Source organism: Taudactylus pleione, unplaced genomic scaffold (genome assembly GCF_031769625.1).
Source record: "Taudactylus pleione unplaced genomic scaffold, aTauple2 ptg000080l, whole genome shotgun sequence".
Classification (NCBI taxonomy): domain Eukaryota; kingdom Metazoa; phylum Chordata; class Amphibia; order Anura; family Myobatrachidae; genus Taudactylus; species Taudactylus pleione.
In genome coordinates, this window is record NW_028284482.1 from 2,029,898 (window position 1) to 2,318,255 (window position 288,358).

Sequence of the window (288,358 nt, forward strand, 5' to 3'; positions counted from 1 at the left end):
TCCTCAGTATAGAGGAAGAGGAGGTGTCTTTGGCATCTAAGGAGCCAATCTCTAGGCATCAGGCAGTGATTAAGGATTGTTTCCCTCAGGCTGGGCAGCTGTCGAATCTCATGTCTGCAGCATGGGATACTCTTAGTAAGCATTTTCATGCCACAAGGAATATAACCTCTTGGTACCCATTTGCACCAGGAGTGTGTAATAAATGGGAAGTTCCCCCATTGATAGATGCTCATGTGACAAGATTAATCAGGACCACTATGTTACCCATTCCTGCAGTGTAGAGGAATCGTTTCTATATTTTATATATTTATACCATGGGTGCCAATCATTGAAGATGAGACTCCAATAATATTATTTCTTTACTATATTTATAAAGATATTATTAATATAGATAAAGTTTAATTAACATACGTTATATATATATTTGCAAATACATGCATGCGTATGAATTAATGATATTATGATTCCAGTGAGTTCAGACGTGAAGTTCAAGCTCTGATTTCTGATATTTATTTACAGGCAATTCAAATTATACAGAATGAGATATACACAGTAGTGACATATATACTAGTATATTTATGCTTCCTAAGACATAAAACTTAATAAACAATTAACAAACTTAGACAATTAATAACAACATAGATTATATACTTGCAAGTATTGTTAGTTACCGTACTTCCTCCTGCACAAACTTTATGTTCTTCTGGACTCTGTGTTACATTGTGCTGACCTCTCTCCTCCTTCAACGTCTCTCTCCCTGTTCTCTCCTCCAACTAACTAAACTGTACTTCCAGTGCTGTCTTTTATCCCAAAATCTGTCAATACAATTGTGCCATGTCCCATTCTGTCCAATGTGGCAGATAATTACGGGTTTCCCTAAAACCAGGTTCTGAAGTGTTGAAAAAAGTGTCAGCTGGCTTTTACCCCTCAGGTGGGCAGTAGGGAAGGTATTTTGGGATCATAAAATTTGGTATTTGTTTATTTATCAAACGATTTACCTTTGATTATTTGATGTGCAAACAGATCTATATTGCCTAAGGTGCTAGCATCAATAGATGTAACCTCTCGATGGTATAGTAGATAAATGGCCCCTGGCATGGACATAGATGAGCTGGTTTATAGTTACCCAAGGAATGCTAAATTTTGATTCTGATCTTTATTATAAGTATAGCCTACACACCTGTGCATACCAGTGTCTGTTGGTCTAAACAGTAAAAACCTGTTTCTTACACAATTAATAAACCTTACAATAAAAGCATATATCTAAATACCTGTTACTAAACATTTAACTTATACAGTATATTCAAATTCAAACCTATTTAATCTATTTCTCACTTTAAAATATATATACTATTCACTATGGTGTAAACCACATTCAATAATTAATAGTATTTTAATTCAGGCAATATCTCTAGTCCTCATATTATTTTAATCCTAATGTTCAAGTATATTTTATTTTACTTGTATAATTAATTTCCTACATCACATAAGGTAACATGCAGCATCCTCTTTAAAAGAGGTTACAGATAGAAAACTTGATAATCACTTGAAATCAATGTTTTAACTATCTGGAGCTATTACCAGGCCACCTACGACTGTAGCTTGGGTGGCCAAGGCTATGGAGGATTAGCCGAAACCTCTGGAGGATACTATAGTTGATCCAACCAGGGAGCAGCAGTCCCTTCTCGGACAGATGCGGGAAGCAGCTATGTATATGGGGGAAGCGGGAATTGACACAGGCATCCTGGCTTCTAGGGTCTCGGCTAACTCGATTGCAGCCTGAAGAACCCTTTGGCTAAAAACCTGGAAGGTGGACGCAGGGTTTAAGAAGGCTTTGGAATCTTTGCCTTTTGCAGGGAAGTTACTGTTTGGACCAGGGTTGGATGACATAATGACTTCTTTGGCAACACTGAAGTCTGCTGAATTGCCATCTATGTCTACTTCTAGGAAGCAGTCGTCATCTTGGTCCTTTCGTCCACAGGGTAGGACAAAGAAACAGTCCTTGGCCAGAAAGAGTCAGTCCCACAGGAAACCACAGCCCCAAAAATCTTGGTCAACTAAACACCCGGCTTCCAAGCCAGATGGTAAGCCTCCTGTTTAATGGGGCAGGTCTCCCCTGGAGGATGTCAGGGTTAGAGGCTGACTTTTACAGTTCTCCCATGCCTGGCAGCAAACAACTACAGATACCTGGGTGTGAGAGCTGGTCTCTCAGGGTTATGCCATCACATTCCTTAGGCATCCCCCTCAGAGGTTTGTTGCTACAAACCTTCCTACAGACCCGGTCAGAGCTTCGGCCTACCAGGAGTCTATTGAGGGCAGAAGTCATAGTCCCCGTTCCTGTGATGCAACAGGGAAGGGGTATTATTCAAATTTATTTTTTATACAAAAACCCAGTGGGATGGTCAGTATCATCAGATACAGCATCAAATAATTTGCATCTCACCAGAGGTTCGGCTCTCCCTTGCTTGGTGGCTGGAGATTACTCATTTAGACAAGAGTCGTCATTATGGATCTTGGAATGGGTACTCCTCACCACAGAGGCAAGTCTTGGAGGATGGGGAGCAGTGACAGGTCATCACACCTTTCAAGGAAGGTGGACAGACAAGGAAAGTCACCTACCAATAAATATATTGGAGCTTCGAACAGTGTACAAAGCACTCAATCTGGCGCAGGACCTTCTTCAGGGAAGGCCTGACCAGGTTCAGTCCGACAATGTGACAGCAGTGGCCTATATAAATCATCAAGGATGCACACAAAGTCCGGCAGCCTTGAGGGAAGTGGCAAAGATTCTGCTGTGGGCAGAGGGCCATCTTCCAGCAATCTCAGCAATATTCATCCCAGGTGTTCTCAACTGGGAGGCGGACTTCCTAAGTTGCCATGACATACAGGCCGATGAATGGGCTCTTCATCCGGAAGTGTTTCAACTCCTGGTGGACAGGTGGGGATTACCGGACGTAGATCTCATGGCATCACGTCACAACCACAAGGTCCCCAGGTACAAGTTCAGAACAAGGAACCCCTCAGCTGCCTTTATGGACACTCTGGCGGTGAGATGGAACTTCAGGTTGGCATACCTGTTTCCTCCAATCTCCCTCCTCTCAAGAGTCGTCAGAAAGTTCAAGCAGGAGGGAGGCAGGATGGTACTAATAGCCCCTTCCTGGCCCAGGAGGTATTGGTTCTCCGATCTGACACATCTATCTGTAGACAGTCCACTTCCACTGCCTCTAAAACAAGATTTGCTAATGCAGGGTACATGTCTTTACCAGGATTTACCTCGGCTGGCATTGACGGCATGACTCTTGAGTCGTCCATCTTAAAGGCCAGGAGTTTTTCTGCTTCTGTGATTCAGACAATGCTGAGAGCAAGGAAGCCTGCTTCTGCTCCCATCTATCACATAATTTGATATTCATTATTTCTTTGGTGTTCCCACAGAAAATATGACCCTAAAGTTTTCAAGTTATTGAGAATACAAGGTTTTCTTCAGGCCGGATTAGACTTAGGTCTTCTCCTGGCTACCTTGAGAGTCAGAGTTTCAGCTTTGACAGTTTGATTTCAACACAAGATTGCTCCTCTGTCAGATGTTAGAACATTCTTACAGGGGGTTTTGCAGCTGCACCTCCATTTCTCCCACCAGTGGCACTGTGGGATTTGTCTTTGAATCTTAGGGCACTGCAGTTGCATCCTTTTGAACCCTTGGATAAGGTGAACTTGAGATGGCTGACTGCGAAGATACTTTTTCTTCTCACCATCTCTTGACTTGGCAGCATTGTCGTTCTCCATATTTGATCTTTCATCCAAATAGAGCAGTCCTCAATACCAAGGCGGGCTACCTCCCAAAGGTTGTTTCCCGTTTCCATATAAATGAGGAAGTTGTAATCCCGGTCTTCAAGTCTTCAGACTTGTCTACAGGTGAAGCTTCCTTGAATGTGGTTCGTGCACTTTGTATATACGTAGATTGGACCAGTTCCATCAGGAAATCAGAATCTGTGTTATATGGATTTCACAAACGAGGTTGGCCAGCAAACAAAGAAATGTTAGCTCGCTGGCTTTGTGTGACTATTTCTCACGTCTATACACAGGCTGGTCTCCCTGTTCCTAACAAGGTGACAGCACATTCCACTCGGTCTGTTGGACCATCGTGGGCTGAACAGCTTTGCAAGGCAGTCACTTGGTCTTCCGTTCAAATTCTGTGCTTTTGATACTTTTGCCTCCCAGGATGCATCCTTTGGGCAGCGGATTCTCCTCTCTGTGCAGGAGTGTCCCCATCCTTAAGGGAACTGCTTTAGGACATCCCCAATCTGTGGACCCTATTGGAATCGAAGAAGAAATACAGAATTATGGTATAACATACCTTGGATAATTCCTTTTCTTCGAGGTCCATAGGGTTCACAGGGCACCCACCCAGATGCATCTGGCCTCAGTTGGGATCTGTTCTTGTCATGACTCTAGGAAATTTGGCCTCCTGAGATGAATCAGACTCTGCGGGCTGAGACCGTGGTAGCAAGAACTGAGGAAGTTTTAGATAGCTTTTCCTCATAGGAGAATTAAGACTTGAGTCTTAGTAACTTTTGAAAGAACACAAGGTTTTATTGAACAAACTGCGGAGAATTGGGAATGACGGGTACAATCAGAACAAAAGCCAAGAACGATAGGAACATGAACCTGTGACAAGAATGCAGAAACGTAGTAGGAGTGGGACGACTGGTATTAGTGCATGAACTCCACAAGCAGGACACTAGTCAAATGATGCTGAATTATCCTCATTAGATGGAAGCAGGAATCTTGAGTTTGAGTCACCGGGGTTCACCCAGTAAGATGAGATGGGAATCCTGGGTCAAAGGTGTAGAGGTATATCCAGCTAGACTGTGACATCATAGGCTTGCGATGAATGTGAGTCTTGTGTACACAATGTTGAGTCGAACTCCAGATATAGTGCACTGAGATGTGTCATGGTGATAAGGACAAAGTACAAAGATGTGCATCACTGGTTGCTGCGGGTTTTATATCCAAAGTGGCGTCTTTAGGTGCAGCAGGCTTTGTATCCAAAATGGCGTCTTACAACACAGAGCAGGACACGAGGGTAACAGGAAGTCTAAGATCAAATGATATCAGGAGCCAAATACTAGGACTTGAGAAGACATTGTACAGGCACTGAATGATCATCCAGGAAGTGTTTTTATATGCAGTGCCTGTTGTTGATTGGTGATTGAGTCCCAGCTGACTTAAGAACCAGGAAACACAGGTAGACTCTGGCTACAACAAGATGGCCGCGCCAAAGGAACTGGAGACTCTGTAGGCAATTTTGGAGGAAGACATCATACAGCTCTAGGGACGCTAGTCAGTGTGGAGGAGAAGGCCCGCGACCTGCTGCTGGAGTGCTGTCGCAAAGAAGAATGGCGGCTGACTAGACCCATGAACCGGAGACCGCAGGTAAGTAACGCTGCAGGCTGGGATCTGCGTTGGGGCCTGGTAACGGAGTTCCTGACAATTTTTCAGCCTTTTTTTCACAGATTCCCTCTTCATTTGTTGAGTGTTTCTTGTGCAATTTTTCTTCCTTCTCCTCTCCGGCTCTTGCCTTTAGGCTTGGTTACAAACTGAATGCCTGTGGCTGGGGGCCTGGTATATAGGGGTGAGGACCAGTGCATGCTGGGAGCTCCTAAGCTTTACTGTTTGGTGCATTGGATATGATCCAACCACATACCCCAAGGTAGATCCTGTGGACCCTATGGACCTCGAAGAAAAATAATTATCCAAGGTATGATACCATAATTCTGTATTTTGCTGAATGACGGTCCCCCCACTGGCCTGGACTAGCTTCACTATATCTGTATTGACTTTCTTCCCAATTGTCTTGATACATAATGTGAGCTTGGCTCCACCATCTTTTTATCCCTTCTAATCTTCACAAACTGAGCAGCTCCAGAGGTTTTAGCTTACACATGTAATAGCATTGTAGGTATGACACAACCATGTCTGGAGCCTAACCTGTTATCCTTTCCACATGAAGCATACTGTAGCTCTCCTTGCTTGGGCCCACAACCTGCCCGTGCTACCAATCCAGGGGACCGACCTTAAATGGCCTGTTGGCAGGGCATTCTGCCATGCAATAGAAAAAAGAATGGCCCATGTACTGTGCTAGCTTGAATGCCTCACTGCGAATTAATCACCAGCAGCTCTGGCTACCATGTATATGACATATGATTTGTAACAGTTTGATCTCAACCCCTGTAGCCTATTTATCACCGCCATCTAGCTCCCCTCTCTTACAGCTGATGCACCTATCGTGAAAGAATGGTCCATAATCTACTTGCGTTCCAGCCAAAACCATGGACTTCCCTTCATTTATGAGAAAGTTAATGCCCCTTTCTGGTCAAACTCCTGCAAAACCCTTGAATTCTACACCTAGGCAGCCAATCAGATCTGGATACACACAGACACGGAGGTGAGCGCTCATACATTTCTCTTTTTCACCTTCTCCCTTTAACTCTGCTCTGAAACCTGTCTCTCCAGCTGCCTCAGTGAAAAAACTGTCATGCATGGTTTATTAGTGGCGCGTTCAGCCATATTTTCGCCCATCAAAATATAAACAAATCTTTACTGTGCTAGGCACTGTAGGTGGATTGGGATTTATGAATCTATATCAGGTTTGCTGTCTGTTAATAAACAGGAGGCATATATTGAAGATAAAAACATATATTTAATACATACAAATGGATCCACATACAAACATCAAAAATTGCAATCATGTGCACATAAATATAAATCAGACATGTAAAACTACAGAGATCAAATGACTCTCTTGTTACAATGTATGAGGGTATAGCTTGATACCATAACAATGAGGCTCCACAGCACAACGTTCTCATTGCTGCCAATAATTTTGCAACAGTGTAACTTTAAAGTAACAATTAGTTTCCAATGAAAACGGCTGAATTTCGTTAATTAATAAATATTCACTACTGGCGTCCCAGTGTGATATACAGTCACGCTGGATATAGAAGGTGGAAAAGGGGAAAGAAATGATAATACCTCGACCCCTGGAAGGCTGTATCCAAATCAATACCGTCCTTAGTGTGGCTTGTCCGCTTGCTGTAGAGCTACGGCTAGATGAAGTCAGCTGCCGTGCAGTGGGATAGCGGAGCTGCTCACAGAGCGGTGGTTGTATTAGCGGCTGGCGGTGTACTCCAAAAGTGCAGTGGAGGGACAGCACTAACCACGGAGCAGTGGCTGTGAACCAGCTGGCGGTGGACTCCGGGGATTCAGCGGAAGACCAGAGCAGCCTGTGAACTACTGTGGTTATTGTGTAAGACCTAAGTTAGGGGGGCCCTTAAAAATGTTGCTATGGGGCCCAAAAAGTTCTAGTTACGCCCCTGGCTGTGGAGCCTCATTGTTATGGTATCAAGCTATACCCTCATACATTGTAACAAGAGAGTCATTTGATCTCTGTAGTTTTACATGTCTGATTTATATTTATGTGCACATGATTGCAATTTTTGATGTTTGTATGTGGATCCATTTGTATGTATTAAATATCTGTTTTTATCTTCAATATATGCCTCCTGTTTATTAACAGACAGCAAACCTGATATAGGGCCTGATTCAGAGCCGTTCGCTATTTGCGGTCGTTCGTTCAAAAACAAGGGGTGGCTATTCAAATGATCCGTTCGCAAATTGCAGTCTGTTCACACCTCTAAGTCTGAACGAGCGAGCAAAACATACGCTCGTTTATTTGTTAAAAACGCCCCCTGGCCGCTCGCACCATACGTCATGTCCACTATTTATTAGATTAATCGAGTACATCGACCAGCGTATGAACTGCTCGCTATTCTTGTGGTTGGTTTTTGCTACCACAATCTTGCGAGCAGTTCTGGCTATAAAATAACCCAGTGACGTGGTCAATGACGCTGCTGTATTAATTATGCACACCCATAAAACGCCCGTTTTGACCTTTAAGCACGCCTGCGTTCGGATCTCCACTCCCCATTTTCAAGCACCTTCCCCTGTTATCACCCACATACGCCTCATTCTGTCACTCAAAATAGCAAGCATTCGCTATATTGCGAGCACATGAATTTCGGCCGCACTGACTGGTTCGCGCATGCGTATAACGATCCGTACGCATGCGCAGATGTGCGAACATCGCTCGGAACGAGCGTACTGCCGCTAGCGAGTGGCTCTGAATGAGGGCCATAGATTCATAAATCCCAATCCACCTACAGTGCCTAGTGCAGTAAAGATTTGTTTATATTTTGTTTTTGCTGTGGAGATTTGTGTCTCTGGGTTTTTGACCAAACCCCTATTACTTGCAGCAGGCACGTATTATACTACCTTTTTTTTATATTGAGCGCCGGGATATTTGCAATTGTGATTGCAAATAGTTTTTTCCATATTTTCGCCCATCATTGACATGGTGTAAGGAGCTTGTCTACACCCACAAAACCCTTTCTCGACTCTCACCTACCCAAATAAAGCAATGCTTACTTTTTCCACCTGCATTATGACTGGACCTTGTAACCTGGCTTTACCGATCTACAATATATATGTGTAGGGGTAGGGTAATATGGGAAAAGGGTAGCAGCACAAGAGACTACAAATGAACTAAAAAAAAAGGAAATCAATAAGAACCCCAACAAAATCTGAAAGCATCAAATAGCTGGTAGGGCAAACAGTTGAAAACATTGTGTAACACGGGGTTTAGAAATGAGGACTCCAGACAGGCAGGTACTTGGTAAAGCAGTATCTTTTAATGGAAGCAGACACTGCACCTTAGTATACGTGAGCATAGGCCTGTACACACACAGGCACATAATAGAATATAAGCAAATAAACATAAAAGTAAATGTCCCAGCACTCCTTTTGCTAATGTTGGTGGACTTTCCAGGTCCTGGCACCCTAATGCTAACCACTACCCCATGCCTATCGCCTGGCCAGTTTGTCCAGCATCAGGAGCAAGGAGCATTAGGTGTGTGAGAGTTTTAAACCTTTCCTGTGCTCCAGTGATTATTACAGCTGGGTCTGTGGAAATGTGAAAATCTGTAATTCCTCGCCTCCACTGCTAATGCAGAACGCACAGGTTTTACTCCAGACCAGAATATGGCAATTCAGGTGAGAGACAACCCCTCACGCCACAATTGAATAAAAATAAATAAATATAAATGCAAAAAATCAATAATTGTGCATAATGGGTGTCCATAAAGCAGGGCCGCAAAAAGGTGCGCCGGGTGCGCCACTCCACCCGCTATCAGTGTCCTCCAGCCCAGCGCCGCATGGAGGCTCCAAGCCGGACACCCGCTGAAATTTTATTACCAGTGGGTGCCCAGCTCCTTTCCTGGTAGCTAGAGGCTGGAGTTCTCTCCTGAACTCCAGTTTCTGGCTCTCCCCACGGGTACTATGTGAGAGACATCATGATGTCTCTCCCATACATCATCAGACATCATGATCTCTCTCCCATAGTTCCGAGGAGCAGCCCGGCGGACCGGATGCCGGCGGACGTCGGAGCAGGGTTTAAGGTAAGTAATGTTTTTTTTCTGTAAGCGGCACTACAGGGGCATAACCATATTGGCACTACTGCAGGGGCATTACAATATGGGCACTACTACAAGGGCATTACAATATGGGCACTACTACAGGGGCATTACTTTATGGGCACTACTACAGGGGCATTACTATGGGGACATTACTATATGGGCACTATTACAGGGGCATTACTATATGGGGCATTACTATGTGGACATTACTATATGGGCACTACTACAGGGGCATTAGCATATGGGCACTACTACAGGGGTATTATTTTATGGACACTACTACAGGGCATTACTATGGGGGCATTACCTTAAGGGCACTACTACAGGGGTATTACTATGCTGGCATTACTATATGGGCACTATTACAGGGGCATTACCTCAGGGGGCACTGCTGAAGGGGGCATTACTATAGGGGCACTGCTGGAGGAGGCATTACTATGGGGGAATTACCAGGGGGTGCCAAATTGCTGTCTTGCCCCCGGTGACAAAAATCCTAGTTTCAGCCCTGCATAAAGTTAAATCCAAACAGGCTGCATAAATAAGTCCCTACCGGACCTGATAGCCAAGCTGTTGTGCTGACAATCAATATAGTATATGATGAATGTAAACAATATATATACACATTAATATAATTATCTGATAAATATATACAGTCAGGTGCATAAATATTGGGACATTGACAGAATTTTCATATTTTGGCCTCTATTCACCACCACAATGGCTTTGAAATTAAACAAACAAGATGTGCTTTAACTGCAGACTTTCAGATTTAATTTGAGGGTAATTACATCCAAATCAGTTGAATGGTGTAGGAATTACAACGGTTTCTATATGTGCCTCCCACTTTTTTAGTATATAGAAGCGGCAGCTGATGAAAGGATAGTGGGGGAGATGAAACATAGATACCTGTCAGCACAATGGGGTAGTCCTGACTAGATCGGAGGTCCGTGGTGCGGGTAGTCTCAGTTCGCACAGAGACTCCTGTGGAGATGTGGCCGAATGCGGGTTCTGCCCTGGGGCTTTTTCAAGGAGGCTGATGTGTTAGTCTGCGAGCCGGAAGTATTCCTCTAAATTCTGAGGATCAGCATGTATGACTCAGCACTGCATATTCCACCCTAAGGCTCTTATACACTGGTCAATAACCACCATCTCTACAATCTGAAGGGCAGTGTGGTCTTCTGGCTGGAGCCAACTTCACCCCTGTCTGGCGAGTTCTGCCACCGGATTCCGATTTGGGACCCCTGGTAATAGGGCCCATTTCTGGAAGCATTGCACTGTTCCAGAAGGAGTGAGACCTGACCGGGCCAGAATGGCACTTTTAACTAAGTCATATTTCTCTGCATCAACAGAGGATAGATCAGAATATGCTTTCTGAGCCTCACCTATCAGCCCAAGTATCCACTGGCCATTTTAAGCACTGTACCACCCTTTCAAATATTAATAAATATGCCTCTGGTCTCATCAGAGGTAGACATTTTCTTTAGATGCCCAGCCCAGTGCAAAAAACTTCCTCTATTGTTACTTCTGGAGGTCTATGCAGGAACGTTATTTGTTTTTTAAATAAGAAGCCAGTTTACACCAATAAATATATATTTAGCAATGCACAGTCAACTAAGTTCAGCACAGCAGTGGCAAAACACTGATTTTTTTTAGCAATGCAGGGGTTAAACAGAACACAGGAGAATTTTTTTTTTCCCTTTTCAGTACTGCAGTGCTTAATTAAACCTCAGTATGTGAGCTTTGCTCTGTTTGGTCATCAGGTGAACTTGATTACACAACATGCAAAGTCTAGCTTGTGATTAATATAACTATGGCTATTTAGGTCCGCCATTCATTACTCACATATACCGGTATGTTTTACCTTCAAATCCTTTGCCATGCTGGAGGCATCTGGCGCTTGCGCTGTGACACAGCAGTGCAGGTTCCTGTACAGGCCACCATATGTACAGTAAAATGGGTACTTGAAATAAGGTCTCGTAGGCAGATTCCTGATGATTATGCAGTGTCTTTTTACTGGCAGCAGACACTGAAGAACAGCATATTCAGGCTTAGGCCTGGAAACACAGCACACACAGAAAATAAGTAATTGAACATAAAAGGTCCCAGCACTTCTCATGCTTACAATTGGCCATGTTCTCCTGGTATAGCCCTTAGTCTCTGGCACTACAGTCACTTGGACCTACTCGCTGGCCGCTATTCAGCATCAGTGCATGGAAGACTAGGTGAATGAGAGTTTTAAACTCTTCCTCTGCTGCTGATCTCCTGCTGGCTCTGGGCGACCTGGAAAACCCAGAATTCCATATTTTTACTGCAGTGCAGCCCAGAGAACCCGGAGTTTCAAGCTTCTACTGTAGCTGCAGAATGTGCCGGTCTTGTATTCCTCTCCCTTGGAGGGAGCTGATCCCACCAGAATCTGAGCAATTCAGGTGAGAGACCACCCCTCTCCCCCACTGAAAACAAAAAAGCAACTATACCTCTCCCCATTACATAAGTATTCCATCCCCCACCCCCTCAAATATAATTTATACATTTCATATCTCCAATGACACCTGTCTGGAAAGATCTGTCTGGTCCCTGCGGAACTCTAGGGACAAGAAGAGATAAAACAGACAGAATGGACTTGAGGGGGCAGAGACTCGGGTGAGGGAGTGGGGTCTTGGGCATGGACAGGAGGAGGTGGATTAAAATAGCCAGATAGGGCAGGAGAGGGGACGGGCCTCCTGGTGAGGGGGCGGAATAGGAACAAGTTTAGAATAGCCAGAGAGGGGGGAAGGATCTTGCCCGGGACACTGGAGAGAGTGGATTCAGTAGTGACAGACAGAAGATAGCAGTGGTGGAGACTCAGGGGTGTATCAAGCAGGGAGGGACCGACACAGACTCGTATTAGACAAGAAACAGGTAGTGTACTATACCAGTGCACCCTGCACAGCCACTGCTGCGGAGCGGACTCAGAAACATTGCTCAGTGTGCAGCTACAAGCTGCATGGATGTGACAGACAGCCTGGTAACAGGCAGAGAATGCTGCCCAGCTGCTCTGATGATTCTATTGTCAGAGGGACTGCAGAGCACTTTCTGCCTGTCACCCGGCCATCAGTCCTGCATGTGCAGTGACACCGGCCCTCACTGAAGGAAAAGTGTACCGGCCCGGGGGGCATATGGCGCCTGCCCCTGAATATATGGAATACATACATGAGACCAGTAGTCTGGATGCCAGCGGTCAAAAGACAGACAGCGGCACCTCAATGCACAGAATCCCGACAGGGGCTCTGTAAGTATACTAAACCTCTCCCCTTCACCCCCTAACCCTCCCTTCCTGCATCCTAACCCTCCCCCTACAGCCTAGCCCTATCCCCATTAGTGCCTAAACCTAACCCGCCCCCCTTAGTGCCAAAACCTAACTCTCCCCCCTTAGTGCCTAACCCCCTCCCAGTGGTGTCTAAACCTAACCCCCCCTGTCGGCAGCCTAACCCTCGCCCCCACCGCAGCCTGACCTTAGCCTCCCGGGTGGTGCCTAAATTTAACACTCCCCCCCTGTGGTGTAAACCTAACCCACCCCACTATACTTACGTTCGGATGCCGGTATTCTGCCCATGAGTCGGGATTCTGTCACCGGCATCCCAAACGCTAGCATCTTAACTACATCCCCAATATACCTATGCACACAGCAATGGAATCACTGATCTGTATTATATACTGTATATTGTATAACTTGTATACCTCATACACTGTAATATACATATACTGAACTCACTTACCAATATAACTACTGATCTGTAAAAATTCTATACATTATAGAATCATCACCAGCGCTAGTTCAGCCTCTGACCCAGTACACTTCTCCCAGCACAGCACCCATCACCCAGTATCACCCAGGATCATAGCAGCAGCCAGCAACACCCATCACTCCTCACCCATAGCAATCCTCATCCACAGAGATGTAACCAGTGGCAAATTTTACCTAGGGGCTGCGGGGCTGCAGCCTCCCAGTAAAATTAGCCACTTCAGTGAGCCAGTGCAGTCCGTGAGTTCATGCAGACTCACGGACTCCCGAAAGAACTGGACAGGGGTGGATCCCTTTTAGCAACCCCGGACTCCTTTCCATAGCGAAGAAACACCTGAAGATGGTGAATGCTCTTGCAGCCAAGCTCCAAAAATAAAATATTTTTGGAGCTTGATGAATTTCTGTCTCCATACTAGTTTATGGGGACAGCGGGCCACATCGGAAGTGAAAGGAAAGCAGTAGATCTGTGATATCTCCTGCATTACCTTTTTGATGAATGGACCGGACACCTAATTTCTACAAAAACAGGAGAAAATTTTAATTTTCACCTGCTTTTGTAGAAATTAAGTGATAATGAATAGACCCCCTAAAGAAAACAGCTATAAAAGAAATCAAATTATGGTGGTACATGATGAGCCTTGAACAATATCTTAAAAACAAGAGAGTCTCTAGAGGTTTATCATTAAAAAAAAAAATTATTTGGGGCAGGATGCATAAAGCATCGCATTTTGTATACGATGCATCCCACCAGTTATTGCATGCATAGTGGCGTTAATAACGCCGGTATAATAATTTATAATATATTATGATATATTATATTCACTTATTATTATGCACATTTATTTATCTTTTTATTCCCTTATTTATCCACAAATAAATTTATTTTTCTGTTAGTTTAATTTTATTCTCGTATTAAGATCATCTAATAATTTTTATTTATCATGTATATAATTTTAAGACTGATTGCAGCAAAGTATAAATAAATTATAGAACAATAATGATCCTTTATGGCATTAATCCTCAATGAAAAGTTATCTGGAGTACACCCAATATATTTTAACTTGGAGGGTTAGTTTACTCAGAGAATTTGATATAGCTACCTTATTTGCATATAGACTCAAAACAGTCTCTGTGAGTAATCCTTTCTACCATGCCTTAACCAATGATAAGACTGACAGGCTAAGCGGATTGGCCTCAAGCCCTGTCAATCATGTATGAAGCTTTTGATTGGACGATAACTTGAATATAGGATCAAGCAACCCGGTGGACGGGTTGCTCCTATGATTAAGCGAGACAAGCGAAATGCGCATCAGGAGACACGCGGTACACGCAGACTAGCGTGTACAATGTGTTTTTAATATGTTAAACCACCATTATTATACAGTATACATGACAAATGTGATGTGTGTCTGTTAGACACTTGGGCAGTGCTAACGGGCGTATGTGACCTGTATAGCTGCTGTATAAAATGAGCTATATTGTATCACTCTACTCGTATACCATAGAGCTATGAGATGCATAAGGTTTGAATCCCGGACAGTGCTTTAACTTAGTATGAAGGCAACTTTTATTACTGAATTACCTCACTGAATGTTATGTAAGACGATGTATTTATAAGCAAAAATAGAAATTTTGTAACAGCTAAGCTGTGGTACATGTCCATTGACCGATGTGCAACATTGTATCAGTTTACTTGTATGCCATAGAGCAATGAGATGCACAGTGTGAAATTTTCACTGTTAAACTATCTCACTGAATGTTATGTGAGATGATACATTTACAAGCATCGATGTGATAAGAAGCAGAAATTTTGTAACAGCTATGCTATGACATATGTCCGTTGACTGATCAGGGGTATCCTCACTACTGCATTTGACTAAGGGGGGATCCTAATTATTTATTGTGTGAACGGAACACACTAGTGACATCTATTCCTAGAACAAAGAACAATGAGGTGTATTGTGACTAGACAAATGACATAGGGCCTGATTCAGACCCACTCGCGAGCGGCTGTCCGCTCGCAAGTGGGTCGATGTTCTGCACTGAGCATGCGCACAACGGAGGGAGCTCCATCGTGCGCATGCGCCAGACGCGACGAGCGAAGGAAAGTCCTTCGCTCGTTGTGTCTGATCAAAGGGGGCGTGCTGTCGATGTTGATTGATAGCACGCCCCCTTTGGTGGGCGTGCCGGGGGCGTGCCTCCCTGACGGGGGCGTTCCCACGGGAACGCCTCCCGTCAGAAGCCGGCCCACTGACATCACTAGTGATGTCAGTGGGAGTGATTTTGGCTCTGATAGAGCCAAAATCACTCCGGGGCTTGCAGTTGAAAACCTCAACCGCAGGCTCCGGCTCGCAGTTTCGATGGTCGCGATGGTCACGACCATCGCGGCCATCAAACTGCACGCTCGTATAGGCTGTGGGTGGTGACCCACAGCTATACGAGCGTCCAGGAGGACGCTCCATTTATGGAGGGCGGCCCTCATTCAGAGCGTGCGCTCTGCTCAGAGCGTACGGCTCTGAATGGGGGCCATAGATCTATATACATCCTGAGGGATAGCAGTCCCGGCGTATGAACGAGATTTCTCTTTATGGAATGTCAAGAGACTGCGGCATGGCTTTGGAACACTAGGATATATGGGATCTGTTGTGATTCCTAATAAATCACTGATAGCGAATGTGGAAGGATTTAATAAACTGGTGATATAATACAATCTTATTTGATATATTCATATATGAGTGATGCGCTAATAGGAGTTGGCTGCTGAGATATGTCTACCAACAATGTAATTTACATACACCTCTTAATAATTTGATATCAATGTGGGATTTGTTCTAAGCTTCTAGGAGGTGTCATATGATAAATATAGAGGAGTCTTATTAATTTGTCTTTTAACGGCAGCAGTTCCTTGAATATGAATTAATAGATACATACCTATGTTCATCACACCATATTCGTGGTTGTGATAGCTTTTACAGTTTATTTCACATTTTCATTAGTAGCAGAGAGGATCATATATATAGACCTTTGATAGATTATAGTTAGCAATGAATCACGGAGCTATATAGTATGATGCACTAATAGCCATCAGGTCTAAAGACATCCAAGTCACACTCTATTAATTGTTAATATAAAATATTGTGTGGTGGTACAATAATTTTATTATTTTTTATAGATATTTCGCTGACCTTATCTTAAAAGGATTTATTAAAAGTTATATTTTAATGTGGATTTATAGTGATGTCACTACTAATATAATTATACTAATAAAAACAATTAACAATAATTATAAATTATAATTGTCTTTGAGTGCCCCGACACAGAAATCATTTTTTATTTTCTTTTGATATGTCTACTTATATTCCAGGGTGCACCTCCCCAACCCAAGATAAATATTTTTGGGAATTATAATTTAAGGGGACAGAACATTTTACTACTATTTTGGTCTGTGCGGAACCCCCCCCCCCTTATCTTTGATTCGCCTACCTGCATCACTGTGTCTTCTCTTGCTTCATCGCCTTATTCTCCTCCGAAAGGACCCCAATAATTAACATTCTAACTCGCCTTGGACGCCGAAGCAATTCATCATTGCTCCGGCGCACAGACAGCTCATTGCAAAATCGTCTGTCTCTGAAGCGGCTTCACTGCTCTTTCAGAGCAGTGACACTAGTGTGTATGTGTGACCACAGGTCACACATGCGCACAAGAGCCCCAACATTCTGCGGAAAGAGCCGGACAGGGAAGAAGGGATCCGAAAGGATCTCTCTTCAAAAACCCGGGACTCCTTCTCATAGGGAAGGAGCAGGTTGCGAGCCTGGAGTGGGAGCACTTGTCATCTGAAAATGGCCAATGTTCCCGCACTCAAGCTCTGAAAATATTGTATTTCCAGAACATGATGAATTCTGGCCCCATACTAGTAGATGGGGACAGCGGGCCATTCTGCGAGAGGAAGGTAAGTATCACAGATATCTCCTGCATTACCTTCTTGATGAATGGCCCAATAACTTAATTTTTGAAAATAAAAATATATATAATGATGAGTGAAGGGAAGTAGAGACAGGGAAATGGGAATGGGGAAAAAGGGGGATTAGATGGCTACAGGTCAATGTTCAGGGGTGTTATGGTTGTGTTCTCATCATCTCTCAAAGAGTGCCTGACTCCCCCTATCTGTGCCCGGGTTGCGTGGAACATACAGCAATACATCACTGCTACACAATCTCACCCCAAAAGTAAGAACCTACCTGTTCATATCCAGCAATATTAAGAGCATTGTGGCTCTTTATTTGAACAAATTACATATTTAATTTATCTTTGACTTACACCTCTTTTCTACCAAAAACTCAGCTCCAAACCTGGGACACTGTGCATGAACTAAACACCGGTCAGAGACGGATTTTTCCCCTTTCACACCAGTGGCTGTTCACATCAGACAGGGTTTTCCAGTGCTACAATAGATGCTTGGAGATTGTCATCTCCAAGCGCTACTGAAGCAAGCCAATCCACTTGTTTCAGGCAGGACTCGGGTTATTGTGACCTAGGTCACACCGTCCACACCACACTGTTACTCAGGTCCTTCTTGGGTTCAACCCTGGTAGCTACCTGTCAGGAACCAGGCTGTCAGATCACAGAAGAGAGTCCGCACAGTTGCACTCCGGCTGACCAAGCCCTGGCTTACTGCTCTGCGTGTCTGCCTTCCCCGCAGTTGTAAGTGACATCCATTGCATGGAGCTTTCTAGCACTGGTGGGAAGGTTATCACTCAGCCCCATTGTTACCCGTGGGCCACGCTCTATTCACCTGATGTTGTCTGCATGACATGACGCTGCTCCACTGTGTCCACATGGGCTTCTCCAGACCATGGGCGCAGCTATCTTGGCTTGGTCACCTGATTCTGCATTGGCCAATCCTGCTCTGCTCTAGGGTCAGCTGTGAGTACTTGTCCAACCAGCAGCAGACACTTGGTATATAGGGCCTGATTCAGAGCCGGACGCTCTGAACGAGCGCCCGCTCTGAATCAGGGCGTGTTTTTTTTTTTTTGCAAGGCGGCCTCTTGGACGCTCGCATAGCTGTGGGTTACCACCCACAGCTTATGCGAGCGTCCATGATGATGGTCGCGATGGTCAAGACCATTGCGACCATCGGGCTTGCGACGAGACCCTTGCGGTAGGGTCTCCTTGCCGCAAGCCCTGGAGTGATTTTGGCTCTATCAGAGCCAAAATCACTTCCACTGACATCACTAGTGATGTCAGTGGGGCCGGACCCAGACGGTAGGCATTCCCATGGGAACGCCTCCGTCTGGGCAGCCACGCCCCTGGCATGCCCACCAAAGGGGGTGTGCTGTCAATCACCATCGACAGCACGCCCCCTTTGGTACGAGACCCATAACGACGGCTACCCTGTCGTTATTCGGGTCTCGCGCATGCGCACGATGGAGGCGCCTCCGTCGTGCGCATGCGCATTTGGAAAACATTGACCCGCTTGCGAGCGCTCAGCGCTTGCGAGCGGGTCTGAATGTGACCCAGAAACCCTTACTGGACTCTCAGTCAGTGTCTGTACAACCTCTCCTATAGTTCCGTTTTTGGCTCCTGTTGGATCTACGTTTGTTCCTGACCTGGAGAACTGTTGCTATCATGTTACACTGAGCTTGGCTCAGTACTCTCAAGCAAGCTCCTAAGCCATTGTTTACTGAGTACAGCTCAGCACTCTATTCTAGAACTTTTGTAACTTTTTCACCGAGTCCTACTCAGTAGTTTGTTCTAAGTATTCTGACTATCAGTGCCACGGCTCAACCCTGTGTATTAGCGTGAAGTCTTCAGTCATTACCAAGCCTTTCCTCTTCCTTCCGGATACAGTTCTTAGTTTTGCTTACGCTCCTCTGTATGAGGTTCAGACTTTCTATTACTAAAAATCTTCTATCAACTTGTGATCAAATAAAGTTCTGTGCTTTACTATAATCATCGTGTTCCTAGTCCCTGCTTCACTACAGTCTGCCTTTGTCTACTTACCCTGTGTTTCAATTACCTAAGCCTGGTGCCACCCTATGAGGAAGACATATCTTAGACCTCAAAGATTCAAGGGTGAAACACAGCACCGGACTAAATAGTAACAATGTATCAAAACCAACTTGCTTATATATATCACTGAGATAGTCCAAGTATATACATTATTTGGCGGTGCTCCCAAGGAAAATTTAAGTAAATATACACAGCTATACGGGTTTAGCAAAACTGCTAAAGAGAAATTCCTATTTTGGGGCACTCGTTGTTTAAAGTATTACTGGATGTTGAGTTGTAAAAATAATATATATTAAAATGTAACCTTTATTGATTCAGTTTAAAAAATAGGGGTTTACATATCTAGACTCAGATTATAAAGATGACGAGTCTACCCCAAAACAAAAATACATTATAATCTCAAGTGGTGTAATGGCGAATATTATACTCTTAAATGAATACACAGTTGCATCTGACCACCCAGGAGCATTAAAAATAAAATGGTATGGGGAAAATACCGTATTTTAAACATCAATACTCCTCCATATGTCAATTAGTACTCTGTTAGAAACACGGACAATCACAATGATGATAACAAATTGTACAGCAATCCGGATGTTCTTTATAAGTACATGCTGTGGCAGTATCACCAGAGATGGCGCTGGTGAGCAGCAGATTCTGTGTGGGGCAGGAGAGATCCGCCCACACAGAGAAGAAATGGATTCTGGGAAGAGGTGTAAGGGCTGCCCAGTGAACTCAGGCCAGGGAGGACTGAGGCAGACCATCCAGACAGAGGTCCTGATTCAGAGCCGGACGCTATTTGCGGACGGTCGTTCCAAAAAAGGGGCTGGCTATTTAAATTGTGCGCTCGCTCATTGCGGTTTGTTGACGCCTCTATGTCTGAGCGAGCAAACTAAAAATGCGCTCGCTATTTTGTAAAGACGCCCCTTTGCCATTCGCATCACACGTCATCTCCGGTATTCATTTGATTAATCGGGTACATCGAAAGGCATCTGAACTGCTCGCAGTGCTTGTGGTAGGTTTTTCTGACCGCTATCACTGCGAGCAGTTCAGGCTAAAAGACAACCAAGTGACGTGGTCGATGACACTCCCTTACTAATTATGCACTCCCATTAAACGCCCTTTTTACCGTTAGGCACGCCTGCGTTCGGATCTCCACTCCCCCGTTTTCAAGCACCTTCCACTGTTACCACCCACAAACAGTACATTCTGTCAATCAAATTAGCAGCCCCTCGCTGTTTTGCGAGCGCTCGATATCCAACCGCAATGACTGGTTTGCGCATGCGCATTAAGACCCATACACATGCGCAGTTGTGCGAACATCACTCATAGCGAACGAGCGGCCGCTTACGAGTGGCTCTGAATCAGGCCCAGAGTTCACTGTGCTAGTAAGCCAGTATGGCCAGGAGGCCTGAGCCTAGACCTGGGAGATACAGGGAAGACTATCCAACTCTGGGACTGAGCTATGGTACCTGCAAGGAAGCAGGCCAGACTGTGGGAGGCGGCAGCCGACAAGCTAGGAAGCTATAAAAGGCCAGGAGGCCAGTGTCCAGTCCTGCATGTGGCAGGAAGGACCACCAATCTCAGAGACTGTGAGAGACTTTCATGCAGAGTAGCTGCTTCTGTAGAGAGGGTTCAAGAAGTGAGCTAGTGCCCTAAGAAAGGGCTAGGCATTTATTATTTTCTGTTTGTTTCCTGATTATGCTGGAAGTAAAGCACCACGTTAATTTGTATTACTGGAATGCCATGTGTTGAGTCTGATTCTGCACCTAATCACTGCACCACTGACACTAGCCTACCAAGCTAATTACCCCAAGTATCACAATACATAGGTATTCCAAAAAAATCATAACATAGAGAAGCATACATCTGCGTTAATACTGCAATCTTATGATACTTAACCCATATATCATGTTTAATAATATCCAGAGGTGCAACTATTGTGCTACACTATGGATTAGGCACTGAAAATTCTCAGAGACATTGGGCCTTAATCAAACCCAGTCGCAAGCGCTGAGCGCTCACAACCGGGTTGATGTTTGCCCACTGGGCATGCGCACATCGGACCTGGCTCCAACGTGTGCATGTGTGAGACCCGGCTAGCGACGGGCGCTCCGTCGCTATGGGTCTCGCACCAAAGGGGGCGAGCTGTCGATGGTGATTGACAGCTCGCCCCATTTGGGAGGCAGGCATGGGGGGTGGCCGGCCAAGCGGAGGCGTTCCCGATGGAACGCTTGTAGTTTGGGGGCGGCCCCACTGACATCAACAATGATGTCAGTGGGGAGCTTCCTGCTCGATCAGAGCAGGAAGCTCCCTGGGGCTTGCGCTTGCCGAGACCCAACCTTAGGGTCTCGTCGCAAGCCCCGATGGTCGCGATGGTCTTGACCATCGCGACCATCACCCTGGTCGGTCGCTAAGCTGTGGGTGGTAACCCACAGCTTAGCTAGCGACCAGGAGGCCGCACTAAAAAAAAGAAGCGGCCACCCTCATTCAGAGATAGCGATCGCTTCTTGCGACCGCCTCTGAATGAGAGCCATTGTCTGTTCACATAATATCTACAGTATTAATTGTAATCAAGCTGAAATATATTTGACACCTTTATAAAATGCTACTGAAAAAACACACAGTTTATACTATGTTGCAAATTATGAGTGATGAAATCAATCACAAAATCGGACTACTATAACAGATACTTGCCACCCAGGAGACCTCCAAACTGTCTCTACACACAAAAGGTATCTTCTGTCACAACCAGGTTTTCGCGGCGTGGTGGATTGCGGTCCTTACCGGTGAAGGCGCTGTGGCGCAGTCCTTCTGTCGGGGGGAGCTGGCGTGTGGAGACTGGCATTGGCTGTAAGCAGAGGTCTGCCAGGATTGGCCCATCCTGGCAAGGGTAAGTCTAGTGGTGTCTTTGCGTCACAGGTGTCTGGATGCCACCATGTTGTCTCTGGCCATGTGACATAGCAGGCCAATCGTCTGTAGGTCACCTGCTCTCTCTGGCCTATCATGTTCCGCCACTGGGTACTTAAGGGTGTTTGGAGTTCCAGTGCAGTCCAATGTGTTCACAGCATAGCTGTGGGAGAGAGTTCTCTGTGCTCCTGAACCCTAGACTTGTGCTCCGGTGCTTGCCCTAGCTCCTTGTCGGCCTCTGGCTCCCGGCATAGCCTGCACCACTCTGCCTTGCCTTGCTCTCCGCTGGAGATCAGCCCTGCACCTTCCACCAGACCCACTCCTGCATGAACCTGCCTCCTCAGTTAACCCATTCCTGCACAGCCATCATCACAGCATTTCCGGATTTCTCTTTCAGCCATCGTCACAGCATTTCCGGATTTCCCTATCAGCCACTATTCAGCAAACCAGAATATCCACTTCACTCTCACAGTCTATCTGGATTAATCTCTGTCACTGATCTGGTCCTTCATTTACTCCCATTCACTACAGTTCCCTTCAGCCACATATATCAGTTTGTTTATTACTGGACTTTAGTTTATCATATTGTTCATGTCTACGAACATTCACATTAAACATCGAAACCTTTCAGTTTAAACCTGTTCCAGTGTCAGCTCCTGTTTCCACCCCGGGTCCACAACAAACACAGGGCCTGATTCAGACCCGCTCGCTAGCACTTGAGCACTCGCAAGCGGGCCGATGGTGGGCTCTGCGCAGCGGCCGCATTGCACGTGCGCAAGCCCCGGAGCGAGAGAGAAATTCGCTCGCTCTGTGGCTTACTACAAAAGGGGTGGCTGTCAATGTTGATCAACAGCTCGCCCCGTTTTGTAAGCGTGGCGGGGGGTGGCTTCACAAACGGAGGCGTTCCCAGTGGTAGAGCTTCCGGCTCTATTAGAGCCGGAAGCTCTCTGGGGCTTGCGGCCATGAGACCCTACCACAAGGGTCTCATCGCAAGCCCCGATGGTCGCGATGGTCTTGACCATCGTGACCATCATCCTAGCCGCTTGCAATTGCTGTGGTCACCCACAGCTATGCGAGTGGCCAGGAGGCCGCACAAAAAAAAAAGAAAAAAAACAAGCCCTGATTCAGAGCGAGCGCTCTTTCAGAGCGTCTGTCTCTGAACCAGGCCCACGGTCCCTAACATCTTCCTTCTGTGCGAGTGACACTCCCGCGGTGAATTTGGTCTCTGCAATGCTGTCGATAACAGAGACCATCTAACACCTGGCACGGGACCTCTAACTTAACTTTTTTTTCCATCAGCACTGTCGGAGTCCCTCTCTCATCCGGTGTCCTCTCTAGGAAGACACCTGACAGCAGAGGGGACGGAGACATCTTAGTGCCATACTTCTATCCATTTCAGATGAATGTAATACCTACAGATGCAATATTTTAATTATTGTTCTTTTTCTATGTACTTAACCTAGAAAATGCTGTTACAGTGTTTCTTCCTATAAAACCAAACCCCTGATGTCTACATGCTGCTTTAGCCCGGCCTGCTGCTGGGGTTAGGGATGGCCATCGACATCGATGATTCATAATCATGGATGAGTTATGGCTGATGTCAAATGTTTTTCCCATCGATGGGGAGAACTAGATGGTCTCCCTCCATCGATGGAAGAACATTACCGATTTTTTATGTTTCAAGGTGCCGGGACACGGAGCATAGTTCTGCCCCCCAACACCCACAAAGCCACTCCCCCATTTCTGATTGGCCCAGATGCCAGTCAGTCATGGAACAGGGATGACCATCGGTTGGTGAAGCAATCAATGGTCTTCCATTGCATAGTTGATTACATCGATGGCCACTTTCTATTTTGCCGTCGATGGTAACCATACTGATGGCCATCCCTAGCTGGGGTCAGATGAGCATGTGCTGAGCTCCACCAATCAGGCCTCAGCATAAGCTTGTCTGACCAGAGAGTCTCACAGCAGGAAGGCAGGACTGGAGCTGCTGCTGCTCTGTATTCACACTTCCACATCACCTGGCAGGCTGGACACAAACCCGGCAGGCTGTTAGCTATTTGACAGCTGCTTCCTCTAGCAACTTCTGCACCCGGAGCTCGCTCTCTGGAGGAACTGCCCTCCGTACGCCCCTGGCACTAACCTCCCACATTCTATGACTCTCACCTTCAGGCCATCGATGATGCTCCTGACGGCGAACCTGGAACACAGGTCGGATGAGGACAGTAAAGGCTGGGAGTCCCGCTCACAGGCTCTACAAGAAAAACACGCGCTGAGTCGGGATGACCTCCACAGGCATCAGTGGATGGTCATCACTGGCACTTTAGGCCTCAGACTCGTTACACCTACGTGCCAAGCACAAGGGTGCAACCTGAATTAAAACACCAGAAAGGGAAGGGGGAAGGGATGACACATGACATAAACTGCACACAAGACACGGATTATGCTTACTGAAGCTACTTTTATCCCCTTAGTGGATGAGTGATCCTGATTTCAGCACCTGCGAATGAACACAACAACAACAGTCCAACCCCATGGCTGTGATATCCTGACCTCTTTTCCCCTAGCGTGTGCCACCCACAGCAACCTAACTACCCATTCACACCTGGGACCCTAACTCTAGCTGACCCGGTGAACAACAATGAACACAGTCTAAGTGTGGTGCACTCCATTATCCTGCTATACTTAGATACTCCAACAATACATATCCCCGAAAATGCAGCAGTTGCAGACAACAGAAAATACAATTACAGAACCCAATACAAGACAGGTACCTTACCACAGCCTACCAGACTGCAGGAGATTCTGCACCTTTGCCAACAGCCTACCTTTCATGGGGACCTGGCTGCGGGAAATGCAGCAGTCTAGCTCAGCCTACCTTTCAGGGGGGCCTGACTGCCTGACCAAGTTTCAAACAATGCCTTTAGGGCCTTTTGCCCTCAGTAACATGGCCTAATGCCGCCTGAACAATATCTGCCCTCAGCTGCCTAGCACCAACTTTACCAATGGCCATGGCCTAGCACTGACTTTACCAATGCCCATGGCCTAGCACCGACTTTACCAATGCCCACGGTCTAGCACCAACTTTACCAATGCCCACGGCCTAGCACCGAGTTTACAATGCCCACGGCCTAGCGCCAACTTTACTAATGCACATGGCCTAGTGCCAATTTTACAATGCCCACACCCTTTTACAATGCCCATGACCTAGCGCCGACTTTACAATGCCTCCAGCAAGCGCTGACTTTACAATGCCCCCAGCATAGCACCGACTCTACAATGGCCCCGATGGTCTAGGGAGTTATACCAGTCCTGGGATCTTTGGATGAGCCAAGCATGGCTCAGCCACAGCCACCCTGTGGTCTTAACCGGAGGTGGAACACCTTTCACAACCTCTGAGCTTCCTGAGGCCTTCACCTGGGCAACAGTGGCGGGCTCTTTTGCATGGTCCACTGCTGTCCCAGGGCTTCTAATGTCTTTACCGACCCCACTTCGGGTGGGTGTCGCCCTGTTTTTCTTCACCCTGTGGGCAGTGGCCTATTCAAGATCTTTTGTAATGGCCGCCACCATCCGGGACTTCCGACGTTTTTTCTTTGTTCTTCTTGCATCAGGAGCTCTTCACTGCTCCTTCCCGGCTGACGGACTGAATTCCGCCCCCTCACACCGGCTAATACAAGCCAGCACCAGGGAGTGAGGCAATGCCGCGGGGAGCCCTGATTGGCTCACTGCAGCCATCCCTTGCTGTCTGCTGCTCTGCGACCCATGATTGGCTCGCAGTCGGTGCCAAGTTTAAACTGCCGTGTGCTGATTTGGCAGGGTCTGAAACCTTGCAGATTAGAACCCGCCGCCAACATGCATGTGGGGTAGTGGCAGAAGTCAACGGCTACCTCTACACCCATTGGCGACTTCAGACACCGTGGTGGCAGGAACCCGGCCCACTGGTGCCGTCGGAACCCTGCCACATCAGTGAACTGGGCCAGGATCCCTCTGGATCCCGTCCCACCATGATGCCTTGGGCTCCCTCCGAACCCAGGCACCCCCATCCCCCAGGGGTGGAAGGTGAGGGTGCTCAGTAGCAAGACCAGTGACTGCACTAGTACACTGGCCCTCGCTACAACGGCATTAACAGCATTGGTGATGCCCTCCCACATCTCCTTCTTCCTATCTATGGAAGTACGGTGTGCCCAGTCTCCTAAAAGGCAATGGAAAACTGGCACCATAATGTGTACTAATGCACTATTTTCCTCATAAGTAAAACACACATTAAAACCAGTGCGAGCCTTCTAAGGCATAGGGCAAGTAGCCTCTTCCTCCTCCTACTCTGAAATCACCTCACCCTCCTGCACCTTACTACCTCCCTCATCCTCCTCACTCACTACCTCAACCACAAATACCTCCTTCTTCTCCTTCCATTCTCCTCTGGTGTCCTAGTGTCCTGGCTGACATGCTGTAAGCAACAAACTGCACTCTGTTTCTCCCACAAGCTGTTGTCACTAAAACGCTTCACTACCTTTTAAAGACAAAATGGTGGCTCAGGGGTTCATATAGGGTGGGTGAGGTATTAGTCATGGGACATTTGGATGCCAATGGGTGAGGTTTTCTGAAACTCTTCAAGTCGCATTTTAAAACCCGCATTCTGGTTGGTCATTACCTCGCATGCTTCCTGGTCTGAATTCTCGCAAGAACTCACACGCGGCTTTTGATTTTAACCAGAAACGTGCGCCCAATTACATTTGCGAGTTGTGGCCCCATCTTGCACCTTCTAAATGGATTTTTACAAAAAAACTCGCACTCCATTACATGCTGCCCTTTGTGTCCAACTTTATAGATCCAAATACTTGAATAAGTTTGAGGAAAGATAAGCACCCTGTTTAGTGATGGAATATTGCTAGTTCGCTAGGGGTTAAGGGAAAAAGGAGGCGTAACCAGGATTGTATCCATCAAAATAATAGCTTATGGCAGTAATAAGGGGCAGGGCCCCTACCATTCTTATAAATAGTCTGGAAGAGGAGCCATCTTCCTATTTTCCAGTTTTGGAACCCCACCCACCCACCCGACTAAGCTGTTTTGTATGCAATTCTTGTTTATTTTTGTTGGACTGTGCAGTTTTCATGTTTTCCTTCCAACAGGTAGAGGTGCAGGGGTAGAGGTTGGTCATTCTCCTTAGGGGGGGACCTGGCCTTTATCTTAAGGAAGGGTCAATGCCTTAGGACAGTTTGCACTGGGCAGGGATCCGCCTCTTCTTATTTAGTCATATATATTTGTTGAGCTGTGGCCTCGGAGCACTGCTTGCTTACTGCCACCATATTTCTAACTACAGTTTGATCAATAAATTTAATCCGTGTCCTCTTTTAATTCCACATACATGTCTGAGTGGTTATTTCTAGTTATTAGTTAAGCTAGTTGATTAGCATAATGTAAGATTCAAACAAAGGGTGACTTAGTGACATATGAAACACCTGTACCTGGACCTGCAATGTTGATACTTATGCTGATCAAGCAATTGTTTGCCCTTGTGCACATGTAGCAATTGTTTTGCGACTACACTCATACAGTGGATTCAATAAGTGACAGGTAGTCAGCGTTTGGGGGAGGTAATGGGTGGTGGCTAGGTAAACGCAGGCAAGTCTAACTGTTTAAACCAGGGGTTGCCAATAGGCGGCCCTCCGGCTGTTGTTTAACTACAAATCCCAGCATGCCTTGCAACAGTTTTCACATGGTCAAATAACAAAACTTTGGCAGGGCATGCTGGGATGTGTAGTTCTACAACAGCTTGGGGGCTGCTTATTGCCCACCTCTAGTTCAAACACTGTTTCAGGGGCATTAGCTATTGCGATCTCCTTTGCAGCATGTAAGCTCTCTGCGTATCAGGAGAAACGGTGTGTTTGAGACATATTTTTGCTATTTCGAACCGTGCGAAATTCCAGATGCAATCACATTAGTACATCTTTACATCAGGCCCTCTGTTAATAGCTTGGTTGTATTGGACTCTAGAGCTACTACTAAGAAATCTAATTCAGATGTTAGATTCTGTAGCATTGCCTATGTGATGTGACTTTCTCATCATTGACTTGAATTCTGCAGATGTTAGCTGCATCCATCTCTGAATCAGGCCCAGTGTACACCTCAAATTTATCCTCCTCATGAGACCTCTGTCTTCATATACTGTCTGCAGGGCTATCCACATGTCATATGCTGACACTTTCCCTAGAATTATGAAGCAAATGTGTTGCCCCACATGGGTTCCATAGGCTTATCTACTTCATCTGAGTTAGGAATGTCACCATGTTTAGTTGTAGTCTTTCACAGCTTCTCATGCATCAGCTGCATCTCCATAGCAAACTTCCATGTGGCATAATTCTCTGAGCTTCTTATTTTCATGAAGTTCATGCTGGCTGCTGCTGCACAGTGCAAGCTGTATGCTGATCCAAATGCAGAACTCACAGTATACTGCACATGCAGGATACTGTGCTGCCTGGGCCCATTACCTGCTGATATGTCCTGTTGTAGTAGAACAATAGGCATCAGAGGAATTGTAAAGTGGAGTTTAGGCCAGACAATTTATCATTAACCCGGCTTGCAGGTTTATTTATACAACAGTGGTAACAGAAATAATACTGGTTAGCGATAGCACAGAATAATATAGAGTAAGCAGACTGAGTAACTGGAGACAGCATTAGTAGTAGTGGTATATGCGATAAGGTACTCACACTCTAGAGAAAAATGTGCTGCGCATCCATGTAGTACATCACACACTACCAAGATGGTGCAGGGGCATGGGGTTGTGTTTGTGGCTGCACATGCACAGTTGAGATCATAAGATGCTAACGAGTGAATTGCAGAGTGGGGTGAGCTGTCATAATTCTGCTGTGAGAGACAAGAAACTGGTCAAAGCGTTATTGCTGAAGTGGTGAGGTGACCGCTGCAGAAGCACTAGCTGAGACTGAGAACCCGAGACAGTGTGTCAGTACTGGGATCCGTAGTTGAGATACATAGAGGCTGTGAGTGAGTAAAAGAGCTGTAAAAGGGAGATATATCTACTGTTTGAGATCTACTGAGAACTGTTAAAGAGCTATTGTGAAATTGTATGAGACATATTGAAAATTATCAACAAATACTAAGAATTGCTAAGAGATACTGATATCTGCTATATTTCATGTATTCCTGAGGGCCTGATTCAGTGATGGACGGAATTGCAGAGTCACACAACGAGCGGCTATGCAATTCCATCTACTGCAAATGCAGCAGATGTCTGAAGGAAACAGACACCTCATGCTGCATCTGCAATCCCAGCGCTGCGACTGAGGTCACAACCTGGGATCACCATCGCAACCATCGGGACTGATTGTTGCGATGGTTGCTCCTTTTGCCAGGCTGCGGTAGCTGAAACTTGCCACAGCCTGGTCAGGCCCTGGCAGCTGCGAGGCCAGGAAATCCACCTGCATAGATTTTAGCCTCATGCCTCCCAAAAAATAGGGCAACACGCCCCCGTTTCTGGTAATGGTGGCCAGCCACACCCCCACTCCACCCCCCACATGCCGCAGCATGTCAATCATGCTGTGACTTGAGGGGGTATGCGAGCAAGCTTGCAGGACCTGTTCTGCAGATGCGCAGAATGGGTCCTGCATATGCAAAGACCCTAAACCATTGAAGATGTACACTAGCTATTGGGTTAGCGTGCATCTCTGAATCTGGCCCTGAGGTTCAGTAAACAGCGTGATATTCATCTTGTTTAAGCTACAGTACTAGAGAAACATTGCTTTAGTTGTCAGTGTAAAAGCAGCAGTCATTTTGTGTGAATACTGAATTGAGTTAAAGAGCATTTTGGAACAGAGGGTCTGATTCACTATGGATCGCTATTCTGCTTACACACATGCAACACAGTTGCTAATATCAGCGGTGATATGTAAATGTTTGCATTCGCATTGCGATCGCAGCCTGAAATAAGGACACTCACTTCCCCTTACTCACATCCATATACTTACCCAATATAGAAAAACAAACTGTAACATAGAGTAACATCAGACCCATACGCACAGTTAATGAAGCCCAGACCTTACTCAGGACTTTCTTCCTTCTGCGCCTGCTGTGAGACCTCAGGAGGTGTCTGGTATCACAATGGATAATTTATGCACGTCCATGCAATGGTGTTGAAATGCACTGGCACGCCTGTATTCGGCCAACCATCCCCGTCACCACCCACAAATGGCACTTCATGTCAATCACTCTGTCATGGGTCTGCGTATCCTCTGCGATCGCAATCCTGATCACAGTGTCTGGCATGCGCATTGCGAATTAATCGACCAATTGCGTGTGTATAAGCAACTGCGTTCCTTGCTGAATCAGGCCCTGAGTTATTGCTACTGCGCAGTGCTGAAGACAATTGGGATATATTGCAAGTGGAACTGTGTTTTTTGTAACTTGTCATTGGAAAACCAAAGCTATTGCTTTTTGAAATTAAGAACTGCATTAGATTATAAGATTATTGCTATTACCAGTTGTGGATTACAAATACATTGTCCAGAACTTTGGGCCTGATTCAGGTTAACTGCACGCAAGCAGCTTTGCAATCCCATCCTTGCAATCATGGTAATGCAGCAGGAGGCATCACGCCTCCTGCATGCATTACTCATCCAAGCTGCGTTGTACAACGCAGCATCAGATAACCTGAAGAACATCTGCCAGTTAAGTGACCCATGAGGTTACGCAAGCCGGCTGGGGCAGATGAGAGAAAGAAGCTAGGAAATCTCCATCAGATGATTGAGATCCTGGCCTCTTCCCTCCACCCCAACGGCAGGAACGCGGCTCCGTTTCGGGCTCCTGTCACTGAGGAGAAGTAGGCACTTTGGTGTCACCCCTATGCGGGTGACTCCCGGGTGCGGCTCACGCCCCCCTTATGACGCCACTTTCTTTGTGCTGCAGTCTCCTGGGACTGATAATCCAGCATACAACTAGCAGAAAGCTTTCCAATGGGAATTCACTGCCAGTGCACATACTGGGAGACTGGGGGCTTACTAGGGGTGGTGGTGGTATATACCGGGGGGAGCTGCAGCCATGCAACCACTAGGTAAAATCCGCTATTGATTACCAGTGATCTTCTGTTGTTGACTGCTGAGCAAGGAGTGCAATACCAGTATTACTTTACCACGAAGTAAGAAGATATGGATGAGGGTAAAGCTGGTTGCCCCAAGTATACTAAATCCCAGAACACACAATATAGAGTGTACATGCTATGAAATCTTCTGAACGACGGCACAATATATTGTGTCAGGGGATTGCATCCAATTAATAATTTCCTCTGTATACCCTATGCAATTATTATGTATATCAATGGCAAACAGAGGAAAGGTTGGTCCAATATATTGTGTGGTCATGCCATTGTGCATACACACACTAGGGGGTATATTTACTAAAGTGAGCCTTTTTATAAGTGGAGCTGTTGTCCATAGCAACCAATCAGATTCTAGCTATCATCTTCTAGAAAGTGCTAGTTAATTGTTAAGTAGAATCTGGTTGCTATGGGCAACATCTCCATTTCTAAAGACTCTCACTTTAGTAAATATACCCCTAGATGATGTGCACCACATTGTTCATTGCATTGTCCCATCTGATGGGCAGCACAGCAGATGGTATAATGCGATGAATGATGGCCAGGAATGACTGATTGGGCATACACTCTATTCAATGTGTACAATATACAGTACAATATACAGTACAATATACTATTGCATCTTATAGTGTGTACCCAGATTAAGAATAAATAACAGAGGGAGGGGAGAAAAGGGCAATGTGCAGGAAACTACAATTTAATTTTCCATTATTTGTACATTCCTTGCAGGCAGTAAAAGGTTATAATTCGCAGTACGCGTGCGCAAGCCAGTCTTTGCGATCAGATTTTGGTTGCTTGTAAGCCACTCGTAAGTCATTGTACACGTCACCTGCATGTATTTCAGCCCGCACTGATCGCAGTGTTTGCGGCGGGGAAAGGCAACCTCAAGGGCTGCAAGCAGCTCCGATGGCTCTCAATGTTACTGATTAATCAAACAAATCCAGGAGATGACGTGTGTTGCGAGGGGAAAGGTGCCGTCTTTATACACTAGCGAGCGTTCAGTGCCGTAGCTCGCTAAGACATAGAGGGCGTCCTTACGCCACGCAGCGCGATTGAGGAATTTCAATATCCAGCCCCTTTTCAACAGCGAGCACCGCATCTTGCGAGGTCTGAATGTACTGTAAGTTACTTGTTTATTGACCACTTATTAGTTCTATGTACTATGTAAGGCGCTGCGGAACACTTGTGGCGCCATATAAATAAAGGATAATAATGAGCTCCTCTGTTTCATAACATTATTTTTGTTATCATTTGTTGTTGATATTTTCCAATAAAATTCCATATATGATGTGTCCAAAACATATTGTGATACAATATATAATTCTAATAGTTGCTGACAAACTGACATTCAGAACCTGTTATTAGCCAAGCTGAGAATCTTTATCTCCTCCCATGAATGGTCACAGGAAGAGAAGCAGAAAAGCTGCTATCAGCACCTCCCATTGAGTGAATATACAAGCAGGAAAAGGGACAGAGGAGTGAGAAAGGTTTCAAGCTAGGAAAGGCCAGAAGAGAATAAGGGTGCAGTGAAGTGTGTGTGAATTTGTGAGGCACCTACCGATATATTACAAACAAATATCATATTTACTATCACAGGAGTCATCTAAATTTCCCACAGTCACTAGAGATATAATAAATACAAATACTAAACAATAGAGCAATGTTTGGTATGATAAGGAATTCACTTTTTGGAAGCGTGGAAGTCAATAATGGGACATTGCTACAGAAACAAGAGAAGGTAAGCCATTGCATACAGCTTATATTTTATCTACATTCTATACATTTTACTGACAATAACACTAGTAACTGACATCAAGGGGCCTATTTATCAAGCGTTTTTCATACAATTTTGTAGAAACTGCAGTTTCTGCATAATTTTATGAACTGTTGCTAAGTACTAATAGCCTATTGCAGGAGATTTCACAGAAATTTTCTGCAGAAGGCTAATTAGTACTGCAGAACGCAGTCCCTGTTATTATCAATGGGGACTACGATCCGACCCTTATGTACCAAACTACGAAAAGCAAAGCTTTACAAAGATTTTACAAAGATCCCCATTAGTTTATAACATGTTCAGATGGTGTAAATGACTTTAAGCCTATGGAGGCTTTACTCGCAGGAGAGAGATCTTCTGATACCCCCTCCTGTAGCCCCGGGCCTGAAGACTGACACTGTGCGCAAGCGCAGTGTCAGATTACCCCAGAGGAGTCTTTCGCAAATGTGCCAGGAAAGTCACTTACAGGGACAGTGGTTATTGCTACTGCTGTTCCTGCGGGTTCAGTTTAGTACATAGCTGTGATATTTTCTTCCAAAATGTAAATATCCGGAGCAATACAGATTGTTAATAACCATGGCAGTGCCGCAATTATTAATACATAGGACCCTAAGATGTATAAAAAAATAAGACAAAAGCAATAGCGGGCTCCTGGAATATTAAATAAGGAATCTAATGCTCCTTGATATCTAGGGGACGATTTATCAAAGGGAGAAGTTCCTTAAACCCTGGAAAAATGGCTTTTTATTTTCTAGGATTTAGGGATTTTCACTAGTGTTCATTGGGCCTGATTCACTACCGATGGCAACTGTGATTACGCAAGCAATCGGCCGATTGTTGCGTTCTGCGCATGCGTATGCATCGCAGTGCATGAACCAGCCACTGCAATCGGGACTGCAAACGAAGTGACTACACAGACCCATCGCAGAGTGATTGACAGAAAGTACCATTTGTGGGAGGTGGTGGGGGTGGTCGGCGAAACGCCGTTGCAGGGGCGTGCATAAATTATTCACTGCGATGCCATAGGCAGCTTGTGTACTCACTGCGAGGAAGTTAACAATTTCTAAATAAGGTCAGAGCTTGTGCGTGCGGCTGCGATGGTACCGATGGTTTCACAGTCTTGCTACATATTATGGATGTGTGTAAGGTAAAGTGGACGTCCTTATGTAGTGCAGCAACGGCATAGCGATCGCAGTGGATTAGCATACTATCACAGTGAGACTGCGTACATAATCGCTATTGCAATCGCAGTTGCGATCCATAATGAATCAAGCCCTTTGTTACCTGTTATGGCCGTTGCCAGGTTTTGGACTTTGCAGGGGCTCTCCTGCAATATTTACAGCAAATTTTATCAAAAACAGCTGTCCTCTAATACTATTTCCATCTCAGGAAGTCAATAGCAGGATGTGATGCAGGAAATTTTTTTTATTTATTTAAAGCATTTTCTTCTTATTTCTATTTTTAAACCTATTTTTTTTTTTTGCTGCTTTTTTAAATGTTTGCATACTTTGCACTGGAATGCTGGGACCAAGCGTCCAGTGCAGTCACATGTGTGACCCAGGTCATGTGGATGGAGAAGGACGCCTACTGGCTGATGAAAGTGAGTCTATATTTCTATTGATGCTATATGTGGCAATAGAAAACCTCTTTTATTGCTGCTTTTTGACAGGTAGAGCTCCTAATCTAATCTCCCTGATGGCTAGAAAAGGTGGGTTACATTTTCCGAACTGTTAGTAACTTCACAGATGGTTACCACACTAGTGTTGTATTCTGTTTGGTTCTCCTGTTACGCTCTAAAGAAAATCTTATATTGAGAATATGCTCTGAATCCATTGTTGTGCATATATATCCGTTTTTATGTTTGGCTCTTTTACTACTCAGCACTAGCAGGTCAACCCTAAGGCAGTCATATATGCTGGCTGACGGGATATAGATAGTATGCCGGCAGACGGGATGCCGGCTATTGGAATTCCAGCGTCGGAAGCCCAACCTGGGACTAAAAATAGGCGTCAAAATTCTGACGCCAGTCTAAATCCCAACGCCGGAATCTCGACAGCCACCATCACGATCAAAGGTACATCGGAGCTTCTTAGGAGATTAGGGCTAGACACCACTGGGGGTGGGTTAGGCACTAAGGGGGGACGGTTAGGTTTGGGCACCAAGGGGGAGGGCTAAATTTAGGCACTAACGGGGAGGGTTAGGGTGCAAGAAGGGAGGGTTAGGGGCAGTGGCGTATCTATAATGGGTGCAGTGTGTGCGGGGCACATGGGCCCCAGGGTCCAGGGGGGCCCCGCACCGCACACACTGCACCCATATTTTTTTAAAACTTACCTGTCTGAGGTCCCGCGTCGGGTGTCACTGCTGCTCATAACACCGGAAGAATGGTCGCCGTGGCCATTTTCCGGTGTTTTGCGCATAAGACTCCGGGCACTAGATTGTGCCCGGAGTCTACTGCGCATGCACAGAATGCCGGAAAATGGCCGCCATGGCCATTTTTTCTGCGTCAAGCGCAGTAGACTCCAGGCACACTCTAGTGCCCAGAGTCTACTAATGCTCTGGTGGCTGGCCAGCCGCGTCAGTCGGCTGCCAGCCACCAGGGAGAGAGGAGGGGGCCCCGCACGAGGAGGGCACACGGGCCCCCTCCTCTCTTAAAACGCCCCTGGTTAGGGGTTAGGTATCCTGTCAGGATAATGAGCATTGGGATGCCGCTGTCTTCATTTTGACAGCAGGCATTACAACTGCCGGTATTTCATACTCAACCCCTGGCTGAAGGTACCCTGTACCTCTATGGTTCAGGAGACCAAGTAAGTTTTATGTGTTCAACAATTACTTTATTACACACACACAAGATAAAGAAATGCCAGGGTGTTCAATGCACAAAGAGCCTATGGAATAAAAAATAAATGGCATAGATTTACCTTCGACTGATATCTTGGCTAAATTAAAAAGAGGTAATTCTAGGGGTAATATCGGCTTTTGGTACACCATGTGTCTTGAGGCCTGCCCTCCAGTTAAGTCTAAGTCTCAAGAGCAATGGGAGTCTGATCTTCAGGAGGCCTATACTCCCAAGCAGTGGGAATCTATTTTCACTACTGCCCACAAATTGTCCAAATGTTATAATCATTTAGAATTACAGTATAAAATTCTCCATAGGCTATATTTCACTCCAGCCAAATTACACGTAATATGGCCAACGCAATCAAAATACTGTTGGAGATGTAATATGAGTGTTGGAGACATATTTCATATTTTTTGGAGCTGCTCTCATATCCAGGCTTTCTGGAAAGATTTATTTGATTTGATTTCCAAGGTATTGAAAGCTAATATCCAGTCATCCCCCTCTTTGGCGTTACTTCACGTTTATCCTGTAGATATGCCCAAAACTGACTGTTATGTAGTGGGTCATGTTCTTTTGGCAGCCAAGACAGTAATAGCACAATTATGGAAATCATCTACTCTTCCTTCTATTCACAAAATTATGCATAAGGTACAATTCGCATTTTTGATGGAAACTGTAGATGTTGTATACTCCACATCTGCTGTTTCGCCTTTGAGGTTATGGTTTAAATGGCAGGAATTTGTAACTGTTGGTGGGGGTGCAGACCTTCTGCTTGGAGATATACCTTCTGTATGAAAATAATTTGGGCATTGGTCTTTACTGGGATCTAGGCATTCTGAATATGATACAATTTATATGTACTGTATAATTTTATCTTTTTTTGTGTACTGTGGTACCTTCTCCCTTTTTATTTTTCATTTTTGTTTTTGTTTTTTTTAATTTTCTCCCCTGATTTTATTGTATTCTCATGTTACTTATTTTATGTCATTTATATGCAACTATTATAATTGTAAGTAATGTGTCTTTACTTTATTTTCTTCTGTTGTATTTGTGTTTTTCTTGTTGAAAAATTAATAAAAATTATTGAAAAAAAATAAATAAAAAATAAATAAATGGCATTTATGTTTTATAGATATTAATTGTAAAGAAACCTTGTTCCATTTAATTTTCACTCCAGCCAGTGATTTTTATGTCTTTTGCTCAGTCTATGAGCACTGTAAGGGTAAGAGCAGGATTCTGATAGAGATGATTCCAAAATTACCTTACCATGAAATATAGGGGCTAAGTAATAATAATAATAATTTTATTTATATAGCGCTTTTCTCCTAAAGGACTCAAAGTGCTTTACATTTACAGTATAAAATATAAAACAAGCTTTTACAAGGGACATTAGTGAAATGCTTGGGTGAATAGGTGAGTCTTGAGTCTATTTTTGAAGGATTCTAGAGTGGAGGCCTCTCGAACTGTGTGGGGAAGTGAGTTCCATAAGGTTGGAGCCACAAAACTGAAAGCTCGACCCCCAGACGAATTCCGTGAGATTCTAGGTACTGTTAATAGTCCTTCGTCATCGGATCGCAGTAATCGAGTGGGACAGTAGGGAATCAGAAGCTGCTTCAGGTACCCTGGGTCATGGTCATGAAGGGCTTTGTAAATTATTAATCCAATCTTGAAAGCAATTCGCCATCTGACAGGCAGCCAGTGAAGGGAGTAGAGAATGGGTGTAATGTGCCTGGAACGGGGCTGGTTGGTTAATAGCCTGGCAGCTGCATTTTGTACCATCTGCAAGCGGTGTAATTCTTTTGCTGGGAGACCGAGGTAGAGGGCGTTGCAGTAGTCTAGGCGTGATGATATAAATGCATGTATGACTTTAGGCAGATCTTCTGAGGGAATTAAGTGCTTGATTCTGGCTATGTTCCTCAGATGAAAGAATGAGGATTTGATTGTGGCTGATACCTGATGTTTAAGTAGCACACAAAGTGGCTGTAGTTATGGGCAGCTGCGGAAGCCTGTTATTCTACTTTATGTTATTACAAGTATCCGTTGAAGTAATGCTGTGGATCGTGTGTGTGCAAATGGAAACCAGTGTCGCTCATTAATTTTATACTGGCTGCCGCAACTGTCATCTTTACTATCTACACTTACACCAGCCCCATGCTAGGTAAATGGCATCCCTTGTCCAACTCCAAATTACATGGAGCTTTTGATTCATGCTCACGACACTCCCACAAATCAGGCTGCTTCTACACAACTGACCATTTCTCGCCCCAAAATGCCCTATTTCACAAAAAGACAGATCCAGACAAGTTGTGTCCAACTCAGAATAGGACAGACATACGCGAAAATGTGAAAAGTGGCCTCTGCGCTGTATAGAAAAACATGACAGGTCAGTGCAGCTGTAATTCTGCATGGGGGACCGATGTTAATCGATGTTACTGATGTGTAACCAGGACTGCGAGGTATTACGGATGTGAGAAAGTGGTAGTGGCCGTCTCTATGCTGGCTGCGCGGTTACAAACAGCATATTCTCGCAGCAGAACTGCATGCACGAGACTGCATGCAATAGTGATAATTGCTAAATCAGGCTCAAAGATCTGTACGACTAAAAAACAGCCCCATAAGTTACAAATTTCACAAACTTAATTTATTCACAACCAGCGATTCGGGACATATTTGTTGGTCACTATCAGGGGCGTATCTATAATGGGTGCAGGGTGTGCGGGGAACACTGGCCCCTGGGTCCAGGGGGACCTGCACCGCACACCCTGCACCCATCATATTAGTTACCTCTCTGAAGTCCCAGGTTGGTGCGGGCGTGCAGCGCTGTAAAACGACTGGAAAATGGCTGTGGCGGCCATTTTCCCGTCGTATGCACAGTACAGGGAAAATGGCCACTGCAGCCATTTTCCCGGTGACCTGTGCATACACTATAGCCTCTGGGCACACTCTAGTGCCCAGAGTCTATAACTCCGTCTCTCTCATGTAAAAACAAGACAAGTCCATCAGTGCTGTGTCTGTGATGCTGCCGGGAGCCGGCCAGGGAGGGTCCAGAGTGGCCCAGTCCGGGGCAATGTTTGCTGCTGTCTGGGGGCCCCTGGTTGACCGGCCGTACGTAATACGGAACTGCTTCTTGGAATAACACAATAATACTGAAATTAAGTTATGCGCCTGGAGAGAATTAACTGTATGTTCTTGCTGGCTAAGTCATCTACATGAATAATAAACATAGTGTAACTGATGTAGAACTAAGTTAAATATAGCAGAAGAACAGTTCAAGTGTAAAAAAATCCTTTATTGAGAGTCACAATGCTCTAAGGATTATCCTATTTTGTAAACAAATAAAAAGTGGTGTGAAGGAAAAAAAAGGAAAGAAAATTTTGTTCTGGCCAGTTGTTGACAAAGAGGGGGGTAATGGTAATGTTGCAGAGTCACAGGCAGGGGTTAAAGTGGGGGTGCCACAGTCCTTTGGGGTTATTGAGAGTTCCTGGGAGGTTCAAGTTCCTCCTGACGAGACAGTCCATCCGCATTGCTGTGGGCCTTGCCTTGATTGTGAATAATTTGAAAGTCATAAATCTGTGCAAGGCTTCACCATCACAGTCTGTATTTTTCCCCCGTGGTGTGTTGTAGCCACTTTAAAGGATTGTGATCAGTCACCACAGTGAAGTGTCGGCCATACAAACAGGGCTGGAGCTTCTTCACAGCCCTAACAATGTCCAGACACTCCTTCTCAATTGTGGCATACCCCACCTCCCACTGTAGCAGTTTCTTGCTCAAATAGGCCACAGGGTGCTCCTGCCCATTTGGCCCCTCCTAGCTTAGCACTGCTCCGAGTCAGTACTGTGACGCATCAGTCTGTACAACAAAGTTTTTACTGTAGTCCGGCACCATCAGTACTGGAGCTTGTACCAGAGCCGTTTTCAATGTCTGGAATGCCAACTCACAAGCAGGTGTCCAGTCAACTACCTTGGGGAGTTTCTTCTTAGTCAAATCTACCAGGAGTTTGGCCACAGAACTGAAGTCAGGGACAAAGCGTCTGTAGTACCCTGCGATTCCTAAGAAGGCCAGGACCTGTCTCTGGGCTGTGGGCCGGGGCCAGTCTCTGTTCGCCTCTACCTTTGCTGGTTCAGGCTTCACCTTACCTCCCCCCACACATTGCCCCAGGACTGTACCTCTGACATCCCCATTTGGCACTTGTCTGCCCTGATGGTCAGACCTGCCCACTGAATCCTCTCTAACACTAGCCCCACATGTCTCAGGTGATCTTCCCAAGTTCTGCTGAAGATGGCGATGTCATCCAAGTAGACCTGAGCAAAATTTCAGTCTTACTCCTTCAGCATGTCATCGACAACGCTATGCAAGGTGGCTGGCACATTTTTAATCAAAATGGCATTGTCTTGAACTCGAACAAGCCAAATGAGGTGATGAAGGCAGTTCGCTTTTGAGCCTCGGGGGTCATTGGTATCTGCCAATACCCCTTGCTCAAATCAAAAGTCGAGATGTACTTTGCCCCTACCAACTTGTCTAACAATGCATCAATGCGGTGTTATATCCTGATTAAACCTTTGCACAATCCTGCCTATAAACCTCTAGACAATCCTGCTTATAAACCTCTAGACAATCCTGCTTATAAACCTCTAAAACATAAATAGCGCTATGACCAGTCGCACACCCCAATAAATGCTCTCAGACTTTGGCACTTGTGGTCCAAAGCACAAAAGTTATTATTCAAGAAAAGTACAGATAGTTACACGCTGTGATCTAATATAATAAGCGCAAATAAATCATACAGTCACAAGGTACAGTCGATACATACGCAAGCGCTCTGGAACCAGATCCCGGCATCAAGATGAAATCTCCGTCAACAGCAAAGCAGGAAGACTAAGCTTCCAGTTTCAGAGCGACTACATATATACCCTTACCATGATAAGCAATACAATAAAACACGTTGGCATGTTCCCATTGGTTCTTCTTCTTGCTTCATCTGTTACGGTACAATTCATAGGTCAGTGTAAAGATCACAATCCAGCCTCTATGAGCCCATTGTGTCCACTTTTCCTGCTGCATAGTAATCTAATCTGGTTACATTACAAAATACATTTTAATGCCTAACTCAAATATAGTTCATAATTCGCAGACACATGTTACGATATTCCCGCCGATGGAACCGGAGATCTGCAAAGACACAGTAGTTTAGAACGGTACCAAACATGGTCCACTTATCATGTGCTAAAACATAGTTATCATAAAACATACATTTCCCAGCATTGCAAATAAGAGTAAAATCTTGGTAAATAACCTTTATTAATGCGGAACATTTTTTTATGTAATTGTGTAATATGTGAGCATTAGGAATATGAGGAAAGGACGCTAGTTAGCGCTGTGCAGGTATGCGTTCGTGTGTATGAAATAGCAACTGTGTATATATATATATATATATATATATTTACTGTATATACTCTATGAATTTCTTGTTTTTGACATTATTTGTCTGGATTTACAAAAATGACAGGCAATGGGGTTTACACAGATGATCAAACGATGCCTAATGAAATCACAAAGGCAAGGCTAATTTGTTTAAGCCTCAGACATAAATACAATGGTTTATTTAGCTTAAACCACATCAGATACTAACGGCCTACAATGGCTATCGATAGCTTAAATGCCTAACAATGGTTTCCTAATTCACTCTGTCTGAGTATATCAATGTCTGTATTGTGGTTCAATTTTCATAGGCATACTGTTCTGTGTGCAGAGAAAATGCTCACTGTATCTTTGTTTATTCTTTAATCAATTGTCACAGACAAATCCACAAAACCCGTCTTGTCAACCCTGAATGTTTAATGTAAGGATTTCATTTTAGTTATAGCTAAAATTGCGTTTTGTGACTAGTTGTAAAATGGCGTCTAGTTTGCCATTCGCTAGATGGCGTCGCGCAGATTCTGATTGTAAACAGATTCTGTCTTAGCCAATTATCCAGCTTCAACAGTGGGGCAAGGGATAGGCATCAGATTTGGTTACCTCATTCAACTGTCGGTAATCTACACAAAACCACGACGGTCCTTCTTGGGAACCAATACAACAGAGGTGGCCCAGGGACTGTTGGAGCGCGTAATTACGCCTAGCGCTAACATCTCCTGCACCTCACTGTAGATACTCACCTGCGCCTCTGGTGAGACCCGTTACATGGGTTGCTGAATTGGCCTATGCTCACCAGTGTCTACGTGGTGTGCACGCAAGGAAGTCAGGCCGGGCTTCCTACTGAACTGGGCCTCAAAGGACCGTAGCACTGACTCAAGCTGCTCCCTTTTGAGGATACAAAGTTCCTCACTCCAGCTTACTTCCTCTACACCACCCTCACCGCTGGCATCCGCGAGGAGGTCAGGAATCGGATAATTTCCTGGTTCCTCCATCGGTAAGCAGCACACATCTGCTACCGACTCCACGTGCTCGAGGTATGCCTTCAACATATTTACATGGTAGGTACGCTGCCTCCTACCATCGCTGTCAAATGACACCACATAGGTGATGTCATTTGGTGTTTTGAGACCATGTACGGTCTTGCCCAGGCAGCCTGGAGCTTGTTTTGGTGTGTGGGCACCAAAACCAGCACCTTCTGCCCTACTTCAAAAACCCGGACCTGCGTGTCCTGGTCATACCAAGTTTTCTGCTTGGTCTGAGCTTTAGCAAGATTAGCTCGCGCTAGCCCCATAATGTTCTCTAACCGATCTCTGAGCTTCAACACATATTCCACCACGGATGCATCCTGGTGAATCGGCTCTCCTTCCCAAGACTCATGGAACAGGTTGAAGGGTCCACGGACTCTGCGGCCATATAGTAACTCAAAGGGAAACTGGTGGATTCCTGTGGCACCTCCCGATACGCAAACAGAAGGTGCGGCAGCTATCGCTCCAATCTCCCCCCTCCGAAGTCACAAATGCCCGTAGCATCTGCTTCAGAGTGCCATTTAATCTCTCGCAGAGTCCAATTCGTCTGGGGGTAATAGGGGATAGTATGGAGTTGCCTCACTCCGCACTTTGCCCAGAGACACTGGACCAGTTGACTTATGAACTGTGTCCCTTGATCGGTTTGGATCTCACTGGGGAACACTACTCTGCTAAATACGCATAGCAGCGCATCCACTACATTTTCCGCAGTAATGGCAGACAGAGCTACTGCCTCTGGATACCGGGTGGCATAATCCACAATGGTGAGGATGTATCTCTTCCCCGATCTACTGGGCACAGGTAGCGGAACAATTGTGTCCACAGCCACTCATTGGAAAGGTTCCCCGACTATTGGCAAAGACCTAAGAGGAGCCCGAGCACTGGGGCATCCAAGCCGCTGGCACACGTCACAGGACTTACAGTAGACCAGGATGTCATCCGACATTCCAGGCCAGAAAAAGTTCTGTGTTAGGCGCTTCAGTATTCGGTACCTCTCCTGGTGTCCAGCCAAAGGGATTTTGTGCACCACGGACATCAGTTGTGCTCGAAAGCTCCTGGGAATCACCAGTTGAACTTGCTTCCTGACTGGCCTATCCCCTTCTACCTTACGTACCCTGTACAGTAACCCTTTCCACCAGGTCACACTCCCCGCCTCCATTCCCATAAGGCTACTGCCAGCTTGGCACCTCAAGCCTTCTAGGGATGGATCGGAGAGCTGAGCCTCCCTAAACTCCTGCCTGTGGTCCTACTTGGGACACTCTGCAGGGGGGTCTAGGTTGGGATTACTAGGGTCAGTCTGATTGGGGTCAGTCAAAGGGAGGTCGTTGTGGTCACTCATACTCACCGCCAGAGTTGGCAAACCACTTGGGACAGGAGCATCACTGGGCACCCCCAAAGGATCCAATGGACCGGAACCAACATCCTCTGCGTTGCTAGGGATGTGGGCATGCCAGAGGCAAAAGGCATGCTGGGCAGATGTGAAGATCTAGCAGCTGTGTACTTTTCCTCTGGGCTGGTCGATGCTGTAGTTGGCAGTTATCTAGCAGCTGTGGACTTTTCCTCTGGGCTGGGCTGTGCTGGGATCAATGAGGACAGTAGTTGGGCTGCTTAACTCCGGGTGATGGCGTTAGTGAAGGCAGTAACGATTCCACCACCAAGATCATTCCCCAGGACTACATATGTTGGAAGGCCATCCATGATGGCAATATCTCTCAACTCTTGGCCAGCTCCCCAGTCCAGGTAGACTCTTGCCATAGGTACCTCTTGCTCCAGTCCATCTGCCATGGTCACCTTGGCAGTTCGATCCTGCAGGACTGCAGCAGGGTCAATAAGGTGGAGGCTCACCACTGTGATTGAGGCCACCAAGTCTCTCAGGCCTTCCCCCTTGCAGGGCCCCCACTTGGACTGGCTGCAGGTGCCACCACATATTTGGTGGTGGCCTCTTGGCCATGCAGGTGACTTGCTCCACAGAGTCTTCCTGCTGCGCACCACACTCACTCGTTCATCCTCAGATGGCCGATTTTCTCACAACCATAACACCTCTTGTCCAGTCGGGGCCCCAGTGGTCTCTGATGATTTGCAGGGACAGGACTGGGAGCTTGCTGGCCAAGAGCAACTGGGTTGGAGGATGCCCGCTTTGGGAAGGGGGGGGGCGATGAGCAGAAGAGGGGTGTTCCCCTGGTTGTACAGTCCATTTGGGTTGGCTGCTGATCGGGCGCTTCTGCCCTTGTGGCCAAATTGCCACATATTTGTCCATTAGCTGGTCTGCCATCTTCAAGCTGGGTGGCTCCCGGTCTAGCACCCACTCCTTCACCTCTGTGGTGCACCTGTGGTAGAACTGCTCCTGCACAGCAGATCAATCACTGTATCCAAGGTAGTGGCACCAGATCCCTTCAGCCACTTCACCACGTACTGCCTCAGCTGGGTGATGAACTGCTCATGGGTGCTGTTGGGGGTTCTTGGGCAAGTCCTGGAACTTTTTCCTGTAGGTCTCCGGAGTGATAAAGAATCGCTGTAGGAGGGCCCTTACGACTTCGTCATAGTCACCGCAGTCCTCGGTGGCCACTACTCTATAGGCCTCCAGGACCTCTCCATGCAGGGTGGGCATTAGGTGCCTGACCCACTCCTGTTTGTGTAAATCATGGAGTTTGCAAGTCCTTTCGAACACTTGTAAATGTCCATCAATATCCCCATCACTGTCTGCAAACTGTGTACGTCCCGATCTGAGTACTGCAGTCTGCAACGGTTCTCTAGGTACCACGGCCGGTGGTGCCCGCTCGCCATGCCACATCTGAATGACAAGCATGTGTTCCTGCTCCATTGCCCTTTCTCCCAATTCCGCCAGCCGATCCGCTAGGGTATCCATTTTGCCCCCCCCCCGGGATGGTGGGATTCCTGCCATGCTGGGGAATGCTAAGAAATGTCACTGCAAGGAGGCGGGGCTTGGAGTTCTCACCCAGTCCTGACGGTTGTCCACTGTTGGGTCATCCTCATAGGTGCTGCCATCTACAGTGTCTCCCATCACCATCTGGTTCGACTGAGCGCCTCCTTCATGTCGCTTATGGTTGCGTTGTAAAGGAGTGGAATGCCCTTTTCTTGGCACACCATTTCAAGATCATTTTTGGACGTTCACGGCGTCATTTTCCCAGCAATTTCCACACTGCGCATGCGCAAAATGCCAGAAAAATGCCCTGGTGGCCATTGTCTGGCATTTTGTGCAGGGCTGAAACATCTGACGCGGGACCTCGGAGAGTACGTATTAGATAATATGGGTGCAGGTTGTGTGGTGACGGCCCATGTGCACCACACAACCTGCACCTATTATAGATAGGCCCCTGGTGTGACTCAGTACCGCTGAGCGTCTGTGACTGGATGGCCTCTTGCCGACTCCCGATCACAGATTGGGGTTCGATCCCCACTGGAACTTGGGTTATCAGGGATTCCCGCTTACCATCACTGACTCCACCCACTACGCCTTGGTGTAATGATGCTGCCACTCCTGTCGGCGTTTGGAACCGCTTACTGCTGCGTATGCGACGACTAGCTGTGGCCACCATTTTACCAGGCACAAAACCTTCTTTTATGCCACTCCAATACACATTACCACAGGGGGTAAGTCCGCCGTGGGTTCCTCTTAGCCAATCATGCTATCTCGGAATGGAATGGCCGGCGGTTCGATTCCCGTCAGTGGCAGCCCGACATAAGCAGAGTTCGCAGCAGCGGAAGCCCGACAGCGCTGGAAATCCCGATCGTGGCTAGGTGAATATCTACTAACCTAACCAAACCCCCCTAACCCTACCCCTCCTTAGGGGTGCCTAACCCTAACTTCCCCCCCAAGTGCCTAACCCTAATCCCCCCTCTAAGTGCCTAACCACCCCCTTCCTCGCTGCCTAAACCCAAGTCCCCTGGGGGGGTGCCTAACTTTAAGTCCCCCCCGGGGTTGCCTAACCCTAACCCTTCCTCCCCCTAGCCTAACCCTAACCCTCCCGGGGGGGTGCCTAACCCTAAGTCCCCCCCGGGAGCCCTAAACCTAACCCCCCCCCCCCCCCGTGGCTGTCCGCTCGCGGCGCTCGGCATCACTACGATCGTGATGCCGGGCGCCGGTCTCCCGGCGTCGGGGAAATGCGGGCGTCTACATCTAGACGCCCGGCATTTCACCCTTGCCGGGATATGACAGTCAGGAAGCCGGCTGCCGGTTTTTAGGCAGTCGGCTTCCCGATTGCATACCACCAAAGAACAGTTGGCTTTCCTAAAACACACAAACTTAGCATAGACTGTATCTCAAATGGTAAGTATAACACTTTACAGGAACTGATAAATTGCATTCATTCTTTCAAATACGAGGAACAATGCATAAATCCAGTTTGGCTTTCCCTGTCTGTAACGCCTCCCTTTCTTAGGAAGCTCGATCCAATTGCTTCTTACACACAAATAAATTGTCTTTCCCAAACGTGCTTAGTATTGTAGCCAGAGACACACCGAAGCCTCTGCATTGCATTTCAATGAAAGTGCTGTAACCGAAGGGTTTGGCCATATGACACTATTCACACCTTCACACAGCAACCTTCCATCCAGGTCTTTCTATTTATCAGACCTCCTGCTAGGAAATGACAATTAGCATCTACTTTCCTGCAGTCACAGAGGCTGGTCATGTCATATACAAAAAGTGCATTTAAAACCCATATTAAATACAAATAGATATTCAAACCTGTTTCCCCAATTCCAAATCTGTGCACAGCACTTTAAATGATAAAATTAAATATCACCCATAAATCTACAGTACATGGCGTCCTGCGCCTACATTGTCCCTTTAAAGCTGGTGCCGTGCAATGAGGGTTAACCCCTTCAGAATAGGAAGCAGCTTCTGCTGATTAAAATGAAATGCGGCCTATATTCTATGTGCGGGTGCATCTGTATGCAAAATGCTATGTTACAATGTCATATCCACTGACACTGTAACGTAGCATTTTGCATGCAGATTCACCTGCAGTCGCACAGAGTATAGGCATGCAGGGGCGGATTGGGCCACCGGGACAGCGGGAAGGTTCCCGCTGGGCCGGTCCCTTCATCCCCCCTGCAGGGCCAATTCTCATTACCTTCCGGGCCGGCTCACACACTGTCACTGCCTGCTGGTCTGAGCTCGCGGCCGTGCTTCCGGAATTTGCGTTCAAGTCTAGAGCGCAAACCGGAAGCTGCACCCTTCCTGCCCGCCTCTCAGGAGTCAGACCATTGGCCGGCTAGCGCAGCGGCTCCCCTGCACCTGCGGCGGCATTAGCAGAAGCGCCTGGAGCCGGGTGACTGAAAGTCAGAGAGAGAGAGATGAGGTGGCAGCCACAGTGCAGCATCGCAACCATAAACGGTACTGTGCCCTCATTCACTGAGCATCACTCTGTCTCCATGCTGGGGTCTATTGTCAGGGAGAATGTATGTGTATATATATATATATATATATATATATTGTGTGTGTGTATATATATATATATATATATATATATATATAGTGTATGTATGTATAGATAGATATATATTTATATATATATAGTGTGTGTATGTATAGATATATATATTTATATATATATAGTGTGTGTATGTATAGATATATATATATTGTGTGTACATGTGTGTATATATATATAGTGTGTATATATATATATACATATATATATATGTACAATGTGTGTGTGTATCTATATATATATATATATATATATATATATATTTTTTTTTTTTGTTTTATACTATATATATATATATATAGTTTATATATATCTATATATATATATATATATATATTGTTTATACTGTATATATATGTGTATATATATATATATATATATATATATATATATATATATATATAGTAAAGGTATGCATGCAGCCCGGCACTGTCCAGTGTAATACAATGGGGGAGATGTATGAAGCCCAGAAGCGTTATCAGTGCACGTTATGTGCGCTGATACCGCTTCTCCCCGATGTATGATCGGGGGTCTGGGCGGTAAATGACAGGGGCGCTATGCTGTCTCTAGCGGGTAGCGCCAGACGTGGGAGTTAACGCTCCCCCTCTCCGGCCGATGAGATGTTTATACATCTCATCGGTAGTGCTTCCTGGTTCGCCTCGGTAAAGAGACGAAGCGGGAAGCGTTATAGCGGCACGTTAAGTGCCGCTATAATACATCTACCCCAATGTATCTTACTCGGTGACGGTTAAATTCACCCAATATGCATTCCATAAAGAGAGGCAGCACTCAGGTAATATTCCCCAAAACGTTGGAATGACTTAAAGAACAGTTTTTTCTTCATTGAAAATCTCCTGAGTGCCACATCTCTTTATGGACTGTATGTATTGTACTATACTGTATGTGTGTGTGTGTGTGTGTGTGTATATATATATATATCCCTTTCTGTTAAAAAAGATGAGAAAAAAATCGCATCCTAGTGCAATACCATCAATAATTATTGATCCCGTCATCAGAAATGTCACCCAAACACAAGAGGTGTACCTCTTCTGGTGGTATAATTTAACCACTAATTCAACCACTTTAGGCGAAATTCTGTCTCTAGCACTTTTCCATTCACAAATGACAGCCGGAGATGTTTTTACGGGGTTATTTCATCAAATTTCCCGCAGGATACAGGAAAAAATAGAGAGAACATATACCATAGCGTAATAAAGTCAAAACAACATTTATTTCAAACTAAACAAGTAAATGCTTGTACCATATATAAAAACAAATAGAGCTTATCTGTAGGAGAACTTGACCAAGTTCTCTATAGTCCCAGTATCAGAGGGATTACGGCATTAACCTCAACGCGTTTCGTCTTTCTGCAATATGCTGGACTTCTTCAGGAGGATATTGCATAGTATGGGTGTGTTATAGTATTGACACAGACGTGTTGCTGAAAGTGGTTGAGTATAGAGATGCTGACTTGCTCACACTGGAGGTCATACTCAGATTAGATGATCTGCACCTAGAGTAGGGCTGGTGAACGTTTCAATGGTGCGATTGATGGTAGCGTCTAAAGATGCACAAAGCATGATTGCAGTGTCTTTAGACACTGACAATGGGAGTCTCAGTCGTTGCACATTCGGATGCACGGCTTTACACCAGGAAAGGGCATTGTAGTAGTAGTATTAGCATAAAGTCCCTCACACAACTGCAGGGAAGGCCGTGACTGCCTCAGACTCAGAATCAGGCTCTATGAGGATCAATCCTGCCCCCTTAACAAACCACACCCCCTCAAAAGACCCCGCCTCCATTTGGGCTGCTTCCAGATATTTCCTGGGCTGGTTTTCCATCCCAATCCGCCCCTGAAGGCATGCCACATATCATGCATCGCTGTGCAAATAAGACACATTTGAAGGGAATAAGTTACGCAAAAGATGCTCGGCACTACCGAGTCACACAGTCCTCACGTGTTCTGTGTAATGCGACTTGTAGTGCACGGAGGATAGATGTATGTGGACACATCGGTATTTACAAAAGGGAGGAAAGCTTTTTTTGTGGCAAAACTGTGTGTCTTTGCCAGAGACAGGACTTATCCCTGTTTTACAAGGCCCCCGGTCAAAGATTGGCCCATTAGTGACAATTTTCACCTAGAACGTACAGTAAGTAAAGAGGAAAACACATGTGAGGAAGGACCTTCAAATTCATTTAATGTAGCCTAATTGTAAATCCCCCTTAATCGGGGTGGTGGAATCACATTGACACACATGCAACCAATTTGATAGTACCTATGCTTTGATAGTCTGTTTCACAGGTTCTCAAACTCGGTCCCCAGGACCCCAAACAGTGCATATTTTTGCAGGTCTCATCACATAATTACTAGTGAAATAATTAGCTGCACCTGTGCATCTTTAAAAATGTGTCAGCAAGTAATGAATACACCTGTGCACCTGCTGGGTGACCTGGAAAACATGACATGTGTGGGGTCCTGAGGACCGAGATTGAGAACTACTGGTCTATTTTAATAAACTTATTTCTAATAAGCATTACAGAGTAATAAAATATGTGTAATTTAGGCCAATTTAAAACAAAAATATCTGAGTTCACAGTCAGTTATTTCATTTGGGACATTAGTCTAAAACAATTTCTGCAGTGAATGTTGTCATAGATAAAATGTATATGACAGTGATTCCCAACCTCGGTCCTCAAGGCACACTAACAGTCCTGGTTTTAGTGATATCCATGCTTAAGCACAGATGGTTAAATCAAAATAACTAAGGTACTAATTAAGTCACCTGTGCTCAACTATGGCTATACTTGAAACCTGGACCGTTAGTGTGCCTTGAGGACCATGGATGGGAGTCCCTGGTATATGAAGTATTTGTCTGGTAGGGGACTAGTTACATTTCACTATCCTAAGGTAAAAAACATTTGAAATATTTAATATATACATAAATAGGGTAGTTGCCGACAATCCAGACGGAGGCAGCCAGGTCACCACAGCCCGGGAAGGGGGTGCGTGTTTTGCCGGGACTGCACAATTGCATCATTGCGGCCCTCCCGGGTCACGATGACACAATCCATCGCATTTGCTTCATCAGATCCCCCTCTCACCTGTATTCTAATAATGGGCAGCTTTGAGTGGACAACGGTGGGAGTGACAACTGGCCAGGAGACTTGCCCACTCTTTCCGAAAATCGGGTGGCGCTCCCAGTAGAAGGCAAGTATGCCCTTAAGTCATGGTTGCCGACTTTCTGGCTGCCCCTTCCAGGAGAGAGCAGCCAGATCGGCAGGGCAGGGTGGGATGTGGCCCGCACAAGGGGCATGGCCGGACAGATGACGGCCATTTGTGGGTGCGGCCGGGGGGGCGTCATTTTGGCCTCGCCCCATGTGTGTTATTTGTTCCTATTAGTTTAATATCGGACACAGGGAAACATTGGAATCCCTTGATTTGATGTCTTCCTAGTTTTGCACCATCTCTGGTGCATGTAAACCTTTCCTGCCAAGGAAATAAGAATCTACTGCTTCATCACTGGTCAAGTTGATCTTATTTGAGCTGTGAATGGTTCTCCTATCAGGCCTCTCAGCACTGACACCATGCCCCAGAGAAAGTATGTGAGCAAACTTACTTCTGAGATAAGATAAGCAAACAGAATGTTAATTTAGCAATTTCAATTCATGTACAAAAACATTTTGGTATATGGGCCCTAATTCATAAATTTTTAACCCTTTTTGTTGAACACATATAATTTTTGCACTAAGTCTACAAACCAAATTGTTTACTATACAATATTACAGACAAAACTGCAATAAGCAATTGTTTTTAGAAATGTAGACAATGTAAATGACAGCCAGATATTTATAAGGTGGCTAAAAAATGTATATTTTATAACTGCATTGTAGGAGGCGTGGCCGGACAGATGACGGCCATTTGTGGGTGCGGCGGGGCAATGCGATCGCGTCATTTTTGCCTCGCCCCATGTGTGCTATTTGTTCCTATTAGTTTAATATCGGACACAGGGAAACATTGGCATACCTTGATGTGATGTCTTCCTAGTTTTGCACCATCTCTGGTGACTGGTGCATGTAAACCTTTCCTGCCAAGGAAATAAGATTCTACTGCTTCATAACTTGTTAAGTTGATCTTATTTGAGCTGCGAATGGTTCTCCTATCAGGCCTCTCAGCACTGACACCATGCCCCAGAGAAAGTATGTGAGCAAACTGACTTCTGAGATAAGATAAGCAAACAGAATGTTAATTTAGCAATTTCAGTTCATGTACAAAAACATTTTGGTATATGGTCCCTAATTGATACATTTTTAACCCTTTCTGTTGAACACAATTTTTGCATTAAGTCTACAAACCAAATTGTTTACTATACAATATTATAGACAACACTGCAATAAGCAATTGTTTTTGTAGACAATGTAAATGACAGCCAGATATTTATAAGGTGGCTAAAAAAATGTATATTTTGTAACTGCATTGTAGGATAGTCATCTGTGATCAATATTCTAACATTGTTTAGATTTTTAAAATATCCTTTATTTGAGCTACAGTACCTTATCTATTCCATTACAAGGGCTGTCAAGAGCTCTGATGGGCCTGTGTACTGATGAGGGCGTGGCCAAACACAGGGATGCATCACCACGCCCCCTCTGGTAAGGGAATGTAGTCAGGAAGCCAACGGTCTAAATGCCGACCTCCGGCTTCCCGACTGTCAAATCCCGGCAAGGTACTAATGACAGGTGTCGAAAACTCGACGTGCTAAGCACACTGCCACTGGCAATGCTGGCATAACATAACAGCGCGGCCACAATGGCACATAAGGTAGTGAGGAGACTGCTACAGCAGCAGTCTCTGCTTATTAGCTGCCTGACGTTCGCTACTAGACCAGTCAGTGAAAGTGGGCAGGGCAGTCAGTACGGTCACTGACTCGGGCCCCTCCAACCAGCCTGGGTAAGTAGTACCCGACCCCATCTCTCAGTGCCCCTGTCCATTACATATCAATTTGTGAATGATGAGATAATTTAAACCACACCCATTGATCATAAATTAGGAACTTCAATTTATTTAAGTAAACAAAGTAGCAAAGACAGGGCAATGGCACTGAATCTTTTACAGACGATTGTTGAGCACGAAAAGTAGATTCATGTTATTTTGACCATTTATATTTTTTGTGCATGAATTACAAACTAGACACACAAACTATGTATTGTGCAGGTGAATGTTAAGTAATAGGAGTACATGGATATTTTACCTTTTTATCCCCCAAAATTTATTATGAATTATTATTATGAATTATTAATGTTTTTATTTTTTTTATGACTTGGATAGTGAGTGGTTTAAATGTCTGTGGTAACTCATATGTGCATGATGAAATAAGGAGAACAGAATGATTGAATGATAATAGTGGGCCTGATTCAGCTTAGGATGGATTTGCAAAGCTGCAAGCAAGCACCTTTGCAGTTATAGTCAGGGCAGTTGAGAGCCTGGCCGTGCCCGGGTAATGGAGGGGGCGTGACCTAATCATGGCCACGCCCCCTTGAAAAAAAATCAAGACTTTATCAGCGCGCGTAGCGGGGCTGCGCGCCAGGGAGGGTGGCGCTGTAAGCCCCCCAGCCCGGGTGCTAAGCAGGAGGGGGTGCGATCAACGGGTGCAGCTCCCGCCCCCCAGAAAGGCAGGCAAGCCTCCCACGTGCCGCCGATCCCCCATCTCCGCCCCGCCAGTACCTGTTAAACCCCAGCAGCGGCGGGGCCGCTGACGCGTTTCGTGTCATTTCTTCACAATGCCTGTTTTTTTGCCATTGTGTAGCAGAGGCGGGGCCAAATTGTCGCAATCGTGTGGCCCCGCCCCCTGTCACACCCGCAAACTGTCTTCAGCCCGCACGGCCACACCGCCTTTTGCCGGCCACGCCCCCTGTTCTGCCGATCTGGCTGCTCTCTCCGGGAAGGAGCAGCCATATAGTCGGCAAGTATGCCCCACAGCCATAGGAGACTGCTCCGGCTGCTGCAGCAACCGCGAACAGTCTCACACAGCAGCCCAGCACAAGCTGTGTGCTGAGCTGCTGTGAGGGAGGGGAGGGGGGGTGCGACGCCGGACCCGGGCACCCGCCGGGCCCCTCTAGCAAGCCCGGGCCTGGGTAAACTGTACCCACTCTTCCCCCCCTCTCGACGCCCATGGTTATAGTAATGCAGCAGGAAGCATTACGCCTCCTGCATGCATTTCTTAACCGAGCTGCGTTGTTCAAATCAGCAATGGATCATTTGCGAGAACATCGGCTGACTAAATGACCCATGGGGTCGGTCAAGCTGGCCGTCACAGATGAGAGAAAGAGGCTAAAAAATCTCCATCAGCCGACGGAGATCCTGGACTCTTCTCTCCCCCTCAGCAGTGGCGACACACCTGTTTCGGAAAAAGGAGGCCATCGCCGCCCCCTCCTCAGCCACAAATGGCAGCAGACTGTCAGTTATTGACAGTCAGCGTGCAAACACCAGGACCAGTACTGCACATGCGTAGTACAGGTCACGTGCCTGCGCAGATTCCCAACCACCGGGAATCTGCTAGTGCACTGCTGAATCAGGCCCAGAGTGCGTTATACCTCACATGTGGGCGAGCTGGCTAGTGTAGCATCATGTGGCATAGTTTATTTTTAGAGGTGTTTCTTTAAGTGTGTGCTGGTTTTGATGGTGTTTGTCATTGGCTATTTTTGTGGCAGGAAAAACGTCAGGTCGCACATTTGTGGCAGGAAAAACTCTGGGTGCACATTTTATATAAGTTGTTAAATTATGCGATGTGTCGGTGCGCTCACATTTGTTGACTGGTTAGTTGGCTGGTGCACCCTGATGGGGGCAGCAGCATCATCACCCTACATGTTGTTAGGGCTGGCTGTCTTCTTTGCCACCATACTTTACTCTAATGCTTTAAATAGATTTGAATATTCTAGTATATTTTCAGTAAATAGCTGACAAATTTTAGTCTGTCATATCCCTGTCTCTGTGTCTTTATTTCTTATTAATGGGTATCGCAATGTTATTTAAATGATTTAAACACAAGACACCCCTCATGAAAAATGTCATCAGCCACAATTGGGGTTAGGGGCGGCTCCGAGAGACTTGCCCATTCTTCTGGGTGGCTAGGAGAGTAGGCATGTATGGTGTAACCTTCATTACACACTTGACCAGCACACTGCATAAACAATGCATAAACTAGGGGTGAGCGGGTTCGGATTTCTGAAATCCGAACCCCCCCGAGCCCCCCCGATCTGAGTCCGATCCGAATCAGGCTCGACTTTTCCCGCCTGACTCGGATCTGAAATCGAGGCAAAACGTCATCATCCCGCCTTCCGAGTCTCGCGGGTTTTGGATCCTATATAAGGTACCCACGTCGGCGCCATTTTCTCACTTGGCTGTGGACAGTGAAGAGGGAGGGTGGGAGTTAGGGCTGTGTAGTGTAGTGTAGTGCTGCTGTTGTCCACTACTTCAAAGTCCATAGGGGCTGGCTGTGTTGTGCTGCTGTTGTTAATAGGGGCTGTGTCCACTACTTCAAAGTCCATAGGGGCTGGCTGGACTGTGTTGTGCAGTCAGTTCTCCATAGGGGCTGTGTCCACTCCAAAGTCCTGTGCAGTGTCCCAGTCCTAAAGAGGTGCTGTAGTGTTGTCCAGGGGGTGCTCTGTCCATCAGGGGTGCTCCCCCCAAGTGCTAAAAAAATAATATATTTTCTGTGTTTGTGAATTGTGTGCGCAGTAGCCGCACGTGCATCAACAAAGTAGTGCCAAGCGTGCGCCTGTGTCATAAGTAAAGGGCCGGCTGGCTTGACCGTTAAAGGGTGCTGTAACCCCCGAAAGTACACTCCAGTCCAAACCAAAAAAAAATTATTTTCTGTGTTTGTGAATTGTGTGCGCAGTAGCCGCACGTGCATCAACAAAGTAGTGCCAAGCGTGCGCCTGTGTCATAAGTAAAGGGCCGGCTGGCTTGACCGTTAAGGGTGCTGTAACCCCCGAAAGTACACTCCAGTCCAAACCAAAAAAAAAATTATTTTCTGTGTTTGTGAATTGTGTGCGCAGTAGCCGCACGTGCATCAACAAAGTAGTGCCAAGCGTGCGCCTGTGTCATAAGTAAAGGGCCGGCTGGCTTGACCGTTAAGGGTGCTGTAACCCCCGAAAGTACACTCCAGTCCAAACCAAAAAAAAAATTATTTTCTGTGTTTGTGAATTGTGTGCGCAGTAGCCGCACGTGCATCAACAAAGTAGTGCCAAGCGTGCGCCTGTGTCATAAGTAAAGGGCCGGCTGGCTTGACCATTAAGGGTGCTGTAACCCCCGAAAGTACACTCCAGTCCAAACAAAAAAAAAAATTATTTTCTGTGTTTGTGAATTGTGTGCGCAGTAGCCGCACGTGCATCAACAAAGTAGTGCCAAGCGTGCGCCTGTGTCATAAGTAAAGGGCCGGCTGGCTTGACCGTTAAAGGGTGCTGTAACCCCCAAAGTACACTCCAGTCCAAACCAAAAAAAAAATTATTTTCTGTGTTTGTGAATTGTGTGCGCAGTAGCCGCATGTGCATCAACAAAGTAGTGCCAAGCGTGCGCCTGTGTCATAAGTAAAGGGCCAGCTGGCTTGACCGTTAAAGGGTGCTGTAACCCCCAAAGTACACTCCAGTCCAAACCAAAAAAAAATTTATTTTCTGTGTTTGTGAATTGTGTGCGCAGTAGCCGCACGTGCATCAACAAAGTAGTGCCAAGCGTGCGCCTGTGTCATAAGTAAAGGGCCGGCTGGCTTGACCGTTAAAGGGTGCTGTAACCCCCAAAGTACACTCCAGTCCAAACCGAAAAAAAATTATTTTCTGTGTTTGTGAATTGTGTGCGCAGTAGCCGCACGTGCATCAACAAAGTAGCGCCAAGTGTGCGCCTGTGTCATAAGTAAAGGGCCGGCTGGCTTGACCGTTAAAGGGTGCTGTAACCCCCGAAAGTACACTCCAGTCCAAACCAAAAAAAAAATTATTTTCTGTGTTTGTGAATTGTGTGCGCAGTAGCCGCACGTGCATCAACAAAGTAGTGCCAAGCGTGCGCCTGTGTCATAAGTAAAGGGCCGGCTGGCTTGACCGTTAAAGGGTTCTGTAACCCCCAAAGTACACTCCAAACCAAAAAAATATATATTTTCTGTGTTTGTGACTTGTGTGCACTGTGGCTGCACGTGCATCAACAAAGGAGCAGCGCCAAGCGTGCGCCTGTGTCCCATAAGTAAAGAGCCGGCTGGCTCATTTCTTAAAGGGTGGTGTAACCCACAAAGTGCACTACTCTCCAGCAAAAATAAAAAAATATTTTCTGTGTTTGTGTGCGCTTTAGCCGCACGTATATATATCAATATAACATAAATGGAGGACCAAACTTTCTCTGATAAAAATAAAATAGGGAAAGATCAAGAACCACTTCCTACTAGTGCTGTTGCTGCTGCTGGGAGTTGTTCATCATCCCAGAGAGGAAGTAGGAACATCACTACTTTTACTAAACAATTGACCCTCCAACAGTCCCTAGCGATGAGGATGAAGTACGACAGCAGTCATCCTGAAGCAAAACGTATAACTGAGGCCTTGACTGCTATGTTGGTGTTAGACGTGCGTCCGGTATCCGACATTAGTGCAGTGGGATTTAGACAATTGATGGAGGTAGTGTGTCCTCGGTTCCAAATCCCGTCTAGATTCCACCTGCATCCTCAAAGCAGCAGCGACAAGCGTGCGTCTGTCTGTTAAAGGGTGGTGACACCCTCAAAGTGTGCTCCACAAACAATTAAAATATTGTTCTTTTTTTTTCTGTCTTTGTGAAATGTGTGGGCTGTAGCCGCACCTGCATCCTTAAAGCAGCAGCGACAAGCGTGCGTCTGTCTGTTAAAGGGTGGTGACACCCTCAAAGTGTGCTACACAAACTATAAAAATATTCTTCTTTTTTTTTCGGTCTTTGTGAAATGTGTGGGCTGTAGCCGCACCTGCATCCTTAAAGCAGCAGCGACAAGCGTGCGTCTGTCTGTTAAAGGGTGGTGTAACTCTCAAAGTGCTCCAAAAAATAAAAAACTATTTTTTTAATGTGTTTGTGACTTGTGTGCGATGTAGCCACACTTGCATCCTCAAAGCAGCAGCGACAAGCGTTCGTCTGTCTGTTAAAGGGTGGTGACACCCTCAAAGTGTGCTCCACAAACAATAAAAATATTCTTCTTCTTTTTTCTGTCTTTGTGAATTGTGTGGGCTGTAGCCGCACCTGCATCCTTAAAGCAGCAGCGACAAGCGTGCGTCTGTCTGTTAAAGGGTGGTGTAACTCACGAAGTGCTCCAAAAAATAAAAAACTATTTTTTTAATGTGTTTGTGACTTGTGTGCGATGTAGCCGCACTTGCATCCTCAAAGCAGCAGCGACAAGCGTGCGTCTGTCTGTTAAAGGGTGGTGACACCCTCAAAGTGTGCTACACAAACAATAAAAATATTCTTCTTTTTTCTGTCTTTGTGAATTGTGTGGGCTGTAGCCGCACCTGCATCCTTAAAGCAGCAGCGACAAGCGTGCGTCTGTCTGTTAAAGGGTGGTGACACCCTCAAAGTGTGCTACACAAACAATTAAAATATTGTTCTTTTTTCTGTCTTTGTGAATTGTGTGGGCTGTAGCCGCACCTGCATCCTTAAAGCAGCTGCGACAAGCGTGCGTCTGTCTGTTAAAGGGTGGTGACACCCTCAAAGTGTGCTACACAAACAATTAAAATATTGTTCTTTTTTTTTCGGTCTTTGTGAAATGTGTGGGCTGTAGCCGCACCTGCATCCTTAAAGCAGCAGCGACAAGCGTGCGTCTGTCTGTTAAAGGGTGGTGACACCCTCAAAGTGTGCTACACAAAGAATAAAAATATTCTTCTTCTTTTTTCTGTCTTTGTGAATTGTGTGGGCTGTAGCCGCACTTGCATCCTCAAAGCAGCAGCGACAAGCGTGCGTCTGTCTGTTAGAGGGTGGTGTAACCCTCAAAGTGTGCTCCACAAACAATAAAAATATTCTTTTTTTTTTTCTGTCTTTGTGAATTGTGTGGGCTGTAGCCGCACTTGAATCCTCAAAGCAGCAGCGACAAGCGTGAGTCTGTCTGTTAAAGGATTACATCGGTGACAGCATCCAAGTAGGCATGTCAGACAGTCCGTACCTGTACTGGCAGGAAAAAGAAGCAATTTGGAGGTCCCTGTACAAACTGGCTCTATTTTACCTGAGTTGCCCCCCCTCCAGTGTGTACTCCGAAAGAGTGTTTAGTGCAGCCGGGAACCTTGTTAGCGAAAGGCGTAGGAGGTTGCTTCCACAAAATGTGGAGAAGATGATGTTCATAAAATGAATGATCAACTCTTCCAGGGAGACCAGCCTCCAGAACGTACAGAGGGACCTGTGGTTCCAGCAGGGACGAATTAATACTCTGTGAGGATGAGGATGTACATAACACTGAAGAGGGTGAGGAATCTGTGGATGAGGAGGATGAGGACGACTTCTTGCCTCCATAGAGCCAGTTTGTGCAGGGACAGATTAATTGCCAGCTTGTTTTGTGGGGGCCCAAACGAACCAATCATTTCAGCCACAGTTGTGTGGCAGACCCTGGCGCTGAAATGATTGGTTTGTTAAAGTGTGCATGTCCTGTTTATACAACATAAGGGTGGGTGGGAGGGCCCAAGGACAATTCCATCTTGCACCTCTTTTTTTTCTTTGCATTATGTACAGTTTGGGGCCTAGTTTTTCAAACTGCCATCCTGTCTGCCACTGCAGTTTCACGCCTAGATGGGTCACGTGTTTGTGCCGCCCACTCGTGTCGCTTAGCATAGTCATCCAGCTACCTCGGTGCAACCTTTTGGACATAAAAACACTATTGTGAGGTGTGAGGTATTCAGAATAGACTGGAAATGAGTGGAAATTAAGGTTATTGAGGTTAATAATAGCATAGGAGCAGAAAAACCTACAAATTCTGTGATTTTAGCTGTTTTTATGCTTTTTTTCAAAAAAATACAGATCCAAAACACAAAACCCAGAACCCAAAACACGGAAGGGTGGTTTTGGCAAAACCAATCCAGATCCAAAACACGAAGAAAGATCCAGATCCAAAACCAAAACACAAAACACGAAAAGTGGCCGGTGCACACCCCTAGCATAAACCAGAGGTTCCCAAACTTTTTAAAATCACAGCGCCCTAGAGTATCAGTATTGTTTTCACAGCACCCCTAAGCCAAACGTTTGTTATTGAGAAATTTAGAAAAAATGTAGTAAAGTGAAGAAAATTGTGCTTACCTGTCATCCTTAGGCTCAGTTATATGGTGGTCAGGTTTGAGCTTCTGTTATATGTTATATATGTCCACATATTTACATTACATTGACCATAAATAATTTGGTTTGGTGCTGGACCACCAACCTGAGGCACCCCTGCAAATGTCCCGAGGCACCCCAGGGTGCCACGGCACACAGTTTGGGAACCACTGGCAGGGCTGCCATCAAAAATTATGGGGCCCGGGACTACCAAAATAGGCAGGCCCCCCCCCCCCTCCCCACAACCCCGGACACTTAACTACGTTACCACACTCTTCTTCTTATTATTACGTTCTAGCTGCTCCCCAGTCCTCACATGCTGCAGATCTTGAGGAGAGGCAGTGGCTGGCAGGAGAGATAGGTGACTGGTAGATATAGTGTGAGATGGAGAAGTAGTGGGTGACAGGAGAGGGTGACGAGAAGAGGCAGTGGGTGATGGGGAGAGGCAGTTGGTGATGCCAGGGAGAAAATGAGAGAGAGAGGCAGTGGGTGACAAGGTGACAGGGAAAGGACAAGGTGACCAGGGACAAGGTGACAGGGAAAGGCCGTGGGTGACGCCAGGGATAGTTTCAGGTAGAGGTAGTGGGTGATGCCGGGGATAGAGTGACAGGCAGTGGATGACAGGGAGAGGCAATGGGTGACGCCAGGTAGAGGGAGAAAAGGAAAGGCAGTGGGTGATGCCAGGTAAAGGGTGAAAGGCAGTGGGTGACAGGTAGTGAATAATGGGGAGAGGCAGTCGGTGATATATAGGGGGGCACTGGGCTGGATGGAAAGAGGGCAGTGAGATGGTGGTGGGAGGGGGGAACACTAGGCTGGAGAAGGGGTACACTGGGCTGAATGATGGCGGGACACTGTGACTAGACTGGCTGGGGTTCTTGCTGTGGGGCAGTTAGATGGAGGCAGTGGGCTGGTTGCGAAGGGAAGGGGGCAGACACTGGGTTGGAGTGAGTCAGTGAGATGGTGGGGGACACTGTGCTGAATGGGGGTGCATTGGACAGGATGAGAAGGAGGATCACTGTGACTGGACTGTTTGCATAGTACTTGCACCAAATAGAATTGCACATGGTACATGTGCTGGGGTTTTGGAATTGCAGAGAGAACAGAGCAATGATCTGCAACACAAAACATATCATCTGTAGAACTGCTTTTCCACATCTTTTGTTTTGCAGCTCATTGGACTCTCTCTCTGCAATTCCAAAATCCTGGGACATGTACTATGTGCAATTGTAATATATTTGGCACGGTCACAGCATGTGTATATGAAATAAAAAATACACCTGACCTTACCTGTATGGTGGTTTCTCTGTGATGGGGAACCCCTGAAGAAATTGATCCTCCCTGGGCAGACTGTGTCTTCAGTCGGTATTCACTATTCATGTAGGAAATCCCATTGTCCGGAAAATGCCTGTTTGTGTAGGAATATAACTAATGTCATTATCATACAACAAAAGTTCAACCAGACTCTCCACTTGTGTCCCCTCCGGCCTCCTGCCCCTGTGTCACTCCAGCCTCCTGCTCCATGTCCCATCTATCCCCTTGTCTTTCCAGCTACATACCCAATGTCATCTCCAGCCTCCTGCTCCCTGTGTCACCTCCAGATCCCTGCAACATTCCAGCTTCCTGTCCCATCTCCCCTCCAAATCCCTGCGCCATTCCAGCTTTCTGCCCACTTTCCTGCCTGTTTTTCAAGCCACCTGCCCCCTTGTCTTTCCAGCCTGCCGCCCTCTTGTCTTTCCAGCCTTATGCCCCCTTTCCACCCCATTGTCTTTCCAGCCTTCTGCCCCCTTTCTAACCCCGTTTTTCCAGCCTTCTGCCCCCTTTCCACCCATTTTTCCAGCCTTCTGCCCCCTTTCTACCCCTTTGTCTTTCCAGCCTTCTGCCCCATTTCCAGCCTTTTGCCCCCTTTCCAGCCTTCTGCCCCCTTTCCACCCCCGTTTTTCCAGCCTTCTGCCCCCTTTCCAACCCCGTTTTTCCAGCCTTCTACCCCCTTTCCACCCCCTTGTCATTCAAGCCACCTGCCCCCTTTCCGCCCCTTGTCTTCCCAGCCTATGTCCCCCTTTATTACCTTTTGCATGATCCTATGTTAGCTGGTCTCAGTCCCAAGCAGCCGGCGGCTCCTCTCTGACATCACGAGGTCAGCGTCACGCTCCCAGCAGTCCTTCAGGTAGGAGGAACTGTGTCACAGCAGGAACTGCCGCTGCGCTGCCGAGCAAGACCATATAACTCGCCTGCTTCAGCGGCAGTTCCTGCTGTGACACAGTTAACAATAGTGATGGATGTCTGGTGTGGGAGGGCTGGCAGCGGTCCTAGGAGCGCGCGGGCAGGGCCCCCAAAGTGTCCGGCTGCTGCCATGGCTTAGCAGCAGGCGGGCCCCCAGAGTATCTGGTCGCGTCTGTAAGGGGTGGAGCAGAAGGACTTTCCTGAACTTGGGCTGCAGCGGACGGGTGGGCCCCCCGAGTGTCCGGGCCCGGGACTCAAGTCCCGGCAGTCCCCCCCTGATGGAGGCCCTGACCACTGGCATAAACAATAGTATTTGGTGGTTATTGTTTCTATTGGACAGAGAGACATTTTATGTTTGTTGCCCTGGCACATGTGTTTGTAGTATGTTGTTGCTAACTAAAATTAACATGCAATATGTTGCTTGGTTTTGATATGCTATATGGTTACATTGGTATGCAGATGGGATGCCGACGGACTAAGTGCCGACTGTCAGCATCCCGACGGTCTAATCCCGTCAAAGGTCTAATTACAGGCATCGAAATCCCGATGCCTGCCATTTTCCCTATGCCGGGAGCCCGATACCTGGCTTCCCGATTGAAGGAAAGCCGGGTGCAGACAGCCGGCGCGGGGGGGGGGGGGTTAGGTTAGGGGAAGGGGGGGTTAAGGTTAGGCACCCATGGGGCGAGGTTAGGGTTAGGCACCCCCCCGGGAGACTCTGGGCAGCAGGGAAGGGGGGGGGTTAGGTTTAGGCACTTAGAGAGGGGTTAAGGTTAGGCACTTGGGGGGGAGGTTAGGGTTAGGCACCCCTAAGGATGGTTAGGGTTAGGGGGGGAGGTTAGGTTAGCGGTACTTACCTTTTAGAGCAGTTGGGATTTTCATCCCTGCCGGGCTTCATGCGGCCGGCGGTAAATCATACTGATTCCGGTTACACTATATAGTACTTTTGATATTTCTTTATACTCTTTGCTAATTGATATCTATATGCTATTTATGATCTGTCCTTGATATGGATAGCCATCATTTAGAACAGATACAGCTGTATAGCAATAGTATAACTCAGGGTTGCCAACATTCTTTCTGCCCCTTCCGGGAGAGAGCAGCCAGATCGGGCTGATAAAGGGGTCGTGACCAGACAGTTTTGTGGGCAGAGCGGGGGGGGCATGGCTAAGTTTGCGCCGTTTTGGCCCCCGCCCCTGCTACACAATGCTGAGATTACTGGCATTGTGAAGCAGGGGGCTGGACCGAAATGACGCTGCGGGGGTTTCTCTCATAACCGCTGGGTGGGGGGGGCGGCTTTCCTGGGGGGGGGGGAGAGGCACCTGATTTTTGGGAGGCTCCTGGCCGAATCAGTAGGGTAGGCAATGGTATAACTGTCTTTTGGAGCCATCAAATTTGTCATTATGGGGCAAGTTTAAAATATCTTTTGGAGGCATTCATCATGCCTCACTGACAAAGGTAGCACTTCCGAAAAGTTGCTCTTTTTGCGGAGTCAACTTTTTGGAACTGATATTTTTCCCCCTACAGCTAACGTATATGTAAGGATTGCCCCCCCCCCCTCTCTATTACCCTGCTGTCTTTCACACTCCTCTCCCGTGTGGCATTCAGTGTCCATTACGGAAAAGTGATACTTTTCCCCCTATTCAGAGGGATCTGAATAGATCCCTCTGCTGCACAAGCTGGGGACTGTGGAAATTATTGGAGGAGAAATGTAACCAGGAGATATCTGTGATAACCTTCATTTAACCTTAATAGGGAAACATTTTAATTTTCAACCACTTTTGTAGAAATTAAGGGATAATGTATAGATCCCCAATACAGCGAAATGCCGGTTCCACACTCAGAGTGGAAATGGATATCCAGACATGAATGTAAATACAAACTAACAAAAGATATGATCTTGCACCAATAGATATGTAAATGTATATTTTTCCAGAGAAATTATATCTTATTTATTATCTAAAACCCATTAAACTTCATCTATATTATTGTAGTAATTTAATATGTGTGAAGGTGCTACCTTAACATCCTATAATTATTACAGATTATTTAAAGAACAAAAGAAAAGGTAGAATTTTGTCAGTGCACTGATGGAGTTTGAATATCACAATATCCAAATATTTATTTGAATTCGTATTAAAACATAGCTTTTATTTAACACTTCTTAAAATAATAATAGCTAATTATACTTCGCCTTGTATTTTGGACTTAGCTATTATTATTTTAAGAAGTGTTAAATAAAAGCTATGTTTTAATACGAATTCAAATAAATATTTGGATATTGTGATATTCAGACCCTATCAGTGCACTGGCAAAATCCTATCTTTTCTTTTGTTCTTTAAATAATCTATGAATGTAAATACATACAAATAAATAATTAAAAGAGATTCAAATATTTAAAAAATACTAATTTATTTAAATACTATGAAAAAAAGATTGTTTTCAATTAAGATTTTTTTCCATTAATTCTCTTCTGTTATCAGCATCCTAAGATGTTATAGCAGGGGTGGCCGAAACGTCGATCACGATCCGGGTGCAGCCAGCAGCAGCCAATAAGAGTGTGGCAGATTCTTATTGGCTGTTGCACACAGGCCCGGCGCAATACGGTTAGCCGGGCTGGAGAGGTGCCTCTGCTGCCTACTCCATTTGCCGGGCACCCGCTGAGATTTTGTTACCAGCGTGAGCACGGAAGCTCCTTCCCTGCAGTAGCTGTCGGAGGCTAACTCATGAGCTCAGCCTTCCAGCTTCCCCAGTGGGCACTATGGGAGAGACATCATCTTGTGCCGAGCGGGAGGAGCAGTAGGACGGCAGCAGGTGCAGGAGCAGGGATTGAGGTAAGTATAATGGCGTTTGTTGTTGTGTGTCTTTTATGTGTAAGGTGCACTACTGGGGGCACAGTATAAGGGGCACTGTATAAGGGGCACTGCATAAGTGGCACTACTGGGGGCACTGTATAAGAGGCACTACTGGGGGCACTGTAAAATGGGCATACCACTGGGGGCACTGTATCTGGGCACTACTGGGGGCACTGTATAAGGGGCACTACTGGGGGCACTGCATAAGGGGCTCTACTGGGGGCACTGCATAAGGGGCACTACTGGGGGCACTGCATAAGGGGCACTACTGGGGCACTGTATAAGGGGCACTACTGGGACACTGCATAAGGGGTACTACTACAGTGGGCACTGCATAAGGGGCACCAGGGCCGCCGACAGCCGTGCCGAGCCCAGGTGACAGGGGGTGACAGGGGGTGTGGGCCATGCCCCCTTAGAAAAAAAATCATTTTTGCAGCGCCGTGAAGTGGTGCTGGGCAGGGTGCACAGCCAATGGGGGGGCATAATCAGCATGATCACTCCCCCCATAGGCATAGGAGACTGCTCCGGCTGCTGCTTTAGCAGCCGTGAGCAGTCTCCCACTGCAGCCCAGCACACTGCAGCGTGGGCTGCTGTGACCTAAGAGGGAGGGGGAGCGGTGCCGGACCCAGGCCCCCACCGAGCCCCTCCAGCAAGCCCGGGCCCGGGTAATTAGTACCCCTCTCCCCCCTCTCGGCACTCCTGAGGGGCACTACTACAGTGGGCACTGCATAAGGGGCACTACAACTGGGGTCATTGCATAAGGGGCACTACAACTGGGGTCATTGCATAAGGGGCACTACAACTGGGGTCATTGCATAAGGGGCATTACAACAGTGGACATTGCATAAGGGGCATTACAACAGTGGACATTGCATTAAGGGGCATTGTGTATGAGGCCACTACTGTTTGTTATCTCTTGCCACAAGGTCACATCCCCTTTTTTCAGGCATGGTAGATCACAAAAGGTTTTTAGCTTTAAAAGTAGATCACAGAGTCCAAAAGTCTGGCCACCCCTGTGTTACAGCATTACTATAATAATAGTACTAATGAATATCGCCACCAGCGGGGATTGTCTGGATGTGAAGACTTTTTTTTTATGCACTTTAATGCAGACCGACTTTTCAGGCTCTGATGGTTAATTAGGTTACTTTATTGAGTCTCATGGATTAATGAGTAAAAGGACTTAACACATCATAATTAATGTCTTACTGTAGTTCAGAACAAGTTCATCAGGCAATTGCAGGCTAAAAGAAAACAAAGACACTGGCAGAGATGCTGGTAATCTGACAGTTTGTGTAAAAGCAAAATCAGTCTATCTCCAATCTTTATTTATTATTTATTAACAGTTTCTAGCGTACACACTAGACGATATGCTCCCTGAGCGATATTGTCTAGTATGTCCCCGGCAGGGTGTGCTCAATGTCGTTCATGACATTGAGCACACCCGCTGAACGATATCATTAATGATATCGTTCAGCGCCGGGCTCTCTCCCCCATTCCCCAACATGCAGCAACCTGATATTATTGTCAGGTTGGCCTGCATGTTTACCCGATGAACGATAATGACAAACAACCCGCGGGAACGAGCATCGTCGTTATCGTTCATCATTTTGGTGTTAAAAATGGACGATAAAGTGGACAACTGCACGATAACGATATTGTTATCGTTCAGTCGTCCACCTTAATCGCCCAGTGTGTACGCACAGCGCAGCATATTCCGTTGCGCTTTACAATTGTAAACATTAATAGAACAAAACTGGGTGGTAATAGACAGATACATAGGTAGGAAGGCCCTACTCGCAACCTTACAATCTATAGGGAATGATCTCTACAGTAACATTTCTATATTTATTACAAACATTATTAACATTTATTTATATAGTGCCTGCATTTTCCAATGAACTTTATTGTATTCTACAATATAGCATAAAATTATGTAGAAACTGTAATTTCAGCAAAATTGTATGAATTGTACTAATAGCCTAATGCAGGATACTTCACAGAAATCTGCTGCAGAAAGCTAATTAGTTCTGCAGATAGCAGTTCCCATTATTATCAATAGGGACTACAATCTGACCCCTATGTAACAAACACTGGAAAAAAGCTTTATGGAGTTTGGTCCCATTGGATTATGGCATCTTCAGATTGTGTAAACTGCTTCAAGCCTGTAGGAGACAATCTCACAGGAGAAAGGACAGGGCGTGGGGTGTATGTATGGGGTGTGGTTATATCTATGTACATATATATATATATATAAGTGTGGGGTGTATATATGGTGTGGAATGTACAGTATATATAGGGTGTGGGATGTATATATAAAGTTGTGCTAACACAACCCGGCACAAACTCACACTGAGTAACGTACACTGGGATTCATATCATATAGCCACAGGAATAATCACACGTAGATTGGTGGTAACATCAAGAATCGCACAAACATGCTGGACTGGACTGCTAATAACGCAAATTAACAAGGACCTTTTGCCATCACGACCATGTGTTCCAGAGACTCATTTTGGCCCTCTAAGGTCGACTTCTCTCTCATAATCACCCCTTGAAGATACGCATGGATTGGCCTTAGAGAGACCCCTTGTATCCCGAGGAGTAGTCATAAACTAAAGAAGTTCTGTCTTCTGTCTGTGCACATAAAGTAGAAGTCCTATAAACTCTATTACCAATGTTATTTTGTTCCCACTCTCCCTGATCCATCTTTCCTACTTCCTCCAATTTATGAGGGTGCTCCAGTGGCCAGTGAGGCACTCTACTGCGCATTCAGAGGCCTTGCCCTAAAATCCAAGCCTACTAGGAGAGCAATCATGACTTGAAAAGAGCCGTAACCACAACCCAGGTCCCTTCTATATTCCTTGCATATCTTATACACTACCAAATATCATATTGCCGCAGACTGGAAAAAAACAGAACCCCCTCTATCTCTGAACTCATCAGTGTACCAGATAGAGTACATTACTGCAACCTTGTCTGACACCTTTGATCACTTTAGTAAAGTTTGGAGTCCATGGACTATGCACTGTGAGGCAGAATTTCCATTGTATGTTGTCTAATTCTATACAAAAAATATCCCTTCACCTTGATATAGGTACAGCCCCGCAACTCACTTTATTAGGCACATATTTACCATCTTATCTCTATGCCTCCAGCTTTAGTACTCTTATAGTCTCTAAATGAACAAATTGATGCTCAGTTTGTTGTTTGTTCCCATTTTACTTATGTTTTCAATTCTTACTGAACATTTAGGGGCCTATTCATGATGTTAATTATCGGGGTCCGAATGGAACCCGATAATTAACATTCTAATTTGCCGCTCCGGCGCGGTGGCAGCTGATGTGAAATCAGCTGCCTCCGCGAGCGGCTTCACTGCTCCTTTTCGGAGCAGTGGATCTTTTCAGCGGTGGACAGCAGTGCGCATGTGCGACCTACAGGTCAAGCATGCGCACAAGAGGCCCCGACGTCCGGCAGAAGGAGCCGGACAGGGGCGGACGGATCCGAAAGGATCCCTTCTCGCAACCCGGACCTACTTCCCATAGGGAAGAGAGGGTTGCGAACCCCAAGCGGGGATATTCGCCATCTGAAGATGGCGAATGCCCCCACAGTCAAGCTCCGAAAATATAATATTTTCGGAGCTTGATGAATTCCATTGATGAATGGGCCATTCCGCAAACAGAAGGTAAGTAGGAAATATCTGTGATATCTCCTGCTTCACCTTCTTAATGAATGGCCCGAATACTTAATTGTCACAATTGCAGGTGAAAATGTGCTTTTTCACCTGCTTTTGTGACAATTAAGTGATGATGAATAGGCCCCAGAATGTTTTCTGTTCTGTTTCTCTGTCGGTTTTCCCCATGTGCAGTGCACCTACCATCCCCCTCCCGCACATCTTTCTGCCTGTGACACTATCGTTCCAACAATATTATTGGGAGGATTGCAGCAAAGAGAGCAAGCTTCTGGGACAGTGGCAGACTATTTGCTATCACCTGCGACGCCTGCAGATTAATTAGTGGGGAACTGCTGTGCAGCATACAATGTGGTCTGTTATGGGACCCCAGGGCATGTAGTTAGTACAGACACGGTATGGAATACAGACGGACGGGCAGACACGCCACATGCAGGATATAGAACACAGACAGGAGACGCGGACCAGAAGGTCAAATTCCCCAGCTGTTGCTTCCCACGGGGGGAAGGGACAGAAGGGGTTGGCTGGCAACTTCAGGCTGGGAGGCAAACAAAAGCAAACGTGTGTATGTGTGTGTGTGTATATAGACCTGAGTGCCGCTTCAGTGATTTGCATATTTTAAATTTTTCCCGCTGTGGAATAGAAAAGGGCACCGGGCAAAGCAACTCTACTATAACCGTGAGTGCAAACACCATCCATGTTCGCTCTCTCTCTCTCTCTCTCTCTCTCTCTCTCTCTCTCTCTCTCTCTCTCTCTCTTTCTCTCTCTATATATATATATAAATATAAAATGTGGAACGAGTGTCCCACTGGAACCTTATGACGGGGCCATAACTAGGGTGGTGCGGCATGTGCCACCGCACAGAGCGCAAGGCAGGGGCGGGCGCTGGCTTAACAGAGCAGCTCCATCCTTACTGAGACCTGGATTCCCCCCTCTGTCCTTCATTCTCCTCCTCCCTGTCTCCGCCCTCTCCCGAGTCCTGTTCGGGCCTCTCACAGGAGGCGATGTGTCATGACTGAAGCAGTCCCTGCACAGTCAGCAGCCTGCCTGCCACTCCTGTAAGACTACAGATACAGCGCACCGCGCAGACCCTTCTCTTATGGCTGTGTAGCCTGGCAGAAAATGATCTACACAGGAGCAAGCAGTAGACATGAGACTTGCTGGGGACTGGAATCAGCCCCAGCCATGGCTAGCTACTGCACCAATTTGCTGCTGAGACCCCGCCCCCTCCCCTGACCTATTCTATTCTGGCTGCTCTCCTGCAGCAGTCAGTGTGTGAGGAGAGCACAGCATCCAGTGCAGGCAGAAATAAGTTCCTGGGGTGTGGGGGCTGTGTAAGCGGGGTAATACTAATAATACAGGGGGGGGGGCTGTAATAGTGTGTGTGTGTAGGCAGGGCTGTCTCTTCCATATATATAAAACTGCGTGGATCGGCACTCGCATATACAATGGTCATCAACTCCGGTGCCCTCCGCATAAATCCATACAGCAGAAACAGCAAACAAACGGCGGCACTCGGAGACTTTCATGAAAAAAAAGGTGTATTAAATATCCATAACAGGCACCAACGTTTCGGGACCACTGCGTCCCTTTGTCAAGGCAATCAATCTAACATACATATTATACCAACCTTATAAACCAAGAGGAAATCCGCCCCACACGGGACACACCCAGAGCCCGGGAACCCAAGCGCCACCACCGGACACCGCGTGTGATGTCAGGGCGCCGTCTGTGTGCCGTTGCCCCAGCAACGCAAACTCAAGACGGAAGCCCTGAAGACCAGAAAGTGATAGAAACGAGAATGGTGTGCTATCGCACCCTAGTGGTAAAACAGAAAAGCGCTGCCACATAGCTTGAAACATATGATAAGTAATAGAGCATAAAGCAATTACAGTTCTGAATAATTGAAAACCTATCCCAGTTACGTCCTTGATGGAACAACGAGCCAGAAGATAACAATGGGGCACATATAAAAATTTTTACATATCATCAAACAACTAATGAATAAATACATGAAAAAAATACATGAAACAAAGGATATCGTTGATAAAAATTAGCCATAGTAAAAGAAAAGAAAAATGAAATGTGCTAGTGTGTTCAAGCTCCATGTATGTGCAAAGTGTAAACTCATGTAAAATGTGAAAACTGCTGATGTGAAGAAAAAGTGTATGCGGAAGGAAGTATTAAAGTGTAATGTGAGTGTACGTGATGATGGGTCAAAAAAGGAGACCGGTGTGCTATATGTGAAAAACAATAAATCAAAAACAAAGTGAATGCAAAACAACAATGACACGATGTGTAATATGTAGTGTATGTGAAGCTGTTAAAGAAATGAAAAGAAAGAAAAAAGAATATAATCAAAATCTATAAATGGATCAATATAAGTCACAATACTGTTCACTATTATGTATGTGTATACTCTAAGCTGAGTTGACAAACATGTCGTATATGATATAAATGAAATGCAAATGAATCACTAAAAAAGTTAAAATGTGAAAAAGGAGGAAAAAGAGGAAAAAAGAGGAAAAAAAGAGAGGAAGAAACCAGGGAGAGAATATTTTCTATATCTCCTGGTGAACGAATCCTTAATTAAAAACACTCCATTGTATCTTCCCGTTGAGACCTTTAGGGTTAATGGTATCAAGATAAAAAATCCAACGTGCTTCAATCTGTAGCAATCTTCCAGCACGATTGCCTCCTCTGATGTTGAGGGGTACGTGGTCGATCAGTTGAAACTTAAGATCTCTGATGTTGCGTTTTCTCTCGGCGAAATGCCTCGCCACCGGTTGTTCCGAAGGTTTGCCTAATAATGCAGCTTTGATAGCCGATCTGTGGAGGGCCATTCTATCTCTTGCTGTCCGGATGGACTTCCCCACATAAGCCAGGCCACATGGGCACATAAGTAAATAAACTATGTGGGACGTAGTACACATTAACACATGTTTAATGCTGTAGGTCTTGTCGCAATGTGGATGTTTAAAAGTTTGACCCACAGACATGTTTTTACAGGTGGTGCAACCCAGGCACTTGTAACAGCCTGGGGCCCTGCTCAAAAAGTTGTCGGATCTAGATAAGGTCATCGTTTTCTCAAAACCCGTAATATCTGAACGCACTACAAAGTCCTTGATATTTTTACCTCTAGTATAGCAAATGAGGGGGCGTTTGGACTTAAAACATGAGAGACCTGTATCCATGGCGATGATGGGCCAGAGAGCCCGAATGGCCCTAGGTACGACCGGGCTTGTGGTGCTAAATTCATTCACAAATGGAATTGTCTTTTTGTTGTCCTTCAACCGGGTCTCAAGAAGAACATCTCTAGGGATCTTCAAAACCTCACTTTTATGTTTGGCCAACATCCGGGGATTGTATCCCCTTTCTCGAAATTTGCTGACAACTTTGTTCAAGGCTGCTTCTAAGTCACGTTGGTCACTTGTTATTCTGGCAGCTCTTATCATCTGGGACCTAGGCAGGCCTTTCTTCAAAGCTAACGGATGATGGCTATTTGCCCTTAATAGCATATTTTTGTCCGTGGGCTTAGTGTAAACGCTAGTAGACAGATGATTGTTGTTTAGAGAAACCAGGACGTCCAAATAATTAATGGAACTGGTGTTGGCTTGAAACGTAACTTTGATAGTGGAATCCCTCGCATTGATGTAATTCACCAGCAATTGTAAACTATCCATGTCACCTATCCATAAAATGAACAGGTCATCAATATATCTTGAAAATGAATAGATACAGTTAGCCACCTCACAATTGGAAAAAAACATGTTCCTCTCCTCCTTAAACATAAATACATTGGCAAATGAAGGTGAAACGTTACTGCCCATTGCGCATCCGCTTGTTTGGCGGTAAAACCTGCCATTAAATAGAAAAAAGTTTCTTGTCAGGGTCAACTCAAGTAATTTGAGGAAAAAATTCAGATCTAATGAATTGAAATTCTCAGTGACTAGGAACTCCCTCATGGCTGATAGGCCCTGTTCATGTGGAATGCTGGTGTACAGACTACAAATGTCCATGGTACACAAAATGGTACCATCGGGGACTGGACCAATTGCATTAATCTTGAGAAGAAAATCAGTGGTGTCTTTGATGTATCCTCTCTGTTTACATATAAGTGGTTGTAGCATGTTATCCAGAAACATCGAGATGGGTTGAAATATCGAGTTTCTGGCTGATACAATCGGCCTGCCGGGAGGCTTAAAAATATTTTTGTGAATTTTCGGTACCGTGAAGAGTATTGGAGCCACTGGAAATTCTTCTTTAAGGGCTCACAATGTTTTCTTGGAAATTATGTTGTTTTCTACTGCTTCATCCAATATGGAATCAACCTCCATTTTGTAATGTTCTGTGGGGTCCGCAGATAAAGGTTCATATGTGGCCGTATCCGCTAACTGACTGTATATCTCATCTCTATAATCAGAAAAATTTAATATCATCACTCCGCCCCCCTTATCGGCAGGGTGGATGATGATATCTTTGTAGGTGCCCAATTTTTTGAGGGCTGTCCATTCTTCCTTGGATAGATTGTGATTCCTTTTGGAAGTTGCTGATGAGTATTTGGAGATGGATTGGTCAAGAAGTCTGGTGAACGATTTTATCGATGAATTCGTCGATTGTGGATCCAAGTTTGAAGTATGGCCCTCATTCAGAGCCACTCGCTAGCGGCAGTACGCTCGTTCCGAGCGATGTTCGCACATCTGCGCATGCGTACGGATCGTTATACGCATGCGCGAACCAGTCAGTGCGGCCGAAATTCATGTGCTCGCAATATAGCGAATGCCTGCTATTTTGAGTGACAGAATGAGGCGTATGTCATTTCTATTTAATGGCAGGTTTTACCGCCAAACAAGCGGATGCGCAATGGGCAGTAACGTTTCACCTTCATTTGCCAATGTATTTATGTTTAAGGAGGAGAGGAACATGTTTTTTTCCAATTGTGAGGTGGCTAACTGTATCTATTCATTTTCAAGATATATTGACGACCTGTTCATTTTATGGATAGGTGACATGGATAGTTTACAATCGCTGGTGAATTACATCAATGCGAGGGATTCCACTATTGTTGGTTTCGTAATCCTCCTCTACGACTCTTCTTTTGTTGTTTTTGAACTTAACTAGTTCCCTTCGATAGTTTTCACATTGATGTTGTCATTTATTAAGCCACTCCCCATTACGTTCCACTTGTAAGGATGAGTTATGATCTGACTCCAAGGCACTGATTTTGTCTCTGACAATTTTGAGCACCCGTCCAGCTTCTTCGATAACCAACATTATTAAGTCCATGCTGCACTTATTTAAAATCCCCACCCATTTTTTACAAAATTCTGGGTTACTCCTTCCGTTGGTGGGTACGTTGCGTATCCTGAACCCCCCTGGGGATAAACTTGTCTCTGTAATAATCTGACAAAGATATGCCGTGTAGCAGGTAATCCGTTTCCCGGCGTTTGAGTTTCAACAATAGATGATAAATATCTTCCATTTCGTTGCTTTTATCTTGAGGTGTCAGTTTTTCTTTAAACAGGACCCTTTCAGCATCTTCTTCATTAAAGCTGTAGAAATCACCTTTCAGGGCTTGTGCATTACTGAAATCTGGTACTTTTTCCCCAATCAGTCTGGCAGGACTCTGGTCCATATCTGAAAGTTCAATCACAGCTCTATGCAGGTGTGGCAACGTGTGTGTGAACACTGCACCGTGTGTTGTGAATCACCTTGACACAACAAACAAGATGTTTGTAGAAGGATGAGTAACAGATAATCTCAAATGGTTAAATGCGGCTGCGGTGCCTTATCCCATGTGAGTAAGCCTGAATGTGTGTAAACAGGCACTCCTTGGTATAGAAAACTGCGTGGATCGGCACTCGCATATACAATGGTCAAAATGGAGGTTGATTCCATATTGGATGAAGCAGTAGAAAACAACATAATTTCCAAGAAAACATTGTGAGCCCTTAAAGAAGAATTTCCAGTGGCTCCAATACTCTTCACGGTACCGAAAATTCACAAAAATATTTTTAAGCCTCCCGGCAGGCCGATTGTATCAGCCAGAAACTCGATATTTCAACCCATCTCGATGTTTCTGGATAACATGCTACAACCACTTATATGTAAACAGAGAGGATACATCAAAGACACCACTGATTTTCTTCTCAAGATTAATGCAATTGGTCCAGTCCCCGATGGTACCATTTTGTGTACCATGGACATTTGTAGTCTGTACACCAGCATTCCACATGAACAGGGCCTATCAGCCATGAGGGAGTTCCTAGTCACTGAGAATTTCAATTCATTAGATCTGAATTTTTTCCTCAAATTACTTGAGTTGACCCTGACAAGAAACTTTTTTCTATTTAATGGCAGGTTTTACCGCCAAACAAGCGGATGCGCAATGGGCAGTAACGTTTCACCTTCATTTGCCAATGTATTTATGTTTAAGGAGGAGAGGAACATGTTTTTTTCCAATTGTGAGGTGGCTAACTGTATCTATTCATTTTCAAGATATATTGACGACCTGTTCATTTTATGGATAGGTGACATGGATAGTTTACAATCGCTGGTGAATTACATCAATGCGAGGGATTCCACTATCAAAGTTACGTTTCAAGCCAACACCAGTTCCATTAATTATTTGGACGTCCTGGTTTCTCTAAACAACAATCATCTGTCTACTAGCGTTTACACTAAGCCCACGGACAAAAATATGCTATTAAGGGCAAATAGCTATCATCCGTTAGCTTTGAAGAAAGGCCTGCCTAGGTCCCAGATGATAAGAGCTGCCAGAATAACAAGTGACCGACGTGACTTAGAAGCAGCCTTGAACAAAGTTGTCAGCAAATTTCGAGAAAGGGGATACAATCCCCGGATGTTGGCCAAACATAAAAGTGAGGTTTTGAAAATCCCTAGAGATGTTCTTCTTGAGACCCGGTTGAAGGACAACAAAAAGACAATTCCATTTGTGAATGAATTTAGCACCACAAGCCCGGTCGTACCTAGGGCCATTCGGGCTCTCTGGCCCATCATCGCCACGGATACAGGTCTCTCATGTTTTAAGTCCAAACGCCCCCTCATTTGCTATACTAGAGGTAAAAATATCAAGGACTTTGTAGTGCATTCAGATATTACGGGTTTTGAGAAAACGATGACCTTATCTAGATCCGACAACTTTTTGAGCAGGGCCCCAGGCTTTTACAAGTGCCTGGGTTGCACCAACTGTAAAAACATGTCTGTGGGTCAAACTTTTAAACATCCACATTGCAACAAGACCTACAGCATTAAACATGTGTTAACGTGTACTACGTCCCACATAGTTTATTTACTTATGTGCCCATGTGGTCTGGCTTATGTGGGGAAGTCCATCCGGACAGCAAGAGATAGAATGGCCTTCCACAGATCGGCTATCAAAGCTGCATTATTAGGCAAACCTTCGGAACAACCGGTGGCGAGGCATTTCGCCGAGAGAAAACACAACATCAGAGATCTTAAGTTTCAACTGATCGACCACGTACCCCTCAACATCAGAGGAGGCAATCGTGCTGGAAGATTGCTACAGATTGAAGCACGTTGGATTTTTTATCTTGATACCATTAACCCTAAAGGTCTCAACGAGAAGATACAATGGAGTGTTTTTAATTAAGGATTCGTTCACCAGGAGATATAGAAAATATTCTCTCCCTGGTTTCTTCCTCTCTTTTTTTCCTCTTTTTTCCTCTTTTTCCTCCTTTTTCACATTTTAACTTTTTTAGTGATTCATTTACATTTCATTTATATCATATACGACATGTTTGTCAACTCAGCTTAGAGTATACACATACATGATAGTGAACAGTATTGTGACTTATATTGATCCATTTATAGATTTTGATTATATTCTTTTTTCTTTCTTTTCATTTCTTTAACAGCTTCACATACACTACATATTACACATCGTGTCATTGTTGTTTTGCATTCACTTTGTTTTTGATTTATTGTTTTTCACATATAGCACACCGGTCTCCTTTTTTGACCCATCATCACGTACACTCACATTACACTTTAATACTTCCTTCCGCATACACTTTTTCTTCACATCAGCAGTTTTCACATTTTACATGAGTTTACACTTTGCACATACATGGAGCTTGAACACACTAGCACATTTCATTTTTCTTTTCTTTTACTATGGCTAATTTTTATCAACGATATTCTTTGTTTCATGTATTTTTTTCATGTATTTATTCATTAGTTGTTTGATGATATGTAAAAATTTTTATATGTGCCCCATTGTTATCTTCTGGCTCGTTGTTCCATCAAGGACGTAACTGGGATAGGTTTTCAATTATTCAGAACTGTAATTGCTTTATGCTCTATTACTTATCATATGTTTCAAGCTATGTGGCAGCGCTTTTCTGTTTTACCACTAGGGTGCGATAGCACACCATTCTCGTTTCTATCACTTTCTGGTCTTCAGGGCTTCCGTCTTGAGTTTGCGTTGCTGGGGCAACGGCACACAGACGGCGCCCTGACGTCACACGCGGTGTCCGGTGGTGGCGCTTGGGTTCCCGGGCTCTGGGTGTGTCCCGTGTGGGGCGGATTTCCTCTTGGTTTATAAGGTTGGTATAATATGTATGTTAGATTGATTGCCTTGACAAAGGGACGCAGTGGTCCCGAAACGTTGGTGCCTGTTATGGATATTTAATACACCTTTTTTTTTCATGAAAGTCTCTGAGTGCCGCCGTTTGTTTGCTGTTTCTGCAATATATATATATATATATATATATATATATATATATATATATATATATATATATATACACATAATATGAGACATTTCATCACATCACATCCCACTCAGGCAGCATCACCTAAAATACTATGACAACTTGTGCAGTGGAATGTTATATGTATGTATATATTCTGAACATTAACCTTAGTATAATGTATCTGGGGATGGCCTAATAGCCGCAGCATCATCAATATTCCAGGACACTGTTATTCTAGAATGTTTAGAATAACAGCTATGGAATACATGAGGTCATGTGTTTAGAATAATTTTGTATATTTGTAATATTTTTATATATCTACAATTTTTATAGGATTTAAAATCTTGCCTGTCTTTGGGTACATACTGCGGTTGATTACCGCAGTATGTACCTAGAATATCGCAAAGGACAGCTCTCCCAATAAGAGTTGTCCTTTGCGATGGCTCTGGAGAGAGTGAAGTCTGGGTTAACATCCAGAAGTCCCTCTGGCATCCTTCTGGTGATGGGAGGGAACCAATTGGGTCCCTATCAGGAGAGGCATCCCGAAAAAAAAGGATATGCATCTATTGGGTAACGCCTCCTCAAGATAGCGTTACCTATCGTGGGTATGTAGTAAAACCCCCGAAAACTGCATTTTTGGGGGGTTTATGCATTTTCCCCTTTAGTACATCCCGCGATAGTCACTTGTCCACTTGTGTTACAAAGGGTCAGCTCATGGCGTGGAGCGGGGTAATAACCCTGGAACAGAGTGTGCGGACCAGGTGGAATGCAAGCGGATGGTTTCCCTGGTTACTGCCTTGGTTTTACCGGAAGTCCGCACAATGGAGGTTCTCCAAGAAGCAGGATACCGAAGCAATGGCGTGCTTTCTGCAGGTTTGTTACATATGTGGGTGAGTGTTAATGTTATTTTGTTTATGTCGCTTGTACGGCCCTGATGACGGAGAAACGTGGATATTCTGTAATACAATATATGTTTGCATACAACATGGCTCCTAGTGTCGTATTGTTAATCGGGCACAGGAACAAATTGTGACTTTGAGCATGTGTGGCAGCAGTTTTGTGAAATAAATATATATATATATATATATATATATATATTACTCCCCGATTTTCACGTTTCTAGGTCCAGGGTTTGGGCTGGGTGTTGATGAGTCAGTCAGTCGGGGCATTTGATATATTTACCATATATCACAGGATCTCAAACTCAGTCCTCAGGACCCCAAACAGTGTATGTTTTCCAGGTCTCCTCTCAGAAACACAAGTGAAATAATTAGCTCCACATGGATCTTTTAGAATGTTTTAGTGAGTAATGAATACATCTGTGCACCAGCTGGGTGACCTGGAAAACGTGACCTGTGTGGAGACCTGAGGACCTAGTTTGAGAACCACTGCCATATATCATATAGGCCCGTATTCAATTAGGGAGCGAAAAGTCCAGCATCTGAGCTTTTCTGGGGGTAAAGTTTTGGGCGCGTGCCCACTTTATCCCCATATTCAATTTGGAGCTGGCGAAAACAGGAGCCTGCGGAAAAGTATCGGAAAAAATAGGGGAATTTTCGGAAATTCATCCAGGGACCTCCCTAATGATGTCCAGACATGGGGGATCACTATGGGTACCCCCGTTTAGCCCTGCAGAATGTGTTCTGCATTTTTAAATAGCAGCGGCAGGTGTTTTTTTCCCGACATTAAAGAAGTGATGCAGAAGAGCACTTAGGTTTTTTTTTTCGTTTTAAAAAGAGGTTCCATCAAATTTCGGGTACATGAAAATAGGTACTAGCATATATTTAAGTCGCTAAACTTTTTTTTTTTAAATTCTGCAAAAATGCACCTGCCGCTAATAGCCTATTACAGAAAACACCTGCCGCATACTTGCAGAACACTCCTGAACCTATTGCACTATTTTTAAACACTGTTCCCCATTTTTTTTTTACCCCAAAATTAAAATATTTTTTTTGGGGTGTCCCTATTTTATTTCTAAACTTTTTTTGACACATTTTGTTTTTAGGGGCTATTCCCAGGGGTGCAGGCTATTTTTTTAAGCCTGCACCCCTAAACCCCAATTCTGCACTTTTTTTCGCCATGTAAAACATGGTGAAAAGTTATCCCCGTTTTTTTTCAAAGACTTTTCGAACCTGCGAAAAGTCTTTGAAATTGAATCCGGGGATAATTGAAATAGGCGAAAATGACGTCATCAGCGATAAATTATTGCCCAGATCGACTTTTCACAGCCTAATTGAATACCCCCCCCATAGTATGCTGCAGCATGTTTGGTGTGATGGTCACCATAAAGTCACGCCAGCTGCTAACCACTAACATAAAATATTTCCTATTTTTTTTCTTTTTTGGTAATTGCTATTTTTTATTGCACCTCTCAACATTTTTATTGGTGTGATCAGCAGATAGAAGGGGAGTTACATTATGTAAATATTCATGGTCCTTTTGTAGTTATATAGCACATACCAGTACGGCAAAGTAGTATACAGCATTGTGATGTTCAGTGACGTGCGGTGAGGTCAATGGCTGAGGCACTGATTGATTAACACCCCCCATCCCCCTTTTTACAAAAAAAAACCCAAAACAGCGTAGGGTTAACAGTAACCGGCATCAGGCTAAACCAGCCAGGGAGATAATGCCATAGCAGGGGGTACACTCAGTGTGGGGTCGGTATTGCCCGCTACTGCCACTCTCACCGCACCAATTCCCACTACCGTCGTCGCCGCAGCTAATGCTCATCCGCTCCTGTGCCTGCCCTGCAGCCACTCTCCCACAGAGTATCAGTACAGCACTGACAGTGACAGCCAGATACAGTCACTGTCAGTGCTGGATCTGATGGTGCCCAGTGCCCAATCACATCTGCTTCAGTGACAGGGGCATGCTTTGATGTGGGCTGAAAGCAGGTCCCTGTCACTGAGGCATATCTAGATGTGCCGCTTTCTACTGCTATTTTTCAACGGGCTTTTACTGCCCCCCATTTCCTATATTTTACAATACACAACGGGAGTCACCATTCTCAATGCCTCCCAAACTCCGTCTGTCCTAAATGATTATAATAATATAAAGCAGATACTTATGATACAGAATATGTGTCATAAGTATCTTCTTTGTTTTTGTTTTAATCATTAATGACGGGAGGCTCTGCCTTCTCTGACTGCATGTCCCTGGAGATGTTTTTTGTCTGCGTTGCATCGCGCGTACATCCTGATGGTGTTCATACAGAGTCCCGGTACTTATTCAGATGAACACATGAAGAAGTGAATTATAAATGTGTTGGGCATTCCTGGGTAGTTACAGATGATTGGCTAATCAGACGCAGATGTAATGTAGTATAGGTGTGTTATAGGAGTGTGGCGGGTGTGTCACTGCAAGTGGTTGCATACAGAGATGTGGAATCGCTCACAATGGAGGCCATTCTCAGATGGATGATCTGCACCTAGGATAGGACTGGTGCAACTTTCACTGATACATCCTACATGGAGAAACTCATAAATATACCATATAGTTCAGGAAAACAAACATTGGCAGTTTCAGTTTTGAAAAAAACTATTGCTTCTGGGAAGTATCCCACCCCCCTCAACAGTCCCTGCCCCCTAAACAGACTCCTCCTCTGCAACAGACTCCACCTCTGCAACAGTCCCCACCCCCATTAGGGCTGCTTCCAGAAATTTCCCGGGCTGGTTTTCCATCCCAATCCGTCCCTGGCGCACACTACATTAGTGGTTGAATGTCCGGCGGCAGTGCGTAACACAAAATGAGGAAGCGGTGTGACCACTCTCCTCCACTCATGTCTCCTCCCCTCTGTTGTTGCTGGGGCCTGACATCACACTCTAGTGACTGGCCCCAGTGTAAAATCAGTGTTCCACTGACTGTCTGCAGCCAGGCATTTTGCACCCTGCTGCGTCTGCAGGAGAAGTTCCGTTCAGCATCCTCTGCAGCAAATCTAGGTGAAAGGTAAGAGAGTCAGTCAGAGTGTCTCTCTCTCTCTCTCTCCCCCCCCCATATATACCCGGCAGAGGATTGTTTATAGATAGGGGCCCCACTGCATTGCTTTGCCCAGGGGCCTGCACTGCTGTTAAGACAGCCCTGTGTGTAGGGGGTGTATACTAATGTGACCTGGGTTGGGAGTTGTAGTAATGTGTGGGTGTATACTTATATTACCAGGGGGGTGAGAGATGGGTTGGGGATTTAGTAATGTATGGGGGATGTCTTCTTGTATACTAATAACTCCTGGGGTTTTGGGGGGGGGGTTTGCAGTAATGTGTGTGTGTGTGTGTGTGTAGGAGGATGGGGGTGTACACTAATATTTTTCTAGGGGGTGTTGTGGGTTGGGTATGTAGTAATGAATGGGGGGTGGTCTTGTATACTAATAACACCTGGAGTTTGGGGGGTGTGTGTGCAGTAATGTTCGTGTGTAGGGGAAATATGTAGTAATGTATGGGGGGGTTGTGTACTACCCATGGTAGGAATCGGTATGATTTAACGCCGGCCGCATGGGGTGAAGATCCCGAGCGTAAAAAGGTAAGTATTAACTAACCCTATTCTACCCCCTAACCCTCCCTTAGGGGTGCCTAACCCTAACCCCCCCCAAGTGCCTAACCCTAACCCCCCTCTAAGTGCCTAATCCTCCCTTCCCCGCAGCCTAGCCCTAAGTCTCCCGGGGGGGGGTGCCTAACCGCCTATCCCTAACCACCCTCTTCCCCTAGCCTAACCCTCCCGGGGGGGAGGGAGGGGCGGGGGGTGCCTATCCCAAGTCCCCCAGGGAGCTCCTAACCTAATCCTCCCACCCCCACGGCAGTCGGCGCCTGGCTTACCATCGATCTAATGACAGGCGTCGGGATTTCGACGCCTGTCATTAGTACTTTGCCAGGATTAGACAGTCGGGAAGCTGGCGGTCGGGATTTCGCCTGTCGTTTTCTCGACTGCTTACCCACATGATATGATGTGTTTTTTGATTTTTTTCAGTGTGCTCTGTTTTTCACTGTATATTTAGATATACAGTATGTGTACTGGGGGCCATCTCCTGCATAGTATGATTTCTGCTAAACTGATTATTGATGTTGTGCACCTAGTTGTAAGTTTTCCTATATGTACATTTGTCTTATGGCTGTGTATAGATGTCCTTCAGTATTTGTGACGTGGAGTGAGGACGGAAGTGCAGTTCCATGCCCATAAAGGCCACGCTTCGGGCTGTTTTATATTTCCCGTCTATGTCCACGTGGATATTATATTATTGGTGTCATGGCAGCATATGCGTCATTTTGTGACATCATTGTTAGGCACAGCTGATGCTTAATATGTTTGTTTGCAATTCTAATTGAAATACTGATCTTTTTTGTGTTTCTCAGTGCATTGTGTAAAATATTAGGTAAATTTAGTTAGGTGTAAGTCTTTAAAAAAAAGAATAGGTCCATCAAATTCAAGTTTAACCTGTGGCAATTGATCATTTACCTAATGGGTTGAAAATAGTAATTTCATCTCCCCAAAAATGACAATCATATAAACAATAGTCCTGATGAGTGGTCCCAAATAGGGTAGGGTTTACATAAAGGATAGTGGGAGTGCCATGCCCTGTTAATGGCCCTATTTAAAAAATTGTGTGTGGGGGGGGGGGGGGGGGGGACGCCAATGCTCTTTCTGGCACAGGGCACCAAAATGTCTAGTTACAGCTCTGCCTTATGGAACCTTACCTGCTCTGCCGTCCATGGTACCCCTCTGTGCCAACCCTTCCCCGCAGGAGTCAGCGCCGTTCCTCAGCTTGCCCAGCGCCATATCTTCTCTTGCTCCTTTATGTGCTGGCTCGACTCCACCGGCTACTTGATTCTCGAAGGACTTAACTGAAACTGCACCAACTGCAAGGGGATGGTATTAGCACTATTGCATATGCATATGTACTGTATATATATATATATATATATATATTTATTGCTATAGAGTATGTGTGTGTGTGTATATATATATATATATATATATATACATATGTACGTACCGGCGGCACTCAAAGCAGTTAAATAACCACTCAGACAGCAGATATATGAATCAACGTTTCGATGTTACACCATCATCATCAGGATATCAAAAAGACATAAAACAGTGCACTTACTTATACCCCCACCAGCTAACACGTCTGGAAGCAGCTTCCGGGTCCGTCCCGGTGGCGCCCACAGATGACGTCACCAACGCGACCCGTTACCATAGCTTCTAAGCAATAAACAAACACATACATATATTCATGGTTATGGACAAGGAGGCTAATACATGGTTACTGGTATCATAATAACGATATACCGATCTCATCAAAGATGCAAAAAACTTTACACCATACTTGAAAACAATGTTAGCTAAACATAGTACATTGAATATCGTAATAATCGTAACCCGATGTCAGCATTAAACCCGGAGCATGCATATTGGATGAATTTCTTATAGTCCTGGTTAAAAATAACATATTCCAAAGACAAACATTTATAACAGACAAAGACACAAGTACTGTAAAAGCCAATCGAAAAATAGTATCAATTAACATCACCTATGAAGAGTCCACTGCAGAATAGTAAAAGGTCAACTCTGTAGCCAATCGGAATCTAAATCTAAACATGCCAAGCACAAAATTGCTAATAAGCATAAACAGCAAGGCATTGAAAACATATGTCAAAACTAGTTATAAAGCAAATGACCATATCTGTTATTGATAGACAGAATCTTAACGCTAATATGGTAATCCATAGCGTCTCACAGAAAACAATGTAAGCCCAGGTTGTCATTTAGCCCCTTAGGAGATAAAGTACTAAGTCTAAAAATCCACTGTGATTCACACTGCAACAGCCTCTTAGAACGATCTCCCCCACGAGTAAGAGGTGGGATGTGATCGATTAAAATATAACGCAATGCTGAAATATTGTGCCCAGCCTGTAAGAAGTGCCTAGCAACCGGTTGGTCGCTAGCGCCCGTACTAATGGCCGCTCGGATGGCTGACCTGTGCAATGCCATACGCTCACGTAGGGTTCTGTCAGTTTTGCCGACATACCCTAGCCCACAAGGGCAGGTAATAAGGTAGATAACATATTTGGTCGTACAACCCAATCTGTATCTAATGCTATACCGTTTGCCACTATGTGGATTGACAAACGAATCCCCAGTTGTCAAATATCTACAAGTTAGGCAATTAAGACACTTAAAGCATCCATTTTTTAACCTCATGAAATTACGTTCATCGTTTTACTTTCTGTCTGGGCCGCTGCCAACATCGCTTTTAACCACCCAATCATGGATATTCTTGCCACGTGTGTAGCAGGACATAATCATAGTATCAATAAGATTAAGGTCAGAATCATTCTGTACTATAGGCCAAAGCTGTTTTGACAGTCTGCTAATAATAGGGCTGAAAATATTGTAATGGTTGACCCAAGGCATATGTTTATTATGATTAGAGGTCATTTTAGGACACAATAACTGTTCGCGTGGAATACTCATGGCTTTGTCTTGGCCACCAACAGGGAATCCTTATGGTAACCACGAGACAGAAACCTGCTAACCATTTCATCCATTCTATTACTCGCTGTTTCAATGTCATTACAAATGCGTTTGGCTCTCACAAATTGTGAATAGGGCAGGCCATATTTTAAAGGTTTAGGGTGGAAACTATCGGCATGAAGCAAGGAATTTCGGTCAGTAGGTTTACTGTATAGAGATGTACCAACAATACCATCATGGTGATGCACCTCCACATCCACATCTGACTCTGACCTTTCACAGGACGCCGTCACTACCAGTGATTCTGATACTGGCCCCCGTGTACCAAACACTTCTGCTCATCTCCCTTTAGGGGTACGTACCTGCAGGCAGCCACGAGATCCCGTCGACGCTTTACACGCCGTGGAAGACAATGGTCGAGGAAGGAGACATCCAGGGAGACCCCCTCTTCTGAAGAAGCGGTAATATTCAACTTATCCAGCCATCCTTTGACTGACATAGAAACTCAGGTACTGTCAAGGGGCTTATCTTTTGTGCCGACGGTCAAATTTGACTATTTTTCTTGGGAAGTGGAGAAATATAAATTATCCCGCAAACTGTGGCTACATGAGAAATACAGTGGCTCTAGAAAACAAACCATCGATGTGGAACCATCTGATATTCCTATGTCAGTGAAAAAATTATCCAAGAGATCCACTTATGATCCCCTTTCTAATAATCCATCGATAAAAACCTTCATCAATATGATCGATAAAGAGGTTAACAAGGCCCTGTCCTCTTCTAAAGCTCGGATCCACCATAATCTAAGCACCAATGAATTTAGAGCTTTGAAAGCACTATCGAATTATGATGACATTGTTATACGACCTGCCGACAAAGGCGGGTCGATAGTGGTACAGGACGTTGCTATGTATCATGCTGAAATTGTGAGACAACTCAGTGACTCTAATGTATATTTGCCACTAGATTCCGATCCAACTGTACGATTTAGGGGTGAATTGTTATTGTGTCTGCAACATGCTGTTGATAGTGGGATTATTTCTCAGGAACTCTGTGATTCTCTTGTGCCTAAATATCCTATCATTCCGATTATGTATACATTACCCAAGGTACATAAAAGCCTTGACAATCCCCCCGGACGGCCGATTATTTCGGCACGGGGGTCATTGTTTCAATGTGTCTCTGTATACTTGGATACCTTGTTACAACCCTGTGTAACTGGACATCCAGACATCCTGATGGACACCACCTCCTTTTTGAACAAGCTTTTAGCCATTGGGGATATTCCATCTAACAGCCTATTATGTAGTATAGACATTTCCAACCTCTATACGATCATACCTAACGAATCTGGCATTGAGGCAGTACGTAAGCTAATTGAGGGTAAACCCTTATATAGTGGTCCTGATATTGAATTGGTAGTCCAACTTTTGAATATGATTCTTACATGCAACTACTTGCGGGCAAACTGTATTTGCAACGCATTGGATGTGCGATGGGGTTGAATGTGGCCCCATCGTACGCCAATGCATATATGTTTATGGAAGAATGCAACATCTTCTTTTCCTTACCTTTTATTTCGGAGCGTATACACCTATATACTCGATATATAGATGACATATTCATAATTTGGATGGGTACTCGCAATGAATTTATTGAGTTCATAGAGGGACACAATAATGGTGAGAGTCCTATTAAATTTACTTATAATATTCAAGCAGAACGTGTCACTTTTTTGGATGTGGAGGTGCATCACCATGATGGTATTGTTGGTACATCTCTATACAGTAAACCTACTGACCGAAATTCCTTGCTTCATGCCGATAGTTTCCACCCTAAACCTTTAAAATATGGCCTGCCCTATTCACAATTTGTGAGAGCCAAACGCATTTGTAATGACATTGAAACAGCGAGTAATAGAATGGATGAAATGGTTAGCAGGTTTCTGTCTCGTGGTTACCATAAGGATTCCCTGTTGGTGGCCAAGGACAAAGCCATGAGTATTCCACGCGAACAGTTATTGTGTCCTAAAATGACCTCTAATCATAATAAACATATGCCTTGGGTCAACCATTACAATATTTTCAGCCCTATTATTAGCAGACTGTCAAAACAGCTTTGGCCTATAGTACAGAATGATTCTGACCTTAATCTTATTGATACTATGATTATGTCCTGCTACACACGTGGCAAGAATATCCATGATTGGGTGGTTAAAAGCGATGTTGGCAGCGGCCCAGACAGAAAGTAAAACGATGAACGTAATTTCATGAGGTTAAAAAATGGATGCTTTAAGTGTCTTAATTGCCTAACTTGTAGATATTTGACAACTGGGGATTCGTTTGTCAATCCACATAGTGGCAAACGGTATAGCATTAGATACAGATTGGGTTGTATGACCAAATATGTTATCTACCTTATTACCTGCCCTTGTGGGCTAGGGTATGTCGGCAAAACTGACAGAACCCTACGTGAGCGTATGGCATTGCACAGGTCAGCCATCCGAGCGGCCATTAGTACGGGCGCTAGCGACCAACCGGTTGCTAGGCACTTCTTACAGGCTGGGCACAATATTTCAGCATTGCGTTATATTTTAATCGATCACATCCCACCTCTTACTCGTGGGGGAGATCGTTCTAAGAGGCTGTTGCAGTGTGAATCACAGTGGATTTTTAGACTTGGTACTTTATCTCCTAAGGGGCTAAATGACAACCTGGGCTTACATTGTTTTCTGTGAGACGCTATGGATTACCATATTAGCGTTAAGATTCTGTCTATCAATAACAGATATGGTCATTTGCTTTATAACTAGTTTTGACATATGTTTTCAATGCCTTGCTGTTTATGCTTATTAGCAATTTTGTGCTTGGCATGTTTAGATTTAGATTCCGATTGGCTACAGAGTTGACCTTTTACTATTCTGCAGTGGACTCTTCATAGGTGATGTTAATTGATACTATTTTTCGATTGGCTTTTACAGTACTTGTGTCTTTGTCTGTTATAAATGTTTGTCTTTGGAATATGTTATTTTTAACCAGGACTATAAGAAATTCATCCAATATGCATGCTCCGGGTTTAATGCTGACATCGGGTTACGAATATTACGATATTCAATGTACTATGTTTAGCTAACATTGTTTTCAAGTATGGTGTAAAGTTTTTTGCATCTTTGATGAGATCGGTATATCGTTATTATGATACCAGTAACCATGTATTAGCCTCCTTGTCCATAACCATGAATATATGTATGTGTTTGTTTATTGCTTAGAAGCTATGGTAACGGGTCGCGTTGGTGACGTCATCTGTGGGCGCCACCGGGACGGACCCGGAAGCTGCTTCCAGGCGTGTTAGCTGGTGGGGGTATAAGTAAGTGCACTGTTTTATGTCTTTTTGATATCCTGATGACGATGGTGTAACATCGAAACGTTGATTCATATATCTGCTGTCTGAGTGGTTATTTATCTGCATTGAGTGCCGCCGGTACGTACATATATTGGAGCCCCCGCAGCGGAGCTTCTCCGGAGGGCACCTGCCGTTTTTTTACTACATGTGAGTGCCACCCACAATGGCGTATATATATATATATATATATATATATATATATATAGCAAATTTGTACATAAAGGTGCTGCACAATTAAAAGTTTAACACAGGGATATGAGTCAGTGTTTCAGAGTATCTTTACTTCGCACTGTCATCAGGAATGATAAACAGACATGCCAATGTTATTATTTTTGTATAACCTTTCTCAGTGTGTTAAGTGGTGATCACATGTGATTGTATTGACGCAGAGGCATGACTGGCCTTGATGACGTCATTGGTTCGCGCCCCCGGCCAGGAGTGCAGTGCCGCGTTTGGATGCCGGAAATCACTGGGTAAAGTGTATATTAGAATTGTACTGTAAGTGTGTTATGTTTACTATTTCTGATTTAAGTGCGAAACAAATATGCACTGAAACGTTGACTAATATCCCTGTGTTGGACTTTTACTTATGCCGTGAGTGCTGCACCTTTGTGTACAATTGAGATGCATTACTTGTGAAGGCACCGGGCGGCTGCCGAAAAGAGTACTGCGAGTGCTTGACCATTCTTATGTTGTATGTGTGTGTGTATATATATGTGTATGTATTAGGGGTGTGCACCAGCCACTTTTCGTGTTTTGGTTTTGGATCTGGATCTTTCTTCGTGTTTTGGATCTGGATTGGTTTTGCCAAAACCACCCTTCCGTGTTTTGGGTTCTGGGTTTTGTGTTTTGGATCTGTATTTTTTAAAAAAAAAAGCATAAAAACAGCTAAAATCACAGAATTTGTGGGTTTTTCTGCTCCTATGCTATTATTAACCTCAATAACCTTAATTTCCACTCATTTCCAGTCTATTCTGAACACCTCTCACCTCACAATAGTGTTTTTATGTCCAAAAGGTTGCACCGAGGTAGCTGGATGACTATGCTAAGCGATACGAGTGGGCGGCACAAACACGTGGCCCATCTAGGAGTGGCACTGCAGTGGCAGACAGGATGGCAGTTTGAAAAACTAGGCCCCAAACTGTACATAATGCAAATGCAAAGAAAAAAAATAGATGTAAGATGGAATTGTCCTTGGGCCCTCCCACCCACCCTTATTTTGTATAAACAGGACATGCACACTTTAACAAACCAATCATTTTAGCGCCAGGGTCTGCCACACGACTGTGGCTGAAATGATTGGTTCGTTTGGGCCCCCACAAAACAAGCTGGCAATTAATCTGTCCCTGCACAAACTGGCTCTACGGAGGCAAGATGTCGTCCTCATCCTCCTCATCCACCGATTCCTCACCCTCTTTAGTGTTGTGTACATCCTCATCCTCACAGAGTATTAACTCGTCCCCGCTGGAATCCACCACCACAGGTCTCTCTGTACGTTCTGGAGGCTGGTCTCCCTGGAAGAGTTGATAATTCATTTTTATGAACGTCATCTTCTCCACATTTTGTGGAAGCAACCTCCTACGCCTTTCGCTGACAAGGTTCCCGGCTGCACTAAACACTCTTTCGGAGTACACACTGGAGGGGGGGCAACTCAGGTAAAATAGAGCCAGTTTGTACAGGGGCCTCCAAATTGCTTCTTTTTCCTGCCAGTACAGGTACGGACTGTCTGACATGCCTACTTGGATGCTGTCACCGATGTAATCCTCCACCATTCTGTCAATGGTGACAGTATCATATGCAGTGACAGTAGACATGTCAGAAATTGTTGCCAGGTCCTTCAGTCCGGACCAGATGTCCAAACTTGGTCCTGCCTGCCCTGCATCACCGCCAGCGGGTTGCTTAGGATACCTAAGTTTTTTCCTGGCAGCCCCAGTTGCGGGAGAAAATGAAGAAGGAGCTGTTGACGTGTCACGTTCCCCTTCAGCTGACAATGTTTTCACCAGCAGGTCTTTGCACCTCTGCAGGCTTGTGTCAGCCGGAAAGAGAGACACCACATAGGCTTTAAACCTAGGATCGAGCACGGTGGCCAAAATGTAGTGGTCTGATTTCAACAGATTGACCACCCTGGAATCCTGGCAAAGCGAATGAAGGGCTTCATCCACAAGTCCCACATGCCGAGCGGAATCGCTCCGTCTTAGTTCCTCCTTCACTTTCTCCAGCTGCTTCTGCAAAAGCCTGATGAGGGGAATGACCTGACTCAAGCTGGCAGTGTCTGAACTGACTTCACGTGTGGCAAGTTCGAAGGGCTGGAGAACCTTGCACAACACGGAAATCATTCTCCACTGCGCTTGAGTCAGGTGCATACCCCCTCCTTTGCCTATGTCATAGGTGGATGTATAGGCTTGAATGGCCTTTTGCTGCTCCTCCATCCTCTGAAGCATATAGAGGGTTGAGTTCCACCGCGTCACAACCTCTTGCTTCAGGTGATGGCGGGGCAGGTTCAAGAGTGTTTGCTGGCGCTCCAGTCTTCGGCACGCAGTCGCTGAATGGTGAAAGTGGCCAGAAATTTTTTCGGGCCCCCCAAAGCATCTCCTGCACGCCCCTGTCGCTTTTCAGAAAATTCTGCACCACCAAGTTTATTGTGTGAGCAAAACATGGGACGTGCTGGAATTTGCCCAGATGTAATGCCCGCACAATATTGGTGGCGTTGTCAGATATCACAAATCCCCAGGAGAGTCTAAGTGGGGTAAGCCACTGGGCGATTATTTCCCTCAGTTTCTCTAAGAGGTTGTCGGCGGTGTGCCTCTTACTGAAACCGGTGATACACAGCGTAGCCTGCCTTGGAATGAGCTGGCGTTTCTGAGATGCTGCTACTGGTGACGCTGCTGCTGTTGCTGCGTAAGGTGATACATCTACCCAGTGGGCTGTCACAGTCATATAGTCCTTAGTCTGCCCTGTTCCACTTGTCCACATGTCCGTGGTTAAGTGGACATTGGGTACAACGGCATTTTTCAGGACACTGAGGACACTTTTTCTGACGTTTCTGTACAGTCTCGGTATCGCCTGCCTAGTGAAGTGGAATCTAGACAGGATTTGGAACCGGGGACACACTACCTCCATCAATTGTCTAAATCCCACTGCACTAATGGCGGATACCGGACGCACGTCTAACACCAACATAGCAGTCAAGGCCTCAGTTATATGTTTTGCTTCAGGATGACTGCTGTCGTACTTCATCCTCCTCGCTAAGGACTGTTGGAGGGTCAATTGTTTAGTAAAAGTAGTGGTGTTCCTACTTCCTCTCTGGGATGATGAACAACTCCCAGCAGCAGCAACAGCGGCAGCAGGAGGCGTAGCAATGCAGGATCCTCCGGAGGAATCCCTGATAGGAGAGTCAGTCATGCCAGTGACATGGCCTGCAGGACTACTTCCGATCCTGACTAAGGAGGAAATTGACGAGGAAGGAGTTGATGGTGTGGTTTGCAGGCGCTTGGATACAACAGGACAACGGGATTTAGGTGTCCCTGGACTGCTTACGGTCTTAGCCAAAGTTTCTGAACTTGACAGTAACTTTTTATGAATGCGCTGCAGGTGCCGTATAAGGGAGGATGTTCCTAGGTGGTTAATGTCCCTACCCCTACTTATTTCACCTTTACATATGATGGTACATATGGCAAGACAGTTGTTGTCCGGATTTGGATAGAAATATTGCCAGACCAAAGAGGTGGAATGTTTGGTCTTCTGCCCAGGCATGACCGTGATGGTCTTTTTCATCCCACGGACAACAACTGTCTCCCTCGGAGCCTGATTTAAACAAACCACATCACCATCAGAATCCTCCTCGCCAACTTCCTCCTCAGCGCCAGCTACACCAGTATCCTCATCCTGTTGTACTTCAACAGTGACATCTTCAATTTGCATATCAGCAAGTGGACTGTGGGTGCTCCTTTCAGCACTTGCAGGGGGCGTGCAAATGGTGGAAAGAGCCACCTCTTCCCGTCCAGTGCTGGGAAGGTCAGGCATCGCAGCCACCACCACACTTGGACTCTCCTTGGGGATTTGTGATATCTTCTTAGAACGCACAGTTCTTCGCTGTGCTTTTGCCAGCTTAACTCGTTTGATTTTTTTAGCGGGAGGAGGGCTTCCATCGTCATGTGAAGCTGAACCACTAGTCATGAACATAGGGAAAGACCTTAGCCATTCCTTGCCACTCCATGTCGTAAATGGCATATTGGCAAGTTTCCGTTTCTCTTCAGATGATTTAAATGTATTTTTCAAGGTCATTTTCCTGAACTTTGTCATTTGGGATTGTATGTGCCCTCTACTATGACATTGGGCATCGGCCTTGGCAGACGACGTTGATGGCATGTTATCGTCTATGTCATGACGAGTGGCAGCAGCTTCAGCACTAGGAGGAAGTGGATCTTGATCTTTCCCTATTTTATTTTTATCGGAGAAAGTTTGGTCCTCCATTTATGTAATATTGATATATAAGTGCGGCTAAGGCGCACACAAACACAGAAAATAATTTTTTATTTTTGTTGGAGACTAGTGCACTTTGTGGGTTACACCACATGTTAAGAAATGAGCCAGCCGGCCCTTTACTTATGGGACACAGGCGCACGCTTGGCGCTGCTCCTTTGTTGATGCACGTGCAGCCACAGTGCACACAATTCACAAACACAGAAATTTTTATTTTTGTTTTGTTTGGAGTGCCCTTTGGGGGTTACAGCACCCTTTAGCGGTCAATCCAGCCGGCCCTTTATTTATGGGACACAGGCGCACGTTTGGCACTACTTTGTTGATACACGTGCGGCTACTGCGCACACAATTCACAAACACAAAAAAATATATTTTTTTATTTTGTTTGGAGTGCCCTTTGGGGGTTACAGCACCCTTTAACGGACAAGCCAGCTGGCCTTTTACTTATGGGACACAGGTGCACGCTTGGTGCTGCTCCTTTGTTGATGCACGTGCAGCCACAGTGCACACAATTCACAAACACAGAAAAAATATATATTTTTTTGCACTTGGGGGGAGCACCCCTGATGGACAGAGCACCCCCTGGACAACACTACAGCACCCCTTAAGGACTGGGACACTGCACAGGACTTTGGAGTGGACACAGCCCGTATGGACAACTGACTGCACAACACAGTCCAGCCAGCCCCTATGGACTTTGAAGTAGTGGACACAGCCCCTATGGACAACAGCAGCACAGCACAGTGCAGCACAGCACAACACTACACTGCACTACACTACACTACACTACTCAGCCCAGCCAGCCCTAACTCCCACCCTCCCTCTTCACTGTCCACAGCCGAGTGAGAAAATGGCGCCGACGCGGGTACCTTATATAGGATCCAAAACCCGCTAGACCCGGAAGGCGGGATGATGACGTTTTGCCTCGATTTCAGATCCGAGTCAGGCGGGAAAAGTCGAGCCTGACTCGGATCGGCCTCGGATCGGGGGGGCTCGGGGGGGTTCGGATTTCAGAAATCCGAACCCGCTCACCCCTAGTATGTATGTATGCATATGTGTATATATATATATGTGTGTATATATATATATATATATATATATATTTTGTAATAACCAGGGGTGCACTCACCAGTCTTCATATAATATTAATTTATTGCATTACATCAAATGAACAATAATCACAGTCCCCACATCAACGCTTCGGTCTTGTATGGGGACTTTTGTGTTGACCAGGACCGAAAAGTCAATGTGGAGGCTGTGATTATTGTTCATGTAATAATTGAATAACAATAACAATAATTGAATATTATATGAAGACTGGTGAGTACACCCCTGGTAATTACCGTTTTGCATTTTTGGATTTATTTTGTCCTCTATGGGTAGCGACCCCAGCACTATTAATGTTATAACACGAGTGTGGACTCTTCTGAATATATATATATATATATATATATATATATATATATATATATATATAAAACAGAACTGGATCAGAGCGCCTAAAAGTGCCTCAGAATATAAAAATATATACAAAGTGCAAGAAGAAGTCCACTAAGAGATGAAATGATTTTATAGCACTTTATTGTGACTACTCTTATGTTCTTATCCATGCTTCTATTATTTTATTTCTGATTTTGTTATATGTTATGGGTTTTCTGATTTTATTTATTTAAGCAATGTGGTCACAGGCCACTTGCACCCCAGTCCTGGAAAAGGCGAGTGCAGGTCTGCACCCCAAATCTAGGAGTGGTGAGTGCAGTGGATTTCTGACTTTGTTTATGCGGTTAATTTTTATTAACCTTTTGTGATCATAGCTTTCTCATGCACCCCATGTGCAAACTCGTTTATATTAACCTGTGTCAGCTGTCTTTTTGGTAGTGTGATAGAAGCTATGTCAGGTGACTGCCTTACCTTTAAAAGCCATTAGCTGGCAGGTGAGCTTTAAACCAGGTAACATTTTTTCAGTCTAAACTATGTGATAGCAGCTAACAGGTTTCCATGAGTGTGACGGATAGTGTAGGACCTGCAGAAAGTGGGGTCCCGTGATGTGGGCTGCGGGCTTAAATGCATTGATCAATCCATGAACTAAATCCCCATTATTTATTTATTTATTTATTTATACATCATTGTGAGTGTTTAAACATGGTGAGTGCTGGGTTTTCTGATTTTATTTATATATATATATATATATATATATATATATATAAAACAGAACTGGATCAGAGCGCCTAAAAGTGCCTCAGAATATAAAAATATATACAAAGTGCAAGAAGAAGTCCACTAAGTGACGAAATGATTTTATAGCACTTTATTGTGACTACTCTTATGTTCTTATCCATGCTTTTATTATTTTATTGTCTGATTTTGTTATATGTTTTATAAGTGTCTGCACCCTACCTCAATGTATTACTAATAAATTGTACTATTTTATATGTTTGCGTATCCACTTGCATTACCCAGTTCTTTTTAAATAGGTCACCTGGCACATAAAAAAAAAAATATATATATATATATTTTTTTATTACATATATATATATATATATATATATATATATCTGGCACATATCTATGTGTATTTCAACTAGCACTTGCACTTTGTATATATTTTGTATATATTTTTATATTCTGAGGCACTTTTAGGCGCTCTGATCCAGTTCTGTTTTTTATATACTTTTTAGGGGCTTACCACCCTGTAGTTTTTATAGGATTGAGCTGACACCCCATATTATTTCAGGGAGTGCCCGTTTTGTGTTTTGAACCTGTATGCCAAACAGTTACACATATTTGGGGTACCCACCTCTTGTGTTATTGGTGCCCTCTGGGAAATTATTTATTAATTTAAAAGTTTCCATAGTAAACCACAATCACTGGCGCTTGAAGAATTCACCAGTTACATATATATATATATATTATATATATATATATATATATGAAGAAAAAGGGGTACAGTGTATATATAATATATATATAAATAAAAGAAAGTAGATCTATGGCGCTGCTCTTCAGATTAGTTCAGTCTTAATGGTGGTTGGTACTGGTAAGAAAACCTTTATCTTCTTTTAATGGTTACTCCCACTATGCTCCTTTTATAGATATAAATCAGGTGGCCACTTTAATCCTTGAAAATACCGACTGGTAAATCGGGTAATCTAGGAAGAAAAAGGGTGACAAGGACAAGCGCCTGATAGTGTAGTAGTTAGTGTTAACTTAAATTAGATACAAAAAATTTCACATGCGCGTACCATGAATATGCTTGTATATTAAGCATATAAGGAACCAATCCTCAGATCACATATGACCGGTTTCCACAGCAGTCTTAACCTTCAGCCAGATTTCACCCAGGAAATAGCTGACCAGATAGCTACTACCTTTTTGGAGCAGAAAAATTTTCTTCCGCAGTGTTGTATGTTTTATAAGTATATGGTTTTTAATATACACAAATATACATGTCACACACAAAAGCAAACATAAGAATGTAGCTTATCTTATAGGTCACAGTGGTCAGTTCCAGTAGTAGTACCTCAAGGTACAGCTAATAAAAGTCAATATAAGTCCCTTTAGGGTAGGTCTGGATGGTTTGTAGAGTTGGTGTAGCTTAACCAACACGTTTCGCCTTTAACAAGGCTTCCTCAGGGGTCTTACTTGATAAATTTACAGGGGGCTTTTTATACCTGTATGTCTTCCAAGATTTGGCCGTTTTTGGCACCAAAAATGGCAAAACAATGTCACTTCCGGTGCGCGCGCACCTGGAACTGGAAGTGTGCGCCTGCTCAGGTGTCCCCCTCCAAAAAAAAAAAAATTGTACTCACAACCTTTCCCGGAAGTGTACATCACTTCTGGTTCGTAGCTGCTGCCGGAGGTGATCAAGACAACTCCAAATAAGGGATCCCCTACACTAGCATAGGACTGCCTGCTAGTCCACGTGTAATCGACTCCATTCTCTTGGAGTCCTCATAGTTGCTCCAGACGCCATTTTGTTGGAGCTCAACCTCCTATATAAACAATTAATAAGAGGATTCTTTTTGTATTGATTGCACTTGCCCGAGTACAGTACTTTCAGGAGTCTAGAGGACCCAACACAACGCCAAATCTTTCAGACTAGGATAAAAAAAGGGAGGGGGAAGGGGACTACAGTACAAATCAATAATAAAACCATTAATGTTAAAAATTCACATAAAACTATATAAAAATACATTAAAATGTTATTAAAATATATATATCAAAAATTATCCAGATTTCAACCAAGATTTCAGAACCTTTAGAGATTGTTTTTCTTCATTGGTAAGATTTGATTTAGTGCATTCCATAGTTACTTCATCCAGAAGATCTTTTTTTAGTAGGTCTTAGAATATGTTGATATGATGTCCTTTGGATTCTAACGGATAGAACTTTGAAGGGAGTTTTAAGTTTGACTTAGAGGAGTTGAAATTGGTTAAGACAGCTGTTTCTTTCCTTGCAAAATGTCTTTTGAGTGTAAGTCTCCTGATAAATTTGTTAAGGTCTATGAACTTCTGGAATTTGTTTGGTTTTTGTGTTGGGGCAAATGTAAGGCCCCTGCTTAACAATGAAATTTCAGCTGAAGTTAGTACATGTGTAGAGAGATTAAATATACCTTTGTTTGTCGGATCTACTTCTAACGGAGGTATCTTTTTTTGTTGGGGTTCCTTTCATCCACCTCCTCTTTTCCCCCTCCTCCAGAGAATCTTCTTTTTAGAGGGGAAGCTTGTTTTATATTCTCTTTCACCAATGTCCTCCGGTTCGTTACCAATTGTGAGCGAACCGGAGTAGGGGATAAAAAAATTATCTGTAGTATCTTCTATATCCACCCTGTCAAGGGTTGTGAAATGGTTCCGTGTACTTACGGGGTCTCTTGTTACTGGTTGTGGGAATCTATAGTTGTTACTAGACTTGGGACCTTTGACAGTCCAAGCAGGTGGTATCGTTGAATGATACTGTGAAATATGTTCTTATTTCTGGTGCTGAAATCTGGACCAGTTCTTTGTCTGGTTATTCTCATTGTCATACATGTCCCTGTTAAATTTCTTCTTTTTGTTCTTAATCACCTCTTCCTCTATCCTTTCCTTCCTTCCTTCTGTTCAGAACCTCCTCGTTTACCATATTTCACGGTATCGTTCAACGAAACCACCTGCTTGGACTGTCAAAGGTCCCAAGTCTAGTAACAACTATAGATTCCCGCAAACAGTAACAAGAGACCCCGTAAGTACATGGAACCATTTCACAACCCTTGACAGGGAGGATATAAAAGATACTACAGATTTTTTACCCCCTACTTCGGTTCGCTCACAATTGGTAACGAACCGGAGGAAATTGGTAAAAGAGAATACAAAACAAGCTTCCCCTATAAAAAGAAGATTCTCCAGAGGAGAGGAAAAGAGGAGGTGAACAAAAGGAACCCCAACAAAAAAAGATACCTTTGTTAGAAGTAGATCCGACAAAGAAAGGTATATTTAATCTCTCTACACATGTACTAACTTCAGCTAAAATGTCATTGTTAAGCAGGGGCCTTACATTTGCCCCAACACAAAAACCAAACAAATTCCAGATGTTCATAGACCTTAACAAATTTATCAGAAGACTTACACTCAAAAGACATTTTGCAAGGAAAGCAACAGCTGTCTTAACCAATTTCAACTCCTCTAAGTCAAACTTAAAACTCCCTTCAAAGTTCTATCCGTTAGAATCCAAAGGACATCATATCAACATATTCTATGACCTAGTAAAAAAAGATCTTCTGGCTGAAATAACTACGGAATGCAGTAAATCAAATTTTACCAATGAAGAAAAACATTCTCTAAAGGTTCTGAAAAGTAATGAGGATCTGATATTGAAATCAGCGGACAAGGGAGGAGGCCTGGTCATCCAAAATCGGGAGGATTATGAGAAAGAAGCAAAGAGACTCTTGGATGATGTTAAGTCTTATAAACCACAGCCGAAAGATCCCACAAATGAATATTTGATTGAATTATGAAGAATTTTAGTGTCCAGTCTACATAACAACATTCTAACGAAAAATGAGTACCAATACCTCCCACTATAGCAATCTTCTACCGTCAGCCCAAGATTCACAAAAGTATGGACTGCCCTGCAGGCAGACCAATCATAGCAGGCATTGAATCATTAACAGCCCATCTATCTGAGTATGTGGACGTCTTCCAGAATCCCCACTTGAAAAATTTTACCTCATATTTGAAAGACACGACTAGTGTGTTATAACACATGGAAAATGTCAAATGGAAGACCGAATATAAATTGGCTACTATAGACGTACAGTCACTCTATACATCTACAGTACATGAGAAAGGCATTGAAGCATGCAAGAAAACCTTAGAAAATGATTCTACGCTAAATGATTCCCACAAAGATTTTATCTGTATTTTAATACGTTTTATCTTAACTCACAATTATTTAAAATTTTTAGATCAGTTTTACTTACAAATTTGCGGGACTGATATGGGCACAGTTTTCGCACTGAGTTATGCGAATATTCTAATGGGCCAGTGGGAAGAGGAACATGTGTATAACTACAATCCGTATTCTAAGAAGATAAAATTCTATAAAAGATACATTGATGACATTATTATAGTGTGGGATGGTGAAGAAAGTGATTTTGAGCAATTTATTAATCATATACATGAAAATGATTTTAATCTCAAGTTCACCTTTACTATTAACAGTAACCATGTAGAATTCTTGGATCTAGTACTCTCCAGTGAAGGTGAGAGGTAATTACGAAGAATTATATTAAAATGGTAGATACAAATAGCTACCTTCACTTTAAAAGTGGACATGCTAGACGGTGGAAAGAAAATATACCGTACTCCCAATTTTATCGGATTAAGAGAAACTGTTCTAAAGAAACAAATTATCAAGAACAAGTACAAGTGTATACAGATCGCTTTAGAGAGAGGGGATAACCTGAAAATATCTTACAACAAGCCCTGTTAAAAAGTGAATGGAAAAATAGACAGGAGCTATTAGCTTCGAGTATTGAAATCCCAAAGAAGGAAGATTTGATTCCTTTTATTACTCAATATAATAATGAGGTGAAGATTAGAAAAAACATCACAAAGCATTGGAGTATTTTAAAGATGGACCCAGTTTTGGGAGAGATCTTGCCGGATAGACCTGCAGTGGTGTTTAGAAAAGCAAAGAATTTGAAGGAAATCCTGGCTCCTAGCTGATTGAAACACAGAAACGAACCGAAACAAATCATGCCTAAATGTGTTGGCTCCTACAAATGTGGACACTGTAATGTGTGCAAGTATGTGAATCCTGTTAGAAGAACTTTCACCAATTCTGATCAGACTAAGGAATATAAATTGAAAGAATTCACCAATTGTTTGACTACCTCTGTGATATATATGATTGAATGCGGATGTAAACGAAAATACATTTGGAAAACTAAGAGACTTCTTAAGCTAAGGACCCAAGAACATCTGCGTAATATCAGGAATAAAGTTGAAAGCCACCCGCTCTCTAGACACTTTTCAGAGATACATAACTCATCTGTAGACAGTTTCTCATTTAAAGCGATAGAACATGTAACCTTGGGCCCAAGAGGAGGTGATTTAATGAAATTATTGGCACAGAGAGAGATGTTTTGGATTCATGAACTCGATACACTGGTACCACATGGTTATAACGAGGTATATGAAATAGCCCTGTTACTTTAATGACTCCATAAAATAAGATAACTCATTAATTTTTAATGTAGTTATAAATTCATGTATTTTACTATGTATCCCTGAATTATGTACAAGTAAGATTGTTACTGGTGTTGTACATTTATATGTTGGTTGAAATCTGGATCATTTTTGATATATATATTTTAATAACATTTTAATGTATTTTTATACAGTTTTTTATGTGAATTTTTAACATTAATGGTTTTATTATTGATTTGTACTGTAGTCCCCCTTCTCCCTCCCTTTTTTATCCTAGTCTGAAAGATTTGGTGTTGTGTTGGCTCCCCTAGACTCCTGACAGTACTGTACTCGGGCAAGTGCAATCAATACAAAAAGAATCCTCTTATTAATTGTTTATATAGGAGGTTGAGCTCCAACAAAATGGCGTCTGGAGCTACTATAAGGACTCCAAGAGAATGGAGTTCATTACACGTGGACTAGCAGGCAGTCCTATGCTAGTGTAGGGGATCCCTTATTTGGAGTTGTCTTGATCACCTCCGGCAGCAGCCTTGAACCGGAAGTGATGTACACTTCCTGGAAAGGTTGTGGATACAATTTTTTTTTTTGGAGGGGGACACCTGAGCGGGCGCACACTTCCGGTTCCGGGTGCCCGCGCATCGGAAGTGAAGTTTTTTGCCATTTTTGGTGCCAAAAACGGCCAAATCTTGGAGGACAAACAGGTATAAAAAGTCCCCTGTAAATTTATCAAGTAAGACCCCTGAGGAAGCCTTGTTAAAGGCGAAACATGTTGGTTAAGCTACACCAATTCTACAAATCATCCAGACCTACCCTAAAGGGACTTATATGGACTTTTATTAGATGTACCTGGGAGGTACTACTACTGGAACTGACCACTGCGACCTATAAGATAAGCTACATTCTTATGTTTGTTTTTGTGTGTGACATGTATATTTGTGTATTTTAAAAACCATATACTTCTAAAACATACCACACTATGGAAGCAAATTTTTCTCTGCTCCATAAAGGTTGTAGCTATCTGGTCAGCTATTCCCTAGGTGAAATCTGGCTGAAGGTTAAGACTGCTGTGGAAACCGGTCATATGTGATCTGAGGATTGGTTCCTTATATGCTTAATATACAAGCATATTCATGGTACGCGCATATGAATATATTTGTATCTAATTTAAGTTAACACTAACTACTACACTATCAGGCGCTTGTCCTTGTCCCCCTTTGTCTTCCTAGATTACCCGATTTACCAGTCGGTATTTTCAAGGATTAAAGCGGCCACCTGATTTATATCTATAAAAGGAGCATAGTGGGAGTAACCATTAAAAGAAGATAAAGATTTTCTTACCAGTACCAACCACCATTAAGACTGAACTAATCTGAGGAGCAGCGCCATAGATCTACTTTCTTATAAATATATATATACATACACTGTATATACTGCAGATTCCCAGCACTTCCTCATATACAAAGTATGATTATTGCGTTGGTGCCCTCCATGGGGTAAATTCCCAAAATAAGACCAAGGAGAGATTACAGCACTCAGCGTCTTATAAACAAAATCATCACATTTTATTCTGACATTTCGGGCCCATGCCCGTTATCAAGGATGTACATACTGAAAATTTTACGTTTATATGCATCTCAAACACCCCATCAATAATTGGTAAACACTACTCACCTGAGTAGCGCCGCCGTCCCGTCCGTCATTGCTCCTTCACGCACACCCATGTCCATGGTGTCGCACTCCCAACGATGTCATCTGCAGAGCCACCCATGGTCAGCAGGCTCACACGTCCCCAAATGTTGAAAATCTCCTATAAAAACATACAGAGCATTTGAGAAAACATGGACTGTTCATCATCCTTACATAATAAGAGCAGATAGTTATCAATAGATACATACCTTTTAGCTTTGAGTCACTATGGCGAAAGAGAATACACTGGTAAAAATATTGTTCCAGTTGTTGAAATAATAGATGACAATTTGATCTGAGAAGTTTTGGAGTAGATTGAAGTATGGTCCCAGTTGTTGGAGTAATGTAGATATTAAAGATGTAGATTTTCACTATGACCCGGCACTTTACAAATTGTAATTCAGAGAAACCACTGACGTTTGTACAAGTGGTAGAAAAATTCCCAATCCTTGGTTCTTCACCTCTGGCTTACTTGCAGGCCCAACACTATGTAGCCAATCTTTCTAGCAAACTTTCATCGGATGATTATAGTAACTGACTCGATGATTTGTTACTGGGAGAAAATCATCACTTTAAGGCAATTTCAATGCATTACTCATTTTTACACACTCCTATACAATATGAGACACAGAAAACTAGTCTGGCACAATGGAGGAAATATTTTCAAAGTACAAAAAAATTGTTGCGAACATTTGAATTGTCTGTCAAACTGGTACCTGCAACATCATATACAGAGTTGTTCCTGAATATAATATACAGGATATATTTATCCCACCATCGCAGACATGTTATGGCGTTGTTAGAGGACTCCCCGTGCCTTAGATGTGGCGCACACTGGGCTGAATTAATGCATTGCCTATGGGGATGCCCAATAGTAAGTAGAGATGAGCGGGTCCCATTCCCTGAGAACCGGACCTGCCCGAACTTTGGGGATCTGGGGCGATCCGAGGCGCCCCTCAGATCTCTCCTCCTGCCCTGGATCCCTAATCGAGGCAAAACCTCGCAATCCTCTGTCGGATCTCGAGGTTTTGCCTTGAGTGGCCATTTTTAAATATCCCTTTGCCTTCAATGGGCAAAGCGCTGATTGGCTGACAGAGCCATCTGTCATGGCTCTCAGCCAATCAGTGTTAAACCCATTGAATGCAGGGAAAAAAGAACAAAAAGATGGAGCTGGTTCCCTTTGCCGACACACCCATGGCCGCCCCCCCCGCTGCCGACACCTGCTGCCAGCACACCCTGCTGCAGACTCTCCAGCTGTCGGCACCCCCACTGCTGACACCGCCGGCAGCCCCGCTGCTGACACCACTGGCTCCCCCATGCTGCCAACACCACCGGCACCCTGCATTGAGAACACCCCTGCACTACAGACACAGTCAGCAAACCTGCACTGAGGACACCGCTGGCACCCCCACTCTGCCAACACCGCTGTTACCCTGCACTGAGGACACTGTCTGCACCCACACTTCCATTCCATGTACTGAGGACACCATCAACAACCCCCTGCACTGCCAACACAGCCAGCAAACCTGCACTAAAGACACCGCTGGCACCCCCACACTGCCGACACCGCCGGTACGCTTCACTGAGGACACTGCCAGCACCGCAGCACTGCCATTCCATGAACTGAGGATACAGTCAGCAACATTTGCACTGCCAACAGAGCCAGTAAACCTGCACTGAAGACACCGCTGGCACCCCCGCTCTGCTGACACCGCCGGTACCCTGCACTGAGGTCACTGCCAGAACCGCAGCACTGCCATTCTATGTACTGAGGACACAGTCAGCAACCCCCGCACTGCCGACACAGCCAGCAACCTGCACTGAAGACACCGCTGGCACCCCCGCTCTGCTGACACCGCCGGTACCGTGCACTGAGGTCACTGCTAGCACCGCAGCACTGCCATCCCATGTACTGAGGACACAGTCAGCAACCACGCTCTGCCGACACTGCTGTCACAGTAAGTGTACTATTTTTGTATCCAACCCACACTGTATAACACACTGTATCCGTGTTGGAAATTGGAAGCCGAACTGCCACATGTTAGTGCTGCCCACTGTGTCGCTTAGCTTAGTCAGCCAGCTAGCTGGATGCAACCATTTGGTCTTAACTAGATGAAAAAAATAATATTGTGAGGTGGTCAAAATTGATTGGAAATGACTGGAAATAAATCTTATTGAGGTTAATAATACTGTAGGAACAAAAACAGGCCCATTTTATGTGATTTTAGCTGTGTTTATGATTTTTTAAGAAAAAATCCAGATCCAAAACCAAAACCTAAAAACAAAACACAGAGGTGAGGTTTTGTCAAAACCAATCCAGATCCCAAACCATGGGAGATACATATCCAAAATCAAACACGAGGGTCGGCGCACATCTCAGATAATAAGGAGATTTTGGATACTGATAGGGAACTATGGGCCTGATTCAGACCCGGTCGCAGGCGCTGAGCACTCGCAACCGGGTTGATGGTGGCCCAGAGCGCATGCGCACGATGGAGCCAGCTCCATCGTGTGCATGCGCGAGACCCGGATAGCAACGGGCAATCCATCGCTCCGGGTCTCGTACCAATGGGGGCGTGCTGTCGATGTTGAGTGACAGCACGCCCCCTATGGTGGGCGGGCTGGGGGAGTGGCTGCCCAGACGGAGACGTTCCCATGTGAACGCCTCCGTTTGGGGGCGGCCCCACTGACATCACGAGTGATGTCAGTGGGAGAGATTTCGGCTGTTAGAGCCGAAATCTCTCTGGGGCTTGCGGCAACGAGACCCTACCATAAGGGTCTCGTCGCAAACCTGATGGTCGTAATGGTCTTGACCATCATGACCATCTTCCTGGCCACTCGCTATAGCTGTGGGTGGTCACCCACAGCTATGCGAGCGGCCAGGAGGCCGTTCTAAAAAAAAAAAAAAAAAAGACCGGCCCTGATTCAGAGCGAGCGCTCTGTCAGAGCGTCCGGCTCTGAATCAGGGCCTATGTTAAAAGACATCTGGTAAATTGCTTACCCCTGACACTTGAATGGGCAATATTCGGTATTACACCTATGGGTACCAGAATGACACAAGGGGTTAAAAAATTACTGATAATTAAATCTGCTGTGGCGATAACATTTATTTCACAAGTATGGCTCCAACCGACAGCTCCCACACTCTCCTTATTTTTGGAAAAACTTTTTAATATTTTCCGAATGGAGTATATGCAGGCCTCGCTACAGAAAGAAAGGTTCACAGAGAAATTTTTTGAGACTTGGGAAAGCTACATAGACACATTGTCCCAGACACTTAAAGAACAGATATGGAAATGCTTCAGAAATACACTTTAGTATGAGACACGTGTTTGTGAGCAAGACCCCCCAATCTCTCTTAACGCTATCTAGTTTATGGTTAGAAACTGATGGTTATTTAAATTTTATTTATATTGTTTCCCTGAATATGCCATTGTGTATTCTATTATTTACTATGTTTGAATAATGGACAATGGTTATTATTCTGTAAATTGTTATACCCACAAGTGAATGTGGTTGCATAAAATTTTATGTTGTTTGTCATGCTGCAATAAAGGAAAACATTTTGAGGAAAGATGTATATTTAGTTGTACAAGTTTTGGTTCAGTTGTGGATTTTCTAAGCTCTTCTATTGTTGATGATGTTAACTCAGTTAATTTATAGATACTACTTTTTATGTTGTTTCAGCTTTTTAACCCAGTTGGTTTTGTAGATTGAGATGTTGGTTCAGTCATTGTTGCAGATGTACAGTAGACACAGTTGCTATAGACTCACATATGTTGCATATGTACAGTAGACAGTTTTTGCTATAGACTTATTGTTGCTGATGTATAGTAGACACAGTAGTTGATATAGACTCTGTTATTGTTGCAGATGTACAGTAGTCGCAGTTGTTGATATATGAAGATGGGCGGTAGAACTGCATTCTCTTTGACCAGGTGGTGGTGTGTTGTGGTGTCGGGGTGCCTTTGCGTGGAAGTAACTTTCCTGCACTGAATATGTATGGGGGTAGGGAGGGTAAGATGCGCTCTCCCTGCTAGTAGTGGTGATGGTGATGACTTGTGTGTGTTTGTGAGTGGTGTTAATTGGAATGTTTCTTCTGGTGGTGGTGGTGTTTTGGGAGTGAGAAGGAGGGTGTGATTGGGTATGGAGTGTAGTATGGAGTAATGTGAAAAGGGGAATAAGATAGGATCAAAATGAGGCCAGCAAGACACAGTAGTTTGGGGCAAAAATCTTTTATTGAGTAGTCACAATGCTGCTCTGTGATCCTGGGCAGGTGGGTGGGGTTCAGTGATCAGTGGTGATGAAACTGGGGTGGTAGGTGGACCCTTTCAGGGGGCTCCTTCCCGTGCGGTTCAGTGACCTTGCACGTCACCCCTGCTGGACCTATGGTTGACAGTCTAGGAAGTCTCAGGGGGTGGGGGATAAGCAGAGTGGGTTGAAACACCTGTGCGGGGTCCCGTGTGTTGGTGCAAGTCTTGGCAGTACTTCCCTACCGGTAGGTTTTTTGTTATGGTGATGTAGGTCGACGTTGCGGCCGTTGCAGATAGGTTGGAAGCTGCAGGTTTGTTGGTGAGCTGGATCAGCATGTTACTGGTGTGCTGCAGGTGCACAGCTGTTCTGATTGGTCTGCGGAGGTCAGCGACCAGAGTGTGCAGCTGAGGTTGGCTCTTGGTCATGCCGCTGGTGGTGCGGAGCCAGAGGTGTGGATGGGTGAGCCGCTGGGAGCCTGGGTTGCACCGTGTGTGCTAGGACCACCCCTGGGAGGGGGGGATGGTCTGCCTGGGATACTGATTGGAAAAAAGCCGGGGAGGAGGGGGGATACGCAAGGTGTGACCTGGATGGAGCTGGTCACTGGCGATGTTGGCTGTGCGGACTTGCGGCCGGATGTGCGGGGTGCTCTTTGCACTGACGGTCCCCCGTGGAAATGTGGATCGATGGTGGAGACAACCCTGGCCAGGAGTCACTTGTTGAGCACGCCAGGGGGGGGAGAGAGGCTGGTCTGGGGTGGAGCCGGTCACTGGTGGTGTGAGCGGTGCGGACCAGCGGGCAGGTGGACTGAGAGCTATCTGCACTGGCGGTCCCTGGTGGGGATGGGGATCTTAAGTGGAGGTCAGCCTGGATTGGTGTCAGGTTTCATGTGAGGGTCTCCAACGCATTTTGGCACAGGTGCCTTCTTCAAGGGGGTGTGAGAGGATCAATGTAGTGCACTTCCGGGGGTGGGGGTTTGGTCAGGTGTCTCACGGGGCCATGGTGTGTTTGAAAGAGAATGTGGTGCAGGTGTGTGCAGGGACTTGCTGAATGGTGATGCAGTGCAGGTGTGTGCAGGGACTAGCTGGAGTGATAAATATAATCAGATGAGGCCAATGGTGTGTTTGAAAGGTAATGCGGAGTAGGTGTGTGCAGGGACTTGCTGAATGGTGATGCGGTGCAGGGACTGGCTGCAGTGATAAGTGTAATCAGATTAGGCCAATGGTGTATTTGAAAGGTAATGTGGTGCAGGTGTGTGCAGGGACTTGCTGAATGGTGATGCGGTGCAGGTGTGTGCAGAGACTAGCAGGAGTGATAAGTGTAATCAGAATATGGCCAATGGGAATGGGGGGCGTGTTTGTATGTATTAGCAGAGCTGTTGTTAATGTTGCTATGGTTACGCGTGATCCGTGCGGGGACAGTATAGAGGCCGGTGGGGATACTTGAATGTGTTGTGCTTTTCATGGGCGTGTGTTGCCAAGTTGGGTGGGACGGGGTCACTTGCGTAGGTGTCAGTGAGACGGGGTGGGGCATGCGTATGGGAAGGTAGGGGGATATCTAAGTGGGTTTAGGGGGAGTGGCATTAGCGGGTGGATGACGGACAGGTAAGTGGGTGTAGTTGTTGCCATCTGATGTAATGTCCGTAGGGGGAGAGATGTGTGGTTGTGTTGGTGACACTGGAACTGAGGATGTGGAGTTGCCTGGTGCGGTTGTGAGAGGGCTGGGTGTGTGATTGCCTGGGGTAGGGTACTAATTGTGGGTCAGGTGAGGGTGTCAGTTTGTGCTGGTCGGGCGGGTAATGGTTCCGTGGTGTGGGGTATGTGTAGGGTACGTGTACATGGGTCAGTGTTTGTGCGGGCAGACTGTGGGTAGCTGCCATGGGTATTTGTGGGGCGGGTTGTGTCTGGGTGGGAGATGGCGGTGGTGTGGGTCAGTACTTTTGTGGGTAGGCATGGAGTGTATGTGTTTATTGTGTGTGGGATGGATAGATGGGTGTTGGTGCAGGGGGGGGTTGCAGGTAGAGGTGTGGTGGTCATGAGGGGTAATGACAGGTGGTGGTTGTGCTGGTGGTAGTTTGGATAATGGGAAGGAGGATTGCAGCAGGTGGACGGGGTGGTCAGTGTTAGGCGGTTGAGGTGCTGGTGCGGTTGCAGGGGGATTGGGTGCTGGTCGGCTTGTTAAGTGTGCTACGGTGAAGGGGACCATGTTGATGTGGGTGTGTGTGGGGTCTATCATGTGTGACTTGGTGTGTGAGTGTAAGGGCTGGTGATAGATGTGATGGGTGTTTGTTCTGGACTCTGTCAGTTTGTGGTGGGAGAGTGGATATGATTATGGTAATGTGTGTGTCGATATGGGGGTCGGGTGGTGGTGAGGTGAGGGGGGGATGGGGATGTGTGGGACGGGTGTGTTAGTGTGCAGCAGTAAGTGGGGGGGGCGCGGGGTATGTGAAGATGTAATGGGTGATGTGTGGGGGCATATGGTTGGTGTAGGTGTGGAGTTGGTGTGGTATGTGGTGGATGACTGATGGGGAAGGGGGGGTGGTTGAGGGAGATGGGGGGGTGGGGGGGCTGAGGTGATAGGGGTTGGGGACTGGAGGCGAGCGTGGGTGGGCTGGTTGGAGATTACTTCGTTATATCGGATTTGACTTCATTGTCAATGTTGAGTCCCCTGGGGGTTAATATTTTCAGCGTGCATATCCAAGTTCCTCCTTGTTGAGGATGTTGTTATGGTCTCCACCTCTCCAGTTTTTTTTGCATGTGTTTGATTCCTATGAAAGTGGTGCCTTGTGTGCTGCTGTGGTGGTATTCATTGTAGTGTACGGTATGTTATGGTTCTCTGTTTGTTTGGTGATGTTTCTCAGGTGTTCGGCAATTCTGGTTTTTAGTGGTCTGGTGGTCCTACCTATGTATTGTTGATTGCATGGGCATTGTATGAGGTAGATTACGTTGTTAGTGTTGCATGAAATGTGTTCTTTAATTTTATACGTGGTGTTTGTCTGTGTGGATGAGAATTTTGTAGTGGGTGTGGTGCTTCTATATTTTAGTGTAACGCAGTTGGTACATGAGCCGCAGTGGAAGAAACCCCCTGTGCATTTGGAGTTGTCTAGAGTGCTTTGTGTTCGGATGGGGGGGGAATGTGGTTGGATAAGAGTTTGTTATGGATGTTGGGGGCCTTGCGGTAGATGACTTTAGGTCTGTTGGGTAGGATACTTGTCAGTTGTGCATCTTTCTTAAGTAAGTGCCAGTGTTTGTTGATGATTCTTTTTATTTGTGTCACCTGGCTGTTGAATTGTGTGATGAAGGGAACGTGGTTGTCTGTGTTTTGTGGTTGTATTCCAGAAGTGGTTTCCTATCTTCTAGTCCTATTCGGGTGAGGGTGGCTTCTAATGTGTCCAGTTTGTATGCTTTGTCCGTGAATTGTTGTTTAAGTGTCGTGGCTTGTTCGTGATAGTCCGTGAGTTTTGTGCAGTTGCGTCTGATCCGCTTGAACTGTCCTGTGGGGATATTGCTGAGCCAGGAGGGGTGGTGACCACTACTGGAGAGAATGTAACTGTTGATGTCTACGGGTTTTTGAAAAGTCTTGGTCTGTATCTGGTGATTATCAATGTATATTTTTAGGTCTAAGAAGTTGACGGAGGATTGGCTGTAGTTGGTCATGAATTTGAGGTTCCTGTCATTGGTGTTGATGTATTGAATGAAGTCAAGGAGTGTGTGTAGGGGACCCTTCCAGGTGCAGCGGACATCGTCTATGTATCTGGTCCATAGGACCAAATTCACATCCCAGTCATGACCCGTCCATATGTGAGAGTCCTCCCAACTGCTCATGAACAGGTTAGCATAACTGGGTGCAAACTTGGTCCCCATAGCGGTGTCAGTCCTCTGTAGGTGGAAGTCCCCATCGAACCAAAAGTAATTGTGTGTGAGAATGTATTCAATGCCCTGGAGGATGAATGTAATCTGTTCTGGTTCCAGTGTGTCGTCGTGATTGAGATGGTGTTTGATGCTGTCGAGACCCTGTTCGTGACTGATGATCGTGTATAGGGATGTGATGTCGCTGGTGACTAACCAGTGGTCATCCCCCCCAGGTGGTGTACTCGAGTATTTTCAGTATGTGCGTTGTGTCCTGTAAGTGTGAGCGTTGATGTTTGATGTATGGTTGAAGATAGTGGTCAATGATTTGTGATAGATTAGATGAGATGGAATTGATACCAGAAATGATGGGTCTACCTGGAAGGTGTGTCGTGCTTTTGTGTATCACCAGCTAAGGCTGGGTACACACTTAAAGATTTTCTGTCCAACCATCTAACTAGTTGATTGGTTGGAATGAAGATCTGGTAATGTATGGGAGTAAATGATGATCAGCAATTTGTTACAATTTGTTCAGAGCACCCTATTTAAACCTGCTCCAGTGATCTACTCATGGCCTGAAAAACCCAAATATAGGAAGAAGACTTCTATCTGGCTCCTGGTTCCAGTCTCTGCTGCTAGTTCATGATCTCCTGCAAATACTCTTGCTCCTTGTGCCTGCTTCCAGCTCCGTTTTCCCTGGTTCCGCTACACTACAGGGTACATTTTCTAAAGTGAGAGTTTTTAGAAGTAGAGATGTTGCCCATAGCAACCAATCAGATTTTAGCTATTATCTTCTAGAAGGTGCTAGTTAAATGTTAACTAGAATCTTATTGGTTACTATGGGCAACATCACTTCTAAAAACTCTCACTTTAGTAAATATACCCCTAAGACTCTGGGCCTGATTCAGAGCCGGACGCTCTTTCAGAGCGCTCACTCTGAATCAGGGCGGCATTTTTTTTTTGTGAGCCGGCCTCCTGGCCGCTCGCTAAGCTGTGGGTGACCACCCACAGCTTTTGCGAGCGGCCAGGTGATGGTTGCGATGGTCGCGACCATCGGGCTTGCGACGAGACCCTTGTGGTAGGGTCTCATCCATCGCAAGCCCAAGTGAGCTTCCGGCTCTAATAGAGCCGGAAGCTCACTACTGAGGCTACCCCCCAAACGGCAGGCGTTCCTTAGGGAACGCCTCCATTCGGCCAGCCACCCACCGCCCCTGCCCGCCTCCAAAACAGGGCGAGCTGTCAATCAAAATCGACAGCCGCCCTGTTTTGGTGCGAGACCCATAGCGACGGAGCGCCCGTCGCTGGCCGGGTCTCGCGCATGCGCACGCCGGAGCCAGCTCCAGCGTGCGCAGAGAGGGACCGTCGACACGCTAGCGAGTGCTGGGCGCTCGCGAGCGGGTCTGAATCAGGCCCTCTGTTTTCCTGCAAGTACTCTGTTACACTTATGCTGCATACACACGTAAAGTTTTTCTGTCCACCCATCCAACTAGTTGATTGGTTGGAATGAAAATCTGGTAATGTATAGGAGTAACTGATCAGCAATTTGCTCCTAAATGCCAGAAAACTGATGAAAATGGTCATCAGACAAGTTTGTTAAATGTTTGATCTAAGCAATTTGTTCAAACAACAGTTTTTGTCCATTTTCCGGCGTTTGGGAACAAATTGCTGATTATCATTTGCTTTCATACCTTATCAGATTTTCATTCCAACCAATCAACTAGTTGGATGGTTGGACAGAAAATCTTTACGTGTGTATGCACCTTTAAGGTGCCTATCCACTAGACGATTAAAATGAGCGATTGAACGATAACGATATCATTCGATTATCGTTTGAAAGTTTGGTCTTTTAGACATCTATCAGCGTGCAAACATGCTGGCCAACCTGACGATATCGTCAGGTTCAGCATGTTTGCAGATGATTGATTGTGCCTGCACTGAATGACATATCGTTCAGTGTGGGAAAACTGCAGTGTAGTGAACGACTGAATGATAACGATATCGTTATCGTTCAGTCTTTTCACTGTCAGGTAGTGGATACCCGCTTTTAGTGCCTGTGTTACAGCCATGATTCTGCAAGTCTCCAAAGCACTTGCATTTATTCTACTGCATTTAGCATTGGTTCCTGCAACAAGAACTCTGGTATACCATCTGCTCCTGTTCTCAGCTTGTGTTGAAGTCTCCATCAAGCACATGCCTCTCTACCTAGTCCCACAGGTATCTGGTCCTCCTGCTAGCATTCCATTGGTCACAGATGTTAGGTTGTGATGTAGTTTATATCCCGGTTATCAGGAAGCCATCACTTAGAATGCCAACGCCTGAATCCCGACACCAGTCAAAATCCCCGGGCCAGCATCCCGAGGGTAAGTAGTGGGGTCATACTTGCCTACTTTTGAAAACCACTGATGGAGAGTGCAGATGGCTGTAGAATGTGCCATGCCGTTGTGGGGGCGTGGTCTGCTCCCCCCAAAGGGCATACCTAACTCCACCTATGGGCGTATATATTTCTATATGCTGTGAATTCCTAATGATCTATATACCTAAATGTCGCTGTTTAGCGTACGCATATGAAATAATCGCTTTCCAGACTTTGAGTGTGGTTCCAAAGCACAAAAGTTATTCACATGAAAATCATTTAGTTACACGCTGTGATCTAAATACAATTAGCGCAAAGGATTATATAGAAATAAGGTACAGTCGATACATTACGCAAGCGCACCGGTCCCAGTTCCAGTCATCAATCCAGAGGTCTGTGGTCATCCAAGAGAATGGCTACTAACTGGGACCGGGACACAGGCTTTATACCCTAACAGATCATGATAACAACAATGTAGACAGGCAAACATGATTCCATTGGTTCTTGCTCTTGGTCTCTGTAGTACGCTGTAGTTCATAGGACAGTTCACTAGGGGTATGTCCCAATTCTCCAGATTACATTATTGTTCTTTATTTGATTTAAATTAGATAGAGACACTACATTACAGTGTATACATTCTAACCAATAATTTCCTATATTCCATAACCATCGAACACAAGATGCGACTCCCTCGCTGATAGGTTCAGATATCTGGAAATAAACAGTGTGTCAGTTTAGTACCAAACATGCCATGTCTATCATGTTGTATACCATTAATATTAAATAAATGCATTTTACATCATAATTAATAACTTTCATATAAACCATAATGTGCAGGAACCTTTTATGAGTGCGTGTATATTTATGATTATATGCAAGTATGCAATGTGTGTCTTCATATAGCGTGAAACGTGACCTGTGTGTTTCTATTTATAATTGCAACTGTATATATATATATATATATATATATGTGTGCATTGTGGCTACCCATGTGATCATTTAAGTGTGTGTATATATATATATAGATTCACACATATATATCTATACATATATATCCTAAAACTGGTTATTATTTATTTTACTTCTGTCTGAACTAAAACAATGACAGACAATGGGGTTTTGTTCTGTTCATGGATGGAGCAAGCTTTGGCAAACAATCTGATAATTTTAACAAAAGGCTCTCCTAATGCAACTGTTAGTTCTACTTAAAAACATCAACATTGGATACAAGGCCTACATTTGTTAACAATAGCTACACGTCTGGCAATTGTTTATAAATCCACATTCAGGACACTTCAATTGTGCAAATCAATGTCTGGGTTACATTTCAATTGCCATAGACATACTGTGTATATATTTGAAGTAAACACTCACAATATCTTCGTGTATTCTTGATTATTTGTCACAGACATGTCTACAAGACAAGTCTGTCATCACTGAATATATGAAGTCTTTAAATATACATATATATGTGTATACGTGCGTATGGAGTATGATAGGATTTGAAACAATATGCAGTGGTAATGCGATTGCACGATGCTAATAATAGCATATTAGCATCACACACCATGGTTTCATGCTGACAATGCAAGATGGCGTCGTCAGAGGCAACCTACAATGGCGTCGTGCAGATTCTAATTTTACGATTTAGGTCTCAGCCAACCATCCGGCTCGACAGTCCACCCTTTGATAGCAAACAATACCCTATCACACTCTGGTCTTACTTTTTATTTTTTAGTAAGGAATATCATTTAATGTTATATTATGGGATGGCACAAAGTGGTCATTAAACCATCAATAATGTGTCCCTGGGAGTGACATAAAACTACCCTTATACTCACACCGCGGATCTTGGCAGATCATGGGAAAGATGTGGGGATGCATCTAACCTATAAAGGAAGTCTTGAAGGGGATAGGGACTTACATTATTTAAGATGTTTAAAATAACATTTCATAATACATTTTATGCATGGCTAAATCTATACATCATCTGATGGCACACTCTAATTCAGGATTGTAATACAGTTCTTCCTTGACCTTGGTATCCATAATATCATTGCTCATCACCAACATCTCGGTTTCTCTGTTCACCCTTGTACATTTTCCACACTTCAATACATTATGAACACACCTGACACATAAGCCAATTACTAAAATGACGATCAGTATAAGGATCAGGAGTTTACCCACAGTAGCAACCAGTTCCTGGACCCACTCTCCTAGACCGGAGAACCATTTCACAGGGTTCAACCAAGTGAACCACTCTTCTACCTTTTCCTCTACTTCAACCAGTGAAGCATTATGGTTCTTCTGAAATTCCCATTTCAGCTGCAGAATTTCATCCATCTTCCGGTCTATCACCTCCCTGGGGTCACTAGTGTTCATAATGCGTATGAAGATATGGAGATGGTGTGTTTTTATGGATACCAAACATTTCACCATGTGTAAGGGTCATAACTTCTGGAAATATCCTTCCAAAATAACATAAACCTTCGGAACTCGGAGAGAGCTACTGATACGCTTTCCTTTCACATATAAATTATACATCATCGGGGAGAACATAAGGGATAGAAAACATCATAATCGTTAAACACACTTCCCTAGCAAGTGATCCTATTTCCGGTTCTCCCATTTGATCAATAGACGTTTCTGGTTGTATAACCTTGGCACGGTACCCTTCTGGTACCCTACCAACCATTTCTTTAGTATCACTACGTGTATACCGATACCGAGAGTGTCTCCCATTTAACCTGATTGTGCGTAACAGTTCAAAATCTATAGGCTCATTATCAACTTAGTGAGAAGGTCATCATCTGGTTATTCCCAGTCACCTCCCAACTTCCTGGTTTATTGAAGTTGGTGATGTTCAAACATAAAAGTGATCTATCTACCTGGTAATGGTGGAGTTTAAAATGAGGTGGTTTGAACTTAAAATATTTTCCCTACATTATGTTGTCCTTGAGGCACATGAGAGCATACCCAACAGTCAGTTTGGTTTAAAACTGCCCACCATGGTATGATAATCCTCTAAAGGATACCCACCCCAATAAGGGTTATACTTAGGCTGGCACTGTTGGATGCATCTCTCATCGACTAGGGACCCATAAACGTCATGTCACGGCTAGGGTATCTCGGCATGGTAGTCACCGGGTATTACCTATGAGGTCATTGTGGCGGGGGGGGGTCTCTGGCAGCAGTGCTGGTATTTGGCGAGGGGCATTGGCTGCGCGTGGTTCTGTGCGGGCACATTGTCACTAGGCTTGGTGAGGTATGGCATTGTTTCCATTCCATTGACATGGGCGCCGCCATCTTGCCTGCGGCCATGTGATTCCGGCTGTCCAATCCTGGTAGGTAATGTGCTCATTCCAGCCAGTCACAGCACAGCACTGAGTATTTAGGAAGGTCCAGAGCCTTCCTTCCTTTGCCAGTGCAACGTGTTTCTCAGCTGCGGCTGAGAGTACCTGTGCCTTACCTGCCTGCCTGCCTGTCTGTTACGTTACTAGCCTGAACCTTGCCTGCTCCAACCTGCTAGATTTACCCTGCACCCTCCACATACCTTTCACCTGCCTGAGTACCTAAACCTGCTGTTCCCTGCACCTTGCCTCCCTTCACTCCCAGCTGGACTTCATTACCTCAGCCTGCATTTGTTACAGCTCACCATACCTGCACTCGTTACAGCTCATCATTCTTGCATTCAGTTACAGCTCATCATATCTGCATTCTGTTTCAGCTCACCATATGTGTTTACTGGACTATTCCTTTCTGTCACTATCTGGACATTTCCCATTAAACCATACTACAGTTATCAAGTGCACTTTAGTGCTATACCTGGACTTTTTATTTGCCATTCCCATGTCTTCTAAGTCACTTATTACAAGCTCCAATTTTTCATTTAAGTCTGCTTCTGTATCTGCTCCTATCACCACCCCGGGTCCACAACAAATTCAGAACCTCACAACTCACACATACACTAATCCTCAGACAATAGAACTTCACACTGTCTCCGAGTTTCAGGCATAACAGATCTCTTAGCAATTACTGTACTGGGTTTGGTCAGATACTCCCCCGATTGGTTTAGAGCTCCTTCTCCCAACTCCACTCCATCAATATCAACATTAGCTCCCCTCTCCGTTATCTGTCCTCCGTCACAGAAACCAGAAATCCCAAACAACCCAGGATGATGAAAGCTCTGGAAGAAAACACAAAGATAACAGCAGGCAACTCCATTGCTGAAAACAATGATCTACAAATTTCTCTAGCTCAGGTATCTCACTGCAACTTTTAACCCTCCTGGAACAGACTCGTAATTGACAGGTCTACGTTATCTGCCTCGACTTCGCTGTCTCTCCACCGGTTGGTTGACCTTCTTACAGTGAGTGGAATGGACCCAGGTATCTCTTTCTGCCACTTTCAAGGAAGTTGTACTCGTCAGCAACACTTGATACAGACCTTCCCACTGATCTGTCAACCTGAGCTCAAGAAATTTCTGATCATAACAAATTCTCCAGGTTCAACATCATGACAGTTTATTTCTGGCATATCATGTGACAACAATTTCAGTTTCTGCTGTTGCTGCTTCAACTGTTTACTCATTGTTATAAGATACTTTACAGTTACCTCGTTGTTACTTTTCAAATCTTCCTGTGGGCTTATAATCAAATGAGGTTGTCTACCAAACAGTACTTCAAAGGGGGACAGATTGAGGGGGAGTCTAGGAGTTGTCCTGATACGATGAAGGACTAGCGGTAATGCTTCTGGCCACCCCAGTCTTACTTAATTTATTTTTAATAGTACTGTTCATCCTCTCCACTTTGGCACTGGCTTGCATTCGGTAAGGGGTGTAAAGTCTACTGTTAATACCCATCAACTTACACATGTTCTGGAAGACATCACCTGTGAAATGAGTACCCCTATCACTTTCAATAATTCTAGGGATACCATATCTGCATACAAACTCCTGTACAATCTTTTAGCAGTGAAGGCAGCAGTATTAGTGGCAGCTGGGTATGCCTCTACCCAGTTAGAAAATACATCTTTACAAACTAATACATACTTGATATTCCTGCAGGGTGGTAATTGGATGAAATCAATTTGTATTACCTGAAAAGGTCCGTCTGTCGGAGGAAAGTGGGATGGCTCGGTTGGTATTGTTTTACCAACGTTCTTCTTCAAGCATGTCAAACAGGACATTGCCCTCTTTTCGGCTTGGGAATAGAAACCTGGTGCACACCAATATGCCCTGACCAAGTTGCACATACCTTGCTTTCCTAGGTGAGTCAGACCGTGCGCTGCCTCATCCAAGCTTGGGTAGTATGCCTTGGGTGCCATCGGCTTACCTTGTCCATCTCTCCAGAGTCCAGAGGACTCTTGCCCACATCCCTTAGATCTCCAGACTGCCTTTTCCTGAATGGAACACAAATTTTGCATCTCAATTAATTGGCAGCTTCTTCTGCCCTGTTAATGCCCAGTAACACCGGATCGTCTTCACATGTATGGGCTTTACACTTAATGATGGCTACTGCCTTAGGCATTTGGATAGCTGTCAATAGTCCTTTTATATGTTTTGAGTGTGCGACTGGTGTGCCTGCTGCTGTCATAAAATTTCTTAGACGCCATAGAGCACCAAAATCTTGTACTACATTGAAGTGATCTTGCCACAGTGTCCAATTGTGCACTGTAGTATGCTACGGGCCTACTGGCATCACAATGTTTTTGTGTGAGGACACCTACTGCGCAACCGTCAGCTTCCGTACAATGCAAATCAAAAGGTTTTTCATAATCCGGTATTCCCAATGCAGGTGCTCTTGTCAGACTATTCTTGAGATTAAGGAAAGCCTGCTCTGTTTCCTCTGTGTGTATGACACGATCGGGCTTTGAGGAAGAGACTAAGGGCCTCATTCAGAGCCGCTCGTAAGCGGCCGCTCGTTCGTTCCGAGCGATGTTTGCACAACTGCGCATGCTTACGGATCGTAATACGCATGCGCGAACCAGTCAGTGCGGCCGAAAATCGTTTGTTCGCTAAATAGCGAATGCCTGCTATTTTGAGTGACATGAGGAGGCGTATGTGGGTGGTAACAGGGGAAGGTGCTTGAAAACGGAGAGTGGAGATCCGAACGCAGGCGTGCTTAAAGGTCAAAACGGGCGTTTTATGGGTGTGCATAATTAATACAGCAGCGTCATTGACCACGTCACTGGGTTATTTTATAGTCAGAACTGCTCGCATGATTGCGGTAGGAAAAACCAACCACAAGAATAGCGAGCAGTTCATACGCTGGTCGATGTACTCGATTAATCTAATAAATAGCGGACATGACGTAGGATGGAAGCGGCCAGGGGGCGTAGTTTTCCAAAAAACAACTGCATGTTTGGTTCGCTCGTTCAGACCTAGAGGCGTGAACAGACCGCAAAGAGCGAACGGTTCATTTGAATAGCCACCCCTTTTTTCTGAACGAGCGAGTTTTTCTGAAATAGCGTCCGGCTCTGAATCAGGCCCTAAGTCCTGTAATGGCAAGGCCAAAATAGAAACACCTGGGATCCACATTCTGCAGTATCCACACATTCCCAAGAAGGTACGGATTTGCTGTTGGTTACGTGGCAATGTCATGGTCTGTATGGCCTGGATTTGATCAGTAGTCAGATGTCGTAACCCCCTAAGTATTTAACCCTGGACTGGCATGACTGTAGTTTGTTCTTAGCAACCTTGTGTCCTGTTGGCGAGAGATGAAGCAATAAAAGTTTAGTATCATTTAAACATGACATAAATGAATCAGAACACAACAATAAATTGTCCACATATTGTATTAGAACAGATCCATTGGCAGGTTGAAAAGATTGTAAACAGTCGTGTAAGGCCTGGGAGAAGATACTGGGGCTGTCTATGAAGCCCCAATCGTGTCCATGTGTATTGTACCCCCCTGTATGTAAAGGCAAATAGGTACTGACAGTCAGTATGAAGAGGGACAGAGAAGAAGGCAGAACAGAGATAAATGACAGTAAAATGGGTGGCATTTGGTGGGATGACAGCTGGATTCGGCACTACGGGGAATTGGCTCTCTACTACCTTATTAACCCCTCTAAGGTCCTGTACCAGCCTATAAACCTTCCCACCACTCTTCTTCACAGGAAAGATGGGACTGTTGGCTACACTCGCTGTACGGACTAAAATTCCCTGTTGTAATAACCACTCAATTATCGGTAAAACCCCTATCTCTACCTCCTGTTTTAACGGGTATTGGGGAATTTTTGGAGCTTGCCTACCACTTTTTAGATTTACAGTTACGGGAGCTACATTTGCCATCAATCCAGTGTCCTGTCCATCTTTGGTCCAAAGTGAATCTGGTATTTGAGATAACATCTGCTCTACCTGATATGGATTCTTATCTGAAACAGAAGAGTGAAACATTAACCTTTGGGGAGTGTCCAATATATCCCTCACCTAACCTCTCTCTGGGATATCTAAAAATATACCATCAGGTGTACAATAAATGACACATCCCATTTTACATACCAAATCCCTTCCCAGTAGGTTTGTAGGGGCCGCTGCTGCCAGGAGAAAGGAATGCCTGGTATGCAATGGTCCGATAGTAACCTCTGCGGATTTGGTTAAAGGATAATGTTGCACTTTACCCGTTACACCCATTGCTGGTACTGTTTTGCTGGTCACCTGTAAATTAGATGGAGATTTTATCAGTGATCTGGTCGCCCCTGTGTCTACTAGAAAAGAATGTTTAGTACCAGCTACATCAACCGTCATTACAGGTTCTTCCCTACTACCCCCAATTAACCTGATTGGCTGTAGACTACAGGTGTGACCTGACCCCTAGAGCTGACTATCTTCTTCCAGCAAAGCATTCACTGCTGCAACGTGAGCAGGTGATGGCTGGAATTGACCTGACTGCTGTGGGTGTCACTTCTGTGGGTATCTGGGTGTTCTCTGGTTTGGCGTTTCCCACTTTTTGGCTTTACAGAACTTACTTATGTGGCCCTCCTTGCTACATCTATAACACCTTCGTGATTGACGTGTTGTGAAAGGTTGTTGCTGTATGGGTTGGGGAATGAGGAAAGATAGTGGTTGTGTGTAGGGATAAGGGTTTGGAGGTTGTATGGGATGAGTGTATTGTGGCTGTGTGTGTTAAGAGTGCTGAGGTGTTATTTGCATTCCTTCCAGAGCTTGAATACTAACAGCCATTCGTTTCTCACTCTGCATTTCTCTCTTCCTAAAGATGTTTTTGTTATGTTCAATTGTAGATTCTTTGAGTGTGTCTACCGTACCTCCCCTCCAACCAGGAAGTGAGGTCTTAACACTGGCCTTTAGAGTGTCCTTAAGACCATCCATAAGCACTGTGTTTGTCATTTCCCTGTGATGGGTGTTGTCTTTTATATCCTCTATGCCTTTGTATTGGGTAATAGTCTGCAGTGCTCTGGTGAAATAATCTGCTGCAGACTCACTCTTTCTGCTTAATCGTGAAGACTTTACTCCAGTTAACAATTAATGGGAAAAATACAGACAATTGGATGACAATGTGGGTTATATTGTCCTGATTACCTTCAGCAGTTATGGGACTATCTCCATCCAATACACAGGCCGTGATAAACTTTTTCACGTCGGTATAGTGTGGAATACATGCCCGTAATACCACTTGCCAATATTTATTGGTTGGCTCATGAGCATTACCCAAATCTTTTACAAATCTCTGGCACTTTGCTAGTTCTTTCCTACGTCAGGGAAATCTGTCATTATGGAACGTAGTTCTGCTCTTGTCCATGGACAATGCATCGCTACATCCCTTGTGGCCACTACACCATGTGCGTCCGGATTCCCATTGGGAACAGGTATTGTCCGGATCGGATGCATGCCTGCCACACTGCTACCTTTGATCTTACTACCTGTTTGAGGGTTCAGCCTATTGCTACTACGTATGGTATTAGTGATCTCTGCTACTGTTACAGCGGGTGTCAATACTTCCTGCACTGGTGGGGCTACCTCCATTTCTGGTATTAGCGGGGCAGCTACCTGTGCTTGCTGTGGTGGTACATTTAGCATTTGTGCAACATGGGAAAGAGCGGACATCACAACAGGTTCATCATCTGCATCATAAACATGTTCCTTATAGTTACTTAGAAGAAGGTACAAGTTACTTGTTAAATTTTTATGATTTTTGAGATCGACTGTACCTTCATCCCCATCCGCATAGGGCGGTGGTGATGCGCATGCACTACTAACATTACCTTCTGCAACGCTACCTTGCTGTGCGTGCACACTACTTTGTGTCACGCACGCAATGCTATTTGCATGCGCGCTCCCTTGCGTGCACACCGCTAAACCACATGTTCCCCTCGTGCTGCCATAACTTCAAGCAATCATTAAATTTTACCCTTTACTTCAGAGACTTCGCTAAACATATACTGAGATTGTTCAGAACCTCTGAATCAAAGCTACCAATCTTGGGAAAAGGTGTTCTACATTTCTTGGTCATTTTGACCCATATGTCGCAGTACGCAGTAGTGTACGCCCCATACTTTTTAAACATAAAATACCTGGCCGATCCAATCGGCCCTTCCACCAGCAGGACATCATCGACCATTACTAGAGATTGCCTTGCACCCATCTGAGTAAACGCATAGCAATTTCTAGAGAATTTCGATTGGTGAACGATTTTCAGTGAGCTACGTTCACGCACTCCCTCCCGTTATACACAGCAGACCTGCCTGGCATTAGTCGGACTGTATAACGAGGAGCAAAATAACCACCTATTGAAAATTATTCTACTTGCGACGATATTAACTCAAGCTTCCGTCGCTCGTTTCCTACTTTGAGTTTACTCCCGCTGGTAGCATCTAGAAGTTCCAATAACTCCTAACCTTGCCAGCAGTTTCACTCCCATGACAACCCACTTCACAATCACGGTTTATATAACCATGCGGTTCGATCGCATTGCCCATAGAACCTAACCGATCAATGGACTTTGCGATTAATGGGTGCCGGACCAAGAAACCCCTTAGTTTCTCGATAACCTAAACCACAATGTACCTGCTTTGTACACTGGCCCAGTAGTTTTTCCTGCCCCATCAGGCACCTACCGAGTTTATACTGAGGTTTAACAAACAGTAACCTCCAATATTTAGGCTTAACAGACTGCAGCCTTCACAATCACGTTTCAATTTACATACACCTTTTCTGCGCAGAAAATAGAACCTTTTCCCTTAGTATGGCAGTACAATACAGAGGTTTAACAAGCAATCACGCTATGCATACAATGACCGTTTGAACATGTGGCAGCAATACAGGAAATATATGTACGCTATTTTAACATAAAACTTTATCAACGAAGGAAAACAAACTTTTTCCTTCCTTGTCCCTGGATTCTAATCAGCGCTCCTTGAACTCACACAATAACGGATAGCGGTTTCTCAGCATAAAGTGGTAGCAGGTTTTCGAAGGCAATGCGTTCTTTCCTGCATATGGCGCCTCCACCCTTTGCTGAGAGATCGATAACCGTGTGTTACCGTGTAAATTGGCAGCGTGATTTCACTCTACGAGCCCCCATCTGTGAATTCCTAATGATCTATATACCTAAATGTCGCTGTTTAGCGTAGCGTACGCTTATGAAATAATCTCTTTCCAGACTTTGAGTGTGGTTCCAAAGCACAAAAGTTATATTCACATGAAAATCATTTAGTTACACGCTGTGATCTAAATACAATTAGCGCAAAGGATTATACAGAAATAAGGTACAGTCGATACATTACGCAAGTGCACCGGTCCCAGTTCCAGTCATCAATCCAGAGGTCTGTGGTCATCCAAGAGAATTGCTACTAACTGGGACTGGGACACAGGCTTTATACCCTAACAGATCATGATAACAACAATGTAGACAGGCAAACATGATTCCATTGGTTCTTGCTCTTGGTTCATAGGACAGTTCACTATGGGTATGTCCCAATTCTCCAGATTACATTGTTGTTCTTTATTTGATTTAAATTAGATAGAGACACTACATTACAGTGTATACATTCTAACCAATAATTTCCTATATTCCATAACCATCGAACACAAGATGCGACTCCCTCGCTGATAGGTTCAGATATCTGGAAATAAACAGTGTGTCAGTTTAGTACCAAACATGCCATGTCTATCATGTTGTATACCATTAATATTAAATAAATGCATTTTACATCATAATTAATAACTTTCATATAAACCATAATGTGCAGGAAGATTTTATGAGTGCCTGTATATTTATGATTATATATAAGTATGTGTTGTGTGTCTTCATGCAGCGTGAAAGGTGCGCTGTGGGTTTCTATTTATAATTGCAAGTGTATATATATGTGTGCACACATTGTGGCTACCCATGTGATCGTTTAAGTGTATATGTGTGTGTGTATATATATATATATATATATATACATTCACATATACTGTATATATCTACACATATATATCCTCAAACTGGTTATTATTTATTTTACTTCTGTCTGAACTAAAAGAATGACAGACAATGGGGTTTTGTCCTGTTCATTGATCGAGCAAGCTATGGCAAACAATCTGATAATTTTAACAAAAGGCTCTCCTAATACAACTGTTAGCTCTACTTAAATACAGCAGCATTGGATACAAGGCCTAGATTTGTTAACAATAGCTACACGTCTGGCAATTGCTTATAGATCCACACTCAGGACACTTCAATTGTGCATATCAGTGTCTGGGTTACATTTCAATTGCCACAGACATACTGTGTATATATTTGAAGTAAACACTCACAGTATCTTTGTGTATTCTTGATTATTTGTCACAGACATGTCTAGAAGACAAGTCTGTCATCACTGAATATATGAAGTCTTTAAATAAATATATTTATGTGTATCCGTGCGTATGGGGTATGATAGGATTTTAAACAGTATGCAGTGGTAATGCGATCGCACGATGCTAATAATAGCATATTAGCATCACACACCATGGTTTCATGCTGACGACGCAAGATGGTGTCGTCAGAGGCAACCTAAAATGGCGTCGTGCAGATTCTAATTTTACAATTTAGGTCTCAGCCAACCATCCGGCTTCGACAACGCTGACACCCTAGCTCCCCCACTGACATTATATATCTCTGCCCTGCCACATTGACATTATTGCTTCAAGGATAAAAATGTGATCAAACTCCGAAAATGCGGGTTTGACCGGATTTTTCATATGCACTAAGCCCCGGAGTGTGATGCACTCTGGGACCGAGTTGCGGTGGGTAACGCTATCTTCCCAATGGCGTTACCCATAGAAATCTATGGGCTTCTCTCTGCTGAGTGCTGATAGAGGGATCCAATGTTATCCCTCCCAGCACCCCCACGACACGTGTGTCCTTGTGCACATGCACAGAAGGATGCCGGAGGGGCTTCTGGGTCATAAACCCGGAAGACCCTCCACCACAAAGGGCAGCTCTTACTGACAGAGCGGCCCTTTGTGGGGATTGTCATGCACTCTGGCGTTATACCGTCATGCATGCAATGACGTGCGGAATGCATCGCGAGTGCGATGCATTATGCATCCCGCCGTAATACTCAATCTCCCCCTGTCACATTCACATTAATAGATCCCCTCCACACACAATCGCATTAATAGATCCCATCCACACTCAATCACATTAATAGATCACCTCCACACATATTCACATGAATAGACCCCTCCACACACACACATTAATAGATTCCCCCACATTCACATTAATAGATCCTCTACACACACACACATTACATGAAGATTCACATACACACACATTCACAAACAAATAGATCTCCCCAACCCTCCCCTCCCCTCCTACATGGCACTGACATGAATAGATTTGGCAGGAGCTACAGTGAGCTCTAACACTCACAGGGGGTAAATTTACTAAAGTGAGAGTTTTTAGAAGTGAGTTTTAGAAGTGGAGATGTTGCCCATAGCAACCAATCAGATTCTACTTAACATTAAACTAGTACCCTCTAGAAGATAATAGCTAGAATCTGATAGGTTGCTATGGGCAACATCTCACTTTAGTAAATTTACCCCAGTGTCATGCAGCTACTCACAGCGTCATGCAGCTGAGCTACTCACAGTGTCATGAAGCTATACTCAGTGTCATGCAGCTAAGCTATTCATGCAGCTACTCAGTGTCGTGCAGCTACTCACAGCGTCATGCAGCAACTCAGTGTCATGCAGATACTCACAGCATTATGCAGCTACTCAGTGTCATGAAGCTACTCAGTGTCATGCAGCTACTCACAGCATCATGCAGCTACTCAGTGTCATGAAGCTACTCAGTGTCATGCAGCTTAGCTATTCTTGCAGCTACTCACAGCATCATGCAGCTCTTCATTCCTCTAGCGTCAGCTATTCCTCCCTCCATTTACTGGTGTGCCAGGGAATGCTGGGAGCATCATTGTCTCCCAGCAGTCTAGGTGCAGGGGAAGGCAGGCTCAGGAGACCGGCGGGCCCAGGAGACCTCCGGGCCTGTAGCAACTGCACTCCTGCCTCCCTGCCCCCATGACCCATGGTGCAGGGAGACAGTCTTCATGCAGTCAAGCTCAGGCCCCGCCCCCTTCATCTCCCCGGTTTGCGCATACGCAGTCCAGATTTTTATAGGGGCAGTGGGAATGCAGGGGATTCAGGCTACTTTGCGGGGTGGCGGGAGCACCCACCTTTATTCGGGAGGCTCCCTCAAAATGCAGGAGGGTAGGCAACTCTGATTGGGTTTAGGGGGAGGGTTAGGCACTAGAAGGAGGATGGGGTTAGGCTGCAGGGAGGGGTTAGGTTTAGTCTGCCAGGGGAAGGTTAGGTTTAGGCTGGTGGGGGGGAGGGTTGAGATTAGGCTGCGGGGATGAAGGTTTAGGGATAGGATACTTACCTGAAGGTGTAGGTATCCTAACCCTGTTGGGATTCTGGCTACTGGGATCCTGAGCGCCAGCATCCCGTACCCAACCCTTTGGTTCTGTGTATTTGGTAGCTGGGTCTATTCTTGAGTTGCAGGTTCAATTCCTGTTTAGTATACCAGTGTCAGGGTTTCAGGGCAGTGCTTCTGTACTGTAGGCTGTAAACTGACAGGAGCTGATTTGCTGGGACTTATCTTTCTCCATTGTATCTCTCTCCAAGGCTTAGGGGTCTATCTAAGCCTTGGATGGAAATAAACTGAACGGAGATACAGTACCAACTAATCAGCTCCTTACTGTCAGTTTTCAAACACAGCCTGTGACATGGCTGTTAGGAGCTGATTGGTTGGTACTTTATCTCTGTTCACTTTATCTCCATCCAAGGCTTAAATAGACCGCTAGACTTTAGTGAATAGACCCCTTAATCTCTTAGTCAATCAGTGGGTGGTTTCTATGGCAGCAGCCACTGATTGGCTACGAGTGAGACCTCTCTCAACCAATCAGCACTAAGGTGCAAGGAAACCATGTGGGAACTGTCTTTCCCAGGGAAGTGCTATATGTACAGTATGTACATACAGTGCTGGCGTGTCCATGGGATTGGGAGAGCAGTTTGGTTTTTTTGCTAAGCCCCCTGGATGTCTCCCTGGAGAAGGGGATCAACAAGCTCCATGGAGTAGGTAAGTATGGAGTGTGAGCATGTGTGAGTGGTTAATAAAGGGTTACCATATTTGGTGTGTGTAACTTTTTAAAGTGTTTTCATTTACTGGCCATTACTGTCTGGGCATGCTGACTCATGTGGTTCTCCAAGTGCCGGGATGCTGGGGCAGGCTTGATGGGACCTGTAGTTCCACTGTAAAGGACAGTATTGTTTCAAACTATCAACACATTAAGCCTGCACCCACCACCTCTATGGGTGCAGGGAATAGCCCTGGGTCTCACTGCAGGCCTGGGGGTTGTTTTTTTCCCCTTTATTTTGGCAGAGAGAGAGAGAGAGAGAGGGGAAGAGGGGAAGAAAGATGAGAAGTAGGGGGCAGATAGCGAGGTATAAAGTCTGGCAATGCCGAACATAACAGTGGATAGTTAGAGAAGAGGAGGAGACCTTTATGGGGAAGAGGGGGAAAGAGAGAGATGGTAGGAGAGATGTGGGGGAAGAGAGAGTTGGTAGGAGAGATATGGGGGAATAGAGAGATGGAGGGAGAGAGAGGGGAAAAGAGAGAGATGGGGGTCCTAACAACAGCTACAGGATATGATGCAGATCACATTTGTTACGAATTTTATGTGACCGTGATCAGGTAAATAATGGTCCAAAATCATAATTTGTTATAGGTAACTTTAAATGTAGTTTTGTTCCACTATGGGCAGGAGTACTAAGTGCAGAAATATAACCTTTCTCACATGTATTAAGCATTAATCATTTGTTTAATAGAAGATATTATTAATGTTTAAACAATATAACTATACATTAATAAATTAAGACTTCTGTTAGTCTGTACTGTTAAGGCATTAGTACTACAGTATGAGGTGGCATAAACAGAAGTTACGATCACATTAGATCAAAGAAAGTACTAGTCTGGAGCACGCTCTATTCTTTCATTTCTTCACATGGGAATATCACATTTTAATCTACTTTCAGGATGGAATAAGCTTTGAAGAGCGGGCATACGAAGGTGGAAAATTTGCTTCAGTGGAAGTGTCTGGAAAACCATTTGATGAGGCAACAAAAGAAAGTGTTCTGAAGCTCCTGAAATATGTTGGTGGATCTAATCAAAATGGTAAATTAAAGTTAGCTTTGTTTTATTTCTCATTTTCCCCCATCCATCTGGTAAAAGAGATTTAGGGCCAGATTCAGAGATGGATGTGCAAGTGGCTGCGTTTTTTGGTGGTGTCCTACATTTATAAGTGCTGTAACATCGCCTGGTACATCTTTAGATGCCACCTACGGTCGCACTATTAACAATTGCCCCAGCTTTATAGCATGTGCAGATCTTCCGTCTGAGTATAGCCTTCACTGTGATTGAGTGTCTGTGTATGCAAACACTTCAGCGACATGCCCGCAACACTCTCATAATACACCTAAAAGATGGACCATATCTGTAAGTCTCTTCAGCAACCTCCCAGTCACAACCCAGAAACACGCAGCCTGTCGACCAATTGCCTGTCTAACATCTGTTGTCTGTCTAGACATTGTCTATCTTTTATACTAAACCAACTTTGGATGTGGAACACACCACTAAGAACCAGGTTCAGGTGTGGAATGGTTATTACTTTGAATGTGGGCACTCCTGTCTTCAAGGTTTACCACACCATGACAGAGAAGCAAACCTAAATGCAGGATTTTCCCCTTTGAGCAGACAACATGACCAGAGTCATTGTTCTTCGAAAACAAAGATATTGTATTGCTAAAGAAAAACAACTGTAGAGTTTAGGTTGTTTCTCGAACAATGTGATTGGTGAATAGCAATGAAAACAGCAGGTGGTTACTCGCATACAATTTTGTCAAAAATTAAACACTATAACAAACCCGTCTTGACACAATTATACAATTTTACGTAAAATTAAACAATGCAGGATAACAAACCTGTATTGTTATGCCCTCTTACTTAAAATGGGACCATAACCCCCCCCCCCATGAGATTGCTGACACTCCTGCAATTTAGTTATGACCTCAGTTGGCCAAGAGAGCACATGTGGAAACAGGGCCGGATTATAGGCAAGGTGGTCGTCCAGGGACCCCCACACTTTAAGGGTCCCCACATTGCCACAAACATTCCAGGCCTCTCTATACCCTCTTCCGACAGCAGTGGCCGGCTCCCGACAGCAGTGACAGACAGTACTCAAATAGTCACTGATAGGCCGTTCCATGGCTGATTATAAAGCCCCGCCCCCTCACTATCATAATGCTGAAATTCGTGGGTGTATCATCAGGGGGCGGAGCCTAATGCCGTGAATTGCCCACCCCCATCAGAAGCCGAATGATGCTGCAGCTGGAAGTCTTCAACAGGTAGTGTGCAACAGTGTGCACTCTCTGGCCCTGATTCAGAGCCGGACGCTCTGACAGAGCGCTCGCTCTGAATCAGGGCATCTTTTTTTTTTTTTTTTTTATGGAGCGGCCTCCTTGCCGCTCGCATTGCTGTGGGTTGCTAATGTGAGCAGCCAGGATGATGGTCGCGATGGTCAAGACCATCGGGCTTGCGACAAGACCCTTGTGGTAGGGTCTCGTGCCGCAAGCTCCTGAGAGCTTTTGGGTCAAACAGAGCCGAAAGCTCTCCCACTGACATCACTTCTCATGGGAACGCCTCCGTCTGGGCAGCCACCCCTCCGGCCCGCCCACCAAAGGGGGCATGCTGTAACTCAACATCGACAGCACGCCTCCTTTGGTGCGAGACCCGGAGCGACGGATTGCCAGTCGCTATCCGGGTCTTGCGCATGCGCTCTGAGCCACCATTGACCCGGTTGCGAGTGCTCAGCGCTTGCGACCGGGTCTGAATCAGGCCCTCTGTCCCTACCTCCATCTCTTTCCCTCCCTCTACATCACTGTCCCTTTCTCTCTTCCTTCCCTCTCTCTCTTTCTTTAGATCTCCCTCATGACTTCTAACTCTCTCCCTCCCTCTCTCTGTCTCCCTTTCTCTATCTCTCTCCCTCCCTTTCTCACTCTAGGCCTGATTCAGAGCTGAACGCTCTGACTAGAGCGCTCGCTCTGAATCAGGGCCCTCCTACCTGTTTTAGGAGCGTCCTCATGGACGCTCGCATAGCTGTGGGTTACCACCCACAGCTTATGCGAGCATCCATGATGATGGTCGCGATGGTCAAAGACCATTGCGACCATCGGGCTTGCGACAAGACCCTGCGGTAGGGTCTTGCTGCCGCAAGCCCAGGAGTGATTTTGGCTCTATCAGAGCCAAAATCACTCCCACTGACATCATCCCATGGGAACGCCTCCGTCTGGCCGCCATGCCCCCGGCACGCCCAGCAAAGGGGGCGTGCTGTCAGTCACCATCGACAGCACACCCCCTTTGGTGCGAGACCCCGAGCGACGTATTTCTCGTCGCTCGCCGGGTCTCGCGCATGACGGAGCTTCGCGAGCGGGTCTGAATGACCCCCTCTGTCTCCCTCTCTCTATCTCTTTCTCTAAGAAAGACACTATAATTTTTGGAACCACAGAATCTTAGCATCATACGACTGAGGAAATTATATGTATAAATCCCCATGCAGAGGAAATGTTATGTGCTATGAGCTATTGATGGGCACTGAGTCACACCTGATGGTGCGCAGTTCAATAAATATGTTCTGTTATAACATCTCTGCAACGTGGGACACTGATATTTACTTCCATTATCTGAACTATGGGCCTGATTCAGACCCGCTCGCGAGCGCATAGCGCTCGCAAGCGGGTCGATGTTGGGCCATTGCGCACGCGCGAACCCCGGAGCGAGTGAGAAATCACTTGCTGCGGGTCTCACTACAAGGCAGGGCGGCTGTTGATGTTGATCGACAGCTCGCCCTGTTTTGTAGGCAGGGAGGGGGGATGGCTGCACAAACGGAGGCGTTCCCAAAGCAACGCCTGCCGTTTGTGGGCGGCACTACTGACATCACTAGTGATGTCAGTAGTGGACTTCCTGCTCTATTAGAGCAGGAAGTCCACTCGGGCTTGCGAGACCTGAGACCCTACCAGAGGGTCTCCTCGCAAGCCCGATGGTCGCGATAATCGCGGTCATTGTCAGGTCGCACACACACGGTATGGGTGGTCACCCACAGCTGTGCGAGCAGCCTGGAGGCCGGTAAAAAAAATAAAAATAGGGACACCCTGATTCAGAGCGAGCGCACGGAAATAGCGTGCGCCTCTGAATCAGGGCCTATATCCACACTCCTCCTGTCTACTAAGAAACTTTATCTCTCTCCCCTTCCCTCCATCCCTGCCTCTCACACCCCTCATCCCCTTACTCTGTTTTTCTTTCTCCCTCTCTATTTTGCTCTCCCTCTTTGTCTCACTCCCACCCTCTCTCCCTGTCCCCCTTCCCTCTCACCCTCCCCTCCCTTCTTCTCTCTCTCTCTAATGCCCCACTAAAAATCCTGCGTTTGTGCCGGTAAGTATACTAGATCATGTCCGCTATGCTTTCGGGAGTCTGTTCCCAGCAATGTCACGGACATGATGTAGTATGCTGCGACCTTGTCGGTCAGTGGAGGTATGGGGCATAGTAGTCGCTGCATTGGGCCATGGCAATTTTATTGATAGGGCCCCTACAACTTAGTTGCCCCGGGGCCTCCACAAGCCTTAATCCGGCCCTGTGTGGAAACCAGATTTTAGAATGAAAGAATCATTGGTAAATGACTATGCAGTTTTGGCGTTAAGCACGCTGAGAAAACAGTTGCTGGCTAGGCTAGGATGTAGTAGTATTTTTAAACACAATTAATGAAGATGCACAGTATCCATCTTCCTTGTTCTGTCCTGGATTGGTTCCTGTGGCTATTTCCTGCTGGTGCGAAGGCTGCTCCGTTGTTGGCGATAGTGTTTCACATGTTTCCGGTTTTGGTGTTGTCTCCTGGTATCCAGTCGAGTTCCCAGGCCTCCTTTCTGCTTTTGTTACATGCCGCTTGTGTCATTTAGGCGGCATGGTCCGTATCTCTACTACCTGCCGTTTGTGTAATCTAGGCGGCATGGTCTGCATATCCACGCTCTGCCATTTGTGTCATCCAGGCAGCACAGACAGAACTCAGTTTCCAGAGTGCGCAATTCAGCGTCCATCTGCTTGTGTCAAGCCAGCGGCACAGGTCGCACTTCAGTGTCCAGCTGCTTGTGTCAACCCGGCTGCACAGGCCACACTTCAGTGTTCAGCCGCTTGTGTCAACCCGGTGCCACAGGCCGCAATCCAGCGTCGAAAGTAGGCAATCCTGCGTACCACCACCTGTGTCAACCCGGCGGCACAAGTCCTTCATCAGACCACTGCAGCCAAAGCTGCTATCCGGCTCAAAGGCTGCATCTTGTTCTACAGCCCACAGGCCACAGCTTGCCAAGGCTGCTATATGGCCCAAAGGCCGCATCTTGTTCTACGGCCCACAGACCACAGGAGAACAGAGCAGCCGAGGACTATTGTACGGAATTCCGGCAATGGGTCGTTGATGTGGGTTGGAATAACCCGGCCTTATGAAGCCAGTTTCGTTTGGGACTGTCTGATCAAATAAAGGATATCCTAGTCCAACATCCTTCTCCGGATTCCTTAGATTACTTCATGAGTTTGGTCAATCGTATTGACCGGCGACTCCGGTAGAAAAGAATCTGCCTTCTCTGCCTCCACGATCTCCGGTATGGATGGCTTCACCTGAGTCTGAAGAACCAATGCAACTGGGAGCATTTTGTTTTCCAGTTGAGACGTTCTCTGGGTCTTTGCCTCTACTGTGGCATTAAAGGACATTTGGCCCAACCTTGCCCAGTAAAGTCGGTAAAAGGCAAGGTCTAGATGAGCTAGGGGAGATACATCTAGGCCTTGCGTCCATCTCCCCTTAAAATTCTGTCCTTATCACCACAGTGATCAATTACCCAATGCTCAAATTTCCGTCCCTGCCTTCGTGAATAGCGGTGCTGCGGATAATTTTATGGACCTTTTTTTTTTTTTTCAGAACTTTGGGCCTGAATGCTGAGTCCTTATCCAGTCCTGTGTCCGTTATTGGTCTAGATGGCGAAAGTCTTCCTAAAGTTGCGGTTGCCTTTCGGATTCCTCCATTACAATTATCCATTGGGGCTCTGCATCTGTTGCCTTTCCTCCTACTCCAGGGGTCTTCAAACCTTTGGCCCTCCAGCTGCTGTGGAACTACAGATCCCAGGATGCCCTGCCACAGTTTTAGCATGCTGGGATGTGTAGTTCCACAGCAGCTGGAGGGCCAAAGGTTGAAGTTCCCTGTCCTACTCCAATGTCCGCTGGCTCCAGTAGTGTTGGATTTACCTTGGCTGAAAAAGTATAAAACTGTTATTAATACCCCTTAATTGCTAAAGTGAAATAATTGCTTTCCAGTCTAATCGTGTGGTTCCAAAGCACAAAAAGTTATATTATTGCAAGGAAAAAAAGTACACGCTTTGATTTAAACAATTAGCGCAAAAAGCAAGTAAATACAAAGGTACAAACCAATACATATGCGTGCGCACTGGATCCAGTATCCAGCCATCACTCCTGACGTCTGTGGTCACTTGGGCATGACTGAATACTAGCTAAAGTACACAAGCTATATACCTTAAAAGTTTCAACAATAACAATAGAGACAAGCAAACAGGTTTTCATTGGTTCTTGCTTCCGGTCTGTCTGGTACGATGCAGGCAGGGCCGGTTCTATGGTTACGCATGGTACGCGGCCGCGTAAGGCGCCACGTAGTGAAGGGCGCCGCGGCCATGCAGATTTCAGTGGTGCAGACTGTGTCTCTGTGAGACAGTCTGCACCGCGCGTGTAGCGCTGACCGGACGGAGTTCGGTCAGCGCTACAGTGCCAAACACACAGCCGCTGGCAACTGTCTGTCAGACTCTCATCGGCTGCTGTAGCTCCCACTGTGGGAGCCATCTTCCGGCTCCCGCAGTGGGTAATGGGAGAGACGTCGTCATGACGACGTCTCTCCCATAATGCAAAGCGGCCCTGGAGAATGGTCGGGAGTAGCGGATATCGGCGGCGGGAGCAGGAGCGGGGGGTTCAGGTAAGTGTTTTTTTTTGTTTTGTTTTTTATAACGTGTGTTTCTACTGGGGGGGCTACAAGGGGGATTACTACTGGGGGCACTTGAAGGGGGGATTACTACTGGGGGCAATTGAAGGGGGGATTACTACTGGGGCACTTGAAGGGGGGATTACTACTGGGGGTACTTGAAGGGGGGATTACTACTGGGGGCACTTGAATGGGGGTATTACTACTGGGGGCACTTGAAGGGGGGATTACTACTCGGGCACTTCAAGGGGGTATTACTACTGGGGGTACTTGAAGGGGGGATTACTACTGGGGAACTTTGAAGGGGGATTACAGGGGGCACTAGAAGGGAGGATTACTACTGGGGCACTTGAAGGGGGATTACTACTGGGGGCACTTGAAGGGGGGGATTACTACTGGGTGCACAGGAAGGGGGGATTACTACTGGGGGCACTTGAAGGGGGGGATTACTACTGGGGACACAGGAAGGTGGGATTACTACTGGGGCACAGGAAGGGGGGATTACTACTGGGGGCACTTGAAGGGGGGATTACTACTGGGGTACTTGAAGGGGGGATTACTACTGGGGGAACTTGAAGGGGGATTACAGGGGGCACTAGAAGGGAGGATTACTACTGGGGCACTTGAAGGGGGGATTACTACTGGGGGCACTAGAAGGGGGACTACTGGGGGCACTTGAAGGGGGGATTACTGTTGGGGGCACTACTACTGGGGACACTTGAAGGGGGGCTACTACTGGGGGCACTTGAAGGGAGGATTACTACTGGGGGGGACTACTACTGGGGGCACTACATGTGGGGGAAACCTCCACTGGGGGCACAACAATGGGGGGACTACAAGGGGGGACTACTACTGGGGGCACTGTATAAGCTTAATAATGGGGGCACAAGGGGCACTGCACAGGGGGGACCACTACCGCGGGCACTGCATAGGGGGGGCGCCAAAAAACCTACTCGCTTACCAAAAAATTTGGGCTAGGGCCGGCCCTGGATGCAGGTCATCGGTCAGTTCATACGGTGTCATCAGGGGTATGGATCAGCCTCCCAACAGTCTTTGTGTGTCTTTTCCCGCCGAAGAACAGGTTTAAGCTGACTACAACACTGCATACAAAGATTTACATTCTAACCAATAACTCCCTGTAATCCATAACTTGTGGATGCATGATGCGATCTCCTTGCTGATAGAACCGGAGATCTGCAAATAAACAGGGATTTAGAATGGTACCAAACATGACATGTCTACTAGTTTCTGTACCTTAAATATCATATACATACATTTAACATAATTATTAGCTAACAAAACCTCTAATATTAAGCTTAATGTGAGGGAACCTTTTTATAAGTGCGTGCATGTGTGAGTGTGAGATAGTTGTGTAAATTCGCTAGTATGCGTTGTGCATATTTTTATTTATGTATGTCTTGTGTATAACGCAAATGTGCGTTGTGCATGCATGTGAATACACATACGAGCGTCTATGTGTGAGCATATAAGTCTATGTATGTGCATTATGTGAATCATTGTATGTGTAATATATATATATTTGGTTTGCCTAAACCAAATTCCAAGGTGTAAGGATGTTCGTCTCATAGGTGACCAGCAGACCTTTGCTGGAGCCTTGAAGTCGGCTAGCTCATCAAAGGCTTTTCTCCGCTTGTTTGGAGTGTTAGATATGCAGGTTTCTGACAATGGTTTTTAACTGTGCATTTAGAACACTTCTTCTGAGCATACCAGTATCTGTGTTGCATTTTAATTGTTGCAGACATATTGTATCTGTATGCGGAGTTTCTCAATATACATGCAAACACACACAGACATACACATGAAACCTGTTCTAACACACTTGACTAAACCTTGAATGTTTTATATATATATATATATATATATATATATATATATACGCATCTGTGCGCATAGGATTGCGCCGACGCAAAGCATGCATCCGATTTACTCTTTACCAGGCAACAGACGACTAGATCGTCAGATAATAATTGCAAACGATCACATCCAATTATTTGACTTCAACACTGTGATCCAATGGCAAACCGGAGAAATTCTCAAGTGGGGATCTGCTTGTTTCTCCCAGTGCCTCTCTCGCCCCATTCGTCTTGCTGCTGCAATCTCATCAGAACAGTCATCCATTCCTGCTCCTTATCGTGACCTAGCCGAAGAAAAAAGCTGACGTCCTTCCAAATCACCGATCATTTGATTGCGCCATTGAGCTGTTACAGGGTACCAGGCTTCCAAAGGACAGATTGTATGCATTGTCCATCCTGCAGGATAAAGCCATGCAGGAATATATTCAAGAGGCTCTGGACAAGGGATTCATTCATCCTTCTAAATCCCCAGTAGGAGCGGGTTTTTTCTTTGCCTAGAAGAAGGATGGATCACTCCGACCCTGCATTGACTTCCTTGGACTGAATAAGATCACAGTCAAGAACGCGTATCCCTTGCCACTCATCTCTGTTCTCTTTGACCAACTGCGCAAGGCTTCCATTTTTTCAAAGATCGATCTTAGGAGGCGCCTATAACCTCATTCGCATCAGAGAAGGAGATGAGTGGAAGACTGCATTTAACACCCATTCTGGACATTTCGAGTATCTAGTTATGCCATTTGGCCTCTCCAACGCCCCAGCCATCTTTCAAGATTTTATCAATGAGTTGCTAAGGGATTTTCTGGGAGTCTTGCTGTGGTCTATTTAGATAACATCCTCATCTATTCCAAGTCCACGGAGGAACATCGTAGGCATTTGAGGCAGGTCTTACAAAGATTATTGGATAACAACTTGTATGCCAAGCTGGAGAAATGCAAGTTTGACGTGGAGGAGGTCTCGTTCTTAGGCTACATTATCTCTTTGCAAGGTTTCTCCATGGACCCTGGCAAGGTGAAGGCCATCTTGGATTGGGAACAACCCACTACATTGAAGGCCATCTAGTGTTTTTTGGGTTTCGCGAATTACTATCGCAGATTCATTAAAGCCTTCTCCTTCGTTATCTTGCCCATCGTAGAACTAACTAAAAAAGGAGCTGAGATTGCTAATTGGTCGGTTATTCAAGCCTTCGAAGCACTTAAGGTGGCTTTTGTGTCTGCTCCTGTTCTTCGGCATCCCAACACAGAACTTGCCTACGCCCTCTAAGCCTTGGACCCATATTGCTTTGTCATCGACCTTCCATTGTCTTCCTGTTGTTCGGTCATCTGGACCATTGTAGACCGATTCTCGAAGATGATGCATTTTGTTCCCCTCAGCAAGTTGCCTTCAGCTAAAGAATTGGCAGTACTCTTTATCCAACATGTTTTTAGACCTCCTGGACTTCCATGAGACATTGTCTCGGATCGTGGTACCCAATTTATTGCTCGGCTTTGGAGATGCTTTTGTGCTGATCTGGGTATCAATATCAGTTTGTCACCAGGGTACCACCCACAGTCCAACGGACAGACGGAGCAGGCCAATCAGTCACTGGAGCAGTACCTCCACTGCTTCATCTCCAAGTGTCAAAACAACTGGGTTACTCTTTTGCCGTTTGCTGAATTTGCATATAACAACTCCTGCCATTCTGCTTCTTCAGTGTCTCCTTTTTTCTGCAATTTTGGGACTCATCATATGATTAACTCCTTTGAGACTACATCAACTACAACTCCTTCATCTTCATCTGTTTCTAAGTTATGGTCGGTCTAGAAGAAAGTGCATCATTCTCTTCTTCAAGCATCGGGTCATTCCGAGGTTTGGGCTGACAAACGTCGTAGACCCTGTAATATCAAAGTGGGAGACTTAGTTTGGCTGTCCTTCAGAAACATTAACCTGCGCCAGAGATCACAGAAGTTGGGTCCCAAGTTCATTGGCCCTTTTAGAATTATTTCCCAAGTGAATCCTGTGACCTTTACCCCAGACTCTCAGAATTAACAAAACTTTTCATTGTTCTCTCCTGAAACCGGTTTTCTCTTCCTCTAGATTTTCTCTGAGGCGATCAGTCAATCCTCCACCGGTTCTTGTTCAAGGTCGCTAGGAGGAGTTTGTTGTGGAGAAAATTTTTGACTCCAGAATTTCACAAGGTTACATTCAGTTCCTTGTCCACTGGAAAGCATTTGGACTGGAGGAGCGCTCCTGGATTGCTGAAAGGTCTTTACATGCTCCTACCCTGAAGAAAAAGTTTTTTGAGAACTTTCCTAACAAACCAGGATCTAGGGGTTCCTTAACCCCTCGTCAAGGGGTGGGTACTGTCATAAGCCACCGCATGGAGAACGCAAGGCGAGGCGAATGCCGGGCGATCGTTTTCTGAACTCCTCCCCATCTGCTGTCCATCATCCTTGTTGTCCTGGATTGGCTCCTGTGGCTATTTCCTGATGGTGCTAAGGCTGCTCCATTTCTGGTGATAGCGTTTCATGTGTTTCTGGTTTTGGTGTTGTCTCCTGGTATCCAGTCGAGATCCCAGTCCTCCTGTCTGCTTTTGTTACCTGCCGTTTGTGTCATCTAGGCGGCACGGTCCGCATCTCTACTACCTGCCGTTTGTGTCATCTAGACGGCACGGTCCGCATATCCACGCTCTGCCATTTGTGTCATCCATGCTGCATGGACAGAGTGCGCAGTTCAGCGTCCAGCTGCTTGTGTTAACCTGGTGGCACAGGTCGCACTTCAGCATCCAGCTGTTTGTGCCACCGGTGGAACAGGCCGCAATCCAACGTCCAAAGTACGCAATCCTGCTATCCGGCTCAAAGGCTGCATCTTGTTCTACAGCCCACAGGCCACAGCTTGCCAAGGCTGCTATATGGCCCAAAGGCCGCATCTTGTTCTATGGCCCACAGACCACAGGAGAACAGAGCAGCCGAGGACTATTGTACGGAATTCCGGAAATGGGTCGTTGATGTGGGTTGGAATAACCCAGCCTTATGAAGCCAGTTTCGTTTGGGACTGTCTGATCAAATAAAGGATATCCTAGTCCAACATCCTTCTCCGGATTCCTTAGATTACTTCATGAGTTTGGTCATTCGTATTGACCGGCGACTCCGGTAGAAAAAAATCTGCCTTCTCTGCCTCCACGATCTCCGGTATGGATGGCTTCACCTGAGTCTGAAGAACCAATGCAACTGGGAGCATTTTGTTTTCCAGTATAGACGTTCTCTGGACGGAGTTCGGTCAGCGCTACACAGTGCCAAACACACAGCCGCCGGAGCCGGCAACTGTGTGTTTGTTTCAGCAGCTGATGAGAGTCTGTCAGACTCTCATCGGCTGCTGTAGCTCCCACTGCGGGAGCCATCTTCCGGCTCCCGCAGTGGGTAATGGGAGAGACGTCGTCATGACGACGTCTCTCCCATAATGCAAAGCAGCCCTGGAGAATGGTCGGGAGAAGCGGATATCGGCGGCGGGAGCAGGAGCGGGGGGTTCAGGTAAGTGTTTTTTTTTTGTTTTGTTTTTTATATTGTGTGTCTCTACTGGGGGGGGCTACAAGGGGGGATTACTACAGGGGGCACTTGAAGGGGGGATTACTACTGGGGGCACTTGAAGGGGGGGATTACTACTGGGGGCACTTGAAGGGGGGATTACTACTGGGGCACTTGAAGGGGGGATTACTACTGGGGGTACTTGAAGGGGGGATTACTACTGGGGGCACTTGAATGGGGGGATTACTACTGGGGGCACTTGAAGGGGGGATTACTACTGGGGCACTTGAAGGGGGGATTACTACTGGGGGTACTTGAAGGGAGGATTACTACTGGGGCACTTGAAGGGGGATTACTACTGGGGGCACTTGAAGGGGGGGATTACTACTGGGTGCACAGGAAGGGGGGATTACTACTGGGGGCACTTGAAGGGGGGATTACTACTGGGGGTATTTGAAGGGGGGATTACTACTGGGGGTACTTGAAGGGGGGATTACTACTGGGGGCACTTGAATGGGGGGATTACTACTGGGGGCACTTGAAGGGGGGATTACTACTGGGGCACTTGAAGGGGGGATTACTACTGGGGGTACTTGAAGGGGGGATTACTACTGGGGAACTTTGAAGGGGGATTACAGGGGGCACTAGAAGGGAGGATTACTACTGGGGCACTTGAAGGGGGATTACTACTGGGGGCACTTGAAGGGGGGATTACTACTGGGGGCACTTGAAGGGGGGGATTACTACTGGGGACACAGGAAGGGGGGATTACTACTGGGGCACAGGAAGGGGGGATTACTACTGGGGGCACTTGAAGGGGGATTACTACTGGGGTACTTGAAGGGGGGATTACTACTGGGGGAACTTGAAGGGGGATTACAGGGGGCACTAGAAGGGAGGATTACTACTGGGGCACTTGAAGGGGGGATTACTACTGGGGGCACTAGAAGGGTGACTACTGGGGGCACTTGAAGGGGGGATTACTATTGGGGGCACTACTACTGGGGGCACTTGAAGGGGGGCTACTACTGGGGGCACTTGATGGGAGGATTACTACTGGGGGGGACTACTACTGGGGGCACTACATGGGGCGGAAACCTCCACTGGGGGCACAACAATGGGGGGACTACTACAAGGGGGGACTACTACTGGGGGCACTGTATAAGCTTACTAATGGGGGCGCAAGGGGCACTGCACAGGGGGGACCACTACCGCGGGCACTGCATAGGGGGGGCGCCAAAAAACCTACTCGCTTACCAAAAAATTTGGGCTAGGGCCGGCCCTGGATGCAGGTCATCGGTCAGTTCATACGGTGTCATCAGGGGTATGGATCAGCCTCCCAACAGTCTTTGTGTGTCTTTTCCCGCCGAAGAACAGGTTTAAGCTGACTACAACACTGCATACAAAGATTTACATTCTAACCAATAACGCCCTATAATCCATAACTTGTGGATGCATGATGCGATCTCCTTGCTGATAGAACCGGAGATCTGCAAATAAACAGGGATTTAGAATGGTACCAAACATGACATGTCTACTAGTTTCTGTACCTTAAATATCATATACATACATTTAACATAATTATTAGCTAACAAAACCTCTAATATTAAGCTTAATGTGAGGGAACCTTTTTATAAGTGCGTGCATGTGTGAGTGTGAGATAGTTGTGTAAATTCGCTAGTATGCGTTGTGCATATTTTTATTTATGTATGTCTTGTGTATAACGCAAATGTGCGTTGTGCATGCATGTGAATACACATACGAGCGTCTATGTGTGAGCATATAAGTCTATGTATGTGCATTATGTGAATCATTGTATGTGTAATATATATATATATTTGGTTTGCCTAAACCAAATTCCAAGGTGTAAGGATGTTCTTCTCATAGGTGACCAGCAGACCTTTGCTGGAGCCTTGAAGTCGGCTAGCTCATCAAAGGCTTTTCTCCGCTTGTTTGGAGTGTTAGATATGCAGGTTTCTGACAATGGTTTTTAACTGTGCATTTAGAACACTTCTTCTGAGCATACCAGTATCTGTGTTGCATTTTAATTGTTGCAGACATATTGTATCTGTATGCGGAGTTTCTCAATATACATGCAAACACACACAGACATACACATGAAACCTGTTCTAACACACTTGACTAAACCTTGAATGTTTTATATATATATATATATATATATATATATACGCATCTGTGCGCATAGGATTGCGCCGACGCAAAGCATGCATCCGATTTACTCTTTACCAGGCAACAGACGACTAGATCGTCAGATAATAATTCCAAACGATCACATCCAATTATTTGACTTCAACACTGTGATCCAATGGCAAACCGGAGAAATTCTCAAGTGGGGATCTGCTTGTTTCTCCCAGTGCCTCTCTCGCCCCATTCGTCTTGCTGCTGCAATCTCATCAGAACAGTCATCCATTCCTGCTCCTTATCGTGACCTAGCCGAAGAAAAAAGCTGACGTCCTTCCAAATCACCGATCATTTGATTGCGCCATTGAGCTGTTACAGGGTACCAGGCTTCCAAAGGACAGATTGTATGCATTGTCCATCCCGCAGGATAAAGCCATGCAGGAATATATTCAAGAGGCTCTGGACAAGGGATTCATTCATCCTTCTAAATCCCCAGTAGGAGCGGGTTTTTTCTTTGCCTAGAAGAAGGATGGATCACTCCGACCCTGCATTGACTACCTTGGACTGAATAAGATCACAGTCAAGAACGCGTATCCTTTGCCACTCATCTCTGTTCTCTTTGACCAACTGCGCAAGGCTTCCATTTTTTCAAAGATCGATCTTAGGAGGAGCCTATAACCTCATTCGCATCAGAGAAGGAGATGAGTGGAAGACTGCATTTAACACCCATTCTGGACATTTCGAGTATCTAGTTATGCCATTTGGCCTCTCCAACGCCCCAGCCATCTTTCAAGATTTTATCAATGAGTTGCTAAGGGATTTTCTGGGAGTCTTGCTGTGGTCTATTTAGATAACATCCTCATCTATTCCAAGTCCACGGAGGAACATCGTAGGCATTTGAGGCAGGTCTTACAAAGATTATTGGATAACAACTTGTATGCCAAGCTGGAGAAATGCAAGTTTGACGTGGAGGAGGTCTCGTTCTTAGGCTACATTATCTCTTTGCAAGGTTTCTCCATGGACCCTGGCAAGGTGAAGGCCATCTTGGATTGGGAACAACCCACTACATTGAAGGCCATCTAGTGTTTTTTGGGTTTCGCGAATTACTATCGCAGATTCATTAAAGCCTTCTCCTTCGTTATCTTGCCCATCGTAGAACTAACTAAAAAAGGAGCTGAGATTGCTAATTGGTCGGTTATTCAAGCCTTCGAAGCACTTAAGGTGGCTTTTGTGTCTGCTCCTGTTCTTCGGCATCCCAACACAGAACTTGCCTACGCCCTCTAAGCCTTGGACCCATATTGCTTTGTCATCGACCTTCCATTGTCTTCCTGTTGTTCGGTCATCTGGACCATTGTAGACCGATTCTCGAAGATGATGCATTTTGTTCCCCTCAGCAAGTTGCCTTCAGCTAAAGAATTGGCAGTACTCTTTATCCAACATGTTTTTAGACCTCCTGGACTTCCATGAGACATTGTCTCGGATCGTGGTACCCAATTTATTGCTCAGCTTTGGAGATGCTTTTGTGCTGATCTGGGTATCAATATCAGTTTGTCACCAGGGTACCACCCACAGTCCAACGGACAGACGGAGCAGGCCAATCAGTCACTGGAGCAGTACCTCCACTGCTTCATCTCCAAGTGTCAAAACAACTGGGTTACTCTTTTGCCGTTTGCTGAATTTGCATATAACAACTCCTGCCATTCTGCTTCTTCAGTGTCTCCTTTTTTCTGCAATTTTGGGACTCATCATATGATTAACTCCTTTGAGACTACATCAACTACAACTCCTTCATCTTCATCTGTTTCTAGGTTATGGTCGGTCTAGAAGAAAGTGCATCATTCTCTTCTTCAAGCATCGGGTCATTCCGAGGTTTGGGCTGACAAACGTCGTAGACCCTGTAATATAAAAGTGGGAGACTTAGTTTGGCTGTCCTTCAGAAACATTAACCTGCGCCAGAGATCACAGAAGTTGGGTCCCAAGTTCATTGGCCCTTTTAGAATTATTTCCCAAGTGAATCCTGTGACCTTCACCCCAAACTCTCAGAATTAACAAAACTTTTCATTGTTCTCTCCTGAAACCGGTTTTCTCTTCCTCTAGATTTTCTCTGAGGCGATCAGTCAATCCTCCACCGGTTCTTGTTCAAGGTCGCTAGGAGGAGTTTGTTGTGGAGAAAATTTTTGACTCCAGAATTTCACAAGGTTACATTCAGTTCCTTGTCCACTGGAAAGCATTTGGACTGGAGGAGCGCTCCTGGATTGCTGAAAGGTCTTTACATGCTCCTACCCTGAAGAAAAAGTTTTTTGAGAACTTTCCTAACAAACCAGGATCCAGGGGTTCCTTAACCCCTCTTCAAGGGGTGGGTACTGTCATAAGCCACCGCATGGAGAACGCAAGGCGAGGCGAATGCCGGGCGATCGTTTTCTGAACTCCTCCCCATCTGCTGTCCATCATCCTTGTTGTCCTGGATTGGCTCCTGTGGCTATTTCCTGATGGTGCTAAGGCTGCTCCATTTCTGGTGATAGCGTTTCATGTGTTTCTGGTTTTGGTGTTGTCTTCTGGTATCCAGTCGAGATCCCAGTCCTCCTGTCTGCTTTTGTTACCTGCCGTTTGTGTCATCTAGGCGGCACGGTCCGCATCTCTACTACCTGCCGTTTGTGTCATCTAGACGGCACGGTCCGCATATCCACGCTCTGCCATTTGTGTCATCCATGCTGCATGGACAGAGTGCGCAGTTCAGCGTCCAGCTGCTTGTGTTAACCTGGTGGCACAGGTCGCACTTCAGCATCCAGCTGTTTGTGCCACCGGTGGAACAGGCCGCAATCCAACGTCCAAAGTACGCAATCCTGCTATCCGGCTCAAAGGCTGCATCTTGTTCTACAGCCCACAGGCCACAGCTTGCCAAGGCTGCTATATGGCCCAAAGGCCGCATCTTGTTCTATGGCCCACAGACCACAGGAGAACAGAGCAGCCGAGGACTATTGTACGGAATTCCGGAAATGGGTCGTTGATGTGGGTTGGAATAACCCAGCCTTATGAAGCCAGTTTCGTTTGGGACTGTCTGATCAAATAAAGGATATCCTAGTCCAACATCCTTCTCCGGATTCCTTAGATTACTTCATGAGTTTGGTCATTCGTATTGACCGGCGACTCCGGTAGAAAAAAATCTGCCTTCTCTGCCTCCACGATCTCCGGTATGGATGGCTTCACCTGAGTCTGAAGAACCAATGCAACTGGGAGCATTTTGTTTTCCAGTATAGACGTTCTCTGGACGGAGTTCGGTCAGCGCTACACAGTGCCAAACACACAGCCGCCGGAGCCGGCAACTGTGTTTGTTTCAGCAGCTGATGAGAGTCTGTCAGACTCTCATCGGCTGCTGTAGCTCCCACTGCGGGAGCCATCTTCCGGCTCCCGCAGTGGGTAATGGGAGAGACGTCGTCATGACGACGTCTCTCCCATAATGCAAAGCAGCCCTGGAGAATGGTCGGGAGAAGCGGATATCGGCGGCGGGAGCAGGAGCGGGGGGTTCAGGTAAGTGTTTTTTTTTTGTTTTGTTTTTTATATTGTGTGTCTACTGGGGGGGGCTACAAGGGGGGATTACTACAGGGGGCACTTGAAGGGGGGATTACTACTGGGGGCACTTGAAGGGGGGATTACTACTGGGGGCACTTGAAGGGGGGATTACTACTGGGGGCACTTGAAGGGGGGATTACTACTGGGGCACTTGAAGGGGGGATTACTACTGGGGGTACTTGAAGGGGGGATTACTACTGGGGGCACTTGAATGGGGGGATTACTACTGGGGGCACTTGAAGGGGGGATTACTACTGGGGCACTTAAAGGGGGGATTACTACTGGGGGTACTTGAAGGGAGGATTACTACTGGGGCACTTGAAGGGGGATTACTACTGGGGGCACTTGAAGGGGGGGATTACTACTGGGTGCACAGGAAGGGGGGATTACTACTGGGGGCACTTGAAGGGGGGGATTACTACTGGGGACACAGGAAGGGGGGATTACTACTGGGGCACAGGAAGGGGGGATTACTACTGGGGGCACTTGAAGGGGGGATTACTACTGGGGTACTTGAAGGGGGGATTACTACTGGGGGAACTTGAAGGGGGATTACAGGGGGCACTAGAAGGGAGGATTACTACTGGGGCACTTGAAGGGGGGATTACTACTGGGGGCACTAGAAGGGGGACTACTGGGGGCACTTGAGGGGGGGATTACTATTGGGGGCACTACTACTGGGGGCACTTGAAGGGGGGCTACTACTGGGGGCACTTGAAGGGAGGATTACTACTGGGGGGGACTACTACTGGGGGCACTACATGGGGGGGAAACCTCCACTGGGGGCACAACAATGGGGGGACTACTACAAGGGGGGACTACTACTGGGGGCACTGTATAAGCTTACTAATGGGGGCACAAGGGGCACTGCACAGGGGGGACCACTACCGCGGGCACTGCATAGGGGGGGCGCCAAAAAACCTACTCGCTTACCAAAAAATTTGGGCTAGGGCCGGCCCTGGATGCAGGTCATCGGTCAGTTCATACGGTGTCATCAGGGGTATGGATCAGCCTCCCAACAGTCTTTGTGTGTCTTTTCCCGCCGAAGAACAGGTTTAAGCTGACTACAACACTGCATACAAAGATTTACATTCTAACCAATAACGCCCTATAATCCATAACTTGTGGATGCATGATGCGATCTCCTTGCTGATAGAACCGGAGATCTGCAAATAAACAGGGATTTAGAATGGTACCAAACATGACATGTCTACTAGTTTCTGTACCTTAAATATCATATACATACATTTAACATAATTATTAGCTAACAAAACCTCTAATATTAAGCTTAATGTGAGGGAACCTTTTTATAAGTGCGTGCATGTGTGAGTGTGAGATAGTTGTGTAAATTCGCTAGTATGCGTTGTGCATATTTTTATTTATGTATGTCTTGTGTATAACGCAAATGTGCGTTGTGCATGCATGTGAATACACATACGAGCGTCTATGTGTGAGCATATAAGTCTATGTATGTGCATTATGTGAATCATTGTATGTGTAATATATATATATTTGGTTTGCCTAAACCAAATTCCAAGGTGTAAGGATGTTCTTCTCATAGGTGACCAGCAGACCTTTGCTGGAGCCTTGAAGTCGGCTAGCTCATCAAAGGCTTTTCTCCGCTTGTTTGGAGTGTTAGATATGCAGGTTTCTGACAATGGTTTTTAACTGTGCATTTAGAACACTTCTTCTGAGCATACCAGTATCTGTGTTGCATTTTAATTGTTGCAGACATATTGTATCTGTATGCGGAGTTTCTCAATATACATGCAAACACACACAGACATACACATGAAACCTGTTCTAACACACTTGACTAAACCTTGAATGTTTTATATATATATATATATATATATATATATACGCATCTGTGCGCATAGGATTGCGCCGACGCAAAGCATGCATCCGATTTACTCTTTACCAGGCAACAGACGACTAGATCGTCAGATAATAATTCCAAACGATCACATCCAATTATTTGACTTCAACACTGTGATCCAATGGCAAACCGGAGAAATTCTCAAGTGGGGATCTGCTTGTTTCTCCCAGTGCCTCTCTCGCCCCATTCGTCTTGCTGCTGCAATCTCATCAGAACAGTCATCCATTCCTGCTCCTTATCGTGACCTAGCCGAAGAAAAAAGCTGACGTCCTTCCAAATCACCGATCATTTGATTGCGCCATTGAGCTGTTACAGGGTACCAGGCTTCCAAAGGACAGATTGTATGCATTGTCCATCCCGCAGGATAAAGCCATGCAGGAATATATTCAAGAGGCTCTGGACAAGGGATTCATTCATCCTTCTAAATCCCCAGTAGGAGCGGGTTTTTTCTTTGCCTAGAAGAAGGATGGATCACTCCGACCCTGCATTGACTACCTTGGACTGAATAAGATCACAGTCAAGAACGCGTATCCCTTGCCACTCATCTCTGTTCTCTTTGACCAACTGCGCAAGGCTTCCATTTTTTCAAAGATCGATCTTAGGAGGAGCCTATAACCTCATTCGCATCAGAGAAGGAGATGAGTGGAAGACTGCATTTAACACCCATTCTGGACATTTCGAGTATCTAGTTATGCCATTTGGCCTCTCCAACGCCCCAGCCATCTTTCAAGATTTTATCAATGAGTTGCTAAGGGATTTTCTGGGAGTCTTGCTGTGGTGTATTTAGATAACATCCTCATCTATTCCAAGTCCACGGAGGAACATCGTAGGCATTTGAGGCAGGTCTTACAAATATTATTGGATAACAACTTGTATGCCAAGCTGGAGAAATGCAAGTTTGACGTGGAGGAGGTCTCGTTCTTAGGCTACATTATCTCTTTGCAAGGTTTCTCCATGGACCCTGGCAAGGTGAAGGCCATCTTGGATTGGGAACAACCCACTACATTGAAGGCCATCTAGTGTTTTTTGGGTTTCGCGAATTACTATCGCAGATTCATTAAAGCCTTCTCCTTCGTTATCTTGCCCATCGTAGAACTAACTAAAAAAGGAGCTGAGATTGCTAATTGGTCGGTTATTCAAGCCTTCGAAGCACTTAAGGTGGCTTTTGTGTCTGCTCCTGTTCTTCGGCATCCCAACACAGAACTTGCCTACGCCCTCTAAGCCTTGGACCCATATTGCTTTGTCATCGACCTTCCATTGTCTTCCTGTTGTTCGGTCATCTGGACCATTGTAGACCGATTCTCGAAGATGATGCATTTTGTTCCCCTCAGCAAGTTGCCTTCAGCTAAAGAATTGGCAGTACTCTTTATCCAACATGTTTTTAGACCTCCTGGACTTCCATGAGACATTGTCTCGGATCGTGGTACCCAATTTATTGCTCGGCTTTGGAGATGCTTTTGTGCTGATCTGGGTATCAATATCAGTTTGTCACCAGGGTACCACCCACAGTCCAACGGACAGACGGAGCAGGCCAATCAGTCACTGGAGCAGTACCTCCACTGCTTCATCTCCAAGTGTCAAAACAACTGGGTTACTCTTTTGCCGTTTGCTGAATTTGCATATAACAACTCCTGCCATTCTGCTTCTTCAGTGTCTCCTTTTTTCTGCAATTTTGGGACTCATCATATGATTAACTCCTTTGAGACTACATCAACTACAACTCCTTCATCTTCATCTGTTTCTAGGTTATGGTCGGTCTAGAAGAAAGTGCATCATTCTCTTCTTCAAGCATCGGGTCATTCCGAGGTTTGGGCTGACAAACGTCGTAGACCCTGTAATATAAAAGTGGGAGACTTAGTTTGGCTGTCCTTCAGAAACATTAACCTGCGCCAGAGATCACAGAAGTTGGGTCCCAAGTTCATTGGCCCTTTTAGAATTATTTCCCAAGTGAATCCTGTGACCTTCACCCCAAACTCTCAGAATTAACAAAACTTTTCATTGTTCTCTCCTGAAACCGGTTTTCTCTTCCTCTAGATTTTCTCTGAGGCGATCAGTCAATCCTCCACCGGTTCTTGTTCAAGGTCGCTAGGAGGAGTTTGTTGTGGAGAAAATTTTTGACTCCAGAATTTCACAAGGTTACATTCAGTTCCTTGTCCACTGGAAAGCATTTGGACTGGAGGAGCGCTCCTGGATTGCTGAAAGGTCTTTACATGCTCCTACCCTGAAGAAAAAGTTTTTTGAGAACTTTCCTAACAAACCAGGATCCAGGGGTTCCTTAACCCCTCTTCAAGGGGTGGGTACTGTCATAAGCCACCGCATGGAGAACGCAAGACGAGGCGAATGCCGGGCGATCGTTTTCTGAACTCCTCCCCATCTGCTGTCCATCATCCTTGTTGTCCTGGATTGGCTCCTGTGGCTATTTCCTGATGGTGCTAAGGCTGCTCCATTTCTGGTGATAGCGTTTCATGTGTTTCTGGTTTTGGTGTTGTCTTCTGGTATCCAGTCGAGATCCCAGTCCTCCTGTCTGCTTTTGTTACCTGCCGTTTGTGTCATCTAGGCGGCACGGTCCGCATCTCTACTACCTGCCGTTTGTGTCATCTAGACGGCACGGTCCGCATATCCACGCTCTGCCATTTGTGTCATCCATGCTGCATGGACAGAGTGCGCAGTTCAGCATCCAGCTGCTTGTGTTAACCTGGTGGCACAGGTCGCACTTCAGCATCCAGCTGTTTGTGCCACCGGTGGAACAGGCCGCAATCCAACGTCCAAAGTACGCAATCCTGCTATCCGGCTCAAAGGCTGCATCTTGTTCTACAGCCCACAGGCCACAGCTTGCCAAGGCTGCTATATGGCCCAAAGGCCGCATCTTGTTCTACGGCCCACAGACCACAGGAGAACAGAGCAGCCGAGGACTATTGTACGGAATTCCGGAAATGGGTCGTTGATGTGGGTTGGAATAACCCGGCCTTATGAAGCCAGTTTCGTTTAGGACTGTCTGATCAAATAAAGGATATCCTAGTCCAACATCCTTCTCCGGATTCCTTAGATTACTTCATGAGTTTGGTCATTCGTATTGACCGGCGACTCCGGTAGAAAAAAATCTGCCTTCTCTGCCTCCACGATCTCCGGTATGGATGGCTTCACCTGAGTCTGAAGAACCAATGCAACTGGGAGCATTTTGTTTTCCAGTTTAGACATTCTCTGGACGGAGTTCGGTCAGCGCTACACAGTGCCAAACACACAGCCGCCGGAGCCGGCAACTGTGTGTTTGTTTCAGCAGCTGATGAGAGTCTGTCAGACTCTCATCGGCTGCTGTAGCTCCCACTGCGGGAGCCATCTTCCGGCTCCCGCAGTGGGTAATGGGAGAGACGTCGTCATGACGATGTCTCTCCCATAATGCAAAGCGGCCCTGGAGAATGGTCGGGAGAAGCTGATATCGGCGGCGGGAGCAGGAGCGGGGGGTTCAGGTAAGTGTTTTTTTTTTGTTTTGTTTTTTATATTGTGTGTCTCTACTGGGGGGGGCTACAAGGGGGGATTACTACTGGGGGCACTTGAAGGGGGGATTACTACTGGGGGCACTTGAAGGGGGGGATTACTACTGGGGGCACTTGAAGGGGGGATTACTACTGGGGCACTTGAAGGGGGGATTACTACTGGGGGTACTTGAAGGGGGGATTACTACTGGGGGCACTTGAATGGGGGGATTACTACTGGGGGCACTTGAAGGGGGGATTACTACTGGGGCACTTGAAGGGGGGATTACTACTGGGGGTACTTGAAGGGGGGATTACTACTGGGGAACTTTGAAGGGGGATTACAGGGGGCACTAGAAGGGAGGATTACTACTGGGGCACTTGAAGGGGGATTACTACTGGGGGCACTTGAAGGGGGGATTACTACTGGGGGCACTTGAAGGGGGGGATTACTACTGGGGACACAGGAAGGGGGGATTACTACTGGGGCACAGGAAGGGGGGATTACTACTGGGGGCACTTGAAGGGGGATTACTACTGGGGTACTTGAAGGGGGGATTACTACTGGGGGAACTTGAAGGGGGATTACAGGGGGCACTAGAAGGGAGGATTACTACTGGGGCACTTGAAGGGGGGATTACTACTGGGGGCACTAGAAGGGTGACTACTGGGGGCACTTGAAGGGGGGATTACTATTGGGGGCACTACTACTGGGGGCACTTGAAGGGGGGCTACTACTGGGGGCACTTGATGGGAGGATTACTACTGGGGGGGACTACTACTGGGGGCACTACATGGGGCGGAAACCTCCACTGGGGGCACAACAATGGGGGGACTACTACAAGGGGGGACTACTACTGGGGGCACTGTATAAGCTTACTAATGGGGGCGCAAGGGGCACTGCACAGGGGGGACCACTACCGCGGGCACTGCATAGGGGGGGCGCCAAAAAACCTACTCGCTTACCAAAAAATTTGGGCTAGGGCCGGCCCTGGATGCAGGTCATCGGTCAGTTCATACGGTGTCATCAGGGGTATGGATCAGCCTCCCAACAGTCTTTGTGTGTCTTTTCCCGCCGAAGAACAGGTTTAAGCTGACTACAACACTGCATACAAAGATTTACATTCTAACCAATAACGCCCTATAATCCATAACTTGTGGATGCATGATGCGATCTCCTTGCTGATAGAACCGGAGATCTGCAAATAAACAGGGATTTAGAATGGTACCAAACATGACATGTCTACTAGTTTCTGTACCTTAAATATCATATACATACATTTAACATAATTATTAGCTAACAAAACCTCTAATATTAAGCTTAATGTGAGGGAACCTTTTTATAAGTGCGTGCATGTGTGAGTGTGAGATAGTTGTGTAAATTCGCTAGTATGCGTTGTGCATATTTTTATTTATGTATGTCTTGTGTATAACGCAAATGTGCGTTGTGCATGCATGTGAATACACATACGAGCGTCTATGTGTGAGCATATAAGTCTATGTATGTGCATTATGTGAATCATTGTATGTGTAATATATATATATTTGGTTTGCCTAAACCAAATTCCAAGGTGTAAGGATGTTCTTCTCATAGGTGACCAGCAGACCTTTGCTGGAGCTTTGAAGTCGGCTAGCTCATCAAAGGCTTTTCTCCGCTTGTTTGGAGTGTTAGATATGCAGGTTTCTGACAATGGTTTTTAACTGTGCATTTAGAACACTTCTTCTGAGCATACCAGTATCTGTGTTGCATTTTAATTGTTGCAGACATATTGTATCTGTATGCGGAGTTTCTCAATATACATGCAAACACACACAGACATACACATGAAACCTGTTCTAACACACTTGACTAAACCTTGAATGTTTTATATATATATATATATATATACGCATCTGTGCGCATAGGATTGCGCCGACGCAAAGCATGCATCCGATTTACTCTTTACCAGGCAACAGACGACTAGATCGTCAGATAATAATTCCAAACGATCACATCCAATTATTTGACTTCAACACTGTGATCCAATGGCAAACCGGAGAAATTCTCAAGTGGGGATCTGCTTGTTTCTCCCAGTGCCTCTCTCGCCCCATTCGTCTTGCTGCTGCAATCTCATCAGAACAGTCATCCATTCCTGCTCCTTATCGTGACCTAGCCGAAGAAAAAAGCTGACGTCCTTCCAAATCACCGATCATTTGATTGCGCCATTGAGCTGTTACAGGGTACCAGGCTTCCAAAGGACAGATTGTATGCATTGTCCATCCCGCAGGATAAAGCCATGCAGGAATATATTCAAGAGGCTCTGGACAAGGGATTCATTCATCCTTCTAAATCCCCAGTAGGAGCGGGTTTTTTCTTTGCCTAGAAGAAGGATGGATCACTCCGACCCTGCATTGACTACCTTGGACTGAATAAGATCACAGTCAAGAACGCGTATCCCTTGCCACTCATCTCTGTTCTCTTTGACCAACTGCGCAAGGCTTCCATTTTTTCAAAGATCGATCTTAGGAGGCGCCTATAACCTCATTCGCATCAGAGAAGGAGATGAGTGGAAGACTGCATTTAACACCCATTCTGGACATTTCGAGTATCTAGTTATGCCATTTGGCCTCTCCAACGCCCCAGCCATCTTTCAAGATTTTATCAATGAGTTGCTAAGGGATTTTCTGGGAGTCTTGCTGTGGTCTATTTAGATAACATCCTCATCTATTCCAAGTCCACGGAGGAACATCGTAGGCATTTGAGGCAGGTCTTACAAAGATTATTGGATAACAACTTGTATGCCAAGCTGGAGAAATGCAAGTTTGACGTGGAGGAGGTCTCGTTCTTAGGCTACATTATCTCTTTGCAAGGTTTCTCCATGGACCCTGGGAAGGTGAAGGCCATCTTGGATTGGGAACAACCCACTACATTGAAGGCCATCTAGTGTTTTTTGGGTTTCGCGAATTACTATCGCAGATTCATTAAAGCCTTCTCCTTCGTTATCTTGCCCATCGTAGAACTAACTAAAAAAGGAGCTGAGATTGCTAATTGGTCGGTTATTCAAGCCTTCGAAGCACTTAAGGTGGCTTTTGTGTCTGCTCCTGTTCTTCGGCATCCCAACACAGAACTTGCCTACGCCCTCTAAGCCTTGGACCCATATTGCTTTGTCATCGACCTTCCATTGTCTTCCTGTTGTTCGGTCATCTGGACCATTGTAGACCGATTCTCGAAGATGATGCATTTTGTTCCCCTCAGCAAGTTGCCTTCAGCTAAAGAATTGGCAGTACTCTTTATCCAACATGTTTTTAGACCTCCTGGACTTCCATGAGACATTGTCTCGGATCGTGGTACCCAATTTATTGCTCGGCTTTGGAGATGCTTTTGTGCTGATCTGGGTATCAATATCAGTTTGTCACCAGGGTACCACCCACAGTCCAACGGACAGACGGAGCAGGCCAATCAGTCACTGGAGCAGTACCTCCACTGCTTCATCTCCAAGTGTCAAAACAACTGGGTTACTCTTTTGCCGTTTGCTGAATTTGCATATAACAACTCCTGCCATTCTGCTTCTTCAGTGTCTCCTTTTTTCTGCAATTTTGGGACTCATCATATGATTAACTCCTTTGAGACTACATCAACTACAACTCCTTCATCTTCATCTGTTTCTAGGTTATGGTCGGTCTAGAAGAAAGTGCATCATTCTCTTCTTCAAGCATCGGGTCATTCCGAGGTTTGGGCTGACAAACGTCGTAGACCCTGTAATATAAAAGTGGGAGACTTAGTTTGGCTGTCCTTCAGAAACATTAACCTGCGCCAGAGATCACAGAAGTTGGGTCCCAAGTTCATTGGCCCTTTTAGAATTATTTCCCAAGTGAATCCTGTGACCTTCACCCCAAACTCTCAGAATTAACAAAACTTTTCATTGTTCTCTCCTGAAACCGGTTTTCTCTTCCTCTAGATTTTCTCTGAGGCGATCAGTCAATCCTCCACCGGTTCTTGTTCAAGGTCGCTAGGAGGAGTTTGTTGTGGAGAAAATTTTTGACTCCAGAATTTCACAAGGTTACATTCAGTTCCTTGTCCACTGGAAAGCATTTGGACTGGAGGAGCGCTCCTGGATTGCTGAAAGGTCTTTACATGCTCCTACCCTGAAGAAAAAGTTTTTTGAGAACTTTCCTAACAAACCAGGATCCAGGGGTTCCTTAACCCCTCTTCAAGGGGTGGGTACTGTCATAAGCCACCGCATGGAGAACGCAAGGCGAGGCGAATGCCGGGCGATCGTTTTCTGAACTCCTCCCCATCTGCTGTCCATCATCCTTGTTGTCCTGGATTGGCTCCTGTGGCTATTTCCTGATGGTGCTAAGGCTGCTCCATTTCTGGTGATAGCGTTTCATGTGTTTCTGGTTTTGGTGTTGTCTTCTGGTATCCAGTCGAGATCCCAGTCCTCCTGTCTGCTTTTGTTACCTGCCGTTTGTGTCATCTAGGCGGCACGGTCCGCATCTCTACTACCTGCCGTTTGTGTCATCTAGACGGCACGGTCCGCATATCCACGCTCTGCCATTTGTGTCATCCATGCTGCATGGACAGAGTGCGCAGTTCAGCGTCCAGCTGCTTGTGTTAACCTGGTGGCACAGGTCGAACTTCAGCATCCTGCTGTTTGTGTCACCAGTGGAACAGGGCGCAATCCAACGTCCAAAGTACGCAATCCTGCTATCCGGCTCAAAGGCTGCATCTTGTTCTACAGCCCACAGGCCACAGCTTGCCAAGGCTGCTATATGGCCCAAAGGCCGCATCTTGTTCTACGGCCCACAGACCACAGGAGAACAGAGCAGCCGAGGACTATTGTACGGAATTCCGGCAATGGGTCGTTGATGTGGGTTGGAATAACCCGGCCTTATGAAGCCAGTTTCGTTTGGGACTGTCTGATCAAATAAAGGATATCCTAGTCCAACATCCTTCTCCGGATTCCTTAGATTACTTCATGAGTTTGGTCATTCGTATTGACCGGCGACTCCGGTAGAAAAGAATCTGCCTTCTCTGCCTCCACGATCTCCGGTATGGATGGCTTCACCTGAGTCTGAAGAACCAATGCAACTGGGAGCATTTTGTTTTCCAGTTGAGACATTCTCTGGACGGAGTTCGGTCAGCGCTACACAGTGCCAAACACACAGCCGCCGGAGCCGGCAACTGTGTGTTTGTTTCAGCAGCTGATGAGAGTCTGTCAGACTCTCATCGGCTGCTGTAGCTCCCACTGCGGGAGCCATCTTCCGGCTCCCGCAGTGGGTAATGGGAGAGACGTCGTCATGACGACGTCTCTCCCATAATGCAAAGCGGCCCTGGAGAATGGTCGGGAGTAGCGGATATCGGCGGCGGGAGCAGGAGCGGGGGGTTCAGGTAAGTGGTTTTTTTTTGTTTTGTTTTTTATAACGTGTGTCTCTACTGGGGGGGGCTACAAGGGGGGATTACTACTGGGGGCACTTGAAGGGGGGATTACTACTGGGGCACTTGAAGGGGGGGATTACTACTGGGGGCACTTGAAGGGGGGATTACTACTGGGGCACTTGAAGGGGGGGATTACTACTGGGGGCACTTGAAGGGGGGATTACTAATGGGGGCACTTGAAGGGGGGATTACTACTGGGGCACTTGAAGGGGGGATTACTACTGGGGGTACTTGAAGGGGGGATTACTACTGGGGAACTTTGAAGGGGGATTACAGGGGGCACTAGAAGGGAGGATTACTACTGGGGCACTTGAAGGGGGATTACTACTGGGGGCACTTGAAGGGGGGGATTACTACTGGGTGCACAGGAAGGGGGGATTACTACTGGGGACACTTGAAGGGGGGGATTACTACTGGGGACACAGGAAGGGGGATTACTACTGGGGCACAGGAAGGGGGGATTACTACTAGGGGCACTTGAAGGGGGGATTACTACTGGGGTACTTGAAGGGGGGATTACTACTGGGGGAACTTGAAGGGGGATTACAGGGGGCACTAGAAGGGAGGATTACTACTGGGGCACTTGAAGGGGGGATTACTACTGGGGGCACTAGAAGGGGGACTACTCGGGGCACTTGAAGGGGGGATTACTATTGGGGGCACTACTACTGGGGGCACTTGAAGGGGGGCTACTACTGGGGGCACTTGAAGGGAGCATTACTACTGGGGGGGACTACTACTGGGGGCACTACATGGGGGGAAACCTCCACTGGGGGCACAACAATGGGGGGACTACTACAAGGGGGGACTACTACTGGGGGCACTGTATAAGCTTACTAATGGGGGCGCAAGGGGCACTGCACAGGGGGGACCACTACCGCGGGCACTGCATAGGGGGGGGCGCCAAAAAACCTACTCGCTTACCAAAAAATTTGGGCTAGGGCCGGCCCTGGATGCAGGTCATCGGTCAGTTCATACGGTGTCATCAGGGGTATGGATCAGCCTCCCAACAGTCTTTGTGTGTCTTTTCCCGCCGAAGAACAGGTTTAAGCTGACTACAACACTGCATACAAAGATTTACATTCTAACCAGTAACTCCCTATAATCCATAACTTGTGGATGCATGATGCGATCTCCTTGCTGATAGAACCGGAGATCTGCAAATAAACAGGGATTTAGAATGGTACCAAACATGACATGTCTACTAGTTTCTGTACCTTAAATATCATATACATACATTTCACAACATAATTATTAGCTAACAAAACCTCTAATATTAAGCTTAATGTGAGGGAACCTTTTTATAAGTGCGTGCATGTGTGAGTGTGAGATAGTTGTGTAAATTCGCTAGTATGCGTTGTGCATATTTTTATTTATGTATGTCTTGTGTATAACGCAAATGTGCGTTGTGCATGCATGTGAATACACATACGAGCGTCTATGTGTGAGCATATAAGTCTATGTATGTGCATTATGTGAATCATTGTATGTGTAATATATATATATTTGGTTTGCCTAAACCAAATTCCAAGGTGTAAGGATATTCTTCTCATAGGTGACCAGCAGACCTTTGCTGGAGCCTTGAAGTCGGCTAGCTCATCAAAGGCTTTTCTCCGCTTGTTTGGAGTGTTAGATATGCAGGTTTCTGACAATGGTTTTTAACTGTGCATTTAGAATACTTCTTCTGAGCATACCAGTATCTGTGTTGCATTTTAATTGTTGCAGACATATTGTATCTGTATGCGGAGTTTCTCAATATACATGCAAACACACACAGACATACACATGAAACCTGTTCTAACACACTTGACTAAACCTTGAATGTTTTATATATATATATATATATATACGCATCTGTGCGCATAGGATTGCGCCGACGCAAAGCATGCATCCGATTTACTCTTTACCAGGCAACAGACGACTAGATCGTCAGATAATAATTGCAAACGATCACATCCAATTATTTGACTTCAACACTGTGATCCAATGGCAAACCGGAGAAATTCTCAAGTGGGGATCTGCTTGTTTCTCCCAGTGCCTCTCTCGCCCCATTCGTCTTGCTGCTGCAATCTCATCAGAACAGTCATCCATTCCTGCTCCTTATCGTGACCTAGCCGAAGAAAAAAGCTGACGTCCTTCCAAATCACCGATCATTTGATTGCGCCATTGAGCTGTTACAGGGTACCAGGATTCCAAAGGACAGATTGTATGCATTGTCCATCCCGCAGGATAAAGCCATGCAGGAATATATCCAAGAGGCTCTGGACAAGGGATTCATTCATCCTTCTAAATCCCCAGTAGGAGCGGGTTTTTTCTTTGTCCAGAAGAAGGATGGATCACTCCGACCCTGCATTGACTACCTTGGACTGAATAAGATCACAGTCAAGAACGGGTATCCCTTGCCACTCATCTCTGTTCTCTTTGACCAACTGCGCAAGGCTTCCATTTTTTCAAAGATCGATCTTAGGAGGCGCCTATAACCTCATTCGCATCAGAAAAGGAGATGAGTGGAAGACTGCATTAAACACCCATTCTGGACATTTCGAGTATCTAGTTATGCCATTTGGCCTCTCCAACGCCCCAGCCATCTTTCAAGATTTTATCAATGAGTTGCTAAGGGATTTTCTGGGAGTCTTGCTGTGGTCTATTTAGATAACATCCTCATCTATTCCAAGTCCACGGAGGAACATCGTAGGCATTTGAGGCAGGTCTTACAAAGATTATTGGATAACAACTTGTATGCCAAGCTGGAGAAATGCAAGTTTGACGTGGAGGAGGTCTCGTTCTTAGGCTACATTATCTCTTTGCAAGGTTTCTCCATGGACTCTGGCAAGGTGAAGGCCATCTTGGATTGGGAACAACCCACTACATTGAAGGCCATCTAGTGTTTTTTGGGTTTCGCGAATTACTATCGCAGATTCATTAAAGCCTTCTCCTTCGTTATCTTGCCCATCGTAGAACTAACTAAAAAAGGAGCTGAGATTGCTAATTGGTCGGCTATTCAAGCTTTCGAAGCACTTAAGGTGGCTTTTGTGTCTGCTCCTGTTCTTCGGCATCCCAACACAGAACTTGCCTACGCCCTCTAAGCCTTGGACCCATATTGCTTTGTCATCGACCTTCCATTGTCTTCCTGTTGTTCGGTCATCTGGACCATTGTAGACCGATTCTCGAAGATGATGCATTTTGTTCCCCTCAGCAAGTTGCCTTCAGCTAAAGAATTGGCAGTACTCTTTATCCAACATGTTTTTAGACCTCCTGGACTTCCATGAGACATTGTCTCGGATCGTGGTACCCAATTTATTTCTCGGCTTTGGAGATGCTTTTGTGCTGATCTGGGTATCAATATCAGTTTGTCACCAGGGTACCATCCACAGTCCAATGGACAGACGGAGCAGGCCAATCAGTCACTGGAGCAGTACCTCCACTGCTTCATCTCCAAGTGTCAAAACAACTGGGTTACTCTTTTGCCGTTTGCTGAATTTGCATATAACAACTCCTGCCATTCTGCTTCTTCAGTGTCTCCTTTTTTCTGCAATTTTGGGACTCATCATATGATTAACTCCTTTGAGACTACATCAACTACAACTCCTTCATCTTCATCTGTTTCTAGGTTATGGTCGGTCTAGAAGAAAGTGCATCATTCTCTTCTTCAAGCATCGGGTCATTCCGAGGTTTGGGCTGACAAACGTCGTAGACCCTGTAATATCAAAGTGGGAGACTTAGTTTGGCTGTCCTTCAGAAACATTAACCTGCGCCAGAGATCACAGAAGTTGGGTCCCAAGTTCATTGGCCCTTTTAGAATTATTTCCCAAGTGAATCCTGTGACCTTTACCCCAGACTCTCAGAATTAACAAAACTTTTCATTGTTCTCTCCTGAAACCGGTTTTCTCTTCCTCTAGATTTTCTCTGAGGCGATCAGTGAATCCTCCACCGGTTCTTGTTCAAGGTCGCTAGGAGGAGTTTGTTGTGGAGAAAATTTTTGACTCCAGAATTTCACAAGGTTACATTCAGTTCCTTGTCCACTGGAAAGCATTTGGACTGGAGGAGCGCTCCTGGATTGCTGAAAGGTCTTTACATGCTCCTACCCTGAAGAAAAAGTTTTTTGAGAACTTTCCTAACAAACCAGGATCTAGGGGTTCCTTAACCCCTCGTCAAGGGGTGGGTACTGTCATAAGCCACCGCATGGAGAACGCAAGGCGAGGCGAATGCCGGGCGATCGTTTTCTGAACTCCTCCCCATCTGCTGTCCATCATCCTTGTTGTCCTGGATTGGCTCCTGTGGCTATTTCCTGATGGTGCTAAGGCTGCTCCATTTCTGGTGATAGCGTTTCATGTGTTTCTGGTTTTGGTGTTGTCTCCTGGTATCCAGTCGAGATCCCAGTCCTCCTGTCTGCTTTTGTTACCTGCCGTTTGTGTCATCTAGGCGGCACGGTCCGCATCTCTACTACCTGCCGTTTGTGTCATCTAGACGGCACGGTCCGCATATCCACGCTCTGCCATTTGTGTCATCCATGCTGCATGGACAGAGTGCGCAGTTCAGCGTCCAGCTGCTTGTGCTAACCCGGTGGCACAGGTCGCACTTCAGCATCCAGCTGTTTGTGTCACCGGTGGAACAGGCCGCAATCCAACGTCCAAAGTACGCAATCCTGCGTACCACCGTCTGTGTCAACTAAGCACAGGTCCTTCATCAGACCACCACAGCCAAAGCTGCTATCCGGCTCAAAGGCCGCATCTTGTTGTATGGCTCACAGGCCACAGCCTGCCAAGGCTGCTACTCAGCCCAAAGGATGCATCTTGTTCTACGGCCCACAGACCACAGCCTGCCAAGGCTGCTACACAGCCCAAAGGCCACATCTTGTTCTACGGCCCACAGGCCACAGTCTGCCAAGGCTGCTACTCAGCCCAAAGGATGCATCTTGTTCTACGGCCCACAGGCCACAGTCTGCCAAGGCTGCTACTCGGCCCAAAGGATGCATCTTGTTCTACAGGCCACAGCCTGCCAAGGCTGCTACGTGGCCCAAAGGCCACATCTTGTTCTATGGCCCACAGGACACAGACTGCCAAGGCTGCTACACAGCCCAAAGGCCGCATCTTGTTCTATGGCCCACAGACCACAGCCTGCCAAGGCTGCTACATGGCCCAAAGGTCACATCTTGTTCTACGCCCACAGGCCACAGTCTGCCAAGGCTGCTACACGGCCCAAATGCCACATCTTGTTCTACGGGCCACAGCCTGCCAAGGCTGCTACACAGGCCAAAGGCCGCATCTTGTTCTATGGCCCACAGACCACAGCCTGCCAAGGCTGCTACATGGCCCAAAGGCCACATCTTGTTCTACGGCCCACAGGCCACCGCCTGCCAAGGCTGCTACACAGCCCAAAGGCCGCATCTTGTTCTACGGCCCACAGGCCACAGTCGGCCAAGGCTGCTACTCGGCCCAAAGGATGCATCTTGTTCTACGGCCCACAGGCCACAGTCGGCCAAGTCTGCTACATGGCCCAAAGGCTGCATCTTGTTCTATGGCCCACAGGCCACAGACTGCCAAGGCTGCTACAAGGCCAAAGGCCTACATACTGTTAGCATGGGTCACAGGCCACAACATGGGTCACAGGCCACAACAAGCCAAGGCTTACCAGCCCTCAAGACTGCTGCATGGCCCAAAGGCCGCATCTTATCTCACTACCCTTGGGTCCCGACTAGTCAAAGACTTACCAGCTCTCAAGGCTGCTCCACAGCCGCAGCTAGCTAAGTGTACGAGCCCCCAAGGCTGTTGCAGGACTATTCCTTCAAAAGATAATTCCTGTTCCTTAACACTAGCATGCAGTAATAACTCTACACCAGGCATGTCAAACTCAAAATACCAACCGGGCCAAATATTCAAGGTCTAAGAGTGTGTGGGCCGCAAGAAAAAAGTCTTATATGCAATTTTCAAAGAGTTATTATTAATAAAAACCAATGCAGTGCCCCTTTAGTAGCTCACTTTATGCAATGCCCCCTGTATTAGAGCCCCTTATGCAATGCCACTGTAGTTGTGCCCATTATGCAATGCCCCCTTTATAAGAGCCCCTTATGCAGTGCCCCTTATGCAGTGCCACCAGTAATGCATCTTATGCAGTGCCCCCAGTAGTGCTCATTATGCAATGCCCCCTGTATTAGAGCCACTTACGCAGTGCCCCCAGTAGTGTCTATTATGCAGTGCCCCTAGTAGTGCTCCTTCTACTGTGCCCCCAGTAGTACCCCTTATGTTGTGCCTCCAGTAATGCCCATAATAGTGCTCCCAGTAATGCCCCTTATGCTGTGCCCCCTCCCAGTATAGAACAGGTCCTACTCCCCTGTGCAGTACTTACCTCTGTTCAAGCTGGCCACTGGGCACCGCTCCCGCATAGATGCTGCCGCTGACTGAATCTAACTAGATTCAGCAGGGCAGGCTCCTCTCATCATGGGTGACGTCATGACGTCACTCGCGCACCTGTGAACTGCATCACTGGGAATGCTGGCCTTAGAATCGATCAGAGGTTACTTTAGTCTCTGATCGCTTCAGAGACCAGAGTTCCAAGTTTTAAAGAAAGTAAATACAAATATTATGTGGCCCAGTCACCCCTGGCATGATCGGAGCTCAGCTCCAATCGCGGCAGGGGTGACTGGGCCGCATAATATATGTATTTGGGCCCACACTGTTGGGCCACATAAAATGTTTATCTGGGCCACGAGTTTGACATGCCTGCTCTACACAATTAATAAAGATGCACAGTATGCAGGCCTCTGTGGGAAGTAGTTAAGGAATGCCTAATTATAGTCTGCTGTGGTCACTTCAACCAGCCCTTCAACCAGCCCTTCAAATAGCCCAATACGGTACAATCTGTACATTTGCCAGCAGCACCATGAATTGTAGCATTGTTTCTGCCCCTGGCTACCCAATCCCAGGCCCTAAAGGAACAATGCCTAACACCCCACCATAAAACTGTATAGCTATGTAGGGGTAACCAGAGGGGGGAGGAGAGAGAAGGTAAGAGGTCAGCCTTTGGACGCTTACACACCAGGATTTGTCACCCTCAGCAGTGGCTCTTCTGCATCCTTACAACCAGCTCTGTGCTCCCTGGACTTGATGCACCACACCATTCAGCACCTCAGCTCCAGGGTCCCAGCAGCCATCCCGAACCTGCGGTCTCACTGCTGTACTGATCGCAGCAGGAGATTGTTCTGTCCAGCAGGTCTGGTCCCTCTTCCACTGGGGTCTTCCGGCAGGGGAGCCTTCCACACTGCCTGAGGGTATCTGGATTAAAGATCGACAGTATTTAGATTCTACATAGACACTGAGTAGGTCAACACCAGATGGTCAACAGGGCAGTAGGTTGACAGGTACGAAAGAGTGACCGTTAGAAATGGTCGACACAAAAAATGGACAACACATGTTTTTCAACATTTTTAAGGTTAGGGTTAGAGTTGGGCTTAGACTGCAAAAGGGGATGGTTAGCTGCAGAAGGGGATGGTGAACTGCTCCTGATGGTCAACAGACAGTAGGTCATCAGGTACAAATAGTCGACACAAAAATGGATGACATGTTTTTCATGCTTTTCAACATTTTTAAGGTTAGGGTTAGGCATTTGGAGGATTAGCGTTAGGCTTAGGCTGCAGAAGTGGATGGTTAGGGTTAGGCACTAAGGGGAGGCTAGGGTTAGGTTTAGGCACTTGGGGAAAAGTTAGGATTAGGCACTTGGGGGAAGGTTAGGATTAGGCACCAGGGGAGTGTGAGAGTTAGGCTTTAATTACAAAAAAACATGTGTCTACCATATGTATGTCAACCATTTGTCCATGTTGACCATTTGCACTTTCGACCACATATGTGTCGACCCTTGTACCTGTCGACATTTTGTCCCTGTCAACCAATTGCCTGTCTACTATCTGTTGTCGAACTACTGAGTGTCTGGTATAGAAGATCAACAGTGTGATACTGCCTGACCTACTCTCGGGCACCACTGCAGAGATCCCCTGGGGTCCTCTTTCACTGATAGCAAGCCCTCCTCAGGGTCTGGCACCACTTCACTCCTTCATCAGCAGGTGCCCCTATCTGCCATCTGCAGATGCTGGTATGATTATCTGAAGGCGGGTCCTTTCCCTCAGTCTGGTCAGCCCGCACAGGGTCCTCTTCTCCTGCAGCGCGTCCTTTTCCAGTAGGTGAGTGGCAATAGGGTGGGGGTGCATTCTCAGGGTGCAGCAGCACTCTGCTTCCTCCAGGGACACCAGCAGGGGTCATCATTGGGTCTTTGTAATCCAGGGGTCCTCTGGCTGTCTTCCATCTGGCGGTGGGTCCCTCACTGATCCGGAAGCACTTCCCCCCTTCACAGAAGTATAGCAGCTCTATGTCCTGCCAGCACGGCTGTTTTATGAGGTTGTATAGGCTGAAACGCCTTTTTCTGTCGGGCTCTTGGGTCCTTACTGGAGAGCACTCCCCGGGTTTTTTTCCTAAAGATGCCCACCACTAATCCTCAGGGGGGGTTTCTTTGCTGGCATTTTTATTGCTAGCCAGCCAAGGTCCAGTTGACAGCCAGCTGGAGGGGTCAACTAAAGTTCAGTCCTGCACTATAATAGGGTTCTATTTAAATCTCCCTATAGCCTTTAAATAAATAAAAAATACAGAACCCCTGTCTGTCTAAGCTTAATTGTCCCATCCCCAATTGGAGACAGTGGTGACAGAGCAAGGGACAAAGGGGTTACTCTAATTAACTAAGGGGTGACCCTATACTTATGGAGCACCACACAATCAGCTTCTAGATATCATTTATCTAGTACAGTTTTAAAAATAACAGGTAGAAGCTGATTAGTTGCCATAGGCAGCTTCTCCACTTTATCTCTCTACAAGGCATATGTGAATTTATAATGGGTGCCGGGTGTGTGGTGCACAGGGGCCCCACACCGCACACCTTGTGCCCATGGTATACTTAACTTGTGCCAGCAAGCAGGTCCCTTATCCTCCACAACACCATCTTCCCAATGATAACATAGTGAATGTAAAGACACTGGCACTGTGCCAGAACTTTTGCTCTCTTGTGCGCATATGCCCTCTTTGCCCTGAATTTCACTGGTGCCACAGAGGAGAAGGGACCCACTTGCTGGCACAAGGTAAGATGCGGGGCTTTGACGGGTCCTGCTGCTCAGAGGAGGGGGCCTGCTGCACACTGCCCCCTCGGGCATTAATGCTGGAAGGAGTGCACTCCTGCGCTGCCTCCCTCCAGCATCCGGTTAGTTACACTGAGCTGGCGGTCAATAGGAACCTCCAGTGCTCAGTCAGAAGAGATCCGATCTCTCACCACAGCCAGAGCCATTTCAGCTTCCAAACATAACTGCAAGTACCCTATACCAACACCAATATACTGTATAGTAGGATACCAAATGTTGTGCAGAAGGCAAGTCAGATGAGCAGATGACCCTGTGCTGTATACACATTGTGTTATAATAGGATCGAGCTGCCAAAAACGGACTGTTCAGCCCAAATATTGTGTAGCAGTGGCAAACGCAGGATTTTGAAAGGGGGGTTTCCAATACTTGGTTACAAAACCAATGGCAAAAAATCTAAACACATACAGGCAGCACTCCTCCTTCTCTTCCTCAATAATCCAAGCTTGTTAAGCCATTACTGTGCAACCTTTCAGATGCCTTGACAAAATATGTAATAAATGCAACTGAAACGTTGCACAGAAATGGATTAATAAGCTTGGATTATTGAGTACCCGAGGAGAGCGCTGCCTGTATATGATTGTATGAGACTGAGCTATGCTTAGATTTTAGGATTAGCACCCAGTCTGTTGAATCTATATATATACAGTGGTCGAAGTGGAAATTTTGAAGTGGGGGTATGGAAATATCAGTGGGGATTTGCTTAGGCAGTCCCAAATCTTGAACCCCCCTGATATTTCCATACCCCCACTTCAAAATAAGGACAGTGACCTGGGCCTAATGCCCAGGTTCACTTACCAAGGGCATGGGCTCTTTGCCTGCTAAACAAGCACCAAAGGCCTGAGGACTGACTGGGCCCATGGGCCTAGTGTCCAACAACCCCGGTGGTCTAGGGAGGATTAAATAAGTTAAAGTGGGCAAAGCCGCTTACCATGGCGCTGGGAGAGATTCGTTTAGGTCTTTTCCTTTCCACCACTGCAGCACTCTCCGGTCCTCAGCTTCTTGATCCTCATCTTCTTGCTGCTGGTCTGTCCAGGCCAGCGGCGCCTCCTATTCTTGGCAGGCTCTTCCTTCTTCTTTTCTTCTGGAAGTCTTCTTTCCTCCCTCTCTGCTCCTCTCCCTTTGGAGCAGCACACATTTCCTCACTGCAGCACACACCTCACCGCACTGCAACACACACCTCTCCTCACTGCAACACACACCTCTCCTCACTGCAACACACACCTCTCCTCATGCTCATACCTCCCCTCCCCACAGCACTCACCTCTCCTCACACCTCATCTACCCACAGCACTCACCTCTTCTCACACCTCCCCTCCCGACAGCACTCACCTCTTCTCACACCTCACCTACCCACAGCACTAACCTCTTCTCACACCTCCCCTCCTCACAGCACTCACCTCAGCACTCACTTCTCCTCACATCTCACCTACCCACAGCACTCACCTGTCCTCACACCTCCCCTCCCCACAGCACTCACCTCTCCTCACACCTCATCTACCCACAGCACTCACCTCTTCTCACACCTCCCCTCCCGACAGCACTCACCTCTCCTCACACCTCATCTACCCACAGCACTAACCTCTTCTCACACCTCCCCTCCCGACAGCACTCACCTCTTCTCACACCTCACCTACCTGCAGCACTAACCTCTTCTCACACCTCCCCTCCTCACAGCACTCACTTCTCCTCACACCTCCCCTCCCCACAGCACTCACCTGTCCTCACACCTCCCCTCCCCACAGCACTTACCTGTCCTCACACCTCCCCCCTCCCCACAGCACTCACTTCTCCTCACACCTACCTTACCCTCACAGCAGCACACCTCTCCTCACATGACCACTCACCTCTCACCTCACTGCAGCACTCACTTCTCCCCTCACCACTCACCTCACTGCAGCACTCACTTCTCCCCTCACCACTCACCTCACTGCAGCACTCACTTCCCCTCCCCTCACGCCACCCCTCCCCTCAGTAATCTCCACAGCACTATGTTCCCCTTATCTATACACACAGCCCCTCATGATCTGTAAACACAGCCCCACACCATCTACATACACAGTACACAGCCCCACACCATCTGCATACACACAGTGCACACAGCATCTGCATACACACAGCCCCTTCATCTGCATACACACAGCACACACAGCCTCTGCATACACACAGCACACACAGCCTCTGCATACACACACTAGTCTTTACCTTGCCGGTATCTCTGTACACACTCTTCTTAACATAGCCCCGCCCCCTCAGCCCTCGTTTCGCCGCAGTGGTGTAGTGCAGAGTGCTGCACTCTTCCCTTCAGGATCCCGGCCTGGTGGAATTCTAGACTAGAATAATACGCCGGCCACGCGGACCAACAGCCAATTAGGAGCGGCCACATGCCGCTTATGATTGGCTGCCGGCCTCGCGGACCGACAGCCAATTAGGAGCGGCTACGTGGCTGCTCCTGATTGGATGCCGGTCCGCGAGCCGTGATTTGCTCACGCTACCGGCGTTAGTGCCCAGGTTTGCTACTCGGGGCTTTATTAAGCTGCGCGGTTATGGATCGGCGGGCGGGGGGGGGGCTTCTAGGTACTCGGAAACCCCCCCTGCGTGCGCGCCTGTGTAGTGTGTTCATAGCTTAAGAAATTTAGTGATCTATTCATCATCACTTAGTTTCTACAAATGCTGGTAAAAAATAGGGGTGAAAATTATTTCTGAAATCCGAACCCCCCCGATCCGAGGCCGATCCGAGTCAGGCTCGACTTTTCCCGCCTGACTCGGATCTGAAATCGAGGCAAACCGTCATCATCCCGCCTTCCGGGTCTCGCGGGTTTTGGATCCTATATAAGGTACCCGCGTCGGCGCCATTTTCTCACTCAGCTGTGGACAGTGAAGAGGGAGGGTGGGAGTTAGGGCTGGCTGGGCTGTGTAGTGTAGTGTAGTGCAGAGTAGTGTTGTGCTGTGCTGTGCTGCTGTTGTCCACTACTTCAAAGTCCATAGGGGCTGGCTGTGTTGTGCTGTGCTGCTGTTGTTAATAGGGGCTGTGTCCACTACTTCAAAGTCCATAGGGGCTGGCTGGACTGTGTTGTGCAGTCCGTTCTCCATAGGGGCTGTGTCCACTCCAAAGTCCTGTGCAGTGTCCCAGTCCTAAAGGGGTGCTGTAGTGTTGTCCAGGGGGTGCTCTGTCCATCAGGGGTGCTCCCCCCAAGTGCTAAAAAAATAATATATTTTCTGTGTTTGTGAATTGTGTGTGCAGTAGCCGCACGTACATCAACAAAGTAGTGCCAAGCGTGCGCCTATGTCATAAGTAAAGGGCCGGCTGGCTTGACCGTTAAAGGGTGCTGTAACCCCCAAAGTACACTCCAGTCCAAACCAAAAGAAAAAATATTTTCTGTGTTTGTGAATTGTGTGCGCAGTAGCCGCACGTGCATCAACAAAGTAGTGCCAAGCGTGCACCTGTGTCATAAGTAAAGGGCCAGCTGGCTTGACCGTTAAAGGGTGCTGTAACCCCCAAAGTACACTCCAAACCAAATAACAAAATATTTTCTGTGTTTGTGAATTGTGTGCGCAGTAGCCGCACGTGCATCAACAAAGTAGTGCCAAGCGTGCGCCTGTGTCATAAGTAAAGGGCCGGCTGGCTTGACCGTTAAAGGGTGCTGTAACCCCCAAAGTACACTCCAGTCAAAACCAAAAAAAAAAATATTTTCTGTGTTTGTGAATTGTGTGCGCAGTAGCCTAACGTGCATCAACAAAGTAGTGCCAAGCGTGCGCCTGTGTCATAAGTAAAGGGCCGGCTGGCTTGACCGTTAAAGGGTGCTGTAACCCCCAAAGTACACTCTAAACCAAATAACAAAATATTTTCTGTGTTTGTGAATTGTGTGCGCAGTAGCCGCACGTGCATCAACAAAGTAGTGCCAAGCGTGCGCCTGTGTCATAAGTAAAGGGCCGGCTGGCTTGACCGTTAAAGGGTGCTGTAACCCCCAAAGTACACTCCAGTCCAAACCAAAAAAAAAAATATTTTCTGTGTTTGTGAATTGTGTGCACTGTGGCTGCACGTGCATCAACAAAGGAGCAGCGCCGAGCGTGCGCCTGTGTCCCATAAGTAAAGAGCCGGCTGGCTCATTTCTTAAAGGGTGGTGTAACCCACAAAGTGCACTACTCTCCAGCAAAAATAAAAAAATATTTTCTGTGTTTGTGTGCGCTTTAGCCGCACGTATATATCAATATAACATAAATGGAGGACCAAACTTTCTCTGATAAAAATAAAATAGGGAAAGATCAAGAACCACTTCCTCCTAGTGCTGTTGCTGCTGCTGGGAGTTGTTCATCATCCCAGAGAGGAAGTAGGAACACCACCACTTTTACTAAACAATTGACCCTCCAACAGTCCTAGCGATGAGGATGAAGTATGACAGCAGTCATCCTGAAGCAAAACGTATAACTGAGGCCTTGACTGCTTTGTTGGTGTTAGACGTGGGTCCGGTATCCGCCATTAGTGCAGTGGGATTTAGACAATTGATGGAGGTAGTGTGTCCCCGGTTCCAAATCCCGTCTAGATTCCACCTGCATCCTCAAAGCAGCAGCGACAAGCGTGCATCTGTCTGTTAAAGGGTGCTGTAACCCTCAAACTGTGCTCCACAAACAATAAAAATATTCTTCTTTTTTTTTCTGTCTTTGTGAATTGTGTGGGCTGTAGCCGCACTTGCATCCTCAAAGCAGCAGCGACAAGCGTGCGTCTGTCTGTTAAAGGGTGGTGTAACCCTCAAACTGTGCTCCACAAACAATAAAAATATTCTTCTTTTTTTTTCTGTCTTTGTGAAATGTGTGGGCTGTAGCCGCACCTGCATCCTCAAAGCAGCAGCGACAAGCGTGTGCGTCTGTCTGTTAAAGGGTGGTGTAACCCTCAAAGTGCGCTCCACAAACAATAAAAATATTCTTTTTTTTTCTGTCTTTGTGAATTGTGTGGGCTGTAGCCGCACTTGCATCCTCAAAGCAGCAGCGACAAGCGTGCGTCTGTCTGTTAAAGGGTGGTGTAACCCTCAAAGTGTGCTCCACAAACAATAAAAATATTCTTCTTTTTTTTTCTGTCTTTGTGAATTGTGTGGGCTGTAGCCGCACTTGCATCCTCAAAGCAGCAGCGACAAGCGTGCGTCTGTCTGTTAAAGGGTGGTGTAACCCTCAAAGTGTGCTCCACAAACAATAAAAAATTCTTATTTTTTTTTCTGTCTTTGTGAAATGTGTGGGCTGTAGCCGCACCTGCATCCTCAAAGCAGCAGCGACAAGCGTGCATCTGTCTGTTAAAGGGTGGTGTAACCCTCAAAGTGCGCTCCACAAACAATTAAAAAATTCTTATTTTTTTTTCTGTCTTTGTGAAATGTGTGGGCTGTAGCCGCACCTGCATCCTTAAAGCAGCAGTGACAAGCATGCGTCTGTCTGTTAAAGGGTGGTGTAACCCTCAAAGTGCGCTCCACAAACAATAAAAATATTATTTTTTTTTCTGTCTTTGTGAATTGTGTGGGCTGTAGCCGCACTTGCATCCTCAAAGCAGCAGCGACAAGCGTGCGTCTGTCTGTTAAAGGGTGGTGTAACCCTCAAACTGTGCTCCACAAACAATAAAAATATTCTTCTTTTTTTTTCTGTCTTTGTGAAATGTGTGGGCTGTAGCCGCACCTGCATCCTCAAAGCAGCAGCGACAAGCATGCGTCTGTCTGTTAAAGGGTGGTGTAACCCTCAAAGTGTGCTCCACAAACAATAAAAATATTCTTCTTTTTTTTCTGTCTTTGTGAATTGTGTGGGCTGTAGCCGCACTTGCATCCTCAAAGCAGCAGCGACAAGCGTGCGTCTGTCTGTTAAAGGGTGGTGTAACCCTCAAAGTGTGCTCCACAAACAATAAAAATATTCTTCTTTTTTTTTCTGTCTTTGTGAATTGTGTGGGCTGTAGCCGCACTTGCATCCTCAAAGCAGCAGCGACAAGCATGCGTCTGTCTGTTAAAGGGTGGTGTAACCCTCAAAGTGTGCTCCACAAACAATAAAAATATTCTTATTTTTTTTTCTGTCTTTGTGAAATGTGTGGGCTGTAGCCACACCTGCATCTTTAAAGCAGCAGCGACAAGCGTGCATCTGTCTGTTAAAGGGTGGTGTAACCCTCAAAGTGCGCTCCACAAACAATAAAAAAATTCTTATTTTTTTTTCTGTCTTTGTGAAATGTGTGGGCTGTAGCCGCACCTGCATCCTTAAAGCAGCAGCGACAAGCGTGCGTCTGTCTGTTAAAGGGTGGTGACACCCTCAAAGTGCGCTCCACAAACAATAAAATTATTCTTCTTTTTTTTTCTGTCTTTGTGAATTGTGTGGGCTGTAGCCGCACTTGCATCCTCAAAGCAGCAGCGACAAGCGTGCGTCTGTCTGTTAAAGGGTGGTGTAACCCTCAAACTGTGCTCCACAAACAATAAAAATATTCTTCTTTTTTTTTTTGTCTTTGTGAAATGTGTGGGCTGTAGCCGCACCTGCATCCTCAAAGCAGCAGCGACAAGCGTGCGTCTGTCTGTTAAACGGTGGTGTAACCCTCAAAGTGCGCTCCACAAACAATAAAAAAAATCTTATTTTTTTTTCTGGCTTTGTGAAATGTGTGGGCTGTAGCCGCACCTGCATCCTTAAAGCAGCAGCGACAAGCGTGCGTCTGTCTGTTAAAGGGTGGTGACACCCTCAAAGTGCGCTCCACAAACAATAAAAATATTCTTCTTTTTTTTTCTGTCTTTGTGAAATGTGTGGGCTGTAGCCGCACCTGCATCCTTAAAGCAGCAGCGACAAGCGTGCAACTGTCTGTTAAAGGATTACATCGGTGACAGCATCCAAGTAGGCATGTCAGACAGTCCGTACCTGTACTGGCAGGAAAAAGAAGCAATTTGGAGGTCCCTGTACAAACTGGCTCTATTTTACCTGAGTTGCCCCCCCTCCAGTGTGTACTCCGAAAGAGTGTTTAGTGCAGCCGGGAACCTTGTCAGCAAAAGGCGTAGGAGGTTGCTTCCACAAAATGTGGAGAAGATGATGTTCATAAAATGAATTATCAACTCTTCCAGGGAGACCAGCCTCCAGCACGTACAGAGGGACCTGTGGTTGTGGATTCCAGCGGGGACGAATTAATACTCTGTGAGGATGAGGATGTACACAACACTGAAGAGGGTGAGGAATCGGAGGATGAGGACGACACCTTGCCTCCGTAGAGCCAGTTTGTGCAGGGACAGATTAATTGCCAGCTTGTTTTGTGGGGGCCCAAACGAACCAATCATTTCAGCCACAGTCGTGTGGCAGACCCTGGCGCTGAAATGATTGGTTTGTTAAAGTGTGCATGTCCTGTTTATACAACATAAGGGTGGGTGGGAGGACAATTCCATCTTGCACCTCTTTTTTTTCTTTGAATTATGTACTGTTTGGGGCCTAGTTTTTCAAACTGCCATCCTGTCTGCCACTGCAGTGTCACTCCTAGATGGACCACGTGTTTGTGCCGCCCACTCGTATCTCTTAGCATAGTCATTCAGCTACCTCGGTGCAACCTTTTGGATATAAAAACACTATTGTGAGGTGTGAGGTGTTCAGAATAGACTGGAAATGAGTGGAAATTAAGGTTATTGAGGTTAATAATAGCATAGGAGCAGAAAAACACACAAATTCTGTGATTTTAGCTGTTTTTATGCTTTTTAAAAAAAAAATACAGATCCAAAACACAAAACCCAGAACCCAAAACACGGAAGGGTGGTTTTGGCAAAACCAATCCAGATCCAAAACACGAAGAAAGATCCAGATCCAAAACCAAAACACGAAAAGTGGCCGGTGCACACCCCTAGTAAAAATGAACATTTTCACCTGCAATTGTAGAAATTAAGTATTCGGGCCATTCATTAAGAAGGTAAAGCAGGAGACAGGGATGTAACTAGATATTTGAAGACCCCATAACAACATTTTGGAAGGGCCCCTATGTACAACTCAATGGTGAAACATCAGTATTTCTAGTGGTTGGTTTCCAAATCCTTGATTTTAGAGTGAGTGTGGCCAGTCCATGAAGAGGACATAATTAGTACGTATCCAGCTTTAATATGCATCATACAACGTGTACTGTATGTTATAATTCCAGCATATACAGGACCAGTGATCACAATGTAACACCCTGTGTTAAATAATTAACCTTTTCCTTGCAAATACAGGACACACACAATGTATATACAGTATATCTAGTGTAAAGGGTGGGTAATAAAAAACTCAGGTATGCTGAATTGGAATGTACATGGAGCTGTTGTATCTGTGACTAGTGAAGGCAATTCTCCTATATGGTTACTCATGACATCACACGGCCATAGGTAATTATGGTGCCAAAGTTAGTAAGGATCCCGGAAGGTTCTAGAAATGGCATGCACTAGGTACAGAGGGGAGGGGCTTGTGGCAGGCTGAGGGGAAGGCTATAAATAGGAGAGAGCTAGTGTCAGTTGGCAAACTGGAGTTCCCCCTCGTGAGCCCTCTGATCTAAGGCCACAGCGCTGCACTGAGGTAGCCTAAGGAGAGTGGCAGTAGTTGCTGTGAGGCTGGATTAGAGGTGTCAGTGAGGGCTAAGTAAGGCAGGAAACCCCTGGTGAGGAGGGTACCTGCTGAGAGGAGAAGCAGCCGTGTGTAGTTCCGGCGCAGGTCTGGAGGCTGCCGGGGGAGAGATAGCAGTTGTGCCTGGTGAGCGGAAGCCCTTCAGTGAGCTGAAGGGGTGGGCTTGTGGTGACACACCCCGAAGTCTGAGGTGAACAGCCGGGGAAGGAGGCGGGGTGTGTGACAGGATTCAGAAAGCACAGTCAGAAAGCACAGTCTACAGGAGGGGGTGAGGTGATCCCAGTGATGTTACTTGACACTGCCACTCCCATCACCCAGTATCACACTCACACAGAGTGGATAGTCTACTATGTAAAAAGGGAACTGCTAGCTCAATATTGCTAGGAACATTCTAGTCACTACAAGCATTCTAACACATCAGCATTAAAGGAGACTTAAGATCCAGGCTACAATAGAATATACCTTAGCAGAGCATTAAAACATCTGCATGGGAGTAACAACCTTTAAGACTGCAGGCATCTAAATTTATCCTTATCCATTAGGTCAGTCGGTGACTGAACATATACAACTACGTGACAATACAATGCACTTCTTGGATTTCCACTTTGAGGATTAATTAGTAAGGGAAGTAAAACTCATAGTCTCAGTAAGAAAATCACAGAACAGCTGATGTATAGGAGGTTGCTGACACCTATGATCCCAGAAGCAATACTCAATTTAAACTGTATATATATTAGGGGTGTGCACCAGCCACTTTTTGTGTTTTGGTTTTGGATCTGGATCTTTCTTCGTGTTTTGGATCTGGATTGGTTTTGCCAAAACCACCCTTCCGTGTTTTGGGTTCTGGGTTTTGTGTTTTGGATCTGTATTTTTTGGAAAAAAAGCATAAAAACAGCTAAAATCACAGAATTTGTGTGTTTTTCTGCTCCTATGCAATTATTAACCTCAATAACCTTAATTTCCACTCATTTCCAGTCTATTCTGAACACCTCACACCTCACAATATTGTTTTTATGGCCAAAAGATTGCACCAAGGTAGCTGGATGACTATGCTAAGCGACACGAGTGGGCGGCAAAAACACGTGGCCCATCTAGGAGTGACACTGCAGTGGCAGACAGGATGGCAGTTTGAAAAACTAGGCCCCAAACCGTACATACTGCAAAGAAAAAAAAGAGGTGCAAGATGGAATTGTCCTTGAGCCCTCCCACCCACCCTTATGCTGTATAAATAGGACATGCACACTTTTACAAACCAATCATTTCATCGCCAGGGTCTGCCACATGACTGTGGCTGAAATGATTGGTTCGTTTGGGCCCCCACAAAACAAGCTGGCAATTAATGTGTCCCTGCACAAACTGGCTCTACGGAGGCAAGATGTCGTCCTCATCCTCCTCATCCACCGATTCCTTGGATAAAACAGGAAAAAGGGATTTAGGTGTCCCTGGACTGCTTACAGTCTTAGCCAAAGTTTCTGAACTTGACAGTAACTTTTTATGAACGCGCTGCAGGTGCCGTATAAGGGAGGATGTTCCTAGGTGGTTAACGTCCCTACCCCTACTTATTTCACCTTTACATATGGTACATATGGCAAGACAGTTGTTGTCCGGATTTGGATAGAAGTATTGCCAGACCAAAGAGGTGGAATGTTTGGTCTTCTGCCCAGGCATGACCGTGATGGGCTTTTTCATCCCACGGACAACAACTGTCTCCCCCGGAGCCTGATTTAAACAAACCACATCACCATCAGAATCCTCCTCGCCAACTTCCTCCTCAGTGCCAGCTACACCAGTATCCTCATCCTGTTGTACTTCAACAGTGACATCTTCAATTTGCATATCAGCAAGTGGACTGTGGGTGCTCCTTTCAGCACTTGCAGGGGGCGTGCAAATGGTGGAAAGAGCCACCTCTTCCCGTCCAGTGCTGGGAAGGTCAGGCATCGCAACCGCCACCACACTTGGACTCTCCTTGGGGATTTGTGATATCTTCTTAGAACGCATAGTTCTTCGCTGTGCTTTTGCCAGCTTAACTCATTTGATTTTTTTAGCGGGAGGAGGGCTTCCATCGTCATGTGAAGCTGAACCACTAGTCATGAACATAGGGAAAGACCTTAGCCGTTCCTTGCCACTCCGTGTCATAAATGGCATATTGGCAAGTTTACGTTTCTCTTCAGATGATTTAAATGTTATTTTCAAGGTCATTTTCCTGAACTTTGTCATTTGGGATTGTATGTGCCCTCTACTATGACATTGGGCATCGGCCTTGGCAGACGACGTTGATGGCATGTTATCGTCTATGTCATGACTAGTGGCAGCAGCTTCAGCACTAGGAGGAAGTGGTTCTAGATCTTTCCCTATTTTATTTTTATCGGAGAAAGTTTGGTCCTCCATTTATGTTATATTGATATATACGTGCGGCTAAGGCGCACACAAACACAGAAAATATTTTTTTATTTTTGTTGGAGACTAGTGCACTATGTGGGTTACACCACCCTTTAAGAAATGAGCCAGCCGGCCCTTTACTTATAGGACACAGGCGCACGCTTGGCGCTGCTCCTTTGTTGATGCACGTGCAGCCACAGTGCACACAATTCACAAACACAGAAATTTATTTTTTATTTTGTTTGGAGTGCCCTTTGGGGGTTACAGCACCCTTTAGCGGTCAATCAAGCCGGCCCTTTATTTACGGGACACAAGCGCACGCTTGGCACTACTTTGTTGATGCACGTGCGGCTACTGCGCACACAATTCACAAACACAAAAAAATATATTTTTTTATTTTGTTTGGAATGTACTTTGGGGGTTACAACACCCTTTAATGGTCAAGCCAGCCGGCCCTTTACTTATGACACAGGCGTACGCTTGGCACTACTTTGTTGATGCACGTGCGGCTATTGCGCACACAATTCACAAACACAGAAAATATTTTTTTATTTGGTTTGGAGTGTACTTTGGGGGTTACAGCACCCTTTAACGGTCAAGCCAGCCGGCCCTTTACTTATGACACAGGCGCACGCTTGGCACTACTTTGTTGATGCACGTGCGGCTATTGCGCACACAATTCACAAACACAGAAAATATTTTTTTATTTAGTTTGGAGTGTACTTTGGGGGTTATAGCACCCTTTAACGGTCAAGCCAGCCGGTCCTTTACTTATGACACAGGCGCACGCTTGGCACTACTTTGTTGATGCACGTGCGGCTATTGCGCACACAATTCACAAACACAGAAAATATTTTTTTATTTGGTTTGGAGTGTACTTTGGGGGTTACAGCACCCTTTAACGGTCAAGCCAGCCGGCCCTTTACTTATGACACAGGCGCACGCTTGGCACTACTTTGTTGATGCACGTGCGGCTACTGCGCACACAATTCACAAAAACAGAAAATATATATATTTTTTGTTTGGAATGTACTTTGGGGGTTAAACACCCTTTAACGGACAAGCCAGCCGGCCCTTTACTAATGGGACACAGGCGCACACTTGTCGCTGCTTCTTTGTTGATGCACGTGCAGCCACAGTGCACACAATTCACAATTTTTAGCACTTGGGGGGAGCACCCCTGATGGACAGAGCACCCCCTGGACAACACTACAGCACCCCTTTAGGACTGGGACACTGCACAGGACTTTGGAGTGGACACAGCCCCTATGGACAACTGACTGCACAACACAGTCCAGCCAGCCCCTATGGACTTTGAAGTAGTGGACACAGCCCATATGGACAACAGCAGCACAGCGCAGCACAGCACAGCACAACACTACTCTGCACTACACTACACTACCCAGCCAGCCCTAACTCCCACCCTCCCTCTTCACTGTCCACAGCCGAGTGATAAAATGGCGCCGACGCGGGTACCTTATATAGGATCCAAAACCCGCGAGACCCGGAAGGCGGGATGATGACGTTTTGCCTCGATTTCAGATCCGAGTCAGGTGGGAAAAGTCAAGCCTGACTCGGATCGGCCTCGGATCGGGGGGTTCAGATTTCAGAAATCCGAACCCGCTCACCCCTAATATATATATATATATATATATATATATATATATATATAAAGAGAGAAGTAATGCACACTCAAAAATAATAAATGAATGCTGGGTGCACAGACATATAGAATTGTGTAATGGTAACCACGAATGGGGAGACCAGCACACCAAATGAAGTATCGAAAAATCAGTTTATATAGAATGCATGTAAAAACATGAAGATTGGTGTCCAGAGGTAAATTTTCAGTCACATATAATCGTGCATAATGAAATATACTTATCAAAATCTGTGTGAGCAACACACTGGCACCAAATGTAGTATAAGCCGCCTTAGTAGATGGAATATCTGTTACCTCAGGCATTAACCGTTATGGGTAACAAATTTCGCCAACGTGGCTATGATGAGAATGACATCAATGAAGCTATCAATAAATGTCTACATTTGGACAGACAAACTTTATTATCGAAACAACTGCCAGATAAAATGACTGAGCGATTCATTTTTTCCAGTAAGTTTTCCATTGGGTCACATATTATTAAACGTGCATTTCAACAACACTGGCACATTATTCAAACTGATCCAATCCTGAGACAGCTAAGTAAAGAACAACCTTTGTTCTGCTATAAACGTAGCAATAACATTAAAGATGAAGTTACGTCTTCAGAGTTGGGTGAGAAAATACCAACAAATTGGCTGACGCTCAGATCAGGTGCTTTTTGGTGCACAGGATGTATTAACTGCCGCTTTATGTTGAGCTACCTACGGAATATATATAAAAGCTCTTCAACACAGTTCGCCATTTAGGAACACATCTTGGTCGAAAGGGAGTATTATCTCCACTTAACATCAACTAATTGAACATTTGCTTACTATTGTCAGTTCACCGTTAAAGGCTATTAACTTTAAGAGACTGTTCAGAACTTATCACACTTCGTCACCAAGCAGGATATTCTATAAGAAATTACATATTTGTGTATGAAGTGTAATTAATAAGAAGAGCAATAGTTTGTTAGGCCACAGTTTACAGCTGTAAGGAAATGTTAATACGCCCTCTGTATTTTCTGTGATAACTTTATCTCTATACATTGTTTTGAAAAGTAAGTATAGTATTAATCTTAAGTACATAAAGGGAAAAAAGATATGTCATTTGTGTGTTGTCACTTACCTGTCATTCCCGGAGCATAGTTGTATTCGAAGCGGACCTGGAAAAAGGAAAAAGTAGGAAGAACGTGAGTTATTGTTAATATTTAGTACACTGCATTATCATTTGGGTTTTCCCAAGTAGACCCACACACATCATAAACACTTGGGTGGAGGCACTGATCATAACGAGAGTCATATAATTTAATAGATGTTGTGGGGTTGGTAACATAGTTACCAACCTAGAGGTTAAAGGTGGGTTACAACAGTAAGCCATTAGATGCGTCACACACACAGCATATACAGGGCCAGCGATCATGGTAAGTCATTAGATGCGGCAGTAGGGCCATCCTGCCTGAGCTGAATGTTTTTATTTCACATGTGTGCACCATTCCTGAGCATGGGAGCAAACCGGGAGTCCAGGGGAGCAGCAAAAGAACCTAGCACTGCCCTGGACATTTAAGTACATATTGGTCTACTTATGCACCACATAACATTATTAATAATTAACCCTATAGATGGTCTATAGCAGTGCAACACTAACAGCGCATATTTTCCAGATCTCCTACTTGGTACACAGGTGTATTCATTACTGGGAGCAGTGGCAAACACAGGATACTTAGGGGGGGGGTTCATATAAGTGCTATGTAATATAGCACATACAGATCTGCCGAGCTATTTTGTTGCTCATGGCGTGGCGTGAGTCACGCCATGGACTTGTGGCGTGGCGTGCGGGCCTCTGACTCGCGCCAAGGACTTGTGGAATGCCGTGGTATTCTTCAACGAAGGATATGCTACGGCATGTAATACAGTGCTTAACCGCTGGGTGGCGAGTGCTCCACTTTTGTAATTGCATGTAATATAGTGCTTAACCGCTGGATGGCGAGTGCTCCATTGTACTGAATGCCTTGTACAGAATGCCATGCTGTTAAACTTACAGTAAATTGGGTGGATATCACATTCACAGCATTTTCATGTACGCACAACCCATACTGTATTTTTAATGTCGCATAATATACATATACAGTATATAGTACTGTACCGTACGTAACATCTTATAACAGGATGCAAATCACTGCACATACTGTATAATACATACGGTACGGTGCAGTAACTGAATAGTAGAGAAGTTGCCTGAGTTGTTGTCACGGTATAACCGATACTGTAGATTAATGAGATGCACGCACAGCTTTCACTGATATGGGATGCATTACAGTATGACAATTTTTTTTTTTTTTTATTAAAAAACAGCAGCGGGAGGAGTGCACAAGGATGAGGCCACTCTCTGTGGTTCACTGTAGCTGTCGTGTGGGCTAGTGGTTAGGTGATCACTTTGGTAGAATTATGGTCCCGGGTTCGATCCCTGGAAAAGAATATACCGTAACGTATATATTTTTTTTTGTCACTGACACTATAGTGAAACTACTGTACTTTAGTAGTGTTGTACTGTACTGTAATACTGTAGTGTTGTTGTTTAAAAGGCTGCTTAAAAGTAAGACATTACAAACAGATTGTGTGTTTCAATAGTGCAAAACTTTCGTCAATGTCTGCGCTTTCGTCAATGGGATTTCATGCGCATGCCCAGTGGAGGGTTTACAATGGGATCTGTAGTGCCCAGAGAGGGCTCTGTATTTCACTGAATAGTGATTTCATACTGTGGCTATGGTGGCTGTCAGCCATCTGCTGTCTAGAATGTGAGACAGGGCTCTGCATCACAAACTGTGGGCCAAAAACGCAAAACGCAAACATGCGACAACTCATATGCGGTCTCAGCCTTGTTCACTATGGCTACGTCCTTTGGACTGTGTCTGAGAGTGGTTTCCGTCTGTGAGAGAGCGCTCTGTGTTCAAAGCTGACTGTGCGTTTGAAGCGCAAAATAGCGTTACATCGCAAACTTATGACATTGGTGATGCTGCTCCAACCTTGCACACTAAGTACGGTAGTAGTGGGATCTGTATGAGAGTTGCATTTCCATCTCTGGCGGGCGCATGCCCAGTAGGAGGGTTGCGACGGGATTTCTGGCGCATGCCCAGTGGGCCGAGAGTCATACACAGTGCATCAGGTCCCTTCCCCCAAAGCAAGCAAAGAGCCTCACATTACCATAATAAAGGAAGCTTTGTTAATCCATTTACTGTAAGCAGTCAGCTCTGCCCTAGTGTCCTGAAAAATGCTACGAATTGTCACCATTGCCAAGGACACCATCCCCCGTCTGCTAGGACAACTAGTGTGCCGCTATGAATGTGCCTGTACTGAATATTCAAAACTAACGGTGCCGTACAATTTAGCACCACAGAATAGTGATTTTTATAACTGCAGAAACTGCTAGTGAATCTACTGTCTAGAATGTGAGACAGGGCTCTGCATCACAAACTGTGCGACCAAAACCGCAAAACGCAAACATGCGACAACGCATATGCGGTCTCAGCCTTGGTGATGCTGCTCCAACCTCGCACACTTAGTACGGTACTAGTGGGATCTGTATGAGAGAGAGCTCTCTGTATTACACGGTTGGCGCTATGGTCGCTGTCAGCCATCTGCGATGGATTAGAAATGGAGGGGGGTACAATGGGATCTGTGGCGCCAAGCCATACGCCATGTAGCGCTATGCTATCACTGAGCATGCGCAGTTGGCTGTATTCCTGCATTCGGTACAGTATTGTACTCTATGCTGTTGCATTTCCATCTCTGGCGGGACGCACTTTTTATTTTTAATATTATTATTACACAGTCAGTGTAATAATAATAACACACTTTCACTGTGTGTGAATCATGACCCGCTACTGTACAGTCTGATATTCCATACTGTACGCCATGGCGTACAGTACATAGCCATAGCGCTACAAGGGTATGGCTATGGCGCAGCACCACTGGCAATGCATTGCAACCCCACCACTGGGCACGCGCCAGAGATCCTATTTGTACCGTAACCCATCAGAACTGGCTATAAGTTACCACAACGCAAACTGTGCTGACATTGACGCAATTTTGCGGTTTAAACGCGGAGTCAGTTTGTACTATATAGACCCCTCTCTTATACACAGTCAACTATCTGTTACTAAACATATTATATTACTAAAGTTTCCAAGTCTAGGACAGCATTTTCATTGACGCAAGTTTGCGCTCTGCATCTGCCCTACAAACTGCTGTTAGTCCACTACTGTAGCACCTTATGTTGTAATGAATTTACTATTGTGTATACTGTGCGGTAAGTCTCGGACAGTGCAGAATGGCACTAGTGTGAAAATTCAACAGTACTGTTAGCAATACAGACAACTGGGCATGCGCCATAAAATAGCGCTACTTAATGTATGGCTTGGCTCCACTGGACATGGGGCACACATTCCATTGTGATTAAAACCCGACCACTGGGCACGCGCAGACATTGACGCAATTTTGCGGTTTAAACGCGCAGTCAGTTTGATATACAGAAACCAGTCTCTTTAACAGGGCCCATTGCCACTTGATGGTCATAATAAATCACTATAATGTCCACGTTCATGTCAGCGCCGGCATTGACACAAGTTTGCGTTCTAAGGTACAGTACTGTATGTACAATAATAAAAATCGTAGTTTCGCTGTTTGACTCCCGAAGCAGTGGGCAGACATGCGCTCCACATGTACTGTATTGAATACTGAATATTTTAAGTGAAGATTTTAAAAATAAATTAAAAAAACATACTGCATTTTCAAGGTCTCGAACCCACAGAACAAGAAGAGGGGAGAAGCAGTGAGACTAGGCATTAGACCGCTAGGCCACACGCTTCACCCATTACTAGAGTTCTGTAGTTTGTAAAGTCTAATGTCTAAGCTTCTGTCAAACAATCATCGGCCGGTGATACAGAACATACCGTACGGTACATTGGAAAGTGACACCTGGTGGGCAAAATGTTGTATTACACGTAATGAAATCACACGCATGCGCTATGTAGTTTAGGAAAAGTGACACCTGGTGGGCAAAATGTTGTATTACACGTAATGAAATCAGACGCATGCGCTATGTAGTTTAGGAAAAGTGACATCTGGTGGGCAAAATGTTGTATTACACGTAATGACTTTTTTCACTACTAAACTTTCTTTGTGGCGCGACTCATGGCGTGGTGTGTGGCGTGCCATGCGTGGCGTGAGTGATAGCGCTGTGATGCCACGTTATAGCTGGGCACATCAGTACTGGCCCTCATTCAGAGGCGGTCGCAAGAAGCGATCTCTCTCTCTGAATGAGGGCGGCCGCTTCTTTTTTTTAGTGCGGCCTCCTGGTCGCTAGCTAAGCTGTAGGTTACCACCCACAGCTTAGCGACCGACCAGGGTGATGATCGCAATGGTCAAGACCATCGCAACCATCGGGGCTTGCGACGAGACCCTAAGGTTGGGTCTCAGCAACCGCAAGCACCAGGGAGCTTCCTGCTCTGATCGAGCAGGAAGCTCCCCACTGACATCACTGCTGATGTCAGTGCGCCCGCCCACGAAACGGCAGGCGTTCGCTTGGGAACGCCTCAGTTTGTGTAGCCACCCCCCCGCCCCGCCTACAAAACGGGGCGAGCTGTCGATCAACATCGACAGCCGCCCCTTTTGTAGTGAGCTCCGGAGCGAGAGAGATTCTCTCTCGTTCCGGGGCTTGCGCACGCAGAGTGCGGCCGCTGCACGTGCGCAGGGCCTTAACAGTGACCCGCTTGCGACCGGGTCTGAATGAGACCCACTGTGTTTGTATGTATATATATATATATATATATATATATATATTATCATACAAGAACAAATGCACTCCAAGTCTTTGCATCAAGTCAAAAAGTGTACTATCTTAGCCAACGTTTCAGAGCCTTACGGCACTTTTATCAAGGTACATAACACAATAACAGAACAACATCAGATCTTACCTTAAATACATGCGACTCCCCCATGCTGAGTGAGACCGGAGGGCAGGGGCACGTCGTGCGGCTCACACGGAGATCCAGCTCAGGCCTCCTCTGCCAATGACGTCACCGGCAAGGCGCCTTGGTACCATGGTAACATGATGCTCGGCGCATGTAATGTCTCACCGGCCCCACTGCAGCAACAAACAAATATAAAATGGATATAAAAGTGTCCCGCATCCAAACATCTAGAGAAATAATATGCTAATATGTAATAGAAATCAGCAAAATGCATAAGGTAAATACAAGTAATTCTATCAATGAAAAACCAAACAATCTCAAAGATACATCAGAATTATCCAATGATTGGAATGTCCTTCATACTTAGCAAATGTTCGTATGTATAATCAAAAAAACACACTACAATGTATCTTTTCATTTAAACCAGAAAGGTTAATAGTGTTCAAGCGATGGATCCAGTGGGCTTCACACTATAATAACTGGCCACTCCCCTATGGTCACCTCCTCCTATAGAACAAGGAATGTGATCGATGATTATGTGTTTAAATGTTGCTAAACTATGGCCTGCTGTGGCAAAGTGACGTGCCTTCGGTTGATCAGAAGGTTTATCTGTCAATGCTGAACGGATAGCTGACTGGTGTAAAGCCATCCGTTCACGAAATGTCCTCATAGTTTTGCCCACATAGTATTGTCCACACGGACATATAATCACGTATACAACATGTATAATACCTGTTTGAAATTAATCTTGACACCTGAATGATAATGAGGAAAAGATGATCCCGTTATTATATGCCTACAGGTTGTATAATTAAGACATTTATAACAACCTGGTCCTCTTTTCAAAAGGCCTATTAAGACATTTATAACAACCTGGTCCTCTTTTCAAAAGGCCTTTCTCAGAATCGTTAATTGTCTCAAAGCCAGTGATGTCCGTATGTACAATAATGTCTCTGAGGTCCTTTCCCCACATAAAGCAAGCCATAGGTATTTATCTGTCGTCACAATGGGCCATAATGCTCTTGATCAGGGCCGTAGCTAGGGTAGTGCGGCTGGTCCCATCGCACAGGGCACTACATGTCAGGGGGAGCTGTTTGGGCCTGTAAAATTTCTGTTTATTGTAGGGGTGTGCACCGGCCACTTTTCGTGTTTTGGTTTTAGATCTGGATCTTTCTTCGTGTTTTGGATCTGGATTGGTTTTGCCAAAACCACCCTTCCATGTTTTGGGTTCTGGGTTTTGTGTTTTGGCTCTGTATTTTTTTGAAAAAAAGCATAAAAACAGCTAAAATCACAGAATTTGTGAGTTTTTCTGCTCCTATGCTATTATTAACCTCAATAACCTTAATTTCCACTCATTTCCAGTCTATTCTGAACACCTCACAATAGTGTTTTTATGTCCAAAAGGTTGCACCGAGGTAGCTGGATGACTATGCTAAGCGACACGAGTGGGCAGCACAAATACGTGGCCCATCTAGGAGTGACACTGCAGTGGCAGACAGGATGGCAGTTTGAAAAACTAGGCCTCAAACAGTACATAATGCAAAGAAAAAAAAAGAGGTGCAAGATGGAATTGTCCTTGGGCCCTCCCACCCACCCTTATGTTGTATAAACAGGACATGCACACTTTAGCAACCAATCATTTCAGCGCCAGGGTCTGCCACACGACTGTGGCTGAAATGATTTGTTCGTTTGGGCCCCCACAAAACAAGCTGGCAATTAATCTGTCCCTGCACAAACTGGCTCTACGGAGGCAAGATGTCGTCCTCATCCACCGATTCCTCACCCTCTCCAGTGTTGTGTACAACCTCATCCTCACAGAGTATTAATTAGTCCCCGCTGGAATCCACCACCACAGGTCCCTCTGTACGTTCTGGAGGCTGGTCTCCCTGGAAGAGTTGCTAATTAATTTTTACGAACATCATCTTCTCCACATTTTCTGGAAGCAACCTCCTACGCCTTTCGCTGACAAGGTTCCCGTCTGCACTAAACACTCTTTCGGAGTACACACTGGAGGGGGGGCAACTCAGGTAAAATAGAGCCAGTTTGTACAGGGGCCTCCAAATTGCCTCTTTTTCCTGCCAGTACAGGTACGGACTGTCTGACATGCCTACTTGGATGCTGTCACCGATGTAATCCTTTAACAGACAGACGCACACTTGTCGCTGCTGCTTTGAGGATGCAGGTGCGGCTACAGCCCACACAATTCAAATAGACACAAAAAAAAAATATTTTTTTTATTTTTTGTGGAGCGCACTTTGGGGGTTACAGCACCCTTTAACGGACAAGCCATCCGGCCCTTTACTTAGGACACAGGCGCACGCTTGGCACTGCTCCTTTGTTGATGCACGTGCAGCCACAGTACACACAATTCACAAACACAGAAAATAATTCCTCCACCATTCTGTCAGTGGTGACAGTATCATATGCAGTGACAGTAGACATGTCAGAAATTTACATTGTTGGCACGTCCTTCAGTCCGGACCAGATGTCCAAACCAGCCCTTGACTTATGACACAGGTGCACGCTTGGCGCTGCTGCTGTGTTGATGCACGTGTGGCTACTGCACATACATTTCGCACACAAACACAGAAAAAAAAGAATTGTTTATTTTTTGTGGAGTGCACTTTGGGGGTTACACCACCCTTTAACAGACTTATGGGACACAGGCGCACGCTTGGCGCTGATCCTTTGTTGATGCACGTGCAGCCACTGTGCACACAATTCACAAACACAGAAAATAATTTTTTATTTTGTTTGGAGTGCACTTTGGGGGTTACAGCACCCTTTAACGGTCAAGCCAGCAGGCCCTTTACTTATGACACAGGCGCACGCTTGACGCTACTTTGTTGATGCAGGTGCGGCTACTGTGCACACAATTCACAAACACAGAAAATAATTTTTTATTTTTTTTGGAGTGCATTTTGGGGGTTACAGCACCCTTTAACAGTCAAGCCAGCAGGCCCTTTACTTATGACACAGGCGCACGGTTGGCGTTACTTTGTTGATGCACGTGCGGCTACTGCGCACACAATTCACAAACCCAGGGGGAAAAAAAATTTTTTTTTGGAATGCACTTTGGGGGAGCACCCCTGATGCACAGATCACCCCCTGGACAACACTACAGCACCTCTCTAGGACACTGCACAACACAGTCCAGCCAGCCCCTATAGACTTTGGAGTGGACACAGCCCCTATGACTGCAACTGACTGCACAACACAGCCCAGCCAGCCCCTATGACAGCAGCACAACACAACCCAGCCAGCCCCTATGGACAACAGCAGCACAACACAGCCCGGTCAGCCCCTATGGACTGAGTGGTCACAGCCCCTATGGACAACAGCAGCACAACACAGCCCAGCCAGCCCTAGCTCCCACCCTCCCTCTTCACTGTCCACAGCCGGAGTGAGAAATGGCGCCGACACGGGGACCTTTTATAGAATCCAAAACCCGTGAGATCCGGAAGGCGGGATGATGACGTTTTGCCTCGATTTCAGATCCGAGTCAGGCGGGAAAGGTCGAGCCTGACTCGGATACGACTTGGATCGGGGGGGTTCGGATTTCAGAAATCCGAACCCGCTCATCCCTAGTTTATTATCATTCTTGCTTGTAGCTTCCTCTTATTTCATCCCCAGCATCTCCTGGCCTCCCCTATCTCTTCCCTGGCCCTTCCCCATGAAGCCATGGCCCTTTTTTGGGTGCATTATGTCCCTTTGAAAAATGAGGGGGGCGCCAATACTCTTTCTGGCACAGGGCACCATAAAGTCTAGTTACGGCTCTGCTCTTGATGCTCTCTGTATGACCGGACTAGAGGTACTGAGGGCCTGATTCAGAGCCGCTCGTAAGCGGCCGCTCGCTCCGAGTGATGTTTGCACATTTGCGCATGCGTATGGGTCGTAATGCGCATGCGCCAACCATTCATTGTGGTAGAAATTCGTGCGCTCGCAAAACAGCAAGGGCCTGCTAATTTGAGTGACAGAATGAGGCGTTTGTGGGTGGTAACAGGGGAAGGTGCTTGAAAACGGGGAGTGTAGATCCGAACGCAGGCGTGCCAAACGGTCAAAACGGGCGTTTAATGGGTGTGCATAATTAACAAAGCAGCGTCATCGACCACGTCACTTGGTTGTCTTTTAGCCTGAACTGCTCGCAGTGATTGCGGGAAGTAAAACCTACCACAAGCACTGCGAGCAGTTCAGACGCCTTTCGATGTACTCGATTAATCTAATAAATAGCGGAGATGACGTATGATGCGAACGGCCAGGGGGCAAAATAGCGAGCGCATGTTTTGTTTGCTCGCTCAGACATAGAGGCGTCAACAGACCGCAAAGAGCGAGCGCTTAATTTAAATAGCCGGCCCCTTTTTTCTGAACGACTGTTCGCAAATAGCGTCCGGCTCTGAATCAGGCCCCGAATCTCATTTTCAAAACCAGAGGCAAAGAAGGACAAAAGGCCCAAAAGAAAACCTAGTGTGCAACTTATCCTCAAGAACACTTACTGAAGTTGAAACACGTGTACTTAATAAAGGACTCGCCTTTATTCCGACTAATACTCACAATGATCTTATTTGGAAAAGTGATGTGTACCGTTTTGCTCGCAAATTTCGCCTACAGGAATATTACCAAAATCACACTTATGAAAAAGAAGAATCTACACCAGCACACTCTACACTCACTAGATTCTGGACAAATAGATCTATATCCACCTTCGATCCACAGTCTTCTAATGCATCCTTACAGACATTTATACGACTGATGGATAATTCAGTATGAAAATACACAAAAGCACCCCATATTCCCCGCTTATCCCCATATTCAATTCCAAATCGGCGAAAACGGGACCCGGCAAAAACGAAATCGACGAAAAGTCCTGTCATTTTTGGGGAAAATCAGCCTTACACCCCCCAAAAAATATGCTCTGACATGGGGGATCACTATGGGTAACCCCGAATTGCCCTGCTAAAGGTATTTGGGGTTTTAAATGGTCTCAACAGGTGCTTTATTGCGCCTTTGAGATAGAGCTGAAGAATAGCATTTAGCAACTTTAAAAACAAATAAATAACTAGTCCATTCAAATTTGGGGTACATGAAGAAGGGTGCAAGCATATTTTTAAGTGGCTAAAGTGAACTTGCAAAAATCATGAAAAATCCATCTGCCGCAAACACCTGCAAATAAACACCTGGGGCATACTTGGGGACCCCCCTGGAGTCTATTTTGCTAGTTTAAAAGTGTCCCCCCAATTTTATTTTTGCCCCCAAAATGAAAGTACCTTTTTTGGGGTGTCCTGTGCTATTTTTTTTTATTTTTTTTGACACAGAATACCTTTAGGAGCCTGTCCAAGGGGTGCACGGTGGTTTTTAGAAGTCTGCACCCCAAAACCCCAATTCTGCACTTGTTCTCGCCACCTATTCAATGGGGATACTTCTTCGGTGGGTTCGAACCTCTGACTTTTCCGCACCTGCGAAAAGTAATCCAAATTGAAAACGTGAATAAGTGAGAATAGCGAAAATGACATCATCGCCTATAATTTATCACCGGTAACGTGTTTTCGCTCCAAATTGAATACAGCCCTATGTGGGCAAAACTATGAGGACATTTCGTGAACGGATGGCATTACACCGGTCAGCTATCTGTTCAGCATTGACAGGTAAACCTTCTGATCAACCGGTGGCACATCACTTTGCCACAGCAGGCCATAGTTTAGCAACATTTAAACACACGATCATCGATCACATTCCTTGTTCTATAGGAGGAGGTGACCGAAGTGGCCAGTTATTATAGTGTGAAGCCCACTGGACCCACCGCTTGAACACTATTAACCCTTCTGGTTTAAATGAAAAGATACATTGTAGTGTGTTTTTTTGATTATACATACAAGCATTTGCTAAGTATCAAGGACATTCCAATCATTGGATAATTCTGATGTATCTTTGAGATTGTTTGGTATTTCTTTGATAGAATTACTTGTATTTACCTTATGCATTTTGCTGATTTCTATTACATATTTGCATATTATTTCTCTAGATGTTTGGATGCGGGACACTTTTATATCCATTTTATATTTTTTTGTTGCTGCAGTGGGGCCGGTGAGACATTAAATCCGCCGAGCATCACGTTACCATGGTACCAAGGTGCCTTGCGGGTGACGTCATTGGCAGTGGAGGCCTGAGCAGAAGGCACCTAAGCAGATGCACAGTGTAAATCGAGTGCCGGACCACCCACTGTTCTTTTATATTGAGATATAAATATATATATATAGAACGCAGGGCGGCACTCCGTAATAAATATATCCACAAACAGAAGGTACTTTTGCAACGTTTCAGCGCTTTATTCCGCGCTTTTGTCAAGCATACAAATCAAACACATATACAACACTAACCACATATAAATAGTAGTTAGACGCCATGCCATACGGGGACCTCACTTCCTGGTTCCGAAACCGGAAGTCTCCGGAACCGGAAGTGACCTCACCAAATCACATCAGCATCAAATGGTTGCCATGGCTACCGTAACGCTGAACAAAAGACAAACACATAAAGACAATACAAATAATCATTTAAAATTTGACAAATTGCTCATTAACATGCCAAACAAAACAACAACATAGATGTATACCTACGATAGTGCACGATTACGTGCACTTCAGATGGGCAGCAACTAATCATTACAAATACCTAGTCGATGAATACGCTACACAGAATTAAATAACTAGCAAGTCCCTCCTATTAGTATCAGACCATCAAAAAACCACACAACAAAAATAGCAAGTAAGTATCACGCAGGAGCTTATTGTAATAAAAAGACCATTACACGTCCCCTGAAGCCTGTGGTAGATAAAACCAATGACCTACTTATACGAAACACTGAAGACCCAGCGTTTCATTTAACCCACGAGGAGAAAGGGAGTCTAAACGCATAATCCATTGAGACTCACACTGTAGCAGTTTACGTCCACGATCACCACCTCTAATAAGCGGGGGGACATGATCGATGATTTTATAACGGAGAGCTGAAAGGTTATACCCTGCAGTGACAAAATGTCGTGCCACTGGTTGATCACTGGTACCTATGGCAAGGGCAGCCCGGATAGCAGAACGATGTTGGGCCATCCTTTCTTTCAAAGTACATTCCGTCTTGCCTACATAAATCTTCGAACAAGGGCATGTGATAACATAGCCAATAAACTTGGTGGTACACGTTACATGGTGTCTAATGTTATATTTAATTCCAGAATATGGGTGGAAAAAAAATTAACCAGTTTGTAGGGAACGGCAGGTAATACAGTTAGGGCACCTGAAACACCCCACCTTTGGAGTACTCAAAAAAGACTTGATGTTACTAGGCTTGCCCATCGATGAAACATCGTTCTTGACCAAATAATCTCTCAAATTCTTGCCTCTCTGATAGCAAGACATCAATTTTTTATTGTGTAACATATTTAGATCCTTATCGAACGTTATAATAGGCCATAATGATTTTGCTTGTTTATTGATAGCAGCGCTGCGATGATTATATCTATTAATCCAAAGGTGCCTATCTGCGCTACGATCCTTAATAGAAATATCATCAATCAGTAATTTATCGACAGGGATAGCCAAAGCTTTTTCTTTGGCCTGATCTAAAACACCCTTCTGATACCCTCTCTGCAAAAACTTAGCATACATCATATCATCATATCCATCTGTTGTAACGTTACAACCCTGTCAGGTGCAATTCTTAATGCTCGCAAAAATTGTGAATAAGGCAAAGCATTTTTCAAAGGGACAGGGTGTGCACTACTTGCCAATAAAATGTTGTTTTTATCGGTCGCTTTTCCAAACAGAGAAGGCACAAGGTGACCATTATTTTTGGTTATAGTAACGTCAAGAAAATTTACGCTATGCATATCAATGGAATACGTAAATTTAACAGGATCTATGCGACTGTTATGTGAGTCAATCAAATCAGCAAACGACTGTTGCGTACCTCGCCAGACGATAAAAAGGTCATCAATGTATCGATAATAGGCTAAGATATTACTAGCCACACTCAGATCAGAAAAAAATAAATCAAATTCAGCTGCAAACATAAAGGCATTCGCATACGATGGGGCCACATTGGACCCCATCGCACAACCGGATACCTGCAGGTAGAATTGTCCGTCGAACATGAAATAATTGCGGGTTAATACCAATTCCAACAACTGTAGAAACAGCTCTACAGGAGGTCCCTTATATAATGGATTTTTGGTAATAAGCAATTTAGTGGTCTGTAACCCTAGAACATGAGGGATACAAGTATACAAATTACAAACGTCGACTGAACACAAAACACAATCAGAGGGCAAATCAGGTAATGATTTCAAGGACAACAACAAACTATTAGTGTCCTTCAAAAAGGTGGGCCTGGCCTGTACACAAGGTTGCAAAAGCGCATCTAAATAAGTGGAGATGGTCTGATACAATGATCCTCGGGCTGCAATAATAGGACGCCCCGGTGGCTTCACCGGGTCCTTATGTATTTTCGGAATTAAATAAAAAAGGGGTCTGATGGGGAACCTAACCTCCAAGGCTTTCTTGATAGATGTTGAAATAAACCCTTGTGTGCAAGATACTAACAATAAAGAATCTATTTCTTTTTTAAATTCACAAGTTGGATCTAGTGACAACTTTCTGTACGTATCTACATCACCAAGATGTCTAAATGCTTCAGCCTTGTAATCACATAGGTTAAGTACCACAATCGCCCCTCCCTTATCCGCCTGACGGAACACCACATCATCATACATAGATAGCTGTTTAAGAGCCAACTGCTCATCTTTATTCAAGTTCCTAAACTTAGGTTGAAAAGCATTCACATCATCACAGACAGTTTGGTCCAGCAAACGTGAGAATGTCTTAATGGATGCATTGGAACTGATATGGTCAAAAGATGACCGCTCCTGTAATTTCAAAAGTTGTACGGGAACATCAGAATCGATAATCGGCCTACAAGCAAAGTGTTCCTTAATTTTGATGCTCCTATTAAGCTTGTAATGTTCCTTCTTCCACTGAATTTTATCAAACGCCACTCTAGGTACAAACGACAGGCCCCTACTCAAAACAGAGAGCTCAATCTCAGAAAAGGACCTATCGTCAGAAGGTGTACATCCTCAAAGCTCTTGATTTTAATTTTAGCTAGATCTATTAATTAAAATCAAGAGCTTGAGGATGTACACCTTCTGACGTTGTCTGGTGACAAGCAAACTGATTGGATAACTAAACTAGATACGTACAGAAAGTTGTCACTAGATCCAACTTGTGAATTTAAAAAAGAAATAGATTCTTTATTGTTAGTATCTTGCACACAAGGGTTTATTTCAACATCTATCAAGAAAGCCTTGGAGGTTAGGTTCCCCATCAGACCCCTTTTTTATTTAATTCCGAAAATACATAAGGACCCGGTGAAGCCACCGGGGCGTCCTATTATTGCAGCCCGAGGATCATTGTATCAGACCATCTCCACTTATTTAGATGCGCTTTTGCAACCTTGTGTACAGGCCAGGCCCACCTTTTTGAAGGACACTAATAGTTTGTTGTTGTCCTTGAAATCATTACCTGATTTGCCCTCTGATTGTGTTTTGTGTTCAGTCGACGTTTGTAATTTGTATACTTGTATTCCTCCTGTTCTAGGGTTACAGACCACTAAATTGCTTATTACCAAAAATCCATTATATAAGGGACCTCCTGTAGAGCTGTTTCTACAGTTGTTGGAATTGGTATTAACCCGCAATTATTTCATGTTCGACGGACAATTCTACCTGCAGGTATCCGGTTGGGCGATGGGGTCCAATGTGGCCCCATCGTACGCGAATGCCTTTATGTTTGCAGCTGAATTTGATTTATTTTTTTCTGATCTGAGTGTGGCTAGTAATATTTTAGCCTATTATCGATACATTGATGACCTTTTTATCGTCTGGCGAGGTACGCAACAGTCGTTTGCTGATTTGATTGACTCACATAACAGTCACATAGATCCTGTTAAATTTACGTATTCCATTGATATGCATAGCGTAAATTTTCTTGACGTTACTATAACCAAAAGTAATGGTCGCCTTGTGCCTTCTCTGTTTGCAAAACCGACCGATAAAAACAACATTTTATTGGCAAGTAGTGCACACCCTGTCCCTTTGAAAAATGCTTTGCCTTATTCACAATTTTTGCGAGCATTAAGAATTGCACCTGACAGGGTTGTAGCGTTACAACAGGTGGATATGATGTATGCTAAGTTTTTGCAGAGAGGGTATCAGAAGGGTGTTTTAGATCAGGCCAAAGAAAAAGCTTTGGCTATCCCTGTCGATAAATTACTGATTGATGATATTTCTATTAAGGATCGTAGCGCAGATAGGCACCTTTGGATTAATAGATATAATCATCACAGCACTGCTATCAATAAACAAGCAAAATCGTTATGGCCTATTATAACGTCCGATAAGGATCTAAATATGTTACACAATAAAAAATTGATGTCTTGCTATCAGAGAGGCAAGAATTTGAGAGATTATTTGGTCAAGAACGATGTTTCATCGATGGGCAAGCCTAGTAACATCAAGTCTTTTTTGGGTACTCCAAAGGTGGGGTGTTGGGTGTTTCAGGTGCCCTAACTGTATTACCTGCCGTTCCCTACAAACTGGTTAATTTTTTTTCCACCCGTATTCTGGAATTAAATATAACATTAGACACCATGTAACGTGTACCACCAAGTTTATTGTCTATGTTATCACATGCCCTTGTTCGAAGATTTATGTAGGCAAGACGGAATGTACTTTGAAAGAAAGGATGGCCCAACATCGTTCTGCTATCCGGGCTGCCCTTGCCGTAGGTACCAGTGATCAACCAGTGGCACGACATTTTGTCACTGCAGGGCATAACCTTTCAGCTCTCCGTTATAAAATCATCGATCATGTCCCCCCGCTTATTAGAGGTGGTGATCGTGGACGTAAACTGCTACAGTGTGAGTCTCAATGGATTATGCGTTTAGACTCCCTTTCTCCTCGTGGGTTAAATGAAACGCTGGGTCTTCAGTGTTTCGTATAAGTAGGTCATTGGTTTTATCTACCACAGGCTTCAGGGGACGTGTAATGGTCTTTTTATTACAATAAGCTCCTGCGTGATACTTACTTGCTATTTTTGTTGTGTGGTTTTTTGATGGTCTGATACTAATAGGAGGGACTTGCTAGTTATTTAATTCTGTGTAGCGTATTCATCGACTAGGTATTTGTAATGATTAGTTGCTGCCCATCTGAAGTGCACGTAATCGTGCACTATCGTAGGTATACATCTATGTTGTTGTTTTGTTTAGCATGTTAATGAGCAATTTGTCAAATTTTAAATGATTATTTGTATTGTCTTTATGTGTTTGTCTTTTGTTCAGCGTTACGGTAGCCATGGCAACCGTTTGATGCTGATGTGATTTGGTGAGGTCACTTCCGGTTCCGGAGACTTCCGGTTTCGGAACCAGGAAGTGAGGTCCCCATATGGCATGGCGTCTAACTACTATTTATATGTGGTTAGTGTTGTATATGTGTTTGATTTGTATGCTTGACAAAAGCGCGGAAAAAAGCGCTGAAACGTTGCAAAAGTACCTTCTGTTTGTGGATATATTTATTACGGAGTGCCGCCCTGCGTTCTATGTATCCAGTTTGCCCTGTTTTTCATGGCTGACTGTGGAGGGCACCCGGCTCAGTTATCTGCGGTACCCGCGAGTGCCGGAGCGATGGCTATATATATATATATATATATATATATATATATACACAGTCAGGTGCATAAATATTGGGACACTGACAGAATTTTCATATTTTGGCCTCTAGTCACCACAATGACTTTGAAATGAAACAAACAAGATGTGCTTTAACTGCAGACTTTCAGATTTAATTTGAGGGTAATTGCATCCAAATCAGGTGAACGGTGTAGGAATTACTACGGTTTCTATATGTGCCTCCCACTTTTTAAGGGGCCAAAAGTAATGGGACTATCAACTCAAAAGCTATTTCATGGACAGGTGTGGGCTATTCCCTCATTATTTCATTATCAATTAAGCAGGTAAAAGGTCTGGAGTTGATTCTAGGTGTGACATTTGCATTTGGAATCAGTTGCTGTCGACTCTCAATATGAGATCCAAAGAGCTGTCACTATCAGTGAAGCAAGCCATCATTAGGCTGAAAAATCAAAACAAACCCATCAGAGAGACAGCAAAAACATTAGGTGTGGCCAAATCAACTGTTTGGAACATTCTTAAAAAGAAAGAATGCACCGGAGAACTCAGCAACACCAAAAGACCCAGAAGACCACGGAAAACAACTGTGGTGGATGACAGAAGAATAATTTCCCTGGTGAAGAAAAACCCCTTCACAACAGTTGGTCAAATCAAGAACACTCTCCAGGAGGTAGGTGTATATGTGTCAAAGTCAACAATCAAGAGAAGACTTCACAAGAGTGAATATAGAGGGTTCACCACAAGATGTAAACCATTGGTGAGCCACAAAAACAGGAAGACCAAATTAGAGTTTGCCAAACAACATCTAAAAAGCCATTAGAGTTCTGGAACAACATGCTATGGACAGATGAGACAAAGATCAACTTGTACCAGAGTGATGGGAAGGAAAGGAACTGCTCATGATCCAAAACATACCACCTCATCAGTGAAGCATGGTGGTGGTAGTGTCATGCCATGGGCATGTATGGCTGCCAATGGAACTGGTTCCCTTGTATTTATTGTGACTGCTGACAAAAGCAGCAGAATGAATTCTGAAGTGTTTCGGGCAATATTATATGCTCATATTCAGTCAAATGCTTCAGAACTCATTGGACGGCGCTTCACAGTGCAGATGGACAATGACCCGAGGCATACTGCAAAAGCAACCAAAGAATTTTTTAAGGCTAAAAAGTGGAATGTTATGCAATGGCCAAGTCAATCCGCTGACCTGAATCCGATTGAGCATGCATTTCAATTGATGAAGACAAAACTGAAGGGAAAATGCCCCAAGAACAAGCAGGAACTGAAGACATTTGCAGTAGAGGCCTGGCAGAGCAGCACCAGGGATGAAACCCAGTGTCTGGTGATGTCTATGCGTTCCAGACTTCAGGCTGTAATTGCCTGCAAAGGATTTGCAACAAAGTATTAAAAAGTGAAAGTTAGATTTAGGATTGTTTAGTTTGTCCCATTACTTTTGGCCCCTTAAAAAGTGGGAGGCACATATAGAAACCGTTGTAATTCCTACACACCGTTCACCTGATTTGGATGTAATTACCCTCAAATTAAATCTGAAAGTCTGCAGTTAAAGCACATCTTGTTTGTTTCATTTCAAAGCAATTTGTGGTCATGAATAGAGGCCAAAATATGAAAATTCTGTCAATGTCCCAATATTTATGCACTTGACTGTATATATATATATATATATATATATATATATATATATATAGTTATACAAGAAATGACCTTAATTTGCGATAATAGAAGCTCAAATATGACCGACTAAAAGAAGCAATATGGATACCAGCTGCACCTCTCTATTGACCCCGTTAGATGGGTGTCCAAAGTAATATAGATATACGTAAAAAGAGAGGGAGCTTAAAACATTGTTCTAAGAATTAATCGTATTGCAAACTACACATATCATTCACACAAACCTCTAAATATGCAGTATATATAATATCAAGTTCTTAAATGTAGTTTTTCTAAAACAACAGATCAGTTGTAGATAGATGAAAAGATGGAATATAGTATCCTCTTATAGTAGGCTTTTTTAATAATCCAAGAGTTTTTTCAATGTAGGGATGTATACCGATGATGCAATTTTCCAAGGGTTCAAATTGTTCCTGAAATATATCCTCACACCAGAAAACACCCATACATGATAGGCCAAACGGCCACTATTAGTACTTTAAAAATATTTATTTGACAAATATTTGATATAAAAAACAGTTAATAACATGAAACTGTTAAGTCAGCTTACATCAGATATTTCCAATATGATGTTATATTCGGACTGTAATAGGGTTAGTTGTCCACTGTTACACCCAATTGGTACAGTATGGGGACAGATTTCATCAATTTCCGAAAATACTATATTTTTGGAGCTTGCGTGCGGGAGTATTGCCATCTTCAGATAGCATTTGCTCCCACACCAGGCTCGCAACTGGCTTCTTCTCTATGGGAAGGAGTTGTGTTGTGTTGTGAGGAGAGATCCCTTCTCACCTGTCCGGCTCCTTCCGCCGGACGTCAGGACTCTTGTTCACATGCATAACCTGTAGGTCACACATTCGCACTAGTCTCACTGATCCGAAAGGAGCAGTGAATCCGCTGGCAGGGACAGCTGATTTTTGGATCAGCTGTCTCCGCGCCAGAGCAGTGATGAATTGCTCCGGCATCCGCTGCGAGTTAGAATGTTGATTATCGGACCCCGATAATTAACATCATGAATAGACCCCTTGGTGGCTTATTCATCACTTATTTTTTACAAAAGTAGGTGAAAATAATGACTCCGTGGGGAAGGGTGGCTGGATCGGACACCCACGGTGGAGGAGAGAGACATGCATCTGTGAGGAAATCCTTGTGGATACCTCAGCTGCAGGGGAAAAGTATCATTTTTCCGAAATGCTGACTCCACAAAAAGAGCAGCTTTTCGGAAGTGATACTTTTTGTTTGTGAGGCATAATGAATGCCTCCAAAATATATTTTTTAAACTCGCAGTGAGTTTAAAACACAATTATCAATAGTGATATAATTATGTCATGATGAATAAGTACAATAAGAGCATAAACAGCTAACACATAACACATTAACAAATGTCATTGAGAGGACTACTGTATATGATCAATAATATTTCAATGAAAATTTAAATGATGGCATTTGATGCAGGAATTCAACAGCAATTGCAAGTATCTTTACTGTCTCTAAATTCACTGGCACTGATATTGTAAGAGTCTAAGAAAAATGTAACGCATTTTTTTCTCTATCTTAAAGGTGCAGGAATGGGAATGACTTCTCCTGTCTCAATCATTAGTTACCCCACAGAGAGTGAAACTCTCGAGCCAAAGGTCAAGGTTATGCTTCGAATTCCAAGCCAGTTTCAGACAGATCCTCCAATTCCTACTGATGAGAACATTTGCATTGAAGATAGGGAAGGCTTGACTGTATATGCCACGTAAGTAACAAAATATACAACCAGAAACCATGATCTGATGCTGCCACTGCTCAACATGACTTATTTTGAGAGTCCGCTTAGATGCATGATGCCTTTGGCTGCATAATGTATATGTGCCCTAACACTATTGTACCCACCAGCAAGGAGCTCGTGTGAAGTCACTGTGTTCTAAAAGTCATGCTATCTCTCTTGCACAATTTAATAGTAAGTAACACCGTCAAAAGTAGTGGTTTGTTCAAATAGACCATCTACATATTATGCAGCAGACAACAGGCTTATATTTGAGGATTTGCCTGTTATATATTGTTCTCTTATGGGTAGATTCAGCCTCGTAACAGCCCTGTGCTGCACCTGCCGCCTGAGCTTCACTCAAGCCGTCATAACTAAGCTCCTCAGGGGGTGGGGTGGGTGGTATCGCCTTCTCCTGTGAACTAGCATGCTGCTCGGAGCACAGTACAGACACTCTGAGCAGCCGAACAGATCACTCACCACTGTGGGAGAAGACATAGGGGCCTATTGATCATCGAAGGCCGATGATGAAGTATTCAAAGCAGTTGTCCCAGTGGTTAGTATCACAGCTACTTCTGTAGCTGTGTTACTTACCTGCTCCCCATCATTCAAGCTACTCATGCGTGACCTCAGATCATACATGTGCAAAGCCTCCGGGGAGTAGTGGCGGAGGGATCCCTCTTCACATCCCCGGAACTACTTCCCATAGGGAGTAGCAGGCCTACGAGAGCAAGCACCGTCTGAAGATGAACTTTCAGTTTTCGGAGTTTGCTGAATACCAAGGGGGTCCTATCGGACCCATGATGATGAATGGCCGGTAACTTAAATATGCAGAAACATGGTTACCGGGCCATTTATCTTTTGATGAATAGGCCCCATAATGTCTCTCCCAGGACATCTTGTATCTCCCCCAAGCAGGGCCAGATTTTCCATTAGGCAACATAGGCGCCCGTGACCGGGGCCCCTACCGCTCGAAATCTGTCCTGGAGTGAACCTGTTGAACTTGAGCTGTGTTCGAAGTTGAACTGCTGCGCTGCTGGCACACACAGCAGCAGCAGCATAGTCCAGGGTCCTGCCCCTAGCATCTAGCCAGCCCCTTCTTCTCAATCCCCAAGCAGCCTGCGCCCCACCCGCACTCATGTAGCCAACCTCCTCCTTCATTACAGCCCCCCCCGCAGTATAAGAAGCAGCCTTCCCCCTCCCCAGTATAGCAAGCAGCCCTCCTTCCCACCCACCTGCAGTATAGTTAGCAGCCTTCCCTCCCCCTCCGCAGTATATCAACCAGCCTTCCCTCCACAGTATAGCAACCAGCCCTATGCTGCACCCCCACAGTATAGCAAGTAGCCTTCCGCCGCCCCCCCTCCTGCAGTATAGCAAGCGGCCGCTCCCCTCAGTATAGTAAGCAGCCCTCCCTTCCGCTGCCCCCCCCTCGCAGTATAGCAAGCAGCCGCCCCCCCTCAGTATAGCAAGCAGCCTTCCGTTGCCCCCCCCCGCAGTGTAGGCATCGGCCACCTTCCCCCCAGTGTAGCAAGCTGCCTCCCTTGGCTCCGACCACCAGCCCCCCTGTCACGGCCAGGGTTTCTCGGCAATGGTGGTCAACGGGTAATACCTGTGAGGTCACTGTGGCAGGGGGTGTCTGGCGGCGCTGGTGTTTGGCGAGGGGCATTGGCTACACATGGTTCTGTGAGGGAACAGTGTTTCCGCTCGGCATGGGCGCCGCCATCTTGCCTCCGGCCATGTGATTCAGTTGTCCAATCCTGGTGGGTCATGTGCTCTCTTTAGCCAGTCATGGCGCGGCACTTGGTATTTAGGAAGGTCCAGAGCCTTCCTTCCTTGCCAGTGCAACGTGTTTCTCAGCTACAGCTGAGAGAGAGTACCTGTGCCTTACCTGCCTCCACTTACACCCAGCTGGACTACATGACCTCTGCCTGCATATGTTTTCAGCTCACCATACCTGCATACTGGACTGTTCCTGCCTGTCACTTTCTGGACATTCTCCCATTTACTCCACTACAGTTATCAAGTGCACTCTAGTGCTATACCTGGGCTATTTCTTGCCATTCCCATGTCTACCAAGTCACTTATTAAAAGTTCCACTTTTTCATTTAAATCTGCTTCTGTGTCTGCTCCTATCACCACCCCGGGTCAACAACAAAACCAGAACCTCACAGTTTGCACTGGCCCCATGGATCCGGCCATGGAACAGGAGTCTGGAGTGGATTTATTCTGGTGTATTTCTGGCCGTTTAGAAAACCTGGAAGCTATGCAGCACCAAATGGCTTAGTTTCTACAGGAGATGTCTAAACGACAAGATAATCTGCAAACCTCGTTAACCACCCCTGGGGTATCAGCATCTACACCTCCTTCTGTGCCTGGTAACACAGGGAACAGGGTATCTCCTTGTTTACACCTTCCTATGCCAAGCAAATTTGACGGCAATCCTAAGCTCTGCCGTGGTTTCTTAAATCAGTGTGATATACACTTTACCTTACAGCCTGATAACTTTCCCACTGCTAGAACTAAAGTGGCATACATTGTGTCTTTGTTGTCTGGCTCTGCATTGGATTGGGCCTCCCCACTCTGGGAGCGTTCAGACTCGCTGCTGGATAACTATGCGGACTTTGTATCATCATTCAGGAGGATTTTCGACGAACCTGGACGCACTGTGTCAGCATCGTCCAGTATCATGACCCTGAGACAAGGAATCTGTCCTGTCAGCCAGTATGCCGTACAGTTTAAAATTTTGGCATCAGAGCTTAAGTGGAATGAGGAGGCCCTCACCTCAGCCTTTTGGCATGGACGTTCGGACCAACTAAAGGATGATTTGATCACCCGTGAGCTTCCCACTAATTTAAATGAGATGATCTCACTCTGCAACAAAATTTACCTACGCTTCAGAGAACGTCAGGCTGAAAAGCACAGAACTGACTGGCAAAGGTCATTTACTCCTCCCTTGCCAACCCATCCTCCTATAGATGAGGAACCTATGCAGCTGAACCAAACCCATCTCTCCAAAGAGAAACGTCAGAGAAGGATGTTAACAAACCTCTGTCTATACTGTGGAGATTCGGGTCACCTGGTGGCCTCCTGCTCCTGTAAATCGGGAAACGCCCGTTCCTAACTGATTCTGGGGACATCACGTTAGTAGTTATGAGCCCATCCCCAAATACTAAAGATTTCAAAATTTCCTTAGCTTTCGATCTCAAGCCTAAGCCTGTCTTCGTTTCTGCTCTATTAGATTCTGGACTTCCAGCCTAGTTGATAAACTACAGATTCCTTGTTCATCTCTCAATCACGCAATTTCCCTGACCTCTGTAGATGGACGGCCTCTAGCTAAAGGAGTGGTCACCAAGAAAACTCAACCAGTATTAGTCCGTGTTGGGGCACTCCACTCCGAGTCTTTAAAGTTCTTAGTGATACCTGAGGCTTCCCAAGAAATCATTTTAGGACTACCCTGGTTACACCAGCATAATCCCAGGATAGACTGGTGTTCAATGCAGATTCTTTCATGGGGAACTGACTGTCAAAAATCCTGTCTGCCCAAGATACGACCTGTAAGGAAGACAGTTTCATTAATATCTCCAGCTATTCCCAAGGAGTATCAGATGTTCTCTGATGTTTTTTCCGAACAACAGGTGAATGTCTTACCTCCTCACAGAGAATGGGATTGTCCAATTGAGCTGATGCCTGACAAGATGCCACCTCGTGGTCGCACCTATCCTCTATCCTTGCCTGAGACTCAAGCCATGTCCGAATACATCCAGGGCAACCTAGCAAAAGGTTTTATTCATCCTTCCACCTCTCCTGCCGGAGCTGGGTTCTTTTTCGTCGGGACGGTGGCCTAAGACCTTGTATTGACTACCGGGGCCTTAATGATATAACAGTCAAGAATCGATATCCACTTCCACTGATCAGAGTTGTTCGACAGAGTTAAGGGGTCCATCATATTCTCAAAGTTGGATCTGAGAGGGCTTATAATCTCATCCATATTCGTGCTGGTGATGAATGGAAGATCGCCTTTAATACTAGAGATGGACATTTGAATACGTCGTGATGCCCTTTGGGTTGTGCAGTGTCCCTGCTGTTTTTCAGGGCTTTGTTAATGAGATTTTCTGGGACTTGTTGTACGTCTCGGTTGTTGTCTACCTGGACGATATACTGATTTTTTTCATCTTCTGTAGTGAAACATCATGAACATGTGAAGGAAGTATTATGCCGTCTAAGAAAGAACCACCTTTACTGCAATTTGGAGAAATGTGTCTTTGGTGTACCCAGTGTGCCATTCCTTGGTTACTTCATCTTTGGCTCCAGTCTAGAAATGGACCCCAAGAAGGTGCAGGCGATTTTGGATTGGTCCCGACCTCAAACTTTGAAAGCCATCCAGAGACTGCTTGGGTTCACCAACTACTATAGACGCTTTATCAAGGGATTCTCATCATTTATTGGCTCCCATTACCGCCCTGACTCGTAAAGACGCTAATCCTGCCCTATGGTCACCTGAGGCAGAGACTGCTTCTAAAACAGGCTTTTATTTCTGCTCCAGTCTTACGACAACCAGATCTGGATAGGCGTTTCTTATTGGAAGTGGATGCATCATCAGAGGCCGTGGGAGCAGTTCTATCCCAGCATTATGAGGACAATCAAGTTCATCCCTGTGGGTTTTTCTCCAAGAAATTTTCTCCTGCCGAAAGAAATTATGCTATATGTAAACAAGAACTCTTGGCAGTGAAGTTGGGATTAAAAGAATGGATATACCTGCTGGAAGGGGCTAAGTTTTCCTTCACTGTCTTTACAGACCATAGGAGCCTCCTCTTCCTCAAGAATCTCCAGTGCGTGAGACCTCGTTTGGCCCGATGGGCTTCCAGTTCACTCAGACCTTCCGGTCTGGAGCCCTTAATCAAAAGGCAGATGCTCAGTCCAGATCCCTCCTCTGTGATGACAAATCGGAGAATCAACATAATACTTGCCATTGTCTTGGAGTCAAGAGTGTTCGCCACCTTACAGTTACAGCCCCCTACTGGGAAGTCTTTTGTGGCCCCAGAGTTAAGGAAGCAGCTCCTCAACTGGGCTCATTCCTCTCGCTTTGCAGGTCACTTAGGTACCCAGAAGACCCTGGAATTTTTAAAGAGAGGCTATTGGTGGCCATACATGAAAGCGGACGTGTCAGAGTTCATTTCTTCATGTTCCTCTTGTGCCCAGCATAAATCTTCATGTCAGGCTTCGGCTGGTGAGTTGTTGTCACTACCTATTCCATCACATCCATGGACACATCTCTCCATGGACTTCATCACGGATCTGCCGAACTCTCAAGGGTTCACTACCATCTGGGTCATAGTAGACCGATTTTCAAAGATGGTCCATTACATACCCCTAAAGAAACTGCCTACTGCTCCTGACTTAGCTCACCTTTTTCGTTCAACATATATTCCGCCTCCATGGTCTTACTGCCGAGATAGTCTCTGACCGTGGTGTTCAGTTTACAGCAAAATTTTGGAGAGCCTTATGTGCTGTACTACAAGTGAAACAAAATTTTTCTACGGCTTATCACCCACAAAGCAATGGATCCACTGAGAGGGTTAATCAAGCCCTTGAGACCTTCCTGAGGATTTTTATGACATTTTCTCAAGACAATTGGTCTATATTGCTGCCATAGGCTGAATTTGCACATAATTCCTCCTACCACTCTTCTACGAACCAAACTCCATTCCAAGTGGTCTACGGTCTTCATCCTCGGGTTCCTGAATTTCAAAGCCTGCCTGTCTTTAATGTACCAGCCGTAGAAGACACTGTACGGAGATTTGCATCAATTTGGACTCAAGTACGTGCTGACCTTGAGGAAGGCGTCTTCCAGTTACAAATTTCAAGCAGATAAAAGGCATAGGAAGGTACCACGTATGCAAGTTGGAGACCAAGTCTGGTTGTCCACCCGGAACCTGCAGCTTAGAGTACCATCAATGAAATTTGCTCCACGCTTCATCGGGCCCTGCTTCATCGGGCCCTTCTTCATCGCCTTCAGTTGCCCCCTTGCCTGAAAATCCCCAATTCCTTTCATGTCTCCCTGCTTAACCCCCTGGTGCTGAACAGGTTCCACAAAGCCCTGCCTGTTTCTCCCAGTGTCCAGACTGAAAGGGGTGTGGAGTTTGAGGTCTCCCAGGTCCTGGATTCTCGTATTCGCAGAGGACATTTGCAGTACTTGTTGGATTGGAGGGGTTACGGCCCGGAGGAGCGTTGTTGGACCAATGCTCGAGATATCCATGCTCCTGCACTCATCAATTGGTTCCATGCTGCCCATCCGGAGAAGCCTGGTGAGTGTCCTGAGACCACCCATAGGGGGGGGTACTGTCACGTCCCGGGTTTCTCAGCATGGTGGTCAACGGGTAATACCTGTGAGGTCACTGGCGGGGGTGTCTGGCGGCGGCACTGGTGTTTGGCGAGGGGCATTGGCTGCATGTGGTTCTGTGCGGGCACATTGTCACTAGAGGCTGGTGAGGCCTGGCGGTGTTTCCGCCCGGCATGGGCGCCGCCATCTTGCCTCCGGCCATGTGATTCAGTTGTCCAATCCTGGTGGGTCATGTGCTCTCTCTACCCAGTCATAGCGCGGCACTTGGTATTTAAAAAGGTCCAGAGCCTTACTTCCTTGCCAGTGCAACGTGTTTCTCAGTTACAGCTGACAGAGAGTACCTGTGCCTTACCTGCCTCCTTGGAAACGCTACCAAGCCTGTTGCCTTGCCTGCTCCAACCCGCTGGACTTGCCCTGCACCCTCCATTTACCTTTCCCCTGCCTGAGTACCTGAGCTTGCTGTCTCCCTGCACCTTGCCTCCACTTACACCCAGCTGGACTACATCACCTCTGCCTGCATTTGTTTTTAGCTCACCATACCTGCATTCCGTTACAGCTCACCATACCTGCATACTGGACTGTTTCTGCCTGTCACTTTCTGGACATTCTCCCATTTACTCCACTACAGTTATCAAGTGCACTTTAGTGCTATACCTGGACTATTTCTTGCCATTCCCATGTCTACCAAGTCACTTATTAAAAGTTCCACTTTTTCATTTAAATCTGCTTCTGTGTCTGCTCCTATCACCACCCCGGGTCCACAACAAAACCAGAACCTCACACCCCCTATGGTGTAGCAAGCAGTCACCTCCAACTCTTCCTCCCCCTGGAAGTGGGAACCGCGGCCGACATACACTCCCCGACTCATTATTCCACCCACTAAGTGAGCGCAGCTTGGTAAGTTTGACTGAAAAAAAAAACAACTTATGGTGTTAAATATCCCAGCACACAGCTCTGTATAGTATGTGTGTCAGCACAGTTCTATATTCTTGACACATTGTGTATGTTAAAAAACGTATCACACGATCTGGAGGCTCTCTCTTTTATATTTACATATCTACCTTGGAGCAGATTGGTGCTTAAGGAGAAGAGACCCTAATTATATTGCTGTATGAAAAAGTGTTATCCGGTACGAAGCTTGTATTTATTTGGGTGCTGGTGATTGCTGGTTTTCATTTTCTCTGACACCATTTCTAGTCTGTTCAATCAGCACAGTCTCATATCTTATATTAAGACTTTATATCAGGTTACACCAGGGCCGAAACTAGGATTTTTGTCACCAGGGGCAAGACAGTAATTTGGCACCCCCCCTGGTAATTCCCCCTGCAGCAGTGCCCCTATAGTAATGTCCCCTGAGGTAAAGCCCCTGTAGTAGTGCCCATATAGTAAATCCCCTATAGTAATGCCCCATAGCAATGCCCCTGTAGTAGTGCCCGTATTGTAATGCCTCCATAGTAATGCCCATATGTTAATACCCCATAGTAATGCCCCTGTAGAGCCCATGCTCCCATATTAATGCCCTTGTGGTAATGCCCATGCCCCCATTATAATGCGCCTGTGGTAATGCCTCTGTAGTGCCCATGCCCCAATAGTAATGCCCCTGTAGTGCTCATGCCCCTGTAGTGCTCATGCCCCAATAGTAATGCTCCTGTAGTGCTCATGCCCCTGTAGTGCCCATGCCCATATAGTAATGCACCTGTGGTAATGCCCATGCCCCCATAGTAATGCCCCTGTGGTAATGCCCATGCCCCCATAGTAATGCCCCTGTGATAATGCCCATGCCCCTGTAGTGCAGCTTATTTAAAAAAAATACTTACCTTGAACCCTGCTCCTGCATCCAGCTTCGCTTCTGGTCCGCCAGCCGCTCCTCGGAACTATGGGGGAGACGTCATGACGTCTCCCCCATAGTGCCCGTGGGGAGAGCCGGAAGCTAGAGTTCGGTAGAGAACTCCAGCCTCCGGCTACACCGCGTCGCTGCAGGGAAGGAGCCGGGCGCCCGCTGGTAATAAATACTACCAGCGGACGTCCGGCTTGGATCCTCTCTGCAGCGCCGGGCTGGAGGACACTGGCAACTGGTACAGTGGCGCACCCGGTGCACGTGCACCTCCAGCCCCCCACTAGTTGTGGCCCTGGTTACACGATGTTGGTTTTTATTCTCTTCTTTTTTTGAGATATACACCGAGATCCCGTCAGAATAAAGATTATATGGACTCTATATGAACAGTGTTGTTGCTAAAAATCTAAAAATAAGTGGTACACTGAAGGTGCCGTCCCTTCACTATTATCCTAAATAAATATATATATATATATATATACACACATACATACAGTATATATATATATATATATATACACACAGTATGTATATATATATATATATATATATATATTGCTGAGTCTACCTCTGTTCTTTCCACTTTTCCTTCTGTCTCACCATGTTTTTCCCCTTTTCCTTCTCCCTCTGTTTGTCCCTCCCTATACTCCGGGCTACCTCTATTTGTCCCCCTTTACTCCCATCTCCCTCTGTTTGTCCCCCTCTCTTCCTGTCCTCCCTCTGTTTGCCCCCCATTCCTCCCGTCTACCTCTGTTTACCCCCCATTCCTCCCGTCTACCTCTGTTTGTCCCCCTCTTCTTGACTTCCACTGTTTGTGCTCCATTGATCCCATTCTACATTACAGGCTTGCAAAAGGAGGGCCTTGGCAGTTCACTTAAAATTTCCATTCTACAATTGTGTGTGTGTGCACGTGCGCAAGTGGTATTAATCTGTATCATATTTTATGTTTTTGCCTTGCTCTCATGTTTTCTAGTGTGTACTTGATTACAGTAATAAATGCATATATTACAGTAGTGTCACCGGAGCAAGTTAAATATATATAACTATGATATGTGTATATAATTGATTTGTGTATCTTGCCCCAGGAATACATACTGTAATATATGCACAGGATTGTTTGAGGGTGGGGGGCCCCAAACCGGTATCTTGCCTAGGGCCCCATGAGGTCTAAATCCGGCTCTGTCCCAAAGGCATCCCATCCTGTGCGACGGCACCAGCCGCACTGCTCTCCTTATATACCTGAGTAGTTAGAGTATGGTGACTGTACAGTTTTTGTGTCAGGGATACACATTTGTATTTTGTCCATTGTAGTTTGTGTTCACTAAAATAATTCAAGGCTGGATGGGTCTGCACAAAATGTTCAGGTTACTGTGCCTTACAGGGTTATGTCTACTTCAGATCTTGAGATTTTGATTTGGAGCATTTAAGGCTTAAATAATGATAAAATAAAATGATTCCTTATCCTGGAATACATCAAGAAACAGACCCCAGACATTATGCTTTTGCAGGAAACCCACTGTACATGAAACAAGTGATGGCATATATAGGATACATACAATGGAGTATGGTAATGGTGAATTCATGTAACTGGGACTTAAATACACCTGAATGTATCCACCGATAAAGAGGGTAGATGTCTGGATTTGATGGTGTAACAAATTACAATAGGTAATGATTATGATGACTGTTAGCCACAGCTTCAGATTGGCTTACTGGGTATTGAGCCACACAACCGGTAATACTAAAATCATTGTCGCCTTGGCTATATCACATGATGTTGTGTTAAGCTACATCTGTGTACTTTCCCTATGCTATTGTGGGTGGAAAGTATACACTTGTCCTGTTGTACACCTTGCCCTCCTTGCTAGTGTGATAGAGCTGAATTCATCTTGAGGTGTTTATGTACGGCCAGAGTTTTGGCTCTAGCTCCAGGATTAGGTTTTTGCCTCAGTGTGAACTGCGTCAGGGCCATACACTGTCACAGAATCACTAAAAATGGGGACACTTTTAAATTACACAGTTCAGGGCTGGCTCTAGTGGAATGGGCAGTCTGCCAAAGACCTGTGAGAATGCAACAAAAGTATCCTTTTCACCTCTAAGCAAACTTGATTACTCATTCAAGTTCATATTAAATCCAGAGCCTCTGTGTTTGCATGCAAGGGCATAACCAGGGGCTTAGAGAGCCACTCTGAGCCTGGGTAAAGGGGAGTAACCTAATCTCAAGAGGCGTTGCCATGCCCCCTTAAAAGAAAAAAAAAATATTTTGAAGCGTGTGCTGGGCTGCTAACAGATAAGAGGGCTCCTCCAACAAGCCCAGGCCTGGGTAACTAGTACCTGCTCCCGCTCCTCTCTGTTCCCCAGGGCATAACTAGAACATTGTGGGCCACATGGCAAGATCTTAAAAGGGCCGCCTCAGAGGTAAAAAAACCCATACATTTGCCCACACAGACCCCATTCAGATTATGCCACACGGAGCCCATTTAGGTTATGCCACACACTAGTACCCCTTATATACATTATGCCACATAGTAGTAATGCCCCTTATACATTATGCCACACAGTAATGCCCCTTACACATTATACCACACAGTAATGCCCTTTACAGATTATGCCACATAGTAGTAGTGCCTCATTTAACACATTATGCCCCCCCAGCAACTCACCTCCACTCCCCTTGTCCCCTCCAGCAGCCTCTTGCCTCCCCCTGTATGCCATTAGCAGCCAGCAGGTGTGGATTTGGGGCCAGGCTGCCAGCTAATTACAGCTGGTGCACCGGCAGCCAGCAGCAGACATGGGAGCTCACTCAGACCCGCTCGCAAGCTCGCTGGCAAAAAGGGGCCGGATATTTAAATTATGTGCTCGTACTGCGTCGCGTAAGGACGCTCACTGGGCCTGATTCTGACCCGCTCGTGAGCGCTGAGTGCCCGCAAGTGGGTCGATGGTGCCCAAGTGCGCATGCGCACGACGGAGGCGGCTCCGTCGTGTGCATGTGCGAGACCCGAAGGGTCTCGCACCAAAGGGGGTGTGCTGTCGATGGTGATTGACAGCACGCCCCCTTTGGTGGGCGTGCCGGGGGCGTGGCTGCCCAGACTGGTCCCATCTGGGTCCGGCCCCACTGACATCACTAGTGATGTCAGTGGGAGTGCTTTTGGCTCTGATAGAGCCAAAAGCACTCCTGGGCTTGCGGCAGCGAGACCCTACCACAAGGGTCTAGTCGCAAGCCCGATGGTCGCGATGGTCTTGACCATCGTGACCATCATCATGGCCGCTCGCTATAGCTGTGGGTGGCCACCCACAGCTATGCGAGCGGCCGGGAGGCCGCTCCAAAAAGGAGCAGGGACGGCCCTGATTCAGAGCAAGCGCTCTGTCAGAGCGTCCGGCTCTGAATCAGGCCCACTGTGTGTTAGCGAGCAATGGCAAATTGCGCTCGCAAGTGTCTGAAGATGCCCCCTTGCCACTCGCAACACACGTCATCTCCAGGAAATGTATGATTAATCAGGAACATCGTGAGCCATCGGAGCTGCTCGCAGCCCTTGGGGATGCTTTTCCCCGCCGCAAGCACTGTGCGGGCTGAAATACATGCAGGTGATGTGTACAATGACGCTACTTTGCTAATTATGCATGCCCTTTAAAACGCTGTTTTGGTGGGCAGACACGCCTGCGTTCACATGCATCTTCCCCTGTTACCACCCACAAACGGCATTGTCTGTCACTCAAAGCAGCGACCTGATAGTGGCTTACGAGCTACCAAAAGCAGATCGCAAGGAATGGCTTGCGCACGCGCACTGCGAATTATACGCATGCGCAGATGGGTGAAAATCGCTCAGAGCGAGCGATCGCACCTTAGCGAGCGGGTCTGAATCAGGTCCATGGACAGACAACATCGGCGCAATTTGAATCTGGCTGCTGGTCCGTGAGCTCCGATTGGCTCATGTCCAGCACCAATCAGGAGCTGCCACTGCTGATTGGCTGCCAGTCTGCGAGTTTTGATTGCCTTGCTACCGCTTGCGCTGTTTCTCCATGACTGCCTGGCAGTGCGCCAGCTGTAATCATCTGGCGGGCTGGAACCAAATCAACATTGCTGGCACCCGGGTCTCCCCTCGATGGCCCTGACTGGAATGGCCCATCTTGAGTGTGTGAATAGGTGCAGGGGGAGGGGCAGGCCACAGAGGCAGCTCGGGCACCATAGCAGCCGCACCCCTTGCACTCATTGTATTTACGCCACTGTTTGCATGCATGTTAGCAGACAGTGAGGTTCTTTAGGATCAATGGAAGGGGGGTTATAGGCAAGGACAATGTAAACAAATATAGGCTGAAGGTGTACTTCAGGGTCCAGTCTTCAACCCGGGCAACACCAGCTATCCCAGCTAGTTGCTAATAAAATAACTTAATATAATGGTTCCTGTTTTAGAATGTGAAATAGTGACTGTTGCATCTATGCTGGGTCCTCAGCTATTGTTGCTAATTGTGAAGTCTTGCTTGGAGTTGAAATTATACATATATTGAATGAATGTTGCAACAGACATATTTATTGGCGCCTTGTACAGGAATCGAGAGTGGTACGTCTGCAAAATGTAAAGAGATTGAGGAAGTAACTTCATAGTGCAACACCATGAAGACATTAATCTGATTGTGAAGACTTTGCTTATACACAAATCAAACTATCATGCAGACTTCAGAATGGCTTCAGTCTGATGGCACAATATGCAACTCTAGAGATAAGCACACATCCATTATCTGTTTATAACATATTTTGTTGGTGTAAAACACTGTAAAATGGCAGCACCATGTCATTCTTAACAGTTATAGGTAATTCAGCATGTTTGCAAAATTAGGCCTGAAAAATCAATGAACAACAAAGTTGGCAACATTTTGACATCATTTGTAGGCATAACTCATGTTTGTACGTAATTGCGATTTTTTTTTTTAGGCTTCGGAACTGCAAATTTCAGCAAGTGAAGCTGCTGCCTAGAAAAGAAGATAGACGCCCACCGGAGCCATCGCAAACTCATTCGCAACTACGTACATATACGCAGACCATACGCAAGAATGAGGAACATCAACTGATAGTGTAGCCCTATAGCCATGCAGATACTATCACAACTGACAACAGCTACATGCCCCGAAAATGGCCATGACACGCCTGCGTTTTTACTGCCACTCCCCGTTACTTCCCCCAAATGGTCCCTTCCTTTCAATCACGCTACAATAAAAAGCCCAGTGCGATCGCTGCACATGCACAGTCTGAAGATAATCGCTCACTTGCGTGATCATCGGCAACTGCGTACAAACATGAATTAGGCCCCCTGTGTGGTACTGGCACACTACAATCCCTAGAATTATGTGTTTACTAAATTTGGTTATAATGTATACTTTGCATTTTAAATACTGAGTTTCATTAGGTGTCAATTTATAAACCACAGAGAATAAAATGGAATCCGTTTTACATGATAATAGGAACTGTTTTGTACCTTTGGTTAATAGTTAACAATTGAGAAATTTCCAGATACAGAAATTTGGGACTGACAAAAAACATTAAGCACACTTGGCAACCATGCAATAACAGATTAGCAGACCAAGGGGTCAATTCACCTAGAAGCAAGTTTGTATCATGAAACTCTCTACTGTACATTGCGTGAATGTGTGCTCCCGAGAAATGCGAGATCCAATTAGAAATGGCAATTTGTGGGATTCTCAACGAGGGTGTGCAACTTTTCTACAATATGCGACCTGGGAGAAGTGCATGAAAAAGTGAGAAAACCATCCTTGACCCCCAAAAAGTAGCAACTGAGGGCCTAATTCAGCAAGGATCGCAGTTGCTAACATGCACGCAATCGGCCAATTGTTGCGTTCCGCTCATGCGTATGCATCGCAGTGTGTTTGTGTGCTATCTAGCTATTGTGATTGGGACTGTGATCGCAGTGGCTATGCAGACCCATCACAGAGTGATTGACAGGAAGTGCAGTTTGTGGGTGGTGACGAGGGAGTGGTCAGGGATGCGCAGGCGTGCCAATGCATTCGCACACCGTTGGAGGGGCATGCACAAATTAGCCACTGTGATGCCATACACAGTCTGAGGTCTCATAGCGTGAGTGGAAGTTAGCAAAGTCTGAGTAAGGTCTGGGCTTGTGCTAGTGTGTGTATGGGTCCGATGTTACCAATTATTTTGCTATATTACAAGTATACGGATGTGAGTAAGGGGAAGTGGCCGTCCTTATGTTAGACTACAATCGCAATGCGAATGCAATCATTTGCATATCACCACTGATATTAGCAACTGCGTTCCGATCCTTGCTGAATCAGGCCCTGAGATAGCATGGCCGTATAGAAGGTTGTTAGATTCCATACTGAAACGACTGGAGGTTTTTAAAAGGAGTGAAATGGATGAGGTTTGCACTTTTTTATTAATGGTTGAAAAATTAAAGCGTTGTTTTGAAAATTAAAGACTATTCATCATTATGGGGTACAGAGAAATGTTTGCAGAGTAATTTTTCAGTGTTTTTATAGCAGTTTGTAAAAAGATGGAATAAACACTTTTACCTCTCATCTGCAAGTTCAAAAACCCCTCTCACATCAATACAACACCTCCACATACCCGTCCCACATCATTTAACCTATTATTGTACTTTTTAGAGAAATTCACCTGAAAACTGACGTCTTTAGTGCCAAAATTATGCTATTTAAACCCCTCCAAGTGTGTGATTATTCTTTGGGAGGGGTGTACCAGAGACTCTACACTATGGGCCTGATTTACTAACAATCGCAACTGCAATACCGATTACGCACACAGTTCCACTGTGATCATATGCTAATCCATTGCGATCGCTATGCCGTTGCAGCACTACATAAGGATGCCCACTTTACGTTCCACACATCCGTAATGTTTAGCAAGACTGCAAAACCATCAGCACAATCGAGCACAATCGCAGCCTCATGCACACTTGCACAAGGTGTGACCTTACTCAGAAATTGCCAACTTCATCACACGCAGTGAGACCTCAGGCTGCGTACGGCATCACAGTGGCTAATTTATGCACGCCAATGCAACGGCGTTCAAACGCACTGGCACCCCTTTGTTTCACCAACCACCCCCGTCACCATCCACAAACGGCACTTCCTGTCAATCACTCTCTGATGGGTCTGCGTGGTCTCTGCGATACGATCGCAGCAGCCAGTTCACATATTTGCACTGCGATGCATGCACAGAACGCAACAATCGGCTGATTTCATGCGTATTAGCAGTTGTGAACAGTAGTGAATCAGGCCCTGTGTCTGGACATGTTAACCTTAAAATAAAGATTTTACCTACTTTTACACCCGCTCAGAGGACTGCGCATAAAAAAAACACAAATTTACGCAGAAAAGGCAATGCAAGTTTGTAATTGAATTACAAATGTAATTTGCTGTGTGAGTTCACAGTGAGAACAGCTCGCAGAACAGATTCACACTTAATTGAACCGACCACCAAATATTTAAATACTAACTATTGCTACCTCTTCTCTGGTTACTGCAGGCAATTTGGAGGATTTGCCAAAGAGACAGATTATGTAGCACATGCTGCAAAACTCCGTTCTTGTCTTGGACCAGAGGCATCATATTCTACAAACTATTACATTTGCTGTGGCTACGACCCACCCATGAAACCTTATGGAAGACGAAATGAAGTCTGGTTTGTTAAGAACAACTAAAGTGGACCCTTGTGCTCTAGTACCTGGTTGTGATACAGTATAGGAGTTACTAGTATTCTATGAATGTAGTGGACTCAAATTGAATGTATTTTGCAACACTTGGCTTGCATTCCATTTGTTGGCAATAAACTATGCTCATATTATAACTTCTACAATGATACTTGCTAAATGAATTTAACATGAGTCAACATAAATATGTAACAAAATGGTAATCAGCGTTTACTTTTAACACTGAAAGCTTAAATGTCAAAATTAGTTCCAATAATGCAGTCAATGGAGATACATATATATATATATATATATATACACACACACACACAAAAAAAAAAAATGAGTGAGGAATGAATCCAGTGTCTGCACATGGGAGTGGGGGAAAACTTTTCAGGGTATGTCACCATACTGGGGATAGCCCCGGGCTATCAGCCTGGGCTGGGGTGCCCTGGAGAGGATGGCCCCTTTATTGGGGGGGTCCCCAGCTGCCCAGGGATCCCCGACCTGGGTTGACTAGTGGTCAGGGGTGATGCTTCGGCTGGGTAGCCCGGTGAAAGGGCTCCCCTGGCTTGTGGCATTACCCCCCGCTAGAAAGGGTCTGGTGCTGGTTCTGGTAAATACAGGGGGACTCTACACATTTTTTTTCCCTGTATTTCCAGGACTGGCTCAGAGCCCAGTGCTTTTTACGCTGAACACGATGGACCCCTACATCATTTGTCCCCTGTAATTTGCCAACCAGGACTGGTTCAGAATAGCCCAGTGCTGCTTGTTCTTTATACGGGGGACCCATTCATCATTTGTCCCCTGTATTTAGCACCACCAGGACTTGGTATGCAAAGCCTGGTGCTGGTTGTTCATATTAGGGGAGGGCACACTTTTTTTTTTTTTTTATTTCATGTAACACTTTAACATTTTTTTAAACAGCAGCACAGACGGATCTCACTGATACCATCCATGCATCTGTGTTTAATTTTATCACACACATATGCAGGCATCACGGATCTCCCAGATCTGTGCATGCTGTGTCTGTCTGCCACCGGGTCCCACAGCTCTCACCACCACCGCCGCTGCTGTAGCCCGCACTGATGCCGCCTGTTACACCGCCGCCACTGATGCCCGCTCCAACGCCGCTGGGTCCCCGCCACCAGTTCCGCTCGCTGCCATTGCTGCATCACCCCGCTAACATCTGCAAGAGGCAGCCATCTTGGTGTACCCAGGTGAAGCCACAGTGAGTACACTTGCTAAAGACACCTACTGAGGCTGCACAACAAATTCTCTAATGATATCACAATAGGGCATCATCATGCTCGGTATAACGGTTTGGACTGAATCTACAGGTCCAGGCTTTTTATAGACAAATTGTGGTTTGGATTTCAGAAAATCCCGGTTAATTTGCCTGGTGAGGTATTACACTTATGTGTAAAGACTACCCCTGAAGAAGCCCTTATCAGGGCGAAACACGTCAGGTAATAATTGGGCACGCAAGTTTGGGTCCCCACAAATGTGGATCAGAGAATTTTAAGGTGGGGGAATTCCTTTCATTATACCCACAAACATTGCTATGCCCTATTGTGATATCATATTAATATGTTATTACTAAATTATATCTTTTAAAAAGATTTTTTACCAAGAAAGATTTTATTGCTAATAAAATCATTCATGTATATATGAAATATTGATTTGTTTTTTGGGTGTTCTTCCCTTGGTGCGAGGGTTTATTTTTAGTAAAAGGTTTATCCACGTGGATGATCCCCGCCAAGTAAAAGGACATAACGTGGAATATATGGTCTTAAAGAAGACAACAAGATCCGTGGGTCATCACTATACCTCTGTTCATCAATATATTGAATTATAAAAAGGACATATCAATATTGAACATTATCTAGAGACTTTAAATCATTACTAGCGCCCCCTCTCATTTGTGTGATATATATATATATATATACTAGCTGACACATATATACAAGCTGTTATATACTAGCTGAAATTGCTTGTGCCATTATGCCAACATTTTTTTAATTTGAGTTGTTCAAGTTATATTGCTTTGTATAGGGGCACAGTCGTGAGAGTGGCCCACGTTACCAGCAGTGATATAAAGACTGGCAGCAGCAGCGCCTTCACCCAGTCGGTCTGGTGTCGACCCATTGATTTCACGTCAATGGATCAACACCAGATGGTCGACATGCAATAGGTTGACAAGGACAAAAGGTCGACAGTGCAGAAGGTCGATAGAGACAAAGGTCGACAGGTTCAAATGGCTGACACACAAATGGTCAACACATTTTTTGTGTTGACCCTAGTGCCTAATCCTAACCCTCCACCTGGTTCCTAAACCTAACCATAGCCTAGCCGTCCCTCTAGTGTCTAACCCTAACCGTCCCTTCTTGCAGTCTAAGCCTAAACTTTGAAATGCAGAAAATACATAAAAAGCATGTCGACCATTTTTGTGTCAACCTCTTGTACCTGACGACCTATTGAACGTCGACCAGCTGGTGTCGACCATTGACTGTCGACCTTTACATTTATACCATTCAAACCACTTCTTCCCCCCCATCCCTTACCAGTTACCAGTCGCCGATAATGTTTTGGAGTTTCCACTACAAAATGATGCATTTTGTGCCAACTTGGAGCAAACAGACACAACTTTCTTATATATATATATATATAATATATATATATATATATATATATATCTATCCTCCTATAAGCGGCACTCCTCTGGACTAGAATAACAAACTACAGGAGACGATGGTGATGTTCCAACGTTTCGGATGTCACTCCTTGTTCACGGCACAGACAAATACAAAACATACACATACAAATGCACTTACCTATATAGTGTGTCTACATACTGACTCACGCCGTGAGCTGTCCCTCCGGCCCGCCATCGGGATCCACCGCACTTCCGGGTTCGCGTCACTTCCGGTTTCGCCAGCCGGAAGTACGTGCGTGGTCATGCTTGGTCCTGTAGCCATAGAAACAGTGTACACAGGGAGTCTACACCACACCCCCTACCAAGTGACATAAACAAAGCAACGATAAGCACACAGTTACAGAGCAGATGCTGGTTAAATGTATAAATACTGTTAATGCTCAGCAATATAGATGACGTGCACATATCACTAGTAAGCAACAAGCAAAAATAGACGAAAGAGATGAACATCAAAATTCATGATTCACTCAAGCGGACCCCCTATAGGAAAAACTTAGCGGTATCCCTTGTAAATATCAAATAATAAGACCATAAATGAATAGCAAACGCTATCAATGCAAATCCTAGTGGAGCTCTATCAGCAACTCAGCAATCATGAAAACGTGCCATATCACAAAAGCAACAACAACAATGCTGCGATGTGTATGACAGCACTACAAAAATACAGCATAGGAGGCATGTTCATTGAGTCCCCTAGGTCTGACGGTGTCAAGACGATGAATCCAGTGCATCTCCCTCTGCAAGAGCTTTCTGTCACGATCTCCACGCACATGTCTCTATGGCTACGGGACCAAGCATGACCACGCACGTACTTCTGGCTGGCGAAACCGGAAGTGATGCGAACCCGGAAGTGCGGTGGATGCTGATGGCGGGCCGGAGGGACAGCTCACGGCGTGAGTCAGTATGTAGACACACTATATAGGTAAGTGCATTTGTATGTGTATGTTTTGTATTTGTCTGTTCCGTGAACAAGGAGTGACATCCGAAACGTTGGAACATCACCATCGTCTCCTGTAGTTTGTTTTTCTAGTCCAGAGGAGTGCCGCTTATAGGAGGATATTTGTGCTGTGGATTATACAGTAGCTGAGCACCCTGGCCCTATTGTCTCTGATTGATCCATAAGTCCATCCTTATGATGGACTATATATATATATATATATATATATATATATATATATATATATATATATATATTCCAGTGCTTCGGCACTCCTGGGTCCAATTCAGCATAAAGCAAAATAGCTGCCCCTGGTGCCTTCCCCAAACATACATCATTAAGTGAAATGAGGCGGCACTCGGAGGCTTTAAACATCGTGTACCCCAACTTCGGGACAACATTGTGAACAGTACACACACCAAACAGAAATATAAATACATAGTGCAATCATAACTTACCCTCCACTCCCCTGTGTCAGGCCAGGTCCGCCAGCCGTCCATCTCGCAACGGCACTTCCGGTCGCGACATCATGCCAAACTGGAAGTGACACCATCTGATCAGGCTGCGGCACCATGGCAACCTATCAACAATGCATAAGACCATGTTAAATACATGGAACCAACCCTAAAGTGCAGAATAATATACTGTATACAAACAATAAATCATATCATGATGTGCATAATACAGAAAACATATATGCAGACGTGCACAATAAAACAAAAGCGATGTACAGCATTATCAACCTGTCATCAATAAATATTACACAAATATAAAAATACCATTACACACTTCCTAAAAATCCTTTATTGATGTGCACCATAAATCTAAAATATGCTGATATCATCATGTGAATATATATATAAGACAGACCCTCTAGAAAATATTAAATAGCTATATAATAAAATTAAAAACAAAACATAATTACTATGGGGCCTATTCAGCATCACTTAATTGTCACAAAAGCAGGTGAAAAAGCACATTTCACCTGCAATTGTGACAATTAAGTATTCGGGCCATTCATTAAGAAGGTGAAGCAGGAGATATCACAGATATCTCCTACTTACCTTCTGTTTGCGGAATGGCCCACTGTCCCCAAACACTAGTATGGGACAGAATCCATCAAGCTCCGAAAATATTATATTTTCGGAGCTTGACTGCGGGGGCATTCGTCATCTTCAGATGGCGAATACCCTCGCTTGGGGTTCGCAGCCCGCTCTTCCCTATGGGAAGTAGGTCCAGGTTGCGAGAAGGGATCCTTTCGGATCCCTCCGCCCCTGTCTGACTCCTTCCGCCGGACGTCGGGGCTCACGTGCGCATGCGTGACCTGCAGGTCACGCATGCGCACCACCGTCACTGCTCCGATAGGAGCAGTGAAAAAATTCACTGCTCCGAAAAGGAGCAGTGAAGCCGCTCGCGGGGGCAGCTGATTTCACATCAGCTGCCACCGCACCGGAGCAATGTTTGGAACTCGATAATTAACATCATGAATAGGCCCTTAAGACTCCTATTATTGAAACTGAATCATGTGTACTCCTGTGCTGCCATCTGTTGGTCAAACTGCAATTTCTCAATCTACTCCAACAATTAGACAGACACCAAATAGAAATATAAATAGAATCAGAGAAGAGCATTTTAAGTAGGGGTGTGCACCGGCCACTTTTCGTGTTTTGGTTTTGGATCTGGATCTTTCTTCGTGTTTTGGATCTGGATTGGTTTTGCCAAAACCAGCCTTCGGTGTTTTGGGTTCTGGGTTTTGTGTTTTGGATCTGTATTTTTTTTAAAAAAAGCATAAAAACAGCTAAAATCACAGAATGTGTTGATTTTTCTGCTCCTATGCTATTATTAACCTCAAAAACCTTAATTTCCACTCATTTCCAGTCTATTCTGAACACCTCACACCTCACAATAGTGTTTTTATGTCCAATAGGTTGCACCGAGGTAGATGGATGACTATGCTAAGCGACACGAGTGGACGGCACAAACACGTGGCCCATCTAGGAGTGACACTGCAGTGGCAGACAGGATGGCAGTTTGAAATACTAGGCCCCAAACAGTACATAATTCAAAGAAAAAAAAGAGGTGCAAGATGGAATTGTCCTTGGGCCCTCCTACCCACCCTTATGTTGTATAAACAGGACATGCACACTTTAACAAACCAATCATTTCAGCCCTAGGGTCTGCCACACGACTGTGGCTGAAATGATTGATTCGTTTGGGCCCCCACAAAACAAGCTGGCAATTAATCTGTCCCTGCACAAACTGGCTCTACGGAGGCAAGATGTCATCCTCATCCTCATCCACCGATTCCTCACCCTCTTCAGTGTTGTGTACATCCTCATCCTCACAGAGTATTAACTCGTCCCTGCTGGAATCCACCACTACAGGTCCCTCTGTATGTTCTGGAAGCTGGTCTCCCTGGAAGAGTTGATAATTCATTTTTATGAACATCATCTTCTCCACATTTTGTGGAAGCAACCTCCTACGCCTTTCGCTGACAAGGTTCCCGGCTGCACTAAACACTCATTCGGAGTACACACTGGAGGGGGGGCAACTCAGGTAAAATAGAGCCAGTTTGTACAGGGGCCTCCAAATTGCCTCTTTTTCCTGCCAGTACAGGTACGGACTGTCTGACATGCCTACTTGGATGCTGTCACCGATGTAATCCTCCACCATTCTGTCAATGGTGACAGTATCATATGCAGTGGCAGTAGACATGTCAGAAATTGTTGCCAGGTCCTTCAGTCCGGACCAGATGTCCAAACTTGGTCCTGCCTGCCCTGCATCACCGCCAGCGGGTTGCTTAGGATACCTAAGTTTTTTCCTGGCAGCCCCAGTTGCGGGAGAAAATGAAGAAGGAGCTGTTGGCGTGTCACGTTCCGCTTCAGCTGACAGTGTTTTCACCAGCAGGTCTTTGCACCTCTGCAGGCTTGTGTCAGCCGGAAAGAGAGACACCACATAGGCTTTAAACCTAGGATCGAGCACGGTGGCCAAAATGTAGTGGTCTGATTTCAACAGATTGACCCCCCTGAAATCCTGGCAAAGCGAAAGAAGGGCTTCATCCACAAGTCCCACATGCCGAGCGGAATCGCTCCGTCTTAGCTCCTCCTTCATTTTCTCCAGCTGCTTCTACAAAAGCCTGATGAGGGGAATGACCTGACTCAAGCTGGCAGTGTCTGAACTGACTTCACGTGTGGCAAGTTCGAAGGGCTGGAGAACCTTGCACAATACGGAAATCATTCTCCACTGCGCTTGAGTCAGGTGCATACCCCCTCCTTTGCCTATGTCATAGGTGGATGTATAGGCTTGAATGGCCTTTTGCTGCTCCTCCATCTTCTGAAGCATATAGAGGGTTGAGTTCCACCGCGTCACAACCTCTTGCTTCAGGTGATGGCGGGGCAGGTTCAAGAGTGTTTGCTGGTGCTCCAGTCTTCGGCACGCAGTCGCTGAATGGCGAAAGTGGCCTGAAATTTTTCGGGCCACCCAGAGCTTCTCCTGCACGTCCCTGTCACTTTTCAGAAAATTCTGCACCACCAAGTTTATTGTGTGAGCAAAACATGGGACGTGCTCGAATTTGCCCAGATGTAATACCCGCACAATTTTGGTGGCGTTGTCAGATATCGCAAATCCCCAGGAGAGTCTAAGTGGGGTAAGCCACTGGGCAATGATTTCCCTCAGTTTCTCTAAGAGGTTGTCGGCGGTGTGCCTCTTACTGAAACCGGTGATACACAGCGTAGCCTGCCTTGGAACGAGCTGGCGTTTCTGAGATGCTGCTACTGGTGACGCTGCTGCTGTTGCTGCGTAAGGTGATACATCTACCCAGTGGGCTGTCACAGTCATATAGTCCTTAGTCTGCCCTGTTCCACTTGTCCACATGTCCGTGGTTAAGTGGACATTGGGTACAACAGCATTTTTCAGGACACTGAGGACACTTTTTCTGACGTTTCTGTACAGTCTCGGTATCGCCTGCCTAGTGAAGTGGAAACTAGACGGGATTTGGATCCGGGGACACACTACCTCCATCAATTGTCTAAATCCCACTGCACTAATGGCGGATACCGGATGCACGTCTAACACCAACATAGCAGTCAAGGCCTCAGTTATACGTTTTGCTTCAGGATGACTGCTGTCGTACTTAAAGGACTGTTGGAGGGTCAATTGTTTAGTAAAAGTAGTGGTGTTCCTACTTTCTCTCTGGGATGATGAACGACTCCCAGCAGCAGCAACAGCAGCAGCGGCAGCAGGAGGTGTAGCAATGCAGGATCCTCCGGAGGAATCTCGGATAGGAGAGTCAGTCATGCCAATGACATGGCCTGCAGGACTACTTCCGATCCTGACTAAGGAGGAAATTGACGAGGAGGGAGTTGACGGTGTGGTTTGCAGGCGCTTGGATACAACAGGACAACGGGATTTAGGTGTCCCTGGACTGCTTACGGTCTTAGCCAAAGTTTCTGAACTTGACAGTAACTTTTTATGAACGCGCTGCAGGTGCCGTATAAGGGAGGATGTTCCTAGGTGGTTAACGTCCCTACCCCTACTTATTTCACCTTTACATATGGTACATATGGCAAGACAGTTGTTGTCCGGATTTGGATAGAAATATTGCCAGACCAAAGAGGTGGAATGTTTGGTCTTCTGCCCAGGCATGACCGTGATGGGCTTTTTCATCCCACGGACAACAACTGTCTCCCCCGGAGCCTGATTTAAACAAACCACATCACCATCAGAATCCTCCTCGCCAACTTCCTCCTCAGCGCCAGCTACACCAGTATCCTCATCCTGTTGTACTTCAACAGTGACATCTTCAATTTGCATATCAGCAACTGGACTGTGGGTGCTCCTTTCAGCACTTGCAGGGGGCGTGCAAATGGTGGAAAGAGCCACCTCTTCCCGTCCAGTGCTGCGAAGGTCAGGCATCGCAACCACCACCACACTTGGACTCTCCTTGGGGATTTGTGATATCTTCTTAGAACGCACAGTTCTTCGCTGTGCTTTTGCCAGCTTAACTCTTTTGATTTTTTAGTGGGAGGAGGGCTTCCATCGTCATGTGAAGCTGAACCACTAGTCATGAACATAGGGAAAGACCTTAGCCATTCCTTGCCACTCCGTGTCGTAAATGGCATATTGGCAAGTTTACGTTTCTCTTCAGATGATTTAAATGTTTTTTTCAAGGTCATTTTCCTGAACTTTGCCATTTGGGATTGTATGTGCCCTCTACTATGACATTGGGCATCGGCCTTGGCAGACGACGTTGATGGCTTGTTATCGTCTATGTCATGACTAGTGGCAGCAGCTTAAGCACTAGGAGGAAGTGGTTCTTGATCTTTCCCTATTTTATTTTTATCGGAGAAAGTTTGGTCCTCCATTTATGTTATATTGATATATACGTGCGGCTAAGGCGCACACAAACACAGAAAATATTTTTTTATTTTTGTTGGAGACTAGTGCACTTTGTGGGTTACACCACCCTTTAAGAAATGAGCCAGCCGGCCCTTTACTTATGGGACACAGGCGCACGCTTGGCGCTGCTTCTTTGTTGATGCACGTGCAGCCACAGTCCACACAATTCACAAACACAGAAATTTTTTTTACATTTTGTTTGGAGTGTACTTTGGGGGTTACAGCACCCTTTAACGGTCAAGCCAGCCGGCCCTTTACTTATGACACAGGCGCACGCTTGGCACTACTTTGTTGATGCACGTGCGGCTACTGCGCACACAATTCACAAACACAGAAAATATATTTTTATTTTGTTTGGAGTGTACTTTGGGGGTTACAGCACCCTTTAATGGTTAAGCCAGCCGGCCCTTTACTTATGACACAGGCGCACGCTTGGCACTACTTTGTTGATGCACATGCGGCTACTGCGCACACAATTCACAAACACAGAAAATATTATTTTATTTTGTTTGGAGTGTACTTTGGGGGTTACAGCACCCTTTAACGGTCAAGCCAGCCGGCCCTTTACTTATGACACAGGCGCACGCTTGGCACTACTTTGTTGATGCACGTGCGGCTACTGCGCACACAATTCACAAACACAGAAAAAATATTATTTTTTTAGCACTTGGGGGGTGCACCCCTGATGGACAGAGCACCCCCTGGACAACACTACAGCACCCCTTTAGGACTGGGACACTGCACAGGACTTTGGAGTGGACACAGCCCCTATGGAGAACTGACTGCACAACACAGTAAAGCCAGCCCCTATGGACTTTGAAGTAGTGGACACAGCCCCTATTAACAACAGCAGCACAGCACAACACAGCCAGCCCCTATGGACTTTGAAGTAGTGGACAACAGCAGCACAGCGCAGCACAGCACAGCACAACACTACTCTGCACTACACTACACTACACTGCCCAGCCAGCCCTAACTCCCACCCTCCCTCTTCACTGTCCACAGCCGAGTGAGAAAATGGCGCCAACGCGGGTACCTTATATAGGATCCAAAACCCGCGAGACCCGGAAGGCGGGATGATGACGTTTTGCCTCGATTTCAGATCCGTGTCAGGCGGGAAAAGTCGAGCCTGACTCGGATCTGCCTCGGATCGGGGGGGCTCGGGGGGGTTCGGATTTCAGAAATCCGAACCGCTCACCCCTAATTTTAAGCAAAGGATATTTAATTACAAGCTCACAAACCCAAAGTCTAAATGCGCTCCCTACCCTGAGTTATGCCTTCCCAAAAAATCCCCATAGAGAACAGCAGAAAAGTGGTCCTAATTGAGTGTCAGAAAAATTAACAGTTGGAACTTTAGATTACTCCCAAATCCTCATTTTTTTTATGTTTTAGCCTTGAAATTTGACATGCAGCACCAAGCGACAGTTCTACCAGCCCATGCCAAACTTCAGAACAGTACCTCCAATAGCTTTTGAGGTGTAGACCCTTAAACACTATGCCCCCCCTCGGGAGTTCTCTGTGGGAGAATTACATTTTTTTCGAGGGGACCCCTATGTCGTTTGTCCCCTGTATTTTGGCAACTAGGACTGGCTCTGATTAGCCTGGTGGTGCTGGTTGTGCTTAATTCAGGGGACCCCTATGTCGTTTGTCACCTGTATAAAGCACAACCAGCACTGGGGCTCCAAAGCCCGATGCTGGTTGTGCTGTGGGGGCACGTAATATTTTTTTTTCATTACACATTCATTTTTTAACAGATGCATGGATGGATCTCACTGATACGTCCATGCATCTGTGTATTATTGATTTGATTTTCTCAGGTGCATGCCAAGCACCAGTGTGTCGCCTGCTGATGCTTCTGTGCACGGCCCTGTTGCTGCCACTGCTCTGCAACCCGCTGCTGCCACTGCCCCACACACCTGCAGCCTGCCCCCACAGCTGTCTCTCCTTTTGCACTCCCAAAACACCTCCTGTGTGCTGTACGCTTCTCCACCCGTGCTAGTGTACCCATTTGTTGTCCTTCTGCCCTGCAGGTGGCCTGGTTTGCTCGTCAAAACCCTGATGGTTAATGAATTATAAAAAAATCAATAAAATTCCATACACTAAAAACCTTGCAGTTTCATATGTCCCATTAAAGCTTCTTAGACATGATCTGAAATTTCACAAAACCTACTGAATATGTGCCAAACTAAAAAAGCAATGAAATTGCGTTCATTAAGGCTGACGCCTTAATGGACCTGTTCCTTGCGCAATACAGATATGGTATGCCATCAGACCCTGTGGTTAACTGCAGATTCAGCACTCTCACAGAGTAAGATTGCTGTCACTCACAAAATGGTGGAGCTGCTAATTCACATAATTGTGTGCTCATTGGAATACACATATGCAGTCTGTGCAACTGAGGTCTGAGCAGTTATGTGGCACACAAATCCCTCTCAGTGCCCACAATCTTCCAATTCATTCACCACAACACTCTCATTCAGAATACACATTCAGCTTCCTAATTTCTAAAACTATCATACTCTGTCTATGCATGTACACTATCTTTGCCTCCATGCTGCTATAACTTCCCCAATCCCTACTGCTGTGTGGTCTTCTAACTGTGCTTGTTCTTTATTCCCTCATCCGCACCAATCTGTCTTTCCGTTCTGCGCCGCTCTGTCTTTCTCTATCCGTGCCACACTGTTTCCTTTCATCTGCACCACCATCTTCCCCCTAGCCTCACCACTTTGTCTTCTGATCATCTGTGCCACTCTTTCTTCTACCATCTGCAACACTCTGCCCCCCCAACCGTGGCAATCTGTCTTCCCCCTATCCAATCGGTCTTTCCCAATATCTACTGATGCGTGTTTTCCCATTGTACTAGTCTGTATTCCCTCATCCACACCAATCTGTTTTTACTCAACTGCGCTGCTCTGTCTTCTCACATCCATGCCACTCTGTACCCCCATCCACGTCGCTCTGTTCTCCCAAACCGTGCCACTCTCTCTCCCCTGCATCCACACCACTGTTTTCCACGTATCTGCATCACTTTGTCCTCCCCATCCTCACTACTGCTTAAACCTTCTATCAGATGAGGTGTTGTCATGTGTGCAAACCACTTATCATACTAACATAAAATAAAGACACTGAGACGTGGATTTGGCAGATAACTTGATGGCGATTTATTGGAGCAATAATAATTATTATTTATTTAAGGATGTATGGTGGCAAAGAAAGGACGGCCAGAAATCAGCCAGATCTGCTATGCCCACACACAAACAACAAAAGGCATAGCAGGCGTAGATCGCCCAGAGTGCATACACATAACCATGTAACTCATATCATCAACAAAAGGTAACGCTCACCCCCATCTTGACTTCCCACCCGTTTAGGTGGTGATACTGCCCCCCGTTAGGTTGGTACAGCCAACTACCAGTCAACGAAGGGAGCGCCCTTAAATCATAATTGCACCCGGACTGGCGACCTGCCGTTCTTTCCCGCCACCCAAAACCAAACCCACAACATACCAAAATTTATAGGGGAGGGAGGGTGGGGAATCTGGAACAAAGAGGCTTTGGCCCACACTTTTATCCCACTATATAATGTTCCTGTTACAAACCCGCCCCTACTTGCCATAGGCTAACTCCCACAAGTAATTTGCATACATGCCTGCCCCCATCCTAGAGGTTTAAAACACCTCTTTTCTTATGCAATCTTTCGGTTTCTCTAAACCTTCTATCGGATGAGGTGTTGTCATGTGTGCAAACCACTTATCATACTAACATAAAATAAAGACACTGAGACGTGGATTTGGCAGATAACTTGATGGCGATTTATTGGAGCAATAATAATTATTATTTATTTAAGGATGTATGGTGGCAAAGAAAGGACGGCCAGAAATCAGCCAGATCTGCTATGCCCACACACAAACAACAAAAGGCATAGCAGGCGTAGATCGCCCAGAGTGCATACACATAACCATGTAACTCATATCATCAACAAAAGGTAACGCTCACCCCCATCTTGACTTCCCACCCGTTTAGGTGGTGATACTGCCCCCCGTTAGGTTGGTACAGCCAACTACCAGTCAACGAAGGGAGCGCCCTTAAATCATAATTGCACCCGGACTGGCGACCTGCCGTTCTTTCCCGCCACAGCAAGGTTCTGCTTATAGAACCGCTGCACCGCCACCATACCAAGTACTACCCCAATAACGCCAACTCCTCAAAAAGATCCCCAATAAACAATGACCAACCCTCCTCTGTTAAATGAACTCCATCAGGTCTATACATATAACTAAATCGAAATTGAATGTTCTTATGGTAAATGAAACGGCCATAATTGGCCATCACAAATTTGGCAACTACGAAATTAAGTTTCTTCCTAGCTTCGTCATTAGCAGGAAAACTCCTAACCCCACGCCAGACCTGTCGAGGTACAATGCAAGACCAAATTAATTTACACAAGGGCCAGGCCGATAGCACCCTCGCCAAATCGTTGACAATATCAACTCGTAATTCTACAGTGGACCTCTGCCCTAAGTCGTTACCTCCTAAATAAGCCACCAAAATACGTGGCCTACCAAAAAGCCTTGCATACTCTAACAGTTTAGGACAAAAGGAATGCCATCTCATACCTCTGGAACCTATGCAACGGACCCTAGCTGAATATTCAAAAATTGGAGCTTGATCTGAACTCAAACCTAGCAGCCCAGAAAATATATGAGTGGCCTATAACCCAAATTTCCTGCGTGTCAAAGAGCAATCCTAAAGGTGGAGGAAAGCAGTAAATAAAAAATTAGTAATTGTCATAAAACAATAAAATTTTATGGTGTATTAGTGGGATCTGATAGAACATAAGTGAGTATCTGCCAAAAAGAAAAATTTTCTATTGGTCGCCGACTTTACTATTTGAAGTGGCTGAGACAAACAGAAGACACAAAGGGGAAGAATGGGTGGGGGGGAATTGGGAAAAAACAGGTGAACTCGGCAAGAGGTAAAATAAAAACCTGCTGAGGGATGGACTATGGCCTAATTAAATGATTGAGAATAGCCAAATTGAATCCGTCAGTTCAGGTAAAAATTGTAAAATCCCTCAAGACTCCCATTGCCAGCAATGGCGAGTAGCTAATCCCGAGTAGGACGGACAGGGGTAACAGACAAGACAGGACAGTACATGAGACAAGACAAAAACCAGGCAAGCATAAAATATAAACGTAACCGGAACAGACTGTGAAATGACTTTAAAACAAAGGGCCTTCACGCCTAGGTCGAATGTAACCTTTATAACTATCCGATTTCCAACGTCCTAGGGCCTTAATTTCTGATGCCGAGAAACCCGCAGCTGCCGCCGAAGTTGCGGCTCCGATCAGAAACGAGTGTGTACCAAAATCTTGAGGCGGGAGGCCTAAAACTGATACACACCTCTTCAAAAACCAACCAAACTGGTATTTGGTAAGCGGAGTCCTGTCCATATGCATGAGTCATGAACCAGGAACATCCGGCCGCAATAACTCATACCGCATAGCTAGTGCCACGGGGCAGATCTGTTCGTACCTAGATGGACCCAACGAGATCCACCCACCCCTACCAGTCTGGTCGGTCTTTGACCGCCGAATCCTACAGAGAACAGACCTCTCACTGACCAGGATATCCGAGAGGAGCATGGCGGCATCAACCCATTTGGATGATGCCACCAGCTCCGATACCCTCAAGGTGCCGTGAAAAGCCTCTGAAAACACCACTTGAATCAGGACCGCCTCATACGCAGTAAGAGCCACTCCGAGAACCGCCCCTAATACTGCCGGAAGCAGATGAGCGTCCACAGGTCTCCTAAGGTCAGCTACTGGCCGGGAGACCCGTGCCCAACCCTTTAAAGCCTTCACAATCAGAAAACTTTTAGTAAAGTCAGGTTGGCCCTTCAATTTACAATAAAATGCAATGCCCCCAAAGAGCGCGCAACAGAAGCCCTGGATCTGCCAGCCAAATGGAGACTCCAAATAAAAGAAAGCATCGAACGATGCTGACTCTTACCTGCCTGTTTGCTGCCACGGGAATAATCTTCCCATTCATTCCATGCCTGCCGATATGCTCGCAACGTGGAGGGGGCTAAAGACTGTTCTGCTAAGCCCTCCATGCCGGCTCGATCACCTGCCAAACATAAGAGGGGCAAAGCACAACGTCAGCACCAGGGGCCACAGATCGGGACCTAGCCCACTGGAAACGTGATAACGCATCGTCTATCTCATTCTCCACCCCAGGAACGTGTCTTGCCTTAAACATGATGTTACAGCGCAAACATGTGAGCACAGCTGCGCTAGCAAGCGCAAAACCAGCAGGGAAGCCGCATTTTGCTGATTGTATCGCATGGACCACGCCCAGGTTGTCACACCTGATAATGATGCTGCGATTGCGTAACCATTCCCCCCAGATTTCCAAGGAAACCATTATGGGAAAGAGTTTGAGAAGGAGTAAGTCCTTAGTCAAACCCTTTCCCACCCATTCTTCCAGCCAACGGCCAACGCACCAGGAGCCATCAAGGTAACATCCGAACCCTGTGGTGCCTGCTGCGTCGGTGAACAGCTGCAGCTGCAAATTGTCAGCGGCTGGAGACATCCACAACCGAACGCCATTAAAATCCCGAAGAAACGAGACCCAGACAGAGAGGTCCTGCTTAATCTCTGAGGATAAACGTAGCAAATGTCTCGGTTAGTGACACCAGCCGTGGCCCTTTCCAATTTACGTGAAAAAGCTCTGCCCATTGGAATTACTTTACAGGCCCAGGAGGGATTGCGCCTGCCGCAGGGTAATTCTACTGGAAGCCGTGCATTCCGCTATGGCATTACGCAACTTGACAGGCTTATCGAGAGGAATGCGACAAGAACCCGCTGAGGTACAGATCTCGATACCCAGGAATGACAAGGGGAAGGGCCCTCCGTTTTGTCCGCAGCAACGGGAACTCCAAATGAAAAAACAGCGCTCGTAAAGAAAACAAAAGATAACTGCATCTGCCTGAACCGGAAGGGCCGACACACAGAAAGTCATCGAGATAGTGGGCTATTCCATGACTACCGCAAAAATTAAATAAATAAATTCCGCGCACCAGTGTAGGAAGGTGCTAAAATGCTCGAAAAACGCACAGGACACAGAACACCCCATAGGCAAGCATTTGTCTATGCAATATCCGTTGTCCAAGCTAAAAACCCATAAACTGGAATGACTCTGGGTGCAAAGGAAGTAGACGAAAAGCTGACTCAACATCTATCTTAGCCATCAGTGCGCCCGGACCATAACACCTAATGACATCCAAAGCATCGTCAAAAGACTGGTACACCACCGAGGAAACCTCAACTGGTATGGCAAAATTTACTGACGAGCCTGGCGGATAAGACAGATGTTGCATGAGCCTGTATTTTCCTGGAATTTTCTTGGGAACCACTCCCACCGGGGAATTCACAAGATCCCTAATGGGGGTTCTGCAAAAGGCCCTGCAATGCGCCTGACGCTAACCTCGCCAGCCACTTTTTCCCTAAGAATGTGAGGCAATTCAAAGGCAGACTTCAAATTTCTAGGCGAATATGTGTCGACATCCCTGCAAATAGGTAAACGAAAACCAAAACTGAAGCCTTTTAACGAAAATTCTGCGTCCTGCAGAACCGGGTACCAACTCAACCATTTTGCTATCGCTGTGACACGGACAGGGGATGGAACTTTACTTAGCACTTGTGCCTTTTGCTGGCTGTGCAGGCTGCTGCTGGGCACCCCCCTTGAAACACTTGGCAACTGGGTGATTGCCACCACATCGCAAGCAGAGGTGACGAAAATGACATTTTCGTCCCTGCGTACAGGTGGAATTATTAAAGGCGAAGCATTTTCCCCAGACGCCTGCTGTTAGCCCTGACGAACTGAACTAGCTGCTTTGCTCGCGTTGTACCCCTCATAGGCAGGACGCGAAGGCTGCGTGACCTCCAGCAATGTATATTTGTCGAAGTAGGAGCATAGCTGAGAATGAAGCTTCCCGGTGATAGCTGCTTGGGGCAGTGATTGCAATAATAAGCTGTGCACCCTGTAGAAATTCACTGTAGCACATGTATTCTGTCTATTTTGTAAGTTAAATGCTCAGAATACAGTATATAATACAATCTCCTCTATTGACTGATAATATGATTCAAAGGAGATAAAAGCTAGATCTAAGGTGCCATACATAAATAAAGCAGTGTCAAAGCCATTACCCCTTACTGTCAGATAACGCATCACTAAAGCATTCTATTCCCCCAATGATACCTCAATGACCAGCATAATACTGACACTGTTTGCTGCAACTGTTTTCTACCATTAAGAGGGCATAATCAGCACTTAGACCATCTATAAAATACATCATACGAATGTACTGAATGATATAATTCTGGCATATACAGGACCAGCAAACACAGTAAGCAATTATATGTAGAAGTAGAGCCATCCTGTCTGAGCTGAATCTTTTTATTTCATGTGCAGGCTCCTTTACAGATCATATGAGCAAGTTGGGGAATCTGGGGGAGGGCAGAAAAAGAAACCATGCACTGTCCTGGACATAGATGCACAGATTGGTCCCCTTATGTACTGGATGGTGTATTATCCAGTATTAATAATTGATCCAATAGGTGATCCATATCAGTGCACCCCGTACAGTGCATGTTTTCCAGATCTAGTTGGTGCACAACAATATTCATTACTGGCTTTTAACTTTTTCTACTGGCTGACACATTTAAAAGATCAACAGGGACTGTAGTGCTAGTTATTTCATTTGTGACACTGAGGGGATCCTAAAAAACACGCAACTTTAGTATTATATGCTATTTCTATTGTAGTCATCATGGTGTGGGCTGAGGGGGGGTTCAGGCAAGGCACTCATAAACCCCTCCTGCATTTGCCTATGGTGCTGGCCACTGCAGCCACAAAGATGATATTGACCAGGGGCATTAAGGACTGAAGGGAAGCACCCCTCCCCCGCACTGGCACACCTTCCACAAAGCTGCTGCAGCAGCCTGAGGGGGGATAGAACTATCAATAGGGGAACCACACCTGCAGCTCCTAATAACATGGGGGCACTGTGGAGCCAGGGACCAGGGTCTGGGGAGGCTCATTACTAGGCAGGACATAGCTACACCCACCCCCAGCAGAACAAGCAATCAGAAAAGACAGTGATTGAGGACAGAAAGGAAAAGTAAAAGCAATGATATGAAGTAAATGAAAAGAATGACTAAATACAATAAGGAAAAGGAGGAGAGAAGAAGGAGAAGCACTAAGAGTTTTATTAAGGAAAATGACAACTGACAAAATGCACTTCCCTGTCCTGGAGGAATCTGGAACAAAGAGGCTTTGGCCCACACTTTTATCCCACTATATAATGTTCCTGTTACAAACCCGCCCCTACTTGCCATAGGCTAACTCCCACAAGTAATTTGCATACATGCCTGCCCCCATCCTAGAGGTTTAAAACACCTCTTTTCTTATGCAATCTTTCAGTTTCTCTTCCACCCATCTGCATCACTTTGGCTCCTTCCCATCAGTGCTGCTTAATCTCCCCCCTCTACATGCCTATATGCCCCCATCCACACCGCTGTGTATCTTCCTCCATCCACTCCAGTTTTTTTTTTGTTTTGTTTTATATATATATATATATATATATATATATATATATAAGGGGTGAGCAGGTTCGGATTTCTGAAATCCGAACCCCCCCGAGCCCCCCCGATCCGAGTCAGTCTCGACTTTTCCCGCCTGACTCGGATCTGAAATCGAGGCAAAACATCATCATCCCGCCTTCCGGGTCTCGCGGGTTTTGGATCCTATATAAGGTACCCGCGTCGGCGCCATTTTCTCACTCGGCTGTGGACAGTGAAGAGGGAGGGTGGGAGTTAGGGCTGGCTGGGCTGTGTAGTGTAGTGTAGTGTTGTAGTGTAGTGTAGTGTTGTGCTGTGCTGCGCTGTGCTGCTGTTGTCCATAGGGGCTGTGTCCACTACTTCAAAGTCCATAGGGGCTGGCTGGACTGTGTTGTGCAGTCAGTTCTCCATAGGGGCTGTGTCCACTCCAAAGTCCTGTACAGTGTCCCAGTCCTAAAGGGGTGCTGTAGTGTTGTCCAGGGGGTGCTCTGTCCGTCAGGGGTACTCCCCCAAGTGCAAAAAAAAATATTTTTTTTCTGTGTTTGTGAATTGTGTACACTGTGGCTGCACGTACATCAGCAAAGGAGCAGCGCCAAGCGTGCGCCTGTGTCCCATAAGTAAAAGGCCGGCTGGCTTGTCTGTTAAAGGGTGCTGTAACCCCCAAAGGGCACTCCAAACAAAATAAAAAAATATTTTTTTTTGTGTTTGTGAATTGTGTGCGCAGTAGCCGCATGTGCATCAACAAAGTAGTGCCAAGCGTGTGCCTGTGTCCCATAAATAAAGGGCCAGCTGGATTGACCGCTAAAGGGTGCTGTAACCCCCAAAGGGCACTCCAAACAAAATAAAAAAATATATTTTTTTGTGTTTGTGAATTGTGTGCGCAGTAGCCGCACGTGCATCAACAAAGTAGTGCCAAGCGTGTGCCTGTGTCCCATAAATAAAGGGCCGGCTGGATTGACCGCTAAAGGGTGCTGTAACCCCCAAAGGGCACTCCAAACAAAATAAAAAAAATATTTTGTGTGTTTGTGAATTGTGTGCGCAGTAGCCGCACGTCCATCAACAAAGTAGTGCCAAGCGTGCGCCTGTGTCCCATAAATAAAGGGCCGGCTGGATTGACCGCTAAAGGGTGCTGTAACCCCCAAAGGGCACTCCAAACAAAATAAAAAAAATATTTTGTGTGTTTGTGAATTGTGTGCGCAGTAGCCGCACGTCCATCAACAAAGTAGTGCCAAGCGTGCGCCTGTGTCCCATAAATAAAGGGCCGGCTGGATTGACCGCTAAAGGGTGCTGTAACCCCCAAAGGGCACTCCAAACAAAATAAAAAAATATATTTTTTTGTGTTTGTGAATTGTGTGCGCAGTAGCCGCACGTGCATCAACAAAGTAGTGGCAAGTGTGCGCCTGTGTCCCATAAATAAAGGGCCGGCTGGATTGACCGCTAAAGGGTGCTGTAACCCCCAAAGGGCACTCCAAACAAAATGTAAAAAAAATTTTTTTTGTGTTTGTGAATTGTGTGCGCAGTAGCCGCACGTGCATCAACAAAGTAGTGCCAAGCGTGCGCCTGTGTCCCATAAATAAAGGGCCGGCTGGATTGACCGCTAAAGGGTGCTGTAACCCCCAAAGGGCACTCCATACAAAATAAAAAAAAATATTTTCTTGTGTTTGTGAATTGTGTGCGCAGTAGCCGCACGTGCATCAACAAAGTAGTGCCAAGCGTGTGCCTGTGTCCCATAAATAAAGGGCCTGCTGGATTGACCGCTAAAGGGTGCTGTAACCCCCAAAGGGCACTCCAAACAAAATAAAAAAATATATTTTTTTGTGTTTGTGAATTGTGTGCGCAGTAGCCGCACGTGCATCAACAAAGTAGTGCCAAGCGTGTGCCTGTGTCCCATAAATAAAGGGCCAGCTGGATTGACCGCTAAAGGGTGCTGTAACCCCCAAAGGGCACTCCAAACAAAATAAAAAAATATATTTTTTTGTGTTTGTGAATTGTGCACACTGTGGCTGCACGTGCATCAATAAAGGAGCAGCGCCAAGCGTGCACCTGTGTCCCATTAGTAAAGGGCCAGCTGGCTTGTCCGTTAAAGGGTGCTGTAGCCCCCAAAGTACACTCCAAACAAAAAAAAAATATTTTCTGTGTTTGTGAATTGTGTGCACTGTAGCCGCACGTGCATCAACAAAGGAGCAGCGCCAAGCGTGCGCCTGTGTCCCATAAGTAAAGAGCCGGCTGGCTCATTTCTTAAAGGGTGGTGTAACCCACAAAGTGCACTACTCTCCAGCAAAAATAAAAAAATATTTTCTGTGTTTGTGTGCGCCTTAGCCGCACGTATATATCAATATAACATAAATGGAGGACCAAACTTTCTCCGATAAAAATAAAATAGGGAAAGATCAAGAACCACTTCCTCCTAGTGCTGTTGCTGCTGCTGGGAGTTGTTCATCATCCCAGAGAGGAAGTAGGAACACCACTACTTTTACTAAACAATTGACCCTCCAACAGTCCCTAGCGAGGAGGATGAAGTACGACAGCAGTCATCCTGAAGCAAAACGTATAACTGAGGCCTTGACTGCTATGTTGGTGTTAGACGTGCGTCCGGTATCCGCCATTAGTGCAGTGGGATTTAGACAATTGATGGAGGTAGTGTGTCCCCGGTTCCAAATCCCATCTAGATTCCACCTGCATCCTCAAAGCAGCAGCGACAAGCATGCGTCTGTCTGTTAAAGGGTGATGTAACCCTCAAAGTACACTCCACAAACAATAAAAAAATGCTTCTTTTTTTTTTCTGTCTCTGTGAAATGTGTGGGCTGTAGCCGCACCTGCATCCTTAAAGCAGCAGCGACAAGCATGCGTCTGTCTGTTAAAGGGTGGTGACACCCTCAAAGTGTGCTCCACAAACAATAAAAAAATTCTTCTTTTTTTTTCTGTCTTTGTGAATTGTGTGGGCTGTAGCCGCACTTGCATCCTCAAAGCAGCAGCGACAAGCATGCAACTGTCTGTTAAATGGTGGTGACAACCTCAAAGTGTGCTCCACAAACAATAAAAAAAATTTTTTTTTTCTGTGGGCTGTAGCCGCACCTGCATCCTTAAAGCAGCAGCGACAAGCGTGCATCTATCTTTTAAAGGGTGGTGACACCCTCAAAGTGTGCTCCACAAACAATAAAAAAATTCTTCTTTTTTTTCTGTCTTTGTGAAATGTGTGGGCTGTAGCCGCACCTGCATCCTTAAAGCAGCAGCGACAAGCGTGCGTATGTCTGTTAAAGGGTGGTGTAACCCTCAAAGTGTGCTCCACAAACAATAAAAAAATTCTTTTTTTTCCTGTCTTTGTGAATTGTGTGGGCTGTAGCCGCACCTGCATCCTTAAAGCAGCAGCGACAAGCGTGCGTCTGTCTGTTAAAGGGTGGTGACACCCTCAAAGTGTGCTCCACAAACAATAAAAAAATTCTTCTTTTTTTTTCTGTCTTTGTGAAATGTGTGGGCTGTAGCCACACCTGCATACTCAAAGCAGCAGCGACAAGCGTGCGTCTGTCTATTAAAGGATTACATCGGTGACAGCATCCAAGTAGGCATGTCAGACAGTCCGTACATGTACTGGCATAAAAAAGAGGCAATTTGGAGGCCCCTGTACAAACTGGCTCTATTTTACCTGAGTTGCCCCCCTCCAGTGTGCAATCCGAAAGAGTGTTTAGTGCAGCCGGGAACCTTGTCAGCAAAAGGCGTAGGAGGTTGCACAAAATGTGGAGAAGATGATGTTCATAAAAATGAATTATCAACTTTTCCAGGGAGACCAGCCTCCAGAACGTATAGAGGGACCTGTGGTGGTGGATTCCAGCGGGGACGAATTAATAATCATCTGTGAGGATGAGGATGTACACAACACTGAAGAGGGTGAGGAATCAGTGAATGAGGAGGATGAGGACGACATCTTGCCTCCATAGAGCCAGTTTGTGCAGGGCCAGATTAATTGCCAGCGTGTTTTGTGGGGGGCCCAAACGAACCAATCATTTCAGCCAAAGTCGTGTGGCAGACCCTGGCGCTGAAATGATTGGTTTGTTAAAGTGTGCATGTCCTGTTTATACAACATAAGTGTGGGTGGGAGGGCCCAAGGACAATTCCATCTTGCACCTCTTTTTTTTCTTTGCATTATGTACAGTTTGGGGCCTAGTTTTTCAAACTGCCATCCTGTCTGCCACTGCAGTGTCACTCCTAGATGGGCCACGTGTTTATGCCGCCCACTCGTGTCGCTTAGCATAGTCATCCATCTACCTCGGTGCAACCTTTTGGACATAAAAACACTATTGTGAGGTGTGAGGTGTTCAGAATACACTGGAAATGAGTGGAAATTAAGGTTTTTGAGGTTAATAATAGCATAGGAGCAGAAAAATCAACACATTCTGTGATTTTAGCTGTTTTTATGCTTTTTTTAAAAAAAATACAGATCCAAAACACAAAACCCAGAACCCAAAACACCGAAGGGTGGTTTTGGCAAAACCAATCCAGATCCAAAACACGAAGAAAGATCCAGATCCAAAACCAAAACACGAAAAGTGGCCGGTGCACACCCCTAATATATATAAATCTCCAGGTCCGGCACTCCAGATAATCAACCAAATCCTGCAGGGGTGCACTCAGATAGGGATAAATAGAAGCATGAAGGTGCAGCACTCCCCTCTCAATAAATCAAGCAGAGACCAAAGGATCAATAGTGTACTATTGATCCTTTGGTCTCTGCTTGATTTATTGAGAGGGGAGTGCTGCACCTTCATGCTTCTATTTATATATATATATATATATATATATATATATATATATAATGTGTGTGTGTATATATATATATTATATATCTATCAGAATCCAAATGGAATGGGCACTCACCAGTTGCAGAAAAAGCTGTTTTAATTACTCACATACTGCTTAATACAAAGTCGACGTTTCGGTCAAGTCAGACCTTTGTCAAGACATAGTCACCAACATACTTCCACCACAGAGACCATAAGTTCACCTACCATGAGAGCCAATCTATATAGCCAAATCAATCTACTCATTACCTCCCACTAATCAGAAACCGGAAGTGCACCCACATGTACAGTATAGTGCCAATAGAGCCAACCTGGCGCTTATTTGTCAAAATACAATGTACAGCAACTCACCATCACGCAGAAGCAAGCCAAACAGTCAATAACCAGGCCAAATACTCGCAAATTGTGCTTCTACTCCGTGTACCGGATGTACTATGCATTCCACTCCTGGAAAGCATGTCAACCGGAAGTGACGGAGAAGTAGAGTAGCGTCACATGGGAAACCACTCCAATCCAGGATGTGTATGTTACCACGTAACAGACACCAATCGCCTCAGCGCTGATAGTACACAACTGGTTGCCTAGCAACCACTCAATCAACATAAATTAATGAGCTCACAAGCGCTTATGTGTCAAAATGACACAATGTGCAACAACTTACCATCACGCAGAAGTAGGCAAAACAGTCAATAACCAAGCCAGGGAATCACCAGCTAATCATCCACTCTGTATACTACTCCTGAAACGCATGTCAACAAGAAAAAATATCCGGCACTCAAAAAATACATCTAAAAGGACCCCGTTGCCCTCCGCAATTAGTGAAAAATACACCGCACATACCATTCCAACTAACGGCGACACTCAGGGACTTTAAAGAAGAGACAACAAAGCCATCATTTTGGTCGACGATTCAATGCAAGAGAATTTTCCTCAGGACAATGCGCTTGCATTGAAACATTGACCAAAATGATGGCTGTGTTGTCTCTTCTTTAAAATCCCTGAGCGCCGCCGTTAGTTGGAATGGTATGTGTGTATATGTGACACCCACCTTCGTTATCCAGTATTTCGGGTAGGTTCCTTCAAATGTAACAGGTTCTTTCTTCCTTGGCAGAGAGGTGAAGGTAACCTGACCCCAGACCCAAGAATCACACAGGTTAATAAAGGAAAATTCTGTTTTATTTGACTGGATCACTTCCCAAGTAATAAAACCTGTTTGCTTTAAATGCAGATAATCCAGCATCAATGTAATAGGTTTGTTAAACATTAAAACACAATTTCCAGATTATACCAAACTATGCACACAAAATGACAGTAAATATAATTCAATATCACAAAGTTAAGCAATAAATACTTCTATATGTATTCTCATTATTACGATCACCAAAAGCTTCCCCTAATGGCTCACACTACACGGCCCTAAATAGGGGTATAGGACACTGCAATTTACATGAAGCAACAATTTTCATTTACCTTCCCACACATTGTAATTACCCATTATCAGCGGCATAAGTTCATCCCAGACGCCCGGAGGCAAGTTATAATTTGGTGCCCCCTCGTCACAGCCGCTGACACTGTAATGTAGTAATTTGCATGCAGACAGGCTATAGATAGACAAAGGCAGCAGCCGATGGTCTAACACGGAGCTCTCCTCTAGTGTACGGTGGCTTCTCAGGTGCCATGAAGGGCCATGATGGTACACTCTGGGTACATAGTTACAGCCCTAAGTGGGGTGAATATGTTGTGGACAATGGAGGAGGTGCCCCCTTCAGAGCTGGAGCCCGGCGGCAGGCGCCTCCATTGTCTCCCATAGTTCTGCCCCTGCCCATTATGAGTCTCTCTATGCGCATGGCCATGCTACGATGGTGCACTTATTCATTACTATGGAGTTGATTGAATAGTAGCATCCAGTAAGCTCATTACAGTAGGTAGTAATTCAGTATTAGGTGACTGTAGTTGTCAGGTGAGGGTATTCCTGGAGTTACTGTTAGAGCTGTATGTGCTGCCTGTATGAGTGCATAGCCTGTCAGCCATTACTGTCTGTCCTCAGTGCTGTCACAGAAGTACTTATTTTATTAAGATTAAACAACTTTTCTCTCAGATGATGTCTGTGGTAATTGCCAGGACTGCATATGTATCCTCTGTCACAGGTGGCATCCTGAATCTCTGTCACTATCTGTGAGTGGTGCAGGGCAGTCTCTCCCATTACCCACTGCGGGAGCCGGAAGATGGCTCCCGCAGTGGGAGCTGCAGCAGCCGATGAGACTCTGACAGACTCTCATCAGCTGCTGAAACAAACACACAGCTGCCGGCTCCGGCGGCTGTGTGTTTGGCACTGTGTAGCGCTGACCGAACTCCGTCCGATCAGCGCTACACGCGCGGTGCAGCTGTGTCACAGAGACACAGTCTGCACCGCGGTAAGCCTCTGAAATCTGCATGGTCGCGGCCGCGACGCCCTTCACTATGTGGGGCCTTACGCGACCGCGTACCACGCGTAACCATAGAACCGGCCCTGTATATAATGCTGAATCTGTTTGGTATAGCCAGCAGTGATCTATGGTCATTTCCAAGTACAGGGATTTGATTTCTTGTTGTGAAAAAGACCACATAAAGGAAGGAGATTCTGGGCCTGATTCAGACCCGCTCGCGAGGCGGCTCCGTCGTGCGCATGCGCGAGACCCGAATAACGACGGCTAAACCGTCGTTATGGGTCTTGCACCAAAGGGGACGTGCTGTCGATGTTGATTGACAGTACGCCCCCTTTGGTGGGCGTGCCGGGGGCGTGGCTGCCCAGACGGAGGCGTTCCCATGGGAACGCCTACCGTCTGAGGCCGGCCCCACTGACATCACTAGTGATGTCAGTGGGAGTGCTTTTGGCTCCTGGGCTTGCGGCAGCGAGACCCTACCGCAGGGTCTCGTCGCAAGCCCGATGGTCGCGATGGTCTTGACCATCGCTACCATCATTTTGCCCGCTCGCTATAGCTGTGGGTGGTCACCCACAGCTATGCGAGCGGCCAGGAGGCCGCTCCAAAAAGGAGCAGGGACGGGCCAGATTCAGAGCGAGCGCTCTGTCAGAGCGTCCGGCTCTGAATCAGGGCCTCTGTTCAAACAGATTTTTATAATGTAAGTTTTATATATATATATATTAGGGGTGTGCACCGGCCACTTTTCGTGTTTTGTGTTTTGGTTTTGGATCTGGATCTTTCTTCGTGTTTTGGATCTGGATTGGTTTTGCCAAAACCACCCTTGCGTGTTTTGGGTTCTGGGTTTTGTGTTTTGGATCTGTATTTTTTTGAAAAAAAGCATAAAAACAGCTAAAATCACAGAATTTGTAGGTTTTTCTGCTCCTATGCTATTATTAACCTCAATAACCTTAATTTCCACTCATTTCCAGTCTATTCTGAATACCTCACACCTCACAATAGTGTTTTTATGTCCAAAAGGTTGCACCGAGGTAGCTGGATGACTATGCTAAGCGACACAAGTGGGCGGCACAAACACGTGACCCATCTAGGCGTGAAACTGCAGTAGCAGACAGGATGGCATTGAAAAACTAGGCCCCAAACTGTACATAATGCAAAGAAAAAAAAGAGGTGCAAGATGGAATTGTCCTTGGGCCCTCCCACCCACCCTTATGTTGTATAAACAGGACATGCACACTTTAACAAACCAATCATTTCAGCGCCAGGGTCTGCCACACAACTGTGGCTGAAATGATTGGTTCGTTTGGGCCCCCACAAAACAAGCTGGCAATTTATCTGTCCCTGCACAAACTGGCTCTACGGAGGCAAGATGTCATCCTCATCCTCCTCATCCACCGATTCCTCACCCTCTTCAGTGTGTACATCCTCATCCTCACAGAGTATTAATTCGTCCCTGCTGGAACCACAGGTCCCTCTGTACGTTCTGGAGGCTGGTCTCCCTGGAAGAGTTGATAATTCATTTTATGAACATCATCTTCTCCACATTTTGTGGAAGCAACCTCCTACGCCTTTCGCTGACAAGGTTCCCGGCTGCACTAAACACTCTTTCGGAGTACACACTGGAGGGGGGGCAACTCAGGTAAAATAGAGCCAGTTTGTACAGGGACCTCCAAATTGCTTCTTTTTCCTGCCAGTACAGGTACGGACTGTCTGACATGCCTACTTGGATGCTGTCACCGATGTAATCCTTTAACAGACAGACGCACGCTTGTCGCTGCTGCTTTGAGGATTCAAGTGCGGCTACAGCCCACACAATTCACAAAGACAGAAAAAAAAAAGAATATTTTTATTGTTTGTGGAGCACACTTTGAGGGTTACACCACCCTTTAACAGACAGACGCACGCTTGTCGCTGCTGCTTTGAGGATGCAAGTGCGGCTACAGCCCACACAATTCACAAAGACAGAAAAAAGAAGAAGAATATTTTAATTGTTTGTGTAGAACACTTTGAGGTGTCACCACCCTTTAACAGACAGACGCACGCTTGTCGCTGCTGCTTTAAGGATGCAGGTGCGGCTACAGCCCACACATTTCACAAAGACCAAAAAAAAAGAACAATATTTTAATTGTTTGTGTAGAACACTTTGAGGTGTCACCACCCTTTAACAGACAGACGCACGCTTGTCGCTGCTGCTTTAAGGATGCAGGTGCGGCTACAGCCCACACAATTCACATAGACAGAAAAAAAAAGAACAATATTTTAATTGTTTGTGTAGCACACTTTGAGGGTGTCACCACCCTTTAACAGACAGACGCACGCTTGTCGCTGCTGCTTTAAGGATGCAGGTGCGGCTACATCGCACACAAGTCACAAACACATTAAAAAAATAGTTTTTTATTTTTTGGAGCACTTTGAAAGTTACACCACCCTTTAACAGACAGACGCACGCTTGTCGCTGCTGCTTTAAGGATGCAGGTGCGGCTACAGCCCACACATTTCACAAAGACCGAAAAAAAAAGAACAATATTTTAATTGTTTGTGTAGAACACTTTGAGGGTGTCACCACCCTTTAACAGACAGACGCACGCTTGTCGCTGCTGCTTTAAGGATGCAGGTGCGGCTACAGCCCACACATTTCACAAAGACCGAAAAAAAAGAACAATATTTTAATTGTTTGTGTAGAACACTTTGAGGGTGTCACCACCCTTTAACAGACAGACGCACGCTTGTCGCTGCTGCTTTAAGGATGCAGGTGCGGCTACAGCCCACACAATTCACAAAGACAGAAAAAAAAGAACAATATTTTAATTGTTTGTGTAGCACACTTTGAGGGTGTCACCACCCTTTAACAGACAGACGCACGCTTGTCGCTGCTGCTTTGAGGATGCAGGTGGAATCTAGACGGGATTTGGAACCGAGGACACACTACCTCCATCAATTGTCTAAATCCCACTGCACTAATGTCGGATACCGGATGCACGTCTAACACCAACATAGCAGTCAAGGCCTCAGTTATACGTTTTGCTTCAGGATGACTGCTGTCGTACTTCATCCTCATCGCTAGGGACTGTTGGAGGGTCAATTGTTTAGTAAAAGTAGTGATGTTCCTACTTCCTCTCTGGGATGATGAACAACTCCCAGCAGCAGCAACAGCACTAGGAGGAAGTGGTTCTTGATCTTTCCCTATTTTATTTTTATCGAAGAAAGTTTGGTCCTCCATTTATGTTATATTGATATATATACGTGCGGCTAAAGCGCACACAAACACAGAAAATATTATTTTATTTTTGCTGGAGAGTAGTGCACTTTGTGGGTTACACCACCCTTTAAGAAATGAGCCAGACGGCTCTTTACTTATGGGACACAGGCGCACGCTTGGCGCTGCTCCTTTGTTGATGCACGTGCAGCCACAGTGCACACAATTCACAAACACAGAAAATAATTTTTTTTTTGGTTTGGACTGGAGTGTACTTTCGGGGGTTACAGCACCCTTAACGGTCAAGCCAGCCGGCCCTTTACTTATGACACAGGCGCACGCTTGGCACTACTTTGTTGATGCACGTGCGGCTACTGCGCACACAATTCACAAACACAGAAAATAATTTTTTTTTTGGTTTGGACTGGAGTGTACTTTCGGGGGTTACAGCACCCATAACGGTCAAGCCAGTCGGCCCTTTACTTATGACACAGGCGCACGCTTGGCACTACTTTGTTGATGCACGTGCGGCTACTGCGCACACAATTCACAAACACAGAAAATTATTTTTTTTTTGGTTTGGACTGTAGTGTACTTTCGGGGGTTACAGCACCCTTAACGGTCAAGCCAGCCGGCCCTTTACTTATGACACAGGCGCACGCTTGGCACTACTTTGTTGATGCACGTGCGGCTACTGCGCACACAATTCACAAACACAGAAAATATTTTTTTTTTTGGTTTGGACTGGAGTGTACTTTCGGGGGTTACAGCACCCTTAACGGTCAAGCCAGCCGGCCCTTTACTTATGACACAGGCGCACGCTTGGCACTACTTTGTTGATGCACGTGCGGCTACTGCGCACACAATTCACAAACACAGAAAATAATTTTTTTTTGGGTTTGGACTGGAGTGTACTTTCGGGGGTTACAGCACCCTTAACGGTCAAGCCAGCCGGCCCTTTACTTATGACACAGGCGCACGTTTGGCACTACTTTGTTGATGCACGTGCGGCTACTGCGCACACAATTCACAAACACAGAAAATAATTTTTTTTTTGGTTTGGACTGGAGTGTACTTTCGGGGGTTACAGCACCCTTAACGGTCAAGCCAGCCGGCCCTTTACTTATGACACAGGCGCACGTTTGGCACTACTTTGTTGATGCACGTGCGGCTACTGCGCACACAATTCACAAACACAGAAAATAATTTTTTTTTTGGTTTGGACTGGAGTGTACTTTCGGGGGTTACAGCACCCTTAACGGTCAAGCCAGCCGGCCCTTTACTTATGACACAGGCGCACGCTTGGCACTACTTTGTTGATGCACGTGCGGCTACTGCGCACACAATTCACAAACACAGAAAATAATTTTTTTTGGGGTTTGGACTGGAGTGTACTTTCGGGGGTTACAGCACCCTTAACGGTCAAGCCAGCCGGCCCTTTACTTATGACACAGGCGCACGTTTGGCACTACTTTGTTGATGCACGTGCGGCTACTGCGCACACAATTCACAAACACAGAAAATAATTTTTTTTTTGGTTTGGACTGGAGTGTACTTTCGGGGGTTACAGCACCCTTAACGGTCAAGCCAGCCGGCCCTTTACTTATGACACAGGCGCACGTTTGGCACTACTTTGTTGATGCACGTGCGGCTACTGCGCACACAATTCACAAACACAGAAAATAATTTTTTTTTTGGTTTGGACTGGAGTGTACTTTCGGGGGTTACAGCACCCTTAACGATCAAGCCAGCCGGCCCTTTACTTATGACACAGGCGCACGCTTGGCACTACTTTGTTGATGCACGTGCGGCTACTGCGCACACAATTCACAAACACAGAAAATAATTTTTTTTTGGTTTGGACTGGAGTGTACTTTCGGGGGTTACAGCACCCTTTAACGGTCAAGCCAGCCGGCCCTTTACTTATGACACAGGCGCACGCTTGGCACTACTTTGTTGATGCACGTGCGGCTGCTGCGCACACAATTCACAAACACAGAAAATATATTATTTTTTTAGCACTTGGGGGGAGCACCCCTGATGGACAGAGCACCCCCTGGACAACACTACAGCACCCCTTTAGGACTGGGACACTGCACAGGACTTTGGAGTGGACACAGCCCCTATGGAGAACTGACTGCACAACACAGTCCAGCCAGCCCCTATGGACTTTGAAGTAGTGGACACAGCCCCTATTAACAACAGCAGCACAGCACAACACAGCCAGCCCCTATGGACTTTGAAGTAGTGGACAACAGCAGCACTACACTACACTACACTACACAGCACTAACTCCCACCCTCCCTCTTCACTGTCCACAGCCGAGTGAGAAAATGGCGCCGACGCGGGTACCTTATATAGGATCCAAAACCCGCGAGACTCGGAAGGCGGGATGATGACGTTTTGCCTCGATGTCAGATCCGAGTCAGGCGGGAAAAGTCGAGCCTGACTCGGATCGGACTCGGATCGGGGGGGCTCGGGGGGGTTCGGATTTCAGAAATCCGAACCCGCTCACCCCTAATATATATATATATATATATATATACCAATCCCTCCTGGTCCGGCACTACTCCATATATAAACACGCTGCCTCCGTGCCCTCTGCAAAGATTAATGCATAGTCCCAATATTCAGCGGCACTCGAGGTCTTAAAACATCACTGCGTTTATTAATCCACCAACGTTTCAGGGCTACTGGGCCCTTTTGTCAAGGTATCAAAAGTTAAGCAGACAAACATCTTACCTTTATAGCACCCGTGTGTGTCACTGCTTCCCCGGAGCCGCCCGCATCTGCACGTTGCAGGGCGCCTCTCACTCTGATGACGTAGTATCAGTCCGCCGGCTACTGTTCCCATGGTGACGGGACGCAACCCGACTATACCACATCACTGGGGCATACAGAGTTAGATCTGAAAATAAGTGTTGCAAACCACCACCAATAAATACAAATAAACACTACAGTCAATATGTTCAATGCTGGATACACTGTTCAGACTATATGAATTGCCACTACTATGCACAAAAATATCCACAACTCTCCTACTACTAAGTTTCACATAACTATAACAAAAATAATTAAGTCTGCATAGCTCATGACTGTAGTATAACTGTAATCACAAAAAATATCATCTTCTAAAAAGGAACAACAGAACTGGGAGAACTGAGAAAATAAGGTATAACGCATAAGGGGTAATTCCTATAGCAGCACCCTCTGCCAGAATCATAGCGCATTCCAACAAATTTTGTCGTTAAGACCTTTAGGGTAGATCGTATTTAGTTTCATAATCCATTTTGCTTCCATTCGTAATAACTGTCCAGCTCTATCTCCCCTTCTCAATGTAAGCGGGATATGGTCAATTATTTTGTGTTGGAATTGTGCCAAGCTGTGGTGCCTTTCCGCGAAGTGCCTTGCTACCGGCTGGTCCGAAGCTTTGCCTGCTAGTGCCGATCTTATGGCCGAGCGATGTAGGGCCATTCTTTCCCGCATCGTCCTCACCGTTTTCCCCACATAATAAAATCCGCATGGACAAATGATGATGTATATGATAAATGAAGAAGTACACGTAAGAATGTACTTGATTTTATATTCTTCTCCACTGTGGGGGTTTTTAAACGTTGCACCTGTTATCATATTTCTACAAGTGGTGCATTTCAGGCACTTGTAACATCCCGGTGGTTTTTGAAGAAACCCTGTTGTATGTGACTTCATCTAATTCAGTCCCGTGATATCCGTACGTACTACTAAGTCCTTAATGCTTCGGCCTCTCAAATAACAGGCCATCGGTCGTTGGCCTTTAAACCATGTTAGTTCTCTATCCGATGCAACAATGGGCCAAAGAGCTTTACTAGCATGCTGAATCACCGGGCCTGATGTTGAAAATTTATTTTTCCAGGGTATCACTGTATCCCTCTTTCTGCTTGTCTTCTGTAGCAAGGATGTTCACGATAATGCCAAAACCTCCTCTTTTTGTTTTTTCAATAGTTTAAGACAATAGCCCCTTTCTCCAAATCTAGCAATAATTTGGTCAATGGCCTGTTCCACCTCTGAACGTTCACTCTTATTCGAGCCACCCTCATCATCTGCGATTTTGGCAGCCCCCGTTTTAAGGACGGGGGATGGTGGCTGCTTGCATGTAACAGATTGTTCTTGTCTGTCGGCTTAGAATAGACATTTGTGATAATCTTACCACTGTGTATTTTAATCATCACGTCCAAATAGTTGAGGCTGTCTAAACTACATTGATGAGTAAGCCTAATAGGCGACTCTCTCAAATTAATAAATTACATTAAATCCTTGAAGGCTTGTTCCCCTCCTGTCCACAGCATAAATAGATCGTCTATATAACGGCAGAAGAATAGTATATTTTTCACTACCTCTGGATCCCCAAAGAACATCTCTTTCTCCTCTTTCAGCATGTAAATGTTGGCATATGTCGGAGCCACATTACTGCCCATAGCGCAACCTGTCTGTTGAATGTAATATGCGCCGTCGTACAAAAAATAATTGCGATTAAGTATTAATGTCAGAAGGGTCAGTAACAAGGTCAAATCCAAGTCCTGGATACCCTCTCTAATTGCAAAATCCTCTACGGCTTTAATACCCTCACTGTGAGGGATAGCCTTGTACAAATTACACACATCCATTACACATATCATTTGGTTATCAGGGACACTCTTAATGCGATCAAGACACAGTAAGAACGAGGAAGTATCTTTAAGAAATGTTTCTTGTTTCATTACATAAGGTTGTAAAATACTGTCTAAGAACTGTGAGATAGGTTGGTAAATGGAGTTATGTGCCGAAATTATAGGGCGACCAGGTGGTTTTACTAAGGACTTGTGCACTTTCGGAACAGTATAAAGGATCGGTACTGCCGGATTGACTTCGGTCAGTGCTATCTTAAGTTTTTCCGATAGGAGCCCTTGTTGATATGCTGTTAAAAGGATATCTTCCAACTCCCTCTTATAAATATCTGTTGGATCATATTCCAATTTCCTGTAAGTTAAATTGTCCGAGAGTTGGCGTGTGATTTCAGCCTTGTACTCTGCCAGGTCTTGTATCACTATAGCGCCCCCTTTGTCAGCCGCTCGTATAATGACATCCTCGTATTTGCTCAGATCCTTAAGTGCCATTCTTTCTGCTTTTGACAGATTGTATTGTGGCATTGGTGCTGCTTCATTGTATTTTTTAACCGCATCATCCATGAGCCTAACGAATGTCTTGATGGATGGGTTATTTGATTGTGGATCAAATTTGGAAGTAGATCTTTTTTGAAGAAAATTACTGAATTTATTTTGGACTTCTGGTTCCTCGGGTTTATTGGCAAAATATTCCTTCAAGCGTAATTTCCGTGAAAATTGATGCAATTCCATCTGCCACTGGAACTCATTATGTTTATTAGTGGGTACGTATGACAAACCTCTATTTAACACTTCAATTTCACTCTAATTTCACTTTCACTTTTCACAGAAATTACGCTTGAAGGAATATTTTGCCAATAAACCCGAGGAACCAGAAGTCCAAAATAAATTCAGTAATTTTCTTCAAAAAAGATCTACTTCCAAATTTGATCCACAATCAAATAACCCATCCATCAAGACATTCGTTAGGCTCATGGATGATACGGTTAAAAAATACAATGAAGCAGCACCAATGCCACAATACAATCTGTCAAAAGCAGAAAGAATGGCACTTAAGGATCTGAGCAAATACGAGGATGTCATTATACGAGCGGCTGACAAAGGGGGCGCTATAGTGATACAAGACCTGGCAGAGTACAAGGCTGAAATCACACGCCAACTCTCGGACAATTTAACTTACAGGAAATTGGAATATGATCCAACAGATATTTATAAGAGGGAGTTGGAAGATATCCTTTTAACAGCATATCAACAAGGGCTCTGTGACACAGTTAGGTTAGGGGGTCCCTCTCCTGGGTAGAGGACTCCTTCCTTACACACACACACACACACACACACACACACACACACACACACACACACACACACACACACACACAGCAGCAGGGAAGCAGCACACCAGTCTGGATGCAAGTACAAGCTGGTCGGCGCCAGTCTTTATTGTACAATGTCAGAAATATAAAGAAAACATAAATATAAATCCTAGCCCTGTCGGGGCACTAACTTCACAGGTAGTTCCCTCACTATCAGAACCTGGCAGGGCCTAATGCCCTCGCCAGCAACAAAGGCACAGCACAACACTCACAGTTAGGTTTCCAAGTGTCTCTGAGCAAACTCCCTGCCTGCTCTCCCAGGTGAGACACTCAGCCTTATCCAAACTAGGCTTATATTGGCCACTCTCAGGTGGAAACCCTAACAAGCCTGTTACCAGGCTGCGAGAACCAAAACCTGGAGTGGCCGTGGGTGGAGCCCTCCCTCTCCTCTCACCCACAACCCCCAGGTCCCAAACCGGCTTTTCAAAAAGCCGAAACTCAAGCCTGCTACACTGCAGACTTGCTCCTGGGGGTTTAAAACACATAAGACAGGAATCTGGGACAAATGTACCTGCCACAGACCACTTTACCAATGATCCTATCACATATCCCCCCCCTTTGTTTTGACCTGTGGGGCGGAACAACTGAAGCCCCCAAACAATGAACGCGTGACAACGCGTCAGCATTGGCCAGCTGGCTTCCTGGCCTGTGTTCCACTGAAAATTTTAAAGTTTGTAACGCCAAGAACCATCTCGTAATTCTCACATTACTGTCCTTATTTTCGGACATCCACTTCAAAGGGGCATGGTCAGTGATCAATTTGAACTTTCTTCCAACCAAGTAGTACCTGAGAGCCTCTAATGCCCACTTTATGGCCAACGCCTCCTTCTCCACTGTGGCATAGTTTCTCTCATGTACATTCAACTTTCTACTTAGATAGAAAATAGGGTGTTCCTCATCCTCCTTGTTCTGGGACAGGACCGCTCCTATACCTACTTCTGATGCATCGGTTTGTACTATGAATTCCCTTTCAAAATTAGGAGTCATCAGGACTGGTTGGGAACACAACGCTACTTTCAACTCCTGAAAAGCTTTCTCTGCCTCAGGACTCCATTCTACCATGACGTTTTGTTTGCCTTTGGTCAGGTCAGTCAGTGGGACTGCCATGGTGGCAAAGTTGGGTATAAACCTCCTGTAGTACCCCGTAATTCCCAAGAAGGCTCTCACCTGCTTCTAATTCAGAGGCCGTGGCCAGTTTTGTATGGCATCAACTTTATTGAGCTGAGGCTTTATCAGGCCTCTGCCAATGGTGTATCCCAGATATTTTACTTCCTCCATGCCTAGACAACACTTTTTTGGGTTGGCTGTCAAACCTGCCTTATAGATGGAGTCCAAGACTGCTTGTACCCTGGGTAAGTGAGACTGCCAATCAGGACTATGAATGACCACGTCATCCAGATAAGCAGCCGCATACCGTCTATGGGGCCTTAGAATCCTGTCCATCATTCTTTGGAAGGTAGCAGGTGCCCCATGTAGCCCGAAGGGCAACATCTTGTACTGAAACAAGCCCTCTGGCGCTGAAAAAGCTGTCTTTTGTTTGGCGCTCTCAGTTAACGGTACTTGCCAATACCCTTTGGTTAGGTCAAGAGTGGTTAAATACCTTGCCGTCCCTAGTCTCTCAATCAGTTCATCCACTCTTGGCATCGGGTAGGCATCGAATTTTGAAACACTGTTCAACTTTCGGAAGTCATTGCAGAAACGCACACTCCCGTCGGGCTTTGGAATCAACACAATGGGACTTGACCATTCACTATGTGATTCTTCAATAACCCCTAACTCTAGCATATTTTTAATTTCTTTCGACACCGATTCTCTTTGTGCTTCTGGTAACCTATAGGGCTTTAGATTAACTTTAACCCCTGGGTCAGTGATTATGTCATGTTTAATGACCGAGGTTTTCCCAGGTACGTCAGAGAACAGCACCCTATTTCTGATCAGAAACTCCTTGACCTCTTGTTGTTGAATTGCCGACAGGGTTTTTGCCACTGTCACTTCGGGAACTAAGGGCCCTGGATTTACTGGAGAGGCTTGGACGGCCGACAGTACCATTCTATCTTTCCAGGGCTTTAATAGATTTATATGGTATATCTGTTCCGGCTTTCTTTTCCCCGGCTGGTAAACTTTGTAATTGACCTGTCCCACTCTTTCTAAGATTTCAAAGGGCCCTTGCCATTTAGCCAAAAGTTTATTTTCCACAGTGGGAACCAACACTAACACTCTGTCCCCAGGAGCAAAGCTGCGTAACCGGGCACTGCGGTTGTATACCCTCTGCTGTGCCTGTTGAGCCTGTTCCAGGTGCTCTCTCACTATCGGCACTACCACAGCAATTCTCTCCTGCATTTGAGAAACATACTCAATCACCGTTTTGTAAGGACTAGACTGCTCCACCCATGTCTCTTTGGCAATGTCTAGTAACCCCCTTGGGTGTCTCCCATACAACAAGTCGAAGGGTGAAAACCCAGTGGAGGACTGGGGAACCTCTCTTATGGCCAACAATAAATACGGCAATAAGTAATCCCAATCCCTACCATCCTTGTCGACCACTTTCCTAAGCATGTGTTTTAACGTCTTGTTAAACCTCTCGACCAGCCCATCGGTTTGGGGGTGATAAACCGAAGTTCTTAACTGTTCAATTTTGAACAGGCGGCATAACTCTTTCATGACTTTTGACATAAACGGTGTACCCTGGTCAGTTAATATCTCCTTGGGTATACCCAGCCTGCTAAAGACATGAACTAGCTCTCTGGCAATGGTCTTGGTTGACGTATTGCGCAACGGGATCGCTTCCGGGTACCTGGTAGCATAATCCATTATGACCAGAATATACTGGTGTCCCCTGGCAGACTTCATTAAGGGTCCAACCAAATCCATCGCTATTCTTTCAAACGGCACCTCTATAATAGGCAATGGAACTAGTGGACCCTTAAAATGTGGCCTGGGAGCATGATACTGACACTCAGGGCAGGATGCGCAAAAGTCAGACACCTCTTTATGAAGCCCGGGCCAGAAAAACCTCTGCATTATTCGCTCAGTGGTTTTCTCTACCCCTAGATGGCCTGCCGTTATATGAGTATGGGCCAGATCCAACACTGTTCTTCTGTAGGCTTTGGGAACTACTAGTTGTTCCACAACATCTTCCCCCTTCTTAGTCACCTGATATAACAAATCCTGACACATTGCCATGTGGGGATAGGACAAAGGACTATCAGGGTCTACGGGTTTACCATCAACTACTTTTACATTCTCCCTGGCTTTTACCAAAGTAGGGTCATTCAACTGCTCCACGGCAAAGACCTCTCTTCTGACCTCTAAATCAGGCAGACGATCACCTGGCCCAACAACATTTCCCACCTCAATGGGAGGCACATCAGTTGGCGGGCCACCGTCACGTTCCACATTCTCTAGTTCACCAACCATAGTAGAAAAAGGGAATAACTCTGACTCAGAAGAAACTCCCTCCTCCACTACATCGACAACCTTCTCAAATGGATCGGGGTTGTTCACCTCTGGAACAAAATGGCTTTCCCACAACTTCCAGAAGAGAGCAAAGTCTGTCCCCAATATTGCATCGTACACCAGACCATGCACCAAACCCACAGAAACTATAGCAGAGCCACATGGTGTCTCAATGTTCACCTCAGCCGTAACATAATATCGAGTATCCCCATGTATGCAGGTCACACCAACAGTTTTCCCTGTATGCCTCAAGGGGTTCACCAGCTCAGCTTTTATAAGTGTCACCAAGCTACCAGAGTCTAACAGTGCCTCTACTCGGTTGCCATCTACAGTGAGTACACACATGTGCTTATCAGTCTCAGCCTGCCGGTCAGCCATACAGGCTGTCTGTGCAAAGAAAGACCCCCTGCGGTAGACATGAGCAGTATCACATTGCATAGGTTCAGTTGTAAGTGAACAATTAGCGGCAATATGGCCGAAGCCACCACATCGGAAACACTGAGTCATATTAATGTCTAGTCGTTTACGGGGCAAGAACCTTCCTGGCCTGGCAGGCTTGTCTCCAGGTTCTACACCCTCAGTCTTAGGTACATTCCACCGCCCAGCACCCTTCTCCCCTGGAACAGTCTTACCAGTGTCTGTGGGAGTTCGCCGGTGCACCATCGGGGCTCGGTGGGGCATACTCATCAGCTCCTCAGCCGCCACGTACCTCTCCACCAGCTCGACCAACTGGTCCGCGGACTTAGGGTCTGCATGGCTCACCCACTTGCGCAGAGTCACAGGTAATGATCGCAGGTACCGGTCCATCACGACCCTTTCCAAGATCTGTGGTCCCGTCAGCGTCTCGGGCTGTAGCCATTTTGAGGACAGATGGACGAGGTCATGCATCTGTGAACGTGGAGGCTTGTCCCTATGGAACTCCCAGCGGTGGACCCGTTGGGCACGAACAAAGGTGGTGACTCCCAAGCGAGTTAGGATCTCCTGTTTTAGTTTTTTATAGTCCTTGGCATCAGCCAAGCATAAGTCGAAATAGGCCTTTTGTGGCTCCCCAGACAAAAAAGGTGCCACCAGACTTGCCCACTGCTCCTTGGGCCAACTCTCCCTTTCGGCCGTTCTTTCAAACGCGGTGAGATAGGCCTCCACATCATCGCCCGAAGTCATTTTTTTGGAGGAAGTGACTGGCTCGTACGGAGTGAGTAGGGGTGGGAGGACCAGTAGTAACCTCTCTGGGCCGGGCGACCAGGTGCTGTACAACCTCTCTTATGGCCTGGCTGTTTTCCTCAATGGAGACCTGTTGAAGTCTGTTAGTCTCCTGCTGAGCTGCTGTAGCTTCCTGCTGAGCCCTGGTAGATTCCTGCTGAGCTGCTGTAGCTTGGAGCAAGGCCTTAATAATGTCCTCCATTTTGTCCTGGGGTGTAGGTTGGAAGCTGAACCTTGCCTCTCTGAGCATTGGCTGACGCCTCCTCTATGGGACTCCAAGGACACAGTGTTATTTCCACACTCACAAATTGGGTGTCTGTCCCTTTAATTTTTAAATGGAAAGTTTTCCACTTGCTGCAACTTCAGGGTGTGGTTGCCTGCATTCTCCACCATATTGTGACACAGTTAGGTTAGGGGGTCCCTCTCCTTGGTAGAGGACTCCTTCCTTACACGCACACACAGCAGCAGGGAAGCAGCACACCAGTCTGGATGCAAGTACAAGCTGGTCGGTGCCAGTCTTTATTGTACAATGTCAGAAATATAAAGAAAACATAAATATAAATCCTAGCCCTGTCGGGGCACTAACTTCACAGGTAGTTCCCTCACTACCAGAACCTGGCAGGGCCTAATGCCCTCGCCAGCAACAAAGGCACAGCACAACACTCACAGTTAGGTTTCCAAGTGTCTCTGAGCAAACTCCCTGCCTGCTCTCCCAGGTGAGACACTCAGCCTTATCCAAACTAGGCTTATATTGGCCACTCTCAGGTGGAAACCCTAACAAGCCTGTTACCAGGCTGCGAGAACCAAAACCTGGAGTGGCCGTGGGTGGAGCCCTCCCTCTCCTCTCACCCACAATCCCCAGGTCCCAAACCGGCTTTTCAAAAAGCCGAAACTCAAGCCTGCTACACTGCAGACTTTCTCCTGGGGGTTTAAAACACATAAGACAGGAATCTGGGACAAATGTACCTGCCACAGACCACTTTACCAATGATCCTATCACAGCTCCTATCGGAAAAACTTAAGATAGCACTGACCGAAGTCAATCCGGCAGTACCGATCCTTTATACTGTTCCGAAAGTGCACAAGTCCTTAGTAAAACCACCTGGTCGCCCTATAATTTCGGCACGTAACTCCATTTACCAACCTATCTCACAGTTCTTAGACAGTATTTTACAACCTTATGTAATGAAACAAGAAACATTTCTTAAAGATACTTCCTCGTTCTTACTGTGTCTTGATCGCAGTAAGAGTGTCCCTGATAACACAATGATATGTGTAATGGATGTGTGTAATTTGTACACGGTTATCCCTCACAGTGAGGGTATTAAAGCCGTAGAGGATTTTGCAATTAGAGAGGGTATCCAGGACTTGGATTTGACCTTGTTACTGACCCTTCTGACATTAATACTTAATCGCAATTATTTTTTGTACGATGGCGCATATTACATTCAACAGACAGGTTGCGCTATGGGCAGTAATGTGGCTCCGACATATGCCAACATTTACATGCTGAAAGAGGAGAAAGAGATGTTCTTTGGGGATCCAGAAGTAGTGAAAAATATACTATTCTTCTGCCGTTATATAGACAATCTATTTATGCTGTGGACAGGAGGGGAACAAGCCTTCAAGGATTTAATGTCATTTATTAATTTGAGAGAGTCGCCTATTAGGCTTACCCATCAATGTAGTTTAGACAGCCTCAACTATTTGGACGTGATGATTAAAATACACAGTGGTAAGATTATCACAAATGTCTATTCTAAGCCGACAGACAAGAACAATCTGTTACATGCAAGCAGCCACCATCCCCCGTCCTTAAAACGGGGGCTGCCAAAATCGCAGATGATGAGGGTGGCTCGAATAACGAGTGAACGTTCAAAAACTTCTTCAAAAACCACCGGGATGTTACAAGTGCCTGAAATGCACCACTTGTAGAAATATGATAACAGGTGCAACGTTTAAAAACCCCACAGTGGAGAAGAATATAAAATCAAGTACATTCTTACGTGTACTTCTTCATTTATCATATACATCATCATTTGTCCATGCGGATTTTATTATGTGGGGAAAACGGTGAGGACGATGCGGGAAAGAATGGCCCTACATCGCTCGGCCATAAGATCGGCACTAGCAGGCAAAGCTTCGGACCAGCCGGTAGCAAGGCACTTCGCGAAAAGGCACCACAGCTTGGCACAATTCCAACACAAAATAATTGACCATATCCCGCTTACATTGAGAAGGGGAGATAGAGCTGGACAGTTATTACGAATGGAAGCAAAATGGATTATGAAACTAAATACGATCTACCCTAAAGGTCTTAACGACGAAATTTGTTGGAATGCGCTATGATTCTGGCAGAGGGTGCTGCTATAGGAATTACCCCTTATGCATTATACCTTATTTTCTCAGTTCTCCCAGTTCTGTTGTTCCTTTTTAGAAGATGATATTTTTTGTGATTACAGTTATACTACAGTCATGAGCTATGCAGACTTAATTATTTTTGTTATAGTTATGTGAAACTTAGTAGTAGGAGAGTTGTGGATATTTTTGTGCATAGTAGTGGCAATTCATATAGTCTGAACAGTGTATCCAGCATTGAACATATTGACTGTAGTGTTTATTTGTATTTATTGGTGGTGGTTTGCAACACTTATTTTCAGATCTAACTCTGTATGCCCCAGTGATGTGGTATAGTCGGGTTGCGTCCCGTCACCATGGGAACAGTAGCCGGCGGACTGATACTACGTCATCAGAGTGAGAGACGCCCTGCAACGTGCAGATGCGGGCGGCTCCGGGGAAGCAGTGACACACACGGGTGCTATAAAGGTAAGATGTTTGTCTGCTTAACTTTTGATACCTTGACAAAAGGGCCCAGTAGCCCTGAAACGTTGGTGGATTAATAAACGCAGTGATGTTTTAAGACCTCGAGTGTCGCTGAATATTGGGACTATATATATATATATATATATATATATATATAATATATATATATATATATATATATATATATAGAGAATGTATTATTTACAGTTTAGAGCTGTGTTTTAGAATGCAGAAGTTATGATATCTTTATGGGAGTTGCAACTAATAGCTATGGCAGAAATGACCAGAAAGGATTACACATGTTACAGAAAAGATTATACATGTTACATTTCAAAACCTGAAATAAATGCTTTAATTACTACTTATTCAAGTCTATTAATTATTTAATCCTGGTACACATTGTCCCCAGCACTAGCCCTATTATTTTAAAGAGTTTAAAATGTTGATTAGTTGTAAGTCCGAAGCCAAGACAGCAGTGGTCTATGGGCCTGATTCAGCACGGATCGTAACTGCAATAGCAGCTGTGTAATCACACGCAATGAATCTGCGAAAATTTGCTAATGTCTGCCACCGCTCAGCCAACATAGAGACGCCGTTTTGGATGGGCGTTTTCAGCAGACTCCATGTGGACGGCTAGTCCGCATGGAATCTACTGAAAACGGCCATCCAAAAATGGCCGCCGCCAAGGAGGAGACAGACACTAGAGGGCCAGTAAGGACCTCTAGCATTTGTCTCCTCTTTGGCAGCGGCCCTTTTTGCATGGCCGTTTTCTGAATCTGCAGCCCCTAAGCCACCTCGAGTTAAGCTTTTTTCAGCCCCTGCAATCCGGCACCCAGTGCACGTGCACCTCTAGCGCCCCCCTAGTTGTGGCCCTGGTCTTTTAGATCAAAACACAAGTTAAACACATGTACACAATAGGTGAAAGGTATCAGGGTTCTAAAATACTACTGCCATTATTGTTTTCTTTTATGCATAAAATGAAGGACAATATGTATATTCAACAGTGTTTCACGCCTTCTTCCACACCTTCCATAGCCTATCTTCCATTTATTTCATAGGGCGGATGTACAGTATACATCGCATACGTGATGCGGTACATCTCGTCTGTGTTTAGGTACATACCACGGTTGACTACTGCATTATGCAGTCGGGAAGCCTGCGGACCTTATACCGACAGCCGGCTTCCCGACTGTCATATCCCAGCAAGGGTTAAATGACAGGCGTCGATATCCCAATGCCTGTCATTTTACCTACACCAGGAGCCCAGCATCCCGATCGAAGGGATGCCGGGCGCCGACACGGACAGCCACGTGGGGGGAGGGTTAGGTTTAGGGCTCCCGGGGAGGACTTAGGGTTAGGCACCCCCCGGGGGGTTAGGGTTAGGCTAGGGGGGGGAGGGTTAGGGTTAGGCACCCCCGGGGGGACTTTGGTTCAAGCAGCAGGGAAGGGGGGGTTAGCTTTAGGCACTTAGAGGGGGGATTAGGGTTAGGCACAGGGGGGGGGGAGGTTAGGGTTAGGCACCCTAAAGGAGGGTTAGGGTTAGGGGGGGAAATAGGTTAGTTAGTACTTACCTTAGGGACGATTGGGATTCCGTCCTGCGTCAGGCAGCCACTGTCAGGATTCCATTACCGTGGTATGTAACTACAATATCGCAAAGGACAGCTCTCCCGATAAGAGAGGGACTTCCGAGTTTAATACCCAGAAGTCCATCTGGCATCCTTCCGCATATGCAAAGAAGGCCGTGGGGGGGGGGGGGTGTGATGGGAGGGATTCAATTGGAGAGGCATCCCGTTAAGAAGGCAATAGGTTTCTATTGGGTAATGCCACCTGAAGATGGCGTTACCCATCGGAAAGAAGCGGTGCTTTGTACATATGGGAAATGTGGTAAAAACCCAGAAAACTGCATTTTTGGGGGTTTTGCCTCATTTTCTCCTTTAGTACATCCCACCCATAGTGTCATCTTATCTTTCTTCCCACATATTCTATAATGTCTTTCTCCAACCACATTCCAATGACCAGGGCCGGATTAACAATGGGGCGGGTGGAGCTGTAGCTCCAGGCCACCCCATCCAAACAGGCTGTAGTGTGTAATATTGTTTTCCTGTTACAGTGGCACAGCTTGCCTGTCAGCGCTGTCCAAAGCCCCACCCACTCAAACTCCGCCGGACCTCTACTTTTCTCCCTCCCTACCTCCCACACCCACCCGCAATTCAAACAAATAGCGGGTTACTAGTCCTCCCTGAGCGGTATCTTGTCTGGGGCCAGGCGCCTCCTCCTCATCATGTGACGTCACGCTGGCCGCTGTGGCTACACACTGCCAAAGCAGGATATGCCCCTATCTGTCCCTTGTGAAGGAAACCCAGCCAGCTTATGTGAAGTTGCTGGTTGCTGTTGCAGCTGATCATCGGGGTCGGGCTTTCCTGCAAGCTGAGCCTCTGTGGCTCTGAAAAAGGTATACTCATCTGTGAGTGCCACTTAGAGAATTTTTTGTATCTATCCATATATATCTCGAAGTGTGCCGGTTTGCAACCGTATGACATACCGGCACTTCGTTCAAGCACTAAATTTTTTCCACAGACTGTAGGAGGGCAGAGGTGTGGTTTGAGTGCTTAGCGGTGAAAGCTGCTGCGCACTCCGGAGTCCTGCTGTGCCACCCGCATGCCTGCCCCAGGTGTTGTTAACATGCAGAGCCCTTCTGTGCCGCTGCTCTGGAGCTCTGCTGGCCCACCCCCCAGCAATGGTGACTTGCAGTGACCTGCTGTGCTGCCCGCCCCATCAATGTCGATGCTCCGGTGCCCCGCTGTTCCAACAACTTGCCCCCGGCAATACTACCTTGTGAATCCCTGTTGTGCTGCCTGCCCCCAGCAATGCTGTTGCTCCGGAGCCCTGCTGTGTCGTCTGCCCATCCTCGGCAATGCTGACATGCGGAGCCATAGGCAGATGACACACCGCTAGAAAATATGGGCGGCACTACCATATGCAGCTCGCCTTCCTCCTCTCCTCTTGTGCCGGGAACCAACACGAACGGATGAGGAGCCATACAAAGCAACCTGACAGCCCTGAAGAGAGAAAGAAGGAGTGGGGGTGGCGCTGGAGTGAGACAGGGCACGATGGCAGGATGGAAGTGCTCGAGGTTAGACAGGGTATGAGTTCAGTATGGTGGCACTTGAGGGAGATAGGGCAGGATGTAGGTGCTGGAGGCAGACAGGGCTTGAGGGCAGATGGAGGTGCTGGAGGGAGACAGGGCATGAAGGCTGGATGGTGCTGCTGGACGGTGACAGGGCATGAGGGCAGGATGGTGGCACTGGAAGGAGACAGAGCATGATGGCAGGATGGTGGCACTGGAAGGAGATGGCATGAGAGCAGGATGGAGGTGCTATAGCTTAGACAGGGCATGAGGGCAGTATGGTGGCACTTGATGGAAATAGGGCAGGATGCAGGTGCTGGAGGGAGACCAGGCTTGAGGGCAGGATGGTGGTGCTGGAGGTCAAACAGGGCATGATAACAAGATAGTGGAACTGGAAGGAGACAGTGTAGGAGGGTGGCACTGGAAGGAGACAGGGCATGAGAGAAGGATGGTGGCACTTGAAGGAGATAGGGCAGAATGCAGGTGCTGGAGGGAGACAGGGCATGAGGGCAGGATGGTGGCACTTGAGGGAGATAGGGCAGGATGCAGGTGCTGGAGGGAGACAGGACATGAGGGCAGGATGGAGGTGCTGGAGTGAGACATGGCATGAGCACTGGATAGTGCTGCTGGACAGAGACAGGGCATGAGGGCAGGATGGTGGCACTGGAAGGAGACAGCATGAGAACAGGATGGTGGCGGCATGAGGGCAGGGTGGAGGTGCTGTAGGGAGACCGGGCATGAGGGCAGGATGGTGGCACTGGATGAAAACAGGGCATGAGGGCATCGATGGCTCTTCTGCAATTTGTGAAATTCCACCAGCTTTAAAAATCATCACCAATGGTCTTCCAGTCCTCCACCATTGTTGGAACTAGAATAAAGCAAAAAATAAATAAATATGCAGTATATTAACATGAATATTTTCTCTCTCTCCTCCTACATTCTGCTATGCTTGACTTGGAGCGGAGTACAAGCCCACAGTTAACGCAGCTTCCTGAAAGTGGTGCAGAAGTGCCTGAGCCTCCGTGATGAGCACGAAGAACACCACGCAGAAACCTGGCCACCCCTGATCCACTTTTGCAGCATGTTAAACAGGCCCTAGCCAAACCACCCAATCAATATGGCAGCCTGGGATCCCATGTGGTGAGCAGTATCCGATTAATGGAGGAAGAACAGCAACTCCATGCTGAACGGCTCATATATGATATTATGCAGGGAAAAATGAAACAACTGGCAAGCACATCAAGGGTGACCAAAGAGCCTCTACTCCCCTCCGCGGCCCATGTGGTCCATGGGTATATGGCATCCCATTCATATCCACCACCAACCTACCAGGCCACTGGAAGAATGGGGCCAACTCCATCCCATCCACACCCCCTCCCACTTACATTTCTCCAGAAACATCCTACCCCTCCACATCCTCCTCTTCTGAGGTTCTATATCGAGCCATGTTGCCTGAGGATGAGGAGGCTCTCCAATTTGTTCATTTTTTATTTTTCTTTAAAAAAAAAATTGTATCAGCCAGTTTTTTCTCTCCCAATACCTGCTGCATGGTATGCGGTGCGGAAAATGCGGTTTGGACAGGGTGACGTAACATATGGCGCAAGGGCAGATTGATGTTTACTGGACCCTCAATCTGCACTTGCGCCATGTGCTTCTTGCCCTGTTCATACCATGCAGCCGGCTATCAGGTTGTCTATGCTTATTACGCTTAGACGTTGGTTAAGTTGCAATATTTACAACTTAAAATACAGCCATGTTGGTTGTTACATTTTAAAAATGTTGAAAAAAGTTTTGAAAAAAAAGAAAAAGAAATTCATAGCCCCCCCAAAAAGTGTTGTTTTTTTACTCACCTTGAAGTATTGGAACTTCAGGACTTTCACAATGGCATCACAGGTGTCTGGGATGATGCGCCTCAATGCCTGGGGGGAAATGAGCATCCCAAACTTCAGGTCTTCAAATGACCTCCATGTATCCAGGTACCTCAGCGTCGCAATGAGCCTCTCCTCAGCCGGAAAGGTACTCCTCATGCTGGTGTCCAGCCTCTGGATATAGGGGGTCACCAGACGCAGCAACTCCTGGCAGGTGGCGTCATCCATAGGCAGGTAGTTGTGATAATCGTTGTTCTCCCTAATCTCCATCAGCAGGGGCATATGGGAGCGGCTCTCCCTCCTCGTCAGGCACTCCTTGGTCCAGCATGACTGTATCCTCCTCCTCTCCTCAAATCCTACACCTTTTAGCCTCAGATAGCCATAGGCTAGCAGAAGCTTATGGCGATAGGAATCCATCAGAAAGCAAAGTAAACACACTTTGTAAAGGCAAGCCTTAAAACAAAGCAGAACACACTAGCAAAGTACAACATTCAGCAGGGTATAAAACCAAGCCTCACTAGTCACTGAGCAGAGTGTGCACAGATCTAAAATGGATGCTGCCTTTTATACCCCCTAGATAAGCCCTCCTCTATTCAGATTCCAGCAGATTCATTGTGAGGTTTTGGTCAGAAAACAATGTATCGTTAACGATTTGAAATCGGAAACAATGCATCGGTATCGTATGATCGTATGCACAATCGCACACCATATGACCAAATTGTAGAGAGAATTTCAAGGGAAGAATATTAAGGGAAACCATATAACACATCTTAACGTCAGAAAATTGCACCGTGTATGGCCTGCATAACATTGAATCTGTCTAAATACATTGATTTTTTTTCTACGGCCATTAGTTAAACAACAAAATTTGTATATTTCTTCTTCAGGTTCCATAGGGTCCACAGGAATTACCTTGGGATATATAGTTGGACGGCGTCCATTGCACCAAACAGCAAAGCTTTGGTGCTCCCAGCATGCACTGGTCCTTCTCCCTATATCCCCCACCCCCAGCCACAGGCATTCAGTTGTTTCGTTTGGTGCGCGGCAAGATGCACCTGTTATACAGTGGGGCTGCTAGGCAGTCCTAAGCATTTTTATTTTCTTACCTTAAGTTATGAGACTTCATGAGTTTAGCAGTACCGGCGCCAGGATTGACGCTATACTGCAGCTCCATCTACCTCCGCCGCCGCCCGATACACCAGACCGCTTTTTTGCCCTGAGTGTTTTCGGCCAGCCTCAGCGTGGCTTAGCTGGTGGCTGGAAGAGGCTGGGGTCCAGGACTGCGGTTGGGGAAATGGAGATGTCAGGTAAGGATTCCCTTCGGGGAATCATGTGTGAGCAGTCCCTAGCCTCTGGTGTTGAGACGCATCAGAGGCCGCTGCGTGTGAAAGACGTACTCGTAAAACAGACGATTCCTCACTACGGCGGTCGGGGCCTTATTGTCTGTTGCGGGGGATGGGTAGCAAGACGCACTAGTGCGCACTAGTCAGTGTCTTGCCACTTTGTAGTGCAGCGTACCCGGCCGTCAAAGACGCAGCTTAGGGGAAATTGGCACTCGCTGGGCCGCTCCTCTCCCCAGACACTAACTTCTGGCTAGGATTCCAGTGTCTGGTATAAAGGACCTCCTCATGCATGAGAAGCGCACAGTTTAGGGTTTACCTGGCGGCTGCAGTGGAGTTCTCAGAGGTTTGGATCAGTCTCTCTGTACACCTCTCCCTTGGGTTTGGTATATAGCATACTCTATATCCTACCTTCCTCCTTGGGGGTTTGGTTTAGTTGATTGAGTACACATTGCTGATGCATTGAATGTGACTGTGCCAGCTGCTGTATGTACACTGCCTATGTTTCACAAACTGTCAGGTATTACTATTTCTGTGTTTCCCCTTGTCCTTTTGAAGGTAGGGTGCGTCACTGATAGTAAAAAGTCACATTGCTTTGTATTGCATTGTTTTTTCAATATGTCAGCTGATAAAGTACTAAGGCCCTGATTCACAGCCGCTCGCAAGTGCTGTGCGCTCGCAAATGGCCCAATGTTGAGGCACTGCGCATGCGCGAGCCCCACCGAGCGACTGAAGTTCAGTCGCTACGGGGCTTGCAACAAGATGGGGCAGCTGTCGATGGTGAGTGACAGCGCGCCCCGTTTTGTGGATGGGTAGGGGGTGGCTGGACAAATGCAGGCGTTCCCTTAGGAATGCCTGCCGTTTTTTAGGGAGGTCTTACTGACATCACTACTGATGTCAGTAGTGGACTACCTGCTCTATTAGAGCAGGAAGTCCACTCGGCCTTGCGGAAGCCTAGTCCCTACCGTAGGGTCTCATCGCAAGGTTGATGGTAGCGATTATTGCGATGGTCTCCTGGCCGCTCGCACAAGCTGTGGGTGGTCTCCCACAGCTTTGCGAGTGGCCAGAGATAAAAAAAAAATGCCCACAATCCCAGCGTGTGGGCAGCGGCAGCGAGTGGCTCTGAATCAGGGTCTAAGTTCTTCAGTACTATTTTTTTGTAAATCCTGTGCTACAGGCTTATCCGAACAGGATGTGGATCTGGAAGGGTTCTGTAAAAATTGCAGTAAACAGGTGCCTGGTGGGTCTGTTACTACTGTGAATCCTGTATCCGCTACGGAACCTTCTTGGGTGGCTATCTCTCAAGAGGTACTGTCTTTCCTAATAAACAAGGTCATGGAGGGGCGGACTCCAGCTATGGAGTTACTGTACCTCAGGCTATGGGGTTCCCACAGTGGGCTCTCCCTATGGAGGTATCCCCTATGAATGTTGGTTGGCCTGGGGTGGGCTGCTCCAATCAAGGGGTTTGGTCCTCTCCTCAGGGGCCTAGGAAAAGAGGACATAAGAGTCATCATATGTCTCCTCCAGAGTCAGACCCAGTTGATTCATCAGAAGAGGAGTCTCAGGCTCGTTGAACGAAGATTACCAATCTCTGGTGGATGTTCCTGCCTTGGTGAGGGCAGTGAGGTCTGTCCTCAATATACAGGAGGAGGTCCTACCGGCCTCTAAAGAAGTAGTCTTTAGATGTCAGGCTGTGGCAAAACATTATTTTTCGCACTCAGGGAAGAAAAATTTTCTGAGGCATAGGAGACCCTTAGAAAATCTTTTTCATCTACTAGAAAAATTAAAGCTAGGTACCCATTTGCGCCAGGAGCATGTAGCAAACGGGATGTTTCCCCCACAATAGACGCTCATATTACTAGAGTGGTTAGGAGCGCTACATTGCCTATCCCAACAGCATCCTCACTAAAGGACAGTGTGGATAGGAGGCTGGACAGTTATCTGAAGACAATACTTTCCTTATCAGGGGCAATCACCAGACCAGCTACAGTGGTAGCCTGTTTTTTTCTAATGGAAGATTGAACTAAATCTTTGGCTGAGACGATTGTAGACCCAACAAGAGAACAGAAGTTTTTGCTGGGTCAGATACAGGAGGCTTCTGTATACTTGGGTGAAGCAGGCATTGATGCAGGTATAATGGCATCGAGAGTGTCTGCTAACTCAGTGGCAGCCCGGAGGGACCATATGGTTCAAACCCTGGAAAGTAGATCCAGGGTCTAAGAAGGCACTAGAATCCTTGCCATTCACAGGTAAGGTGCTCTTTGGTCCAGGATTAGATGAGATTATGACATCACTGGCTACACCAAGGTCTTCAGAATTACCGACTACCTCTACATCCAGAAGACAGTGGCTGTCCTGGTCCTTTTGGTCAAAAGAGGCAAAGAAACAGTCCTCCGCCAAAAGATGGCAGTCTCAGAGAAAGGGACCACCCAGAAAGTCCTGGACAAGCAAGCGTCCAACATCTAAACGAGACAGTAAGCCTGCTGGCTGATGAGGCTGGTCTCCCCTGGAGGATGTCAGGGTTGGAGGCCAACTTTTATGGTTCTCCTGGGCCTGGCATCGGAAGACTATGAATGCCTGGGTACGGGAGTTGGTAGTTCGCTGCTATGCCATATCATTCAGAAGCCACCCCCTCGGAGGTTCGTGGTTACGGATTTACCGGGGGACCCAGTCAGAGTTCAGGACTTCCAGGATTTGGTGGAGGCCCTTCTGAAGGCAGGGGTTGTTGTCCCAGTCCCTGAGACAGAACAAGGAATGGGTTCAACCTCATCTCTGATCCAAAAGCCCAATGGGTCATACAGACCCATTCTAAATCTGAAATCCTTCAACAGGTTTGTTAGGACACCAACATTTCGCATGGAGACTTTATGGTCAATCATGCTGGCGATGAAACCAGGGGACTTCATAGCTACACTAGATATTCAGGATGCATACCTGCATGTCCCAATCACAAAACCCCACCAGAAATTTCTCAGGTTCTTTGTGCAGTGGGATGGTCAGCATCATCAGATAAAACAAAAGATGATTCTGATCTTGCCAGAGGTTTGTCTCTCCTTAGCCTGGTGGCTGGAGGCAACTCATTTAAACAGAGGTCGTCCGTTGTGGATCCCGGAATGGATACTCCTCACCACAGATGCAAGTCTCAGATGATGGGGAGCAGTTGTGTGTCAGCACACTTTTCAGGGAAGGTGGACTGACCTAGAAAACCATCTGCCAATAAATGTATTAGAGCTCCGGGTGGTGCACAGGGCACTTCTGCGGGCGCAGGACCTTCATCGGGGCAGACATGTCCAAATTCAGTCCAACAACGTGATGACAGTAGCCTATATAAACCATCAGGGATGCACACGAAGTCCAGTGGCTATGACAGAGGTGGCAGAGCTTCTGTGGTGGGCACAGAGCCATCTTCCAGTGATAACAGCTATGTTCATCCCAGGAGTGCTCTACTGGGAAGTAGGCTTCCTAAGTCACTAGGATATACACGCCGGAGAATGGGCTTTTCATCCGAAGGTGTTTCAAACCCTGGTGGACAGATGGGGCTACCAGAGGTAGACTTGATGGCGTCATGTCACAATCACAAGGTCACCAGGTACGGGTCCAGGACAAGAGACCCCTTTAGCAGCCTTTGCAGATGCTCTATCAGTATGCTGGAACTTCAAACTGGCATACCTGTTTCCTCCAATCTCCCTCCTTGCAAGGGTGGTCAGGAAATTCAAGCAAGAAGGTGCGAGTTTGTGCTGTGACTCGCAAATTCAATAGCTTGCAAACTTTTCAGCTCGAGGCTACTGCATTTGCGAGTATAGGCAAGTTTTTACTATGTAAACTGACACCTTTTAATGCGACTAGCATTAAAAGGTGCGAGTTATACAGAAGCCATCACAGATCAGTGAGATCCATGATGGCTTCTGTGTGTGTTTAAAGAAAAAATTAAGTGCACCCCCTCCCCAAAAGCATAACCTGCCCCGGGCATTATAAAGCCTGTCCTGGTTCTAAAAATATACCGCCCAAAATAAATAAAAATGCCCAAAATGCGTAGGGGCCCCCTGTATATTAAGAACAAGCACAGAGCTTTGTTGAGCTGGTCCTGGTTCTTGAAAATCAGGGGACAAAATGAGTAGGGGTCCCCTGAAAATTCCCAAACCAGCACCGAACTCTTTCTAGTGGGGGGGATAATGCCACAGCCAGGGAAAACCTTTCACCAGTTTCTCTGACCAAAGCATTACCCCTGACTGCTAGTCAGCCCAGGCCGGGCATCCCTGGGGAGTTGGGTACCCCCCCAATAAAGGGGTCCCCCTCTCCAGGGCACCCCAGGCCTAGACTGATAGCCCGGGGCTATCCCCGGCACCCTAGAGCGGTGGATGCCGGGTTGATAGTGTTAGTGTGTAAATTAAAGGGTTAAATATTATCTTTAGTTGTAGAACCACATGTACTAGCAAGCCTCCCCCGCATGCTGGTATTTGGAGAACCACAAATACCTGCATGTGGGACATTACGGGCCCGCTGGCACTTGTAGTTGCACAACTAAAAAAATATGTAAAAAAACAACACACACTATGAAAGTAAAATTTTAATAAAACATATCTTCACACTCACACATACTCACCTAGTATCCAAAGTAATCCATAGGGGTACCTGAAATAAAAATCCATACTCACCTCTCCTATGCGTAGTTCATGTCTGCTTCGTTCCCTGTAGGCATCCAAAGGGTTAAAAAAAAAAACGGTACACATACCTGTGCTCCGCGTAAATGACCAGGGCACATGTGTGCCCCATCATTGAAGGAGCTGCCAGCCAATCAGCGGGCATCTCCGTCGGAGTGGCTCGCTGATTGGCTGAATGCAGTCAGTTTGTGTTCCCCATAGACTTCAATGGTGAGAATTCACCATTGAAGTCTATGCTGGCTACCGATAAATCGTAACCACAAGGTTAATTGAGTTTAATCTTGTGGTTACATCATTGATACAATGTCGTTATTTCTTAATATAGAGGGTCCCCCTATGCATTTTGGCCCCTGTATTTTTAGAACTAGGACAGGCTTTATAAAGCCCGGGCTGGTTATGCTTTTGGGGAGGGGTTGCGTGTCATTTTTTAAATAATTTAAAACCTTTTACACACAGAAACATGCTCATGGATATGTGAATGTTTCTGTGTTAATCTGACCTGCTCAGGATATACTCGCTAGCCTGAAGCAGGTCTATTATTTGGAGACTTTTGGATATCTTTTTTTAGCGAGTTTAAAACAGACACCCTATTACATTGGGCAAGTTGATTGTCTTCAATGTGAAAGCATCTGGATGTGAGTTTGAGAATGGAAATTTTTAGTAAAACTTACAAAATGCGAGTTCTATTGAACTGACATCCTATTACATTGGAGAGTTGTGAAAAATTGCGAGTTTAGCACAAAACTCGCAATTTACCAAAACTGACACCCTATTACATTTGGGCCTTCCTAAGAGATGATGACAACCTGGAAACAACACAAATTGAGTTCATCATTAAGGGGATAGAGTTTATTTTGACACATAATTATATGTGGTTCCAGGATACTTTGTATTTACAGTTGAAGGGGACAACCATGGGGACAAAGTTTGCCACAAATTATGCAAACTTATTCATGAGTGCATGGGAGTCCAACACCATTTGGGCAAACAAGGAACTTGGAACCAGACACAAATAACCAAGCGCTAATAAGCCAGAGATGTCAAATAACAATGCAGCAGTGAAAGAAAGAGGTGATTGTCAACCTCGCAAGAACAGAAAAATTGGAATACAATGCACTCTATTATTTAAGCTGGGACACAAGCAATGGTATATAAGTAGAAAAGTAATTTATTTCACCATATGCATACCATATAAAAACGTCTCATGTAATATATCTGGATTGAGACATAGGGCCTCATTCAGAGGCGGTCGTAGGATGCAAGCGGTCGCTCAGAAACAGGGCGGCCACTTGCATCCTGAATGGTCGCCTCCATGTCGGTCGTTAGGCTGTGGGTTAACACCCACAGCTCTAACGACCGCTAATGGAGATGGTCACGATGGTCAAGACCATTGCGACCATCGGGGCTTACGACGAGACCCTAGGGTAGGGTCTCGTCAACATTAAGCCCCAGTGAGCTTCCTGCTCTGTTTGAGCAGGAAGCTCCCCACTGACATCACTGATGATGTCAGTGGGGACGCCCACAAAACGGCAAGCGCTCCGAAAGGAACGCCTCCGTTTGGCCGGGCATGCCCCCTGCCCACCCAGCAAATGGAGCGAGCTGTCAATCAACATCGACAGCTCGCTCCATCTTCTTCGAGCCTGCTAACGATGGGTGATCCGTCGTTAGCGGGGGCTCGCCCATGCGCACGACGGAGCCGTCTCCGTTGTGCACATGCCTTGTGAACCAACATCGAGTCAGTTGCGAGCGTTCAGCGCTCGCGACCGACTCTGAATAAGGTCCATTATGTGGTTCCAGCGTCCGCCGGTTCCCTTTGAACCCATCTATAGGTACTTTGCCCACTCAATTATACATCTCATATTTACTGGACTGCACCTTAGATACACAGGGGTTTATACTGGATTTCTGGAAAAGTACTCTTGAATGTGGATCTATGTCTCTACAATTGTTTCAACATTAGTACCTCCTTAACAGGAACATTTTCTATCCATAGGGGTTTTCTCCTTTTCTATACAGGCAATTGTGTATCTATATGTACTATTTTACAGAATCTTTATTGGTTTTGTTTCCAGGAATAACAATTGTTACAATATTTGTATTATTCAACTTGTTTCATTGTTGTTTATGTGTAGATCAACAGCCTGATCAACTCCTTAATCTACATAAATTTTTTAGACCTGTCAATTTTATAATGTCTCAATTTAGATATATTACATGAGAAGTTTTTATATGGTATGCATATGGTGAAATAAATTACTTTTCTACTTATATACCATTGCTTGTGTCCCAGCTTAAATAATAGAGCGCAGTGTATCCCAATTTTTTCTGTTCAAACAAGGAACTCGGGGCAAACTTGGTCCAATGGATTAGATTCATTGACAATGTCCTATTCATCTGGAAAGGGAGCGAAAAGAGTTTGAAGTCATTCATAGAGTACAATAATAACAATAAGTCAAATCTGGTGTTCTCGACTAACTATAGCAGTGACCATGCACAGTTCTTAGATTTGGATATTCATATAAAAGATAAACACATCCAAACAAAAACACATTATAAAAATGTTGATGTGAATAGTTACATACTGGCAAGCAGCCATCACCATCCAAATTGGTTAGCTAATATCCCACAAGGCCAGTTTACCAGACTGAGACATAACTGTTCACAAATAAAAGATTACGTAGAGCAAGAAGAGGCCTTGAAATGCAAATTTGATGAGAAATTATACAAGAAGTACTTAGCGATAGAACAGCTGAAGCCAAATTGGAGGGGGGGGGGAAATTTCCATGCATGTATAGATAGAAACGAAAGCAAATGGATTTTCAACCTAAAACCATTACAGCCAAGAGGTCTTAATATAGATTCTTAGCTAAGGATATACAATATAAATAACAAATCGCGTGTTTTCGATGAGAAAACTTTTCGTGAGTGCCCCCGCTATTCGCCGTATTCAATTCCAAACCCAATTCCACCCCCATAAAGACGCACTAACATTGGGGATCAATATAGATGAGTACTAATAGCCATAATAAAGCTATTTTGGGTACTTAAGTTTTTACAATTGCTAACTATTAGTGTCCTTGTAAAAGTGGTGAAGAATGGCATTAAGCAGTATTTTTTGGTGAAAATAAGTAGTTCTGCCAAATTTGGGGTACTTGTAAATGGGTGCTAGTATATTTTAAAGCCACTAAAGTGAAGTTTTAAAAATGCACCTGTTGCAAGCACCTACAATCTTAAAAACACCTTATCCATGCTTGCAGACCCCCAAGAAGTCTATTTCGATACTTTTTATGATTGTACCCCCACTTTGTACTTTTTCACCCCAAAATGAAAGTACTTTTTTGGGGTGTTCCTCACTTTTTTTTTAGGGATTTTTGATGCAGTTATCCTTTAGGGGGCTGTCCCAAGGGTTCTAAGTGTTTTCCCCACCTTTGTACCCCAAAATAAAAAAAGGCACTTCTTTTCTCCTGCTATTCAGATTTGAATCTTTGGCCCTCATTCAGAGCCACTCGCTATTTGCGGTCGTTCGTTCTAAAACAAGGGGTGGCTATTCAAATGAACCGTTCGCTGTTTGCGGTCTGTTCACGCCTCTAGGTCTGAACGAGCGAACAAAACTTGCGTTCGTTTTTTGGAAAAATACGCCCCCTGGCCGCTCGCATCCTACGTCATGTCCGCTATTTATTAGATTAATCGAGTACATCGACCAGGGTATGAACTGCTCGCTATTCTTGTGGTTGGTTTTTGCTACCACAATTTTGCGAGCAGTTCTGACTATAAAAGAACCCAGTGACGTGGTCAATGACGCTGCTGTTTTAAATATGCACACCCATAAAACGCCCGTTTTGACCTTTAAGCACGCCTGCGATCGGATCTCCACTCCCCGTTTTCAAGCACCTTCCCCTGTTACCACCCACATACGCCTCTTTTTGTCACTCAAATTATCAGGCATTCGCTATTTTGCGAGCACATGAATTTCGGCCGCACTGACTGGTTCGCGCATGCGTATTACGATCCGTACGCATGCGCAGTTGGGCAAACATCGCTCGGAGCGAACGAGCTGCCACTTACGAGTGGCTCTGAATCAGGCCCTTTGTCGCCTAATACATTGCATCGACTTTCTGCGTACGTGAAAAGTATTTGGAATTGAATACAGAGATAAGTTTCCAACAGGCGAAAAGCTGCGATCGGCGATACATTTTAGCGGATCTCGGCTTTTCGAGTCGAATTGAATATGGGCCATAGTGTCTGATCAGGGCCGGATTAAGATCTGTGGGGGCCCCTGGGCAACAAACATGTGGGGGTCCCTATTAAATGTGACAAACTGGGGTTATGCACAATGGGGACCTTATGCAGAGCCTTATGTAGTGTCAGTGCCCACAGTGGTAGTGCCCCATATGCAGTGCACCCAGTAGTAGTGCCCCTTATGCAGTGCCCCCTATGCAATACTCCCATTAGTAGTGCCCTCTATAGTAATGCCCTCTGTATAAATGCCCCTGTAGTTGTGCCCCAAATAGTAATGCCCCCAATAGTAATGCCTCCTGCATGTGCCCAATAGTAATCCCCCTGTATAAATCCCCCAGTAGTAATACCCCTGTAGTTGTGCCCCCAATAGTAATGCCCCCAGTAGTCAAGCCCCCTATAGAAGAGCCCTCTGTAGAAATGCCCCTCTATTAGTGCCCCCAATACTAATGCTCCCTCTGTAGTAGAGTCCCTAATAGTAATGCCTCCAGTAGTAATGCCTCCCCTCCGAGTAATGCCCCCTCCCCAGTAATAATGCCTCCCCCCGAGTAATGCACCCAGAAGTAATGCCTCCCCCCGAGTAATGCCCCCTATAATAATGCCCCCCCCAGTAATGCCCCCAGTAGTAATGCCTCTCCCCCCCGAGTAATACCCCAGTAGTAATGCGCCCCCCCCGAGTATTGCCCCCAGTAAGCCGCTTGCACTAATAAAAATATAAAACTCATACTTACCTTAAGCTAAGCCCTGCATTTGCTGCAATCCGCTCGGCTGCTTCTCTGCACTATGGGAGAGACGTCATGATGTCTCTCCCATACGGCACTGCGTGAGCCGGAAGCCAGAGCTCACGATGAGCTCCAGTCTCTGGCTCCGGCTGCCGCTGAGGTGGGGGAGCCGTGCGACCGCTGGTTACAATCTCAGTGGGTGCCTGGCAAATTGAGCCTCCCCGAGGCGCCTGGGTTAGGTTGGCCGGAAGAGGCGGAACTGGTTCCGTCTCCTCCGGTCCACTTTAACCCCGATGGGTGTGGGGGTCCTTAACGTGTGTGGGCCCAGGGACGATCGCCCCTGTCGCCCTCCCATTAATCCGGCCCTGTGTCTGATTAGAAAACTGATACTGTCCTTATCCTTATAACTGAAGGTGCTGGATTACAGAATGGTTTTCTGGAGGAGTGTGTAAAAGTGGACCCTGGGAACAAGCACCTAACATTTCTCTGGTGCACTGCAGTATTGGATTGACATTTATTTCATTTATCTCCAGGACTGATACTGTATTTTCTGTGAGACTGTTTTCAACTAGGGGTGTGCACCGGCTACTTTTCGTGTTTTGTGTTTTGGTTTTGGATCTGGATCTTTCTTCATGTTTTGGATCTGGATTGGTTTTGACAAAACCACCCTTCCGTGGTTTGGGTTCTGGCTTTTTTTGTGTTTTAGATCTGTATTTTTTCGGAAAAAAGCTTAAAAACTGCTAAAATCTCAGAATTTGTGGGTTTTTCTGTTCCTATGCTATTATTAACCTCAATAACATAAATTTCCACTCATTTCCAGTCTATTCTGAACACCTCACACCTCACAATATTGTTTTTAGGCCAAAAGGTTGCACCGAGGCAGCTGGATGACTATGCTAAGCGACACAAGTGGGCAGCACAAACACGTGGCCCATCTAGGAGTGACACTGCAGTGGAAGACAGGATGGCAGTTTGAAAAACTAGGCCCCAAACAGTACATAATGCAAAGAAAAAAAAGAGGTGCAAGATGGAATTGTTCCTTGGGCCCTCCCGCCCACCCCTATGTTGTATAGACAGGATATGCACACTTTTACAAACCAATCATTTCAGCGCCAGGGTCTGCCACATGACTGTGGCTGAAATTATTGGTTCGTTTGGGCCCCCACAAAACAAGCTGGCAATTAATCTGCCCCTGCACAAACTGGCTCTACGGAGGCAAGATGTCGTCCTCATCCTCCTCATCCACCGATTCCTCACTCTTTTCAGTGTTGTGTGAGTACACACTAGAGGGGGGGGCAACTTAGGTAAAATAGAGCCAGTTTGTACAGGGGCCTCCAAATTGCCTCTTATTCCTGCCAGTATAGGTACGGACTATCTGACATGCCTACTTGGATGCTGTCACCGATGTAATCCTCCACCATTCTGTCAATGGTGACAGTATCATATGCAGTGACAGTAGACATGTCAGAAATTGTTGCCAGGTCCTTCAGTCTGGACCAGATGTCCAAACTTGGTCCTGTCTGCCCTGCATCATCGCCAGCAGGTTGATTAGGAACCTAAGTTGTTTCCTGGCAGCCCCAGTTCCGGGAGAAAATGAAGAAGGAGCTGTTGACGTGTCACGTTCCACTTCAGCTGACAGTGTTTTCACCGCAGGTCTTTGCACCTATGCAGGCTTGTGTCGGCTGGAAAGAGAGACACCATGTAGGCTTTAAACCTAGGATCGAGCACGGTGGCCAAAATGTAGTGGTCTGATTTCAACAGATTAACCACCCTTGAAACCTGGCAAAGGGAATGAAGGGCTTCATCCACAAGTCCCACATGCCGAGCGGAATCGCTCCATCTTAGCTCCTCCTTTACTTTCTCCAGCTGCTTCTGCAAAAGCCTGATGAGGGGAATGACTAGGGGTGTGCACCGGCCACTTTTCGTGTTTTGTGTTTTGGTTTTGGATCTGGATCTTTCTTCGTGTTTTGGATCTGGATTGGTTTTGCCAAAACCACCCTTCCGTGTTTTGGGTTCTGGGTTTTGTGTTTTGGATCTGTATTTTTTTTTAAAAAAGCATAAAAACAGCTAAAATCACAGAATTTGTTGGTTTCTCTGCTCCTATGCTATTATTAACCTCAATAACCTTAATTTCCACTCATTTCCAGTCTATTCTGAACACCTCACACCTCACAATAGTGTTTTCATGTCCAAAAGGTTGCACCGAGGTAGCTGGATGACTATGCTAAGCGACACGAGTGGGCGGCACAAACACGTGACCCATCTAGGAGTGACACTGCAGTGGCAGACAGGATGGCAGTTAGAAAAACTAGGCCCCAAACTGTACATAATGCAAAGAAAAAAAAGAAGTGCAAGATGGAATTGTCCTTGGGCCCTCCCACCCACCCTTATGTTGTATAAACAGGACATGCACACTTTAACAAATCAATCATTTCAGCGCCAGGGTCTGCCACACAACTGTGGCTGAAATGATTGGTTCGTTTGGGCCCCCACAAAACAAGCTGGCAATTAATGTGTCCCTGCACAAACTGGCTCTACGGAGGCAAGATGTCATCCTCATCCTCCTCATCCACCGATTCCTCACCCTCTTCAGTGTGTACATCCTCATCCTCACAGAGTATTAATTCGTCCCTGCTGGAACCACAGGTCCCTCTGTACGTTCTGGAGGCTGGTCTCCCTGGAAGAGTTGATAATTCATTTTATGAACATCATCTTCTCCACATTTTGTGGAAGCAACCTCCTACGCCTTTCGCTGACAAGGTTCCCGGCTGCACTAAACACTCTTTCGGAGTACACACTGGAGGGGGGGCAACTCAGGTAAAATAGAGCCAGTTTGTACAGGGACCTCCAAATTGCTTCTTTTTCCTGCCAGTACAGGTACGGACTGTCTGACATGCCTACTTGGATGCTGTCACCGATGTAATCCTTTAACAGACAGACGCACGCTTGTCGCTGCTGCTTTGAGGATTCAAGTGCGGCTACAGCCCACACAATTCACAAAGACAGAAAAAAAAAAAGAATATTTTTATTGTTTGTGGAGCACACTTTGAGGGTTACACCACCCTTTAACAGACAGACGCACGCTTGTCGCTGCTGCTTTGAGGATGCAAGTGCGGCTACAGCCCACACAATTCACAAAGACAGAAAAAAGAAGAAGAATATTTTAATTGTTTGTGTAGAACACTTTGAGGTGTCACCACCCTTTAACAGACAGACGCACGCTTGTCGCTGCTGCTTTAAGGATGCAGGTGCGGCTACAGCCCACACAATTCACATAGACAGAAAAAAAAAGAACAATATTTTAATTGTTTCTGTAGCACACTTTGAGGGTGTCACCACCCTTTAACAGACAGACGCACACTTGTCGCTGCTGCTTTGAGGATGCAAGTGTGGCTACATCGCACACAAGTCACAAACACATTAAAAAAATAGTTTTTTATTTTTTGGAACACTTTGAGAGTTACACCACCCTTTAACAGACAGACGCACGCTTGTCGCTGCTGCTTTAAGGATGCAGGTGCGGCTACAGCCCACACATTTCACAAAGACCGAAAAAAAAAGAACAATATTTTAATTGTTTGTGTAGAACACTTTGAGGGTGTCACCACCCTTTAACAGACAGACGCACGCTTGTCGCTGCTGCTTTAAGGATGCAGGTGCGGCTACAGCCCACACAATTCACAAAGACAGAAAAAAGAACAATATTTTAATTGTTTGTGTAGCACACTTTGAGGGTGTCACCACCCTTTAACAGACAGACGCACGCTTGTCGCTGCTGCTTTAAGGATGCAGGTGCGGCTACAGCCCACACAATTCACAAAGACAGAAAAAAGAACAATATTTTAATTGTTTGTGTAGCACACTTTGAGGGTGTCACCACCCTTTAACAGACAGACGCACGCTTGTCGCTGCTGCTTTAAGGATGCAGGTGCGGCTACAGCCCACACAATTCACAAAGACAGAAAAAAAAAGAACAATATTTTAATTGTTTGTGTAGCACACTTTGAGGGTGTCACCACCCTTTAACAGACAGACGCACGCTTGTCGCTGCTTCTTTGAGGATGCAGGTGGAATCTAGACGGGATTTGGAACCGAGGACACACTACCTCCATCAATTGTCTAAATCCCACTGCACTAATGTCGGATACCGGACGCACGTCTAACACCAACATAGCAGTCAAGGCCTCAGTTATACGTTTTGCTTCAGGATGACTGCTGTCGTACTTCATCCTCATCGCTAGGGACTGTTGGAGGGTCAATTGTTTAGTAAAAGTAGTGATGTTCCTACTTCCTCTCTGGGATGATGAACAACTCCCAGCAGCAGCAACAGCACTAGGAGGAAGAGGTTCTTGATCTTTCCCTATTTTATTTTTATCGGAGAAAGTTTGGTCCTCCATTTATGTTATATTGATATATATACGTGCGGCTAAAGCGCACACAAACACAGAAAATATTATTTTATTTTTGCTGGAGAGTAGTGCACTTTGTGGGTTACACCACCCTTTAAGAAATGAGCCAGCCGGCTCTTTACTTATGGGACACAGGCGCACGCTTGGCGCTGCTCCTTTGTTGATGCACGTGCAGCCACAGTGCACACAATTCACAAACACAGAAAATAATTTTTTTTTTGGTTTGGACTGGAGTGTACTTTCGGGGGTTACAGCACCCTTAACGGTCAAGCCAGCCGGCCCTTTACTTATGACACAGGCGCACGCTTGGCACTACTTTGTTGATGCACGTGCGGCTACTGCGCACACAATTCACAAACACAGAAAATATTTTTTTTTTAGGTTTGGACTGGAGTGTACTTTCGGGGGTTACAGCACCCTTAACGGTCAAGCCAGCCGGCCCTTTACTTATGACACAGGCGCACGCTTGGCACTACTTTGTTGATGCACGTGCGGCTACTGCGCACACAATTCACAAACACAGAAAATAATTTTTTTTTTGGTTTGGACTGGAGTGTACTTTCGGGGGTTACAGCACCCTTAACGGTCAAGCCAGCCGGCCCTTTACTTATGACACAGGCGCACGCTTGGCACTACTTTGTTGATGCACGTGCGGCTACTGCGCACACAATTCACAAACACAGAAAATAATTTTTTTTTGGTTTGGACTGGAGTGTACTTTCGGGGGTTACAGCACCCTTTAACGGTCAAGCCAGCCGGCCCTTTACTTATGACACAGGCGCACGCTTGGCACTACTTTGTTGATGCACGTGCGGCTACTGCGCACACAATTCACAAACACAGAAAATATATTATTTTTTTAGCACTTGGGGGGAGCACCCCTGATGGACAGAGCACCCCCTGGACAACACTACAGCACTCCTTTAGGACTGGGACACTGCACAGGACTTTGGAGTGGACACAGCCCCTATGGAGAACTGACTGCACAACACAGTCCAGCCAGCCCCTATGGACTTTGAAGTAGTGGACACAGCCCCTATTAACAACAGCAGCACAGCACAACACAGCCAGCCCCTATGGACTTTGAAGTAGTGGACAACAGCAGCACTACACTACACTACACTACACTACACTACACTACACAGCCCTAACTCCCACCCTCCCTCTTCACTGTCCACAGCCGAGTGAGAAAATGGCGCCGACGCGGGTACCTTATATAGGATCCAAAACCCGCGAGACTCGGAAGGCGGGATGATGACGTTTTGCCTCGATTTCAGATCCGAGTCAGGCGGGAAAAGTCGAGCCTGACTCGGATCGGACTCGGATCGGGGGCGCTCGGGGGGGTTCGGATTTCAGAAATCCGAACCCGCTCACCCCTAGGAATGACCTGACTCAAGCTGGCAGTGTCTGAACTGACTTCACGTGTGGCAAGTTCGAAGGGCTGGAGAACCTCGCACAATACGGAAATCATTCTCCACTGCGCTTGAGTCAGGTGCATACCCCCTCCTTTGCCTTTTTCATAGATGCATGTATAGGCTTGAATGGCCTTTTGCTGCTCCTCCATCCTCTGAAGCATATAGAGGGTTGAGTTCCACCGCGTCACAACCTCTTGCTTCAGGTGATGGCGGGGCAGGTTCAAGAGTGTTTGCTGGCGCTCCAGTCTTCGGCATGCAGTCGCTGAATGGCGAAAGTGGACAGAAATTTTTCAGGCCACCCAAAGCATCTCCTGTCATTTTTCAGAAAATTCTGCACCACCAAATTTATTGTGTATGCAAAACATGGGACGTGCTGGAATTTGCCCAGATGTAAATCCCACACAATATTGGTGGCGTTGTCAGATATCACAAATCCCCAGGAGAGTGTAAGTGGGGTAAGCCATTGGGCGATGATTTCCCTCAGTTTCTCTAAGAGGTTGTCGGTGGTGTGCCTCTTACTGAAACCAGTGATACACAGCGTAGCCTGCCTTGGAACGAGCTGGCGTTTCTGAGATGCTGCTACTGGTGACGCTGCTGTTGTTGCTGCACAAGGCGATACATCTACTCAGTGGGCTGTCACAGTCATATAGTCCTTAGCCTGCCCTGTTCCACTTGTCCACATGTCCATGGTTAAGTGGACATTGGGTACAACCACATTTTTTAGGACACTGTGGACACTTTTTCTGACATCTCTGTACATTCTCGGTATCACCTGCCTAGTGAAGTGGAATGTAGATGGGATTTGGTACTGGGGACACACTACCTCCATCAATTATCTAAATCCCACTGCACTAATGGCGGATACCGGATGCACGTCTAACACCAACATAGCTGTCAAGGCCTCAGTTGTCCACTTTGCTTCCAGATGACTGCTGTCGTACTTCATCCCACTCGCTAAGGACTGTTGGAGGGTCAATTGCTTAGTAAAAGAAGTAGGGGTGTTCCTACTTCCTCTCTGGGATGATGAATGACTCCCAGCAGCAACAGCAGCAGTGGCAGCAGTTGGTGTAGCAATGCAGGATCCTCCAGAGGAATCCCGGATAGGAGAGTCAGTCATGCCAGTGACATGGCCTGCAGGACTACTACCGATCCTGACTGAGGAGGAAATTGACGAGGAGGGAGTTGACGGTGTGATTTGCAGGTGCTTGGATACAACAGGAAAAAGGGATTTAGGTGTCCCTGGACTGCTTACGGTCTTAACCACAGTTTCTGAACTTGACAGTAACTTTTTATGAATGCGCTGCAGGTGACGTATAAGGGAGGATGTTCCTAGATGGTTAACGTCCCTACCCCTACTTATTCCACCTTTACATATGGTACATATGGCAAGACAGTTGTTGTCCGGATTTGGATAGGAATATTGCCAGACCAAAAGGTGGAATGTTTGGTCTTCTGCCCAGGCATGACCGTGATGGGCTTTTTTATCCCATGGACAATAACTGTCTACCCCGGTGCCTGATTTAAACAAACAACCTCACCATCAGAATCCTCCTCGTCAACTTCCTCCTCAGCGCCAGTTACACCAGTATCCTCATCCTGTACATCAACAGTGACATCTTCAATTTGAATATCAGCAAGTGGACTGTGGGTGCTCCTTCCAGCACTTGCAGAGGGCGTGTAAATGGTGGAAGGAGCCACCTCTTCCCGTCCAGTGTTGGGAAGGGCAGGCATCGCAATCGTCGCCACACTTGGACTCTCCATGGAGATTTGTGATATCTTCTTAGAATTAGAAAGCACAGTTCTTTGCTGTGCTTTTGCCAGCTTAACTCGTTTGATTTTTGTAGTGGGAGGAAGGCTTCCATCATCATGTGAAGCTGAACCACTAGTCATGAACATAGGGGAGGACCTTAGCCGTTCCTTGCCACTCCGTGTTGTAAATGGCATATTGGCAAGTTTATGTTTCTCCTCAGAAGATTTAAATTTATTTTTTAAGGTTATTTTCCTGAACTTTGCCATTTGGGATTTTATATGCTCTCTACTATGACATTGGGTATCGGCCTTGGCAGACAATGTTGATGGCATTTCATCGTCTATGTCATGACTAGTGGCAGCAGCTTCAGCACTAGGAGGAAGTGGTTCTTGATCTTTCCCTATTTTATTTTTATCGGACAAATTTTTGTCCTCCATTTATGTGATATTGATGCACGTGCGACTAAGGCACACGCAAACACAGAAAAAGATGTTGTTTTTTTTCAGGCACTTTGGGGGTTACACCACCCTTTAACAAACGAGCCAGCCGGCCCTTGATTTATGACACAGGCACACGCTTGGCACTGCTCCTTTGTTGATACACGTGTGGCTACAGCGCACACAGGGGGTCATTCAGACCCGCTCACGAGCAAAGGTTGCTCGCTAGCGGGTCAATGGTGCCGAATTGCACATGCGCACGATGGAGGGAGCTCCGTCGTGCGCATGCGCGAGACCCGAATTACGCCTGCCAAGCCGTCGTTATGGGTCTCGCACCAAAAGGGGCGTGCTGTCGATGGTGACTGACAGCACGCCCCCTTTGGTGGGCGTGCCGGGGGCGTGGCTGCCAGACGGTGGCGTTCCCATGGGATAATCTTGGGTAGTGTGTATAGTAATGGAACCACGGGTTTATCTGTCGTCAGAAACTCCTTAATATCTTTGTTTATGTACCCCTGTTCGTGAGCCTGTGTTAAACTATCATTGAGTTGTTTTTTGAAGGACGGGGTAGGATCTCTGGTGAGAGGAATATATGTTTTTTCATCATTCAACTGTCGATAAATTTCACCACTATACTGGTCTCTGTTCTGAATGACGATGGCGCCCCCTTTATCCGCTGAACGGATAATTATAGAATTGTCCTTCCCCAAAGAGATCAATGCATTATATTCATCCTTAGATAAATTGTGTCGAACTGGTGTTCTCCCTTTGAATTGGGAGCTTACCTCATGATCCAACATTCTAATGAAACTTTTAATAGAGGCATTATTGGAAGGGGGATCAAAAGAGGAGGCTTTTTTAAAAAGTGAACTAGATTTTGTGATGGATGTAGAGTCTGAATTGCTGAAGAACTCCTTGAGCTTCAATCTCCTGTTTAATCTCCATAAATCTTTCTTCCAATGGAAGCTATTAAAGGAACATGTGGGGATGAATGTAAGGCCTCTTTGTAATAGTTTGGATTCTGTCATAGTAAGTATGACAAATTGATCATATGATGAAGAGATTTGCCCAAAGGGGCTATTCACATAAAGTCCTGAATATTGCTAAACAGAGGGCGTTAGCAGTGGATCGAGAAACCAGTTTACTTAGAAAACCCATCAAAAAACAGGAGAACAATGTAATCTGGACTATGAATTATACCTCCACAAGTTCGAGGGTTATAAAACAAGCTAGGAACATCTGGCCCATTATTGCTGACAACCCACAAATACCGTCATTACAGAACTGTTCTATCTTACCTTCGTTTCGACGGGGCCGCAACACCAAAGACATAATTGTTAAAAATGACATCAGTCAATTGGGGTCCACTAAGGCCACACATTTCCTCACACGCAAGCCAGGCAATTACAAATGTACGGGCTGCACGACTTGCAGCTTCCTGGAAACTGGTGACACATTTGCTCATCCCAGGTCTGGCAAAATTTTTAAGATCAAGCATGCGCTGACTTGTTCTAGTCGGTTTGTCATTTATTTCGTTAGATATCCCTGTGGATTATTCTACATAGGGAAAACATCTAGACAAATGAAAGAGCGCATGGCGCTCCACAGATCCAGCATTAGAGCTGCCCTAGAGGGCAAACATGTGGACCAAACGGTGCCCCGACACTTCAAAGAATTTCAACACAATTTATCCACCATCAGGTATAAAATGATTGATTGGGTGCCCCCCAACCAGAGGGGAGGTGATCGTGATCGTACTTTATTGCAAAAAGAGTCCTATTGGATCCACCGATTACAAACTATACAACCGAGGGGCTTGAATGAAACTTTTTCATTCTCGTGTTTTTTGTGAACCCTTGTTTTGTTGTATTTGGACCGGCCGTTATACAGATTGTTGGCTCTTTTTGACACACTAACAGTCATCGTTACAGCCTTATAGACTGTGATATCTCGTCTTGATTTAGCTGTTTTCTAGATTCATTTTGTTCCTGGATCATATGTCTCTGTTTATTTCCCCTACATTTTGAGGTTGTAACTACTTAAGCGATGTGGCCATTCAGAGCATTTGTTTCACTTTTTCCTTTCTCTGCCTCATCTATGTTATAGGCTGTGACAGTTTGGCTCGTTCGCCCGTTTCTCTGTTACTCTTCTGCACTATGTGTGATCTAGTTGTACATGCTCATTCCCCATATGTTTAGTAGTCGCTACTTATTTATAGATGTGGCTAGCTATTCTGTATATGATTCTCCCTTTCTCTGTTTCGTATTGCCATGCGCTTAGACGCACGGCTGATTTGTTTATTATAGTTGCCCGGGTGATGGACCTTCACGTCATTCACTGTTAACCACTCCCCCTCAGGGAGTCCCCGGCTGCCTGTGAGTCGCGTTGATGACGTCAGCAAGACTCAGTCAGGAGCTGGTATCGTTTGCACATGTCACGAGGGTGGTAAGTAAGTTATTTATTGTATGTCTGTACTTGCATTTTTTATATGGTCTTGATAAAGGAGGTTGCTCCGAAACGTTGACTATACTACCATGCTGTAGTCGTTTGGATTATTAATTCTCTGAGTGCCTTTCATCTATTGCCTGTATTCTACATTTATCTGGTTATGGCACCGGAGCTCTGTATATTCTAATGTGCGTGTGAGTGCCGGATCTTCAGCATATATATATATATATAAACACTGTATAGAGGGGTTTTATCTTGCAGGACCAAAGTCTGTTTGAGGAGGTTTGACGACCATGAGTATTACTTAGCATATGGTGCTAGTGGGGAGCTCTGTTATTAATAACATTGTATAGCAATTTGTATTTAGGATTAGATGTATTTATGCAATTAAAAATCATATCTAAATTTAGTTGTCACTCATCTGTGCGCTAAAACATTTTGGGCCTTATTCAGAGATGAACGGAAACTTGATGGTTTACGTACATCTCCGAAAATTGTGGGTCTGCGCATGCACAGGACCCATTTTGCGCATTTGCAGAACGGGTCATGTGTGATCAAACGCAGTGTCCCCTAAGCCGCAGCCTGATTGACAGGCTGTTGCATTTTGGGGGCTGTAGAGCACTCTGCCCTCGTATTTGGGAAGTGCAGAGGCCAGGGTAAGCGTCTTCTCAGTCTGCCCCCCACCCCATCCCTTCCCCACACTGACTGTGTCTCTGTCCTGTTCCACCCCTCTCTCTGCTGCTCTGTCTGCTTCCCCCACCACCAATCTGTCCTGTCCTGCACCCCATCTACGTTCTCCCCCTACCTACTCCATCCAACCCCTTTGCTTAACCCATTCCCAACACCCGGCGGGTCCTCCTCTCTGTGTATGTCAATCTTATCTCCCCAGTAGTGGGAGCCATTGGAGGGGGCGACACACTTCCCAGCTTCCACTACCCATGAATCTTTGAGATAGGACAGACCTATATATATATGTGTGTGTGTATCACTGTGTTTGTATCCTCTCAGTATAGCTATTAGTATTGTAAGGTCTCTCCTCTTTTATATATAGAGATTTTACATTTCATTAAGCGGCTTTTTTTTGCCATATCAGGCTCACGTTACCAAGGGATTTCCCCTTTGTTCATTTGTAGACACTCACATTACATTACAGATAAAAACAAAGAGAGGAGGGAGACTGAAGTCTTTGAAGGTAGGTGCTGGTCACGCCCCCTGCGGCAGCACACAATAGGCCTTTTATAAAATGCAGCTCCAGGCCCATGTTGACCTTAATCTGGTACTGCCCCTATGGACAATTGACTGCACAACACAGCCCAGCCAGCCCCTATGGACAACAGCAGCACAACACAGCCCAGCCAGCCCCTATGGACAACAGCAGCACAACACAGCCCAGCCAGCCCCTATGGACTGAGTGGACACAGCCCCTATGGACAACAGCAGCACAACAGAGCCCAGCCAGTCCTAACTCCCACCCTCCCTCTTCACTGTCCACAGCCAGAGTGAAAAATGGCGCCGACACGGGGACCTTTTATAGCATCCAAAACCCGCGGGATCCGACAATGGGATTGATGACGTTTTGCCTCGATTTCAGATCCGAGTCAGGCGGAAAAACCCGAGCCGGACTCGGTTCCCGGCTTGGATCAGGGGGGCTCGGGGGGGTTCGGATTTCAGAAATACGAACCCGCTCAGCCCTATTTTCAACATATATAAAGAGAAATATACGGGACTGAGGGCCTGATTCTGAACCGCTCGCGAGCGCTGAGCGCTCACAAGCTGGTCGATGGTGCCCAAGTGCGCATGCACATGATGGAGGCGGCTCCGTCGTGCGCATGCGCGAGACCCGAATAACGACGCCCAAGCCGTCGTTAAGGGTCTCGCACCAAAGGGGGCGTGCTGTCGATGGTGATTGACAGCACACCCCCTTTGGTGGGCGTGCCGGGGGCGTGGCTGCCCAGACGGAGGCGTTCCCATGGGAACGCCTACTGTCTGGGTCCGGCCCCACTGACATCACTAGTGATGTCAGTGGGAGTGCTTTTGGCTCTGATAGAGCCAAAAGCACTCCTGGGCTTGCGGCAGCGAGACCCTACCGCAGGGTCTCGTCGCAAGCCCGATGGTCGCGATGGTCTTGACCATCGCGACCATCTTTTTTGGCCGCTCGCTATAGCTGTGGGTGGTCACCCACAGCTATGCGAGTGGCCAGGAGGCCGCTCCAAAAAGGAGCAGGGACGGCCCTGATTCAGAGCGAGCGCTCTGTCAGAGCGTCCGGCTCTGAATCAGGGCCTGAGTTGGCAGAGTGTCAAGACAAAATGTGGAGGTTTAAGGAACGTTTTTTTTTCTTGCATCATGACATCATAGAGCACATTGACTGTATGCAGATTATATGCACATCTCATAAGATCTTGATGAGCGCCACATGTTGATTTTTTTTCTTGTTCTACAATTAATAAGGGTTTTTTGGGATACCCTTCCTATGCAGGCAGCTGTCTTTGAATCTGCATTTAGAAGACTGAGCACTGATATTATGTTGATTTTGTACAGGAAAAGAATGGTTTAGGCGCTAAATGAAAACATATATAATCAAAAATGAATCTATAAAATCAGTTGCAACAAGTTGTGTGTTTGTGAATACACACATTTAACACCCTTATACCCCAGGTGTGAAACTGAATACAATACAATTATAAACCTTATTACACTCATATAAATAAAGCCTGATATGCGAATACAAATGTTTTGTAAACTGATATATATATACTGCAAAAGTTCGGCACTCAGTGGAAACTGCAAAAGACGGGGTGCCTTCCTAAATAAAACATATAAACACAATGTTTCTCCTATGAGAGGTATGGCAACCCCCAAGGGAAGAGAACAAAACACAGGAGGCACTCCCTTTAGAAAATGGAAAAAATATATATACTTATGTCATAATGCAAAAACAGTACAGCAACATGTCAACGTTTCAAGGTCCGCAGACCTTTTCGTCAGGACTGTACAACTGGTATCAAACACAAAGTGACTGGTGCTTACCTTAAATAAGGAACTGTGTAAGTGAAAAGGTGCTGAAGGGATAGGGCGGCGGGTACGGGCGTCTCTACCACGAGCTCCAGCCCAGCATCCGGCGGAAGCGGGGAACTCCGAATGGGGTAACCTAGCAACACCGAAGCTAGGCTGGTGTTGTCATCGTGGGACCCTGGCGGCCGCGAACAGTGATGAACTAGACAAAGCAAAAGGAATGTGTAGTGTAGTAGCCGCTCAGCGCGGCTGTAAAAAAGAAAAGAGTGTGAAGTGAATGTGATATGAAAGTGGCATATTAAAAGCAGAAGATTACATGCAGTGCACAGCGTATGAATAAATGTGCAGAGAGGCTACTGTGCAGAGGTGTGTGAAGCTGGACACATAATGTAGAGACAACTAAATAGAAATAATAATGAATACAGTAACAATCAAGGTAAATATATCGCATGTAAATGATACTCCAATAAAAAATAGCGACAAGAAGAGAAGTCCAACAGGGTTCCAAGGCACCAACTGTGCTGGATCATAATCTACTGAGTGTTAAAAGAATAGTGTTTATGAAAAATAGTACTGAATATACAGTAAATAGGACTGATGAACGTTAAATAAGAAAATTCATCTAATGGAGAAAAAAGATAAGATAGATAAGGTGTAGATATGCCAAAGCAAAAGAGAACAACAGGGTGAGAAATTGACTATATTAAATGGAGAGAGAAGAGATGGAAAACGAGGGATAATAAAGAAAAAAGACCACTAAAAAGGAATCTAGAAGGAGAGGGGGGAAAAGGAGGAAGAGAAAAGGGAAGGAAAGAAAAGGAAAAGAAAGACGGGGAAAAGGGAGGAAAGGGGAAGAAAAGAGGGGAGGGGAAACGAAAATATGGAGACAAAGGGGAGAAAGAGAAGAAACTGGAAATGGAGAGAATAGCATCAAAAAGAGCTATAGAAAAAAATGAAATTGGTAAAGAAACATGAAGGATGAGAAAAAGAGAGCAAAAAGAGAAAAAGAAAGATGAAAAGAACTGGAAAACCAGGAGAAAAGAATGAAAAACAAAAAAGAATAAAGAACAAAGCGGTCAAATATGCAGGGCTGGATACTGAAAAATAGTAAAATAGGCTGGACGGCAAATGATAAAAAAAGTGTTTTTACAAAAAAATTTTCCAAGAAAATTTTTCATTTAGGCCCCGTGGGGCAATGGTATCTAATCGAAAAATCCATCTAGCTTCCAATTGGCTCAAGCGTTTCGCACGGTTACCACCGCGAATATCAATCGGGATGTGATCAATAATCTTCTACTTCAAACAGGATAATTGATGTCGAGCTTCTTTAAAATGCCTGGCAACAGGTTGTTCCATCTCTTTG

The 288,358-nt window shown here is 45.8% G+C and overlaps 1 protein-coding gene and 1 pseudogene across 3 annotated transcripts; both read left to right on the plus strand.

The window, feature by feature from the left end:
• The first annotated feature begins 32,745 nt into the window (after positions 1-32,745).
• HEBP1 (heme binding protein 1) lies at positions 32,746-216,624 on the plus strand. 3 transcript variants are annotated; one of them, XM_088468111.1, is made up of 5 exons: positions 32,746-33,074; positions 85,452-85,560; positions 128,336-128,474; positions 198,958-199,138; positions 214,835-216,624. In XM_088468111.1, exons 1-5 carry the CDS (start codon positions 33,046-33,048, stop codon positions 215,007-215,009), a joined length of 633 nt encoding a protein of 210 aa, XP_088324237.1. In that variant the 5' UTR covers positions 32,746-33,045; the 3' UTR covers positions 215,010-216,624. The 3 variants fall into 3 exon arrangements, with proteins under 3 accessions (XP_088324237.1, XP_088324238.1, XP_088324239.1); XM_088468112.1 differs by lacking the exon at positions 214,835-216,624 and adding an exon at positions 212,252-214,825; XM_088468113.1 differs by lacking the exon at positions 85,452-85,560.
• LOC148532243 (uncharacterized) lies at positions 193,772-195,026 on the plus strand (annotated as a pseudogene).
• Positions 216,625-288,358: the final 71,734 nt, after the last annotated feature.

What these genes read in the sequence shown, in the direction of transcription:
- HEBP1 (XM_088468111.1), top strand. Translation starts at nt 33,046, where the DNA reads ATGGGACATTGCTACAGAAACAAGAGAAG. An exon ending in CCCCCTCTTCTGAAGAAGCG is followed by an intron (nt 85,561 to 128,335) that starts GTAATATTCAAC and finishes ATCTACTTTCAG; the next exon opens with GATGGAATAAGCTTTGAAGA. An exon ending in GGCTTGACTGTATATGCCAC is followed by an intron (nt 199,139 to 214,834) that starts GTAAGTAACAAA and finishes TGGTTACTGCAG; the next exon opens with GCAATTTGGAGGATTTGCCA.